This window comes from Heterocephalus glaber, unplaced genomic scaffold, assembly GCF_053883595.1.
Source record: "Heterocephalus glaber isolate CG9 unplaced genomic scaffold, H.glaber_assembly_v1.0 deba00000937, whole genome shotgun sequence".
NCBI lineage: Eukaryota > Metazoa > Chordata > Mammalia > Rodentia > Bathyergidae > Heterocephalus > Heterocephalus glaber.
The window spans coordinates 10,230,667-10,519,024 of NW_028258173.1; the positions used below are offsets into that span (position 1 = coordinate 10,230,667).

The following is a 288,358-nucleotide window of genomic DNA, read 5'->3' on the forward strand; positions in this document are numbered from 1 at the left end:
ATCAAGATATAAACACACACATTACCGAAGTTCCTCTTCTGAAAAGTTGTTGTCCACCTAGAATTTTCTTCATGAATTGAGGATTGCTGAATCTAATAAAAATAATTTATCTGTTTTGGACTTCAGTTTATAAAAGTTTCTGGAATCCAACAGATTTTAGCTATTTCTTGAATAATACAGATGTCTTGCTTAAAAAAAATTACAACACCATATGTGCACTGTTCCCATGAGTGGGTTTCAGGGAAGTTTTAACAGTTAATGTAGGTTTTTTCTTTCTTTTGAAACCCAGCATGTGGATTTAGTGCTTATTAAAGTGAGAGACTGAGTGTAGTGGCTTGATTTAGGGTTAGAAATAGGAGCTGCACCAAAAGCTTAGTAGCAGAGCTTTGCCAAGAGCTCCTCCCTGAACAGTTCTGCTACTTACTGAAAGCTGTAGGGCTGGCCCTTGGATATGTGCTGCCCACCTTTCTAGCACGTAGGCATAAAGAAGTTCAGACTATCATTATTCTCTTTATGAAGCCTGTGTTCAAAAGCTATGCCAAGTAAGGGCCCATTGAGAAGACGGGTATGTTTACTATTTGAATCATTCATTCTCTCTTTCCATGACACAAACCCTCTAAAACTACCAAATGCAAGCCTTTAATTTTTAAAAATCCAAACTGTGTGCCAGAGTACACCCAACTATTAAAAACATAAACCAAGTAGCCACAGACATGTCATTTTACAAACAAATTTATGTGTAAAGTTTGACACTGCCTGGCTGCTCCATATAAAGAAGACAATGTCCCCCTGAAAATGACCCAATGCAGTTTTTGTTAGAGAAAAAACAACATTCATTGTTTTTCTTGAAATCAGAAGTTATTAACTAGAGATGAAACATTTTTCCAGATAATTTAAAAAATGTATTCAAGGAGAATGTTAAAAATAGGCATAATATCTGACTGCCTAGCAGGATGGGGCAAAGCAATTCATGCATGCATTACCTTAACATGAGTGAGGAGTGGCCAGGGCTCTGTGGCTACCATGGGGACCTTGTTCATGGGATATATACACTCTGTGCCGCTATGTGGATGGCTATGAAGGGGATGCAAAGATCTCACTGAGAATCATGAGGTACGTCATTCCAAAGCCAAAGGTGGCAAGCCATCTGGCCATAGGCCAAATTGAGTACACTGCTGTGCTTATGTATGAAGCGTTATTAGAACACCATCATGCTTACCTGTGGACATTTTGAGGATGTCTGTTTTTGCTCTACAACAGCAGAATTGAGTGATTATGACGGATGATGTAGCCCACATAACTGAAGATATTCTTCATCTGGCCCACGGAGGAAATGGTTTATTTACCTCTGTTCTAGACTAAGAATAGCAATTCTTTCACAATATGTTCTTGGACCACTGAGTTGCCATTTCCTTATTAAGAAGAGATAGTAGCTCTTATGAGGTGGAGTGAGGATGAAGATGCCTGGATGAAGGTAGGGTGCTGGGTACTGAGATGGTGGTAACTCCTCCAGATGTCCCCCAAAATGGCCTAACAGATTTTTGGTATATTAATGATCAACCAAAAGGTTAAGATAGTATTTCACTATGAATTGTGGATAGAGATAAAGTTTTAAAAGCAGTTTAGTGTCACCAGGATAGTTACAGCCCACCTATCCTTTCGAATTCCACTCCTTTGATCTTGTGCATTGGCTGGTTCATCCACCAATCAAGACTCGCCTCCATTACCATGGTAACGAGTAGTGGCTGCTGCTTTTCAAAGTTATTCAAATTTTGTATTCTATAACATTTTCCGTTCTGTAGCTTCCCCTCTTAGGGAATACCTAAGGTATTAAAAGTAGCCTAGGATACCTTTCTGATTCTCTTTGTATATATCAGTTTATGTATCTAGATAAATACAAGGGTATACTTATATTAATATACAGTGGCTAACCACTTTTTAATTAATCCCCTACATAATTTGCATTTCTTGACAAAAATCTGCATGATTTCACAGGACAAACCGCAGATAGTATAGGCATTTATTTTTGTGCTTAAGGTTAAAAAAAGATATCTAGCATTATTTTGAAAATTTCAAAATGGGCATATCTTATTATTTTATACTAATGAGAGGTGATCCAAAGTGATAAAGGGTGAGGCTTCCACTGACTGACTACAGGTGAATTACTTTGCTTTCCTGATTCTCACTTTCCCCATCTAACTCAGTGTTGATATAACAAATAAGTGAGATAATTCAAATCACATTCTTGGAAGATACCGAGAGATGTTAACATACTATCATTAGCTATTTTATTATAATGGTAAGGTCGCTTTCACAACTCTAAAGTTCAGCTCTATGACAAGAAAAGAACATCAGGATATTTGCCACCCAATTGTGCATCAGCCTAAATTGGACATTTCCCACCAAAAGTGAAAATAGCCCAGTCTGGGATTTCTCTGGGTTGGAAAGGAAAAAAACAATCATTTGTCAAAGACACTATTTTATGAGGATCTAACTGGGCACAAATTGAATTTGTGGCTTGGCCAAGGAGAAAAGTATTTGCAAAACATCTCAAAGATGATAGATATTCACACTGCCAATGGTAGCAGTTTTAAAATGATAACATTACACTGGCACATATTTCTGAGAAAATTGTAAATATTGGAAGAGACAATGAGCCCAATTTTCCTACTACATACATTTTTCCTTCACTGAAAGTCCTAAACTTTCAGAAACATGTTAACTCTTTCACATTGCCATGTGGGAAATTCTTTCTCTGAAGAATTACATGGCACCCAACAGCAAAACTCTTTGATTTTTTTCTATTTTAAATTTAAAACCTGAATGATTCCCTTAAATACGTCATCTCAATGTTATATCTAGTTAGGTTTTAAATTAAGAGATCTTGTCAAAAACAAAACATACCCAGACAGGTTCAAGGATTAAAATGAAGCTATTCCTTCTTTAATGTTATATAGTTCACATATGAAGTTCTTATAAGAAAAAATACCTATATTTAAAAATGATTTGTTGCTATTTCAGTTATTAAAGAAATCCACATTACTTCAGTCAGAATTGAACAGAATCTTATCATCATCCAAGTCAAGTTCAAATTAAGGTTGCCCACAGGAATGCCATTCACGGTACATTTTAATTCACCAAAACCGGTTTCTCCAGTTACTTTGTTCTCATGATATTTAGTGACTGGACAGTACAATATTTTGAAATAATCCATCACAACTGTGTGTTCCAGGATATGTCTGAAATTCATAGGACACTTCCTAGAAAAAAACAAAAGCTGTTTTGTATAGATGACATCTGACTACATGTCAATTTCAATATGCATCCAACTGGATCCAACAATGTTGCTTAATTTCCCCCTAGGCCCTTGAAAGCTGATTTTTTCCTTTTTTCTTCTTTTTATACATAAAATAAAGTTTTCGCTTCATCTCCCTGATGTATGCCATGAAAAGAGTAGACCTCAAACACTTTACGGTAAATGAATAAAAGGCAGGTGCAAAGGGCCACCACATTTAACTCCCTCTAAAAAAATGTCCAGAATAAGCAAATCCATAGAGACAAAAAGTAGATTTGTGAAGAACCTGGGGATGGGAACAAGAATTAACAGGTAAAGCCAAGGAGAAAATATTTCCCTTTCTTTTGATGGCTAGATAGGGGAAGACAAGATAATGAAAATGTACTAAAATTAAATTGTTATGAATGGTGAATAATATTGCACCTTTACTAAAAATAAATTTTATCTCAACAAAACTGTTGAAAAAGAAAAGGACCTGATATTTATTAAGCACTGTACTTATCTGAGCCAAAAACAATATTAGACACTTTACTCAAGTTAATAGCCAAAACAACCCTCCCTGACAGATGCTTATCCTTGCCAGAAACCAGGGCTCAGAAAGCCATATGGACTTTGGTCTGATAGAAAATTAGAGGAAGAGACACTGTCTCAACTCAGGTATGCCTGTGTCCAATGCTTTAGTTTGCATTTCAAACGCAAGTCAACAGTGTAGTAAATTCATTTTTGAATTCAATTTAGTAAATGTTGAGAGTTTGACCCTATTTTAGAATTTAGCCACCTTTGGGGGAGAGAGGGTGTATAATAAATATAATGTGGCATCTGCCTCTGAAGAGTTACCATTTTGTTTGAAAAAATAGGCAGCCTTTAAAATACCAAAAGATGTTTATGATTGTAAATGAAATGAGGACAGAGTCAATTTTTCATGGTCATAGGAGTACTTAGTAACACAGGGAGATGTGTAAGCCATATGTGAAATTTGGGGCACAGAAATACAGGCTAAGGACTGCCCCAATAGAGGGATAGAAACACATTAAGATCAAGCCAAACGTATGAGCAAAGTGTGTGTTGGCTCAAGAGGAATCAATCAAGATTTATTAGACTTTCAGGTGATGGCCAAGGTAGATTTGTGAACAAGATACAGTAGAAAAAAAAGAAATTTACTGTAGGAAAGAAGTGTCAGGATTCTTCACTCCATAGGAATAAAAAACATTAAAATCATATACAATTTTCAAATGTATAAAAGATAGACTAAATATACATTAATTCATATTGGTATATTTAACTTGATTATTTCCAAACTGGGTACCTAATAGGCAGGAAATCTTAGAAGTAGTCTTAGAAGTAGATGAAATTTGGTTTTGAGGTATAGCTCAGTGCTAGAGGACCTGATGAATAAGTTCTAGGTTTCATCCCCAGTGTGGCAAAAAATAACAAATAAAAATAAAAAGAATTCCAAAAAAATAGATGTGATTTGCTCAACATTGAACATTGCTGAGATTGGAGAATTTCCATCATAACTCTAAATGTATTTCACTTTTTTCTATATCTAGAGTAGTAAAATCAAAGGTCACTAGGAGTTAGGCTGGCAAAGCAAACAAGGGAGATAGTTTAAGTGTTGTGTGAACATGACACCTGACATTAGATTTTGCTCTCCGGAGTAATAGGAAATATTGGGGACTGTGGAAAATGTTTCACCTTTTAAAGAAAAGCCACCAGTTGTTTGCACAAGAGAAAGTCTAGACCAATGGCAGCGAATGCATAGCACTCATGCCACAGCTGGTTGTTTGTTACCATTGAAAACTTTAAATGGTTCGCCATCATTGGTCTAGGCTCTCAGTTACAGAAGCCAAAAAATGTAAGAGTAATTCTTAATGCTTCCCCTTTTTTCTCTCACCCTACATACAGCCAAGTCCTGACACTGTCTCTTTGGGATATAACCCAAACTCAGTCAACATTTTATAGTGCCTCTCTGGTCACCAACTGCCAGCCTATCCCTCAGTTAAAGTATTACCATGTCTTCCTGAGAGAGTCAGATACCACCACGAGGGGCACTCCTGGACCCTTGAACTGTTACTCATTAAAAGCACGATTTGTCTTTTCTTTTGAGGCAGTCCACTGGCTACTTTAGTTTGTGGTGCTAAAAACCAGTGACTCTTTACTTGGGTCCACAGACGCCTAATGGGTGATTAAAAGTAGAACCGAGCCTGACCCTCATTTTATGTCTGTGACCTTTATTACCTTAAAACCTCCAGTCAGATCTTTCCTCGCCTCTGCATTCAGGCATATTCATCATTTGGGGAGTATCTGTCTAGAAACAGGCAACATGGTTTGGCACTGTATTAACATAACCTATCTCATCCCCCCATCAAGCTAAGAGATCCTTTCGTTGCTCTAAAGGTGTGCTCCTTGGATTGAAGCAGAGCCTCACACTACTGAGATGGCTGCAAGCAGAAGGAGTCACCTCATGCAGACTGAATCAACGCCTGCAGAGATTTGGACTTCGCCAGAGCCACCTTCCAAACACAGAGTTGAGTAACAATCCACAGATCCTGGCCTACCCCAGCAAGTCTTTGAAAGGTGGTCTCATTCCTTTATTAAGCGGTCACTCTGATCTTTTCCGTCAGAGCTGTGCTTCCTTCAGATCCTCAAACAGAAGTCCCCTTCCCATTTTCTCTCACCTTCACACTCTGCCCAGTAAATCAGCCTGTGGCTCTCACTGATGTATCCTGAAATGGTTTTCTGGAATGATACATCAAGAACCTCCCCAGGCTGAGCTGAGCCTCCTGTCTCCTTTTGAAGAGGACCTCTTGGTGGTCCCAGCTGATGATGCTCCCTACCTGATGGTGTTCTCAGCTGTTTTCCACAATCTCACTCTGTTGTTTGTTTTTGTTTCTATTTTTGGAAACAGTCTCACTTTGTAGATCAAGTTGGCCTTGAACTCACTATGTAGCTCAGGTTGGCTTCCAACTTGCAGCAGTCCTCCTGCCTCAGCCTCCTGAGTGCTAGGGTTATAGGTGTGCTACCATGCCCTACCTTGACCTAACATTTGATCATTTAGAGCCTCTTACACTTTATTTTGCAGCTTTATCAAAAGCTAACTTCAGAAAAGAAAAAAATCCAGCTATTTTTCTGGGAGGAAATAGTGTCATTATATGAATTTTTTTCTTGTCTTTAAGCACAGACTTTAATGGTAACAATTCCTTTAAGCTCAATTAATGTTAGCTATTACAAGTCTTAGGCAGATGTCACTTTTAGACAACATTTAGTGACTTGCACTGGGTTCCTCAAAAAAGACATTCACTTAAGTGTAATCAACAGCTAACAGTTATGTCAACACAAAGCATGGCTAATTTGAATTTTTAAGTATGAATTTTTAAAGTTCAAGACCAAAATTTAATTAGAAAAGTCTATTGCTCAATAATATTAGAAACAAAAATCCAATTAAAATGTGAGCAAAAACTTTGCACGACTACTTCACACTGAAAATATCCAATAGCCCGGCATATTTCTAAAGCATTACTAGGAGCCAGGCATGTTGGTACACCCCTGTAATTCCATATTCTTAGAGGCTGAGGCAGGAGGAACTTCAGTTTGAGCCTAGCCTAGTCAACTTGATGACTTATTAAGATCCTGTCTCAAAATTAAAAACATAGAAAAGGCTGGAGATATACTTCAGTGTGAATGCCCCAGTAATGTACAAGAAAGAAAGAAAAAAAGAAAGAAAGAGAGAGAGAGAAAGAAAGAAAGAAAGAAAGAAAGAAAGAAAGAAAGAAAAAGAAAGAGAAAGATAGATTAAGGAAATACAAATTAAAACCACCCTGAGATACTACTACATGCCCATCAGCATGACAATTTATAACTTAGGAAAAATATTTCCATTGCACGTGTAAATGTATTGCTATGTAAGAAATCATAATAAATTTGCTTCTTAAAATAATACACATTTATGATCTAATTTCTGAGTGGCAGCGTTTCTGTGTTAGCACACCTCACTGCAGTGTGGTGAAGGTTTCAGTCAGAGCTGGGGTATTATCTGGAAGCTTGAGACAGGAGAGGTGGGTCTCTGAGCTCACAGGGTATGGGCAGCAATGAGTTCCTCCGAAGATGTTGGAAGAATGGCCTCAGTCACCTGTAGCTCCACGAGTGTGACCCTCTTTAGCAGGCAGCTGTTTCATAAAATCTGCCAGCCAAGGAGGCAATGGAAAGCGTCTACAGCGAGCTGCGGCTGTGATCTTGTGACCTAAACACAGTGGTAGCGATATCTCATCGCTTTTGCCCCTCATCAGAAGAAATTACAGGTCCCACTCACTCAAAGGAAGGGGAATGATTACACAAAGGAGTGAACTCAAGGAAGGGGGGACCTTTGCAAATCATCTCAGGAGCTGTCTACCACCACATAGTCTGGTGAAGGACTCATATCAAGAATAATAATGAACTTCTGCTATGCAATAAAAAGCTATACAAGTCAAAATATAGGGGGAAAAAACCTGAGTAGGCACTTTTCAAAAGAAGAAACCTGATAGCCAATAAGCATATAAAAATGCTCTACATCATTAGTCATCAAGGAAATTCAAATTAAAACCACAAAGAGATTCTATTACACACCCACCAGAAGGCTAAATTTAAACAACTGACAATACTGACTATTGTTGAAGAAGTAGAGTGACTGGAACTCTCCTTCTTACTCGTAGGAGTGTAGAATGGTCCAGCCACATTGGAAAACACTTTGGCAATTTCCAATAAAGTTAAACACACACCTACTATGACCTAACAGTTCCACTCTTAGGTGTTTCTTGTCTAAAAGAAAAGAACACTCATGTTCACATGCATGTAAAAATACTTCATTCGTGATAGACCCAAACTAAAAAACGCCAAATATCCAATCATGGATGAACTGTTATGTCAGGGAAAGGGGTGAGGGAGAAGATTTTGTATCAGGAGCATGTGGGAATTGTCTGGTTAGATTGGAAACATTCTACCCCTGCTGGTGGTTGTACAGGTGCACGCACGCATATATAATCACTTAAGATTTTTGCATTTCCTCATAAGCGTATTTTACTACAGTAAATTAAAGCAGCCAGAGAAACATATTTTAATGTACATTCACATCATCTAGGTATCATGTTGAAAAGTAAATTCTGATTTCATAGGGCTGACATAGGCTTGAGATGCTGCACTATTGTCCAGATTCCAGGAGATGTTGAGGCCACTGGTGATGTAGCAAGTTTAAGTAGCAAAGTCCCAAATCTATGTCTCACAGTTCTGATTATTAGTTCTGTGCAGGGAACACCCCCAAATTCACTGGTATCAAATAACCACTTTATTCCATTATGTTCCATAGGTCAGAAATGCAAACAACATAAAATAGGTATTGCTTGTCTTTTCTCCCTGAGGTGCCACAGTGTCAGAAGCCTCAGCTAGAAAAAGTCCAAGGCTGGGGCTTGATGGCTGGACTGGCATGGATGTGTCTTTGCTCACTTGCTGGCACCTGTACCTCACCTAGGAGGACACAGATCAGGACAACTGCCTGTATGGGCTATTGGAAGGCTTTTGCTTCTTTAAGGCCACCAAAGATGTTTTCCACAAAGTCTCAGGCCTCTGCATACTAACGGTCAATAACAACAACAACTGACCAACTGACCAACCAACCAATCAACCAACTGACCGACCAACCGAAGAAACTGTGCTGTCTTATATGATCTAGTCTAGAAAGTCAGAGAGTCACAAACTGCCCCAGAGTTGTACGCAGGCCACAGACCACTTATGTATTCAAAATCCTGAGCTGCCTTCCCATTTGCACTCTGAATAAATCCCCTAATCTTTTCAATGCCTGATGCATGTAAAGCCCTTTATGACTGGGCCCCAGGCTACTTCTACACCTTCCTCTCTGCTCCAGTGTCACTCATCAGAGAAGAATTTCTGAATTATTTTGTGTAAGATAGACGCCCTGCCCCTTGATAATCAGCGTCATATATATATATATGTATATATATGTGTATATATATGTGTATATATATATATTTTTTTTGCTGCTGTGTTGTGTCCTAGTTAGAAGTAAGCTTCATGGCAGTGGTGGCTCTTCTCTCACTTGTCTCTTAGACTTGGACACTAGACTATGCGTAGAGTCTCAGTTCCTACTCACTCAATGAATGAGTAAACAGCAGCATTTATTGGTGATTGTAATTTGCTATTAATTTACTTCTACTTGTGATAAATTAAATTCATTTTCCCTTATCCTATCAGTAGACACTTTTTCTCTCTAGTTCGCTTAATGTATTAATATTATAACTCTCTCTCTCTTTTATATTATATCTTTCTGATGTAGTGTTGTCAACTCAAATATACATCATAGTCACCAGCAGTGCTTACTAAAACTCAGACTTCTGGTCTCATGTCATTGTTGTTGCTGTTATTGTTGTGTTTGATAAGTTTCAATTTCTTTCTCTCCATTTAGCCCCAAATCTATCCACAGCAATAATATCTAATCATCTCCTGTTATAAAATTCTCTATGAAAAGTACTGTACAGAGTATTTGCCACATAATTCTATCACTAAATATTCTATACTGTTCTCTCACTGCCAAAACCTTCTGGGTAGTTCCAGAAATTGGGATAATTATAATGCAGTCATTATAAGTAAAGAAAACTTTTAGGGTCTAAATATGATTTTCAATATTTAAAAAAAATAATAATTCGAAAAAGCAAATTCAAGAATCTTGAGCCACCTTGCATAGTAAAGCTAGGTAGTCTTACCACTGAGAACATTCATGTATGAAGGAAGGAAGGAAAGAAAGAAATAAAAGAAAGAAAGAAAGAAAGAAAGAAAGAAAGAAAGAAAGAAAGAAAGAGAGAGAGGAAGGAAGGAAGGAAGGCAGGAAGGAAGGCAGGAAGGAAGGCAGGAAGGAAGGAAGATTGCATGACCCTTTACTGGTCAGCTTTTCTTCTCTTTACCGACCTTCCTCTCTGCTAGTGCCGTGTCCCACAATGCCAAGCAAGTTAGAGAGAATGAGGCAGGAGTGAGTACAGAATCAGTCTGCTAGTCTCAAGCTACCCTCAACACACTGAAGGACACAAACTAAAATGAAAACAAAAATTCTAGGATTAGCAGCAAGTAGTCACTCATCAATTCTAGGGAAGACTTGCAGCACAAGACAGAAGAAAGATATTGCGACCAAAATGAGCCATGACAGACGGGAGGGTACAAAACGAAGGCTAAGGGATCACTGTCCTCTAACACAGAGACAGCTGAGTGAAGAAAGGGTTCAAATCAGGGATCAACATGCCTGACAGTGAAATTACTGTTGAGCCAGAATTGTCTTTCCTTTTTGCAAAATAATAGTTTTTTGTTGATAACAAAAGTGTTAAAGGTTTTGTTGCAAAATGAAGAAGCACAAGCCCCAAATTCATGGCTTAATGGTAGACAGGTTAGCACCACAGAGATGAGAGAGGACATTACCAGAATCCAGTGAGAAAGTTAACCGAACAGGATGGTTTGTGGTGAGCACCAAGGCCTCTGAGCTGAGAGACACAGCCTCGCTGGGATCCTCTCTCACAGGCAGACACTCAGGAGTACTGATGCCTTCACCTCTCCTTTCTGTCTTCCCCAAGTCTGCTGTGAGGCTCCCCATTGATAGACACTAATAGGAAGCCAGAGGAAATGAGAGCCTCTTAAAGGCACTGAGTTTGAGAAGTCCCCACAATGACCCTGAGATCCACACTGTGGCTACAAGGACTCACAGAACACAGTAGGGCAGTTATATTCATGGTTATGGCTTATTACAGGGATCTGAAAAGATGCAGATCAAAAGCAACAAAGGGAGAGGCATATAGGTAGGGTCCTGGAGAGGTACAGGGTGGAGCTTCTCATTGACCCCCAAACCTCCTCTACCTATGAAGTCATGTAGATTGCACTTACTTCTCCCAGCAATGATATGTGATAATATTTAGAGAGTATTGTCAACCAGGATGCTCCCCTGAGCTTCAGTGTCTAGAGCTCACACTAAGGATTGGTTACTTTGATACAGCTGACTGTCCATGTTTTAATCTTAGGTTCAAGTGCCTCCAGAGGTAGAGCAGACATCGTGTGTCCCAAGGTTCCATCACAAATAACACTATTACTATAGACATCTGGCTTGATGCAAAAATGTCCGTAAGCAAAGACACACTGAGCAAGCAGCACATTCCAAGCGCTTAGAGCAGTGGTGACAAACCTATGGCATGCGTGCTGCAGTGGGCATGCAGAGCCCTCTTTGTTGGCACGCAAGCTAAGTCACTGGAGCAATGGCCTAGCAGGTGAACCTCGGATAACAGCTCACTTAGGTGCCATGCACATGCTAGAAAGGAGTAGCAGTGTCAGGTGCCACTAACAGAGGACCTGAGCGCTACATGCATTGCTCTCAAACTAATAAAATATGAGCCAAGGTTTGACAAAGTATCCATATGCATACAGCAGCAAAAATCATGTTGATTGTACAAAAGTACACCAAATGCAAACTTTTACCTTTCAATAAAAAGCTGTTTGTATCATTGAAAGTTCTTTCACTGTGATTTTCTTGTAAGACAAAAGATGTTAATGTATGAGTTGTTTTTTCTAAACTAAAACTTCAGGGTTCAAGTTTGATTTCAGTGTTGGCACTTTGTAATACTTCAGTGAGTTTGGGGTTGCAATTTGGGCAATCGATCTCTAAAAGGTTTGCCATCACTGGCTTAGAGGGTACCTTCCAAGAGCTGGGGATAAAGAAACAGATCTTGCTTTGCCCAAATTTAATTCTTTATTACATACGCCTAATTAAATTGTAGGGTCTAGTGCAAAATGAAAATATGCAAAAAGTATTATAAACTTTGAGAATACCATAAAAAGGCATTAAACCAAGAGCAGAGTCCTTCTGGGGATGAGGACATAACTATTGTTTTTGTGCTCCTAAGATCATAGTTGAGCATCTACTGGACAGACCAACAAAGGTGAAGATGGAAGGTCAAACTGCTAAAAGAAACAGGAAAATACTCTAGAAATTTAGAAAGATTTTTTAAAAACCATCCAACTGGAATTAGCATGGCCTTTTTAAGAGGTAAATATATGCAGTATAGGAAAGAGGGTTGAAAACCTAATAGTATATTCACAGGTGTTATATCAGTCCAGTAAATACTTGATTTATAAAGTCTTTTTTAAAAAAGAAAAACCTTCCATTTGTTCAGTTACTGAGAAAAAATAAGATGCACAAAGGAACCTGTGGTTTTCCTTCCAGAGTACAAACCAATAAACTAAACAAAGAACTAGAAGAGAGGAATTGTAGGTCCCAAACACAAAGAAATGATAAATGTTTAAGGTAATAGAAATGATGATTGACTTCATTTTGTCATTTTATATTGTATAAATGTGTCAATTTATGCCGTACCCTAGAAATATGCACAATTATTATATGTTGAGTAAAAATAATTAAACATGTTTTGAAAACTTTTTGAGGAATGATGGAAATGGTGTAAGGGTTTGTGTTTTTTTTTTCTTTTGGTACCAGTGATCAAACTCAGGACTTTGCATTTGCAAGGCAGACGTGGTGCCACTGAGCTAAATCTCCAGCCCAGGATTTGTGTGTTTGACTGTACTTATAAATTTAGTCACTAAAATTAAGCAAACATAAACAAGCCAACCTAAATAAATGAATGAATGAATGAATCAATCAATCAATAAATAAGTTTCAATTCTAATGACATCACATGTGTTTTACTGAGTCCATTAATTACTTCAAACTCTTGTTAGGGAACTTTTATGACTTGCAGTTGCATGAGAGTATACCAATGGAAAAAAGCAGAAGGACAAGTTGAGAAGTGAAAGATTTCAGCCATGATGACACTGGTTTATTTGTATTCAGAGTAAAAGAAGTTCTAATGCATGTAAAGATCAGTGATATGGGACTTGTCTTGCTTCTGAGGCTCTTGCTCAGATATTTGTACACCAGCAACCCATCACTAGGGCCTTCATCTCATGCACTTCCTTACAAATTCTCCCAAGATAACAGCCAAAGAGAAAGAATGTTCATAACTAGAGAACACATGTAGCTCACAAAGCATAACTGAGTTGAACAATTATTCATAAATCACAATGGGGATATATAAGTAATTTTAAAGGAAACAGGTTTTACAAGAATGCTAAATTCCTTACTAGGAAAGTTTTCATATGCCACCGAATGTGGGGAAATAAAACCCCATAGCTGATCCAATCTACCAATCACTGGGTTGTTTCTTTTGTTTAATGTCTATTATTTTTAGGGCTATTCCTTTTCCACCTATAGATTAATGAGATTAGTGTTGCTTCCAGAATTTAAAACAAAGCACTAGGCTGGGGCTGTAGCTCAGTGACAGCATGCCTTCCTAACACATGTGAGCTCTGGAGTACAATCCCTACCACCACAAAACAAACAAAAACAACCGTATCTCTTCTAGAAAATCAAAGTCTGTCAGGCACAACAATATATAGAGTTCTCTTGTAGTAGTTTTAAAAGCTCATCTCCCTGAAAAGGAGGACATCTTCACAAAATCAATTTAGGATCTTCAAATTTAGCTATAGCTGGATTGCACTTATGGCTAGAGTGGGCATTTAAAGGCTAACATTGTCACACTGAAGTTTAAAACATTCTTCGCTTGCAATGACTTGGAAAGGGGACTGTTGTAACAGTATAACAGTAATCTGTTTAAAACAATTTTACCTTAAAAAAAAGACACACAAAGCTCTCTAACCTCATTTTCTGGAGAGGGCAATTGTGATTATGACATTAACTATGTTTATTTATTGTGTGATTGGACTTTACTATGCTATGTGAGATTACTTTTTATTACCAGATGTTTAAGAGTTTAAATTAGTAGGTTCATGTTTGTCATTTGCCTCTGTTTCCTTCTTGTTTTCTTGTTTGTATCAGTGCTTGCCTGTTTGAGAAGTTACAGAAGTGCATGTGTGATTTTTATGAACTCTTAGCAAGGAGATTTGATAAAGGACAGTGGATGGTTAGTTACGGAATTAATCCAGCTAGCATGGAGAAAAGGTGAAAATAATTTTGGTCTTCAACAGGAACAATAGCTAAAAGTTGAAAAACGGGCACATAAAATTTACCTTCTTATAAAAGGTGCTTTAAACCTTAACACTCCTCTCATACATTCGTACTCATTAAAGAAACAGATTGCCATCTAAACAATACATCTCACATTCAGCTACAGTAAAGCATTCTAATCCCTCAGTACATGGAGACATGCATGTAAATTAAACTTAAAATTTGTATTTTAAAGACTTTCGCAGCGCTAGTTATCGAACCCAGGGCCTTAGGACTAAGCTATTTCCACAGTACGCTCTCTCTCTCTCTTTTAAATTCTTTACTTTGAAACAGTTTCCCTAAATTGCTGAACTCCCCAGGCTGAGCTTCAACTTGAAACCCTCCTATGTCACCCACCCACAGGGCTGAGCTTGCAGATTTATGCCCTTATGCCTACCTTTAACATTTCATTTATATATTCTCCACCCCATTTTCCTTAAAAAGGCTCTATATGTTTTCTGTGAATAAACTAGAGGAGCAGAACACTTGCCAGAATCCCTAAATTCAATATAATACTTACCAGCATGTTAAACCTAATTTCACAAAATGATTCAGGCTTCTTAAATTCAGAACTTCCTTTTTTATTTTATTTTTTTAGCAAAATGATGTATTTCTCCTCATTTATTAAATGTTTTAAATGGTGCCCCACATGGAAGGTGTGACTTCAAAGCTTGGATATTAAAATCAGTGCTGCAAAATACGGCTTTATTTATTTAATTTTGTTTTTCAACATTTTTATTAGTATATGTTTGGGATACATAATGAAAGCATTCATTGTGAGGAGTTGGTACAAGTACATACCACATCTTAATGCTCTACTTCCTTTTTCCTCCTCTCCCTCCCTCTTTCCATTTGGAAAACATCTATCTCTCTTTTCCTATTATCTATCTTTTACTTTGCTTTTTAAGTTATTTATACTTTACGTTTCTCATACAAAGGAAATCATGCAATATTTAAGCTTCTGCGTCTGAATAAATGAGCATTATGGTCTCAAGGGTAAGCCACTGGTTGTCAGTATTAGAACAGGACTGGCAGGATTCAGAGAAAGAGTTTAATGAAACCTTTAGGGTGTGTCTTTTGCCTGTAAAATGCAGTGCCCTTGTTCTGGTCTGGTGGCCGGCTTTGCCCAATGAGATACCTGGAGTCGCTGCAGGGCAAGCACAGACCCGAAGAGGGGAAGTGGGGCCTGCCCATTCCCATTTGCCTTCTTCACCGTCTTCTATTGACATGAAAACCTTTTCAGGTTAGAGGATGAGGAAGAGATGGGAAAGAGCCAACTGGGCTCAGCTAAGGATTTCCTGTCAGAGATTCCTGTAGTCAGATTCCAGTCCCCACCTACCCAGTGTGTGACACAGGCCTGAGGAAAAAATACACTAAGAGACAGAACTAAGAGAGAGAAAGTGGGGAGCCAGTATGACCAATGCCAGTGCAACTGACAAAGGCACTGTCCAGTCCCAGGGACTGACTTTTTATTTTTGGATTAAATTTTTTTATTGGTACATTTTAGGTATACAATATGTTTACATTTCTCATTGGGAATTTGTACCTGTACATGATATATCTTGGTTCTTATTTTTTCCCCCATTACCTGTGCTCCCTTCAACCCTTCCACCCTTCCCTATTTACAGGGACTTTGTTTCCATTTTTTTCTTTTCTCATAATTTTTCCTTTCCTTTCTTTCCTTCCCCCTTCCCCTCCCACCACCCCTTCTCCTTTGGACCTTTTCTTCCTATTTCAAATTATCAATTATTCATTTTAATCATTTTAATTATTTACACTTTCAGTTTCTCACACTAGAGAAACTATTCGGTATTTACACATGGGTGTCCTATTTATTTCACTTAAGAGTATCGCCTCAATGCGCATCCATTTAGCTATAAACGTCTGTAGTTTCTCATTCTTTATGGCTGAGTAGTACTTCATTTTATAAAAGAACCACATCTTCTTAATCCAGTTTCCAGTTGATGGGCACTTGGGCTGTTTTCCAAGCTTTAGCTATTACAAACTGTGCCACTATAAACGTGGGTGCACATATATCACTGTGGTATGATTCTTTTAATTCTTTTGGGAAAATACCCAGCAGGGGAACAGCTGGGTCAAATGGGACCTCCAGCCCTAGTTCTTTGAGGTATCTCCACACTGATTTCCACAGTGGTTGCACCAGTCTACACTCCCACCAGCAATGGAGAAGGGTTCCTTTTTCCCTACAACCCTGGCAGCATTTGTTATGGTTGATTTCTTGATAGCAGCCATTCTTTCTGGGGTGAGGTGGAATCTCAGTGTTGTTTTCATCTGCATCTCTCGAATGACCCATGATGTTGAACATTTTTTCATATATTTATTTGCTGTTTTTACTTCTTTGTCTGAGAAATGTCTGTTCATTTCCAATGCCCATTTTTGAATTGGATTTTTGAATTTGGGGGTTCTGATTTTTTTCAGTTCTTTATATATTCTAGATAGTAGTCCCTTGTCTAAGGTACAGCTGCCAAAATTTTTTCCCATATTATAGGTTGTCTCTTAGCTCTGTTGGTGGTTTCTCTTGCAGCCCAGGCACTGAGTTTTATTGGGAATCAATTGGGGTAAAGGCAATGTGTGTTTTCTATGGAAATTAATGTGAACAAGGTACATAAAGAGCAAGACAAAACATTCTGGAATTAGGAATAGAATAGACAAAATATATGTTTGTAATTAGAGCATTGTCCTTCTAGTCTGAAGGTTTTAGTTGTGGGAACAGAATTTGGGTGTGAGTTACTCTGACCTCGGCATGCATGCTTCATCCGGACTCATTTCTATAAACAAGCCAATTATGGGGTGGACTCTTCATAGCCTGCTTTGGGCATAATCAGTATTACAGTCCTCTGAACTTTCCCAGGTCACCCATTAGCCATCTGGTCAGAGAAAATGAAAGCCTCATCAAGATCAGCAGAGGCACCCAGCCAACCAGAGTGGACTTGTGAGAAAACACTTATTTTTACCTCATTCTGGTTTTTTGGTTGTTGATGATTACGGTTTATTATGGCAATAGAGTCACACAGATAACCTCACTCAAAACACTGTTTAAAGTAATCCATTGTAATCACGTATCACTTTTAAGTAATCACATATCACTGTTGAGGATGTGTTCTGAGAATGGGTCTTCAGCTGATTTTGCCATCCTGTGAAAGTCACAGAGTGTACTTTACACAAATAAGGCAGACAAGACATTCCTATGTGACACAATCTTATAGAACTGCTGTAGTATAAGCAGCCTGTCATGGACAGAAATGTCATTATGTGGTGCATGATTATATTTGCTACTTATAGGGCTCGACCAGTACCTACCTTTGTGTGATCCAGGAAAATGTTGTCACCTCTTAGATCTTTGATTTCTTCATCTATAAAATAACATATTTGAACTCTATTAGATTCACTGGCGTTTCTACATCTGTTTTATTTAATTGACTGATCAATTTCAAAGGTGACATTTTCAAAGCACCTTTAGATGCCCTTATGCAAAAATAAGTTTACAGCTTTAGATTGTTGAACTACTTGAGGAAACTTTATTATTTCTTTCCCAAAAGCTTATCTATATAGAATTTCCCTACACCGATGCTCAGAGTATAGTTCCACCTCATAGGTAAAGGGTTTAGTAGTGGTAAAATTTGTCACCCTTGTAGTTAAACACCCTTTCGTTACTACCTACTCTACAACTTAATGCTATGTAACAATGCGTAAGTCACACACCATGTCTCATTGTCTTCATCAGCTAATGCTAGTGGCTACCTCAGTGGTTTATTTTAAAAACTGAATGTTTTGTCTGTTTGATTTATTATATACATTAAGAGTTTAGAGTAATGCCTGGGACAATGTTACAACATTATATTACACGAAGTAGAACGCAATTACATTGGCTGTTGGAGTAATGATACTTTCTATTCTCCTGGCTAAAAAATTTTGATTAAGAACAAATGTAGCTCATTCCATGTCTGAGTAGAAAGGGGGCACTTGTCATAGGCTCACACAGACTCACATGTAGAGTAGCAGGGCCCAAATTATTGGCTTACTTCTCCGGGGAATGATACTGTAGATTCATCTGCACACTGTGGGAGTTGCCACAACAGAGACTCAAGAGAACCAGGTCAAATCTCTGCTATGTCAGACAGAGTATATGGCAGAGCTGAAAGCAGAGAAGACCGGAAGTCAGAAGATCTAGGTCTTATTTCTATCCCCTTCTAGTAATATACTTCTAGCTATATATTTTAACAATTTAGAATGGACTCCGATGTGGTTTTAAACCTGTCTTTGAGCTTCAATTTCATCTTCTATAAAACCAGAAAGAAATAAAGTGTAAAAGTCCCATTGAGATATTGATTCATAATATACTTCTCAATCTACTCACCTGTGCTTTTTAAATCCAGGGTCCTTGAGGTTACTAGGGTTCGTGGTAAAAGTACAGCTTTCACCAGAGAATCCAATTTAGTCTGTCTACATGGCAGAGGTCAGGAAATCTGCATTTTTAACCAGGCAACTTGAACATGGTCTGTGGGCCACACTTCAAGACCACTTTGTTGCTTTGCTTCCTTGTTACTTGGGAATCGAACACCTGCGGTGCTTGTGAGACATGATGGTATAGGCATCCAAAGAGATGAAGCATGAAGAAGAAGCTCTTTGTATATTGTAAGCCCTAGAAATTTGAGTTGTGCTGTTAAACAAAGGCTTAATGCACAAAAGTCTCCTATCTTATGTGTGTTTTTGGCCCTGCAGACTTATGATTGCCTACCTTTAAGCAACAGGAATTTGGGATGTTTGAAAGGAAGGAATTTGTGACCTGAGAGATGAACCCTCACACCGATCTCAGGGGCTTCATGAAAAGGAGGCTATTCATTCCATCGGGTTCTCCAAAAGACGATCCTCACACCACCACTACCCCCGGTGCGCGCGCGCGCACACACACACACAAGCATGCTAGTGCACACACAGGTCTGAGCCTGACCTCTTGCACACCTCATATATTAAAATGCTCATCACCATGTTTTACGCCAACCTGTTTCCAAATGCCTAGGTGCACTCTACTTCCTGTTGATAAGTAGAAAAGCCAAACTGAGCAACAAATACCTCATTGAATGCTAGGATACTGTCAAGATTTCCAAGCAGCTTTGAGATTTCACTCCGAGAGTCAACGAAGGTCAGTTTTAATTGAGCAGGTCAGGGTGATGCAATTAAAATAACTCCATATAAATGACAACTCAGACCCTCCGTGGCATAATTGTAAGTGGCAAAGACAATTGAGAATCTGGAGGTTCTTGGATGAAGATACTTCCAGCCTCTTACTCTTTTCCTTTGTTCTCTACCTATCGTCTTTCTTATTCTCTGCATAATTCATTGTTTTGTTTTGTGGTCTTCAATTCTTCCCTTTCCGTTTTAACAGCTACTTTTCATCTCTGAACTAACTTCCCTCCTCACCTTATCTTCCCTTCCCTCCTCCTGCCTCCTTCCCCAACTCTCAAAACTCACTACTGATTTTACAGCTCCCCTGGTAGGTCTGCAGTTTATTGAAGGGTGAGAGGGGTCACGTCCACCCTGGGTTTGAGGAGGGAGTGGCGGTTTCCTAAATGGGGTTCCCCAGCCATCTCAGAAGGGGCAGACAGCTTTCTGGCTCCCTTCTGTCGAATCCGCATCAGAAGGCTCTGTGGTGCTGTGGGTGTCTAAAAGCCACCTTTGGGCAAAAAGGATAATAAAAACGTTAAGTCAGACATTTGAGGCAGTGTTCCAGACTGCTAGCTGCCAATTCCCCCTTTAAGGGAGACCTGGCTCTGAGCCTTTCAAATTAACCCTTTTCCCTCTGGATCTCCATGGTGCTGTTTCTACTGTGATGCCCAGAACTGAAGGGAAAGAAAGTGCCGAAGTCTGACCATGAAAGAGAATTTCAGGCAGAATCCAAATTTCTGTGTTGTCCCCCCACCCTCGTTGGACAATTGGTGCTTTGCTAAATAAGATGTTGTGGAGGAAGAGTGGTCGATGTGTCTGAAAGAAAAACACGGAAGGGTGCGACTTAGCTTTCCCTGGCTTTCTCAACGGCCACGAACAGCTTGATATTTTTGGCTTGGGTATATATGTGAGTGTGTGTTTTCTTTAAAAAATATGAGGTATTAGGCTGTCTCCCAAAGCACATTCAAGTGAGGCTGCCCCTAAGCCACACTCTTCTGTTAGGGTAACAAGTCTTGCAAACCTGAAAAAAGGTAGAAAGAAGGGGACCCCCTAGGACACGCTCACCCACACCCCGTGGTGGCGCTGCTCATTGTCTACTGTGCGCCTCACTTTCTCCCTCCATCTGCTTAGGCTCCTGATGCTCAGAATGCTAATGTCTTGGTACTGACTCCTCTCTCCAAACAGATACAAAGTGAGACAGAAAAACAGGCCCCACGACTCAGGACTCACACAATGCTCAGTTTGCTTCCCCATCTGCCCAGTGGCCCAAGTTTGAATCCTAGCTCTGGAAGACACTGGCTCTATTATTTAGTTTCCATGTCTGCACTGGCTAAATGAGGATAATTGTAGACACTGCTGCACAGGGTTGCAGCAAAGACAAAATGAGGCAATACGAGCAAAAGTTTTAAGAAGTGCTCCATACAAATTACCTCAGATAAATTACTCTTATCATCATTAAATGCTACTTGTTACTGCTGTCATCATCTGTCATGATTACTGTAATGAATGAATATTCTTTAGGTTCTTCAGAGACCTGTTGCTGCAGAATGGGGCAACAATTTCACTTCAAGCCCATACCCGTCTGTCATCCGATAAGCATCCTTTTTATCTTAGGAGGACCGTTACAAACCCAACTGATCACCCAGAATCCCCATAGCATTGTGCCAGATTGCCTAGGTACTAGGATTTGAAGAAAAAGTGATTAGACTTTAATATACTTTCTGCACTCAGCAACTCAATATTCAATATTCAGTATGATTATGAAGAAAGCCTTCAAATGAGTTTTTGGTACAATCTGAATGAAAGCCTGGCCTTAGGTCTAACCTAAGAAATCACTGCTCACTGTGGCTGTATCAGCCAGGATTTGGGGATTTAGCACAGTGGTTCCGGCACCTGCCTCGCAAGCGCAAGGTCCTGAGTTCGATCCCCGGTTCCAAAAAAAAAAAGAAGAAGCCTGCCTTTGCATAGATAGTTGTTTTGATTCATATTCCAAAGCACACACAGGCATTCACAATTTAAGGTGAAGATATGGCAGTTGTAAGAGGAAACTATCTATATTGAACAGAAATTTTTAAACCAAACTCAGCAGAGCAACCCAAGTAGCAGTAACATAACAGAGGATCTAGAAAATAGCAATATTAAAGGTTTGCCGCTTATATCATCTTCAGATGATTATGAATTTTAAAGGAAATCTAACTTATGACCATTCCATGCTTACTGTGAGTTCTGGGTCCCTCACTCCCCACTTGGAGGTCCCAATCCCAAATCCAGGATTTTGTTTTCTGCTTGCCTCTTAGGGAACATCCTTGACTTCGCTTAACTTCCTTCTGCTTTCTCAGCTCATCTGTTGTATAAGCAAAATAGCGATTTTGAAAGATGACTATAGGTAGAAGTTAACTTGGTTAGCTTTTATTTGTAATTAAAGTTTTCACTACTTGAAACACTCTGAGTGCCTACCATCAAATTGAGAAAATTAAAAATAGATGTTTGCTGTGGAGACTTCCAGTGGTTCCACATTCTTGCTGCTCTGTGTAGGAACAGAGTATTTTGTTAGAAATCTTGTTGCTTATCTTAAAGAATACATATATTTCCCACTCTGCTATGAAGCTAGTTAAGGCCAGATGGCTAGGGTGGTTTTTTTTAATCAATGCAACGTAAGTAAACTTTCTTTCCTTCAAATGGAATGGATCTATACTTTTTCTATTACTCTTCATTCTTGATGCCTGGGATACAGATACAATGGGTAGATTTCCAGTACACATTTTGGAGTTCAGTGGCCTGTTGGGTGTGTATGTTCTAATTATCTATTAGTGCATTAAATAACCTCTTCAAACTCAGCAATGTGTAATGTCACCTGTGTACAATGCTTGAAGATTCTGGAGATAGGAATTCAAATAAGGTGCAGCTGGATGGCCTATCTCAACCTTGCGAGGCTCCCTAAATCTGGGGCCTCATCTGTGAAGAATTTAATAGCTGAGCACTATCATTAACTGAGAATTTTTGGATGAAATAGTCAGTGAACTAGAATGTTTTCTAGGCTGGTCTCAGTTGGGACAGTCAAGCAAAACACCTACAGGTGTTCTTTCCATGCGCTTGGTCTTCTCACAATATGGGTATCGTATTCTAAGAACAGATTTTCCAAATAACCCAAGCAAAGTGACATAGTCTTTTATGATCTAACTTTGGAAGTCATATGACCTCCCCTCTGTTCCATTTTACTGGTGACAACCACATCACTGTGGCCAGGTAGGATTCAAGAGGACAAAGGACTCTTCCCTTCTTCATTAGAGTTTGCAAGGTTGTATTGCTTAACAGGTGATATGGGATCATAATGGGAAACTTTAATCTGCTACCGGGGGGGAATAATGATAGGAATAGGAGTCTAATAACTCAGTAGAGTTACCATATGTTTGCTAAATAGCCAAGCCAACCCACAGGCTTCTCTCTCTCTCTCTCTCTCTCTCTGTCTGTCTGTCTCTCTCTTTCTCCCTGTCTCTCTGTCTCTGTCTCTTTTCTGTCTGCCTCTCTGTCTCTCTCCCTTTCTCCTTCTCTCCCTGTATCCCCCCTTTTCTCCCTCAGCTCTCTGTCTCTGACTTTCTCTCTCTCTCTCTCTCTACTATTAATATTTTGATTTTATCTAATTTTTAGTCAGAACAAATGTAACTGATGAGGTCATTGACCTCAGATTTTACTCCACTGATAGCTCATCCATACACAAGATCAGTTTAAACATCAACTCCCCAGGAAATCAACATAAATTAGCAGGCAAAATTCAACACCAAATCCATTAGAGTCATTAGATTAATATCATTCACTTTGCTCCATTGATTCAATTTACTTTTTATTTCAGATATTTGTCTTAGTGGAGACCAGTGAGCTCTGTGCTGAAATGGCTTGGTGGTGTTTCCCATCCATGGTGTTGGTGATGGTGGACCAGCACGTTCTGATTCCAGTTTTGGAGCTGGAACAATCTAAACTTGTATAGAGAAACCCTTCATGGGTTTTTGTTGGCATAGGACAAGTCTAATTACACACATCCAAATACACCAGGGAGAAATGGAAGGTTTTTCCCCATTAACTTGGAAAAGTTGGTGGTTTCAACCTGCAGTGCTTGAATGAATTATCCAGACTAATTATGGGATTGCATGTTTAGTTATTTCTTTACAGAATGCTCATAGCACATTTGCTAGTTTAATTTTCTCTTGGATCTGTTATTTTCATGGACTTTCTGCACAGAAATCTTTCAATTCAGGAAATCTTCAGATTTTCTTGGGGCCGTGAATTTAGCTCAGTGGTCCTGCGCCTGCCTGGCAAGCACAAGATCCTGAGTTCGATCCCTGGTACAAACAAAACAAAACAAAACAAAAAAACAAACAAAATGACCAGATTTTCCTTATTAGGACTAGACTTATATATTAGAACCCTGTGTTCTTAGGTAGAATGAAATGATTGCTTTGGACTTATTTATTATTACTATTTCTTAGTTTAGTTTATCAGTTTTATTCTCTGCTCTAAAGGTAATACAGTTCCACGTTGGAGCTACTTTTGCTATCATGTTTTCCCTATGGGTTCCATGGTTACTGCCACCTGCTTTGCTTTATTAATTGATGGTTTTCAGGTATTTTGCACAGTAAGTATAGGTAATAGACATTCAGCATAAATGAATGAATAACTAGGGCTTGTAATCATTATGGGTGCTCTTATTTAAACTTATTGTTAAAATAGATCTAGTCTATTTTTATTTTTTTGAGACAAGGTCTCACTATGTAGTTTAAGGTGACCTTCAACTTACTATGTAGCCCAGGTTGGCCTCGAACTCAAAGGGATCCTCCTGCCTCAGCTTCCTGTGTTCTGGGATTATACCTGTATGCCACCATGCCTGGCCTTATTCTATTCGTTCTTTAAAATGCATTTACATAAATTATTTCATTGTTTTAGGAAAGAGATTCTACATATAAGATCCAGGACAATCCTGATATATTTGGTATTCAGATACTTTGACATCAATTATTAGAGCTGGAGAAGATATATATGAGTATCACTAAATTCGATCAATACAGGGGAAGGAAATTTTTAAATATTTTTCAAAACTAGGAGACATTATTGTTTCCAAGTCAAGAAAGAACTCATTATGAACATGATTGTATTATTGTCTTTGAAATCAACAAGGAGAAAAGCAAATACAAAAACAGGGAAAGTAAACAACATGAAGAGTAACATCTCATTTCCTCTCTCCCCTACTTCTGTCTTTCCTTCTCTTCTCTTGCTTCCTACAATTCTTTTGTTCTCTTTCATTGCTTTCCCCCTCAAATCCTTTCCTTTTCATTTCTGCAATTCAAAAAAAGGTTAAACATCATTTTTGATTAACATGTATTAATTGGATATATTAATGGAGTTCAGTGTGATATTTTAGTACACACACACATTACACACTAATTAAATTCACTCTTCCTTTATTATGTTGCTTCCTTAAAAAAAACAACTCAAATCATATATTTGAGTAAGCTAAATCCAGAAAGTTCATCACCCCAATTCTTCTTTTTCCAGTTTCTCTCTTCTCTCCAGCAGTAACCACTATCAAATCACACACCTTTCTAGATATTTCTCTGTAGGTTTACACAGATATATGTCAGGTGGAAAATGGTCACCAGAGAGAGAAATCAGGAGGAATCACAGGCTTATTTTTTCTAGGAAGAAGGTGTAGTGTCAAGTTAAGTTGCTACAAAGAAGATCAAAAAGGCTTTCAAAGACACAGAATGAAAGAAAGAGATGAAAACATTCAAGAAATGGTTTGCATTATTTTAACTACCCATTTTCTGGTAAAGGTAGGGAAGAGATTTGATTACATAGATCAAAACTCTTGGGAAAGCAGCAATCTGCATAATTCACTTCCCATTGCTGTCCTTGGGGGGCTCTGCTTTATGGTATTGCCGGGTCAGTTAGACAAACCATATACAAATGGAGTGAACAGTAAGGTGGTGCAGGAGGAGACAGACTTGATCACCATTGGTCTTTCTCTCCTTTCTCACTTCTCACAAAATCTTCACCAACAAAATTTCATATTATTAAGGTTAGGTAACCATACCATACTCTCCACTCCCTAGGACATCATGCCATGCACTAATCTTCCCACATTTCCCCTGTCCCTAGCAGGTTAAAATTAATGCTCATGGAAAATCCGAGTTGTTAAAAGCAGGAGGCGATCCCTAGAGGTTACCCATGTGCTGAGACTCTCTCTGCTCAGGAGCAACAGTTTTCAAGCCAACATTTTCTGAGATTATTCCCCTACAATTAGAGATTGGCCACCCTGTGGACTCGGGTCATTCAAAAATTCCATCATTATAATTGCATGAATGTTTAGTAATTTATTGTTAAAAAGCACCTAAAGTGAACAAGAAATCCCATTCTACTGAAAACTGTACTGATTTCATTGTTATAAGAACACGACCATACATTTATTCACAGACATAAGGTTTACACAGAAGATAATGTGTTAGTTGTAATAAACAAGTCATGACCCCAATTCTGAGTGAATATATGTATATATGCATAAATAAGAAGAAAAATACATATATATCTACTATGCATCTCTATCTATTCATCAATCATTTGTGATATAATGACACTACTGGGAGAAATTTTTAATTCTGGCTTTTTATATTTGGATTTGGATTTTTCTTCTTAATGTTCTATTCTTCAGTATAAATTTTTATCTCAAAACAAAGAAATTGCTAAAGCCAAAGTCCCTATATTACAGCTTGATAAAATGATATCAACCATGAGATATTCTAAGAAAAATTTCTTTAAGAGTTAGGGGCCGGGGATTTAGCTCAGTGGTTCCGGTGCCTGCCTCGCAAGCACAAGGTCCCGAGTTCGATCCCCGGTACCAAAACAAAACAAAAAAAAAGAGTTCAGTAGAGAAATTAACATTAATCTTCTATATTTATGCCGGGCGTTATACCTGCATGTATTATATATCTTGTATTTCTGGTCCACTTATTCTTCAATGGAAATTGTTAATATTATTGTACAGAGAGTGACTTATTATCCTGTGAATTAAATTCACTTGCCAAGATTGTCGGTTAGTGAGTAATAGAATGGGACTTGAAATCAGGATTTTGTGTTATTAATTTTAAAAATTCCCAAACACAGAATCGAACAAACAGACACAATTTGTTGAAACATAACAATATCATATGTGTCTTTATATAATGTCAAAAACTATGTCTAAGTTATTTAGATATATTCATTATGCAAATTCATGGGATAATATAAAGCTAGACGTATCATCCCCATGTTAAAGGGACCTCACAATCTGTATTGTTAATCGAAAACCCAAGCCTAACTTGAAGGTTATCATATCAATATTTAGAAAATAGTAAGCCAATTGTAATGAGACAAATAAGAGTGAAACAAAACATTTATGGCAATGTCTGTCAAATAAAAATTTTGTGGTGTATCTTCATCCAACTGTTCACCAGATCTGGCATCATGAGCCTTCTGGTTCTTCCTCAATGACCATGAAATGTAAATATCTTGAATCGGTTCCAGAAAGCACCCACAACAACACAACTAAAGACACTTGTGAAAGAAAACTTCCAGCACTGCTTCAAAAAGTGGCATAAATATTGGATTAAACAAACTAAAGTGATCGTGAATAAAAAGTTGCTATACTTCCAAAGATAGCACTTACTTTTATAGGAGAAGGTGAAGGACTTTATTAACTTCTGTTAGTTGTTTAGTTAAGATCATATTTCTCTTTTTTCTTCATCTCCCTATAATGGGGCAAGAGCCACAATGCTGACACATTGGACAAAGAAGAACTTTGCAGACAAATGCAGCAGAGGATAGTGGCACTGATGGATTTTTGGAATCAGACAAAATTAGGTTCAAATAGAAACTCAGATGATTCTTTCTAGATGTGAGTTATTAAATCTAGCTAATCCTTAGGATTCTCATCCTTAATATAAAGCTGAGAATTTTTACTATGTAGGTTTGTATGGATAAAGTACGGAAAACATTGATCGAAGTGTATTGTGCCTAATGCTCACTACATGGTAGGATTTATGGAAGTAACAACAAATTTCATTTCTTTGCATGGCTGATTGGCAGCAGCCTCAGCAATCCATATTGTTCAATGCAGATAAGAAAACAGAATCATGAACAAGTTAAAGGAATTGTTTGATATCGAGTTGAGGAATGTCTTTGCAACTATGTCTCTGCAAGGGCTTGGATCTGCCCAGACCACACATACACGTTATTTAGTTTTTCTTTCATAAATTACTTTTGCAATAATGGCTGTTGTGTGACTCCAGCTTCATATACAGTGTGCACACTGAAGTGGGAGAGCAATGCAGTGAATCTAGAGGGGAGCTTGCAAATGGAAGCCCGCACAACAGTCAAAGGGTTCATGGTGGTCAGTTCTAATTAACTACATTTCTAAAGACTTTTTCTTAGAAAAAAATATTCTAGTGTGACAGCTTGAGATCAGTGACTAAAAGTTGTTGAAATCTGAGTACCTCAAGGTAAGCCTAATTTTACTTGTCATCTAAAATTAAAAACAGAAAGAGTCTAGTTTTTCAATATTTTATTTTATTTTATTTTTGCTTATTTTACTTTTAACTACCTGTGTATATGCCTTCACATGAAATTGCATTTATCTCAAGAAATGCTATAATTGATTGAGACTGTGGATAGTAACAACTCATTTCTAGGAGGTTTTATCCCTGTTCTCCCACATTAATATTTCTGTAGTTATGAGTTTGTGTCTTTATGTTCGTATTATGATATTAGTAGACATGAGAGGGTGTCCGTGTGTGCGCGTGCATGCGCGTGTGTGTACGTGTGTGTACGTGTGTGTGTGTGTGTGTATTGCAACTGTCCACCTCCTGCTAGTGGAGACTTTAGTTATGTAGGGTGAGAGGATTTTGGCACACTTTCCTCTAAAGAAAACACAGTCTCATTTGAGGAGTGCCTACCTCTTACAAGGCCTCGATTGTGCGAGAACGCCAAAAAAGAAACAAATGCAGTTTAATTGCGTCGGATGCTTAGTGACTAGTTCACAAATCTTTTATTTGTTTTTAGAAGTGCTGCAGTGGCACTAAATTTCGTGTGTGTTGAGGGAGATGCAGACGTAACTTACAGTAGGACTTATAAGCCAGCATAATTACCTGGGCCCCCGTCAAACTAATAAACTAATAGAAGGCTTAAATGAAATCAGGAAAGGCAAAGGATTTAGGAAATTTGAAGAATGGGGCTAGAAGTTGAGTCCTGTTAAATTTTCTTTACATTGAAAAGCCAGCGATTCACTAGAATATTGATTATATATTTTAAACTCCCCCCAAAATCTTTTTACCTCTTTAGGGGAAGATCTTGGAGTGTGAAATCTACATTTTACTCTCTTATATTATATGTTAGTACCTCGCATATGGGTCTCAAGGACATCTCCCCCTGTAAAGAGAAAAATTTCAAGCTTTCTCACAGTATATAAGCACTGAGAAGAAAAGTACCCTTAGAGGTATGTCCCTGTCCACTAATAGATAACCAAGGGTGTAGTGTTGTCTGTAACCCAAGGAAATCATATAAAAAGCTGAGAATATTTAACAACTATGGATAACTACCGAAAAGGCTATTCTACACACATGAAGAATTTTCTTGGGGGTATTTGCACTAATGTAGGAAGTGTAGAAAATGTTTCCCATCTGATTAAATCAGACTTTTATATTTGGAATGTATTTAAAAGTTTTAGTATTCCACATTTAGAACTTTTTAGTGTTCTCATCATGGTGCCTGGACCTCAGATTGTAAGGAAGGCCTTCAAGAAATTATGGCCCAGTGTGGAGGAAAGAGAGAATGAATGACTGACCACAGGAATTTATGTTTGTGTCTAAGTGAACACAAACATGAACTTCAGATTGTTCTTCTGACTTGCACTGTCCATATCCTTAGAAACCAAATTTAGTAAATATGAGTCATTTGCTCTTGGGGAAGTATAATGAATCTATTTAAAATGAGATTCTTAAAGCCGTTTGTGTGCCATAAGTGTGATTAGGACTGTGGCATATTTTTGTCTTTCTCCATTTCCCTCTTTAATAATAGCATCATTTATTCCATGCTCCAATCATTCAATAGCAATTAAGTGCTTAGTATGTTCCAGGCAAATGTGCTCTGTGTTGGAAATAAAAATAAGACCGGGATGTAGTACCGTTCCTCAGAAATGTCAAAGGTTCACAGGAGACGCTGAAGCATAAATAAGTTAATTAAAACACAATGCTGAAAATGATATAAATAACTACATGTTCAATGTATGATGAAAATTCTGAGACAAGATTTCATTCAACCATGATAGAAATGGGAACTTTCACATTGAAGACATTTGGGTTGGATCTTGAATTACCAGTGCAAGTTTGGCAAAGGAAGAATGGAAGAAAATATATTAAACATACAAGACAGGACAAGTTCACTACAAACTCACTTCATTATAAAATGCTCCAAACAAAATTAGTCAAATTGGATTTAAATAACTATTATATAGTTCCATATTATAATTTTGGGCGGTGGTTTGACAGTCTCTTCTTTAGCACTGTGTACACTTAAAGACTGTATGTATATAGGTCTCTTGCCCTGCAGAATTTTGGGTGTATGTGAAGTTCCTTGAAGATGCATGCTTTATTTGATTTTCTCTTCTTTATACTGACCACCATGCCCACCATTATAGCAGATGTTAAAATTAATTTAGTCAAAATATAAAAAAAGCACACGTGTGACTCAAAATAAGTGGCTTAAAAATAGGAAATGGAGTGGAATTGTGGTTGGGGAGCTGTCGTGAAGCTTTTTGTTTACGAAGTATTCTAGTTTTACATAGATTGTGGATTTAGGGAACTGGAAATAAGGATATAAGACCCTTTTCCAGTCACACTGTGATCTGTCCATTGAAATAAGCAGAAGACTGAGTTAATAAATAAGCATAGAATATTTCCACTTTGAAATATAGACACTAAAAAAAAGGTCTATCGGATTATAAAGGCAATGAGAAATAATGGAGAAGCTTGCACTGATACCCTATAAATGATTAAGTAGCTAAATGCAAAATGGCAGGTTATAAATACTACCTACACCATTTGCTACAAAACTATCATAAAGCTCTCTTATTAATCCAATTATTTTACAATATACATGAGACAAATTAAGTGTTCTTATAGAGTAGGGCAGAGCAAGCCTAAGACATGCAGCCAGTTTAGCCCATCTAAAGTATGTGGAGTTTTGATTTCTGCCAAAATTGTAAGTGAAAATATCCAGAATAAAAACTTATACAGAAAAGAAGGTTTTTTTCCTCTGAATTTCTTTTAACACTACAGATCACTAAAGCAAGAGGAATTTTAAAATCTAATTTGCTTTTCGCAAGGGATTGGGAGGCCTGGTAGGATTTTGGGTTCTTTGAGTGTATTGAGTTATTTCTCAAATATTTTGGGTTCAATAAAATCCAAAATGCATTCTGCCCTGAGCACTTTTCCTCTTAATTTTGAAACCCATGTGTAATCTAAAGGAAATGCAATCCATATGTTTCTGATTCATTTACACTTAACTCATCAAAATATTTTTTCTAAGAGCTATTTGATGTTGAAGAAGCATTTTGAGATTTTTCAATAAGCTTTTCACCCCTCCCCCTTTAAACGGAAGACCATGTTTTGCCATGGTGAAATACGCCCTCAAAACACAATATTTGGGTTTGGTTCCAAAATCTGAACGACAGAATTCAAGATAGGTTCTCAACTTACTTGTTTTGTTCTTGTATTCTATTTTCTCGGTCTGTTTTAGCGTGTAAAATTCAACAGTGTTGCCTAAGATAAAAATGAGGCTCCTGTGACTTGATCATAGATGAGGAGGAAGGATTAAAACAGCAACTAACAAGGTTGTGATATTAGTACAAAAATATATATAAATAAAGGATACTTCACATAGGCCTTGAATCAATGAAAGGGGCACAGGGAGAGTTGAGACAAATGAATTGTTTCAGATCGACTCATAGTCAAGGTGACCTAACTACCATGACTTGTTTTGTTTTGGAAGCATCACCCCATTTAAGTAAAAAAATCATGGTATTTTGAAAAGATATTTCATTGATATTTTGGAAATTTTCCTCAATGATATTTTAAAATTTTCCTCAATAGAAAATAAAATTGGCTAGTGAGTCGGTCTTTTCCATATGCTATCAGAATTGACCATTACCATTCTTTGTTGCAATGCTTGAAGATTTGGAGTTTCTTATCTTCATGTACCAAGCTCGCCATGATTCTGGCATAAGATAGTTTCTGCTTTCATGGGCATAGGTTTATAATATAACTATGAGTTCAAGGTAATTGACATGAGGTACCATTTCATCATCAAATGTTAAACTTGGCTGCATTTGCTCAGGCCATGCTCATTGTCTTCAAGTCCGTTTTATACATGTATGCAAGCACTCTCAGATCACAGAAGGAGAATTGTTACCTCTTATGACCATATACTTTACCTGTGGCATTACTGATATTCTGGATGAGACTGGGTTTTGTCCATTTGTTTTGATTTGATTTGAATTGATTTTTTGTCTTTTTAATCAGGACAGCCTAGCTAGCGACCTGTACAGTGTAAGATTCACTATTCCTTGCCCTCTCTCTCCACTAGATGACAGTAGCACTGTCACGGCAACTGAAAAATGTCAGCAGGTATTTCCAAATATTGCGGAGGAGAGGAGTAAAGTCACTCCAGTTGAGATCCACTAGTCTTGAACCTTGTTGAAACTACCTACATGAGTAATCACAAGATTACCTTAAATGGATATGGCATAGATTGGCATCTATTTTAAGCTTCCTGAGGCAGTGAGAATATCATGCTGAACTTTGTAACCAGGACAGTGATGATTTGTATTCACTATTTGTTGAATAAATCCCTGGAGAGGAAAAGCAACACCTAATTTAATTATATTTCCTTATAATTCTAAATCTAAATATTAACTTAATTCTACTGGGAACATCTGGGTTGTGCACATATTTCTGCAAAGCTCCTCTCTACAAACTTAATTAGCAGAGATACTGTCTTATACCTACTGGTTTCAGGCTGCAGTTATGCTATAATAATCATTATCTTGCTTTTCACCAAGTTCTTCTGTAGTAACATGAGGTATAAAACATAATTGCTATCTTATGGGAAGTTAAATCTAAACCATTTGAAATAATCTATAATAGTAAGAAAGTAAAAGTTAGAGAGTAAGGTGGTGCTATCCAAGGATTGTCAGATTCAGCATAAATAAATAAATAATATATAAATTACTAAATACATAGAATGGCCAGGAAGTTTGAATTTCTGACAAAAAACAAAAATACTTTCATTAGTGTAATTATGGCCTATGTAATATTCAGGAAATATATGAGCCAAAATTCATCACTATTTTTCGGTAATTTAACCTGAGTGTGTTACCATTTTTTTGAACAACACTGTCAGTATAGGGATTCCAGCAAGGGCTGAAACAAAGTCATAAAAAGTCATGGTTTTTATTTAGAAATTAGATATGGGCTACGCTTGAGAGGAGAGTGTGTATTTGGGAATAATATAAATATACTTCTAGAGGATGAAGCCATAGAATAAAGTTACTTGAATGTAAGAGAATTATATTTACATATGATGGAGAAAAGTGCCTTTATTCACCTAATTTTATTCTTCTTTGATTCTCAAGTGCTGATCTTCTCATGTACATTGTATTTCTTTAGTATCTAGACACCTTGCCCACACTTGTATATAATGTATATGTAATTGTTGACTACCTGTGTATTCCCCCTTATGTATAAATTGGGAAATTAAAATCACATTTATTTGTGGTTCACAAGAGATGCTTTGAGGTGGATACATATTATGAAATGATTAAGTCAAACATATCTATCACCTCACACACTTTTTTGTGTTGAAAACATTTATGATCTCTCTTGAAAGTGTTTCAAGTGTACAATAAATTATTACAAGCATAAATAAAATGACACCATTATCAGAAACCACATACTGTACTCAGACATTAGTTTCTAAATCTACCAAAAACAGGTACTAGTGCTCCTTGGAAATATAATGGATTCTAGGCCAGGGACAGGGAATACAAAAGATGTGCTTACGGTATCTCATAGTATCATAAATTAGTAAGGAAGACATTTTTAAAAATTAGAAGTTTGTCAACAGAAAATAGGAGCCAGCCAAAGAGCTCCTCATGGCCAAATCTGGAACAATTTGAACAACAAAATGCATAACATAGTATTATATTACAATCCAAAGCATGAAATATATATTCATGATTCCATATTTATATAAATAATTTATTGAATAAACAAATAGATTAAAAAGGAATAAAATACTTCCCTTGAAGAAGAATTTCAAGTAATTTATGAAGATACTCCTTCTAGCAAAAGGAGCGTGACTCCCTATTCCTTAAGTGTAGGCTATACATTAGGAAGATGTATTTTTTTCCATTAAGTTTATTGGTATTTTAGGTGTACAGTACAGTTACATTCATCATTGAGATCTTGTACCTTTACACAATGTATCTCAGTTCTTATTTTTTCCCTTTCCCCTGCCCTCCCTTCACCCCCTCCACCCTTCCTTATTGACAAAGACTTTGTTTCCATTGTTTTCCGTTTCTCATATTTTTTCTTTTCCCTTCCTTTCCCCTACCTCTCCCACTTCCCCTACTCCTTTAGGCCTTTTCTTCCTATTTCACAGTATCAGTTAAGGAAGATGTATTATTCAGCTTTCCCATTACTGAGGCACAATACTCAACAAACACATCGTAAAGGAGGAGAGATTTAATTTTACTTGAGGCTTCAGGGGATTTAGTCCATTGTGGTTGATTCCAAGACAGAAACATTATGATGGAACAGTGTGGTGAAGAAGAGATGCTTACATTATAGTGACCAGGAAGTAGAGCATGGAAACAATACCAGAGCAAAAGAGGCAAGTGACTAGATATAGTAACCTGGGTCATGTGTCCATGACCTGCACGGCTGGATGCTCACTCTAAAGAATTCTGGAGAAATATTTCCCTAATAGGTTCTTCTCAAGCTGGTGTCCCAGAGGCTCTCTTCTTAAATAAAAAGTTGGTGTTTCTGAATCATTGCACCTGTAATGAGTGAGGTCTTGCTGATTCCGAGATACCCTCAAAGTATCTTTCATCTTGTCCCTGTACAAAGTACTTGGTTTATTTTTAATGGTGCTAATCTCTCCTTTGGCCTTAAATTTATAAATCGTTTTTGGGTCAAAATTTAAGTTTTTCAAATAGTTCTGCCCTGTTTTTTGCTCCATTTTGGCTATAAATCTGACTAAAGCTGGCAGCATATTCATGCCATACCCTGAAAGTTGGGCTGCTTTAAAATTATCTCCACCAGATCAATCAGTCCATTGCCCTTAATATTAGTCTCATGTAAAGTCTCCTAATATTGGGAAAATGTAGAAAACTTTTCTGTCAAAATGTCAAAATGATACTGGTAACAGGCATGCTTGATATGATGAAAGTAGCAGATTAGCTTTGTGATCTGCCTTCCCCAAATCGTAATCTCAGGCTAGTCATGTGATAAAAAACATCAGGACATTGTACATAATATATATATGCAAGATATGTCCTCTTCAATACCCCAAGGTCATCCAAAAGGAAGAAGTCTGACAGAGTGTTACAGCCAAGTGGAGCCTTTAGAGACATGACAATAAAATGTAATGTGATATCCTAGGTGGGATCTTGGAAAAGAAAAAAATGAGAAAATCACTATAAAACATAGACTTTAGTTAATAATCATGTCTCTATATTTGTTCATCATTTGTAACTAACATTTCATACTAATATGCGAAGTTAACATTTGGAGAAACTTGATGTAGGGCATGTGGATATTTTCTGTGCTATTTTGACACCTTTTTTGTTAATCTCATCTATTCTAAAGCAAAAATGTATCCAAGGGTGGGAGTCAGAGAAAGAGAGAGAGAGACAGACGTAAGGAGACAGAGACAGAGACAGTGACAGAATGACAAGACTGGTATAGAAGAACACTAGAAGTGTGATGTATCAGGGAAGAAAGTATTTCAAGAATGAGAGAATGATCAAACTTCTCAAGCTTTGATGAGAGATGGATTGAGATGACAAATGATGACTGTCCCCTCAGTTTACCCGAGAAGAACTTCTTCATAGGGATGTTTTTAATTAGATAAGGCAAATAGCTATCTGCAACTCTCTCAAGTGAAAATAATGTTCATTGACTACTTCAGTTCCAAAGGAAAAGCTACAACATGTAGAGTAACCCCAAGGTGGGATTAGTAACTCACCTGTTTTCACTTCCACATATGTATTAGTCACTTTCCTGTCACTGGGACAAAATATCTGGCACTTGAAACTTAGAAGAGGAGAGCAGTTTATATTGCTCATGCTTTCAGTGGATTCAAACACAGTTGGGTAGCACCAAGACAGAAATAGCACGGTAAAGGCAGTGGTGGAGGAAAGCTATTCACCCTGTTTCAGCCAAGAAGGAGAAAGAGAAGGGAAGAACCAGGGACAAGAATAGACTCTTCTAGGTCACACCTTCCCACCCCCCAGTGACCTGCCTCTTCAGACCAGATCCCACCTCTGAACACATGAGAAGTTGAGGGGGTCATTATAGATCTAAACCACGTACCACATGAGTCTCAGAGGGCAGATAACAAAACAAGAAATCAATGTGGAGTCACATGATTCCTTACAGCACATGATAAAGCTGGTGCTGGATCAATCACTGCATGTAAAACTTAAGTATTCCACTTTGGATCATCTTCACATCCCCACAGTGGAGGAAGAAGAAGTGCATTAATGAAGTCTGGGATGGAATGTTTAAAGCAGCAGCAATGATGGAGAAGACTAATCAGTCAAGAGGTTATGATCCAATGTTATGGTTTTCATGTTGTTTAAAATTGTTCCTGGTTTGTTCATAGGGAGATTTTTGGCTGTCTCCTATCTCCATGTGGTGTATCTCCACTCACTTTAAAATACTTCCTTAATTTCACATACTGAGATACATGAGGTTCATCTATATACTCACTAACCCAGACTTAACAATTGACCATTTCTCCAAAGAATGCTAGTTCTGTTTATTAGAGTGGATTTAGTAACAAAGACTTGAGTGTGGACTGTGGTTGTTGCTACTGGTGCTATTCTTCTATATCTTTTCAGATAACAGAGCAAGGAAAAACTTGTGCATATCCTAACCTATATGCATAATTATTCTGTATTTATCCATTTGTATCTATCTGAAGCTACAGATTATTTGATACCAGTGTTTCCAACTTTAATCCATTATCATTATTCTAGGCTCTTCAGATCCACTACTCTGTATTGAGAAACCTGTTCCTATCCTCCACCATCCATTTTTTTAATTGTTCATTTTCAGCATACATGCAGAATGCATACATGGCTCCAAAATTGTTTCCTTGTACCCATATGAGAAGCACATTTTCAACTAGCATACTGCACTTACATACAATTCTTTGCAATTTTTCCTGGAAGACACTGTTCAGTTCATTTTACTTGGCTTATTTAACCTATATTTTTTACAGAGGTCCAAAAAATGTCTTTTTGCAGTTAGGCTGTTTAGCAGTCTCTGTCCTGGGAGATTACATCTTCCTTTGACACATTTTCCTATCTGTTATTAGGAATTAATTTATCTTTCTTCCAAATACCAGATGCAGCTTTCACAAACCAAAGGCTGTTCTTGCTGGTCAAATCTATTCCAATGCTCCGCTCTTCTGAATGTCACAGTAACACTAGTTGGAATCAAGACTTCAGCTGTTGGCTTTTATTTTATTTTAACATTTCCTTGCTTTATGAACACAATTTTTATCTTTCTAACTAAACTATAATATTCTTAACTGCAAAAAGAGCTTGTAAAAATATTTGTATGTCTCCCATGGTGCCTGCCATGCTTCTAGGCATACAGGGAAGGATCAAGAAATACTTTTTGGTTTTAATTGAATTAGCATCCAGGGAAAGCAATTTAGAAAATAGTATATAATTCAGATCAAATGTCTGAATGTTTCTTAAAGAAATTTGTAGGAAAAACTGCTTCAAAGGTTAACCCTTCTTACTTAGAAGTTTTCTTGCAAGTCAAAGCATAGACAGCTTTTAAGGATCTTTATGTGAATGATATCTGAAAATCATAGTACACTGACTGTCCTCAGCTTCAGCAACTAAAATGACACACATACTATTACTGTCCTGAGTACAAACTATATTCTTACCATTGTGTTAAGCTGTTTTAAATTTATAATCTCATTTAATCCATAAATTCAATAGATATTACAGCTTTCATTTCTGTTTTAAATAGCACAACTAAGGATGAGTTAGGTAAAATGAATTGGCTAACTCCCCACAACTAAGAAATAACTGCAGTGGGATTAAAATTTAGGTTGATGTGATTCCAACAGCTACACATTTTATCATTGTTCTTTTCTTCATGTTCTAACATGAATGATCAGAGAAAAATAAAAGTATCCTTAACTCCTACATATAATTTGACTAACTAAGCAATTAAAACAATCTGATCTCAAGAGCTTTTTCATGAAAATTTCCTTTACCCAAAAATACTAGATGACAGTTAGTAGACTAAAGTAAGCCTAATTGGACTAAGAGATAAATTAGAAAACCACACATTGCACTAAAAAAATCTATTATAGAAATCATAAGAAAAAATTTCTAAGTGTGAGGTAAAGATACAATACATAGGTAAGTGAGGCTTCCAGAATGCCAAACAACTATGTTGAGAAAAGCAACTGCCCACAACAGATCATAGTCAAAACCCAGATGTATAATGGAAAGACAGTCTTTAAAGCTATTAGAGAAAAGGAAAATCTCACTTATAAAGATAAACCCACTAGGATTACAGCAGACTTTTCAAGACAAACTTTAAAGGTCATGAGGGCTGAGAGTGCAGTTTTCCAAGCTCTAGATGAAAACAACTTCCAATCCAGACTAATATGTTCTGCAAAACTGTCTTTCAGAATTGATGGAGAAATAAAGGCATTGATGACTACGTCTTAAGATTAGATGAACACCACGCCAGTACTTCAAAAAATATTCAAGAATATCCTAAGATAGAGACAATGAAGTCAACAAAGGCAAAAAGTCAGATGGAATTAATGCATCAAGCAAGGTAAGTAGTTAAGAAAGGAAAAATAAAGAAGTCAACAAAAGAAAAATAGTGCAATGACAGAAATAAATCAATACATCTCAGTAATAGCCTTCAATGTAAATGGCCTCAGTTCCCCAATTAAAAGACAGACTTTTAGTCTAAGTGAAGAAAAAAACAACGAAAACAAAACTGAATCCAGAAACCTACTGCATTGAAGATACTTGTGTAATACAAAGAGAAATTCTTAGACAAAAAAAAAGAAAAAATCACAGGATGAAAAACAATATTCCATGTGCCAGGATCCCAAAAGTAGCTATTTTATCCTCAGAGTAACCTTCAAGCTAAAGTGGATCAGAAGTGACAAAGAAGGTCATTACATATTATTTAAGGGGTAATTTAAGAGGGAAACGTTAACAATTGTATATATATATATATATATATATATATATATATATATACACCAAATATAATATTGGGGTACCAAAACTCTATAAAACTAACACTGCTGTACATAAATAAACCAATAGACACCAATACAATTATAATGGATGACCACAGTGTGTCATTTTCTCAAAGAGACAAATCAGCTAAACATACACATCAATGAAGAAATATCACAGCTGAATCATGCTTTGAACAAATGGACTTAATAAATATCTACAGAGTGTTCTGCTCTGCTACGAAAGAATACACATCCTTTTCAGCATCACACAGAACTTTCTCCAAAATAGGCCCCATACTAGTCCATAAAGTCTACTTAAATACACAAAAAAGAATCAAAATCATACCCTGAATACTATCCGATTATAGATATTGAAACTACAAAAGGAGCCCCCTCACACTTCTGGCTATCACAGCAGGACTACTAGCTGGCTCTGCATCCTGGTTCTCCTCAGCACGGTGGGGGAGAGGTGACAGCCAAATGACAACTCTGATGATTAAGGAGGACACCAACACCCCACAGCAGAATTTCACTCCAGGACTGAAGTGCTGCCGTAGTGCAAAGAGTGTGTGAGAGAGCCATGAAAGAAAGACTGAGAAAGAGCGAGGACAAGATACAGATTTCCTGAGATCCCCAAGAAGCTCAAGCTCAGGCCAGGAAAATCATAAATTCTGCATTCTGTGGTAGGAAGCCACGTTTGGCTTGGTGTAACCTTTAGAGGGGGCTGGATCTGAAGGTGATGACGTTGGATTCCAGTAGTCTGCTCGAGCTCCCACACATCTGTTTCCATCCAGTGGTCTGATTTACTCCAAGGCAATATCTGGGTGGCCTAATTGCCTGTACTGAAACCATAGATCTTTTTCTTTGGTTGAGGGTGATGCATGAGTGGTTCTTAATATTTGTCCATGTCCAGTTTATATTTGATGCTATTATTGTTACTGACATTGTTACTATAGCCAAAGAGACATAGATGTTTCCATCAATGGGTTTTCTCTGTATGCTAATATCTGGATAGTCTGGGGGTCATAAACAATACTGTGGCCCTTTCTTAAAAAACTGTGCATGGGGTTTCCCTTCCAAACAAATGAAGGTAGCTGGATCATACAGACAGAAACAAAGGGCAATAGTTAGCCATGCCCAGAGGACATTTCTGCAAAAAGTTACCTACTGTAATCAAACAGCAAATGGCAGCACAGAAAAATTTTTAAAAATTAAAAAAATAGAAAAACGAGAAATTAAAGCAACAAAATGTGTCCCCAAACTCCCAATTTCCCTAAAGCTAAGCCAGGGGGTATGTAGGGAGAGCAAGTCAAAAGCCACATAGGAAAAATTTCTGAAATTATACCAATGGAGGTAACAAAACAGACAAATAATATGCTTGACAAATTCAAACAAGACATAACTAAACATATAATGATCATAATGAAAGCAATGATCAGCAAGTCCAGGGAAGAAACTAATAAAAATCTAGAGGAGCTAAGGAAAGAGATGCAAAACAAGAGAGTCTAAAATAAGAAAGAATGGGAATTCATAAAAAAAGATTAAAACAGAAATCAGGGAGATTAAAAATACAATTGAAAATATTGGCAACAGAATTAACTAATGTGAGCACAAAGTGCAAATTCTAGAGGACAGGCTGTAACTGGTGATCAGCTAAGTACACATACCCTAAAGACAACAAGAGAACATGAAAAATGAGTCAAACTTCTGCTAAATGGCTCAAAGAAGACTACCCTAAGAGTAACTGACAGCATAAAGGGCATAAAATACTATTAAAGGAAGCAATAGCAGAAAACTTTTTAAACATAGAAAAAGAATTTAACATACAGCTAAGTCAGGCATACAGAACCCTGAACAGCCATGATTAGGAAAAACACATACACCACATCATAATTAAAATACCAGAAATCCAACACAAGAACAGAATCTTAAAAGTTGTTAGAGAAAAGCAACAAATCACTTGGAAAGGAAAATCCATCAGAATTACACCATATCTCATAACACAAACCTTAAAAGGCAAGGATAGCTAGAAATGAAGTGTTTCAAGCTTAAAAGAAAACAACTTCTAACACAGATTGTTATATCCTACAAAATTATTTTTCAAAAATCAGTGAAACAGAATATTTCCATGAAAAAGAGCACCTAAAAATTCGTAACCAACAAACCAACATTCTAGAAAAGTCTTCAGAGTTTCCTAGAAAGACATAATGAAGATAACAATGCCAAAATGTCCAATCAAATGAATGTATCAATTAGAGGGGTAAGAGCAAGCAATTAGAGGGGAAAGAAAGGAAAACAGCAACAAGAAAATAATACAATGACAGAAATAAGTTAATATCTATCAGTTACAAGTATCAGTGTAAATAGTCTCATTTCACCAAAAGACACAGATTAGCAGAATTAATAAATAAACAAAATCCAATGATATGCTATGTACAAGTAGCACATTTAACATAAAAAGAAATTCATTTCAAAGAGTGGAAAACAATATTCCATGCAACAGAAGCCTGAAATTAAGCAGGAGTAGCTATCTATCTTATTTTTAGACAAAATTAAATTCAAGGCTTATCAAAAGAGGGAAGCAAGGACACTATATATTCCTAAATGGAACTATTCAACAGGTAGAGATAACAATTTTAAACATATACGCACTGAACTATTGCACACCAACTTCATAAAACAAAAAATAATCAACATAAAAGACCAAATAAATATCAGTACAGTTATACTGGGGAACCTCAATACCCCACTATAACAAATAAACATATTAACTAAACAAATAATCAACAAAGAAATAGCAGAGTTGAACTAATGAAATAAATCAGAAACAAAAGTTTAAATATTGTATGGTATTTCTTATATGAGAAACCCAATATATAAATAAATTTAAGCACAAAATAAAAGACAGATAATAGGAAAAAGGGAGATAGATCTTTTGCAAACAGGAAAGGAACTGAAAGAAGGAGAAAAGGGAAGTGGGAGTGGAAGGTATTTAAAAAGAACTAAGATGTACCATGTACATGTACCAACTACTCACAATAAATGTATTCATTATGCATCACAAACATGTACTTATAAAAAAAGAATTTCTTGCCAATCACTTTCAGCAGATACAGCCCTAACATCTTTAATTTTCTGCTGTTTTTCAAAAAGGTGTGCATATTCCATATTTTATCTCCTTATTCTCACAACTTCTATGACTATTTTTCCAGATGTCTTTTCTCCTGCCACAATAATTACATACCCTATCAGCAGTTCTGTTCACCTTTTACCTTCCTCTCTTCAACATTCCCACATATCTCACAGAGAAGCATCACATAAAGGGCCATTTTCCACAGAATATTCCATGGAGAAAAAAGTATCAACATTGGCCACTAATGACAATTGATAAAGACACAATATTTAATATTATTGGATTTATTTAGATTTCTGTGTTTGCTCTCTTCTACAGAATGTTTTGGGGACAATCCTCATTATTTCATTTTTTAGTTTCCCGGTGAATTAAGTATACTCTCTAACCTTAGTAGATGTTCAGTATATATATATTTACTAAGCAAACAGATAGAAGAATGAAAATCTAAAATTAATAATGAGATCTGAGTAATAATACCTCCTGCTCACTAAAGTGCAACTTTTCAGATTACTGATAATAAAAGCCTATGGTACAACTAAGAGAGAAATTCTGCCATTCTTAGTTTTCTGATCATTCTAAAAGGAGTGTATTTAAAATTCAGGAAAGCTTTTCAAGGAGATTAATTATTCTTCAAAAACAGTGAAGTTGGCACACTAGTTGACTACTGAGTTACTCCCCTCTTTTTTAATGGTCTTCACCTGGTGATAACTAGTACATCTGAAAACAGGAGAGAATGAACCCTGGAATAGAATACTATTGAGCTTTTGGACATGCCTAATTTTAAATGACATTCACATGAAGATACATAAATTGAGGAATTTGTTGTTTTCACACAAGGAAGACAATTTCTCTGACATGTTTATTTGTGCAGGGGACAAGAATATTCAATGATGGAACACAATTCTATCATGATTTTAAGCACAAGCATTTGGTATTCCATTTAGCCCCAAATAAAATTGAAATTTGCAACACTTCATTTAGCAGAATATTAATCCCCCAAGACTGGAAAGGGGAGCTAGTGTGAACAAAGCTTTGCAGAGTGGATTGAGTTGAAAACACACATGCACTCACATCCATGCTCATACCTACATGAGCACATGGGAAGGAAGCAGCTACACATAGGCACAGAAGTCTTGGCTCTATACTCACAAGCTTACCTGTGTTTTGACCACTCATCATTTGCTTAGAATAGAGCAGGGCACACTGGAATGAATAATTATTTAATCAAATAATTGTTCCATGCCTCCAACACCACTCCTTTTAGAATCATGCTGGAAAAAAGGGCAGCAAATATGTAAATTGGAACTGATGAGGGGATTATGTTTCACTAAAAAAATTAAAAATTGGAATAAAAACAGTCTGCAAATCCCTCTAAGCCAAGCCCTGTCTCTGAATTACAACACCAGCGCCTGTCGGCTGTGATAATTTCACTTCATTAAGTTCCAGATATAAATAGAGAGCCCTTTTTTCCATGCACCACTTTAAATAAGCATGGACTGAAAACACAGGGGTTATTGATCCACTCAGCTGTTTGTTATTGGGTCTTTGGTCTTGCTTCATTGTGTGCATTAGAAACTTTCAAACACCTATATCATGAAGCCAGGGACAATTCACCTCTGTGAAACCCATTTTAAGAGTATTGCTTCCATTGCCAAAAAAAGTTAAAAGAATAAATCTCATCAAGTATGCTATGAACTAAAATGTGAAACAGACTTGTGTACACAGCACGTAAAAATGCAGATAAATTAATAAGAAAACTTGATTAAATGCCAGTGTTTTGGGCATTAGTAGCAGATTGTTTTATATACCAAGACAGTATGAAATACATTATTTTTTCCTGGCTGTTCACGGGTTTGTATCCCAAGGTGCTTTTCCTGCCTCTAAATCAGTCTTCTATAAGGCAGACTTTTCAGATAATGTGTCATATAAATAAGATTTTTGAAATTAACTATGTTTGTCCCCCCAAATTTTGAAGAATAAAATTTTTACATGGAAGAACATTAATCCTAATGTTTCACAAAACATTATGAGAAAAAGCAGATAATTGAAATCAGAAAGCCAAACCTAAAAGAGTATTTTTAATAGTTTAAGGCAGGGATCTCATACTTTTTCTGTAAAAGTAGGAAAATAAATAATACTACATTGGTACATTGATACTTCTATAAGCATTAAAATGTAACCCTTTAAACAATGTAAAAGCTATTCTTAGCTTGTAGGCCTTAGAAAAACAGGTGGTGTGCTGGATTTGGTCCATAAACCAGTTTGCCCACCTTGGCCTAAGATATGCAAAGACACTGTGCTTTTATCATTTTATGTGTTTTTATTTTTATATAGGTTCAATCTAGCCATTGACTGAGTATGGACAGATAATGAGTTTCAGCTTTAATCCTTTATCTCAGGAAACTCAGTTTTTAAATTGTTTTAAGAGGGAAAATGACTTTGCAAAGTCTTAATGTCAGTGGGCTTTTGTCCATATAATAAAATGATTTGGCATCACTGGGCACCAATAGGCACGGCCAGCCAGCTGGGGTTGGCAGCGATCTAAGAATGAATAGCAGAATGAGGCTGTAGGCCAACATTAAGGGGCAAAGTATGAGCAATGAGGTGGAAGTACAGGAGCATTGCTTGGTCTGGCAGGGCTTGTGCTTGACTGAAATCAGTTGGTTCTATGAATCCTTAATTTTATGACCGTCAGTTTAGAAAACAGCTTCCAGAGGCCAATACCCAAGGACAAGATGATTAAGGGGATTGTTTCAGTTATCTTCAACTTAAACAGCTTTGGTTTGTATTGGTCAAGTGGTTATTATTCCCCTCAAGTTAAATGAGTTCAATAAAAGCAAACCATGACTCTAACTGGCTTTATGATTTACTTCTATAGTCAGTAATATCTGGCTTGCTGAGAGAGAAAACTCTTGAAGGGATTTTCATTGTAGTTCTGTCTGAACTTTAATACACTTCTGAACTTGCAGCATTCAAGAGATCATGAAGACGGTGAGACAAAGTAAGAAAATAGCCCACGTAAGACAATTTGTGAGACATATACTTTCAATATTTAAGAGAAGAATGAGCCAACCAAAGGAATCTGGGAAGTTTGGAGGTACAGTTCACTAATTCTGAACCAGGGATTGAGGGAGAGCTACGTCATTAACAGCAATACCTCTGAGCATGTATGTGATCAAAGAAAGCACTGTTTACAGACTACATGAATTATAAACATATGCCTAGCATATGTATGTATGTGTGTGTTGATGTGATTATTTTGATACAATTCATGTCAAAAGGATTGCTTAATTATAAAACTAATAGCTAATAGCTACTCAATACCCGGCACTCTTGAAAGCTTTTTATAGGCACCATGCTGTTTATTCATCCAGTAGGTAAATACTCTTCCCAAGGTTTGAAGTGGAAGTGTGGGAAAGGAAAACAGAGAATATGATGTATATCAACGTCCACATTAAATTCCTTATAAAGAAGATAGCCCTGTTAATGAAAGACAGAATGTTGGACCTCTTGATAGAGTTATGTGCATTGCAGAAGTGGAGGTTAAAAGCTTCTTTTACTTGCTGTGAGAAACTTCACTCAGATTTCTAAGCCAGTTTGTAAGTTTCTTATATAAGATTTGCCTAAGGTATCAGAATGCCTTGAGTTCTCTTTTCATGTATATTTCTACACTGTGATACAACACTTCGTGTTGTTATAATAGAACACTACAGACTAGGTAATTTATAAAGAAAATATAAATTTATTTCTCACAGTTCTGTAGCCTAGGAATTTCAAGAGCAAGCAGCAACAAGTGCTGTATCACCAAATGACAGAAGACAGAAGGGGGCGGGGGAGAGACGGGAGGGAGGGAGGGAGAGAGAGAGGGAGAGAGAGTCATCCTTCTAGCAGGAACCCACTACCTAGGTAACTATTCAACTCTCCCTGGGTAACCACCTACTATTTCATCTTTTTATTAGGTTAGAGGCTTGACATTACCACTCATCTAGGTATCACTTCTCTAGACTACTGTATTGGGGATTAAATGTTCAATACGTGCATTTGGGTGGACACATTCAATCCACAGGACACACATAGAATCATGGGATTTTCTTATCGATTTATATGTCTTCCTCATATGTTTTGAAACTTTTTCCTAGAGGCTGATGAGTTTTGTGTCTATCATACACTGAGATTTGGAAAATATTAGTTGCCAGACACTGGAATTTGTTCATCATATCTCTAACCAGAAGCATCATCTGGGCCAGCACTGACTAGCAGCAATGTACTGCCTGCCACATACATGATCTTAAATTATCTAGGACTCATATTAAATAAAGAAACAAGTGAAACTAATTTTAGTAATGTATTTTCATTTTGCTCTAAGTTTTATCATTTCTACATGTAGTTGACATAGTTAGATGACAAACGTTGTATTTTTTTGTGTTGAACCTTTACACTTATAGCACATCTCAATTCGGATGTCAAATTTCTTTGAAAATACTTGATCTATAAAATGTATTGCTAAAAATATATTCACCTACTCAAGCTGCTCCGATCATACTTAACAGAAGAAAGGGCCAGACATTAACGCAAAACTGAATGAAGGGCTGGACATTAGATTTAAAAGAATCAAAATTAGTACAATCTAATTTCAGTTTATTCATAACACTGGTTTTAATCGATAAGTTGGACACAGATGCATAGGGACACCCTGTGTCTATCACATTGGGCAGAGCAGCTCTAGGTTACAGTTCTTAATCCCTGCATGTGTATCAGAATCAACTTTAAAGCTTACTGATCAAAGTAAATTGCACTAATTAATAAAAGTTAACCCATATTGAGCGGTTTCTGTGTTTTAGCTTTACTGAGTTTTAGTATGATCATTTTACAGATCAGAAAAATAAGGCAGAGAAGGGTTAAGTAATTTGTCCAAGATCACATAACTAAGAGTGACAAAGGTTCTCTAAGCCTGTGATCTTCAATATTCTACAGCATATACTACATCATTCTATAGAGTCCATAGGTTCCAGAAAATTCAGTGTATCTTTTCTTGTCATTGGAGTACTAGGGATTGGACCCAGGATATCATGCATGCTAGGCAAGCACTCTATGACTGAGCTACATTTCTAGCCTAATTTACCTTCCCACACCAGGCCTCGATTAGACCCTGAATTTTCTATATGATCCCTACCTGATGATCACTCAACATGCCATCATTGTCAGGTTTCTTCAAAACTAAGAAGCAGGGACTAAATATTGGTTGATTGTAAACAAACTATCCTTCAAAACCTTTGTTAAGGATTTGAGCATGGTTGTTAAAACAAAAATCCTTTATCTCTGGCAATATCTTTGGTGAAATAATCTGGCAGAATGTCTGCTTCATATTGTTGTAGTTGATAACTTTTTCTAATAATTTTAAAGGGATTAACAAAATCCTAAAGCAGTTTCAATCTATGGTTTCATATTTTTAAGAAGCTAGTGCTTCTTGGTGATTCTGCTGATAACGTCTAGAGGTCATTGCTACTGAGTTACATGGTTACCAGGTAAAATAGGAAAACAAATGAGATTTTTAAGAATTCCTCAGTATGTAGGCCCAGAGAAACACTGCTAAGTTCGCTTGAAATTGAGGCCTGTGAGTTAAGAACACAACTTTCATTTATTCAGCAACAACTGGAAAGTGTGCATGTTTCCATGGAGACATGTAAGCCATTTCCTTTCCCACATTACGAGCACAGACCCTTCTCCCAACTCTGATTTCCATCCCTTTACCCAAGAATTGGTAAGGTTGGGAAGTCTGATCCTAGGGTCTGGCACGGGTCCAGGCAGAACAATAAAAGAAAGACATAAATCATGGGGAAAAGAGCTTAACGCCGGTGGGAGGTGTGAAGGTGGAGAGTTGAAATATGGCTGCCCCTGCACATCTGCAGAGTCCAGAACACACTTAACTAGGAAGAGTGCATCTGAATGAATTTCACAGTGCAGATGTTGACATGTGCTACTAAGAGCTTACAGCCCAGTTGCAATCCTGCATTTTTGTAGATAATTCTTCTATTTAATTTCTAGACATTATTTTCTCAGTTTCTCATTGAATGCTTTGTTTGTTGCTTTAATAAGCAATTGTTCAATGCATGCTAAGTGCAAAGTATCACGATGGATGATCACAGGGTATATTATTGAACATAAATGTTATATTTTATATCTAAATGTGCCCCCCAAATCTTCATGAGCTCATAGGTGTTTAGGAGAGGTGCTTAGATCATGGGGCTGTGATCCTCATCAGTCAATCAATCTACTGATGAGTTTATAAATGGGTATGGTGTCGAGAGGTGAAGCTTGGTGGGAAGAGAAGGGTCATTGTGGGTATGGCCTGGAAGGGCATATATGTAATCCCTCCTCCTCCCTTGATCCCTCTCTGCTTGCCAGCAATTCTCTTCTGCCAAGCTCCTCTGCCATGCTGCTCTGTCTTGGAGCCAGCCAATTATGAACTGAAAACTTTACAAACTGATAGCTGAAATAAACCTTTCCTCCTTTAAATTGTGGGTGTCAGTATTTGTCTCAGTGAGGAGTAAGTAACTAAGACACTGAAGGGAATCTGAAATTGTTCTGGACATGAGCCCTATTGTGAACTAGAAAACCACTGCGCAGACAGATTTCCCATTGCTATGACCAAATAGCTGACACACAAGTCGAAGGAAGAGAGATTTATTTGGTTCATGGTTTCAGAGGGCTCAATCCATAGCCGGCTGGCTCCAAGGCAGAAACATCATGGAGAAAGGACATGGAGGAACAAAGTTGCTTAGTTTATTGGAGCCTGCAAGCAAAGCTGGAAAACAGCGCCAGAAAGAAAGCAGTCAGAACAAAATGCAGTATGCGTGACCCCATTTCTGTGACCCACCCAGACATACCCAGAAGTGCGGTTTATTAGTTCCCTAGGTTGTTTGACTTGCTTGACTCACTTATGGGGTTTCAACAGCCTTTTGTTTTCAAAAGCTGAAGTGAACTGAAACTGAATACTTCTTTGGGCCCAGGCTTCTCTCTGGAGTCAAGGCTGCCTGAGCAGGACCAACCTGGATTAGTCACTAACAGAGGATGTGAGACTAGGGCTGGAGGTGACATCACTAAAAAGTGAAGGAAAAAGTGGCAAGATCTGAGTGGCAGGGACATGCACACTGCACAGTTTCTGCACATCATCCTTATGATCCATCCATATCATCAGTATTATCTGTAATGAAGTTGCCTATCTATTCTGGAGCTGCTAAAGACCAGGAACCATGGGCATTGGATTTGCTTTCTCAAAGATTTCCACAATGGGCCCCAAACTGTTCATCTTTTTCCATAGTTTTATGTACTATATACTACTCTGGGACTCTTTTTATTAGTCCTGTAGCTTGAACCCAGAGCTTTCACACTCAGCTACATATTCAATCCCTTTTTACTTATTTAGTTTTTAAATTTTCAGCCAGGATCTCATTAAGTTTCTTAGACTGTGCTTGAACTTGAACTTGTAACCCTCCTGCCTCAGCATCCAGAGTGTTGGTATTTTAGGCATAGGTTCCTTTGTAGCTACAGATGCCACTTATTTTTCATCCTCTCAGGAGGGGAAGGAGGAGGAGGAGGAGGAGAAGGAGGAGGAGGAGGAGGAGGAGGGGAAGGAGGAGGAGGGGAAGGAGGAGGAGGAGAAGAAGGAGAAGAAGGAGGAGAGGAGGAGGAGAAGGAGGAGGAGGAGGAGAAGGAGCAGGAGGAGAGAGAGGGAGGGAGAGTGAGAGAGGGGAGGGAGAGAGAGAGAGAGAGAGAGAGAGAGAGCGAGAATTTCACATGGAAAAATCACAAGAGCAATTCCTGGTACCTGAGGGCTATACAGCAAACTGAGATCTTCTTCATTAGGGTTGAATCATGGGGTCCATTTTGATTCTGGCTCTGTTTATCGATGTTGTATATTTCTTCATCATTTTACGAAGGTGTTGATCATTTACCACTAGTTCTCTTAAAATGACAGTAATTAGGAATACCTGACCATATCAGTTACTCCAATAAGCAGATGGAAATAACCTCTCCTCCCTCTTAATATCCATTTGTTACTTTCCTATGCATCTTCCCTTCTGAACTAAGAATTATAGACAATTGTTACCATTCCATTGTCATTGTGCTTAATACAGTGCCTAATACAATGCATCATTCAACTATTTATTAAATTTAGAGTGAATTCAATTTAGGGAAGTGATTAAAAATGGCAAATGGGATCATGTTTAATTACTTTGTGAGGAAAAAATATCATTTCCTCCTATAGACAATTTTACTTGTAAGCACTTCCAGTTTTGTTGTTGTTGTTGTTGTTGTTGTTGCACATAGGGAAGACCCACAGAAAATCAAATCCTAAAAGAGGCTATGCACCTTTTAGTTCTAGGGAGAAAAAGATGAAAGGAAGAGAGGAAAAAGAGGGAACAAAAGCAAGCAGTGGCAGGCTGAATAATCAGTGGGGATTGCATCTGGAAACTTGACTTCTCCACTCAAATAGAACAACAACAGTGGCAATAGTTGTATTGAAACCTCATTATGCACAGCCCCTTTGAAATCTTTATAACACTAACTCACCAAATCCAGACACCAACCTTTTGCCCTCCATAATATTATTATCCCCATTTGAGAATGAAAACACTGAGGCCCAAGAAAGTGGTTGTGAAACTTATCCCCATCTGAGTAGCTAGAGCAATCTGACCATGGAGTCCATGAGACCAGGTAGCAGGGCACCACGACCTGTGTTCCAAGCTCCACACCGTGCTCCCTTTCCACAAAGCATCACTCCTGTGTACCCTGTCCTTCTTTGTGCTTGTCATCTGGTCTGTGCTCTTTCGTTTAATTACCCTGATAACTCTGTGAACTGGCTTTCTGATTCTTATTACAGCAACAGAGACATTGAAGTTCAGGAAAGGAATGCAAGTTACCTCCGACTCCCCACAAGGGGTGCAAACACAGACTGTCATAGTGCAAAGACATATTCTTCTCTGTGCCCCAGGACTTTTTAATGAAACTATGGCAAAAAGCTTTCTACTCTACCTTTAATATTATAGGAAGAGCTAAAGATTCCCCTGACAGCACTTAAGTTCCCAGACTTGTACCTGAAAGTGAGGAAATCTTTGGGAGTTTTACATTTAACTCTATCCCAGGCCTAGGTCTCTGAGAAGTAGACTTACGAATCCACCTCTCCTTTCTGGCACCATAGGTCAACCTCCACAGGTGTCATGGGTCCATGCAGACTTTCAGTTCATTTACAGTACAAGGGGTTAAAGTGAGTCACTGGTAACTTGTATCCACAAACATTTATATTATAGTCCTCTATTAGAAAAAATAAAATAAAACCCTTCTTTGACCCAATATTGATTCACAAGATAGGGCTCGAATAAAACAGTATGGTCAGACATAATTTTTTATTTAAAATATTAAAGCTTTTACTTTCTTATTTAAAATATTAAAGATTTTACTACATATTTACATACTGCCATTGTACTGGAAATATTCTTTTCCTTAGAAACAAATGTGATAGATGGTTTTGTTATTTCAGTTTAGAAATAAGCAGCTATAGAAATCGCATTTTAATATATTCCAGATTAGATTGCATGCTATATTTGTAATAAGGATTTGTTTCCAACATTAGTTGGCAGATCACTCATATGAACAATTATCCAAATAGCTATTAGGATATGATTGCACTCATTTCCAGGCAAAGCAAGGTTGCCAGAACTAAGCCTGGCTGCTGGTTAGATTTTGGTTTGACTTTTGGAGAAAGCCACAAGAATTTGTCAGTCCTCTTGGCTGTAAGGGAGTCTCCCTGTTTTGAGGCGAGTCTCCTTCCTACTTGAAAATAGAGGCAAATGTGTTTCACCTTTGTTTTATTTTTATACTTTCACATGATCTAGAAGGAAAAAGAAAACAAAGAAAGGAAAGAGGGAGAAGGGAAAGGAGAGAAGGGGAAGTTTTTCACAGGAAAGTAACACGAAACACCAAGGCAGTGAAGATGTGAAAGGTTTAAAAATCATAGTTCTGAGAAGTATGGGAACTAGGAACATAGCTCCATAGCTACACACAGATCACCTTGTATATATGGTCCATAGTTACATCTCTACGGAGAGGCCCCTGATTAGCTTAATTTGTAGAATGGATGCCAAAAAGAAATGGTATTTATAGAAACGAAGACTCCAACTTTTTCTTGTTGCCCATTCATTATCCTTCTGCAGAGTTTGGCACTTGGGGACCCTGCTAGTTAATCTGGTCCAACACTCTACCCTGAGAACAGTGACTCCCTTAGACTAGGTGAAGAAAAGCTCCCTTTGTGCTCAGGACTGTGGATGGTGGGACGATTATTTAGAAAGCCCATGTGCTGCATGGGAGTGGGGTGATCCCTCCCTCCCTCCCACATCTGCATGGTGATGGAGGTTTATGACAGGTCTCAGATTCCACTCATCAACCACCAAAACCACTGTCCGTGCCACAGCCAGAAAGGTCACCATTCTTCACATTTGGGGGATGTGAAATAAGCTGAAAGGGCAAACACGGTTTTTCTTTCAATTAGAAGTTATTGAAATCCAATGATGACCTCTCCAACATATTTTAATAGTTGGAGGCTGAAAAGACAATTTATCTGGATGTTATCTTTAGTGGAAATAGAATGTCATACACTCAGAGGGGTTTTATAATTATTAGGTTTTTAGCAGACATAAGTGGAAAGAGGGCATTTTACTTTGCATAGGCTCCAAGGATCTCTAAGGGCATCCAGATGAAGCTTTGGCCTCTAGTAATCATAACCAAAACTGAACTATATAAAATGGTTGTTCATGAATAAGTGGATTTTATATTCTATTTTCAATGATTTCTATTAATGCCCTATTTTGACATTGAAATTTAGAATATTGATACAAGAAAATCAAAGAATCATTTTTATAATTATCCTATATCACTAAAATGTTAGATGAAAATAATTACAAACTTTTATATAGTTGTCCAACATTTACTGAGCTCTTAGCATGGGCAAAGCTCTAAGTTCTTACAAATATATTATCTCATTTTATGCTCAGAACGATGCTCTTGCAGGAGGAAGATGACCACCTCCATCAACAGATGTGGAAACTGTAGTGGAGAAGTCTGACAGCTTGTCCAAGTGCATAAGAAGCTTAGGGCAGATCAGGTATGCAGACTTAGGTGGAAAACACAAGTTCAATGCTGAATGGGCTGCCATCGCTAAAAGTTGTATAATGTTGAGGGAAAATTGCATATATTTATCTCATAAGAACCTGGAAGTAGTTGGTTTTGATATGGTAAGGAGAAGAAGAAGGACAAGGAGGAGGGAGGAGGGGCCGGGGGAGGGTTAGGGAAAGGGGGAGGGGGGAAAGAAAAGGAGAAGACAGAGGAGGGGAAGGAGAAGAAAGATTGACTGAAGAATTAAGGGCTTTTAAAATCAAATGCCACTATCTTTGCTCTCCTCCCAAAGATACAGCCTTTTCCCTCATGACCAGCATACAAAAATATAAGAAAATGGGCCAGAGATTTAGCTCAGTGGTGCCACCGCCTAGCTCGCAAGTGCAAGGTCCTGAGTTTGATCAAGATTCTAGATGAGTTTGAAAGATGATAATTGTCCGCAAAAATCTTTGACTGCTTGTGCAAGGAGACAGGTAAAGCCGTAAGCTGTCTTCATTGATTACTATGAAAAAGTGAGATGAGAGACTTTGAACAAACAAAAGGACTAGGCAAAAATACTAGCTCTTAGTAAAAAAAATCATACAATGAATGGGCGAAAAATATATTGAAATTTCTTTCTTTCTGCCTTTCTTCTTTCTTCTCATAAATTGTTATATTTTCAGCAGTTCTTTTAATTGTAAAATTAGAAAATGCACCTGATACTTATACATAGAAGATACTGAATAATGAGCATTACTAACTTAGCAAGGTTGCATTTTCTCGGCAATTTTATCTTTAAGAAAGAAAGAAAATCTTACCCCAAACTGCATTGTTTCATTAAAAATTTCCTTAAGGCATGAAAATATGTGATACAACCCTGAGTCCTAACTTTTTTATGGAATCACATCAGAAATAACTCAAAAGAGGGTCTCACGTTTATTTGGAATATTTCTTCCTCCCTCCTTCCCTCCCTCCTTCCTTTCTTTCTCTCTTTCTTTTTTCTTCCTTCCTTCCTTCCTTCCTTCTTTTCTTCCAAAAATCCCAATCTTAGCCTAGCATTAACTTAATTTGTATTGTCAATTGGATGATACACATCGGGTTCTGCCTGCCACAAACTCCATTCTTCATTCACTTCTAAAATGTATCACAGTCATAGGAACCTCACGTGACTCTCAAGGTCAGGGATATATCCAGGTCTAAAGAGTATACAGTAGTTTATGCTATTTAAATTCTAATTAAAGTCTGCAATTGCCTGGGGGTGGAATGATATTTTGCCTACACTTTCTTTTTCATAACTACTGCTGAAATGAAACTTGGAAACTAGAGGGAAAAGATTGATATTGTTGGTCATTGGGGTTTGCATTTGGCATTCCTCAAATAATGGGATGTAATATGGTTATGCGGAAAACAGATTGATTTTTCACAATTTTCCCACAGAGGTAATAGGGAACAGACTGGAGGAAATTCCAAGGTTTCACTGGGGGAACTATTTGCAACACAACTGAAGAGGAAAACAAACTCAAACCATCCCTTTGTCCAATTTTCCCTTCAATATTTTTAAGTAGGAAATTTGCTAACCAATTTGTTTTCATTCCTGTGAGTTTCAGGAATTTGAGACTATCTTCAGTTTTGCAGAGAGACCTCAGAAAATCGACCAAGTGGGCAAATCACGGATGATAATAGCTAAAATAATAGTGATAGTGATGAAATGTGCATAACGATTTTCATCTAAGGATTTAAGGTATACGTTTTAGAATATGCTCCCCCCAACTCTTCTTTTCTTTGCCCCAACATACCAAAAAACAATATTAGTCGCAGTTCACAACCATGGCACAAAGATTACTCAGAGTCAATGTCCAATCCATACTCTGAGAGAGCCGAGAGGAGCTGCCATTAACTGAGACCCCTGAGTGTGAGAAAGTCTCAAAAGACAGCCTCACACTGAAGCCTGTGTGGCCTCTTGTGATCCTAAAGCAAGGATCAAAGAAAGAAGAAAGGCAGGGGTCCTGTAGGTGATGGGGGAGCACAGGGGACACTGAGGATGATCTGTTAAATATGGCCCAGGAGGCTATCTTTGAATTCCTAACCATGCACTCCAGGAGGTTTTAGCCTTGTGGCTCTAGAAGCCCTTATTTCTGATGTCCATCTCATATATACCTCTGCCCAACACCCCCACAAATTACTATTATTGTAATAGCTGCAGAGATTTGGGCACATACCCTAATATCACACCGTTGGTAGGGAGTGCTGGAACCCCTCTCATACCAATTTAGGAAAAGTTTTATTAATGCCCAAGAATAAAATTAACCCACAAATTTAACTTTCTATGTCATTTTAGGATGGTAATCATCTCTGTTGCTTATCACATGTTGCTAATGAGACCAAGGTCATTGTCTTCACCCTGAAATGATATATTTAGCATTTGTCTTTACAAAGTGACATTCATTTTCTAACTCCAGACAACGGACTTGCATAGAAAAAAACTTATGCTCAATTCCCTTTGTGATCAGAGTACAGTTGCAACATGAAAAACCCTCCCCTACTACTGAAAAAGCACTTGGAAATATTTATTTTAAATTTTATATATTTATAGAAATAATGTCACTAGGACAGTCAACTCAAATTATTAATCTATTTTTTCATTATTTTGATTAATAAAACATACCTCTCTTTTCTACTAAGTACCTTTTTCTGTGTCTCTTATTCCTCATTCTGGGGGAAAATTGTTCCTTATCATCTCAGGTCTCTAGTGTCTAACAAAAGGGCTCCCAGAGGCGTTAATAAAGGCGTAGCTGTAAATATAGTGTGTAAACATAGTTCTGGGATACACACTATGTAAGCCTGGCAGTCTTCACTCTGGGCCCTAAAGGGTTGAGTACTAAGACTTCAGGAAAAACAACATGTACCTGGCTCATGTGTAGACATTTCCCATGCCGTTTTTCAAATTATGAGTCTCATTTTTTTCCCCTTAGATTCTTTTAATGGTACATTTTAGGTATACAATACATTTACTTTTATCATTGGAAACTTGTACCTTTACATGATGAATCTTGGTTCTTATTTTTTTCCCATTTCCTGCCCTCCCTTCACCCCTTCCAGCCTTCCTTATTTACAAAGACTTTGTTTCCAATTTTTCCTTTTCTCCTAATTTTTCCTTTCCCTTCTTTCCTTTCTCCTACCCCTTCCATTCCCCTACCCCTTTGGCCCTCTCATTTTTGATGTGCGTGTCCCAGTTTAGCAATCTTTCCCTTAAAGTTACCTCCTCTTTTTCTAAGACATGAAGAAGCTCTACCTTGTTTGTGATTTGGAGAGAACTCTGCCTGGTACTCCCAAGTGTGCTGTTCTGTGCTCTAGGTCAGAAACATAGATGGGCAAGAAGTGGGCTATCAAAAAGGTAGAGTTACAATAAGCCAATGATTCGCTGTAAATAGAATACATTCTATAAATGTATCACTGAAAAATTGGTCAGACTATGAGACATCTAGATTGCAGAGTCCGAAGGTGATGCAAGCATGGAGCTAAGTTAGAATAGTACAGGCAAGTATGCATATAGCCCCTGCCCGTTTTTTTTGTAATCTTCCCATTTTACTATCCATTAATGGTAGGCATGTTGCTGATTTCTCTGGATAGAAGTTCCTGCTTCCGATTTCGATGTACGCTCCTTTCTTTCTTTGTAGAACTTACCCAGGTTAACATTTCCTCATAGGGGTGTGCTCAGCCAGCTTTCACGTTGGAAGACTATCTTGTCATCTAATTGAATTGTTCCGCTAGCTACTGTGCTCCTATTCTAGGTAACTGCTGTTTTAACTTGAGCTTCCTAGAGAAACAAAAGGCTTTCTGTTAAAGCAGCAAATCATCATGGACAGAAATTTAGATGCTTAGAGATCCCAGCTCAGAGAATTTATGCTGAAGATGGAACAAATCTTTTTTGGGGTCTTTACCACCAGATCATCTAGAACCAATACCCACCCCCCAATGTTAGTTATAAAGCAAGTTCTCTCCACAAAATGTTTGTTTTCTTAATGTTGACTTCTGAGTTGTTTTGAGGCTGGGAACTTAGAAAGAAAAGTAACTTTTGTCTCTGAGGCTACTACATAGATCACTCAGTATCATTTGAAGATTTTTGAATTTTATTTGTTTTTATCTTTTTGCTTTTTGAGGCAGGGTCTCACTATGTAGCCCAGGCTGACCTCGAACTCAAGGCAATCCTTCTGTCTCAGCCTCCCAAGTACTGGGATTACAAGCGTGTACCACCACGCCCAGCTCGAAGATGGTTTTTGAAGGGAAGGAAACTCAGACCAGACCCCCTTTTCTGCTTACAAAAGTTCCCCAATGTTTTATTCCCAGAGCAGAGATGGATTCTGTAGTTTTTCTTTTTTTTTTTTGGTACCAGGGATCAAATTCAGGTCCTTGCGCTTGTGCAGCAGGCAGCGAAACCACTGAGCTAAATCCCCGGCCCTGGATTCTGTAGTTTTTCTATTGCTTTACTGGCAATTCAGCCAAGTAGAGTACATTATTTCATAGCAAAATAAACCTTCACTTATTTTTTTCCATGGCAAATTACCTGGTGTGTAGCCCAGACGTGTGACCATCACATTTTCTCAAGATTTGCTTCTCTAATTGTGGCTCCTGCTATGCTTAACAGTGATCAAGAATTACAGAAGCCTGGTTTTCATTTCTCTTCCTTTTTTGCTTCCTAATCTCCAGTTTCATCTATTGTCCCTGTCCCTTTTCATCTGACCCAAGCTCACAAATAATAGTGACTTAATGTTTTACCTCCATGGATGCACCATCAGTGGGTTCAGTGGATGTGATGCTCTTTTTGGGGCTCATCATTTTCATGAGAAATATGAATGAATGATAATTCATTCAGCTGGAGAAGTAGAGTGTGTGTGTGTGTGTGTGTGTGTGTGTGTGTGTGTGTGTGTGTGTTTAATCCTTCAGGGAAAGCAGCTGCTTTTTTTGGTACACATTTTCCCACTTTGAAGACCATGTCCAGCAAATCAGCAATGATTGCTGTCGTGGAGAAGCAACTCTACCAAGTCTCTGCTGTTTTATTTCATTGTTCCTTTGACAGACAGGAAAAGAGAAAATGAATTACTGAAAAGTTGTGTTGATTGTTTCTTGGAGGTGCTACAACAATATTTGGTACTGTTTCTTTTTTGTTGCTCTTGTAGATCAGAATATTCTCTGCTTTCATGTTTGATTAATGTTCCTCTTTTCCCCAATTGCTCTGTTGTTTATGAGTCTAGATAGAGGTTGCCATTAAATATTCCATTTCAAAAATATTTGATAGTCACAAAAAAGAGCAAGTTGATGACACTAATAACAATATTCAAATAAATGAAAGCAATGAGTTACTAATACCTGGTTGTCCAGTTAGCTTAGATAGTGAAGAGATACAGACCAAAGTTCAAACCTTTGAGTTTTAACTCCTTTAATAATAAGTAGTTAAAGTTTTCCTATTCCACTGACATAATAAATGAAGATTACCCTTAAAGCCCAATTTACTGAATCTTACTTTATTCTTAACAAATAGTGAGTAAGAAAAGTAAGCTAAATGCTAGGGACCATTCTCCACTATGCAAAACAAAAATGTCATCCCCAGTAAACAGCTCCATGATGATGAATGTAATGTATCTCTTTTGTATATAAAATAGAACACATTATTGAGCAGGTTTCAGAATTTAAATATCTATTGTATACAATTTCAAGATGCATCATTGTTTCATTGCAAATCTATGAAAGAGTGGTTCAAAAACAATGTCTTCCAGGTATAATTTGAGGTTTTAATCACATTGATTCATGGATATAAAATTTCTTTTCTGTTTGCTGAGTGAATATCCTTAATCAGTGCTAAAGAGAGACAACATCCCACCGTGGTATGTGTGGAGCACGGTATATTTTTCAATCAAATTACTCAGATTACCCAGGAAGTTTCAATATATAGATTCTCTATCATGGTAGGTAAACTTATTAAATGAAACGTGTGAACGCACTTAGGAAGAAGAGCTCACTCAACTCTCCTTCTGTGAAGATGTTTGAGTAACTGGAAAAGTGTGAAAAGCTGTATCAAAGCAAGAGGCAAACCTGTTTGAAATCAGAGGTGCTCAAAAGTCTGATTAAATTGGTTTGTCTGTTGATGTTCATACAGGCTGCCTCCAAGAGTTAATATAAATTGTGCTGCTATAAACATGAGTATGCATGTATTGCTATAATATGACGTCTGTAACTCTTTTAGGAAGATACCCAGAAGGCGAATAGCTGTGTCAAACTGTCCATATATCATAGATGAATGGGTAAAGGAAATGTGCTAATTATACACAATGGAGAACTATTCTACTGCAAAGAAGGATAAACTTGAGTAATTTGTAAGAAAATGAATGTACCTTGAGATCATAATGTTAAGTGAAATAAATCAGACACACGAGATTACATATCATATGGTTTTTCTGAAATGAGAAACTCCCAAAATAAGTAAAAGATAGATAACAGAGAAAAGGAGCAAGAAATGAATGAGGGAAGAGAGAGTGAAGGGGAATTTGATAAAAAATGAACTGAGATGCTATGTACATGTACCAACTCCCCATGAGCAATGTCATCATTATGTATTACAAACACATATACTGATAAAAATTGAACAAAACGTGATTAAATCAATAAAAAGATAACTTTAAACAAGTACTGTCATATTATCCTCACATCAAGAGCCTTCAAAACTCCTTTGTCATAAATTGTGGAACCTCTCCCTTTTACTTCTCTAACATATTCTTATTAATACCTCTAATACATAAAACAGGTAAAAATAATTCCTCTCCAGTTAAAATAAGAATGGCATGGGCCAGGGATTTAGCTCAGTGGTTTCGCCGCCTGCTGCACAAGTGCAAGGACCCAAGTTCAATCCCTGGTACCAAAAAAAAACAAAACAAAAATAAGAATGGCAGTGTAGGGCAGCCTAGTACTGCATAGCTTCCCATCTGGTAAGGATTCTCTGATGGGAATTGGAAGGCAAGGAATAAGCTCACACCCAAAAAGCACATACTTCCCTTGACATGTCATCAGAAGTCTCGCCCATATTGTGTGTATTAGTCACTTTCCCATTCATGGGAGAAAATGCCCAACACACACATTCTAAAAGAGGAGAGGATTAATTTAGTTCATGGTTTCAGGGAATTCAGTCCATAGTCAGCTCACTCCAAGGCAGAAACATCATGATAGAAAGGTCTGATGGAAGAAAGCTGCTTACACAATGAAAGGCAGGAAACAAGAGAGAGAAGGAAGGAGCTGTGGAGGGAGATGCAACCTCCAAAGGCACACCATGTAACACACCTTTTTCAACCAGGCCCCACCTCCTAAGAGCACATTTAGCCATGAATTCCTCAATGGATCAATGTAGTGATGATTGGAGACTCTTCATGATCCAGTCACCTCCTAAAAGTTTAATTTCTGAGAACATGAGACTTCTGGAGGACATTCTAGACATAAACCATAGCATTATGCTTTCAAATCCTAGTTCTTATGCTTAAGAAAAGCAAAACACAATCAGTCTCAGACACCAGTGACCTACCGCATGCCCAGAAACACACTCTGAGTGATGGAGACACAAAGTAACATGGGTCTAAAGATTCAAACTAGACCTAGAGAGGCAAACACAGCCTGAAATCCAATTCCAGCTCTCTTGTGTCTCAGCTGTATCTCTCTAGATAACTGTAAACCTGTTGTTGGAGTATATAAAATAGAGAGAATGATTTCAATACCTGTGAAGTAGGGATTCTGTGAGGTCCAAAGAGATCACATACATGAAGGAATTAGAGTGCTTTCAAGTGTATGGTAGGTACCAAATACATAGAGTTTGTATTATTTTTAAAAAGAGTTAAAACTGAATGGGAATAAACACCAGTCATTGAATAAAAAGATAACAACTTGCTAGAATTTATTAAGTGATGATATAGCCTGTTATCTTCTGGCAATATTGTTCCCTTAAACAGGGAATCAAGAATGCCAAAATATGAGATTATTTATGAAGCTTATCGCTCTCTGGCAAGTTTCCATACAGTAACTAATGAAGGCATCTTGCTTGCTAATTGTGAAATGTTTACCATTTTAATTTTAATTCTGTTAGCTCTTCCATTGTTCAGGTGACTTCCAAACTAATGAGCACTGACGCTGGTTGTAATTTGTGTTGCCGATTGGGTGACGGCAAGTCCTTCATTAAGGACCAAGAGAAAACACATCATGAGTAGATATGACATCCCTGATTGGCTTCGGAAGCTATGTGTTGGCAGTTAATAGAGGAAGGAAAAAAAATATGTCAGATCAACTTTCAGAATGTTTGATTGATTAAAATAATATAAAGCTCAACATGATTCTTAGCGCAGACAAGTCACCTAAAAAAGAAGATAATATCATTGTCACCATCGATATCACCCCCACCATCCTCATCATTCAAATACAGCCTCTTCTCTTAAGTGGGGTTTTTTCCCCAACAATGTAGGAATTTTGAACTATGTATATTAAAATAAATAGAGCCACCTCCTATAGTATCCACACAGATAGAAAAAAGTCTCCTGGGTAATGATGCTGAAATATTTTTTTAACAAAACCAACATTGACTTACATTAGAATTTCAACTTCTTGAGGCATCAGTGAAAGTCATTAAATGATATTATCTTCCCGAATTTCTGTACTACAGACTTTACATATGAATGAATTGAAGGATCTTGCTTGAGACAGGATTGCAGAGATGTGGAAAAATGAGGAATTGATTCCAGGGTTGGCAGGTTGAGGTGTAGCTGTACTCTTGGTTGTGAAGATCTCTGATACTTTGAGGGAATTTCTGAAGAGCCAAGAAGTTTCTTAGTGATGTTTTGAAGATATACTAAGTTGTGATCAGAAAATAAGATGTGTGCTTAAATTTAAAAAAAGTCACAGTAAATGACCCATTGCCATTAACCTCCTTGAAAACGCTTCCCCTTGGCTCAAAGACATTTATCCCATCATTCTTGCCAGTATCTGAAGTGGTTCAGGAAGTCCTCCTTCATGAGTGTCTTTTACCACATGTGATAAAACGTACAGTGACTGCTGCCACCAACAGACACGCAGGCTTATGAAACACTGTGATGTGTCCTACTCCACCTGATGCACCAGATCTGGCACCATGTGGCTTTTGATCTTCTTCAAAGTCAAAATGACCACAAGAGGTAAACATTATAAATTGATCCAAAACATTGAGATATACCCACACCAATGCTATCAGAAACTGGTAGGAGTAACGTGATAAGTATGTTTGAAGGGAGGAGGACTATTTTGAAGGAGATTAATGATGATGTCTTTTATTGCAACGAAAGTTTTTTATTTAAAAAACATACACACCATGTTTTCTCATTACTGCCCCCCCATCTATGCATCTATCTGAGACAGACAGATGTGTATATACGGACATACCTCCGGTATCTATTTTCCCATTGTAACAGAAGGAGCCAAGTGAGATGATCCCACTGGAAGGCTCCAGAGCTCATAACATTGGTAACCAACATTTTGCCAGCAGTTGACAGCAAAATCAAATAAGCAAACAAACAAACAAACCAAACCAAACCAAACTCAAAGAAAACAAAACCCTTCAAGATTGACATTCCAGAGAAAAACAAGGTATTTTCTTCGTAATGGGCCTCTGCATCAAGCTTGTAGTCGGATACGTTTTAAACTTAAAGAAGAGTGATGTTAATGGTCATCTGCATTCACTGTGCAAGGAAAGTTGTTCAACAAACTCGGTGAGATTTTTTGGCTGGAGGTTAGTGTCATTTCTCCAAGACCAAGCTTTATTTCCAGAGGATCGTGGTTTGGAATCCTGGTCTGGAGTTGGCATTCCAATTTGCCCTGGGCCTGCCACAGCTAGATTGAATTTGCTGTTTCTGGATCCAAGTGTTGAACAAGATCCTTGTGCCTCAGGTAGGGGATGTTTGACCATAGAGGAAGAAAACTCAGTCTGCAAGCTTTTCTTTGTTCAAAGAATGGAATCATCCATTAATATGTGGTGGAAATCCAGCATCAGCAATGAATTCCTAAGAGCATGTAACGTATTAATGCAGTAGGGTTTAAATCTTCTAAGAAAAAATAAAGTGTAATTCCTCTGTCCAAAGCAAGAAAATAAAAAGTAGTAGTAAGATCATGAAATGAAACCTCCCAAAGTCCTGACACCAGGGGACTTCACCTTGGTCACTGTTTCCAATACTTTTTTTTCCCTTATTGTTATTACTTTAATTGTAAATATTTATGGGATACAGTGTGAGAATTCAATACCTTATGAAATGATTGAATCAATTCATTTAATATTTTTTTAAAAATTAAATTAATGTATAGTAATTTTACATATCTATAGATATTTTGTGATATTTTAATACATGTATACAATGTATAGTGACAACATACATTAATTACTCCACATCCTTACTCCTTATCCTTACTTTATCTGGAGCTTAAAAGCTTCTCTCTTCCAGTTATTTATAAAATATATAATAGGTTATTTTGAGCTATAGTCATTTGCTGTGTGAATACTGAAATTTACTACACCTATCTCAGTGTGTCTGACATCCATTATTCAACTTCCTTCTATGTTCCTCCCTCCCTCCAACCCCTGTTAAATAACCCAGACACACAAGGACAAATATATATGGATGCTAACTCAAAAACAACCTGTCTGAATCTAGAAGAGTGATGTAGAAACAGCAAATAAACATATGAAAAAATGTTCAACATCACTGGTCATTTAAGAGATGCAAATGAAAACAACACTGAGATTCCACCTCACTCCAGAAAGAATGGCTGCTATCAAGAAATCGATCAATTAACAAATCTTGGCAGGGTTGTAGGGAAAAAGGAACCCTTCTCCACTGTTAATAGGAGTGCAGACTGTTGCAACCACTGTGGAAATCAGTATGGAGATACCTCAAAGAACTAGGATTAGAGGTCCCATTTGACCCAGCTATTCCCCTGCTGGGCATCTTCTCAAAAGAATTAAAAGAATCATACCATAGCGATATATGCACACCCATGTTTATAGTGGCACAGTTTATAATAGCTAAAACTTGGAAAAATCCCAATTGCCCATCAACTGGTGACCAACAAAGATGTGGTTTTTTAAATAAAATGGAGTACTGCTCAGTCATAAAGAATGAGAAATTAGAGACATTTATAGCTGAATGGATGCACCTTGAGTCCATATTCTTAAGTGAAATAAATAGGACACACATGTGTAAATACCGAATAGTTTCTCTAGTGTGAGAAACTGAAAGTGTAAATGAGGATCAAAATATGTAATAGATAATGTGAAGTAGGAAGAAAAGGTCCAAAGGGGAAAGGGAAGTAGGTGGGATGGGGAAAGGAAAGAAGGAAAAGGAATAAATAAGAGAAAAGGAAAGAATGGAAACAAAGTCTTTGTAAATAGGGAAGGGTGGAGGGGTTGAAGGGAGAGCAGGGGAATGGGAAAAAATAAAAAGAACTAGGATACATCATGTAAAGGTACAAATTCCCAATGATGAATGTCACGTGTTGTATACCTAAAATGTACCAAGAAACTTAATGAATTTTAAAAAAGTGATTTCACATGGATAATATGAGAGTTAATTTAGCATAGATAATGACAGTGTTCTCGTAAATGTAAATTAAGATTCACAAGCCTTCAAAGGGTAAATGTTTAGGTGATGACTAGTACTTTTCCAATCTTGGTGGATTATAAAATTAAGAAAGGCTAAAAAGAGGTTTCCGAAGTCGCCAAACCAGGGGAGAAATATGATGGGTTGTAGAGACTAAGAAGTCGCTTTTGCTTCTTTCTGTGGTGAGTTCTTTCCAAAATCACTTGCAAAATTATATTTTGAATTCATCAGATTCCTTCCCCTGTTACTCTCCATAACATCTATTCCCTCATCTTTGTTTGTTTAGACAATGTCTATTTAATTAGGCAAAGTTACACAAGTTGGTCTTTAAGGTAAGATTTAGCCAATCTTTATATTCTTGTTAGTATACTTTGATGATTGAATGCGATGGGAAAGAGAGGACCATGTCTTTGGGGAACAAAATGTCTAAGGGTCCATCCAAATGCACATATTACAAATAATTTCTTATTTAATTTTTAAGGAGTACTAGGGATGAGGGATCTAGGACATGTAGGTTCATATAATGTGCATATTGTGATGGAAAAATTCCTGTTAGTTAAATATTAAATGCTGTTTGTGTTACAGTTGGCCCCAGTTTACAGAATTTGAAGCTGCATATCTTAGTCACTTGCCTAGTCCTTGAGACACAATACCTCACATCCACAATTTAAAGGAGAGATTCATTTTGGCTCATTTGTACAGTGCCTGCTTATCTGGCTCCAGGCAGAAAAGGCACGGCAGAAAGGGATAGTGGAAGCCAGCTGCTCATCCCATGGCAAACAAAAATCAGTGAATGAAGGGAAAAGCTTAGGAGAAAAATATGCCCTTCCAAGTCATGCCTCCAGTGACTTGCCTCCAACCGAGGTGCACCTCCTAACAGCACATTTAGCACAGTAAGTATAAGAGCTTCATGATCCACCTGCCATCCAAACAAATGAGGTCTTTGAGGGAACTCCTTGATCTAGACCACAACATCATGTGCATTTCAGAGGAGCAGAGAGCCTAGACAAAGGTGATTTGAACCAAGTTTCATTTACCTTTATGGTCCCCAGGACTCCCATTTCCTTTTATATCAGGACTTTTACCTATTTCAGAGTTTCCTGTTATTATATCTGAATGGAAGAAATGAATTACAAGTTATGGATTCAACTTTTCTTGAAGTCCACATCCACATTTCTAACTATTATCTAGACATTCCAACTGAAATGTCCTTCTTTCAGCTCAGTCAGTTTTTCTCTCCATTCTCCAAAATTGGTAATCTATCATGTTTTTAATACCACTATTCTGCCAACATGATTCAGCTACTTATTCAACTTCCACATTTATTCAGTTGACTAACTCTGTTATTACCTCCTTCAAAAGAGGTAATTTACTTAAATATTTCTTTTTACTATAATGTCAGAATCATGAGTTTGCCTTTTTGTTAGTGCTTTTTGCCAATAATAGTTACCAATGCTAACTGCTTTTGTTTCTATTCTTTGGGCCATTCGGTTGGAATTTTGTTATGTGTAATATTTTTATAACACCATCTACACTGAAAATAAATTAGAAGCCTCTACAATTTTGACCCCCCCCCCATTTGATTTAAGGAGCTTTTACAAACTCTCAAGCTGAAGACTCAACATGGGTCAAAATGCATCCTTTTCTCTTGATCTCTGCTGCTGATTTTCAACATTGATGCTTGAACCAGATGAAGTTTTTACTTACCTTGTTGGTCCTTATGTTCATTAGCACCATTAACTGAAATTTAAGAACAATTATACTGCTGAGAAAAACTCATCTTAGATAGTTTGACTAATAAACCACAAAGTACAATAAAATACAATTTTAGAAAAGCCACGCTTAGCTCTTCCCACATGTAGTTTCTTTTTCTTCAAGTATCTCTTACACAGGATGTGATTTCTAATCTACAAAGATGATAAGCTAAAGTGCATCTTGTATTTATTTAGTAGAGTCCTAAAAACAAATATTGTTGTCACAGTAGTTTTAACAAAGGAAGATGAATTGACTATCCCAGCACAAGGCACAGAAGTACTGCAAGATTTTTTCTAGGATAATATAGCTTTACAGTGCTGTGAATCACAGTAGTGTGAGGCTTATCTATGGAAAAATAAAGCCAATGGTTTTGGTTATTTTAATACACATGTTATCCCCACCCACAGAACTTGCTTCAGATTCATAATTCCCACCTTACTCTACAATTATGTTGTGCAGACTGTTCTAAAACAGGCAGTACTGTCATTAAAATGTGCACTCTGCTTTGGTCCAGCTGAAAATGCCAAATGCTTGTGGGCAATGCTGAGGCCAGTTACAGAAATTCTCATTCTAGGTGACAGTGCTGGCTGTGTGCTCATGAAACAGAAGCATCGTGTTGAGCTCAGTGTATTTACTCCAGCAGGGGACACTTCTTTCCTATGGTTTCCTTAGGGACAACATGAGAGTGTGAGATGCCACCTGCTGGAAACTGATAAGACAAACTATTATATTTTGCTATTATCCTCAGGCTGCACCAGCTTGTTGGAGTAGAAAACTAATGTTTTCTGTACTTCACCTTATCTTACTCTACAAGGTTGATGTACGTACTGTGCCCATTAAAAATATCTCTATTATAAACAACTTTCCATCATAAGATGCAAACTTAATGCAATGAGATACACACACAGGCACGTGCACACGCTTAGGTAGAGTGAATAAGCCAAATCCATACATTCTCATTTATAAGCACATCTTATTTTTTAAAATGTTAAAAGAAAAGAAAACATGTCTTAGCATTTCAGGAAATTAAACTGAGCACTACAGCAGTAACATTCCATTTAATTTGATCATGATCACATTTTGTATATTAAGAATTATATCACAGGCCAATTGAAGATGGAATTTGATAACATATGGATGTGTTTGAGAATTTTTACCTAATAAGTTTGTTGGCATCATAACAGAATTTTTAAATGACTAGATTTTATAGTATATCTTGGGATGGGTTAGCCATTCCAAGAAGGTTCGGAACCGTTAGGATATAGACTGACAAATTCCACATGTGCTTGACACGTAGTAGGTGGTTAAGAAATACTTACTGACACATGGGCTAAAGTTTACCTTGACGTTTATTAGTTTCTGGAGGTTATAGGTTGTTGTTCACATTTTGGGAATGTGACATTTTAGCTCATTTCTTTTCGAACAAATAAAACATCATCCTTGGAATGTGATTTGGAATAGTGGTTTCCTTCATTATTCTCTTTGGATGATTAAAAGGATTATATGCTCATTTATTTCTTACAATGCAGAAGATTAAATGTGGGTCATCTTATTGAGCAGAGTGCATTTATGATATAACCACCCAGTTGATGGCAATGTAAGCTGTCAAATTTTACCTGAAACTTCAGAGCTGGATTATTAAGTGGTCTTATAATAATTCTTCTCAAGTTAATAACACAACTTAATGGTGTAATTTTAATGGTTTTACTCAACCAAGAAATGTGTATACTGATATCCTGGGCATTCTGCAAGATTATCATTTTCTGAATATTGGACTCAAGGTATCAAAACATTTTAAATTTTTTTCTATTGATTCTATTTGCAGGTTAAATTGAGAACTACTGATCAAAATCATGGGGCTAAAAATAACTTCAAAAATAGGTTGCTTTTTTGGTTTTCATTTTAAAGGATTTCTTTCAGGATTCTTGATGGAAGAGTGTTTATCTTTGTGCACATAATACTTGGGCAAAGGGAAGACAGATGGACAGTGACTTGGGAAAACCCACAGATACTTCTGGTAAGGAAAAATGAGACCTATATTAATATTACTCTGGTCTAATGAAATCTTTAGAAGAAAGTGGATAAAACATTTAAGTCATTTCAGTTTATACCTTCTGTACTATAAAACCTCCATGTTCCCCAAATGTTGCTTTGATTCTGGGTATTATGTACTATATTAAAATGGAGAAATATTTGAAATGTGTGTTGTAAGATGTACAAGTACCCCCTTTCCCTCTATTCCTATATACATACGCATATGTGTGAATATATAATTTTTAAACACATACCACCTAACCTACATTTCAAGTTGTAGTTCTCTGTGAATCACAACCATAAATTTAACACTTTTATCAAGACTAATTTTTGGAGCAGTTTTAGAGTCATTGCAAAATTGCAAGATTTTCCAAATACCCCTGACTCCACACATGCCTAGCTCCCTCATTGCTAACATCCATCATTAGAATTGTACATGTTTCAATTGACAAGCCTGTGTTGAAACACTGTGTTGCTACTTGATTTCTATTGCCTGTTTTTTAAAGGTAGCAAAATGTCTGATTTAATTTTCAATATCGGCAATAACAGAACACCTGAAACTTTGATATTTACTATGATGAAAATTATGATTTCTTTGTTACTTTTTATTTCTTTCCCCAAACTACTGAAAGTGTCAGATGCTTCAAATACATACTTCTGAGTGAAGTAAAGAGGGCCTGTGACAGAAGCATGGAGGAGGAAGCAGAAAATGTTTCTACTGCCCTTTAGTTATTAGGTAACTCAGTATCCACACTTAGGCCATTGGTTTAAGGCATGCCTGTGTTCACCCAGGAAGCCTCTCTTGTATGTTCTTAAGTGATTTTCTTGCCTGTGGATACAAAAGAGCATTTCATATTGCTTTCTAACATTCTCTTACTGCTTTTAGAGTTTGATAAATGGTGCCACTTGGAAATTTGTCTTTCTTGCTTTTCTGATCCAGTAACCTTAACCATCTTGAGTCTCTTACTAATTCTACTAGGATGTTTTTCTTCACCTTTATGAGAGCTGTAAGAAGACTTTTTAATGTTCTTAGCCTCTCTGGGTTGTTTCTCTTTCCCAGAAAGGCTTTACTTTGCTAACTTTACCATATGTGGGTGCCCATAGAGAAAAACCATGCGTCTTCACTTTGCCCACTTGCTGCAAGCTAGGATCTCTCTTCCTCATTCAACCACGATCTGCTCTCCAGGAGCTCACAGGTCTCTCTGTGAATACGAAGCACGAGGTGGCACTGACAGTTTTCCTCTTCCCCACAAGCATCTGCAATCAAGGCTGGAGACTGACAGCTCTTTGGTCTGCTTGTGGTTCAACTCAACCACAAAGTTCAGAGACACATGGTTTCTATTCAGGGTCTTTCTGCAGCTAACATGAACCATTTGTTCAAGCAACCTCGGTATCTGTTTGAGAATAAGAGATCTGCCTCAATTCTCCCCAGACAGTCAAATAAATTCTCTTGGCTTCAAGACAAATTCAGAAAATTCTGCCCAACAATGGCATACGGTTCAGTTTTTTTCTTTTTTTTCGTTTATTTTTGCAACATGTGAAGGAACGACTGATAGACTCCTTGAAAAATCTGAAAATGCCAATCAAAAAAGTGGCAAATTAGAGAACCGTTTATTATGAAAAGTTCCCATATTACATTTAGGGAAAATGGAAATAAAATAATATGTCAAACAGGAAATAGAATTAGAGGCTTGCCAGAGGCAGAGTACTGGTCACTGGTATTTTCTCCTACATTTAATTTTCCTGTTTAGCTGCATTGGGAGTAAATACTATTCATCGATCCTTGGGGGGCAAGGGAAAGTCTATCAGAGAAAAGGTTATATTACATTCATTTACAGGGTGTGTCCCCTTAAACCTTCAACTGTCACACTGCCATACTGTCATTTGAGCAAATCTGTCTGCTTAATTGAAATCTTTGTTTTCATTAGCTCATATTTATGGTTATTATATTTTGTACTTGCAGCTATTTGGAACAGCAGAAAGAGTAATGTTATGGTCGATGTGAGACATACAAATTTATACAATGTATTTTGTATCCTTTCCTTCTGCTTTTATTTTAAAAGTTAAATTTACTGAATAATAATTTTTTTTGGTTAAACATCATTTTAGTCTTTTGACATACTGTGAATCTCAGTATTAAGTAAACAATGAAGTAAAAATACCAAAGGAAAATACTTGGAAATCAACAGTGATGGGCAAATGTTAGCATCCAACTGTTGGAATCCGAAATCCTTATCAAAAGAGAAGCATTTGTTCCATGGAAATGCCAACCAACAATCTAAGTTTCAACTCAGCCACCATTTGATATTGTTTAAAGTATGAGCCACTTTTACATTTACAGTTTAATCCCACTCAACAAGTGTCTGCCTTCTCCAAAGGCCACATGGAGAGACTCAGAAAAAAGATGCAAAGGTAGACTTCTTGCTCTCCAAAGGCTGCTGATAGTATAAATACAGAAACAGGGAATCATGTTGGAAAAACTATGTTCAGTGTTTTGATTACAAATGCAATGGAAAATGTGAAGCACTTTGTCTCCAGAAAGGGAACAGGTTTGAGCTGTGAAAGATTTGGTGAGATAATAAATTCAGATTAAAAAAAGAATTCACAAAAATGAAGACTTTGTGGCTTTTTCTAAGATCACCTGGATCATTTAAAGACCTGGGTCAAAACTGCTAATAGTTATTGCTGCCTACTTCTTTACTTTCCCCACAATAGTGTTACTTAAAGAGGTAACAAAGGCCATATCACATTCACATCCTAAAGAACAAACACGTTTTGGATTTAGACAGTAGAGTAGAGGAGAAATCAGTTTGAATCTGGGTCAGTAATATCAGAAATATTTACGTTTTCTTTCTTTCTTTCTTTTTTTTTTTGGTACCGAGGATCGAGCTCGGGTCCTTGCGCTTGCACAGCAGGCGGCGAAACCACTGAGCTAAATCCCCGGCCCTATCAGAAATATTTAAGGACAATTATTTCTTTCATTGTTTGGATTCAGTAAATTTCTCATTTACTAGCCACCCTAAACTATTGTAATTGTTTCGTGTGAACTGTATCATTTAAGTCTTTATCATAGCTCTACATGGATTCTTTCCCCCGTTTTACAGAAAAAGAATGCAAGACCCTGAGCTGTTAAATAACTAATTCAGTATCATGCATCAGATAATGGTAAGGTCAGGAGTTGTATCCAGAAAATCTGGCATGTGAACGTCTTCCCAACAGCACCTACATTTTTTTCATTATGTTTGCATTACCTAACACATAACACTCTTACCGGTGAGTATTAGAACTACAAAGAGAAATTTGAATCCTCCCAAGAAAATCTTCCCAAGTTCGGTTTTTGGACATGAGTAACATTCTCTGAAGCATAATTGATGTTGAATGAATATTCATAACTTCTGTGAGCATAACAGTGCATCCAGTATCTATGTCTTCAAGGTATACATTGTAGATTTAGTGTAGCAAATTGGAGCTTCCAAATTAGTCTAATTATTGACTAGAGTTGTAAATGCACCATTGTGTAAGTAATACAGAATAGAGGCTCACCAATAAGAAAATATACTTCTATTAGTTGATCTTTGAACAGTGTTATTTTAAAAATATATCTTTTTAATAAAAAAGCAAACTATATTAAACTGGTTTAAGTTTTTTTTTTTAAAAATGAAACTTTTCTGCTATGCGTCTCTATCTCCTAGTTAGGAATAAGTGACCATAAAATACCTGAATGTGTGAAACCACAATATATTTCCCTGTTCTATCATTAAAAGCTATTTGCAACATAAATGGGAATCAGAAGCAGAGGTCTGGGGGAGGGAAATATAGCTTTAACATTATATATAAGGAATTATTTCCCAGCACAGATTGGTTCTGGGAATTTTGGTTCCTTGTTCTTTAACTATTATGGGAATCTTGAAGAGACTTCTAGTGTTACAACCTCTTAAATTTCTATATAGCACTGTATCATTTATATTAGCAAAATTGAGTTCATAACATCAGAGGCCAGTGTCACAGAGTTAATGAAGTGCGCATGAGACATTGGGAGATGGATGTACTGTAGGTACGGTATCAGGAAAACTAACTTGGCAACCTCGGGACTGAATGGAAGTACAGATTCAGCTTTTATGTCTGTTGTTTAAGCCCTTGGCCCAGCATCAAGACTCACATTGGGCTGAGCTGTTCACCAGAGTTTCCAAAGAGGACTGAGTCAGTCTGCTGTAAATGTAAAATCTTCAAGAGTGGAGGCTTGGCAGTACAGAAAACTTTTAGTCTGTGCAGGGAATGAGGAAGGTTGAGCTCAGGAGATGATTTTAATGAGAAGAAAAAGGCAAATAGAGGAACACCTAATTGGGAATAATGTTATGTGTGTGAAGGATGGAGAGACTTGGGGACATGGGGTGTGTTTATGTACACAGCAGAGGTTGGAAAAAGGAAAGCTTGTTGAATTCAAAGCTCTTGTTTATTTTTGACACAGCCCTTTTGCAATCAGTCATCAATCTACTGTTTTGCTTAATTATGGTAGAAATGTTTTTAAAGAGGTTTAAAAAGTAGAGGGAGTCATTAAAAAGGCAGAACCGTAATGTGTTTGAATTAAAGGAAGGACTTTTACATCTTTCAGCAACAATTTATGATAAAGATAGATACTAACAAATTAGGGTCAGGAGACAAAAACTGTCTTTCACATTAGCTTATATTTCCTACCATTTTTTCCTAAGTATAAAGATGATTTAAAATATAATATTGAACTCAGTAAAGCAAGGATTTGAAGGCTCATTAAGGAATACTTAATGCATAAAGTATTTCCTTGACTACTGACTATACAGAAGATTGCTTGTATTTATGAGTGCATTGGATAATGAAGTAAACTTGAAACTTTAACTCATGAAATTACATATAGCCTCACAGATGGCAACCCAACTTGGTGGGTTGGGTTTTATGTTGGAATAAAATTATATACGTAGTCCAAATTGAAACAATTCATTGGAGGGGAAGAAAGGAAAAGGCCTTGTTGGTAGGAAGTTTTGCAGAGCTTCTTGGATATCCATAAGAAGGAGAAATTTTGCACCCTGTAGAATGTTCGAAGGAGGTTCTAAGCAGAAACAGCATTATTATCAATCTGAGAGAGTTGGGTTTATTTATAACTATTGATACAATATCTCACATCTAATATGTTCTCTTCTATGTAGTCATTATTTGAAGCACTCTACTCACGCTAACTTATTTAATGCTATTCAGCATCCTAGGGATAGGTATTATGTTTAGCTTTGTTTTTGATATAATAAGTTCATGGAAGAAGAGAGAGGGTAAGAATTTAGCTAAGTAATAGACATAACAACTAAACTCTGTGACCAAAGGAAGACTTTCAATGCCCTAAATCTACTACATTTACAGTTATCCTGAAATCAGAAAATCTGAGGTGCCTTGATTTTTTTTATAGATTATGTTTTGCTTAAAATGAAGGGGCCATGGGTAGAAGCTTCTGTCCTTAATATTTACTGGCTAGAAGGACAAATCTCATGGATGATGTGGCATGGTAGAAACTGGAGAGAGAGAAAAACAAAACAAATCCAAACATGTCTTCCAAAGACTGGATAATGAAGAAATCACTCACAATGTGAATAATCAGATAAAAACTTTAGACTCCTGAAAGTGGATTAAATATATATAAACATTAAAATACAAGTGGATTTCCATGAGCAGGGAAGTCAATATGTAATTTGTAGCACACCTTCAACAAAAATTAGTAAACATTCTTTAAGAGGAGATGTTTTCTGGTTTTAATTTTTTTAAGTAGCAAAATCTGAACTTTAATAATAAGGTGAATTCCCATTAAACCATGTACATAAAGATACTTTAGAGGACTTTATGAACTTCAGACATGCCCAGTGATTATTATAGATTGGTAGATATGTAAAAATTTTACTATACAGTTATGTAGGTTGATGTTAACAATAACTTTTATTTACTAAAAGTCTCAAATTCTATGAAGCTGGTGTCTTATTTAATCTATAGGAGACAGCAAATATGAATAAATTGTCTTTCTTCTAGGCTGGTTAGATTCTTCTAGTCTCCTTTTCCCTCAGAGACAACCTTTGCTTCTCCTTTAAGATTATTACTGGACTATCCTCATTTTGACTCTAGGCCTCTCTTATAATTACAGAATATTTCCTCTTAAAACTGTAAAATGTAGTGTATTAATAGTTATTAGTAAGCCCATTTTCTCACTTTGCTCACTTTGCTCTGTTTCTCCTTTGAAACTCCTTCAGGTGTTTTCCACTGCATGCATCCTTCATCTTATAATCTCGCTTCACATATTTTCATGAATTCTGCATTTTAGTGCTCTGCATTTATCAATACTTTCCTAGTGCAGACTTCTTGGCTGGCTGGTTGCTCGCATGAATACCTGGGAAGACTGCACAAAGTTGGAAGCCCTCTTTTCTCTTTCTCGGGCATCCTAACTTGCATTCTCCATGTTTCCATGTTGTGTTGCTGCAGGGCCATCTCAGAATTAAATTCCATTTTGTTGGGAAGAGTTACTTGCTCATGGAGAACAAACTAGAAAGAAATTGTTCATAAAGAACACACATGTTATGCCACATTACTAGGCACATCCCTAAACCTACCAGTGGCACAGTTTTGTGGAATAGAACAAATTTTTAATATTTTCAGTGTTAGCACACTTTCTTCCTTCAGAAGAGTGCTTGCTTTTACCTATTCTGTTGAGGGTATGAAGTGGAAGCTCTCACACTGTACTGACCAGTTGCCACTTGGGAAAAAACATTTTTTTTTTTTTCATACCGGGGATCGAAGTCGGGTCCTTGCGCTTGTGCAGCAGGCAGTGAAACCACTGAGCTAAATCCCCGGCCTGGAAAACATTTTTTAGAAAGCCATTTGGTAACACTTTTCTAGAGTTTAAAAATGCATAACTCCTTTGGCTCTTTAGCTTCTGGAAGTTTATGTTTAGAAAATATTACAAAGTACAGACAAGCTTTATGTAAGAAACAGAGTAATACAATTTAATGTATCACCCTTTCTAAGAAAGAAAACAGGAGAAGCCTTTGGTTTAAGCACAGTGAAATATAAGGCATGACTAAACAATATTGTATTATTCTGCTATTAATACTATGTTTAAAAATGAAGTTATGTCAATGAAAAATATGATTTCAGTATAAAGTTTGAGAGGTGGCTACTACAAATTTTATATTTCTTATATTCTGTAACTACATGAAATACACGCTGCATTTGGGTGATGGAGTTAAGGGTGATTTCTTTTTCATTCTTTAAGTTCAGCAACTTATCAACTGCAAGCCTGTTCTATTTAATTAAGGAAAAAAATTACTTTAATTTTTAAAAGCTTTCCTGAGTAAGACTTTTCAGTTTAACTGTGTGTGTGCATGTATGCATACACACATGTGTGTATGTATGTGTGTTTGTGTGCGTGTGTGTGTGGTTTTCAGAAGAAGCAAATTGACCGAGATTTTTGAACAGGGGTGATTGGAATCAGTAGCTCAGTGCAACAGCTTAATAAAGACTGGGTTGACCTCCAAGACATTGAGGAGAGATGACCTTGAAAACCCCAGACAACATTAAACTCCAGGTCACAGCTGACTGGAATTCTGAGGTTTTATTGGCCATGAGCCAGTCTGCAGCCCTCTCTAACCACCCTAGTATTTTATAACATTGTAAAGACTGTATTGTTTGAAACATTTCAAAATTTTACACACAACCTGGCAGTCATCCAAAGCCATTTCCAATGGGCCAAAACTATCAGCAGCCACCCACCTCCTTGGGCATCGCTCCCTGATTAATGATGTTCCGTCAACCCGGGTCTTCCATTAGAATTTTTCTGCTGGAAGACCCCAGGACAAATACGACTTTGAGACTTGTAAATTGTCTATACATTTTGCAGCTGATTATTTTAAACATAGATGGAACATTAGACAGTTGAAGTCTGGTGTGGGACAGCTTGGATTGGGTGATGTAGCAGGCTTTAATTCAATATAAAAAAGCAAAAGATGCTCTAGGCACAAACATCAGTCTTGCTTCAGGATATTTGTTATGGCAAGAAATGTTTCTAAACTAATCTCTTCAGCCCCCTTTTCTCCTTTGCTCCTTTATCCAGACTCCAGTATATTTGCCCTATGGGCTTAGAACTGAAGTTTTTATAAGGCAAGCATAATATTAAATATTCTCTATTGAAACGTCTCATTTTTGAATGAATATTTTATACAGCTCTACATGTGTATAAATGTTTCATGTCATAAACCCACTTTCTTTTACGTATCATTTCTATTGTAAGCACTTTGTAGCTAACCTTGTCAACAACCCTATGAGGTAGTTATTATTGTTATCCACATTGGACTGATAAGAAAATAAAGGAAGAGAAAAGTGAAAAATGTTACCCAGAGATAGCATGTGGCTTTTAACTGGAGCTGGCAAATGGACTGTACAGAGTGGATAGAGCATCTATTAAATTACAATTTTTTTTTAAATTTGCCACTTAACAGTGATTTTTCAGACTCAAAATTTCTAACAATCTTTATCAATGATACTTAGAAATTTTGTGCTACTTATGTATTCTAGTCATTAAAATAGAAGATAGAAATTGTAAATGAGTCATTGAGAGTCTTTGTTTTGCTTTTTGCAGTACTGTAGATTGAACCCAGGGCTTTCACATTGAACTACATCCCCAGCCCTTTTTATTTTATCTTTATTATTTATTTTGAGACAGCTCTGCCTGAATTATAGTTCAGGGAAGAGAACCTGTGGTCAGACTGTGCTTCTAGTTTTGTGTACTGTCTGGAAAACAATAACTCTTTCCTGGTTTGTTTCAGTCATTTAGAAAATATCATCCTTTCTCAAATTATTTTTCTTCCAAATGATACAGTCACTATCAGAAGCAGTTTGTCATTATCATTCATTACATGCAAATTTATTTCACTTGTAACACTGTTTTTATAAGGTTGACCTTTAAAAAATGAGGGGCCTTTACCATCAAGACAGGGAGCTGACTCACTCCCATCCTATAATCATGCAGTGTCTATATAAAGTGGGAAATAAAAAGAAATAAGTAAGATTGTACTAATGCTTGCCGAGACATTCCAATCATCTCACTCAATACCTTTCTTTCATTTTTATAAACCTCTGCTCTGCATTTTTAAACCAATTTACAGTGAATAATAAAATAAGAGCCACAATGTTCATAAGGGTGACTAACACCATAAAAGGCTCTATCTGCACCCTTTATTCTAACTGATACATGATTCATTTGCAAAATCCCCTTTCCCCTTTGTAAAAACTGGTTAAAATAATACTGATGATGAGACATCATTTTATGGCTTAGAAATAATATTGTAGAGTGGGTAAAAGAATGTCTGGAAACAGAAGATCTTCAATAAAGCTTATTACTATTTTATATGTGTTATTTGTTTATCATCAGCCCTATAAAGGAGAGGAAACAAGGGACCCCTGAGAGAAACCAGGTATCACAAACTAATGCAGCACTAAGTGTGGCATTTTTGTATTACTGATGCTATCGTTAATAAGAAAACTAGTTGACATGTAGGTAGAAAGGAATATTACACACTATCTAGGATCAGTCTTCTTACAAGCTCAGGATTCACATAGATGAAAGAAATCATGATATATTCTGTAAAAACAAAACAAAAACACTCTTTAGTGTTATTTCACATCTTCTAGGAGGCATTTTCTATTCTGTTTTCCCAAATACTCTTATCTAAGCAAACCATGCCTCTGAAGGAGATGAAACATTTTCTAAAGCCTACATTACTGAAGGATTTCATTGAAATATAATTCAGACTTTTAAAATACTCTTGAGTATGGAAGAGTTTCATCCAAACACCTTTGCAATGTTGATGCTGTATGCCCTCCATAACAACAAGTCAGAATTAATGTTACAAGTGCGGGCATGAGATCGTAACTCTAAACCTCTGTTAACAATCCCTGGTATTGTTTAGGGATTCCATTACAGGCCAGTTAGGAAACCAGGCTCTGATGTTGGTGGCCAGTGCGATTTGTAAGTTGTTTTTGCACAGTGGTTATTTTGTCAGGTTAAACCTTACTCTCAGACATTCTGTGCTGTAAGCCTGACTGTGCCTTGATGGGTTTGCTTGTGCTAAATCCAGGATTGCCATTCACCAGATGAAAATCTTTTTGTTGTAGATGGAGCTTGAACAAGAAACTTACCCACTTGGTTGGATAAAGAACACTTTGAACAGTTGCTTATTACAGCAGTCTCCAAACATTGAGGTGGGAGTTAAGCCCACAATTTTGTTTTAAATTAAGTGCTCCTAAAAAGCGTGAGACTAATAGCACCAGCTAAAGCCAGTTATTTTTCTGGCAAGCAGTATGTGAGTTTCCCTTCATTGCTCAGCCAATAAAATTCAGCATTACTGTGGCAATTTTCCTACTGTTCTAGTTATTGGACCACATCTACCCAGTACCAAAATAACTAGATGAAAAGTGAACGCTTTCCTCAGTCATTAAGATGCTGCCAAATATTAGAACATACTGTATTATACGTTATCTAAAGGTTTCATCATCTTTTCCTCCTTTTAATTACATATTTTGGCACTGTTTAGATGCTAATTTAAGCTTTACCCACAAGAACATTTCATAGATCCATAATGCTCAGGAGGGAAGAGGAAATGGAATATCAGATATCTGTTCAAAGGGGGATCTCAATCCAAATCTTAACTTTTCTTGTTTCTTTTGTTGTAAAATAAAATTAATCCCTGTTTTAAGTTTGCTTAAACTGTGTGTCCTGTTTTTTCTGAGCCCCACTTTACACTTTCTTCAAGCAGCCTATTATGTAAGTATTTGTACATGTAATAATAGTCATCTTTAAAAAGATAGAATACATCCATCAATAGTAACAAGCATGTGTTGACTAGTGCATATGTGCTAGATGCGTGACATAAGAAAAACATGAGGTATACAGTTTCTTCTTTCTAGGGATTAATTCTCTTGAAGACAGAATATATTTACACACATGAATGACAGAGTATTTTAAAATATGATAATGTTTGCTAGAATAATACACAAGAATTGCTCCTGAATGTAGTGAAGACATCTGGAGTGTGGCTGAACCTGCAAAGGGTGTGTTACAGGACACAAGATGCCTTGGTGAGTAGAGAACTGAACTCCTTCCAGGCAAGGGGAAGAACAGGGTCCTAGGTAGCAGACTGGTCATTCATCCCAGGTTGCATAGAGCTTCCTAGGTTTTAGTGCTGGAAGTCCTGTGTTCCAGGAAACCCATCAGTCCCAGGGAGAGGAGGAGAGTTGTCACACTACTAGAAAGCAAGGGACACAACGTGTCCAAGAAAGGATGGGCAGGGCCAGGGATTTAGCTCAGTGGCACCGCGCCTGCCTGACAAGTGCAAGGTCCTGAGTTCCATCCCTGGTACAAAACAAAACAAAAAACAAACAGAGAAATAAAGGATGAGCAGACTAAATAGGAAGATGAATTCAAAATGGAAATGGGAGAAAAAACTGGAGAGAAGTAGAAGGTTGAGCCACAAGTGAAAGACCTTGTGTCTTCTGTAGAAACTTTTGAAATACTCTACATTCTATGTTTAGTGAGAGAAATTGAAAATATTTTTTAAAGTCTGCCAAAATCCATAAGTTCTTATTTGGATATCAGCCAAATTATAACATGCAGATATATTGAATTCATATGTTCATCAAATATTTATTGAACATCTCTAAGGTGCTGTGAATTGTTCTAGATTTTGAAGATGCAGCAGTAAGAACATTTTTGAGTTCATAGTGCTTGCATTCTGTCGATAGGAAGAAAACAGACAAATGACTCTATAAAATGTCAGGCTAATATATAACTGAACAAGATAAAAGGTTAAGAAGAAAGAGGTAACAGCATATCGTTTAGAATGGTCCTGATGGCCAGGGGACATTAATGAGATAGAAATTGAGAAGGAGCCTGAGTACAATGGAGGTATATGTCATCAGATAGTCAGAAGTGGATTCCAATAAGAAGGAAAGCACATGCAAAGGTCCTGAGGCAGAAACATGTTGCGTGTATTTGAACATCATCAAAGGGTCACCTGTGTCAGTAGTGATCCAGGGGAAGAGTTATAAGGATTTAAGCAGTTTCATACCTAGGAGGCCAGGTAAAGGGAAGCCTGTGAGTTTAGAGGACTTAGGGTTGATTTTCAGTGAGATCCAGCTACAGACATCAGATTATGGGATGTTGTGTAGTTAACAATGATAGAAGAGATAATGACAGAAGAGAATCCAAGACAGTATGTTGTAGTAAGAATATGGTAGTACTGCACTCTGTTTTTGTAGGAAATAGTCTATTAAGAATAAAATTACTCTGTGCTTCCAAAGACAATATATATTACACATTGCAATAACCTATTTTATTCTACCGATATAATTGGAGACACATATCATGCTATTGAAATAAAGGAGCCAAATTGTTACAGATCTTATTAGTATTTCAGTAAAAGCCTTCCAAAGAAATAAGGTACAAAAATTCAAGAGAAACAATTAAATTCTTATGTGTTTAAAAGTATTAAGCTGAAAGTGATGGATTTACTTTAACTCATTAGGCAATTTTTACACAGTACTTCAGAAGGACAGTCATTTAAAAAGGTCCACATTTTTCTTTGATTTTGGTGGAGATTTTTAGTTAGAACATAAAAATAAAGAAAAACTAAAACAGAAATAAAGCTTAGGACCAAACAGCTTTATCAAAATCTGTTTGGATTCTGACACTTAAAGACTAAACATTTACTATTCATTTTAATATAAACATGAGTTCTATATTTTATTGGGAAAATATTAATTTGTGTGAAAACGTCAGTTTCTTATTCCTCCATATATATTTATAATGACAATAATTCTGCTCAGTTATGTTTTCTCAATAACGTCCTTTATCCTCCATATCCTGGATTGAAATTAAATATGATTTGTCTTAAGATTGTGTACCAGTTTGGAGGGCCTTGCCACATTTACTACATTGAGTCTTTTAATCTGTAGACCCAGTATGTATCTCTGTTTGCTTAGCTCTGCTTTGATTTCTTCCACTAGCCCTTTGAGGCTTTCGGTCTGCAGTACTGGATAAGCTTTGATAACTTTACATTTAAGGTTTCTGAAACTTTTTGAATGATAGTAAATTATACTTTAAATTTCAATGTCCTTGTGTTCTTTGTTAGTGAACGTAATTGATTTTTGTATATTTATCACATATCTTGCAAGTTTAATGAACTAATTACTTATAGGCGGTCTCTCCCACCTCACCCCCCCTCCCCCTCCTTACTCTGCTTTCCTGGGTTATAGACTCCTAGAGTTTTTCTAGGAAAAACTGCAAGTAAGGACAATTTCACTTCTTTTTTTCTCATATCGTCTGTTTTTTTACATTTTACATTTTGCTTTAGTGCACTGGTTAGGTCATCTAACACTGTATTGAATGAAGTGATGAGAAGAAAGATGTTTATCTTGTTTCAATCTTAGGGAGAAACTATGCACTCTTTCAACACTGAGTATGGTGTTAGCTGTAAGGTATTTTTGTTTGTTTGTATTGGTTAAGTTTTTTTGAGTAGATACTTCTCACCAGTTTGAGATAATATCCTCTTAATATGGTAGATTAAATGGTTGACTTTCAAATATTGAGCCAGCCTCACATCCCTGGCGTTTGTAATATTTCGTTTTGGGGTATAATTCCCTCTACATATTGATAAATTATTTAATTATAATCATGAAGAATGTTGAAGTCAAGTATGTTTAGTTTTTCTTTTTTTGCTTTTCTTCTCTCTCTTTTTTTCTTTAACTGTCTTAGGCTATGTTTGTGTCAGGATAACACTAACTTTATGAAAGCAACTGAAGAGTTCCTTCCTCTTCTATTTTCTGGAAAAGATTGTGTACACGTGGCATTAATTCTTCTTCAAACATTTGGTGTACTTACCACGTAAAATTATCTGGGTCTGGAGGTTTCTTTTTGAGGGAGTGTTAAAATTATGAATTTGACATCTGAATTGTTATACAGGTATTAAAATGATCTATTCATGCTTGTCATATTGTTGTGGTTAATGAGTTTTGAGTCATTGATCTAAAACCTAAGTCATCAATTTTTCAGAGATTTACAGTTTCCCCTTAGTATCTGCGTGATATCTACAGAGACTGTAGTTACATCTTCTTCTTAATTTCTGTTATTTGTAGCTTTTCTTCTTTCCTTTCATCTTCAGACATACTAGTGACTGACTCTTTTGGTAATTCAAAGAGTTTTGTTTCATTGATTTTCCTTTATTTTTGTTTAATTTAATTGGTTTCTGCTCTTACTCTCTTCTTTCTTGATTTGATTCTGTTAGCTCTTCTTTCTCTGCTTTCAAGGTGGAAATTTCAGGTACTGATTTGAGATCTTCCCTCCATCCTACTGTACACATACAGTGCTACACATTTCTCTCTCAGCACTGTTCTCACTCTGCCCCACAAATTTTGCTGTGATACATTTCATTTTCATTTGATTCAATGTTTTTTTCCCTTGAGATCTTCTCTTTGACTTTTAAATTATTTAGAAATTTATTCCTCAGTTTCCCAAAATGTATGTTCTGGTGGTTTTAGGTGGAGTATTTTATAAATGTTGATTAGATACTGTTGCATAATGGTGTTGTTACATATACTTATTTTCTGTGTGGTTAAGGGATTAGTTTTTGAGAAGGGTATCAATGACTCCAATTAAATTGGGAATTGGTTCAGCATTTTCTTTCAGTTTTATCAGGTTTTGGTTCACATATTTTGCAGCTCTTTTTCTGTTGTTTGGAACATATACATTTAGGATTGCTGTATTTTATCAATATATAATGTTCCTTTCAATCTTTGATACATTTTTTATCTGATATTAATGAATCAATTTATATTTTTTTAAATTATGATTTACAAAAACATGTTTCCCACAACTTTACTTTTGTTTTGCTTTCAAACAGGCACTCACCATGTAGTTCAGGCTGTCCTCAAATTTGTGGTCCTCCTGCCTTAGCATCTCAGAGTGCTAAGATTACAGGCATGGGTCACCATGCTTAGATTTCCATACTTTTTACGTTAATCTATCTTTATTATCATATTTGTCTTGAATTTTAGACAGACTATAATTGTTTCATGGTCATTAATTTATTCTGTGAACACTTTCTTGTGATTTATTTAGTTATAATTTCAAGTAAGGGTTTCACTCTGCCATTTTTTGTTTTGGTATTTGTCCTTCCTTCTAAATTTTGCTTTTTTTGATGGTTCCTGCATTCTTGTGGGTTACTTCAACAAGGTTTCAAATTCAAATTTTATTTCCTGTAGTGTTTTCAAGTATATTACTTTGTGTAATTTCTTGATTGATAGATAGATAGATAGATAGATAGATGATAGACTTTATAGCAATTTTTTGGTTGTGTGATTCTCACCTGTTCAAGTGCAGTGGAGAACCCTTACCTCTCTTTACATTCTTTTATTCTCTCCTATTTATGATTGTCTTAAATATTTTCTGTACATACATTTAGAATTATATCAGACAATGCTATACATTTGTGCTTAAGTTGTCAGATTTTATTTACATATCAAGAGGAGAAAGCTCATTTTATTTACCCATATTTTTTTTCTTTTTTTAAAAATCCTTTCTCCATGTTTCAAGAATAGTGTTTGCATTGTTTCCACGATGATTAAGGAATTATTTGCAACCATTCTTCTAATGTGGGTTTACTTCTCACAAATTCTCCTAGTTTTCTTTTATCTAATGGTATGTGGGTTTTCTCTGCATTCCTGAAGGATTTTTTCCCCAGGCATAAAATCCTAGGTTCACAGTTCTTTAAATACTTAAAGACACTGTTCTGCTTTGTTTTGGCCTTCATAATTTCTTATGAGAAATCTACTGTCATATGAAACTTTTTCCTTTATAGACAAGGTGTAGTTTCTCTTTTATTGCTTTGAAAATATTTTCTGTCTTGGGTTTTCAGAAGCTTTACTCAGATTCATATTGGACTGGATTTCTTTGGCTTTTATCTAGTTTGGGATTAACTCCACTAATCTGTGGCTTTATATAACTTGTCAATTTGGGGAATTTTTGGTCATTATTTCTTTGCCTAATTTCTTCAGAGCGAACCTCTTTTTTATCTACTTTGGGAACACAAATGCCTGATACTTTGCTCTCATCGTACAGGTTCCTGAAGGTTCTATTTAGTATCCATTTTCCTTTTTAAAATATTTTGTATATTTTAGAGAATATTTTGGTTCACAGCAAAATTAAGAAGAATATACCAAGATTTCTCATTTGTCTCATCTCACATATGTTTATGCACTCACAGTTTTCTACATTTACCACTATAATAAAATATTTATTAGAACTGATGAACCTCCATTGATGTATCATGCCACAGCTCATAATTTGCATTAGGGTTCATTCTTGGTGCTGTATATCCCATTGTCTTGTGCATAAATTTATAATGACATAATCATCACTATATATTATATGGAATATTCATGGCACTAAAAATGCTCTGGACTCCACCTGTTCAATTTTGCCTCCCTACAACTTCTGACAACCACTGAACTTTTTCTTACAATTAGCACAGTTTTATCTTTTCCAGAATGTTATATAGTTGTAATCTTGCAATATGGAGAGTTTTCTTTTGATTTTTTAAAAATTTGTAATATGGATTCAATTTTCCTCCATGTGTTTTCATAGCTTAATAGTTCATTTCCTTTCAGTATTGCAGAATATTCCATTGTCTTGTTATACCACAGTTTATTTATCTGTTCATCTAAGGAAGAACATAATTGTTGCTTCCAACTTCAGGTAATTGTAAATAAAGCTTGTATAAACATTAATATTTATGGCGCATATTTTTGTGTTGACATTAGTTTTCAACTTTTCTAGTAAAAATCAAGACATCGAATTGCTGGATCATATAGTGAGAGTATGTTTAGTTTTATAAGAAATCACCAAACTTTGTCCCAAAGTGCCTTTTGCATTTTTGTGTTCTCACCAGCACGGAACAAGAGACCCTGTTGCCCTACAAACTTGTCAGCATTTAGTGTTATCAGTTTTCCAGATTGGTCACTTGTCAGACATGTAGTGGTACTTTATATTGTCTAAATTTGTGTTTCCTCGTGATATTTCAGGTAGAATATCTTTTCATATACTTATTTGACATCTCTAAAACTTCTCTGGTGAGGTGTCTGTAAAGGCTTCCATTCCATTTTTTTCATTGAGCTTGTTTTATTTTTGTTGAATTTTAAGAGTTCTCTGTACAATTTGGATAATAGTCCTTCTTAAGGTGAGTCTTTTCTAAATTTTTTTATCATAGTGAGAATCAACTTTTCATCTCTTGACACTACCTTTTGCATAATTTTTAATTTTAATTAAGCTCATCTTATCAATTTTTTTTATAGATCATACTTTTGGTGTCAGAGCTGAAGTCATCATCATACTCAAGCCTGAGAGTTTTATAGTTTTGTGATTCACATTGAGTTCTATGAACTGTTATGTTATAAACTTTGTAATATTATGAGGTCTACAATTTTGTTATTTTTGGATGTCCAGTTGGGCCAGCACCATTTCTTAGAAGGTTCTCTTTGCTCTTTATATTTTCTTTGTCTAGGACCAAGGTGACTATATTTATGTGAGCTCATTTGTATGCTCTTTACTCTGTTCCATTGATCTATTTGTCTATTCCTTTGGCAGTACCACACTGTTCTGATTCCTGGTGATTTTTAGTCCGTCGTGAAGTCAGGTCATATCAATCTTTCAATTTTGTTATTCTTTTTCAGTATCCACTTTGTTATTCTGGAGCTTTTACCTGTCCATATAAATTTAAAATCAGTTTGTTGCTACCAACAAAATAAGTTTTGATTGAGATTTCATTTGAATCTATAGATATGTTGGGAAGAACTGTCATCTTGACAATATTGAGTCTTCTTATCTTTTAATATGACATATTTCTCCATTTATTTTGTTGTATTTTGATTTCATCAATTAGAGTTTGTTCTGCAGTTTCCTTCATGTACGTATGGTACTTTTTGTTATATTTATACCAAAGTATTTCATTTTGGGACTGTTAATGTTAAGGATATGGAGTTTTAACTTCAAATTTCACTTGCTTATTGCTGCTATGTAGAAAAGAGATTGACTTTTGTTTTTGTTTTTTGGTACCAGGAATTGAACTCAGGACCTTGCACTTGTGAGGCAGGAAGGCTCCACTGAGCTGAATCCTCAGCCCCAGGAGATTGATTTTTGTACACTTACCTTTTATCTTGCAACTTTGTTAAACTCACTTAGTAGTTCTAGGATAATAGATTAGTTGTTGATTTTTTAAAATATTTTCTCCATGGGTAATCATGTCATCCTCTGAAAGACACAGTTTAGTTATTCCTTCCCAACCTGTATACATTTTATTTCTTTTTCACATTTATTTTTTTAGCTAATATACTGAAAAAATAATGAGTTAGGACAGCTTTGCCTTGTTACTGATCTTCCTGGGAAAGCTTCAATTCTTTTTATCATTTAGTATGATGTTAGCCATAGGCTTTTATATATATCTTATGTCAAGTTTAGGAAGTTCTCTTATATTCTTAGTTTACTGAGATTTTATCATAACTGGGTGTGGAATGCTTTTCCTGCCTCTACAAGGATCATGGAATTTTTTTTTCTTTTAAGCCTATTGATATGTTCAATACATAAATTGCTTTTCAAATATTGACAGTCTTGAATATTTTGATTATATCCTATTTGCATATGGTAGATAACACTTTTTACACATTGTTGGATTTGTTTTATTAATATTTTGATGAGGATTTTTGCCTTGATGTTTATGGGAGACTGTGGTCTTTTTGTTATCTCTGTCTGGGTTTGATATTAGGGTAAATATGGCCTCATAATTATCCCCAGTATTTCCATTCTTTTCAAAGAGATTATGGGGATTTGGTAAAATTTCTCCCTTAGATGCTTGATAGAATTCACCAGTGAACCCATTGAGACCTGGTGGTTTCTATTTTGGAAGTTTAAGTATTTATTCAATTTCTTTAACAGATACAATCTATTCAGATGGTCACTTTTGTGTGAGTTTTGGAAAACTGTGTCTTTCTGAAGACTCGGCCAGTTCCATCTATGTCATGAAATATGGGCATAGAATTTTTGTAGTATTTATTTACTATACTTCTAATGACACTGTAATAATGCTGTCTTTTTCATCCCTGGTATTAATAATTTCTGGCCTCTCCTTACATTCTTAGACTGGGTGGAGACTTAGCAGTCTTTTTATGCTTTGAAAAAGTAACTTTTAAAAATTTTATTGATTCTATCAATCTTCTCTTTTCAATTTTATTGATCTCTAATTCATATTACTTCTTTTCTTTTGCTCACTCAGAAAAAATTTAGCCTTCTAGATTCTTAAGGTAAAAACCTAAATTAATAATAGATCTTCTTTTCTATTATGTTAATGCCATGCTATAAATTTCCTTTCAGTGTAAAAAGCATTCTTCATCCCATAAATTTTGATTACTATTTTAAAAATTTTATTGAGATGAAAATATTTCAGAATTTCTCTTGATTTTTTTTGACCAATGCCCTGTTTTTAAATTTTAGTTTGCTTTTAATTGACACCCATACATATCTATAGGGTACAATGCTTTGTACATGAGTACATTGTGTAATTATCAAATAACCTCACATATTCATAATTTTTATGCTGCATATGGTTAAAATCCTCATAGATATTTTAAAGTTATGATACAAAACTATTAATTATAGTTGTCCAACTGTACACTACAATGTAAGTCTAATGTTGTACTTGTTGAACAATTTTTCCCATCCCCCCCCCCCATCTATACCTTTCCTAGTTTCTGGTAACTGGGGTTGTATTCTCTATTTACATAAGATTAGCTTTCTTAGATTTTGTAAATGACTGATGTCTTAGTTACTTTTCTCATTGCTGAGACAAAATACCCCACACTCAAAGTTAAAGAAGGAAAAGTTTATTCAGCTCATAGTTTTAGGGGTTTCAGGCTATAGTACGCTGGCTCCAAGGCAGGGTGGCACGGCAGAGGGGAGGGCATCACAGAGTTGAAATGGTCCATAGCAAGAAGACAGAAGACAGCTAAGCACAGCACCACCACCAAAAGCTAGCCTCCCTTTCCCTTTTGTGCCAAACAGGCTACGAGTCTATTGATTGGTGCCACTCATACTTAGGGTGGGGTTTCCATTACAGACCCCCCCTTAACCCCAGTATCACACCCTTAATCCACATTCACATATCCTAATCCAGCCACATTTGAAACTCCCCACTTACAACCACCTGAGGTTTTGAGGGGACATCTAGATACAGCCCATAACATTTCTCCCTTGGACTCCAAAAGACTCATTTGCATCCCTCTATGCTGAAGGTATTCAGTCCGTCTCTAAGAACTGCCTAGAAGTTTCAACATTGCTGAAAAGTCCAAGTTGAAAGAGATTTAAGGCAAATTTTTAACTGTGATCTCCTGTAGAAATGAGAAGAAAGTTAAACCTTTCCAACTTACAATGGCGCAAGATAAATATTTCCATGCCAAAAGGTATAAAGAAAGGGATAGAAAGGAGTGAAACCAAAGCAAGTCCAAAATCTAGCAGGGCAAATGTTAAGTTCTGTAGTTTCATGTTCAGCATCCAAAGCAATCTGTGGCAAGATGTGAACTCCAAAGGGTTTGGGTGGCTCCACCCCTGTGGCCCTTCTTGTGGTTGTAGAGTCCATGGCCTTTTCTCTTGGTCTGGCTTTGTTCACTCTTTTCAACTTTCCTCAGATGATTCACTTTCCTGGCTTCTCCAATCTTCGGGGGTCTCCACTGCACCTTCAGTTCCACACTTTCAGCTTCAAACACTGCCCTTTCAGAGGTACACTACCTGGCCTCCCAGGCCTTCTGAAATTTGAGTGGAAGCCTTCCTGAGCCCACAATTCTTGCATTCTGCATGCACCTCAAACCAGCACCACATAGATGACATTAAGGCCTGCTGTTAGCTAAAGCAGAAGCCAGGCTTCTTTCTCTCAGGGGTGTAGGGGGTGCGTGCCTGGATTGCTGAGTGTTATGGACCCAATCCCAAGGAAAAAATTTTCTAGGCCACCACCACTCTGGCACATGGTACTCTGGGCCTCTCTTCTCAAATCAAAGTCTTTCACCTTTCAGTTTTGAAGCTGCAAAGGCTGGAGTCCAGCTGGTTCTTATGATGTCCTCAGGCCAACTTTTCTATTCTCCTGTTCCTTTTCAGCAACCAAGTTCTCTGCTCCATTTTTGCAGTCCACAACTTTACCAGAGCTTCCTTTCTGGCCAATCTTGAAATGTTTTAAATCATTCTACTGGACTCTTTGCTCTCCATTCTCAACCTAGATCTCACTAAAACCCCCCAACATTAGCCATGTCACCACCTCAATGTTAGACTACTTTGAAATTTCTTCCAGCGGATAAATTATTCTACCACCCCTAATTTTAGTCTCTTTCAAAGCCTCTGGACAAGAGCAGAATACAGACAATTTTTTTTTTGCCAAAGCATAACACACATGGCCTGGAGCCCAAAAACCAACGCAGTCCTCATTTGTAACTGAAGCCTCCTGAGCCTCGTCTTTACCAGGCTGTGTTTCTATCAGCATTCTGGTCTTCTCGGATCTGAGCAGAATCTCCCATCAAGCTCAGCTTAGAGCCTTCCATTGCTGCTTCTTCAGCTGTCTTCTCCAAACTTTCCCAAACTCTTTCCACAAGCTAGTTCTAAAGACTTCTGAACCACACTGCCAAGGAATATCACAGCAATGGCCCCATTTCTGGTACCAAAATTTGTCTTAGTTACTTTTCTCATCGCTGAAACAAAAAACCTGATACATAATGCAAAAGGAGGGAAGGTTTATTTCAGCTCAGGGTTCATAGAGGTTTCAGTCCACAGCAAGCCGGCTCTAAGGCAGGGTGGCATGGCAGAGGGGCATCACAGACCAGGCAAAACGCAGCGACAGACAAGCAGCAGCAGGAGCAGGCCTGCCTTCCCTCTTTCCCTTTATATTCCACCCAGCCTGTAAGCTTATTGATTGATGCTAATTATACCCCCGGGTGGGGCTTCCATTATGTGCCCCATTAATCCCATCCTCATTCACACACTCTAATCCAGCCACCGTCAACCCCCCGCCCCATGACCACATGAGGCTTTGGGGGAGATCTAGATACAGCCATAAGAGGTACCAAATTTCATTTTGCTTTTACCTTGTTCTCTGTACCTTTCAGAGTCTGTGTTTGTGTTATAAAATCCAAGGCTTTCCTGTCCGTCCTAAATACATCTCAAAGCCCTAGACTATAACACAGACTCCGAAAGGTACAGAGAAAAGATATTGCTTGTGAACAGATCAAGTATCTTATTTATCTTTCTTTTCTTCTTAAAAATCTCACTCCTGAAATCATCTATGGTGTATTTTAAAAGTTGTTGAATCAGTGACTACAAAAATATTCACAAAGCTCTTCTTCCAATTTTCCTTGCTTCTTCATTCTCTGGTATTTCTCTCTCTTCTGTCTCATCAAAGTGATAGTTCTCAAGTCAAATGAGCAAATACAGTAAACTCCATGGGAGGATATTTGCTGAATGAGTAAAATCTCCTCTAGTTTAAGTATCTTCCAATAAGGATGAGGAAGGCAATATACAAAAGTGCCTCTTGTTTTATGGGTTGAATGGGCAGCTGTACTTCTGTCTGTAAAAGGTGTGAGTGATGCATGATATCCCAGGTGATGTCATGAGTGACAAAAAATATCATCATCCAACTTGCTGGTTTCCAAGTTATTTGTAAGTAATCTCAGTTATCCACTTTAACATATCAATCACAATAAATGATTTTAGAAGAGCACATCACCTCTAAAGACAGTTACAGACTAGGATTTTACTCAATAATGACTCAGTAGTTTCTTTTCTTCATTCAACCAAGCAACTAAGTTTTTTTGACACACCCCAAAGAAGCCAGTGGTAATTCTTATTCAGTTTTCTGTGAACAGAGACTTTTGGGTCACCTAGGTAACAGCAATTTGTGGGCTTCTGTTTTAAGCAATAATGACCTTGGCTTGCATAACCCAAATAGAATGTGCCAAACTCATGAAGTCAAGGCAGTGTGGTAAACAGAGCGTGTGCCAGCTGGATAGCATTTCAACACCCCCCGCGTATAAAGCATGTTTGGGCAGAGGGACACACATTGTCAGCTGTGTTTTGGTATGGACAATGTGAGAAATCAGTTGGGACTGTGTCATAGAATCACTAACTTCATAGAGGCATCTCTGATGTTACTTTAAATCAGCCACTTGTTCAAATGAAAAAAATCTCTGAAACGAGTCACTTTAAGACACAGCAATGGTCAGAAGAGTTCAGAAATAAAGAAGATTTTTTGGATGAAGGACCCTAAATAAAACATTTTTGAAGACTATAAATGTGATGATGGTTGGGTTTGAGCACAGGGTTTCTTACATAGTCCTGTCCATTTATAAAAAATTACTGATCTGTCTAGGAATATCCAGACTTGCCTTCTAGGCTCTGTCAATAAACTCTTACAGTTGTATTTGGTATTCGGGCATGAAGATTTTCTGGTACCAATTGTCATCAATCATTTTAAAATTGTGCCTTATAGACCAAGCTGAAATTTAAAAGTAAAGATGATTTTTTCTTTTATGAATATCTCTACAAAATATATTTCTATTGAACACACTCAGGTATACCCTCCAATAATAAATTAAATGATGATAATCTAAAATATTTTATATATATATATGTATATATGACTTTAATAAATTAGCATTTGGGGTACCACTTTATAATATTGTCTACCATAGTAAAATTTAACACCTACATATTATAGAAGACCTTTTAACTAAAACTGAAAAATGAAGCCAATTAATGTCCTTTGAATCATGCTGTTTATTACTGAACCATGCTAGATATATGAAAATATTCAGTAAATGCTTATTTAACCTGGCTTCTTCTGATGATGTGTTATTCTTCTGGGAAAACCAGATGGTTCAAGTCACTAACTTAGTTGACAAAGTTGAGGTGTAGCTGACTATTTGTAAGCCACTTTGAGCTCTTTCAGAGTTTGGATCACAACATTTCCTTGAATTACTTCTTTAGCAATTTCACTACCTCGAATTATTTTGCTGAAGAGAATAGTATTTAGGAGATACTTACATGTCAAAAAGCAACTGAAATATTCCAAATATTATTGTTGATTTGAACATGTTGAGAGATGAGAAATTAAGAACAAGTATCCATACAGACAGAATTGTTTCATTTTTCGCTCCTGCCCTGGCCAGCTGCTATGAGGCAGACATCTCTATTCAGTCACCACCAAACTTTGCATAGAGCCATTGCAGTCAAATAACGATTTTTGACACACACTAAAAAGTAGAATGTGGCTCTAACCTATTCACATAGCTATCAACCCATTCACACAGCTACCTGCAAGAAATATGAACTTGGTGACTCAGGCTTCGTACCTTGGTTCTTTTTATGCTTTTGATTCTTGGCTTTCTGTCTTTGGGGCAGCTTTTTAAAGATAATATTACATCCCTGGGGCCTAATTTATACTAACATTAACTTGTGATGGATAAAACAAATGTGAGATCTTGTAATAAATAAGTAGCACCATTTCAGATGAACCAGAACACACCAAGAGGCCTGGATATAAAATACAGTATGCTTAAAAAATATAGGGGCCATAACTATGGAAAGAAAAGATGTGGCATGCTGAGTTCAGGAATATGATTTAGCAAATGATCCAGACTAAAAAGCATTTTCAAGAGAGAACTCTATTCCCTGAAGCAATTTCCAACTTGTGACTTGGATTTCTGAAAACTTTGCAATGAATTTGTGAAGTCCCACGCTAGACTATGGAAAATGACTCTGCTAATTTGAGTGAAAAATACTTCACGTTAGACAAATGCATATTAACATTTTTATATATACTGGTCATAACTGGTGTCTGCATATTATTATAGTCTTCAATGGAATTCTATTTCAGAATAAGTAGAAGTGTTGAGGTTTTGAAACATTTAAAATATGAACAACTATCATTATCATTTACTAAATCAAACTTAACCTCATTCATTGACAGTATCACTCAAGAATAAATTAAAAATTACAATCTTTCTAAATAGTGGAAAATTATTATTTATAGGGAATTTTATTTACATTTCAGAATATTTTAAGTTCAAATCCTATAACTGAGTTATGTCCTCTTTGTCTTCCTGAGGCAGGTGTTCAACACCACATACAGGTGCCTTCACCTTGGGGTGAAGGATCTTTACAATACTTCAGCCAGTGAGAGAGGGGGAAGATTCACTCACCGTATGTTAAAACACACCAGGCTGGTTTCATTCATATTATTCTATCCACTGAAAGGATATAACCAATTTAAATACAAATTGTTCCTATCTTACAGGTTTGTGAGAATAAAATACAATGCACATGGCCCTGTGCTGAGTCTGGTATATGCTTAATAAATATAAGCTAATTTAACTGACTATTTGCCACAGGTCAAATTTCCTGGAGTATACTGTGCTGCGAATTTTTAAATTTGTACCCTGGATATCGACACAGTTGGAAAACAAGGGAGGAAAGAGGGCCTGGGCAGAGGTAAAAGTCCTCAAATTGTCTCTGGCTCACTCCACAGGAAGTTGAGAATTGTCTCCAGGTCCTCCCATATTGATCAGTCATGACCTGGGGGAAGCTGATTTCAATGGCTGCAGCCTTCCCTACAGGAGCAGAGTATTAGGCCCAAGACTAAGAGAAGGTGAATGAGCAAGAATCCTCATTGCAAAAATTTAAGGGTCACTAAAAAACTCAGTAAGTGAGATAATGAGCATTTTAATGTAATATGCGTTAAATCAAAATGAATGTAAAAATCCATGACGAAAACATAGTGTAATTTAGATAAAGACGTATTTGTTTATCTTTTGATGGTTCTGGAACAATAACAGTCTTTTTCAGTCGGGACATGGTTCTCAGCACTGTACCCCCACACTGTATTTAAAAATATAGAAGCCATTGATAAGCGAATTCAGGGGCCCACATTTTCCTTGTATTTCAGGCTCTGATACAGCTCTACAGGGCATTGCATAGTTCAAAGGCATCTTCAAGATCATCCCAGCCTCTGTGACAAGTTCCTTGTTGAAGTCACACCTGGAAAGCCCACGAAAGTGTCCTCCACGGCTTCTTATATTGTTGAAAGTGAAAATACCATTTAACAATGGAGTTTTAATTTATGGTGCACAATAAATACATTCAGCTCCAGGTTCAATTTTTATCTCTCAGAGTGACCAAATATCTTTCTCATTTGTTAGTGTCACTTGTTAATATCTAAACTTGTTAGATTATGGCTTAATAATAAGTTTTGGTGAAAACTTAGTGATTTAGGTTCTAGCCTCTTAAAGAAAAACTAATGGAATATACTCTAATTTCTTATTGATATCAAAGAATTTCAACTCCCTTCCCTGTAAAATGAGGAAGCTATACTAGGTAATTTTTCAAGTCTCATCTAATTTTTACTTTTAAATATTTTATTGCATTATTTTGTGAAGGACTAAAGGTCACCCTTTAATATTTTACATTGCTTTTATGGGGGGTCCACCAAATCCTTCAAAAGCAAACTTCGTAGAGTTGTATACTGCCTAAAATAACCCAGGCCATCAGACTTTATGAATTGCTGCAGTTTATTTTAGTCACTCATTATAGAGCCATCAGGATATCAGCTATTATTAATTGGTGGTATAATTACAGCTAATGCTAATGATCTTCTCCATCAATCTACCTTATTTTCTTCCAACCTCCTGAAGATTGGATAATCAGCTCATTATAATTGCCTAAAGCTGTGTTTACTGAAGAAGCAAGAGACTCCAGGAAGAGGACAAGGTTCAAATGTGTTCTGAAACAGCAACTTAAACAGTGTCCTCCCAGAAACTCACAGGCTCCAGCAACAAATTTGGAGTCTCTGAGGAGGGAAATTAGGTGACACACAGACCTGTTAACATGTTGTTTGGTCTTTCATTTTGCTTGGATTCTTCCTCAATGCACACTTATTGTCACACATTTTGGAGAAAGCTAGTGTAAAGTGAAAATAAATACCATCTGGGAAGGGAATTGGCCCTGCTTTGAAATTCACTGTGCAGAGACATGTTTTCTCCATATTTGTTGGATTTGCTTAAGGCTGTTGAGATGATCACAGTCTCCAATTTTGTGATGTCCACAGAATTCAAATGGCAATTTTGTTACAAAGAGTGAAAAAGTAAAAACCAGATTAGTAACAGTGATTAATGGCTCTTGTATTACCTGTGTGATCTGTTTGCCAGAATTGGATACCCATCAGCAAAAACTGCTATTTTTAATTTCACTTGTCTCAAAACATGAATGTATAACCACGAGTGTGTCGATTCCTCCTGTTCTAATTCCCTAATCTGAAGAAGAGGAAAAATGGTTCATTTCACAAGTAGTTTTCAGGAGGAAGTAAATTCTCAAAGTGCAAAGGGTGATTGATTAACACTGTTAAGTTTGTTTGTGGGAGAACTTGTCTGACTTGTTACCGTGACTGTCTGAGTAGAAGGCTTCGTGGAAAAAAGAGCAAGAAACACACACAAACATGCGCATACATGGAAAATGTCACAGGGAAATGTCAGCCAAGCAAATCATATTTGGGAGCCACAGTTGAAATGGCCTAGCCACATCATATTCTGTTGTATCACTGCTCAGAGCTTGATGTATGTGGTATTTAGTCTTTGGCAATACATTTCTTCCTTAAATATTTATTACATTTCTGCCATTGCTAGTTTTTCTTGGGGTACACCAGCAGAAACAAGACTGTAAGTCTAATAGGTAAAACATTTCTGTTTTATAAAGCTTATTTATTGTAGGAAATGGGCCAGAATTAATATATACTTATCTTTTTATCAATCAAGTACTCATTCCTTAATCCGAAGACATGTGCAGATGGGGCTATACTTGAATATACTGTAGTGACTTTTTCTTTGTAAGTGTATACTTTAAGCAATGTGGTTTCAAATAGCTAAAACCTAAGCTAAAAATACCCTGCTATATTAATAGGAGTCTACTGGCCATGCTTAGGAATGCTCTGAGGCCAAAATAGTTCACAGAATGCCACAGTGTCCTGTAAGAGAAAATAATAATTAGTCCTCAATAACCCACATAAGTCCTGCATTTCACCGCTCTAACTGGAAACACATATTACTTGACCTCAGACTGTTTAAAGCCTATTAATTTATTTGTTTGCTTATTTGTTCATTGGAAGAATAAAATCAGAGTGTGAATGACATACATCATTTTTATTTGTAAACTGTATCATAGAAATCCTTAAATATGTTACCAGGGTGTTTCCATATGTGATATATGGGGAAGGACTTGTCTCTGCTTTGAGTGAAGTGCATTATATACAATATCTGTGTGTGTGTGTGTGAGTGTGTGTGTGTGTATCTGTGTATATACATATATAATCATGAAAGTTAATTTATCCAGAGAGGCCTGTGTGTTCTTTTACTGGTTCACCATCATTTACCTAACACCTTTCAGTAGGAATTTTAAAGTCCTGGCATGACAAGTATCTAAGGTTAATATCCTATTAAATGAAAATAGCCAAACTTGAACAATTAATACAGCTGGCCTTTAGTTATTCCAGTTATTCTCTATTACTCATGCAAGGATCCTATTCAATGAAGTAAATTTTACTAATCTGAAATTTTCACTTACATTTCATTCATCTGTGTTTAATTTACCCCTAATTCTGAATCATTGCTCCCGCCCACCCAACCCCAATTCAACAGGGTTGTCTTGCTGACTGGCTTCTTTGTCATCTGGGGAGTGAAACAAACATAACAGCTGTATCTCGAAGCCCTAAAGCCCACACTAGCAAACTGAATCCGTCAGTATGCTCAGATATGTGCTGTATCTTGGGCTCCTCACTTTGGGTTGTATCAAAAAGGGGGAAGCGAAGTTTGAATATAACTGCCCTTCTTTACCAAGTCCTCACAAAATCTAATCCACTGTTGGTGATCTGAGGGATGTTTTAACAACAGAGCTGATTTGAGGCATGAGATCAGAGTCTAGGGACACCAGCAAAGGTAAATGCAGTCCCATGGAGTCTTGGAGCAGTAGAGAGGAATCATTCGGAGAGTCAAAAAAGGACAGTGCTCTGGAGACAGGCTGGATGTAATAAGAGTGAGCAAATGAGAGAGTCATCAGTAAGGAAGGAATTGGTGGAATAAACATTTCAACTTACTTTCTTCCTTCCTTAAATTTCTTGCAATGGTTTCCCATTGGCTAAAGCCAACTTGGAGCTCAAGGTCAAGAGGATTGTCTCTATAGGCTTTGTGGATTCTCCTTTCTCTCGGATCATACTGTCAGGTCATTAAATAAGGAGAAAGCAAAAGTGCAGAGTATGCCTAGACAGGCAAGAATAGATTAGAATCTCATCCAGAGAGAGACTCAGACTTGGTGGAGAATATACAAATTATTTCTTCTTACTCCATCACTGAGTCATTTTGTGGGGATAGGATAAAGTCTGGAAATGATGAAACTAGGAGATAAAATATTACCGTGGAGAATTAGTAGCACTTAAGAGACTGAAAATGCTTTCAGTAAATGTAATTAATATAAAATTTTATTCTATTAACTAAGAAATATGTCTTCTTTAGGAAATATTTGCATACAACAGAGAAGTGTCTCTGGATGATAGCTTAACAGGAATCATTTTCTTACTGATATAAAAATGTATTTATTAGTACATGTGTGTGATACATAATGACTACTTTGATTATGGATGTTTCTAACATGTATATGGTGCATCTTAATTCTTTTTTAGGTCCCCTTTCCCTCCTGCCCTTCCTCCCTCCCTTCATCTTTCCTCTCTTTCCTATTTACAGTGGATCTGTCTCGCTGTTTTCTTTTATCTATCTTTTATTTTGCTCTTTACTTTATTTATACTTTTGATTTCTCATGTGAGAGAAACTATCTGGTATTTAAGTTTGTGTGTTTAACTTATTTCACTTAACATTAAATGTGCAATGTGTATCCGTTTTCCCAGAAATGAGTCAAATTTATCTTTCTTTATAGCAGAGTAGTATTCTGTTGCACATAAATACAGTGGACCCTTGACTTACAAACTCAATTTGTTTGTGAGGACTGGTTGGAACTCAATTCAGTCAATTGAAAGTTCAGGCTCCTCTACTCAGTCTTCAAAGTCTCTCTCCTGTATACAGGCAGATCTCAGCATTCTTAGAGAGACATTGGACCAGGATTTCTCAGCTAACCCCAACAGGAAAGCATGTTGTCATGTTTCTTCCAGAACTATTTAAGGGTTAAATCTGTATCTGAGACCATTTGAAAACACAAGGAGCTGAATTTGAGTCATAACTCAAGACTTTGGTTGTAAGCTAAAACTACAATTCCAGTCATAAAACAAGTTGTTTGTATGTCAGGCCAGTTGCAACTCAAGGGTTCACTGTACCATATTTTCTTTATCCATTCATATGTTGATGGATACACATGCCATTACTAAGCTCTAGCTATTATAAATTTGCTGCTATAAACATGGGTATGCGACTATCACTGTGATATGATATTTTTAACTCTTAAGGGAATATGCCCAGTAGGGGAATAACTGGGTCTAATTTTCATTTTTTGAGGAATTTCCATACTGATTTCCATGATGCTTTTACTAGTTTACATTCCCATCAGCAATCTAGGGGAGTTCCTTTTTCACCACAGCCTTGACAGCATTTGTCATTATTCAGTTCTTTGATGATTGCCATTCCTTTTAGAGTAAGATAAGATCTCAGTGTTGTTTACTTGTGTGTTTCTGTAATAGCCATCAAAGTTGAATGTTTTGTGCATGAGTTTATGGGCTACTTGTAACTTTTATGAGGATTCTCTATTCGATTCCGTTGCCTATTTTTTGATTGGGTTTTTCATGCTGTGGGTGTCTAATCTTTTTTAGTTCTTTATATATTTAGAAATTAGTCTTCTGTTCTAGGTGTAACTGGTATTTTTTTCCATTATTCTGGATGTTACTTCACTCTGTTGATTGTTTTCTTTGTTGTGAAGAAGCTTTTTAATTTGATATAATTCCGCTTGTTGATTCTTGATGTTATTTCTTGTGCAATTGAGATTCTGTTCAGAAAGCCATTGCCTACACCTATGACATCAATCTTTCCATTTTCTGATATCTTCTTTGATCTTCTTTGTCAGAATTTTAGTTTTATTGCAGAGATTTTTCACTTTTTTAGTTAAATCCTAAGTATTGAATTTTTCTTGATACTTCTGAGAATGGTATTGTTTTCCTTATTTCTTTCTTGGTGAGTACATTATTTTTGTACAGGAACATTACAGATTGTTTGTTAATTTTATGTCTTGTTACATGGCTGCTTATTAATTCTAAAAGTCTTTTCATGGAGTTTTTGGGGTCTTCTAAGTCGAAGATCATGTCACCTGCAAATAATGATAATTTGATTTCCTCCTTTCCTACACATGTGCCTTTTATTTCTTTCACTTACCTGATTGTTCTAATGTTTCAAGTTATATATTGAAAAGGAGTGGCAATAGTGTATATTTTATCTTGTTCTAGATTTTAGAGGGAAAACTTTATCATTCCCCCAATTTAATATGATATAAGCCATTGGTTTGTCATAAATAGTTTTATTTGATTGAGGTAAGGTCCTTCTATACCTATTTTCTTCAGGGTTTTTACAATGAATCACTGGATTTGTCAAAACCCTGTTTAGTATCTATTGATGTGGTCATGTGATTTCTGTTCTTGATCCTATATATGTGATGTATTACATTTACTGATTTATTTATGTTGAACCATCCTTGCATCCCTGGGATAAAACCTACCTGGCTATAATGTATGATCTTTTTGATGATCTGTTGCATTCTGTTTGGCAATATCTTATTGAAGATTTTTGCATCTATGTTAATTAGAGACTTTGGGCTGTCTTTTTTTTAGTTTGGTTGTTGATTAGCTTTGGAATGACAGTACTATTGCTTCCAGGATAGGATGCTGTCTGGATGCAGTGTTTCTTGGTGACCCAGATATTTGGTAAGATCTAGATGGTTCCCATTCAGATTGATTTTGAATTTCTGGGTGTGATTGTCTGCCCACCTTCTGAGTACTTGTATTTTCTGTGACTCTTCTCTGAGTATCTCTAGCACCACTTCCTCTAAGAATCAGCCATGTTGGATCTCCTCATCAACAGAAGTCTTTACTCAGTTTCTCCTACCAGATATCCTTGAGCCACTTCACATCACAGATTAACATCCCTGGTCCTAAGGTAGGTGCTATAGAAATTGTCTTCATTTGTTAACAAATTTTATAAGAAGCAAATGGGATAATATAGGAGATAGTTATATGCTGCAAAATCTATACATTTTCATCACAATTTCACTATTAATTCTAACTTGAAAAGTATGAAGAAAAACATATTCTTAGACTATGAAAGGAAGGATTGCCCTTCTCAAGCATTTCACTTGGTTTGATTTTTCTTCAGTGAAATATCAGTATATAAGCTCAAAACAAGAAGGGTGAAGACAGGGCCTCCTGCTGTTACACATTTTCCAAAGCCTCAATTGTAAAATATGATAATAAGTTATTAATCAATCTTTGTTTATTTTAGTGGGGGAGCTATTCTCTGTGGAGTTTGTTCAGACTGTATAGGGAAAAACCTGCAGAACTTCCATGGAAAGGTCACATATTCAAATAATAGCCAACATTTGTGAAGTTTCCTCCTTGACCAGCTAAAAATTCCCCTTGGCTTGTGAGAGGATGAAGTCTTTAGAGATGGTGTCAACAGTGATTTATTATAAGCTGAGTTAATTCCCCCTCAGTTTAAAGCCCTTGCCCCCAACATAATCATTTCTCCTCCCCCCACCCTGACAGACTTTGCGACTTATTCCATGATTTTCAAGACAGCTTCCTTCAGACACTGGCAATGATGAGATTTCAACTATTTTCTTTGGAAATTTTGGTGTGGGGTATGGGGTATGGAATGTAATTAGTCAAGTATGGTTCTCACCCAAAAAATCTTCAGTGTAAAAAATAAACATAAGGGGTGTGTGTGTGTGTGTGTTCTGTGAATATGGTTAGTATAACTCTGCCTATGGAACTCTGGAGAGTTTCTCTACAGCTCACCAGAGAGAGAGAGAGAGAGAGAGAGAGAGAGAGAGAGAGAGAGAGAGAAAGAGAGAGAGAGAGATATCATATATGGCCTTCTCTAATGCTTAGCACTAGTGGGGTATTTTCTTTATGGGATTTGTTGTGCTTTTGTTCTTCTTGGGCTTATAAACTGTATAGATAGAATTTGATTTACAAATGGACCCAGATAAGTTCAAAGTTGGAAAGTAAAACCTAGAAGTAGTGTTTAGGTAGTAGAAGACAGATAACTGCATATTGTGGCATCATTAATCACATGGACTTTTAGGCACCTGTAATCCAGTCCCTTCCATTCTTTCTAGAGACTTAAATAAAAATTGAGAGTTTAAACATAATCGGCATGACTTATTTGTTGATGCCGGGGTTATGAGTACTCATAACCTGCTCTTTTTAAGCTTGTGATTCTCATAGTACAGAACCTGAATGACCAATTGCTGGACTATTTTAATCTGTAACAAGTCAGAAATGATGGGTTCTGTCAACTTCCATTCTGCAGCGACAAAGGCACACAACCCCAAATCTGTTGCCACCCAGATCTCTATGGGACTTATGTGAGACTTTATTTGAAAATTTACATATTTAGAAAAAAATATATACTTTCCTCTACATGTTTCAGTATTATCTAGGGAGTATTTCTTTTTCCTTCTTATAGCATTCCGATTTGTATGGACTCTTTGATTTTCTGGTGTCACCTGACTTCTTCACCCCAGAAGGCTATATTACCATGGAAAAGGAAGCTATCCTTGGCATGAATGAAATCTTTACAAGCACATAAAACATTTTCACCAAACATAAAGAAAACTGTTAAAGACCCAGGAAAATTATAGAAATTAGAAGAAAGTATATCACTGTCCTAAGGCAAATACAGGTACTTTATATATTGTGATATATAGAAAGGAAAGTTACAATTTTCATGTTTATAGTGCATCTAAGATGAATTTTTCAGGTTCAGGAACATGAGATGTTTGAGCTGGATCATTTTGTGTTGTAGGGGGCTGTCCTTCGAACTGTGAGATCTTAGCACAACCCTGGTCCCTACCCAGTTGATGACAATAGCCTGTTCCCACACTGCCCCCTTATTACCTCACCAGGTTGTGACAGTGACAGATGTCTCTGGACATGGCTAAATGACCCTTTGGGAGCAAAAATTGCCCTTAGTTGAGAACCAGTGATCTACACAGACAACACTAATTTTGCTCTTTGGGACTAAAATAAAATGTAAATTTTGAGATTTTTAAATGGTCACAGTGATACTTTTTCCATAGAACACTTGAATCAGTGCTGAACTAGTGGCAAGGCATAACACAGCGAGCTGTTTGTATTATTGAAAAACATCACAGATTTAAAGAAATGTTGTCAAGTTGACAAGGGGTGGATTGTGATAGTTAACTGATTGAATCACCTTGAGTAAGTAAAGCTAAATTAAGTTGAATCACCATAGTTCTGGGTGCGGCTGAGGGGATTTATTGAAGATTGAAGACCCACCCTGGGTAGGTTTGTCACCTGAATAGGATAAAAGAGAAATGAAGAAGGAAGGCTCACTTCTCTTTCTTTGGAGGAGCTCCAGCCTTCGCCTTCATCTTGGACATCATCTCGGCTTCCATCATAGACCCTTTAGCCTTCTGATATGAGCTCACACAGGACACTGAAGTGAGCTTCTGGCCTTTACTTGAATCCTTCACATCTCCAGTGTGAAGAGAAACCTTTTTCACTCTTCCATACCTGACTGTGGCTAGTCATCATATGTCAGCCTTGTAAATTCTCATATATTTGTATATCTTGCATTAAATCTGTTCCTCTAGTAAACACTGACTGATACAGCAGTTGTATATAATCAATTAGTAGAATCTCTCATTTTTGGTTGAGTGACTGCTTCTTCTACCCAACATTTAGAGCTAGGAGTGCTATCAAATGCTCCTAATCAAATGCTTATAATATCTTCAATTATCTGCATTTAAAGAGGGGCATCTATTTCCCTCGCGGATCTGAAATAATCTCTTCTCTACCTGCCTCTCTCCTTCTTTCCCTCTCTGTCTCCCAATGTGGGGGCGGGGGGAGGAAAGAACCATCCTAGTCCCTTTAGATCTTCTTAGTTCTTGTGCCAACAGGTCTCAACTTGCAAACCTGGTGTTTTTTTTTCTTTGTTTTCTATTCCGACTTCTTTCCAAACTCTTTAAATATATTTCCTCATTTAATTCCAACACTAAACCATAGGTATCATTATAATGCAATTTTACTGCTGGAATCACTGAAGCACTGAGAAATTGATGTCCTTAACTGAGGTTACATGACTAGAAGTAGCATGTGAATTCTAACTTAGGTGGACATATTTCAGAATGTATATTCTGAACTACAGTGTACTATTTCAGGGGTTAGGCAGTTTACTGAGCCATATTGAATGTTCAACACTGGTCCAAACATCTTGCTAATGAGGTATGGGTGGAGAGCCAGGATACTATGATTTGTTTTATAATGAGTTGGGCTTTGGGAGAAAACTCCCTGAGTGGGATACTAAGCAGATAAATAAACATTTATTATATCTTACTAATCTAACTGTTAAACATACCTTTTAAAACTTGCTTGAAAATGTTCCCAGAGATATTTGTAAAATTATACAGCTATTTAAATATTCTTACTATGTTTAATATGTTCTCACATACCTTAACCCTTCGGGCCTTCACATAGAACCTACTTTATTTAGGAAAACAATAAAGTAGTACCTGCCTGCAATAAAAAGTGGAGATTTATGAATGTCTACAAAGCATCTAAGGGTCTTCTCCCCCAAAGAACTTTAGGTCTGGGGATTTTCATCCAGTATCCTCCATGAGAGACATGCATGCTCCTGGTATAATATCTACCATGAACCAGTCATGGTTTTGGTTACCAGACTATATAGGGGGGATAAAATTAAAATTGTTACATATCATCATTCTACTGTCACCTTATAATTTTATACCGAACTAGACAATATAGGCCAAGCTATAAAGTATTAATTTTGTTCCTATATTTTAAAGGTCATTCAAAGTATGACCAAAATAATCATAAACAAATGTGATAACTGGGTTTTGATGGGAGAGTATAGCATTTAAAATATTATAAGAGAGTTATGTCTGAGATTTCTTATTTTTTAAAATGTATATCTTTTTAGTTTGGTGTAACTTTTAGATTAGTCAAATAAATGGCTATACTGGTGTAGAAAATGAAATGGAAGCCATGCTACTCCTAGGGAGGACATGATTATTGTGTTTGAAGAGTTGCTTTAGAAAACAATAGAAACCATAATCATTGTAAGGAACAAAAAAAGACTCAAAACAATGACTTTTTTTTACCAAACACAAATGTTTTAAAATCAAATTACTTTCTCCTACTAACTTTTCTGATGAAATCACCATGATACTACTTTAAATTTTTCTCTTAAAGAGTTCTTACCATGAGTAATAGAGATTGTATTTTATATATTTTTGTTTTCAGGACCTAGTATGTTATCTCATGTAGAAAAGATGTATTTGACAAATAAATAAATGAACTGTGGATACAATAGATATTTGTTAAATAAATAAATGAACTATGAACACAAAAGCATATATAATGTTGTCTCTCATATATATTGGTCTTTGCTTTATAAAGATAGATATACTATAAAAGTTATAACAGAATGTGAGGATATTTGATTAACTTCATTTTGGGTAAAACTCAGTGTTTAGGAAAGACAAAGACGAGAAAAAGTTGGGATTTTGACATTGCAAGTCTAAGATTCTTGTTTTGGATTATACCTGAAAGTGTGATTAGAGGCAAGACAACACCATTATCGACAAAGTTAAAATTTCCCAAAATGCTGAAACTGTGCACTTACTCTTTCATTTCCCAAGAGAAGATGCTTATAACAACTTGTAACAAAATGAAAATGACATGCACTGAGCTATATTAGACTGAGGCTACACTCAAATTTTAGCCATTAGTAATTAACTGGAGAGAGAGGACATTGGAGAGGGCACTGGTTTTAAGTGCTTGTGACAGAAAAATTAATCAAACATATGGCTACATTGAGGTGAAGATTATCATGTCACATAAAATGCAGGTCCCCTGTTCTATAGGGACCTTGGCTAGAGTGGTGGCCCATGCCAAGTTCTTTGAATAAAGAAGTAGATGAGTGAAATTTGATGTTCTGCATAGTTGTTTCAGACATGTTTACTTTAGTAGAGGGTTATGGAAAGGTTGAATCAATAAACACTTTCTTTACAGTCAGCAGACTTGCCGGGGACACCAGTAGTCATATATGAAATGAAGCTGGTCTTTCTCCCCAAATGGACACATTCCTTGTTTCCTGGAAGAAAATTAGATCTCATAGATGCTAATCACTAATAATTAGATACCAAGGCAGAGAATTTGATACTTTGCATTATATTCTGTATAAGGTTTTGAGCAACTGGTAAATGAAAACTCACATGGTATTGTTTTCTGATATCTATATTCATTTCCAATATGAAATTACAACAAATTATAGAATTATTTCATCATTTACATCTCACTAGTTACAAGTTCAAGATGAGCCATGGTGAATTCTATGACCTTATAACCCTACTACCTCACAAATGGATGTTACCTTTCCCATCCTAGTTATGCCTTAATCTGTTCATACAAGGATGTTTTATAAAAAAACTAACATTTATTCTCCACTATAGCATTTTCTTGCCATGTGTCATCGTTAAAATTACTGCACAAATATTCAATTTAGGAATCAGGAGCCAAAACAATAGCAACAGAAAGTAGAAAGCGCAAGGTGAAAAGAACGAAATATTTTCTGCCAAGGCAACTGTTAGGCAATAGAAATAATAGACCTAATGAAGTGTATTTTGAAACTTTACTTTCCTATGCTCCCAAACGTCCCTAATTGATTATGCTAGACAAGTAAAAAAAAAGTTCACTTACAGGACCTTAACTTCACAAGTCATACATAAACTCTTGACAAGCTTAGAATATTCTTGTCTTCCGTTTGCAGGCATGTCAGCTGTAATTACAGCAGTATAAAAAAGCCACTAAACAGGGAAGTTGAAAATAATATGATTTTATGGTATTTGCAATTTGTTTGTAAAGAACTTTACTTCGCATTATATCTTTGACATCAAGTAACCATTATCAGCCATAAGAGTTTGGTTTTCCCCAGACAAAAGATTTTAGACATCTCCTTGGACCTGGTCCAGCTTGACTACAATAAGGTGTTTATTTTATTTCTTCTCTTGTTTTGCTTGTTAGGTGCCCACAACATACAGGTGCACATCAAGCACTAAAGATTTTCCCTTGTTCTTGAAATAGAAGAAAGTGATGAGGAAGTACTTAGTGAACTGGAGAAGGCTCAAAAGCAGGTGGAGAAGCTGAGCTATGACAGGAAGATTATCACTGCCAGTGAAGCCAAACTCAGTGAAATGATCTCCTCTGTGCTTCTGAGTTGGATGGCAGAGGTAGTGATGGCAGGAGAGCCTGAATATCCAGACCAAGGAAGACTTGCTGGCAGTGGAGCCAGCTATACAAAGAAAAGGCTGATGTGCTACTGAACAAGATGCCAGAGAATATTAAATACATCAAAAGTGGATAAACTAAGAAAATATTTAGAAGCTATTCTTTGTCAACAAGTGGGTTTCCACAATAATTTTTATAATCAATCTTTTTTTTCCTTTAATTTTCTTTTATTACTGGTGACAAGTTGTGATAAAGTCTTATTCTTGTCTTCCTTTTTGTTCTTTCCAGTCTTTTCTCTCCATCTTTCAATGAACAAAGTCTGCATTTGTGAGAAGGATAAGCTGGTTGAGTGGTCATGTAAAAAAATAGTTATAGAGAGCTGAAAATATGAATGCACAAAAAATGTTCATGACAACCTGATCAGGAAAAGTTGGAAATGTTCTAAAGTTGAATAAATTATGCTACAGTTTAAAAGAATAACACTCTGCAGCTATATTAAACAATGAAATAAAGTGATATACATTGATATAGGAATATATCATATTTTAATTTAGCATAGTATCGTGTATTTTTAAAAAATATAACACAAATGTTAATAATATCCCCTTAAGTGTTAAGATTATGAATGATCACAAAAGTGTTCACAAATTCTCCCAACACAGATCCTCCTACCAAACAGTAGATTCTATTTCTCTACTCTTGAACCTGGCTTTGCCATGTGAATTGCTTTGCCCACGGGTTATTGGCATACAGAACACAAGTAGAGGCTTGGAAAGAGTTTGTGAATTGGAACTGGACTCTTTCCTTCTCCTGGGAACCCTGCCATCACCACCATGAGAACAAAGCTGAACAAGCCCGTTGGACAACCCCTACACAACTCCCAGAAACAAAACCACCTAACTTCGTGGCTCCAGTGGAATCTCTCAGGTGAGTCCAGCCCAAGATTCTGACTCACAGAAGAGTAAGTTAAAAACATCATTATTTCATCAAGCCTGTTATGCAGCAGAAGCAACTGTGTTCTTGTGTGTTTGTGTGTGTATGTGGCTGTGTCTGTGTGTACACTTACATCTGTTTCTAATGGGATATAAACCAGATATAAGCAGGGATTTGTTTTATCCTGGGAGATGGGATTATGGGTGAATTTTATTATGTACTTGTCCATCCACTTTCACTTTTATTTCCCCTCTCTTATAATCATAGCTTATCTATGTGCTTTAAAAGCACACAAATTAAAAAAAAAAGAAATGAAATGAAATTAAAACGATTGCTTTAGAAAAAGGAAGAATTAATTTTCGGCATAATTGTTTGCATCATCTATATTTCCAAAGTGATATTTTGATAGCCTCATTAACCATCCCGACTACATGCTACCAGAAGTTTTGTAAAAAGCAGTGTAGAGTTGTTCCACTTAAGTTCTTCTGTCTACATCACTTTATCCTCTCTACTTCAATAAAAAATTGGAAAATTAAGATGCTGATTACAAATGACATTTTGTCCCAATGTTTCTAATTATTATACTTTTTCTTAATCTGTTATTTATATAAAACCTAAGTAAAAGTGAGAAAATATAAAAATATGAACATTTCAAACCCAAATGGATGATACCAGAATGATAACACAGGTGACTGGACCAGGCATCTGGTTGAGTAGTGAAGGAAATTTTGAGGGACGGAAGGGGTATTTGCCAGATAAGAGCCAGATAGATATCTTATACGCTGGCTCTTATGCACATTGAATATTTTAAGGATGAGAAAGAATAAAGAAACCACAATAGAAACTCTCAGCAGCTGACCAGTGAACCACAAATATCTTTGGAGAGAATAAGTCACTTTTATACTTTGTATAATCACACTGTATTTTAGAATTCCCAGATTTACCATCTCATTTTTTGCCAACTGCCCTTTTACATTGGATGACTGACTTAATGTTCCTTTGCTAGTTTACAGGTTCGATTATCAGTTCATTGAAGGACTATTCCATTTGCAGAGTAATTTTGAACATATTTCTTCACTTTTGTTTGGATTCTGTGTAGTATTCATGAGGACAAATCTTCAATATATATCAAATATTTAGACTATATTTTCAGAGTTTAGGAATGTACCCTTAACCAGATCGAGGAGGCTGAGTCATTTGAGAAAAGATTGAGTCTGACAGAAAATATTCAATTAGGATTGTGTGAATGAAAGAGCAGGGAGCAAATATAGGCAGCTGGATTGGCTTTTCAACTTTTGTACTTGGTCCCAAAGCTCCCTTTTCTTCTTCTTTTGCTTATTAGGATGGTATCTGGGGGTTGGGGAGTAGGTTCATTGTGACAAGTAGTATGTGCTATTCTGTGGGATCTTGAAGACTTCATCCCAAATATCTGTTTTGTCACAGTGTTTGTTTTTCAAACAGTTTGACATTTTCAGTGGCCAGCAGCCTGGAAAGTTTGCCTTCCAGATGTCATTTCTCTGAGCACTGATTTCCATGTGGTCGATTTCTGCCCCCTTCACAAACTGTATGCCAAATCCATATCCCTAGCTCATCATTCTGGCTGTCTCTGAAATACAATTATCTATCATGGTTTTCCCTCCAGACTGACAAATATACTTTTCTGTAAGCTCACCTAGCCAGACTAATTGTGTCTGAAGATTCTGCTCATAGTGAAACATCTTTTATTGTCTTCTTGGTACTACATTCTTTCAGAACAACTACATGTTTTATAGTAGTTTTCTTTCTATTTTGGACCATAAATGTATCCCAGATTTCCTGGCTTCTTATTATTTGCTTGATCATTTGCTTTTTGTTGACAGCTAATAATTGTTCCTCTTTATGTGGTGCATTGTGAAGTTTTAATGCACTAATACACTCTATATCAATAAACTCAAAGTTATCCTTCATCTCAAAGAGTTATCATTTCTTTAAAAGAATATTCACACAAGAAAAACACTAACATATTCTGAGAAATAGGGTCCATGATATAAGTTTATGTTTTACAAATCAGCTACTTGTTTGAATTTTGTGGATTAGTTTGTTGTTTTCTGGTGATCTTCAAAGGTATTCTATTCTTACATTGCATACTAAATGCAGAAATTTTACTTAGAATGAGGCAAAATATAAAATAAAATTTACCTGGATGCAAAAATGGGGATAAATGTTACCTGCAAAAAAACATAGAGGAACAAAAGCACGTTACTATTTGTCTGGAAGTAGGGATAAAAATGAACCCTGCCAGTCAAAGTATGAGGGATCTTATCCGGATGAAGAAAATGTTCTAAAGCTAGATTTTGTCAATGCACAGCAGAGTGAATTCCTAAAAATCATTGATTGGAACTTTTAAAATGGGTAAATGATTAAATATATACATTATAATTTTATAAAATTGTTCAATGAAGGAGTAGTATCTGTAGAAGATTAGTTTGCTGATAAATTAGAATTATTTATCTAAAAAAATCTTCTGGGCTTTAACATTCAGTAATATTAACCAAGATTTGTATTATTGATGTTCATAAAAATCAAATCAATTCCAAGTTTCTTTTTGTTCTTCAGCAGCTATACTTAGACACACACACATATACACACACTGACCTCTATGTCTGATTCGGTTAGATGCCCCTGAACTTGTATAAAATCCATTAAAACATGTCTCCTTTAAGCCATTTAATTTGTTCTCTCTCGCCATATTTCTTTCTTTCATATTATACAGTTTAGATGTACAATTCTATCACTGGAATGAGAAATATTTAAATTTCTATGAAAATTATGTGTTATTTTTGTTAAATTAATTTTCTCTTTCATCAGCATACCTCCAAGAGTGGTCAGTGACATTTATTTTTGCATACTCAAATACAAACCCTCAAAGTTTCCCTACACCAATTTCTATCAATATACTTTATTTTTTCTTTCAGTCTTGAAGGCCCGGAAGTGTTTTTGAGCTCATCATTGTTTGGAGAATATGAAAAGTTCCACAAACTAATAAGCTTGCTTCTGAAAGACTCCATGCTTTTCTTTCCTCATGGTTTTTAAAGATCTTGTGTAAGGATTATAGTGAGAAACAAAGCAAATAATGAAAAAAAATTCCTTGCTCTGTCACTTTGCTCTATGACATTCTGGTTCCCTTGTGCATTAAAACTCATAAACGACGAGATTTTTGCCATTTTTCTTCTCCCAGAAATCTTTTTAATACTACACTTAATTAATTCACATTTATAAACATTTTAATAATAAAAAATATAAAATCTGAAAAACCTTGACAAATATGTGTATTGTAGGTGGCAAATAGAATATCTAATCGCTCTTTAGAAATTCATGATATCCCACAGTGAGAAGTCTTGTGCTGGAGGAAACCTTTTGTATTCAGCTTAAGGCGGAATTCGTTAAGGTGTTTTCAACACAGAATATTTTAATAACATTTCTAGAATAATCCTGTACAGGACTATTGAGCAAAAATTAGCCTGACAAATGTTATCTATGAGACTGAGTAGATGAGCAAAAGAATCTAATTGCCTGTCCTTCTGAGGTGAAAGAATTTTGGTACACACCCCATTGAAACTTTCCTCTATCCTAAATAGGTTACGTTTCACATTTATGCAACTTGGCTTCATCTTTTGGAGGAGTTTCAACTTCCTTCTTTTCTTATGTCCTTGAACCTCTCTGGGTCTTTTGCCTGGGTGAAGTGGGTATGATAATAGAACTATAGCATAGACATTCGGTAAGTGTTTTGCTTAAATTGTTTGAAGCCATGCCTGAGTAACTGTGCCAGAATGTGACGTTGTAAATACAGAGTTTGATTCTTCACCAGAAATGCACTCGTATTTCTGGGTTAGCCAGAAAAATTTGAATTTAAATGGTGTCTTCTCTATGCCTGGGGCGTTTTACCAAAGCAGCATAAATTGTGTGAGTGCAGCCAGGGACAGCATTAGCCAGATCTCAGAGGGAATAAAATGGCGCCTCACACTGAAAGCAAGTCATCATTACTACTTAATCTTTCTAGGAAAACAGTGTCACACAAAAACATTTGAATCTATAATTGACATCTTTAAGGATGCTTGCCATCTGGACCTCACTCGGTTTAATTAGTCATTGCAGGGTGGTAGTGCTCTTGTAAAACTCTTGCACTCCATTAACCTTGACTTTTCACACGTTGACATTTCAAGCCCCTTCTTTGCTCTTCTATGGCAGAGTGGACACGTTTCCATTTAATGGGAGTCCACCTCAGGGTTCGTGAGCCAGACGCTTGTTATTTGGCAAAGCCACCGAGCCCACGTCTATAAATGGTGGCAGCCAGGAAAGGTTGCAGGCAGCTAAAAATGGCAAAAGAACAGGAGTCATAGGAACCACCCCACCCTTCCTTTGGAGACTTCCAAACAGCATGGTGAGCAAGGACTGGGAAGGGTAGCGGAGGGAAATAACCTGAGCACAACCTCAACGTGGACTCATGCATGAGAGCAATTTTATTCAGCTGAGGATAGCCACTCAGTCTGCATTTTAAAAAATAATTTCTGAAGTTAAAAAGTTAGACCAGTTCATGATTTATTTCTTTAGCATTTAGGTGAACTTGGAAACACAGAAGTAAGGCTACTATGTTTCAGGGAAGTTTGTTGTCATTTGATAATGTTCGTTCTTATGATTTCACATATTTTTAGATCGATGATTATATTCTGGGAGTAGATGTCAAAGAGGAGAGTGGCCACGGCTGGTCTATAGAATATCTATTTCACATCGTTGTTTTTTTTTTTTTTTAGTTTGATGTCATGAAGTGGAAATGGCCAAAGATCCAGTAAGAATGATGTAAAGGTATTTACAATAGGACTGACAATCTTGCTTCTTATAGTTTAAGAAGAATAAATTTTGTAGCTTGTGATTCTCTCAGTTCTTCTCTGAGATGGAAAATCTGATTCTTCTGTTCATCTTCTAATACTTCATTTCTAATGTTATGTCTATGTTTTATCATAAGTATCATTGTGTCTACTGAAATCAAACGTTATCCCTAGAGTGTTTAATAATTTTCAATTTTTTCAAAATTATTTTATTCATTTAATAAACATGTGTTACAATTCAGACTTTGGATAGTATAAAAAAACATGAAATGTAAGTTTTAATGTGTAACTTTATTCCCCGGATTCTGTGTACAGAAAGGGAGTCCAGAGAGAGTTGGCAGCTAGCAATAGTATCTAGGAAATGAAATCTCCTAAAATATGCAAGTGATTCCATTTTCAGTGGTTCTCCCATGTGTCTGAGCATTTCACCAGGATTTCTAGAAAGACAGCTGTTATAGCAGGAATGCACAGAGCTCTGGGAATAATGTATTGGTCAACCAATTGATTGATTTGCTTTAGCTGTGGTAGCTAGATGTTATATTTTAGAATTGAGAAAAATACATGTCATGATCCTCCCCAAACAGGCTTCTTGGTTTAGGTCAGAAGGCTAGCTACTGCCTTGTACCTATATAATCTAATCTGCACTATAATATGCTATTGAAACAGAAATTCCCTGGAGGTTGTTCAGAATTTGGGTGGCACAGGGGCCAAACATGACATTATGAGATTCTGGTACATCAGAGAAGGTCTCCAAATGGGAAGGCACATGTGAGTACGGAATGGCTTGAAATACAGATTTAATAAAGGTGAAATCAAACTCTAAAAAGACCCTTATGAGTTACTGACCCCAAAATATCTGTACAAGTTTTCAGAGTACATGTAGAAATATTTTGATGATGGTGTGTCATGGAGGCCCTTTATTTTCTACTACTTTGCTGCTTATCCATTGTTATAATAGTACTATAATATCAAATGATGTCAAAGCTGGGTACAGCAGGACATTAAGAATTTTAAAATCATGAGAGTCTAGGTTTGGCTGCTGTTTTAGGTTGAACTCACCTGGGTATTTCTTTGGTCTCAGATGGGACCGCTCAAGAATCTAGCAGACAGTGGTGAGCTGAGGCTAACATGGTAAACGGGCCTGTGTTTCTCAGTCTATAGCAGGCTAGCTGGTCATGTTTTTATGAGGAAGATGGAGAGAATGCACATGATCTCTGTGGTTGATGCTTGAAATGGATACACTGTCACATGTATAGCATTCCACTGACAGATATGTGTCACATGCAAGAGTGAGGAGACAGATTCCACGGACTCCACTAACCTAGAGAATGGAATTACCAAAGCATGTGCAAAAGGGTGTGGGGAAAAAGAATGAAGGATTGTGGCTGTTAATATAGTTAGTCCACGTCTATTTATTCCTCACCAGAAGTACTGTTATTGGAAAATTTTAATTTTCTCAAGCTAGACTTTATTAGAATATCAAATTATATGAAGGCATATAAAATGTCAAAAACAGATAAAGAGACATTATGGAGAAATCTTTTGAGATGACTTAAAATTCTACTCATAGGGCCCGGGATTTAGCTCAGTGATTTTGCTGCCTGCTGTGCAAGCACAAGGACCTGAGTTCGATCCCTAGTATCAAACAAACAAACAAACAAACAAACAAATTTCTACTCATGTAGTGCAAGAATGATCCTTTTCCTTCAGTCGGTATAATAAACCCCCTGCCATTTTCAGTAAAATACCAATTTCAAATGCCAATGCATTACATGGTATCATTTCTAGGAACTGGAAATGCATGATACATTGTAAGCAAGTTCTGTTGGAGCTTCCTCTAAGGTTATTGTCCTTTGTTCATGTCTAACTTTTCTTAACATTTTATGTTATTTTCCTTAAAGCAGTATCCTGGTGTTATAAGTAAAGAAACAGTGAATTAGTCAGTGGAAAACTGGACTGATTTTTCTCTATCAAAGGTGAAATATTTTCAGTGATAAAGCTACAATTTGAAAATTTGGACATAATGCATGAGTTAGCTATATTCTAAGTGTCTCTTAATAAAAATACTGCACCAGCTGGAAAGAACAGATTTTAAATATGTGGAATTTATTAATTATAAGCAAAGAAACTACCATTAGGAGACTTTTTCACTTTAAATAGTTTTAAGCAAAAGCAACATCTTCCTCAGACTAATTTACAAATAAGTTTCTGTTAAATATTTTGCAAAATAGAGCAAAATAAATTACCTTCACAAGTACACAGCCAACTGCTCCTTTTTGGCAAGGGCTGAGGACGTTTTTCTGAGCCCTGGGACTGTGAGCATTAAAATTTGAAATGTCTTGAGGAAACTGTGATAAGTTTGTTCTTCTATTCACAAATGTGTCTTTTTGGAAGGACAGCTGATAATCTGTTAATATTCTGCAAGGATTAAACAAAGCATATTTGGTTAGGTTGAGTGTGAAAGTATTTTGTATAGGTTTTAGAAGTACCATAGCTGTCTTGCATTTTATATGGAAAATTCTAAATTATTCTACTTTACTGCTGATAGCTTAACCTGAAAGTAAGAAGCAGAGTATAATTTCTTTCACTTATAGAAGTTTTGCTAAAGGAATAAAAGTTGTTTCATATAGCGCAAAAGAGATTTTGTTATTTTTAATAATTAAAAAATACAAGCTAAGCCATCTATTTCTATTTTTTCTCTTCCAAATAAAGAAGTTGCCCTAAATGGTTTCTAAGATGTTTCCAGCTATGATGTTCTGTAACTATGTTCATAATAAAATGTATTCTCTATTAAGAAAAAAAGTTCTGTACCAAGCAGACTGACTATTAAAGAGTTAAATAGTCCTGGGGAATACTGCCATTTAACAGAACATTTAAACCAACTAAGTATACTAACTACTGTTATTGTTTATTTTCTTTCTAGTCTAGGGATTTTTTTTCTTTTTAATCTGCCAGAAGGGACCTTAAGGATTTGAGCCTTAACATTGTTCCTAAGACTTCAATTTATTTTTTAATTAGGGTTAAAATAAAAATAAATGTTCGCTTTCTGGAATTATGCAAGTTGGAGAGGAGGGGAGAAACTTCCTCATCTGAAAAGACTTAATGGTAATCTATACTGTAAAAGAGCATTTTGAAAAATATAAAACAAAGAGCTTTCAAAGTGGTCAAAGACTAATGTAAAGTGATATATTTCAGACCGGAGAGATGGTGTAACTTACTCCTGTCACTGCTGCCTGTTTATTGTGTTTGTCTGGTTGGCCTGGTAACTAGCTCATGCCATTTCACTCATTTTATAATGTTCCTGTAAATGTTAGGTAGGCCTGGATTTATTATACACTGTCAACACCTAAAATGGAACCCACTGCTTAACGTAGTTTATTTGGCTGGATGCCTCTGCCTTCTTTAAAAAAATTGTGAGTGTGCGTGTGTGTGTGTGTGTGTGTGTTAAAGAAAAAAGAAAGTCCTCTAGTGCCTCCAAAAGAACTGTAGCCCAGACACAACTGAAGTTGGGTGTCACAGGCTATGTCAAAGGAGCATTTGAGCTCAGTAGCTGTTGTGTTGTTGGGTGGGAACATCTGACTCACAATATTTGTGACTTGGATTTAGAGGGACAGAGGAGCAAGAACCATATTTATTGCTGAATTTATCATCCCAAAGAAACCAGATGGCAGTTGCTGGTGTCCAGAAAGGCCTCTGAGCCATCAGGGAATGAATCATAAGACTATTAGAAGTTGGACAGATTTCTTTCCTTCTTATTAACTTACTGGTTTCATCTGCCCAGTTCATGACAAAGCAAGTTTGATGGGGTACCCAAAGATATGATCCTGGAGAACATTTTGGAAAGCCTTAATCAACCTTATATAGACTGTAAGATAGCTGGAGCATTAAGGTGAAAGGGATTCAAAGTATCACTGTGGTTTTAAAATATGAAAGGGAAATGTGATACTCTACCAAGAACAGAAGTAGTCGACTCAGCACAACACTAATGACCATCACACGTAGATACATGTGCTGTTTGGCCCTTGGTCAACCCCACATCCAACCTGTGTCTTTTTCATTCAATCTGTTCAGGAAGGAGGGCTGTTAGTTAGAGTGGACTCTTGTTGAGAGCTCTGCTCAGTATCAGTGAAAAAGTCATTAAATTTTGTACTCTTTTTGCTCCTTGGGATCCTGTCTGTCCCCTTGTGCATTTTAAACAAGATGCTTGAGTATCTGGCTAAACCCAAAAGTTCACAGAGACTGGAACACTCTCTTGCCAGTGTCTACTAGGAGTGATATTCTCGGAACTTCCCTCCTAGTTGGGTGTCTAATCATTACTTAAAAATAAAAACAAGTGAGTTGATTCTAATGAGAAAAAAATGTCCACAAGAATTCCTGCAATTAAAAAAAAAAGCTACTCTAGGTAAGTGTTTACTTTTATTAGTCGATTAAATATTAGGAGTATAGCTCAACATTGTTTGAAATTATAAATCATCATTTGGAGGAACATTTTTGAAAGAGTCATATTATTTAATTGCACTACAGTTTACTCCTATCCTCATATCCAGAATAAGTGCTTTGAGAGTTAGGTAGTGAAGGCAATTTCTCCTGTCTAAAAAACTTTCCATCTAATATCCATCTTCCAAACTTAATGAATGTAGGTTATAAGCTTCCTGAATGAAAATTAGGAAATTTGCTTTTAGAGATCTAAATAATATGTGTTCTTTGACCCAAATTAAATACTTTAGAGAATTATCCTAAAAATGGTATGTGTATATCCTATATTTGTATTAAACATATATAAATATATGTGTAGAAAATATGAACATAACTAAAATGTTCCAAAGTTTTAGGAGAAATTTTCATTTGTATGATATAAATACACAGAATTTGGATTTATAGCTGTGTCTGTGCCTGTATATATGTGCATGTATGCTTCTTTTATGTTTGTATTGCTTCATATGTATGTATGCGTTGAGCAGGTGCATGTAGTTTAATAACAAAAAACTATGACTTTCTCTCCTCCAAAAACAAAATCAACAGATAACCTCACAATTTCATCTACATTATGTCGCTACTGTGCAAGAAGAGTCCCTTTACTGCCTGTCTTAGTTACTTTCTGGTTGCTGAAACAAAATACTTGACATGAATAAGTTAAAAGAGGAAAAGTTTACTTTACCTCAGTTTGTACAGATTTTATCACATGGTCAGCTGGCTCAAAGGCAGGGCGGGATGACAGAGAAGAAACAGTCCATGGCAGGGTAGGCAGAAAGCAGCAGCAGTGAGCCTCCTTTTCCCCTTCTACTCCATTCAGGCTACAAGCCTATTGATTGGTGCCACCTAGACCTAGAGTGGGCCTTCCCATTATCCAAACTCAAAGCTATGCTAATCCAGTCAGGGAAAAAATCCACTTATCACACACCCGTAGTTCAGTATCACACAGTCATGAGCCAGTCACCTCCCAGAAGCCACACCTGTGAGCATATGAGGCTTTAGGGAACATCTAGATATAAGCCATGACATTGCCCCAACAAAGTACCAGCAGTGTTAATGCCAGTAAAATAACTGATACATTGATTCCTTGGAGTGAGTTGATCCCTTTTAAAATTCCATATGGTCCTTTTTAGGGTGCTTTAGGATTATAGGCTTCTAGGAAACTTCTGTGAAAAAGGACTCCTTTCTGGTGATGAAGGTCTTAGGATTAATCTTAACACCATGACTTTTGGAAAGTGAAAAATTGTATTACTTCAATAGCACTTTTCCCATCAAATTTTACAATGAAAGGTAAATAAGAGGTTTGTGTGTGTGTGAGACTGATATTCTTTGTTTTTATTATTTTCTATGAGATGAGCCACTGTTTAAATGTATGTTTCCTGGCTGTCATCTCAGCCCTAATGCTGCCTAATTCCGTGAGGTGAGTAAACTGACTTCCAAGAGTGGATCAGCTACAGCACGTGGGGAGGGAGAGAGAATATTTATAGAGAAGTCCATTGTTTTTTCAGAGTTGACGTAACTCTATTACTCAATAAAATACATGTGCATATATCTACTTTCACAGTTTTTGGCTTGTCTAGTTTTTCTACTTTTTGTGGTTATCCCACAAATTTGAATTTTTACAGTGTTATTTCTTTTCTTTTCTTTTTCTTTTCTTTTTTTTGGGGGGGGGTACCGGGGATCGAAGTAGGGTCCTTGTGCTTTCAAGGCAGGTGGCAGAACCACTGAGCTAAATCCCCAGCCTACTGTGTTATTTTGTATCATCCCTCCCCACTTTGATCATTTTCTTACCTGTCTTCAAATTATTTTTGTCCAGGGAAACTCTAGAGACATTTAATTAATGAAAACATCCCATAGTTGTTGGGTTTTTTTTGGTGCCAGGGGATCGAACTCGGGTCCTTGTGCTTTTTCAAGGCAGGTGGTAGAACCACTGAGCTAAATCCCCGGCCTCCATCCCATTGTATTTTAACTGTAACTGACAAACATTTGCATTTACTTTTGGAAACCATTCATATTTTTAGGTGTCCCCAGTTGAGAGCCTGGCCTTATTAAATCATTTATTTCTTCTGGTAAATGTATTTCCCAATATATAGACATTGCGCTTCTAAACCATTTTTTTCTATACAGAAAACTGGTGACGTCAGTATGTATTGGGGAAAAGTCATCTAGGGAATTCCCTTTCTATTTCTAGTGATTATTCAATTGATGTTCATGTATAGAAGACTATTTGTATGCAGAATGTCTAGGATTTTCAGATTCATGGGAGGATGATACGCTTGCCAGGAAAACCAATATAAACAAACCTTTGGGAGTTTTAAGTAGGGTGTAAGGAGGAAGGTTGTGAGGATTTAGGGCTTTAAATCTGAACTGAGGCCATGTGGAAGAGGCCCTTGCACAATCAGTTTTCATTTGTTAAGAGCTGTTGAAAAATGTAGGTAGAAGAAATTTGATAATAATCTCATTAAAAACAATTGATGATGATAGGTGGATTACATTGAATAAGAGCAGTTCACTTACAAATACTGGCAGATGCATCATTATTTTGAAATAGAAAAGTTTATTTACAAATAATGACAAATATGTCTATGGCCACATCACCCTAAATGTGCCTGATCTCTGATCTTGAAAGCTAAGCAGGAGTGGGTCTGGTTAATACTTGGATGTGAGACAAATAATGACATATAAAAAAGCTGTTTTTGGTTCTCGGTTTTATTTTATTGAGAGATCATTTAGGATAATAGAGATATTATGGTCTTCTTATGACCGCATTGAGAATTTTCCTATTTACATTTAATTATTTAGTTGTCCATTGACTTTGACAAGTACATTTTATTATATATGTCAGCTGGCTATTTCAGTGTTAATTACCTAAGGGGCCACAATCTTTTTGGCATCAAGGACAGGTTTCATGGGAGACAGTTTTTCCACGAGGTAGGACCTGTTGGTTTGTTTCAGGCTGATTTAAACAAGCAGGCGGCCTAGATCCCGCTCATGCGCAGTTCGCGGTAGGAGTCACGGCTCTGAAAATCTAACGCTGCTGCCGATCTGACAGCAGGGGGAGCTCAGGTGGTAATGAGAGCTGCGGGGAGTGGCTGTAATACAGGCAAAACTTCCATTGCTCATCTTCTGCTCTCCTGATCTGAAGCCTTGCTCCCAACAGACCATGAACCAGTATTGGCCTGTGGCTGAAGGTTGGAACCTCTGCCTGAGACACATACAGAGATTTTGCCTCTTGTTTATATAGGGACTAGACAACGACACATTCAAACGTTCTTGTATGAAAGTTAGCCTATTGTAAATTATTGAGATATCCCTTGCTTAGTCCTGACCACTGATAATTTACAAGAAAACATGCATCTTCATTGTTTTCACGAATGCCTCCCATGCCCCAAAGTGCTAGCTCATAGTAGGAAGTCAGTCAACATGTGTTGAATGAATGGATATTTATTTAGACAAATATCCACAAAATACTAGTTCTTGCATGGATATAATTCCCTTTCCTAGAAAATGAATTTCTGCATCGGTCCTAGTTCAATGACATAAATCTCCACTGTAAAATTCAAGTGCTTCATTTTGCTTTGGCCACATTGGCCTCCTGTTGTTTCTCTTAAATATTTGTTCCACTCTCAAATATTTGTGTCACTGTTCCTTCTGCCTGGAACATATTATCCTGCTTAGCCTACCTCCTGCCTACCTTTCCCCCCATCATCCCTTGAAGGAAGTCTACCTGGACTGCCTTATGTAAATGTATAACTTTTCTCTCTAGCCTCCAGCTGCCTGTATCCTCCTGTTTTTTCCATTGAATGTATCATTTCCTAGCCCCTATTAAATTTGCTTACATTTGTTGTTTCCTTGCTTTCTGATTTTGTTTCATTAATATATTTCCCCCATTTAGTATCTACTGTACAGTAGGCACTTAGCAAATATTTACTTAACAAATCAATTTTTTTAAAATTACATACTATAAGTACTGATTTGTACAATAAAGCATTAATGAAAAGCAAAGTCATATTGAAAGACTACTAATTCTTTAACAATTATCATATGTGGAAGAAAATCACAGTATATAAATTAAAGTATAAAACATAAATGAGAGAATGTAATCAGGTAATGCATTATCATGGGTTAAAGTGAGATAAGGTCTGTGTAGGTCCTCAGAGACCTATGGAATAAGGTCAATATCATCACAGGTCATTCCTTCAAGCGTTTGAATCCAGCTGGGTCTTTTCCTCAACCCTGAACAAACTTCTAGTTTTGCAGATGTCCTCTATTTGCTTTGCCCTTCTGACTCCTCAGCAACTTGGTAAATTGAGTGTGTTCTGTGTCCTTTGAAGAGCCATGGCTGTGAGTTGAGCTTCCTTTGCATGATCTTGCAAGTGCAAAAATGGAAGATTAAACAAACAAGTTGTAACTCCCTCCCCTTTCCTAGTGAGAAGTTATTTTATATGTATATTAAAGATTATTTTTCCAAATCCAAGTCATCAGGCAATGGTTTCTTACTTTCTGAACTCATGATGGCATTGAAAAATGTGTCCAGTTTAAGAAAGAAGTCTGTTGCAATCTATATGCTGGTCCATTCCATTTTGGTTCTTGGTAGCTTCTTCCATAAACATGATAGAGTAATTTTGACAGCTCTGTATTAATGACCACCTACATAAATGAGATCAAATCTTCATTCTTGGTGACAGAGTAAATATGTGGGTAGTTTGTTTAGGCTTTATTTTGAAATGACTAAGTAGCCTGTGAAAACAAAGTTTAATGGGTTTATAAAAGTATGCTGTCTACATAACTAATGTGGACTTTGTTTTTATGTTGCCTATTATAGACTGTAAACAGTAACAGCGGAGTCTTATCTTTTATTTCACAGTGTTGTAAAATGTTTTGGCTGTGACAATATATAAATGTAGGTGTATATATACATATACTTATCACACTTTGTAAAGATGTTGCATTTATTTTATATTTAAAGGAAAGCAGTTGAAATGTAAAATTTAGATACACCTATTGGGATTGACATGTGCTTGAGAATAAATAAAGTAGAGAGAAGTTCTGTTTTAACATATAGGCTATTATTAAGTAGAGGGCACTCCTGCAGCCCAATTCTCATGTCGAAAGTTGCTCTTCAGCGTGTCTATCCACAGAATTTCTAACAGCACAGTGGCAAGACCATGTCGACAGAGTCATGACTGCCCTTCTTAATTACCTCACAATTTGCTCACTGGTTTTGGGTAATTGGAACAATTTGCTTGCAGAGACCTGTGAGTAATCAGATGTTAATTGACTTTGTCTTGCTTAATCAGCTCTTCAAGAAACAGCCCTCACTTTCCCGACTGTTTCTTAGGCTGTGCGCTGGCGTCCTATGATACAGTGGAAAAAACACACATGGGCAGTTGTCTTGGTATCAACTGGCCACATCTGCTTATGACTCCATCTCTGAATGGAGAGATTCCAGAAATTGGCAGAGCGGTCTAGAGAAAATACTTACACATGTGAAATGACAGGGAAAAGTGATTCTACAATTTATGTATAAGGCAGTAAATAGGGAAAACATTTAAAACTAGGATTCAAACTCATTCTGATTCTACTACCGTGATCTGGAGCCATTCGGGTTTAATCTACAGCTCAATTTGAAAGACCTTCTCTTTGGCTCTTTGGATTGCTCTGGGCATCGCAATTAAACATCCTTGAAGTTCATCATCACTTGACAATATTTTCCCAATTTTCACTTTTTCTTTCTGTTCTGCCCCTCTTGAAGCCCCGTAAGGGAGAGACAAAGAGCATCTAAATTGTCCATCAACTAGTAGATCAGTAGAACACTTTTTAAGTTAACCTCATCATTAATATTCTGTCCTGCCATATTCTTGATTGTATGAACTATGGGCTAAAGAAGGGAGGATAGGAAGAAACACACAGTTAAAAAAACCCCATAATTTCCCTCCAATATAAGCGAATCATTTTCCAAATGCCAGCCCCTGTGCCTTACATCTTTTATCTCATGTAGTTTTCATATCTTTCTCATAGGACACAGTTACCACTAGTTGTCTTTTTCCAAATGCATTCCAGTTCAGCCACTTGGTGGATACAAGTATCTGAGCAGCTGCCTCATTCTCTCTGGGTCCCAAATGCCTTTAATAGTGCTCTGTAGAGTGAGGTACACTATAGATTTTACAATGGAAAAAACACAGTACTACAGAATTCAATCTAATCTGATCATAGAGAAATCTATTTTGTATCACTGAGATTTCTGTTTGCTGGTGTTTTCCTTGAATTTTTCCATCCAAATTCAAAAATAAGTTAACTTTTCCCTTTTAATATTACTCTTATTATATAGCTTTATTCCCAAGATTACGCTGGCTTCATCTAATGAGTTGAGATATAGGTTCTTTATTCTCCAGAAGATTTAAGTAAAATTAGAATCATCTTGTGCCTTAAGTTTGGGGAAAACTCTTAATAATCTTGTTTCTATTGTATTTTTTTGTAAAAATGTTTTAAAATAAGTATTTTAAGAAGTATCATCTTAGACATTTTAAGGATATTCTCCTTAAGTGCTAACATCTACAGAATTATCTATTTAATTCTCAAACTTATTGATAGAAGGGTGTTTACTGTATCTTCTCTAAAAGTCTGTTGTATTTGTGTCTATGTTCTAAGTCTTTTCATGATTATTACCTTCGATTTATCTTGATAGTTTATCTCTTTTTACAAAGTAATGTAATAGCCTCCTGAGAACTTTATACTCTCCAATTTACATGCTATCTATTCCTGTTTGTTAAGATCACTTAGTGTAAGAATGTATATTCCCCTTTTTTAAACTATTTGCTTTTATATCTTGAGTTTTTCTCCTAGAAATACGTTTCTTCTCTTGAAGTGTATTTTAATTCTGTTAGTGGAAATTTGTTGTTGTGTCTGAAAATGATATTCATTTGTTCTTGTTACCAGAGATCAAACTCAGGACCTTGTGCTTGTGAGGCAGGTACAGTGCCACTGAGCTACATCCCTGGTCCTCATTTGTTCTTGTTTTAAAGATGGATTAGCTTAGTACCCAGTGTCTGATGATTTTCTCTACCACTCCACTCTGAAGATTCCTCTGATTTCTTGCTTCTATAGTTCCTCTTAAAAAATTTGCTGTTAGGCTAATTCTTATTCCTTTATCAGTGAAATGTCCTTTTTCCTCTGCTAATTATGCTACAGATTTATAATATAAGTTTGTTTGACACAGGTTGCTCACCTATGATTAGGGATGCATTTTACTTTCTGTAGTAAGTATTAAGAAATGCACCATGGTGCAAAAAAGAAAAAAGAAAAATAACCCTTCAAACATTTGAAAAATAACTATTACATCCCTTATTTCATTTTATATACCCATATATTTAGTATATATTTACTGCAGCATACAAGCATACATATATATCTTAAATATTTTTACTAGATCACATTCATTTAAACAAATAAATAATGGAAATCATAAATATCCCTTATATATCTGGTTCTTTGTGTGTGTACTTATTTGGGAGTTTCTGTAGTTTAATATTATGCCCAGAAGAATTTTTAAAAAATCATCACCCTCATGTAATGCTCTATGAACAGGCCATTAAAACACTTTTGATCCACAGCCAAGTTTTGCTCTACAGGGTTGGGAGTGTCTGAATGAGGATTTGTGAGCTGGGTGCCTGGCTAAATGAGACTCTCCCACTTGGTATGGCTGCCCATGGTGTGGCTCTGCTGTTTATCCAGCATAGTAACCAGTTGTGGAATCGACAAGTAGAGCAGGGCATGGAGTCTTTGGAGGGAGTTCAGAGAAATGAAATGATGATTAAAGGCTGAGAAAATCAAACCTTTGAGAAAAGATAAAAGGAACTGGGTTTATGCAGCATGAAGAATAAGTAACTGAGGAGTTATTTAGTATTTTTCAAGTTGTTGGGGAACTCTTGGTTTCTAACAGTGAGCAGGGTCCTTTGTCTCACGAAGCATAGCCAGAGAATATAGCTTTTGAGTTTGATACAGAGATGTAGTTTAACTATCATTAGTTGTCTAATGGTAATAATTTGTTAATTCTTTCATTAAATTCAGAGCTATCTTCTGTAGCTTTATCTGAGCTACCAAGTAATTCCCAAGTAGAACAAATTAGGTTTTCCTAGTACTTTGTATATCACTATTATAACAACAGCTCCATAATGACAAATACCTCAGAGACACTTTATTGGAGGACATCCTACAATTTATCTCCTTACCATCTGACCCTGGCAACTCCAGTGTTCAATATGCCTTTTCCAAATTGGATAAAATGGATTTAGAATTACTCTACACATGTTATAATTATTCTGCTGTACATATCAGGGGAGACATTTAATTTTTGGTGCTGGAATTATACATAGTCTTTTATGAAAGAGGTGACACTGAATTAGTTTTTGAAGGATAAAATGGTCTTAAGAAATTTAACCCATGGAAGTGAAGGGGAATTAGTGTGGTCAGACAAAATTCATTGGCAAGGGCTCTGTCTTCCTGCTGAGCTGTTCATGTGCACTGGGTCCTAGTAACATATAAGACCAGATAGAGTAGTACTCCATTTTATAAAAAAACCACAACTTCTTTATCCAGTTTCCAGTTGATGGGGTACTACTCAGCCATAAAGAATAAGAAACTAGAGACATTTATAGCTAAATGGATGGATATTGAGGCCATATTCTTAAGTGAAATAAATAGGACACACATGTGTAAATACTGAATAGTTTCTCTAGTGTGAGAAACTGAAAATGTAAATAAGGATTAAAATGATTAAAATGAATAATTGATAATTTGAAATAGGAAAAAGTCCAAAGGTGTCGGGGTGGTCGGAGGGGAAGGGGGAAGGAAAGAAAGGAAAATAAAAATTATGAGAAAAGAAAAAAATGGAAAGAAAATCTATGTAAATAGGGAAGGGTGGAGGGGGTGAAGGGCGCACAAGAAATAGGGAAAAAAAAAGAACCAGGATACATCATGTACAGGTACAAGCACCCAGTGATAAATGTAAATGTATTGAATACCTAAAATGTACCAATAAAATAATTTTTTAAAAAGACCAGATAGGATTACAAAGAAATACATTTCCCAAAGTATATAATTTGAAATAATCAATTTGAGAGATGTTAATGGTTTTGCATAAAAAACATATTTCCACGTTCAACTAATTTGAGAAATAGGAGTGTTCAATAAAAGGAACAGATTTTTCTGTTGGGAAAATCCTCAAACCATTGCTATGCTAAAGAGCATTGTGAGTCTCCTAAAGAAGTTATAGCAGGCAGTTATTCCCAACAATATTTAGTCCCATGACCCTTTTGTGGTTGAACGTATCAGCAGCTTGGGCCACACAGATAAATGCAAAGGAGAGACACTGAAGATGAATGACAACATCAAAGTGATGTTTAAAGAAGATTAATCTGGTGGTGGTACATGGGACCACTTGGACAGAGTAAGAGTCCCATTACAGGGGAACTTCATGCAAGCATGAAATCATAGGTACTTGAATTAGGTTCTTGCAACAAGACAAGCAGTATATGCTTGGATGGGGAAAAGATATAAAACAATGGAGTAGATTTGGTAAGTGACAGGGTTCAGGGGTGGAAAGCCAGAAGAATAAAAACTAATTCCCAAATCTCAAGCCTGGGTCCTGGAGGAATGGTGGCACCATTGACAGAAAGAGGGAATCCAGCCAGAGAAGACATTTAGTTCTGTGTGTGAGGTGATAGCAGAGAATTAAGCACAACATTTCCCAGACTCACATGGCCATAAAAGACCTCACAGAGCATGGAATTCACGTTCCTATAGGCGGGTAAGGCTGCAGTCCACTCACCTCAAATGGCCATAGACTTGCCACACTCTTCTCTGAAAATAGAGATTATAATATTTCACTCTGGGTAAAATTTTGCCATCTCTTCTAAACTGACGTCTTTTTCTCCAATGATTTTTTTCTCCCTGAAGTAATTTATTCAGGATGAAGAAAAAATTGTTATTTTTCACATACAAGGACCCGCCATGAACCTACAAAACATGAAAGTCAGTCAGGTTCAAATTCAAGTTACTTGAGCACAATAATGCATTTCTTAGCTCTTCTCCCAGCAAAGGATAAGGGAACTTTCGAATGCTGCATTCTGTTACAATCGTCAAGTTTTATACTTCTGTTTTAAGAAAGGATGACCATTGGTGGGAAAAAAGATACTGGGAAAAAATACCCTCCTGTCTGGCTCTCTGTCGTGTTTGCATTTATGACTTTGGTTCCAAGATTTTGATTTTCAAATCTGACATTCTTTTATAGTCCAATTATCATGCAAAGACATTCTGGAGAATTGCAAAGTGAGTGAAGCCAGAAGAGGAGCACTTCAAAAGCCCTTTGGAGGTAAATGATAGAGAAAACTAAAAGCTGCCAGTGCATGTGATTGCTGAGAGTGGCTGGCATTTTGCCACGCTGGAGGCAGTGTGAGAAAGGGATCCAGTCGGGTCTGCCCTGCACAGTTGATGCGGGACACCTACACTCTGGGCGCAGATGACAGAGCCACTCCTTGGAAAGCTGACTAGAAGAAAACCATACCATTTTCACTGCAGAAAGACCTTCAGCTCAGTAATTCTCGGGTAAAAGTCACCATATATGTGCCCATGGACACACACACACACACACACACACACACACACACACACACACACACCCCCCTTGAAGAACAGCATGCTATTGCACCGATACCCCTCACCCCCATGAAACCAGTCTAATGACACAGAAAATGCTACTAAATTAAACTCAACTGAAGAGCCCTGCCCATGAAGAATGCTGCAAAATAAAACTGAAGCTCATTCCCTCAGCTTGCCAATACTGTATTTTTCAGTTTATTCCAAGAAAAATTAAACAACGATCGCCTCACAGACAAAGCTGAACGTGAATATCTGTGCTTAATATTTTAATCTTTAAAATTTATTTTATGCAGTATTTTTTACTTATTTTCCATGGAGGGAGTAATCAGTTTGTTTGTTTGTTTTTTTGGTACTCAGGATGGAACTCAGGATCTTGCGCTTTTAAGGCAAGCAGTGGCACCACTGAGTTAAATCCTGGGCCCAATGTTTTAAATTTTTAAAACCAATTTTTTGAATTAGTTTGTCTGTGTATACGTATTTGTATTTTCACACATCAAGAATGTTCCTCAGTTTCAACTTTAACTAGTGAGTGAATTATAGACAGGCATGTATTACTGGAAAATAGCATTGAAAATTCACTTTCTTTTTCAAATTAAATGCTGTTTCTCCATTAGCTCACATTACTATTTATGAGGGTTTTGGGGTTTTTGGGGGGTTTTTTTGTTTTGTTTTTTGAGACAGGGTCTTGCTAAGGTGCTAAGTTACCCAGACTAGGCTCAAACTGAGATGGTTTATTTTTTAAAGTGTTTTATCCTTATTCACCTCTCTTCAACATTAGTCACTAACAATCTAATAGTAAATCATTCTGCCTCTTTCTACTCCTTTTATTTCAGCTTGATTTGTAAGCAAACTTTTATATATACTTAAAAAGAACTAGGAAATTAGTGAAACATTTGGCACAAAAAAGGCATTTCATGGTGAAGAGATTCTATAATTAACGTGTTCACAGTTTAGACCTTAACATACCCTCTATTAAATATTTGAGTTTTTCCTTTAAAATATCTTTCTGAAGGTTTTAAAACAAAATCTGATGAACATATTTAACTTATTTTCCATCCTCTAACCAGGGGTCAAAACAGTGGTTTGAAAAGTTGTTCTAAAGCACCTAAAGGAACTTCATTATGATATTTTTACAGCAATTACATTCTCTTTTGTTTTATCTATTCTCTCAATTTGAGGCTGTGAATCATTATTATTTGTATTACTCATGTCTGAGGAACTGCTTGGCAGATCTGTAAGAGAGACTTGCGTTGAGTTAATATGTGCCCTGGTGGCCTTGTTTTGGTATTCATAAACATTACAGCCAGATTTTAATGGACATTCTCAACACAAATAGAACTCAACAGCTAAAATTAATTTAATTTTCTGTGTAAAATAAAAGAAGTAGTAAGAGATTGAAACATTGACTGGGTTTGGGGATCATTTGGGGAGTTTCCATTGACTATATATCACCCTGTGTGGCTTTCATTTTCTGGGTGCAAATCGATTTAATGTGCAACATTATTAGATTAATGAGGTCCCTTTGGAATAAATGATCTTGCTGAAGAGGCTTGGTTTAACTCTGCCTCTCTGTCCCACTCTGACCTTTGCAGTAATTTTTGATCAGAAAGAGAAGAAGTTGAAAAGGGGGCTCCATCACAATAGCTCTTGTTTGTATAAGGCAGTGGTAGCGAACCTTTTAGAGCTTTCAGTGATACAAGCAGCAGTGTGCCATAGATTTAGCCGCCACTGTTATAAGGAAACAAGTTTTTATCCATCTTTGCCCATGAAAAGATAAAAATGTCTACAAACCCAGATCTTCTGGGTTTAAGTATTGATTCATTGCTCCCTTTCCCAGATTGGATTTTGCTTGTATACATTCAGTAATAATACAATTGAAATTCTTGCCCTCATTCACTTCAACGATAACTCCTCTTAAAACTGAGGGCCAGGAAAGCATCTATTTACTCACATAAAAGCTTCCATAATAGAAAGATAAATATATAGAACTTATTATTTCAGCTGTTCTGTGGAAGAGCAAGCCAAGGGCAAACTCTATTTTTATTTCTTAAATCCATTCTTGAGTATAGTGCCTAAAATTTTGGCTTGTGGAATCAGACCACATGGGTTCAAACCCCATCTTCTGCACTAACTAGCTAAGAGAACTTAGACAAGTGATTCAAACCCTCTCTGCCTCAATTTTCTTTTCTAAGAAAGAAAATAACATGTTTCCTACTTTCTTGGATGTTACAAGGATTAAATAAGTAAATATATGCACAATACTGAAAAAGCACACCTAAAATGTATAGCTATAGAAAAATGTATAGCAATAGAATTCTATTTCTTTGATTGTTCATATCTCTTTTAAATGCACTATATAATATATATTCACATTATAGATTGCCTTAAATTTATCTTGAGTGAAGATTAGATTATTTGAATTATTTCCACAAGTAAAAATATCAATTTTTTAGAATGATACAATATCAAATTTTAGAAGATAAAATTTGAAGTTATTGAAAATGATACAGGAGAAATTAAAGTCATTTATAATCCTGAGCAGAATTAGACTCCTAATATTTTGTATCTTTATTTCAAAAGTGTTCCTTAGTTATTAAATTTTCTTCAAAAACATTTTAATGTTCATAGAAAGTTCTACCATATGAATATAACTTTAATATTTCCAACAAGCAAGTATTCATTGTAAGTGAATTAAAAGTACAAACAAACTGAAGAGGCAACTTCTAGAAAAAAAACCAATGTGCTGTAATATACTTGTACACTGAATCAAACGAACAGTTCTTCAATAGCAGCTTCCCTTTCCTGCAGTGCCTTAAATGGTTATGAAAACAAAGAAGAATGTTATCAACTTCCTCTGACTCTCCAGATCATCAGATATCATATTTTTTTCTGTACTGCTGGTAGAACTTTAACTGGACAAACCATGCTCATAGTAACAAATATTGTATCTCCAAATACAGCATAGTGTAGTGATGAATTCTTTAAGGCTCTCAGCTTTCTCTTTGCCATTTATAGTGTCCAGGAGGGAATTTGTTTTATCACTGCACTTTTCTATCCCCTTATTCTTTAAAACATAGGCCAAGGATTTGACTTACATTGCCCATCAGTCCTTTTAAAGAATTGTTGAAAGGATGTTTTACAGAAGGAACAAGAAAATATCTTTTCTGAACATTTGTGGGTTTGTCATTCCCTTCCTCACTAAATAGATTAGTGAATATGTTTCCTGTATTTCAAATGTCAGTGTGTGTTATTAGTACTATGTTTTCCCTGGGCAATACTGAAAAGGAAGCATAGTCTTGGCATGCTTATGAAAATGAAAGTTATGTAGCCATCAGACATGAGTAGGCTATGATTGAGCCAGATGAACAGGCAAAGCATGCCTCGAGGGTGTCTTCATCTTCCTACAGATGCAAGGCTCCTTCACAGAGGTTGGGAATGTGCAGCTGTTTCTTGGGGATTGTTGTACCAGACAGGGCATACAGTGTGGTACCCTGTGCTACAAATCCTAGTGATGCAACCTAGTGAAAGATGATTTGTCATGCATGTAGCACCTAGCATGGATGATTTTGATGAAGTGGTCCTCCTAGATAGCTCTTCTCTAGGTAGAAATCAGAGATCAAGACTCCCTCCATCAGAACACAGTGATCTCCACTATGAACTTCAGGGTTTATTTTTTTCTCTATCTTTAACTAGCTAGAGAGTATGAAGGATCATCCTGCAGTAGTCTTGAAAGCGGTGTCTCTCTGTTCTGCCTAAGTTGCATGGTCCAGTATCAGCTGCTAGGAGGTATGACTTGGTTGTGTTCGCCCAAGAAACACCATAAGTGATGTGATGCTTAGACAGTGTGGGTTATTATCAGGAAAGTGGGGTATGTATTTTAAATTTCATTCTCAAATTGAGAAGCAAAAATTTTAAATTGAGAAGGAAATAAAAGAGGGTTTTTTAAAAAATAAGGAATTGAAACTTATATTACCTTGTATTTGTTTTTGCTTTATTTTATATATTTACCTGTCTGAAATGCAATTTTTAAATAATTTTATTCCTGGAAAAGACTTATGGTCACTCTCTCTGAACCAAGATACTGGCACATTTTCTCTATGATCCCAAACTTCTAGGTCCCCTGAAATTTATATTTAAACTCCTCCAAGTTTTATGCTAAGTAAAATACAAAGTTGACTATACCAAAGCAAATGATCGATCAGCTTACTAATGAACTGAGTCAAAAGGAAATGAAGGAAAACACAATAATAACTTTGCATATGTAAATAATTTCTGAGAGTGTGAGATGAGTTAAAAGTCACCCACTCATTAAAAAGTTTTATTTTAGGTGCTATTTCTTTAGTTCAAAACCAAATTACATGAAGAGCTCAGATAACATTAAAGCTTATTAAATGTTCAAGTGTGAATTTAAAAAAAAATTAGAATACAATTGTTTCTTGCAGATACCGGAGAAGGAATAAAGAAGGCTGTATATTCTTATATTCTCTATTTTGTTCTTGATGACATAGCGTGTAATTCACGATCTAAAGAACAAGTGACAAGTTTCGCTGTCTGTTTTCTGGTCTCTTGAGTTAAAATCAAGGTTTCTAACGTTACCTGCATGAAGGGTGGTGTTATGTTTTCTGAGGTGAGGCATGGGACGAAGTGTGGTGGATATGGTTAATATTTCCAAAAGGTAGCAATTACCTGATAACAGAAAGCGGTATGGACTGCATCTTGTTCCCGCTCATTTCTGAGGTGCCCAATCTGCCGTGGACATCGTCGGCATTACGGCTTCCGCTGGCTGAGGTCACCTTGGTTCATGTGTTTTATACATTGGTTGCCTTCTCCTTATTACTTGCCAAACAAACCTTTTTATTTTTGCACACGTTTATGTTGATTTTGTGGTTTCTGAAATTGGATTCTGGCTCCTGGAGGCCCAAGTTTCCACAGCAACTAGAGGCCTTATCTGCTACTGGTTCTTGGCAGGCAGACAACCAAGTCTTTCAGTTTACTTTGGATTTTTTTTTTTTTTTTTTTGCTTTTTCTAAAAAAACCCATTTTCTTCTTCTCCCTTATTTTTCCTACACCCTGTCATTTAAGCATCACATAATTAATTGCGTACATCCTGTGCCACATGGAATTGCCATGGCTTTGAAGTCCCAATAGATCATTTTATAGAGCGGTGGTTGCCATTTTAAAGGGAAAAAAATTTTGAAAAGAAGGAAGAGCTGGCGCCAGGGCAGAGCTCTGTTGAGCTGAGTGCATCCATCTCCAGGTATGATAAAGAAACCTGGGCACCTTCTGTTTGTTTTTCCACACTTCCCCTTCCAAACTGGCCTTTTCAAGATATAGGAAAGACCTCAGGACCAAGTTTGTTATTTTTCTCTCCAGAGCTAATTCCTTTTCCAAAATCAGCAAGAACTGCCTCATTACGTGCTAAGGTGAGGTTTGCTTTCTTTCTTTCAAATTGCAGGGAAAAAAAAAAGGTCTGATTAGCATCTTGTCATTTAGTGACTGCTACTGATCCAGCAGAAGCATAAAGAAACAACAGATAAACAAGACAAAGATTACCAATTCCTGTATTTAGGTACTATTAAAGTTTAGCAACAACAATTAAATGATCTCATTCTCTTCTCAAACTTTCTTTGAAAAATAAATGTAATCATTTTCAGTGAGGGGAATAAGTTTATTGGGATAAAGCTTCAGAGTCCTTATAAAAAATATATAATTCCTTTGGAAAGAAATGTGTAAGTTTTGAGAAAAAAAATAGATTCTTCAAAGTTTAATTAGCCTCCAGCTTTGTGTACAGAGAGGGAAGTAAGGATACATTTCACTAGCAGTTGTGGTCCTAGGGAAGAATCACCCAGTCTAGGAAAAAAAAAAAGTGAATTCCATTTATTTCATAAAGTAAATGTCTGATGTTCTGGCATAAATAAAATTTACCATAGCTAGAATTTAATGCTCAGTATGTCTACACGTTTTTTCTTGTCTTCTTACTATTAGTATTTTGAACTCTTCTTTCTCTTTCATGGTAGGCTATCTCACTCATGCCTACTGCAGCGTGATTGCATAGGTAGAATCTCACATTTCCTGAAATTTTCCAAATATCTCTCTCATCCAAACTTCTTTGCCCATTGCCTCATTGCCTCAGGGAACTTCTTCATCCTGCCAGACAGAATATGAGGGACAAATTATTACTTACTAGGCTTTGGCCTCAGGCAAGTTATTAAAAATTCTCTGAGCCTCAACCCCCCTTTAATAACTGGACGGAATAATGAATCATATCTCAGAGGGCTCTTGTGAACATTCATTATCCTTATGTTCATAAAGTGTACACGGGTCTGTCTAGAGGCTTGGTTATGATACTATTCAGAGGAATACAGGTGAAGTTATTATTAAGAGTTAAATACTTGCATTTCCTTACTATATCTCAGGTATAATTGCAAAAACATGACCTTTAAATCTTATTTGCTCCTAATAACAGCACTAGGAGGTAGCTGTTAAATTCTATTATTTCAGCAGCTATTATTCTTATTAAAATCATGTATCAGATTAAAAAAAATCATGTTTCATTTCAATAACTGGATGGTGTTGGGATTCATTTTCATGAGAAAGTCCAATAGCTGACAGCATCATGAACACATAGCACTTACCTCATCTTAAATCGAAGACGCATTCCATCACCCAGTGAATACCAATTTCCAGTTATGCTAGAGCATCAAATACATGGCAAAATAATTATAATTACAGTAGAGATTTAAACAGAAGAGGCAAAGAAATATTTCTTGGTGGCTTCATTTACATCGAAGTGTTTCCAGTAACAGTGTCTTCTTTTTGCTTGGAGTATTGGAGATTTGACCCAGGGCTCATACACTCAACCTATATCCCCAGCGGTTTTGTATTTTTTATTCTGAAGTAGGGTCTCACTACATCGCTACATGGCTCAGGTTGGGCTCAAACCTCGAATCCTCCTGCCTTAGCCTCCCAGAGCGAACAGCACCTGTTTTTAACACACAGAAGCAGTGTTTTCCCCCAAAGCAGAGTCTTTTAATTTCTACACTTATTTTAACAATAGCTTCCCCTTGAGCTCACTGGAGATGGAAACCAAAGCGGGAGAGCCACTGTGCATCTTTGCTTTCAGCCTTGTTTCCCCACTGAGGATCCCAGGACCCCAGAGCCACTGTAGCAGCCTGGGAAACCTCTCTGGCCAAAGGTCAGCCCTTGCGGGATGATGGGCAAAATTCCTCCCCCAAAGCAATCCGGAGTGGCTCATCGTTCCTTAAATCATCATCCCCATGCACCGGCAGGGAGAAAACAGTTTCCAAGACAAGTCTGTGCGGCTGAGGACTTCAGCAGGAGCAAGGAGGAACCCTTACATTGGAAAGATGATCTGAGCAGTGCTGTTTGGTGTAAGGGAGGTGAGCTCAGGGTGAGCTTTCTTAGCCCAGGCCAGACTCTCAGTCTGCGCAGAGCCCATCCACTCCTCTTGACCAGAGTTGCCGATGTCTCTGTCAAGGTGGCTCCCTGTCTGGGTGAAATGAGAGGGAGAGTCCGCTCACACAGTAGCCAGGTGGGGGCTCCTTCCAAATTCTATCATCCTGTCCATCCTATTTTTGTAAGGAGGCTGTCAAATAGAAAGCTCACCACCCTTTTAAGAAAACATGGTAAAGGCAGAAATGACCACAGTGGCCACTGTGAGATAAAACCGTGTTTGTGGACATCATAGTTAAGAAAAAATCTTAGGACGAAACACTGATGACACATAGTGGATTAAGTCTCCTCCTTTCAGGACCCACAATTATGATTCTACACAAGGGACATATTAAAATCTCAAACTCGCTGAAACTGTTTTGTTTTGGAACAGTCTGTAAAGTAGAACTGCCAGTTTTCCAATGACAGGGAATAATATCCTAATGTTAAGAATTGAGGAGTGAATGTGACTTTTTGCATAGAAGTGCAAAAATACAACCTCCTTTAATGAAATCTAGAATGGAGTGCTTAAACCATTCAGCAATGTGCAGAAGTGTTACTTGACTTTTAAACTGTATCTTTATTAGATCCCTTAGGAGGGGAAAGTTCAGGGATGGTGTTGAGTTTTAATATTATGTTTGATACCATAATTTATAACAGGTTTGTTGTATGGATGGCATGGGTCAGAATTGGATGGATCCAATGGCTTACTATCCAAACTAGGGGCATGTCAAAATTGAAAGGGAAAGCCATAGTAATACCAAGGCAGTGGGTACTGACACATTGGGGTACATAGTCATACTAGAGGGGGTTCTTCATCGTGTATAACAAGTTGTCTAACATCTGTGATGGGTAATTTTTGTGTCAAATTGACTGGATCATGGAATGACCATATATTTGCTTGAGCATTATTTCTGGGTATGTCAGAGCATGTTCCTGATGAGATTACTATAATTCAATTTAAGTTAGTAGACTGAGTAAAGCAGATTGCCTTCCCTAGTGTGAGTGGGCCTTGTCCACTGTGTTGAAAAGAATAACAGGGTCGGTAAGAAAGGATTCCTCCTCTCTGACTGATGGATGTCTTTGAGCTGGGAGGGAGTCTGACTGGGGATGTAGACTCTATTGGAACTTACACTGTTGGCTCTCTTGCTTCTAAGGACCTCCCACTTTCACTAGAACTAAATTATTTACTTTTCTGAGTATGGATCTAGACTCAACATTCATAATCACATGAGTCAATTACCTGTAATAAATCTATTATACATCCTATTCCGTTCTGCTTGGAGACCTGAGGAATACAGCATTGTACCTGGCACCTACAAAGTACCTAGTAAATATTATGTGATTAAAAATCACTGCTGAAAAATAGTTGCATCTCTCCTGTCTCTTGGATATAACAGAAGGGTGGATTTACTGGGTTTCAGAGAAGGTATGTACATAGACTTTACTGGAAACTGATAAAAAGTTGTCTGAAATAGTTATAAGGTACCATTTTAAATTTCCAGCTCCACTGTATAGCAGTTTCAACTTCTCCCTATCTTCACCACATTCACTTTTGTTGGCCTTTTAAATTTATGGATCTTAACAGATATATACTAGTACTTAAATATTATTTTACTTTTGATTCCCCTTGTATGAAACACTTTCACATGCTAAGTTCTAAATGAAAATAATTCACTTTGGAATCAAATACTTGTAGATGGGTATAAAATCGCTGCCTTTAACTTCATCCTCTATGAAAGGGTAATAATACTTGTATTCATGTGATATATTTCTATTGTTATAATCAAATTAATTTAATAACAGTGAAATAGCAATAGTGTGCCTGACACTTGAGACCCATACAACAAATGATAGCTATCATCATTATTAAACCAGGAACCAAGACACATTTGAGCTGCAGCAATGTAGCAAAATTACTACACTTTATGTCAAGTTTCTGGAAAAGATGTTAAGTACTTCCCAGAAATAGAAAATAAAACCATGATCTATAAGGAAGTCAGACAAATTACATCTGGATTACTTAGTAGGAAGACTAGTTTTTCATTGCTTGGTTTGAGCAAAATGTTAACCAACATATTTAATATGAGTATGAGTCTCTTTCCATATACAATATAGCCAAGGGCATGCTCTAGCCAGTGAGGGGTTAAGAAAATTAAATGAGGTAATCCATGCAAAGCAAAAAAAATTGATCTTTTGGTAACTATATCCCTGTTGTAACATCAGGGATATACTCTTGAACAACGGAATCAACTCTATACAATTGAGTAATTCTTGGTTCTTCCCTCCCTCTCTCTCTCTCTACATCCAATCCCAAGTGCTATGTCTTTAAAACATCTACCAAATCCAGCAACGTCCCTTCATCTTCACTGCTTTTGCTCAATTCCAGCCACCATTTTATCTTACTGGACTCTAGAATAAACTGAATATTTGCAGGAGACTGCAATATTGATTATGCCCAAAGCAGGCTGTAAGCAGTGCAGGCTGTGAAGAGTTAACCTCACAATTGACTTGTTTATAGAAGTGAGTCTGGCCAAAGCCTATGTGCCAAGGTCAGAGTAACTCATGCCCAAATTTTGTTCCCACAACTAAAATCTTCTTAACTAGAAGGACAATGTTCTAAATACAACCATATCTTTTGTCTATTCTATTCCTAATTAAACAATGTCTGTCCTTTATGAGGTTTACTTACATTTATTTCCATAGAAACCACATGATTGCACATCCTTGCACATAGTTCTGCCCTTGCACATGGTTCACCTTTACTCTAATTGATTACCAATAAAAATCAGCGGCTTGGACTGGCCAGTGCCTTTGTTGCACTGCCATTGGTTATCCTGGTGCCTTGCTTTCTGTCTTAGTTCTGTCTTTTAGTTTAGTTTAGTTTAGTTTAGTTTAGTTTAGTTTTTCTCAGGCCTGCATTGTACACTGGGCAGGAGTCTAGAGCCTACTGCAGAGGTTTCCAGTAACGTTTCATGAGTCTCCAGTAAATACTGCTCTGTTTTTTGTTTTTTGGTTTTTTTTCTACTCATAGACTCCATCTGTCCTTCCTCCACCTAAAATTCTCCAATGGCTCTCTGTCAATTACAATCCACCTAAAACCTAAATCCCTTAAATTGGCCTCAAAAGACCTCCAGAATCTGGTACTTGACTCATTTTTCAATTTGATCTTATCCTATACCCTTTCTTAAATTATGTTATATACATATTAGACTTTTTGTTATTTTTGTGCTAAATTACTCCATATTCACCAACTTCACTTTTTTTTCTGACGACTAGAATGTCTTTATTTGAAATTTATACTTGATTGACATATCCCCAGTCATCAGGTTGCAAGGAAATGTTATTTTCTCAGAGATGTCTTTCTTGAGTATCTGATACAAACTCATCCTTCTCAATTCCTTCTCTCCCTTGCTTGTCAGTTATGTAAATAGTATGGTTAATATGTCTTGGACACTGTCTTAGTTACTTTTCTCTCCTTGCTAAGACAAAATACCCAATACCCAAAGTTAAAGTGGGAAAGGTTTGTTTGGTTCATAGTTTGTAGAGGTTTTAGCCCACAGACAGCTGGCTCCAAGGCAGGGTGACAGAGGGGCAACATGGTGGCAGAAGCAGCAAAAGCAACAAGTAATCTTAACAGTGTCTTTCTGCCCCTTTCATCTTATCGAGACTACTTAGGGCAGGTAGCACTCATGCTCTTAATCCTAGTGCCCTTAGGCCTGGCCCCAACAGGAATTAATCACACACTCTAGATTCAGCCACCTCTGAAAAACCCCCACCTTATTTGGTTGAGGCTTTGGGGGGACATCTAAATGCAAGCCATAACAGGTACAATCTGTTTTATTGCTTCCATAACTTCAGAAAAAAACATTCATATCAAGCATTGAGTACTGTACATGTGAATTACTTCTATCTATGAGGTAAATTGGTGATTAGTTTGTGTGTGTGTATGTGTGTGTTTGTGTGTGTTGTGTGTGTATTACCCATTCAGATTTCTACATTGACTTTCTATGGAGTTTCCAACCACTAAATGAGATCAGTAGTACAAGGTATATCAGTGGGATGTAATTTTATTAACTTTGGCATATAGATGTTTAGCATGTAGCCACATGTTTCTCACAAAATGTAACTTATAATCTGAGCATTATAACTAAACAACACACATCATTGCAGTAATTTCTTCCCAGCACTGATCCATATCCCATTTCTTTCTCAAAGGGTCTGTTTTTATTTCTGTTTCCACCTAAGGTTCACTTGTCTATAGCAACACCTCTTTTTTTAAACAATCTAGAAATATGGGGTGTTATCCTGGGGCTGAAATATTCCATATTTTTCCTCCATGAAGCACTGATTGGCAACAATCCGTGATTGTCTCTCTTTTCCAACTCTAGCCTTGAGCCAGGATCAAAATCTTCATGAATAATTCGCAAATAATTAAATTTTTTAGCTTTTGTTCTTATTCACAGGAGCGAAGTAATTTTGGTCTCCTTCTGGATTAGATTATCCCTGAAGTTCATGATTTAAACAGTCTCTTTTCAGATGTGATGCCTTTGACTGTGCAGACTGATAGGACTCTGAGCAGCACAGGTCTGTGTTTTCTCTGTAAATAAAAGCCTACAAAATTTCAACAAGTCAGCCCTTGTGTACCATGTGGAGAGATTGATGACAAATCACATTATTTTCCCCCTTAATACACAGTCTACAATCACAAATGCACTTTCTCAAAACATGTGTCTACTTTGCACCCGAGCTTATGAGATATTAGATGGGTCAATGTAGCCTCGAAAGAGCTCAGCCTTCCCCCAAAGCAAATTCCTCATTGTAAGTTATTATTTTTAAATTTTTTTCAAATAGAGAGAAAAAAACTTCAAAACAAGATTTGACTACTGTACTTTCATATAAATAAAAGTAGCAGAGGTGGTTGACTGTTTACATGTATAGACACAACTCTGTAAACGTGTGCATACAAATGAGAATGAGACACTTCCATATCACATGTAGAGAAAAACGGCAAACACAGAGAGTTTAGGAAATAAATGTAGGTAGATGTATAGAGAATTACATCAAATGAAAACTATTATTTGTGAATTTTGAATATGAAATTTGAAAGTGATCCATATCTCCTCCCTCTTCTACAAGAGTGATTTCAAATTTAAACAGCTACCAATAATGTATCCTCACCTTGATCAACCACCTACGTATTGGGAAAATGACACATACATTTATTGATTCGTTAGAACTTTAACCAACCTGAATATTCATAGACTCAACCAGGGCTTTTGCCAGTCCACATTTATAATGAAAATTAAAAATTTGAAACTACTGTGGAGGACATGTTTATCTTTCGTTTTCTATGCTTCTGAAGTTAAATTATTTGTCTTACAAAATAAAAGAATCTGAGTTTTATTAATGTTATCTTTATAAGAGTTATCCATAGGATGAACTTTGGATCCAGGGTATTTCCTACACAAAGCATGTCTCACACTGCCCTGTCAAGGTTCCCCAGATTTCTAATTTTGGGACCACAATTTGGTGTCAAAACAGTATCACAGAAAAGACAACTGAATAGTTCTACTAATGTCTTAGCAGAGAGTCCTTGAGTCCTTATTGAATCTGAGGAGAGGAAAACACTGAAGAAATTTCACATAGAGGGGAATCCTCTGAGTATGAAGGAAGTGATGTTGCTATTGGACAAAGCCAAAAGAGTCAGACAGTTGAGGAAATAGGGGAGATATACAGATATAACAGGAGTAAATATAGGTGATACAGAATTAGAAGATACAGATGTAGATATAAAGTTAGATGTAGGTTGTGTGTGAAGGAGCAGATGACAGTATCTGTGGATTGTGGTGAGAAAGTAGATGACATAAAAAGTGATAGTAATTTCAACCCAACAAGGATACTGGAAGAGATCTACAAAATTAAAAATTATATTAATATACTTTGCTCACCTTCCCAATTTGTTAGAGTTACACTTTCTTCATAAGCAAACAGATCTAAAAGTTATTATTGTTCTTCTGGATTGTGGCTTTGCTGAGTAAGTTTGAGATATGTCTCAGTGGTCACTGCATTTCTTGATTTCATTCTACATCAATATTTCCCAGAATGTCTTTTCCTCTAATATTTTCATGAATGAAATGAGCTTTAAATTTTACAGAACCTCTTGCCTCATATTTTCTTAAAAGTGTACCAACACTTTTATTTAGTTGAGGAAAATATTAAATGTTCCACAGAAAACTAAACAAAAAAGTAAACAAGTATCTAATTTATTATACTTTCCACAGAGCTGTTCTTTTCTTATATATCCATATCCTATTAGCTGGAAGATCATAACCTTTTGAATCTCCCTGCCTAGATTTGAATCTAGGATTCACCATTTACTAACCAAATGGCCAAGTGATGTTATTTCCATGTGCCTGTTTTTTCTCACATATAAAGGGAGATAATGGTAATTCCTATTTCACTGAAATTATTATCAAGACTGAATTAAGTGCTTGCCATCATCCCTGCCACATAATGAGGGCCACTTATGCATTTGCTAAATAAATTGTAGTGTCTTCCTGGACCCCTGTGCAAGAGAAAAGAGATCTGATAGTTCTGTCTGGATTCTTTGTTCTATATTATTTCCCATTGTTCATTTAGCTATTTTTCCTCTCTGTTTTACTTCTATTACTTTAGTTTAGAATCCATCATTTTTCATCAATTTCATCATTTTTCATCTATATTTCTTCTATCAGCATTAATACTTTAAGACTGTAGGACTACTTAATGCTATAAAAATGTCTAGCTCTAAATCCACCCACTGTCTTAGTTACTTTTCTCTCCTTGCTGAGACAAAATACCTGACTCCCAAAGTTAAACGGGGAAAGATATATTCATCTCAACATTTATAGAGATTTCACTTCATAGTTGGCTGGCTCCAAGGCTGAGTGGCTCATAGCAAAGGGGGATCACAGAGAAGAAACAGTTGGTGGCAGGCAGAAGACAGCAAAAGCAACCAAGGGACCTTAACAGCATCTTTCTGCCCCTTTTATCTTATCCAGACTACTAAGGGTGGGCAGCACTCACACCCTTAGTCCTAGTGCCCTTGAGCCTAGCCTTACACCATGAATCAATTCCAGTGTCACACACCTAGATCCACCCACCTCTGAGAAAGCCCCACCTATGACCAAATGAGGCTTTAGGGAGACATCTAGAAACAAGTCATAGCATCCACTCAGTTCTTTAGTAATCCTGCCAATGGTGTGTTCTTTCCATGAGAAGCGTCTCCCTAAATCTCCTCCACTAGTGACTTATATTACATTGATTGATTTCTCTTTACCTTTCCCATTCCATGTAGTAAAATGCTTTCAGTTTCTTCCATTAAGACTTTTAGACCAAAGGGATTGTCTTATGCTTACAACCTTATCAAAAACAGTTTACTTCTCAAGTGGATTAGATTTTATACCCCTTTTCTTATCTCCAAAGGAGCATCAGTATGGTTAGCAGATGAGACCAGGGTAACTGTGTGCATAGTTTTTCTCTAGGTCAGCTTCCTGGCACTATTCATTCTCCTTATTCTATGTATTAAGAATCCTAGGGTTCCTTTGGGAACAGTTTTGGAGAAAGATGTAGGAAATTTATGTTGGCTTCCAGTTCAGGCTGAGTTATGCAATCCAACTTTACTGGCAGTTAGAGCTTTATTTGATGTCCAAGTCTATTCTTAGTCTGATCAGAATTCAGGGAAGGCAGGAAGCAATATAATTAACTGGTTATCTCCAGAAAGCAAATATTGATGACATATCCCTAATAATTATAAAACTTTTAAAATTTGGTACTAGGGGTTGAACACAGGGCCTTCACACCTTAGCACTTGGGGCATGTGAAATATTCCATATCTGTTATTGTTCTTACTATTGTATGGAGAACTACCCCACATGTAGGGGTCCAAAAGAGCTAACAAGGAGGAATGAAGGTCATCTCCTCATAAGTTGAACTGTAGCATCAAATAACCAGGAGTCATGTGAATTTGGATCAAAAGAAGTATGTCAGGTTTCATCCAAACTAGTAACTTCAGTATAAAAATATCACACATGCCACTGGGTGGCTTCATCTTTCATTCTCCAGGAAGGCTGAAAAGCATAAACACAATCCCAAAACTACAGAATAACCAAGCATAATGATGCACACTTGTAATCTCCGCTATCTGAGAGACTAAGGCAGAAGGACCACAAATTGAAGACCTGTCTGGACAATTTTGTGAGACTCTGTCTCAAAGTAAAAAGGGACAGGGATGTAGCTCAGAACTCCCTGGGTTTAGTCCTCAGTACTACAAAGCAAACAAATAAACAAACAAAAAACTAGAGGGCAGATTGGATTACCATTCTATCTTAATCAATGGTTCTTACCAAGAGTTGATTTTGCCTCTTATTGGCCCCCCTCACCAACCAGAGAACGTTTAAAATGTTTGAACACACTTGTAGTTGTCACAACTTTGAAGATGCTCCTGGTATCTATTGGACAGTGGCCAAGAATGCTGCTAAACATCTTTCCTTACACATGCAATTTCCCGTGGCAAAGAACTACAGGGCCCAGAATGATGAGAGTCCTTCATTTGAGAGGCCCTGCTCTATACATGTGTGTCTCTCAAGTGCCAATAAATTGTCTCTGCGAAGTCAGGTTATAAATATTCTCCCATTGCCTGCTGTTCAATGCTTTTTCATGCCCACATTTTTTTTTTTTTTTTTTTTTTACTTTTTATATACTATGGGCACCAAATTAAATGTCTAAAATCTAGAATAACCATACTAAGATATTTATGACCTTCCAAATAGCTCTTCATTTTATTATTTTCTCAATATTGTTTTTCAAGTTTTCTGGTGATTTCAGGAGTAAGTTCATATCCTGTAGGCCCTGAGTGTGTATTTCAGATGAAAGAAACTGCATTTGTTTGTTCCCTGAAATTGCTTCATGACGAATGTTCTCAGATATTTGAGCCCAAAGTTGTAAACTAAGCATGCAAACTTTTAAAAGAATTGTGCATACAATCAAACATTTTTAAAAAATTGCCCGAGGGAGGTCTAATCTTGGCCCCCAATTTCATTCCCTGTCAGTTGTTGTAGAAGAGCCTTCCATAGAAAAGGTGAGACCATGTTCCTGAGAACATTTCCTTGGGAATACTGAAAGGGGTGTAAGGCAGGGAGGATCTCTGTTCTGCTTTTTCCCTCTTCTTTTTCTTCCAGAAAAGAAGGGAGACTAGAAAGCAATAAAGCAAAAGGCATTTCCTACAGGTAGCCTTAAATCATTCAACACGGCAGTCTTCGGGGAGCTACACAGTTCCTCTTTCCTTTCCAGAGTGAGCTTTCTGGCTAAATGCTTCTCATCCAGTGCTCAGTGTCTTCACCTCAATCTCCAAGGGTTTCTCCCAAGACTTTTGCTGGGATAACAGCATCCCCATTTCTGCAGAAATGGGTCTTGACCCATGCATCACATTCGAAGACTCTTTCAATTGCTCCCCAGTGGCGGAGGCCAAGGGCTATGTTTTGCTTGTGATAATGTGCTAATCTCCAAGACCCAACATAAATTCTCCTCTTGCATTGTCATTTGTCAAAGTCCCAATAAGGGGCAGGAAAAAAAGAAGAAGAAGATTCAGGGGGAGTGTGGAGGAAAGTAATGACAGAAAGCAAACTTACCCTTACTTTTGTTTTTCCTGTAGCAGAATTTCCCCCTCACTTCTACTTAATCTGTAAAACATCTGACCACGAGAGAAGGCACTGCAAATACAAATAAATAAATAACTCTCCATGCCTCTCCCCTGGTGATTTTTTTTGTGGACCAACATTTTAGGCAGATAGTTAAATATTAAAAGTAAGGAAGATAATTTTTTCAGAAGTCACAAATTGACGCTGGGAACTATGTGAATATATTTTCCACAATTTTATCATTTGCTCCAATTATTATATCAAGCTGAGAGCTATGTGGTTGCCTGAGTTGTCCTCTTGATCACCTTTTACAAACTTTTCTGGGTTTGCTACAACAAAAATATTTAGGATAGTGAGACTAAAGAAGGCAATGTTTCCTCTCATTAGTATGGACCAGGAGAAAAAGAACGAATGCTGAATTTCGTTGTTGCTGCTCAACAGCTTTATTGAGGTATAATTTATATACCGTACACATTACAATTCAGTGATTTTAGCCAATCCATATACTGTGCAGGCATCACTATAATTCAATCTTAGAACTTGTCTATCGTCCTCGTAGACACCTGGTCTGCTAGAAAGTCACTCACTCCTACCTACTCTCTGTAGATTTTTGCTTTTGGATATTTCATGGAAATGGAATCATAGCAGTGCTCTTTTGTGTCTGGCTTCTTTCACTTGCATAATAATTTTGAGGCTTGTCTCTTTTGTTGTAGACCTCAGTACTCCATTGTCTCTCTGATTACAGATAGTATTTCATTGCTTTGCTTCTCCATTCACTAAAAGATGGAGATTTGTGACTGAATTGTTTTATAAATGATGTAAAATGAGATAACTTGTCCAAGTAAAAACACATTTAAGCTAATGAGGCAAAAATTGTTCACTCAAGAAGCAAGTAACTCCTCAATCCAGTTCTTTGCCTATGGGTGGCGAGTTCTCTGAATATGCACTTCTTGGGGCCTGGGGATTTAGCTCAGTGGTTTCGCCGCCTGCTGTGCAAGTGCAAGGACCCGAGTTCAATCCGTGGTACAAAAAAAAAAAAAGAATATAAACTTCTGAGTACTGAGAGTTCAGTGCACAGTGAAAATGAAAGAGGCTCACTGTCTTAGCTCATGGCTACATGCAACAAATTTCACTGATATGACCAATGTCTGTTAGTCAAATTTTACATCCCCATTTTATCTTTCTCACTGTTCAACACTGTCCTGGAAATTCTAGGGATAATAAATATATATACAAAACAGCTCCTGTTCAGATTTGAAGCCAACCAAACGGAACCATAGAATTTGGGACTACAAAGGTAGATTTGCCAAGATGATCTCTGTCACTGTCTGACAGAATTTTTGCACAGAATGAAAAAGTTAAAAGAAATAACTTCTATGTAATTTGGTCCCTAATAGCTCTTTTAATCCTCACCAGTGTTCCATGAAACTTTTCTTTCAAAAATTATTTTTTATAGTACAGAAATTTACTCCAGCCTGGTTAAAAAATAATCTTTTTATCACTGGTTGATTTCAGTCATAACATACCATTGTAAAGCGCTACTTTGTTTGGTTAAGGAAACATGGGAAGCTGCTATTTAAATCTTTTCCTATGTCCTTTACATAAGCACTATTGTACGCATCATATTACCGCCCTGAAAACCCAGTTTGTAGAACATAATTTCATTTATACCATTAAATGAATGGTTTTGTAATTCACATTGGCAATACTGGAGCTTCCAGTAATGAACAAAAGGCAGCACAAAATTCTGAAGTTAGCTCAACCAAGCATCAACGGTCTCCCTAGCAGGAACCTTGTTTTGCTATCCAATATATGGCTGCTATGCACATAAATGTGGTATTTCATGTTGGTTAGTTGCTCTCAAGTGAGGAAACACATTTCAGTTTTTTAATGCATAACAACCACAGACGCTGCAGCATCAGAGCTGAACACAGGGTATCTTGAATCGTGGTGTGAAACTGAAGTCCTGCTCTCACAGCAGCCCATGCAGCGCTGGGCTGGCACTGCTCCCTCCTTTCGCCTCCCTTCTCAGTGGCCAATTTGCCAATTCAATTTTTACCTCAGGTAACAGTTCAAAAGAAAAGTCTAATCACTGTAATGGGATCAGTGACATGTTAGGGGGGAAAATAACAAAATTAAAGATTTTAACCTGCATAGGAAAACATGCCATGGGGTGTTTCCCTGTGAAATCTTGGATGCTATACAATGGATGGAGAGAAAACAATCGAGATAAAAACAACAACAACAACAACAAAAACAGGAGAGGGAAGGAAAGGGAAGGGAGAGAAGGAAAGTTTGCTTGAGTCATTTTCGGCCAAAATCTGCTTCTAACTAAAGGTTCGTGGAATCAGTTTAGAGTTTCATAATGCTGCGGACAATTAGTCACACTTGGTGTAAAATGCTTGAGCAGTAAAAGTTAGAAAGAATCTTTCCCTTTTTCACCCCTCAGCCTATCTCAAGGGTCAAGTACTCATACTGACAATGTTTGAAAAAAGATAACTGCCCTAATTTTTTATTGTTGCAATAAATAAATCACTTATTGTGTGGCAAAGAGTTTGAAGAGCTACAAAATTCCAGTGTTCAAGTCTGCAATTTGATTTTGAGGGCCATTTAAAAATTTTTTATTTATTTATTTGGTTTTTTGAGACAGGGTCTTGCTACATAGTCCAGCTGGGCCTTAAACTCACTATGCAGCCTTGCCTGCCCTCAAACTTGCAGGAATTATCCTGCCCCAGCCTCCCAAATCCTGGCATTATAGGTCTGTGCCACCACACCCGGCTTGAGGGCCATTTTGAAAACAGTTTTTCTTTTGCAAGGAAGACAGAGAAGAAATAGAAACAAAGAGAGATATGAAAAGAGGAGGAAGAGAGGAGGTGAAAAAGAAGAGAAAGGAAGAAAGAGGACAAGGTGGAGTGAAAAGAACACAAAGAAAAGGAGAGAGAGAAAATGAGAAAAAAATGAACAAAATGTAGAAAAGGAGACACCGCCAATACTGTTTATAGATTCATTGTTTCCCTTTCTTTTTTTTTAGTTTTTCTAATAGTATATGTTTGTGATACATAATCATTACAACGCTTATTATTGGCTTATTGCAATTATCATGTATATATTATATTTTACTCTATGGTATTATACATACATATACACACACACACACACGTACATCATCTTAATGATTTTTTCTTTCCCTTCCTTCCCTGTCTTTCCATCTTCCTCTATTCCCAGCTCTCCTTCCCATTTCCACAGTCTCTGATTACTGTGAGCTGAGAAATCCTTCTTCTCACCTCTATGTGGAATAGCGAATGGAGTACCTCCTGCCAAACAATTGGTAAATTGCAGAAGCAAAGCAATGCAACTGTTGAGTCAGTTTTAGGATCAAGTTGAGCTGTCAGGCCCTTTAGGAGCTAACCAGTTCTACTTGGGAGAAATCAATACTGTAGGTTTTAAGCCACTTTTATCCCAAAGGGAATTATGCTTTTGTGACTTTTTTCTTTCCTTTTATTTTCCATTTTAAGATACAGTTTTGTTGATGAATGAACAGGTCTTGACATGTTTCTGACAAGCAGTACGTGGTGGAAATGAAAAGAATTTTGCCCATTCTCATTAGAACTCCCGTAAACTACTTGTGTGGATCCGTCTGCTGCCATTGCTTCCTGGCTCATAAACTTTGCAGCAGACCTGGTGGCATATGCATGTATGCCGGCCTTAACTTTTTATCACCCAGAGTCCTACACATATGTTCCTTGGGTCTTTCTCCTCTGGTTTTCATTTTGACCTTTCTCCTAAGTGAGTTTGAACTTTAATTTCCTTAACTCCACCCTAGTACCATGCAATTAATCATATTTCTAATAAGGATTTTCTAAATTGATCCCTTCAGCTCAAATCGCTGCTGTGGGAAACTGTGTTTTATTCTTGACCTAAGAATTGCATCCGTGTGCAAAGATGTAGAAAAACGTCTTGCTGCTTCTTTAACATCAGCTGATATCCAATAAACCACCGAAAAGCCTTTTAACTCAGGGACCTGAAATAATCATCAATCTACCACGGATATTCAACCCTTGGTTTTAGTCTTTCTCTATACGATTAGTATGGAGACCTTTGGCCTTAGTAGCCCATCCATTCTGACTGCGTATTCCCCACTGAGGTCGAGCTTAATGAAGGATAGCTCTCCAAAGGTTCATAAGTTTGATTTGCATAGCCATTCAAAGTTTGTGTATCCATCAGAATTTCTCTGGCCCGGAAATCAGGTTAGAAATGCCATGAGACCATGTTCTCTTGGGACATTTCTCCAAATCAATCTCTCTCTCTCTCTCTCTCTCTCTCTCTCTCTCTCTCTCCAGCCCAGCTAGAAATAAATTACAAAAAATTTCCTTTACTTCTCCTTTTCTTGTTCAATTGTAGTTATCATTCTTGGTTGATGATTAGTAGACATTTAACTTAAAAGTGTTGGAAGTCACAAAATGCTATCACACACCCACACATTTGATGCAATTTTAGAAACATGTAATTTGAAATCTTATTGATGTAAATAAAATTAAAAGGGTTTCAAATACGGTAAAGTATTGGCTTAATTTTTTGAAATATAAACACAATAAATTCAGGTTATTAAGGCTTATTAAAGCAAGTCATGATTTTGCTAGGTATTCAATATCCTGGATAGGGTATTTTTCTCTGGCTCTTTTTTTCTGAGAAATTAAACCACAATTATTGTGCAGACAAATGAGGATAGATTTTTTTCAGATCATAGATATTCTGTATGAGTCCCCACAACTTATTATTTGGAACTGGGATAGGTCATTTGACTTATTTTATTGCTTTAGTTTCCTCCTAGCTTAACTGACAACATAAATGAGCTGATTTTTTTTTCAAAAAGCTAAGCAATTTTTAATTTTTCATATCAATGATCATTAAATAGGGAGTTTACTGTAATTCAGCAGGAACAAAAACTGAGCATTATTATGTTCGAGATAACAATAATTTTTAAAGAGCACTTGTTATTATGTTTTAATAATAATGCTAAAATATTGGTTCTGCTAAAATTAAAATAGACAAAATATTAACAAAGTAAATTTTATCAAAAAGCACTCTTTTAAATGTAAAGAAATCATTCAGTTTTCTGAAACAACAAACGAAAACACAAAACAAAATAAGAAACACAACTTGGAAACTCCTTCTCTGGATTGAGTGTGTAGCTCCCCAGCAAGTCACTTGCTTAAAAGCAAGAATAACTGGATTTGATCCCCAGAACTTCAGAACAAAAATAAACAAACAAACAAAACAAAACAAAAAACTCCTTCACGTTTTATTATCATTTTTCCCACTCTCATCAAATAATACCAGGACAGAATGATTTCCCAGTCAGCTTCTCTGCACATATTAAAACAAGGACCTGTCCTTTTGCATGATATGTGATTATTTTCTAAGGATTGCTCTAAATCTTAGCTTTCCCTCCTTGTTTAGAGCTCTAGATGAAAGAAAGGAAGTACACCGGATATTGCCCTGAGGATGTTCTTGTCTGGTTCCAGACAAAAAGCACATATTCTATTTATTTTCTTTACAGTAATTTGCTTAAACAAATTATATAAATGTACTGAATTACATGTTTATATACTAAATTAAATAATGATAATACTCAAATTTCTAGATAAGGTCCTAATTATAGCTTCTAAAATATACTTTAAAATAATTATTTTATCTATTTATAATTATTATCAAATTATGTGGCACATATTCTATCTCACAGAACAGAAAAAGTATAACTCAGGTATAGCTAAACAAAGAACACGACGGATCCTACCCAAAGAGTCCTTTTAAATTCATGGCACAGAAGCATTTTTACTGCCTTAGAGGATGTTGTACCTTAAACACACACAAACTGAAATGATGTTATGAACTATGGTTTATGTTTTAATTGTTGATAAGAAAATTCTTGGGTTGCAGGTGTAGCTCGGTGGTAGAGTGGTTGCCGAGCATATGTGAGGGCCTGGATCAGTTCCCAGCAACATGAGAAGAAAATTTTTATCTCTTTTTCAAGCTGTTTAAGTAATGTTTTACATTTATAGTCATTACAAGTTTAATGAACACTATTAATACAAAATAAGTAAACCATAGGGTGCTGAATTTTGAAAAAGAAACATTGAATTGAAGTAAGAAGTACTTGTATGAAACTTAGACACAGGGTACTGTTTGCATTAGTCTCTGAAATAATATATCTTGAAATAACCTATTGGCTTCAATCCACCAGTATTCCTTTAAATATAATGATGTCTCTTTCTGCTGCCCTTAAATGGGACAGCTTTAAGTTCCAATGTACTATTTCCTCAATTAAATGGCTTAATTTAGTGAAAGATTTCCTGAAAATTGGTTAATTTATAAGACAGATCAGTCCATGTGCTGTTGACTTATCATGTAAAGTTCAACTCATATTTAGGAGTGGTAATATATATATATATATATATTTTTTTTTTTTTTACAAAATTCACTGTTTTATTGATGTATTTTATTCTGCATGGATAAGTAAAATATGTAGCTTGCTATGAAAAAATTCTCCTTCATATTCATCTTGCTTTTTTTTTCAGCTTTACAGACACAAGCTTTACTCATAATACATGGTTGGTTGGCCAGTATTCCATGAGCAAATTGGCAATAAATATCTATTGCCTTTTTTTAATGCCTAAAACCCAGATGCTTGTTTGGTACGGGAGATAACTGAGCTGCCACCCATAGGGGGAACAAGAAGGACAGACATGCTTTCAACATTCTGGCTGTATTCTGATATACTGAGAACTGGCACTAGGAAAGAGTGAAGACAGAAAAATAGTTCCCCATGGAAGAAGTTAAGAATTTCTCTAATAACATAATGAGTGAGCAAAATGAGAACCACAGCTCTGCTACTGTTTAAAAGGCTGTCTATAACAATGTAAACATGTCAGAGAAACAAGCATTTACTTCCTCTATTATCCTACTGGGTGAAAGGCATAGTTTGGTACGGTGAACAGGACTCTTTCCAAATAGCTTTATTTTTTCCTTAAATTGCATATCTCTTCACCAATTAGTACCATGTACTATATTTCTTTCAGTAAATAAACTGAATCAAGAAATAAATGTTTAAATGCTTCTTGAGAAGGCCTTTTAGAAAGTTTCAATTCAAAGAAATAGAATATTTCCTTTCTTGGGGTGTTTTTTGAGAAGATACTGATAAACAATGCACATCATACATGTTGGAAGGAACTTTTTTTTAAAATCTCTGAGAGATGGTTACCCATATAAGCTTATAATTTCATTGAAACTGAGAAGCCATGCTACACCCATATGTTGTGTTCATTAATGGATGGTACTTAAATGTGGGAATTAATTAGATTAAATAGGGTAAACATTCATTAGAGTCCCAGTCCACTGCTAACAGGTTGAAAGGCTTTAGGTAAATTATTTAACTTGTTAAATTCTTGTTTTCAACAATCTAATAAAAAGGACAAATCTCTTTCACAGATGAGCTGAGGGGAACAGAAAACAACAAAGGGAAAGATATTTTGAAAAATTAAAGTGTCTATATCGACGAGTCTATTGCACAGTAAATTCTGTATCTACAAATTTAAAATATTAAAAGTGTTTACTTTCACCATCTTTATAAAGTGTAGAAAAGCTTTTCCCAACTGGGGTTAATGTCACAACTACCTCATGCAAGACATCTAAATTCACACTACAAATACATGATATATTGCAAAGCAATATTTAGCTTCAGTTTTAAGTGAAGAATATTAACATAAAGTCCATACATTTATCAAGCATTCATTCTAAGATTTCAATGTATATATTCATCTAATAATAAAAAATATGAAAAAATATAATCTATTTATCCTCCTGGCAAAATCCAGCCCACTCAATGATTATTGTAGGTGTGGATAAAATATAGATATATTTGCAATTGGAATGAAACCAACACTGACCATATCTGAACATGGACTTGCCAGCCTTGTGAACGTTAACGTCATAATAGTCTGGATCATGCAGTCACCGTTGTTGGAATAACATTCATCTGCTGTCAACACTCCTGTGTTAAAACAAATTAGCTACATGATTAATGAATATCCAAATCAGCATGTGGATTCTCTGTGCTGATATCTTTCCTAGTATGAAATCCATGGGCCTCCAAGTCAGTGAGATAATTGCTGGCTCAAAATGAAGCCCCAGTGGATTTCGGAAGCACACAGAAAAATGTTCCTGGCCATGAACTGCTGGAGAGAGTATGTCCCCCATTCTAAAACAGATGGAAGAACGAGGTGAGGGGTGTTGTTCTTTTTCCTGTGATTTGTTATCAGAACAAAACGGAAGGAAGCTAATTCATTTAAAAATGATCAGGTTTAATCCAGAAAAAGAAGTCTGAAGAGCAAAGAAATGTAATCGTATAGCCTTATTTTCACACAGATCATAGTTGATCTTTTCCCTTCCACTCACCAAAATGCATTGTTTCACATCTTATTTACCACCATTAAGCACTAAGAAGAATGATATAAAGATGTAAATAAAATTAACTTGAAAATAAACCTCACGAGATGTTTATTAAGCTACAAAACCAAATATATGTATGTATATATAGCACACACATTGAAAGTTGCATTATATATGTGTAATTGTTTTATAAACAAAATTTTTACATGCACATAAACATCTATAAATATATACAACTTATTTTATGTATTATATGATTATATATATGTTTGTATATGCATAAAATTTGAAAAGCATTATCCATTACCACAGTTCATATCACAAAATTATAAAGATATTTATAGCAACTAATTTTGCTTTACACTGATTCTCAGAAGTGTATTTAATAGAAGAAATAAAATGCCCCATTAAGATATTTCTACCAAAGTTAATTCTAAGAGCAAAGGCAGGAAACAAGCCAGCATTCCACCTTGAAGAGAAAAGTTTAATAAGTTATGTTGGACCAATATGATAAATGAACCAGGGCTGGGGATTTAGCTCAGTGGCAGCATGCCTGCCTTGCAAGCGCAAGGTCTTGAGTTTGATCCCCGGTACCAAAAACAAAAACAAAACAATATGATAAATGTACCATTTTATAGTAAAATCTTAAAAGTATGAATTATGAAAATTTTAAAGAGATATGTAAAATTATCACAATATAATATACACCAAAGAACGTAAAAAAAACTTTGAATCTCAACCATGTAAAATGGGCATATGTATTTAGAATAAAATTATGTGTAAATTTAGTTATATAAAGTAATTTGTTTCCTTTCATGATTTATTTTAAGTAAATTATTTACTGTAATTGCAGTATGTTCTGTAGTATAGTGTGAGGAATGTCTAATCTTATTACCAGAAAGGTTTTTACCAAGTGACTCTGTATTTTTTAACGAATTATTGTGATTTTCCATTGAATATCATGCCATGATTAGTGTATATTAAACAATTTTATGCAATGTATACATTGCCTACCTTAATAAATTGCACATATTAATTCTGGTACTAATAGGACACTATTTGAAACTTTACATTTATGATATATTATTATTTAGATATTTACCTTTATTATATTTATGTAGCAAACTTCGTTTATAATATATACTATTTTTTTTAACATTTTTCACTATTATGCTTCTTTTCCAAATCATCTGAAGGTTCAGACAGATTTAAATTCACTTTGGCAACTTAAAAAATTTAGAATCATTTTAATAGATATTTTACTAAGTTTACAGGTAATTTGAGAGTATTTCATTTCTTTTATATTGTGTTTTTTTAACTTGAAAAACAAAATTATCTTGTAATTCAATATATTTTCTACCTTTCATTGATACTTTAATGTTTTATTTATGTTATTTCTGTAATTTTCTTAGGTTTACTCCTGAATAGTATGAATTTGACTGATGTAAATCTATATTTTTATATTTATATTTGCTGATAATTTTTAAAACTTCTTGAGTTTTGAATTAATAAATTATGACTATCAATTTTTTAACTCTATTACTATTCTTAGGATTTGAAATTGATTCAATTTTCCTTCAATAGATAATTACAGAAACTTCAGATTTTTGAAATCTGAACATAAAACAAAACTTTTATTAAAATATTACTGCATTTTTATTCTAGGTCTTATTGCATAGATTAAAATTTGTGTTCACTATAGTTCTATTTTAATTTTTAAATTTTTGAAATAATTAAACACAAAACTTGCAAAAATTAGTTCCACAAAGTTCTCATTATCCTTCACTTAATTTCCTCCAATAATATTATCTTACATGAGCACAGTAAAATGATCAAGACCTGAAAATTAAATACAAGAATACTACGTAAACTACAGACTTTTTACAAATGTGCAGTCTTCCCAGTAATGTCCTTTTTCTGGTCGTGAGCCAACTCATGACCACTCATTGCATTTAATCCTATTTCATTCTGTCTGGAATGGGTCCTCAGTCTTTCTTTTGCCTTTCATAACTTTGACACTTTTAAAGAGCGGTAAAATGTTCCTCTTTGATTTTTGTTTACTTTTTGCACAGAATGATCCCATTTGGACTTGTGTGATACTTTCTGATAAGTAAAATGAAATTATGCATTTTGGACAAGAAAAGCACTAAAACAATGTCCAATCTTCCTTATTGTAGCATATCAGAAAGTGTACATTTCCTTTTCTTTTTCTTTTGGTACCAGGGATCAAACTCAGGACCTTGTGCTTGCAAAGCAGGGGGCTGAAACACTGAGCTAAATCCCCAGCCCACTCATTTCTTGGTATAATAGATAATGTGAAATAGGAAGGAAAGGTCCAAAGGGGAAGGAGAAGTGGAAGGGGTAGGGGGAAAAGAAAGAAGGGAAAGGGATAAATATAGGAAAAGGAAAAAAATGGAAAGAAAGTCTTTTTAAATGGGAGGGGTGGAGGGTTTGAAAGGAGGGCAGGGGAATGGGGAAAAAATAAGAACCAAGATACTCATGTAAAGGTACAAATTCCCAATGATGAGTGTCATCATATTGTATACCTAAAATGTACCAATAAACATAATGAATAAAAAAAAAAGAAAGCATGTGATGTCTACACATCTAATACTGGCAATGGTAATTTGATTACTTGGTGAAGGTTATCCATTAGCTTCCTCCACTGTAGTTACTATATTTCCTTTTATAATTATGGAGAAATAATTCCAGACTATGCAAATGTCCTATTTGTCATTATATTTTTATCTACTATTTTTAGCATGTGTTGACGATACTCAATTTCAATAATTGTTAACGTGTGCTTGACAAGTGGTGTTTATTTATTTCCAATATTTCTTCTATATATTAGTCTGATATCTACATTTATCATAAACATTTTCTTATCCATTGTTTACACGTATTCAATTATGTATGTGAGTTTGGACTCATCATCTTTGTGCAGTAAAGCACAGAATGAACATTCAAGTCCATTATTTTTACTTCCTTTTTCTAAGTTATACAGAAGAATGATTAGCTGTGTTTTTGTGCAAGCAGTTGTGAATGTGTAGATATATGATAAATGATAGATAGATAGGCAGACAGACATACATTAAGTACAGTCTCACAGCCAAGACATACCCTATTAAATCCATAGTTATATCAATATTATATAACATTGCTATGGCTTATTAAGCATCCCATATTACTAGTTCCAATGAATTATTCCTACTCAACCTAAAAAAGAGGAAATAAAGGATAAATTCATGCTTTTATTACTTAAAGGTTATCTCTTATTGAAACCTGGAAAACTTAAAAGATAAAGACAAGGTATGATCAAAAACTCTAAGGAATGGTGGACATTTGGTAAATGCGGTAGATAAGGACATACTTTCATTCCTACAAGCTGGGTTTTCAGACGGATGCCACTCAGCAGCAGTATTCACTGTATTTTGGATCGCATCTGATAACAACATTTATGAAAGAGTACTTCCAGAACTGCTTCAGAATGTGGCAAGAACAATGGTATAACTGTGTTTGAAGTAAGGAGGAATATTGTAAGGAGTATTAATGGTAATATGTCTTTCACTGTAAGAAATTTTTATGAATTTAAACATCACTTTTTTTTTTTTTCTTTTTTTGGTGCTGGGGATCGAACTCGGGTCCTTGCGCTTGCGCAGCAGGCGGCGAAATCACTGAGCTAAATCCCTGGCCCCAAACATCATGTATTTTGATCACACTTCTTACATACATATTTTTTCATTCCTGAGATAACTTCCTGTTTGTTTGTAATCAACACCTACTCATGTGGTAAATGAAATCTTTTTTTGGTACCAGGGATCGAACTTGGGACCTGGGGTTTGCGAGGCAGGTGGCAGAACCACTGAGCTAAATCCCCAGCGCCATCTTAACTATCACTCTTGATAATAACACTCTAGTGTCCATCCGATGGCAGTGATGACCAGGCTGAAATCTCCATGGTGCCATGGATGACGTCATATAAGAAAGACAAATGTATTTTCCCTGCTAAAGAAATACCCTAAATGTTTAGCCCCTTTTTGCCACAGTATGTCTCCACTAATAGAAAATATGCATACATCTGGGTGTTCTTTTGCACTTTCTTATTTATTGTATTTCACTTTTTTAAACATCTACCTTTTAGCACTTCCTAGATCGTATACCTGAACGAAGTCAGTGTAAAATCCAACCACAAGGCACTGGCATCTATAATCCAAATATACCTCTAAAGGTTTCTTGTTTGCTTTTCTATCTGTGCAAATGTATTCTATAGACTCTGTGGTATTTAAGCATATGTATGTGAAATAAATACCTCAATGTCTTTTACAAAAACATTCCGCAGAATGCACTGAGCTGTATACTTGAGGCAATCCATTAACTTTAATTCTTTGCCTGGTCCATGCACACATATTGCAAATAAAGTTACATTCTTAAGCCACGTTATAAAATTCACATTAAGGAGCATCTTAGATCAGGCATGATGTTAAGAATCAGCTCTCACTATTAGGTGAATTGTGTGAAGTAAGTCCACACTCAGCACACTCAGAATCTTCTCTCAAGGTCAAGAACTTGAGAGAGTGTTTGGAAAAAAGAAATATGCATTTTTAATAAGACCACCAAATGTGCATACTGTGCTCCATACAGCACAGTATGAGTATTTGAGTGATAATAGCTACATGTTCATATCCTAGAAAGAAAATAAGATGTTAGACCATTTATTTAAACAGTTAATGTAATATGATCAATATAGTATATCTTTTGCTTAGGAAAGAGAAGCTCCTATTAGTATTCTTTCAAGCACAAGGTATAAAAAATAGTCTCCCTAAGATGCTATCATTAAAAATCATATTTAGTGACTTGCATTGGATTTAAAGTGCTTTTTTCTTCTTTCTCATGCTTCCCTTTTAAGTAAGGAAATAGATTTGCCATTTTCAGTGGGAAGTAACTTAATACTAGTCAAAGCTAACACACTTTTTGTAAAATGTAAGTCCGTTCATTTTGAATGACTATATAAAGAACTTTTTGGGCCTTTTAACCCATTGTCTTCTGCTGTAACAATATTCTTACACTTCAAGTTCATTAAAATATTAAATGACTTCACTAAATTTTAAGCTAAGTTTTTTTTAACTGCTAATTTTGATAGATGCACACATACACTTTAAGCACACATACATGCACATGTGCACGCACGTGCACGCGCACGCACACACACACACTCATGCTAAAGCTACTACACCTGAGACACAGCTATCATTTGACATTCTTCCCCTGGAAAACACTTGAGTATTCAAGTGGGTTCCTGAGGCTTTCCATTTCCCACTTCCAACTCCTCACTTCCACCTTGTTTGGGATTTATGGATACTGTATAAGTTTTAGGGGAGTCATGCTTGTGTTCAAGACTTGACATTATTTTGCTAGCACTCTTATTCAGTTAACAAAGAGACAGTTATTCTCAGCAATATTTACTAGCCTCTCAATTTGAAACCTGTAAAATGTTCTTAAAGCTCAAACTTGCTTCCTTTAAAATACTATTTTCTCATTTTAATTCAGTTAAGTTCTAAATATGTATCCTCTCAAGATTAACATATTTATCAAAAATCTATTATGATTCTTCCTTTCTTTTTATATGGTCTGTTTTCCAAAAGGTTACTTATATCTTTACACGTATATCCTTAGGAATTAGTGCTTTTGGGTATATTTTAATTTTTAAAAAATTAATTAATCACCATTTTAAACTAAGAAAAGCTAAAATTGCCAAAAGGAAAGGATGATTCAAAAGGTTGTCAGATTTCTAAGTGTTTCAACTAAATATAAACATTAGGAGATATTAGATATTTGCAAAATATTGCTGGATTTTGATACAGAGTATTTGGTCAAAGTGTCTGATTATATAGATTATAATTTGGAGAAATTTCAAATTTAATCATAAATTACTCAATATGATAAACATCCAAAAATAAATTTTATCTTAGTTATGTGACTCCTTCATAACTTTGGACACAGCAGCTTATCTCAGTAATCTAGAAACATTCTCTTACTAAATTTGAGAAGAGAACGAGATAAATTACTTACTTGCTATCATAATTATGATATCATAGTTTACTTTAGCCTGGGCATATACACTGCTATAAATCCTACTAACCCAAATCCATAGTGAAAGAGTTAATGCTGAAATAATCTGGTTAATTGCCTGGATTTGGAAATGTGTTTGGTCATAATAATATAGTAGATACCCAGATTTTATGAGTTACATGGACACACAGGTGTGACCTCATTTCATTTTAAAGCAAATGCTATTCAATCCTAATATTGTTAGGGACAAATATCCCACCGAAAAGGAGAACTTGAATTAAATGACAAAATGGCTTTTTTGACTTGTCCTTTTCCTATGTGCACCCCAAAACCCCAGTGTCCCTTCTTGCTCTGTTGCTTGGCAGTTGACTAATCCTTTTTCGGCCTATAAATCCTTACAGGTGTATGCTAACTCTCGCATGGTCAATATTTTTATGAGTAGAGATGAGTTCCTATGCATTTACCCACATTGTGACTGTTTCAGTGAGAAATTTCTTCAGGATATGTACCAGGTTTTTAAAGCTCACTAGATTATTATCATTATCCTAGTGATGAATGAGGAGTCTAAGTCTCAGAAAGAGAAGGAAGCTGAGTGACGGCCACAGGCACACAAGGACAGAGCCAGAATTTGACTTTTAAACTTTGTACATCACTATGCTACCTTTAAAGACAGAATCTGCTGGTCCTTTTTTTCTCAATACACAGTGAATAACAATTACAATTTTCTGTTGAAATTATCAGAATAACTACAACTTAGGGACACACACACACACACACACATGCACACACTGATTTGAATAATAGTCTTTCAAGCTACCCAGAAACGCAATATCATAAATAAAAGAAACTTAGCAAAAGCATGTTACACTATTTCTACAATAAACTTTTTTTTTTTTTTGGTACCGGGGATCAAACTCGGGTCGTTCCACTTGCGAGGCAGGAGGTGGAACCACTGAGCTAAATCCCCGGTCACTATAATAATTTTTTTTGAAATCAAAAATGTTTCATCAGATTCTGTTTGGGTGGGTTGAATAGCACTGGAAAAATATTTTTAAGTGGCGTTAACTTGTTGAGAATGTATGTTTTAAAGATAGACAATTTAGGAACTACTAGTAAAGCAGTTTGGCACGACGCAAGCAATTGAGAAGCAGGTTGCAATATTGAGGGAGAAATGAAACCCATTCTCTGTCTTTATTTTAATTTGTTTTCATCTTCATTACAAGACACGGAATCACAGCTCTGTGAGGGCCAGAGCTATGGAAATCGGAGGAAATTGGACTTCACCGTGTTGGTGGCACACCCTGCCACCCTTGCCAGGAAAGGAAACGGGAAAAGGAATCTGAGAAACCTCAGGACAATTACAGTTCATTTCCATACCCTGACTGACAATGTACTACCTCCTGCTACGGACCGACGTAAGCCTCTTGTCACACCAAGCTCTTAGGCAAATGGAATGGGACCAGATGCAAGCGATTTAATAAGAACTTTGCATAAGTAATTATTTAGTTATTGATTGTTGCTTGGAGCTGTATCATTCTGAATGGTTCAAAAGCTTGCATCCTAAACTAAGGTAAGTAAAGAGAAGTTGGATGCTCAAGGTAGTAAAAAGAGGCTGAATTTTTTTTTTGGCATTTATTGAGTTAATTGTTTTTCTTTTTCCTTAACATACACTGAGTAGTTATATAATATAAAAAGCTCCTTTTCATATCCCTCAATGTGTACTCGGACTCCACATATAGAATACCCCCTCCCCTCCAAAAAAAATTCAGTCGGTGCCAAAATCTACATTTTCATTTGGCGAACTAGTTAAATCTATTCATAATCTGGTGCCTGAATCAAATTTCAGAGCCGACTAGACTGCCTTGGCTCCTGGTTTTTGTTTCTCGACCTGTCTCCGACTGAATTTAGCTATGATGTTACATCTTTAGCTGTAGAATTTCTAATAAGAGTGGCCTGTTTTCCTTTGCCGCTGAGGGGCTCCTACACAAGACTCAGCATTTCCAAGCAGGGGCCCTTTGGAGCCACTGTGGAGCATTCTCTGGAAAGAAACTCCTTGTTTCTTTAACTTTTTTCCTCTTTTTTTTTCTCTAAATGTTCACTTTAATGGCTCTCACACTACATAAAACTCATGTATTCTGCAGTGAATAAATTTTGCAGACAATGTTGTCAAGAATCAGGAGAGAAAGCACGGAGATCTCAGGATTTAGTTGTAAAGACGTGAAGGATTTTTCTATTTGTGAGATGGCAAGCATGTGTGAAGACCGAGCAGGAGCGGACTATGAGGCTCTGAAAGCTAGAAGGAATATTCGGGAATATTCAGAAGAAAGATTGTTGTTAAGACTATTGATAAACGAAAAGGTCTCCAACACAATATGGGAACATTGTTAATACGTTTATGTAAAAAAAAAAATCTAAGTAAATATGGCAGTTTAAAAAATGAAGTAACATTATCTTTGTTTATAAAATCTCCAGTGACTTAACTGTAACTATGTGTATGCACATTACTTTCTAATGTTTTGTGGTTGTTTTGTGTTCAGTGGACTAAGGAAAAGGAAGAAACGCACAAGATCAAAGCACCCTAGGAAAGATTCAGTTTCCTGCATTGGTTACCTGGTATAATTATTTAACTGCTTCTGTTCCAGTTTCTTCTACAGTCCACAGAGATAATAAGAACAACTTGTCTATGAGGTGTTCATGAAGATTTGGCTACTGTATATACATACTTATATTGTACGTGGTACCTAGTCAATAATTACAATTCTTTTCTTTCTTTCTTTCTTTCTTTCTTTCTTTCTTTCTTTCTTTCTTTCTTTCTTTCTTTCTTTCTTTCTTTCTTTCTTTCTTTTTTTGGTACCAGGAATCTAACTCGGGACCTTGAGCTTGCGAGGCAGGTGGTGGAACCACTGAGCTAAATCCCTGGCCCAATTACAATACTTTTTATGAACTCTATAGGATTAGAGTACCTAATATTTCTCACACTGAGGGTTTTAGAGATTTTCTGAATATATTTGGTAAAGACTTTTTGCTTTTTGAATGGATAAAAAAAAGCCATGTATTGTTATTTCTTGATATTATTATTTCCAGCTGCTTTGAAATTTGCTTGGCAATAATACTTGGAAAGAAAGAAGGAAAGAAGGAAGGAAGGAAAGAAGGGCTAGAGATAGAAAGAAAGAACAAAAGAGAAAGGAAGAGAAAACACAGGGAGGGAAAGGAAGAGGCAGAAATAAAGATAAAGAAGGAAGGCCGACAGGAAGGAAGGAAGGACTGGGCGTGTATATTATTGGTAGAGCATTTGTCTAACTTTCAAGATCTCCTGAGTTCATCTACAGCACTGCAAAAGACAAGAAATAACAACCAAAAGTAATTATATTTAATGGCATAAATCTTAAGCAGTTAAATCTTAAAGATAAGCAAGGAGTACTCAGTATGACATTTAGTATTATTTTGGTATTAGTGTATGTGATGGCTAATTTCACGTGTCAAAATCACTGGTATGGGATATTCAAATTAAACAGTATTTTTTTTTTTTTTGTACCAGGAAACAAACTCAGGTCCTTGTGGTTCCAAGACAGGTGCAGTGCCACTGAGCTAAATCCCCATCCCTTTAAACACTATTTCTAGATGTGTTTGTGAGAATGTTTAATGGATCAGATTAGCATTGGAATTAGTAAAGTATATCACCCTCCTCAATGTGGCTGGCCAGGAGGGAGGAATACATCCCTTTACATGCTTCATTTTTTCTAAATCACTGCTTGAGCTGAGACATCTTATTTCATCTTCTCTTGCCCACTAAATAGGATCACACCATCAGGAGCTGCTTTTGAACTAGGATTGAATTAGATCATTAGATTTCCTGGGTCTCCAATTTGCAAATGGCAAATTGTGGTACATCTCTGCCTCCATAATTATATGACTCAATCCCTCATAATAAAGTAATATATGTAGATTTACATAATATACATAGATTTATAAATTTATATACTTATGTTTCTTTGTGTGTGAATTATATGTGTCACAGTGTGTTTTTCTTTGGATAATCCTGACTATTACAGTATGTTTAAAAATCCTTTTAAGTCCTCTTTTATGGCAAACTTTATACCTTCTGAAGGATGATAGCCTGTGAGAATCTTCAACTCTACTCCCATATTGACTGTTTGATTCTTCACACTATGGAAAGCTGAAAAAAACCCCAATTTTCCCTTAATAACCACAACAAAGCACCCCCAAACCTACCAAGAAATAGCATTCATATGTGAATACTAATTTTTCTCCAATTTCTCTACAAATATCAGAGAAAATGCATTAGCACCACCAAAAATAGAAATAGTAAACGTTTTCAGCAAGAACAAGAGTCCACTGAGGAATGCTGGAGGTGGAAGAAGTACCAGAAACAGTGAACAGAAATTAGAGAAAGTGTAGGTTCCCACCGAGATTAAGTTCTCTGCTGTGTTAATAACTTTTACATAATACATTTTTTCAATTTTTCTTTTTTATTATTTATTGTTTTAAAAGAAACCAGTTACTCATAGTGCACCTTTTCTTTCCCATTTTCTCCCCTGTTTGGAGTACTGAGGCTTGAACCCAGGTAAACTACATCCTCAGCCATTTTTTGAACTTTTAAATTTTGAGACAGAGTCTCACTAAATTGTTCAGTTTACCAATCTGGGCTAGAATTTATGATCCTCCTGGCTCAGCTTCTCATTAGAGTGCTGACATTAGAGGTGTGTGTCCCCACCCCCAGTTTATTCTTTCCCAGTTTTACGATTCAGCGTTGTTAAGCTCCTCATGCCATTCCCTACATGTATTCCTCTTTGTTACATATTTTTCCCTCTGAAAGTGCAAGTGCATTGGTGTGAATCCTTTGTCTAAGCCAAAGCCTAAGGGTTGTAGTAGTAAAAGGTCATGAACGACTCTCTCAGCCAATAGAATTTAAGCCAATTCTCTATTAAGTAGGGATCCTTCCTGGCTTTTCTATTCTCGACCACATTTTTGCTTTCCTTTTTTTTTTTTTTGTAATTTCCTTCCGAACATCCATTTTGAAAATCTTTTAGACTTTGTCTTTATTTTATTTTCATCACTCTGATGAACAATACCAATTTCTTTTATTAGATGAAAAGGGAGAGGGCTTTTGTCTTTTTGATCATAATTATTTCTTCTGTTCCCATTGCCTAGCAAATTGCACATTGTAGGTACTCCATAAATTTTTATTAAATGGATTTACTAAATGGGTTGCATGAAAAATAATTTTCAACAGCTCATTAATTAATTCAGGCTTAATACTTGTTAGGCAATATTATTCAGGCCAGCAGTATTATTGAGACATCACATAATGACAGTTATTTACTGTAGGTATTTCAGTTGGACAGTAGGGATTTTATGATGAAAGACAAAGAAGCAAACAATAAAAACACATTAAAAAACAATGATAAACCAATTATGCCTTTTCCAATCAAATGTTATGGTCTCTTCTCAAGTACCTTTTATTTTAATAAAAATTATTTCAAAAATATCAATGTAACTATAAAGATGACTTAGATGGCTTGAGGTGCAGGTTGCATAATACTTCCATTTACCTATTTATGACTAACATTCAGGGACATCGGAGAAATTATCCACATGCAATAAAGCATTGTTACACTGTTTTCTTAAATTTACTTATCCAGACTTCTGCTGATTTCATCTAGGTTTTAAGGAAATTCAATAGAACTAGTACAATACAGGCTAATGAAAGGGAGAGAATATCTACTCATATCTATTGTTATTTTTAAAGTAAATTTTCAGTTCCTTTCTTGGTAAATATAATGGAGAGCCAAGGGATTACCATGCCTTTCATGGTCCAAGGCCAACATCACCCTTGATGAAGCATTTTTTCATTTCCTTGACTCTTTTCTCTATTCATCTAGCACTCTACTCCTATCTCCTATTGGTCATTATTCAAGTGATAATACAACTATTTGTGTAGAAGATCACCATGTAAATTCTATGAGAGCAGGGGTTGTTCACATTCATGTTCTAAACAAGATACTTAGAAAAGCACTAAATAAATCTCTTTTGCAAAAATGCAGCTAGGGAAATCATGCCCCAAATAAGATTTACATATATTGAAGTGACTTGAGAGTTGCAACAGGCATACCTTTCTCCTTCTGTTACTAGGAAAATCCCTGTACCTCACAGAAAGCAGCAAACACATTGTGTTTTGACATGTTCCCACATGCCCACATAAACCTCATTTAGGTTTTAAGGTTTATGTGTCTGTGGGTGGCCCTTGTCATATCTAACCCACTACCAATGAGTCCGTGCCATGGTCAATGTGGTTGCCATGGTCCCAGGATCAAGCTCACTTGGCACTCAAGTCTTTTTCTCCAAGGGATCCGCTTTCTTTCCTACCAAGAGTCAGGGATCTGAATGCAGTCCTGGAAACATGTGTTTACAGAGTTTAAACCTAAATTCTCCCAGTTGTTCATGTCAGTCCCAAAGACTCTTCTGAGGAAATTCTGAGGAGATGTCTACTACATTACCCCACAAGCAAAGCTGTCTTGGTCCTTTGTCCTCATTCTAGATGACAAGAACGGCCCCAAATCCAAACCCAATTTTACTAATTTAGGCACATTTAACCTGGAGTGAAAGCCAAGTGGCTGGGTTGGTTGGGATCATCGATCCTGCCAAGTTTGGGTGGGTTTGTACAAGCTCGGTGTTTAGTGCCAGCCCTGATCAGTACAAGCTGGCACAGAAAATTAAACTACCACTCCTTTAATGAATTTAATTCCCTTATTTTGACAAAGTCCCCATTTCCAGTGATTCACACTTTAGATTTTAGACACTTCTCCTATAGGTGTTTGCCAAAGGCCTTTACTGGCAGTCAAGCACTAGATTAGTTAAGAATAAGCACAAGAAACTCCAAAATCACCTTTGTGTTCTGTGAGCCAGAGTTGGACCTCAATTATCCAAGGTCAAAAACCCTTTAGGGGACCTTTGGATACTTGGTCCATATCTTCTGACTCTTCATGGTTTCATTGCATTTTGCACGATTGAGGGACTGTGAAAAGTATCAGATCTGGAGAGATACAAGCACACTAAACATTGACTAACCACTAAATACCATCATTAGAATTTGCCTTGAAAGAGAAAGAAACAGAAACCAAAATTCACCAGAATATAAAAGAGGTACATTTGTGCTCAATTTTTTGTATATAATCGAAAAAAGATTTGAAGGTTGTTGTTTGAAAGCTGGTAGAAATAATGGATATTATTGCATTATCTCCTCGAGTTTTAGCCAAAGAGATAATATTGGGAGTTATGCTTTCAATACTAAATGTCCTCCCAAGTACCACATACTGTGCTGTACTAAAGATCTGGTCACCAGCTGGTGGCGCTATGGGGAGCTAGTGGAAGCTGTAGGAGGTGGGGCCTAGCCAAAGAAAGCAGCGGTGGAGGAACCCCTTCTTTCTTTTCCTGCTTCTAGCGAGCAGCTGTGCCCCACCCTGTGCTCCCTCCATGAAGTTCTGCCTTGCCATGGTCCCCAAAACAACAGAACCAGAAGGTGTGGACTGAAATTCTAAAAACATGAGTCAAAATAAACTTTTCTTTCTGATAATGTTGCCTATTTTGTGGAATTTTGTTGGAGACAGAAGGTTAAATAACTGAATGGATGATATACTTTCTGTGTACCTACCAACAGAGCATTGAGTGTTTTAAAAGTAATTTCTAAATGAATCCTTAACACGTGTACAAATTCAAACGAGTATTAAGTGTTAGAACTGGGACTGAGATCCACATTTATCTTATTCCACATCCCATGCCATTAAATATTGGTCCTGGGGTCAGCAAATTTTAATGTGAAAGGTTATAGCAAGTCATTTAGATTTTGTAGCTCAAGTAGTCTGGCAAACATACAATTTGTTGTATCACATGAAAGCAGTCATAAGCAATATGCAAGTAAATCACCATGGAAGTTCCAATAAAACTTTGTTTGTACATACAAGTAGTAAGCCAGAGTTGACCTCTGAGTTGAGTCACAGTTTGCTGACCCTTATTCTATTCTGTATTATAAACTATATTTTAAAAAAAAATTTAATGAGTGAAAAAACCTTTTCATTCTTTCAACAATTTCTAGTGTCCTGGATACTAGAACACTGCATCTTACCAGAGTCTCTTTGTTCTTTCTTTTTATCCATTCAAGAAATATTTACTGAGTATTAATGAAGAATATGTATCAATCCCTAAATTTTTCCCTTCCCTCTCATTTTATGGTCTTCCTTAATTATTTCATTCATCTTTTCTATTTCAAGAGTGTCTCAATTTCTATTATTTGCCCAACACTCCAAAATTTTCAGGTTATGAAAAAAACCATTCTTTTCTTCTTTCTAGAAAAATTCACTTGGAGGTCATGACATTAAGTGACCTTTTTTAATATAAAGCACATTGTCTCTTAGGTTTCTGCTTCATTTGTATATAATCAGCAGTTTGGGAATCTGTAGTGAATTTTCCAGGAGGCAACTCTGATGAAAATGTCAACTTCCTAAACAAAGACAGTTGTCAGAATGTTCTCTCAGAAATCCAGATTATTCACTGTTTTCATCGTATCAGTTTCCAGCTCTTCAACAGTAAGGGGGCATTGCCACCTGGTGGAAAAAAATATTGAGGGGGTTAGATGGTCACCTGGGAAAAACATGGATAAGCATCTTTGCCTAGATCAGAGAATTTTCCCTTGGGAACGTCATTTTGGTGGCTAATGAAACTAAAACCGCCCCCTCCCCCAGTGTTCAGAACCTAAAACAATGAAGTGCAAAACATTCTTAACAACTGCATTTAAATAGATATAGGCAGACTGTTTTAGACTCTACTGATTTCAAATGCTGTATGTTACTTCTCGTTATTTAAAACTTCCCTGGAGTCATTTATTTTATTTATAGAATTTTCCAGCCTTTTTCTATAATTTTAGGTTACTTCCTCTGCGCGGACTTTTTTTGTTCACAGTTTTGATGGTGCTCGTGTCTTCTGTTTACATCTACTTAACTTTAACTTAGTTTGTCTTGGAGCTACGTTGTATGTTTATGTTCTTTATTGGTGGCCTATATCTGCTGCCCCTAAATTTCGCCTACCTATGAACTCTCAAGCACTCTGAGATCTCTTTCACGAATCATTTTCCTAAGTCTGCTCTCAAAAGTGTGAAGTATGACTTATTCAAGTCCTTATGCTCTTTGATCTCTTTCTGATCTCACCTTCATCCTTGAAATTCGTCCTTGAACTCCACCTGTGCCCTTCCTTAATTCTATTCTTATTGCCCTCACAGTTCCTTCAGTCTGTATAGAACACTGTATTTTTTCTTTGCTGAAATTCTTATCTTTGAATATCAAAGCTGAAAATGTTATCCTCAGATCTTTCTTTTCCAGAGCTCACTTTCTGTGTTTGAGTTCTCATAACTTCAAATATTCTTCAGACTAGAAATATACTTGCTCTTCCAATCCTGTGTCCTTGTGTCCCATTCCTAGTTTTTTTAGACACCACTCACATCTGTTGAAACTCACTATTGCCCAAACAAAAATGGGCAGAATTCTTACCATAAGAATTTCGTTCCCCTGTTTCTCCATTTAAAGACCTACATTTCTAGACATTTCCCAGTATCCAGTATTAGAAATCTTAGAACAATTACAAGTCTTCTACTTTATAATTTCTCTTTAGTTCATTACCAAACGCTCTGTTTCTTGACTTATCTGTCTGTCTGTCTATCTGTCTGTCTATCTATCTATCTGTATCTACTCACCTATCTATCTATATTTGCAGTACAGGGGATTGAACCCAGGGGCTTTGCAATGAGCACATCCCAGCCCTTTTTATATTGAGACCAAGTATGGTTAAGTCACTAAGTTTTCTTGGACGGGCTCAAACTTAGCCTTTTTGCCCCAAACTCATAGAGTTCTGGGATTATAGGTGTGGGCTACCATGATTGGCTTCTTACAACCATAAACTCATGAAGTTCATGAGTGGCACAGCCCTGCCTCTTTTGCTCAGTATTGTATAGTAGCACTCAACTAAAGCTTAGTGTGTTATACATTTTTATAAATATGTGTTGATGAATAAATAAATATCATTAAAGCCATCTCTTCCATTGTAACCATCAGCCTCTGTGTCACAATCCTTTCTACTTCATCACAGGACACAGGAGTAATCTTTTAGGCTAAGCAAGTGTAATTCTTCACCACAGTTCAAGATTTTCTCATTCTCTTCTATTTTATTCTTGTTAACTCTCTCTGGACTGTAACATTCTATTTTGCTGACAGAATTAATATCCAGTTTTTTTTCTTTGACTGTCAGTTTAATCAGCTAAAATTTTCAAAGTGGATAATTCTCAGAAATAAAACATCTATTTTCAAATGCCCAGATTTATTTCCTAGCCCCTTAATCTACTAAGTCACATCTATAGCATGAGCCCCCCCATTGGAGAATCAAATGAGATATTTTCTTGTGGAGTTGACTAGTAAATGAAAACACTCTGCTTTTCAATTACATTTGTGTTCAAGCATTTTGCCTTAATGTTTTTTACAAAATAGTCAATAACCATGTGCTAAAAAGATATAATTTAGTGAATTTTTTCCACTTTCCATATAGAAATCACTGATACACTGATAGAAAGTATATCCTTTATACTATATCCAAAAAATTAATCAATTATTTATCGGAAAACATATATAGTCCAAAATCTGAGTATGAAATTTTGATTTTTGCCTTTGGGAAAATTAGTGTACAGTCCAGAGGTAAGTGAAAGAAAGCCAAGGAAAGCTAATATAAGTTTGTCCCCCATATAAAAGAAATTTCTTACTCAACAGGAAAAGGATTGTTTAATTGGTAAAGAAATGCTCTTCCCTCTATGAAGTAAGTACCTCAAAAAGAACATGAAAATTACCAACGAATTTCTTAGACTATAAATAGTAAACTCAAGGAGACCATGTGGTTTTCTTCATTAATGTATTCTCAAAGTCGATAATATACCAGAAGTGTGATAAACATTTATTAGTTTAGAAACCCTATCCTCCATTATGGAATCTTAGTCATATGAAAATATTAAGATGTCTAGCTTTCCATCCTGCTTCTTTGTGGCTGTTCATGTCTTAACCACATGATTCTTTTGACAGGGAACACTTTATAGTTACAAAGAGGAAACTGGCTGTGTAGTCGTATTGGATGGTACATTTTACTTTTTAGTTTTTTAGAATCTTCTAGTAAATTCATGTAGCCATGTGACTACATTGGCATCAGTGGAATGTGTTCCAAGAAGCTAGAGCTGTGGCTGGCACAAATTGGTGTTCAAATATTGACTGAATGAAGAAATGAATAAAATGGGAAAAATAAGGTAGTGTGCAACTTGTGTCTGTCTTTTAAATAATGTTGTCTTTTTAATCCTTGGTCTAACTTTGAAAATTAGAAGCATCCCAGAACTCTGAGGCAGAGATTTTAAAATTTGTTGGAAAATATTATATAATATATATATATATATATATATATATATATATATATATATATATATATATATATTGGTACCAGGGATCAAACTCGGGACCTTGTGCTTGCAAGGCAGGTGGTGGAACCACTGAGCTAAATCCCTGGCCCTATGGAAAATGTTTTAAAGCTTATAAAGTCACTGCTAATTTTTTCAACTCTGCTATTGTAGCACCAAAGCAGTCATAGACAACATACAAATGACTGGGCATAGCTGTGTTCAATAAAACTTTATTTACAAAAACAGAAGGCTAGATTTGGGGCTGCAGTTTGGATACATCTTCTCTAGGTAATGGTGCAGCCTCAGAATGGAGCACAACATGAAAGAGCACAACGGGAACATGAGGGACCTCAGGCAGCTCCTCCCCCCAAATCCTGAGCCACTCCACTCCAGACAGAAATGTGGATGCCAAACAATGAGCATTCTTCATTGAAGCCACTGTATTTTGAGGATTCTTTTTTACAGAAAAGCTGATTAGCTTATACATACAGGCTACATTAAAATGAAGTGCTAACTGCATTTATTATTCTTGTTGTTATTATTGTTTTGCCATTATTTTCATTACTATTATTATTTCAAGTTTATAACAATCCAGAGATAAACTGCATAGGATAAAAGACCAGAAGTGGTCTTTGGGAGAAGAGAAAAAGTCTATTACACAGCTTGGTAAATTCATTGCCTTTAATCATCCATAACATATCAGTGAATGGAGATCTTTAATTTCATTTTGTCAGATGAGAAGGAAGAGAATGATATTGGTTCAATGCCTTGCCCCATAACATAAAACCAGGATATGGCCTAGTCAAGATGGAAATTCAATTTAATCTCATTTGGGGGTAGGTCTGAGACTGTTTTGTTCCTATATATAAAGTTATTCAGTCTTACAGTAGACTAGAAGGAAAATACATGTGCCAAATGTTCTTTATGATAGCCAACCACTAAAACTCCATGATAATCTTTTAAAAATCCTTATTTGTGGTTTCTGTCCTTGATAACCTGCTAAAAGGTTCACAGCCAAGGATGGTAAGACATGAGTGATCCCTCTAGCTCTGCACTGCTCAGTGTGGTGCCCGTTGGCACACACAGCTATTCAAATGAATCAAAATTGATGAAGTTAGGGGAAAACCCACTCAAATTGCAGTTCCTCTGTTGCACTACACATTTAATGTGTTCACTGGTCACAAACAGTGAGGGGCTCCACCCTGAATATTGCAGTCTATAGGCTATTGCCTCTTTGAATAAAGTTCTACTGGATAGCATTGCTTCCTCCTCATCCACTGAATTTGGTTACTTCAGTTTCCATGTAAAAAAAGCTCCTAGTATTTGACCTTTAGGGTACTCAGGTGGTACTTATTCTATTAATAGCCCCCAGAGGAAGCTGCCCACACCTCCAGGTTTCTTTATTATAGATTTCCAATGGCTCTTTCTTATCTTTTTGTTTTCCATTTTGCTCCCCACCTCTATGGTCCTGCCACTTAAGTGTTGGTTGTCATTTCTTCAGCCCTAATTGTATCTCAGCTGGATGGAGCCTGGGTCTTGCATGGAGAAAAGGAGGAAGGAGAAGGGAAAAGAGCAAGACAACGTGAGGAATGTCCACTTGGAGTGCGGAATCTGCACACTAACTGAACTTTTGCGTGGCCCTTATAATCAATCCCCTAAGTTATTATGCTAAAGGAATGCTTGCATCACCTTCGTACCGCCACTAGCAGCCAGAAGGAAATGATGTTGAAAAAGCATCCAGCCACCTCAGATTTTCATAGAACATGCTTGTCCATGGTTTGTGTGCATATTTTCTTGGCCTTTACCAAACATGAAAATCTTGGGGAACCTTACACCTTCTTTTTTATATCAGCAGCAAATGTCCATGCCAGACCACCTACTTATTATTGAAGAAGCGTCAGTACGGGAAAACAAAAGTGTGACTTCACATAATGCTTTTGTTAATATTGGGCTCATTTCTATTATAAGAACACAATCTCCAGAATTCAGGAAGGGGGAAGCTTATGGAAAAACCAATACTTATTTCAAGAAGCAGTAGAACTTTGCAAGCCCTAGTTGCATTCAAAATCATGAATGAATCTTGATTCTGTACTTGGCTGCACAGAAAATGGAGGTGCCCTAAAGTGAATCTAATCACTCAGTTCATGTATGAGATGTTGACAATGAGCTGTTCTTCTCTTTGACATTTCATGAGTAAGTCCAATGGGCCAGCCTGATTCAATTCACAGGTTCCTATTCCTCCCCTCTCGTCTTCAGGAATCAGTTTTCTGAGCACAAAGACATGGGGATCAGCACTCTTTCAGTTATGTGCCACTGAACCAGGGAGCAAAACAATATGTTGTTGGAAAGTTAATGCCGTATTAAAAACCCTGGCGCTTTAACATGCTCATAACGTGAGGAGGGTCTTGGGGGACCTTATTCCCTCTTTCTTATATCAAGCCCTGATCCAAAGGGTGCTTTGTGATTTAGATGTTTAATGAAATGGTTATTTGCCTTCCGGAGTAAGAATTTACTTTCTTTGACTTTCCTTTGGAGTTCTTCATTTTAAGATAAGCTCAAATATTGACAGAACTGGAACAAAGATTAAAGGACATATAAAATGCATTAGTGTGATGCCAAAGGAAGAAGAAAGAAAACCTCGGGGGCCTCTCCCACAGTAAATAAGAGTCGCAAATCTTTTTAAGTCAACGCTACTGAAGTTCCCTGGTACGTATGATGAAGTGAATCAATCTTACAGTGGTCCTACAGCACAGGAGGGATTCTGCACCTTGACACCCCTAGGAGCAAACCTGTGTGTCACTACAATTGTCTTCGTATTCATTTTGGCCATTTTCTTTTTTTTAAAGGTATCATAATCTGATGCATAATGAAAGCCAGCTGTTGTCCCTCAGAGTAACAAAGGAAAAGTTCCACCAAGTATTCTAAAAGGTGAATAAGCAGAGAATCAGCAGCCCAGGATGTCACTTATTAAATTGCAAAAAGAAAGATGGAATTTGATAGAAGAGAAAAGAGGGAGAGGGAGGATAGGGAGAGGGAGAGAGAGAGAGAGAGAGACATGGACTGAGAGACAGACAGAGAGAAGAATGATTTTGTTGATATCCTTGTTATTTGCCTGAGACCCCTGTACCACGGGTTCCAGTACCCACCTGCTCAGTATATGACTCGGGCCTGAGGAAAAAAAAAAACTAAGAGACAGAACTAAGAGAGAAAGCGGGGGCCAGGATAACCAACAATGGTGCAACCTACAAAGCCACTGTCCAGTCCCAGGCACCGACTTTTATTGGTAATCAGTTGTGGTAAAAGTGATGTGTGGTTTCTATGGAAATTAATGTAAACAAAGCTCAGAGAGGACAAGACAAAGCATTCTCAAGTTAGGAACAGAAGAGACAAAGTATATGATTGTAATTAGAACATTGTCCTTCTAGTCTGAAGGTTTTGGTTGTGGGAAAGGAATTTGGGCACAAGTTACTCTGACCTCAGCCTGTAGGCTTCAGCCAGACTCATTTCTATAAACAAGCCACCTGTGGGGTTGACTCTTCACAGCCTGCTTGGGCATAATCAATATTACAGTCCTCTGCAGTTGTCAGAGAAATAATGATTCCTAAACACTTTACATTATCTGAGCCTTCTGATTTTTCTCAGTCAAGCGCTGCATGTGTGCCTCATTAGCTGACTTTTAGATTTAGCCCACTCTGACCAAGAAAAAATATATTTTAATCATAATAGAAACAGGATTCAGGATTTAACTGACTAATTATTGACAGGGGTAATTAGGGAATTACATGGTCCCCAGTTAATATAAATTAATATGTTTAATGTAAGGGAAGAACAGAATGAAGAGGCGTTCGCATTTCCCCTTGTAAAATATTTACTATTCAGGTCCTCCCCAGTGCCACCAGTCAAATATTTACTGTCAAAGTCCAGGATCAGGGTGAGACATGTGGCATTCTCAGCGTTATGGTCTGAGCCGGAGTCACATCCGTTCAGTTTTAGTCTTCATCTGCTATCACAGCTCTTTGCCATCCCAGATTTTTGTGTTTATGGAAAAAGATTAATAAATTTTCTGTCAATGAATGTCAAGTTTCAATTAAATGTATTATAAAGACTCTTGAAACACCTATGCATGCATTTTTGAGGCTTCTGAAATTCCCTGATGAAAGCAATAACTGGACTATACATTTGGAAATCGTTCACTTACTCACTGGATCACAGTGACTTTTCAAAGGATATGTACCCATTAGCAACTCAGGAGAGAGCAAAACAGGTAATATATCTTCAAACATTGCTCATTTTGGAATGATTTTACCATTCTTAGTATAAAGGTAAGATTTCTTCTAGAGATCAGAGTACACTTACTCCAACAAGTAAATCATGCAATTACTCTCTGAATTCATATGGGATACTAAAGTTCCCTCTTGAGTCCGTTTAATGCATCAGAGAAAGGGAAGGACACGAATAGGGATTGTGTAAAGTTGCCCAGGATGACAACTCTCAAAGTACAGAAACAGATCTTTCCCTGGCCCTGTGCCATTATTTCTGTCCATTTCATTCTGCCTCCAATTCGATTTTCGATTCACGTCTGTTTTTTTCTATAGCTGTCCAAAATAAGCAACTCTGTTCTGTTTGTTGCAGCAGGATTTACACATCTGAAATGACTCAGCTTTCAACACTTCCGAAAGATTTGTGACCCGAGTCAACTTCCTAATAAAACTGACCAAAACACCTAACTAGAATTCATGTATTCCACAGAGGAGTATAAACAAAGGCTGTTGGAACAAATACATCAGTTCTGTTACTTCTGCTAGGTAGATGGGAGCTTTTCTCCGAGACATTTCTCTTCTAGTTTAATGTCTTCAACTGCAGCAATGTGCTAGACAGAGAAAATCCATTCTCGGGACGTTCTGGGATTTGGGTCAAATACCTCTCAGTTGTCATTCTAGTCTTAATGTTTTCTAAACAAAAGAGCTTTGTCTTAAAACACGGATCAGCTATTCCCTAAATTAGGTGAATAGCTTACCTTAGCTAAGACAGGAAGTTGCCTTATTCATGGCATTCAGGACAAATCCTCAACATTAAAACACTTGATAGTGCACATAAATACAAAGGGGAAATAAATCTGGCTGAGAACAAGGAAAATGCCCAACTTCAACTCACTTAAATTCTTTAAAGTTAGAAAAACCAATTTTTCATGATATCTCAAATTTTCATTCAACTTTTCTTTTTTACATTGTTTTCATTAGAAACCTTTGTCTTCAACACTTCATGTTCTATTTATTTTTTATTGTAACATAGCTGTTTGGAGAAATTGTCTTAAAAACTTTACTGAAAGATACAAATAAAATGATGAAAATAGACCATAGCAAGCTTTTCTTTTGATTGTCCACGTTTCTCATTACAGTAATGATTTACTTCCACTGGGAGTGTGGGGCTCATGGGATTTCAGATCCTTTCTTAAATCAAGAACATTAGGAAAGGCAGAAAAAAAGCACTAACGTTGTTAGAGTTTCTGCACATTTATCTGTGTGCATTACCCTGGATTCACAACTTCTTCAGATAAGAATGCCCAACGGAATGAAAAATCCAACAACTAAATAAAATGGTTCAGGTGAAAGCAGCCTAAACAAGGATGATTTCACTATGGTGAGCTGTATTTCCGGAAGCTGTATTTGCGGAAGCAGGCTTGTGATCATATGACATGACTTCCCATTTCATGCCCCACCTTAGAATCCTTGGATCTTCAGTAGAGTGAGGGCAGGGATCCCGTACTTTTAACATGTTCTTCAAGTGATTGTTTGCATGCTAACTTTTGAGAACCATTTGAGTTGCATCAACTATGCCAACCCACAATCTCAAGCTATGGCTTAAAATGTAAAATAAGAGATTAATAAATGTGAATATTTCAAAGTGAATTAAAGTCTGTATAACCACAGATACAGTAAACAAAGTTGAACCATCATACACAATCAGGAAGAAATCCTTACTTATTATAATGGCCAAAACCAGTCAATAAGAAAATGACAAATAAAGTTAATTAATTGAAATATTAATTGAAAATTAATTGAAATTAATTGAAATATTTGAAAGAACATTTCAAAAAACAGTAAACTCAAAAATGCTCAGTATTATTAGTAATCAAGGAAAGACAAATCAAACTTAGATAAAATGCCATTTCACAAAACTGCAAAAATTATTAAATAGTACTGTTGCACAAGATAAACCAGGAAGGACAGACAAATACCATGTGATCTCACTCCTATGTAGAATCTAAAGAAGTTTGTCACAAAAGGATAAGAATGATGGCTACCAGAGGCTGGGGTGCTTGGATGGTAGTAGGTGGAGTGGAAGATGCTGGGTAAAGGAAACAATGCTACAATTAGTAGGAGGAATGAGCTCAAGAGATTTGTTGGTCAACACAATGACTAGAGTTAATGATGGCATATTGTGTTAGAATACAGAAATGTTAAGCATAGATATGAAATGTTCTCACCCAAAAAATGAGTATGTGAGTAGTACTTATTTTAATTTGCTATTGGTACTAAGCTCTGGAAACAGCCTAGATGCTGTCAATGGATCAATGGATTGAAAAATATGGTATACATACACAATGGGTATTATTCCACCAAAAGAAGAATGAAATCATATCATTTGAGAAAAAAATGGATACAACTGGATAATGCTAAGTAAAGGAAGTCAGAAGGACTTCTCTGAAACCTAAAAATACATTTCTTTTCCTCATTAGAGCAAAGGCAGTTGAGGGACTAAGATTGCCATGATGAAATTACCGATATTACACAGTGTGAATAAGATTAACATTTTAAGAAAGCATATCATTTGATTAAGCAATGCACTACCTCTCCATTTCTATCAGGATAAACTGCTTCAACAGGAAAATTTTGATCATAATTATTTCTTTATATCAGTGGTATTGAATGGGGGGATTATTTTGCCTTCAGAGAAACTTTTGCCATACCTGGAAATATTTTTGATTATGAGGGGCGTTGATGGCATCTACTGTATATATTTTGTGTAAAGCCTTTCCCTTGGCTATGATTTAGTGACTATGGCAAAAGTAATGATATATCATTTTCATGCTTAGGACATTAAAAATTATGACTTTTATACTTTAAAAATATAACATGGTTTCTTTCACATGAGAAAACTAAAATATAAATAAATGAGCAAAAGAAAAGAGAAATGGTAAATTCTTATGCTGAAAAGACATCATTAGGTAATACCACCCTTTTTCTGTGCAAAACTTATAGCTTACAAATTTAATACAGACCAGTATGCATAGGTACTTCTGTCTGCTTTTTACTAGATGTGAAACAAGAAAGTAGTGGAAATTAGATCTGATTTTCTAAGCCAGTAGTACTACCAAGAGTCCCCATTTTTTGCTTATAAAAAGATATCCACCTTCTATTTACAAGGTAACTTCTCTGTGAAATAGATGCCCTATGTAAGACTTGATTGGACTACACTGGGGCCAGGGTAATCCTGTGAAACTGCAGGGTTGAAAAGCTTATCATAGGTTGGTAAGTGATCATGTTGAGTGAGAGCTGAGCTTCCACGACCAACAAGAAAACTCCATTTCTTCTGGACTTTTGAAAGAACAGACTTTGGTTATCAACATGTTCTTGAAATACTGATTGGATGGAAGGAAAGGCAAATTTGAAGTTAAAAAAAATTTAAGCAGTTAAGTTTTATTTTTCATGCCATGTGACAAATAGACTTTACCTACCTCACAGATAAAAAGACACTTTTTTGATACATTCCTAACCAGGAGTGTACAAACACTTCTATGATAGTAGGAAGCAAAAAAGAAGTGGATAGCGCATGACTACCACCAGTCACTTTGGATTATAGATGACACTTGCCCAAGAAAATAAAAACAACTGCTTTCACTGATGCAGAAAACACACAGTAAGCTTTTACCACTTACTGAAGTATGTGTGTGTGTGTGCGTGTATTTGTGTGTATGTATAAATATATGTTTATGTCCATATTTATATTTATTTTAATCTTCCCCAGGTACATTTTATATTTCTCCTTTAAAGATGAAGGGTACGAGGGTAAAAAGTTTAAGGGACTTAACAGAAATCACACAACTTCACAATGGATGGAGAGTTGAAACTGGGTATATTTGACTCCATAGTCTATTTTTACCCACCTCACTGGAAGCATTATGTTGTTACAGCACTACCTAAAGTGTAAAAGTATACCCAATAGCAGGAACTTTGAGATGGATTAAGATTAGTTAAATATAATTAAGATTAATAAAATACATATATTTAATTTTCAATCCCAAACTTATTTAGTATTTCTTCCATAAAACAAGTAAGCTAATAGCTTTTTTAGAAAATATTATAAACATGGCTCTACAAATCACTGACTCATTAAAAAACAGCTCAGGAATGAATCTGGCCTTCTTTTCATTCTTCCTGCTTATTCTCAGAGTACCATTTTCTCTTCCAAAAATGTGTTCTAATAGCTGAGTGCTGACGTTTTTTTCCATTTCCCTTTTTTCTCCCATTCAAAATGTCTTCCCTGTTTATTCAATCGTCTAGTCCATAATTGAATAGAAATTATTCCATCAAGATATTACGACATCAAGGCTTCCTCACGTTTCAATACTATCTACCATTTGTGTATATCTTGAGGGTTGACAAAATACTCTCCTTGGAATACTCAATTTCCCAACTCTCAGTGCCTCTTCTATAACAGCCATTCATCCTTCTTATTCTTTCCTATTAGTTGTTCTTTGCCTTTGAATCTGATCACTGAATCCTATTATGGAAATTACTGACTGCTTTGAATGCCTTAATCCCTGGGGGCTGGGCCACCCCTCCCAACATCCAACAGGAAGGAAAGAGGAACAAAGAAGAAAGACATCGGAGAGCTCTTATTTTCTTTGCTGCTCTTTGGAGTACTAAGATGTATCACTTTGCAGAAGCAAAAATCAAATGCACCAGGTCCCACTTAGCTTTGCCAGGGTAGTTAATTCCATCAATTGCCTACACCCACATGATATGTTAGCTAATAACAACCTAAATTCATGGAGTGCTGAAAGAATGCTGGGCTTTTCTGCGGTGCTGTTCTCCAAATACTTTTCATTCCTAATGTGAAAAAAAAATCAGATTAAGTACTCAATAGCCTTGCTAACTTCTCTCCAAAGACTGGAAACCATTCTTTTAAGGGAGCATGGCTATAATGTTGTAGTGGTTTCAGAACATAGGTCCTGTGCGTTAAATTTAACATCTTGCCTAGAAGTTGCAGCTGAACACCGCAGAGTTGATGAAAGGTGGTCCAAGACCCCAGATTAGGCAAACACGGGTGGAGAGTTAGGCTCATGATGCATCTTATCCTGCCTGCACTGATGAGATGCAATCAATCTTGTGTCGTCCTTGCTGTTTGTGGAAGATTTGCTCATAAAGCTACTTTACAAATAGGGTTATTTTAAGGAGACGTGTGGATCAGAACTACAAAACCAGCTCTCCGTGATGTCTCTATGCTACCTCAACTCCTCTTGATGTTCCTGAGCATCCTTCTCTGTATATCAGTCAGCTAGTGAGTTCCATTTGTTCTAGCCAAATGCTATAAAGGTTCATTTTACTGTTTTAGCTCCTTAGCATTACTCAGTTTGGTTAGTGTTCTTTGCACTGAGACTAATTCCTGGACTAATCTTTAAGTGTCAGATGTTTACTTTCCTGACATGACCAGTAACCAGGCCTGTAAAAAGTTAAGGCAAATTTAAAAATGAAAATACAATGCTATTTCAATAAAACATACACTCATGTGTATAAGCATGTGCCTATATTTGTGTGTTTGTGTATTTAGATAGAGAAGATGGGAGATAGTTGCTGATATAAATGCATTACTTTTTGATTTTATTCTTTTCTCTTTTCACCACTCTCCCACATTTTTGTTCATGCTAATATATTTCATAATAATTATATAGCTTTCTAATCTAAGGGCTTAGTCTCCTTCCTCCATTACTTCTGCTGTGGTGTGAATGTGTCTCACAAATATTTAGCTATTGGAAATTTAATGCTACAGTTCATATGTTGGTGGTGTTGGTTAGGAAGCTCTTTAGGTGATGAAGACGCCATGTGTGGGCATCCCTCATGAATAGATTAAGGCCTTTATCAAGGAAAGAGGTAGTTATGGAGGAAGTGGTTTTGCTGTAAAAGTGAATTCTGCTTTCTAGGCTTTCTCTTGCTCCTATCCTCCTGTTCTTTCATGTGCTTTTCCCACAGGTGATGCCCACTCACAAGACATGGCACCTTGATTGAGGACATTCCAACATCTAGAACTGTGAGAAATAAATTTCTTTTCTCTATAAATTTCAGTCTGTAGTATTTTGGTGTAGTCAAAGAAAATGAACTAAGACACCTTCTAACTTCTCTGTGGTTTATGTTGCTGTGTTCCAAATACCATCTACTGATAATCACTTCAAACATGCTTCCTTCTGAAATGATTGTCTCTTGCCCTTCCAGTACTTCACTGGTGGGCACAGGGAAATGTGGCTTACACTCCTTGTCTTTAATTCTTGACATATTATTTTTGCTCCACAACCTACTTCAGCATGGTGATTGGATCCCTTCAGAGAAGCCTTCTCTAAGCAGGAACAAAGTCTTTCATGTTCTCATCTTGGTTCTCAACCAGCCCAAACTGTCTATAATAGTCATATGTAATGCAGTTCACCATGCTCTACATTCAAATAAATGATTGCCTTTGGTTCTTGTACATGTATTGTATTGCTCCTATTTTATAAATGAATAAATTACAGCTTAAATAGGTAATAAGTGGCAAAGCTAGTCTCTATCCTTCTTTCACTGACCCCATTGGCATTTTAAACTGCTGGAAGTTCTTCTACATCTTCTATGACATGATATTTTTAGGTTCCTCTTTTGTTTTTATTGATGAACTACAATTATAATACTAACTATATGATTATTTACTTTTTCATTTTATACATCCAACTGGAAGTCCAAGTAATTTTAGTATTTCCTTTTCTCCACTGCTTCTTCAACAAGGCCTATGAGTTCTATTTCTGAACTCCCTCTAGAATATCTTATTTCTACTGTTCTAGTTAAGGTTCACATTACTCCCTCCCCAGGGCCTTCAGATCTGCACTGATAGATCATTTCTTCAATACCCTTTTCCTTCACCTATGTGTCTATCATCTGACATGGCCATGGCAGCTCCCTGTCAAATTCCTTTCATTGCCTGTCAATCTGAGTCAACCATTGTCTGACCCAATGTACCTTTTCAGAATCATCTCCTTTTTGACCTTCCCAAGTGAGTGATTTTCTGTAAATCTGAACAATTTGCTCATTACATTCAGTTTCTTGTTTCTGGAAAAGTGTAGATCCATCAGGTAAGGAGTCTTACCTCCATGTGTAAAATTTCCTCTACTGTTCCATACTTAAATCAATAGCCAGTTCCCATTTTAATACTTGCTCCATCCTCAAAGCTAGAAAAAACAACCAGAAAACAGAACTGTTTTATCATTATCTCACAATAATAAAAATATTCCAAATATAAAACTCATATCCATTGGAATTTGGAGATAGAAATAATTAAGCAACTATTTGAGAAAAGATATGAATTTCCATCAAGAGAGTAGGGTGGTACCTACCTGAAAACATTCTCCCTTTTGTCAGATCTTATGAAGTGTAGATTTCCCCATCTTCTTACAGTGGGCTCAGGATCACCAATAGATTTTCTAACTTCCTGGGGCCTGGCTAAAGGCTCTCATCACTTTGATACCTTCTGATCAGCTTTCAGTTCTGAGATACTGACCTGAACTTCTCCCTTCTGCCATAGTTTTACAATTCTGAAAATTATTCACATGGATGGTAGTGTTACATTCTTTAAATTATATTCTCAAAATCTTGACCCAAGGAATTGAGAATAGTGGTACCGCCCAAATTTTTTGTCCACTTTCAACCACAGAATGTAACCTTTCATGGAAATAAGGTCTTTGGAGATGTAATTAGTCATGCTGAGGACATACCGGATTAGAATAGGTCCTAGATCAATGACTGGTTTCCTTATAGGAGGACCATTTGAAGGCAAAGAGATACTTAGGGAAGAATTGCAAGGGAAGAATTCCAAGGGAAGATGCAGGCACAGGTGAAAGTGACTAATATGTCCATAGGGCAATGAACACCGAGTATCAGCATCAACCAGCAACAGCAAAGAGGGAGGCATGGGCAATTTCTACTTGCAGATGCCTTAACTTTGGGTTTCTTTATTCTGGAACTGTGAAGGGATAAATATTTGTGTCTTAAGATATTCAATTCACAGTATTTTGTTACAGCACCCCTATGGACCTAATATGTCTGGTCAATCTGTGATATCAGAAAATGGACAGCTACTCTAGATCACCTACCTTTAGTTTGGTTTACTTTTTCTTTCATTTTTTAAAAAGTTTGGAAATATCCTGAAATGCTGTAGCCTTGAAATTCTGGGAATATAGTTAAGAAAGTTTCCCTGCAGAGCCTATTTCCAATCCCTGCCCTCCTTTACTTCTCTATGGAAGTCTTCTCTGTCAGGATGACCCTTAAACGACTCTAGGAGACCTTATATCTGAATGTCCTCAAAAGCCAATTCCTTTTTCATCTAATCCCTCTGTTCAAAACAACTGTTTTGATTGTTGTAACTTCAGAGCATCTCCTGTTTCTATTATCTCATCACATTCTGACTTAAGTTGGAGCCATTTGCACAAAAATTTTCCATGCCCCACAAGCTGATTAAAATTATTAAAAGCAAACACCAGTTTTCATTCATATTTGTATACAATACAATGCCTTCTTCACTAATATATTCATTTAATACCCACCTATTTCCAGACCACAATATAGCAAAAACATTTTGAAGTATTTAATAAGTGTATGGTCAACATGCCTTGGATCATTATAAATGATACCTGCAGCCTTCCTTTTCTTCATTTTAGCCTATTGAAAAAAATGAGCTTAGATTTCTCTTTGCTTTAGTTTAGCTACCCTTCTGGTTAAATTATTTGTTATCAGACACCACTGACACCCCTTCTTTTCTTTGAAACAGGAAGCAACGCTAAGAATAGCTTAACCTACACCCACTACATTTCTAAATCTCAAAGAGCAGCGAGCAAAGAAAGCTGGACAGAGGCCAGAAGTGACCAACGTCATTCCCTCATCCTCCATTGTGTCCCCTAGGGTTAATCCTCCCTACCCTACCAAGTGGTTTAAGATTTTTATCCTTCCTTCAGACTGGAAAAGGAAGTGGGGGTTGGAATTAGGTGTATACAAACTGTTGAAAAGCTTTCCATGGCTTTTGAGGGCTGAGCTAGAGTATCATTTTTATAGACCCTCCCAGCCCTCTAATTCAAGAATGAAGGTCTACACTCTCGCTCTCATGAGCCATATCAGCAGGATCACTGGAACCAAAGCACTAGAAATAAATAATTAATCTCTCCACACAGGCAGACTGGGAAACATTTCAGTGCTCAGTGTGTGAGTACAGGGTCTTGCCAAGAGGAAGAAATCTACAAACCAGGCAACAGCTGAACATATTGCCAAAGAAGGCTGCTTCCACATCACTCACTAAACCTTTCAAAAACCCCAAATTAGATCCAAAGGCAGCCAAAATCCTGCAGAACTACATGGGTGGAGAAATCGATCTCCAAGAACTATAGGTATCAGATATCGCATGACATGTTATCATGTTCTCCTTTCTATATGATTCCTTCCAGGAACTTCTAATTGTATCAGAAGACTGGACCCAGTCTCAGACACTTAATCAGGACCCTGATTCTGGCTCATTGGTCTGAGATGTGCTAAGCTATCTCAGTGACTGAGATGCATGCACAAGGGGCAGGAAATACTGGATACTTCTCTCTGGCTCATGTACCTTCCACCACATATTAAAAGTTGGCCCTAGGCTAACTTCTTAAACCCTTGTCCAGATGTCTCATTTTTAAAAGTGGAGATAATGACAGCAGCATGACACAGATCTATGGTGAAATTGGATAGGACGGTGCACACAAAGAACCATGCAGTGTGACTGTCACACGGTCATAATAAATATCTGTGCTTATCCCTATCCCTGTAGGAGAAGCTAAATGCCTAATAGACAGTTGTAGGTTTCAAGTGCCCGTCATGATGCTTCAACCAGAAACTCTCCATTATTAATTCTCCTTTCAAAACTCTATTGCTGTACCGGCCTGCCCTGGAGAGGGGTAATGTGACACTATTAGTCATCGCTCTTTTGTGTTTGTAAATGTTCTTAGAGTGTTTGGTCCTCAGGAAGCTATCAAAATCAATGATTTTATGAATGTGCTAAGGGTAATTATTAGGATCTTAGCAAAAGAAAAGTAAACATGAATACTACTCGGCTGTTCCAAGATGAAGGCCCTGAGATCAAAGCATCCATGTGACGTGTCCACATCCCTACAGGTGGTGCCAACTGCTGCCTGTTGATAAGAATGCACCTGTGGCCTTCTATTAATGCCTACTCTGAGTCTTTGTTGACAAAGATCGCTTGGAAGTGTATAAGAATTATTTTATGACCCTAATAGTCAATGTTTCTTCAGTGACCTCAGTCTGCACCTGTGAAACTAAGAGTTCCTTTCCTCCCCTCCCCTGCCCTCTCCTCCCCTCCTTCCATCCCCTTCTTTCTTCTTTCTTTTCTCCCTCCTCATGTTCATCCTCTTTCTTATTCTCTTCCACTCCTCCTCTTTTTGCTTCTCCTCCTCTTCCTCCTCCTCCTCCTCTTCTTCTTTCCTCCTCCTTCTTTTTCTCTTTACTTCTCACCTTCTTATATCTCCTTCTCTGTCACCTTCTCTTTCTCCATCCCTTCTCTTCTTCTCCTTTTCCTCTTCTTCCTCCTTTTCTTCATTTCTCCTTCTTTTGCATCAGGGAAAATTATTTTCTTGGAGAATTCTACTCAACAGATTGAAATTTTTAAAAAAATGGATTAACTTCCTAATCTTACTCTTATGTGGACGCTTAAAAAGTTGGTATCATAGAAATAGATAGTAGAATGGTTCTTCGAGAAACTAGAATCATTTATAGCTAATCGGACTCACACTGAGGCCATATTCTTAAGTGAAATAAATAGGACACACATGTATAAATACCAAATAGTTTCTCTGGTGTGGAAAACTAAAAGGGTAAATAAGGATCGCAATGTATACTTGATATTGTGAAATAGGAAGAAAAGGTCCAATGGGGTAGGGGAAGTGGGAGGGGTGGGAGAAAGGAAAGAAGGGAAAATAAAAAATATGAGAAAAGGAAAAACATGGAAACAAAGTCTTTGTAAATAGGGAAGGGTGGAGAGGGTAAAAGGAGGGCAGGGGAATGGGGAAGAAAGTAGAACCAAGATACATTATGTAAAGGTACAAGCTCTCAATGATGAATGTAACTGTACTGTATACCTAAAATGTACCAATAAACTAAATGGAAAAAAAAAGAATGGTTCTTCCCAGAGCTGGGGAAGTTGGCAGGGGACATAGAGAAAAGTTGGTTAAGGAGTACAAAAGTGCAATTATAGGAGTGATAATTTCAAGAGATCTATTATACAGCATGGGGACCATAGTTAATTATTTTCTTGAAAAATAGTGAGAGTGAATCTTAAGTGCTTTTATCTCAAGAATGAAATATTTGATGATGTGTATGTTAATTAGCTAGATTTACTCATTCCACAATACATATAGACTTTAAAGCATCATGTTGTATATAATAAATACCTATAATTTTTGTCTGTGGTTTAAAATAAAAAAATTTGAAAGAAAACGGAGAAACTTCCTATAGAAGCCACCTACCTGCACTACAGCAACTGAGCTCTAAGTGTGCTCCACCAATAAGACAGGGAACCCACTCAGGGAACCCACTGTTCTCGATTCTACAACTTTCACTTTTCTGGTGAATTGGCTTCTGCCCATGAAATCTCAACCTCATGGCCTGTGGACATGTGAACTGCTAAGTGACAGGCATTTTTACAGTGGCATTTCCCTTACATAAAGCTGAAATAAAATCACTGTCAGGTCTACTAAATCTATGCAGTATTTTTCAATAGATTTTATTTTTGAGAGGAATTTTAATTTAAAAACAAAATCAAGCAGAAAGTATAGAGAATTCTAATATTCCTCCTGCCTCTCTGCAGCACATCTTTCTCCGTCAACATCCCACACCAGAATGATTCACTCAGGGTTGCCATCAGTGGACTTGACTTGCCTCACTGTTATCATCCAAAGGCCAGAGTTCAGGGTTCACCCTTGCTGTTAGACATCCTATGGGTTCCAAAAAGCTCATAATAACACTGTTGTGTGGATGTACCACAGTTTATTTATTTATCTATCTGTTTCTCTTTTTTAATACTTAAAATTTTCTTCTCCCAGTGTCAGGTTTACTAAGTCATGGTTTTCCTTGTCTGGTAACCATGAGAATATGATTCAGACCTCTTGTGACAGGAGCATTATTGACTAACAGCCAGAGGCTACACTGCCCATGGGATGCTTCCAGGCAATGGCCATAAGACCAACCCATTTTGCCAACAGCAGAGGACTCCAAAGGATGACTTCAGAGTGAGGACTACAGTTGGCCTGGCCAAACCTTTCTTGGAATTGTACTATAGTTGAAATTCTTCCTGCCTAAATTTCTTTCCTTCTCTATCTCCTTCCAAAGGTGTCAGACCTCTACTGATACTAGAAAGCTATTCCTCCATTCTTTGGTTTTATTCTGCAATGAAGCTCTTGTATGTAGACTCTCACTCTGCTTTTTATTTCTTAGGGTGAACCTGAGTTTGTCTTGGTACTGAAGTCTGGTCTAGTCTGTCTCTGCAAAGAACAAAACCTCTTCCACATCTATAAATGCTGCCAGGAAGGGTTTCAGCAATCTGAATGTATTTGTTAGTCCCTTGGGGGTCTTGGTAAGATGTACAATCTAGTTTGTCAATATGAGGAAAGGCCTGGTATTCTAACAAGTTCCTAAGCAATACTGATGGTGCTGGTCTTTGTATCATACTTTGAATTACAAGTTTCTAGAACACTAAATCTTCTGCAATATAAATTCTTCCTTTTGTTTCTGATACTTTTAAAAGCAAAGCAATGTATTCCTAAAGTGTTGGTTATAAGCACATCTCTTAATAAACAAAGAAGGAAACTTCATTCAAGTTATGATAGTGAACAGTTTCATGTTTACATTAAAATATTAGTCTGGACATTAATACATTTCTTGGACTTAATATAGCACACTATATTTAAAAATACATAGAAAATTCATGTTAGAAACACAAGTTCTTTGAAAATTTAATAATAGCAGTGATGAGGACAATTTTTCTATTTTCCCTAAACACACACACACACACACACACACACACACACACACACACACACACACACACACACAATGTGTCCCCACCCGTTTCTTTTCTGTTTTTTGTATCAACCTCTTGGTTAGGATTTAGAAATGGGACTATGGAAAGTTAGGCCATTCAGCTAATGCTATTAAGACATTTTCTCTTAACTTCTAATTCTTCACATTAGCTTGAAGAAAGTGGAAAAATGTGCTTCTTATAAGAATTTTAATGAAGCAACTTGCTGGCATCCTTTGATAAGGGTATGTTTTTTGGCTTTATAACTTTGCAAGGTCTGAATATTTCAGAGCCTAGATCTTAGAATCTTTTCAAAAATAGTAGTACTTTGTAAAGTTTTGAGTGTTTTGTATTTTTCCTAGTACATACAACAGACCCTTGACTTACAAACTGGATTGGTTCCCAAGGGCTGGTTGTAACTAAGTCAATACAGCAGAGATCTGGATGTTTACCTGGGTAAACGCTATAGATAACAAGAGGCAGATGAATCTTCCACTAATTTAATTTACCCACTTTGTTCATATGTCAGTCCGGTTGTAACTTGAGGGTGCACTGTATGTTTTATTATTCTCTTCTATCAATTTAAAGTTAATTTCAAATTAAAATGAGGTTTAAATCTCATCCTTTGAATGTTATGATTTATGCACAAGGACTGTACCATAATTTCACCATCACACTTATGTTCATGTGGCCTATATAATTCTTCTTTTATCGTGAACTATTTAATCAAGAAAAAATCTATTATGGGATATGTTGACATCTATTAATTTAATCACCTAATATATAATAAATGTAACTTTTTTGAAGGAAATATTTGTGAGACTGTATTAAAATATTAGTTTATTTCATGGAAAATGAGTAAGAAATAATCATTATTGGTTGTCTCTAGAAATTATCTAAAGGAGTGCTATCCAATCAATATGCAATACAACGCATATAAACTTAACTGTTTTAGTAGCTAATTTTTTTCAGAAGTAAAAAGACATGGGAAAAATTAATTTTAAACATGTTTTATTTAAATGAAGATATTTAAATTTTCTCACTTAAACATATAATCAATATAAGGATTATTTATTAACTATTTTACATTATTGTCTTTGTACTATGTTTTCAACATCTGTTTATTTTTCAGTTTCCAACTCTCTGATTTTGAATTAGTCCCACTTCAAGTATACAGTAGACACACTTGACTCATGGCTGCTGTGTTAGGAGAGCTAAACAATGAAATTTTTAAAATTAATTTTATTGGTACAATTTAAATATACATAACGATCACATTCATCAAAGGGAATTTGTACCTATACATAGTATCTTGATTCCTTTTTTTTCACCCAATCCCCTCCCCTCCTTATTTGTAAAAGCTTTGTTGATATTTCTTTTGCTTCTGTTCCTTTTCCCTTTCCCTTCCTTCTTTTCCCCTCCCTTCCTATCAGTTCCCCTTTCCTTTTGAACAGTTTCTTCCTATTTCATAATATCTATTACACATTTTTGTCCTTACTTACCCTTTCAGTTTCTCACACCAGAAAGAATAAATAAATAAAATGTGATATTTACACATGCGTGGCAGATTTATTTCTCTTAAGAGTATGGTCTCAAAGTGCATCGACTTAGAAATGTCTCAAGCTTATCCTTCTTATAGCAGAGTATTACTCCATTTTATATAAGAAAATCACATTTTTTCATCCATTCTTTAGTCGCTGGGCATGTGGAGAACTGGCATGGTGGGCCACACTGGCACAGGCTAAGGAGAAGTAAGAAGTTCAGTAGGCATGTTGGTAAAGACCATCAAGAAGCTCAGTTTCATGGTAACAAAATTTTCATACTGTGAAACTAATAGAAGATTAAATGATAAGATGGAATAAAGCTTGGTTGCATCTTGAAATACAAGTAAGGCAAGGTGAAAACACCAGAGACTATTGGCCAACAGAATTGAAATATTTGGGAACAAATATTTAGCCAAAGGATTTGAGTCTTAGTTCTTTTTATGCCAAAAACTTTGATTCTTTCACAACTTTTAACTTTAGGGGTTTAATTTCTATCACCTGTAAATAAAGAGGTCAAAGCACATGACATCTACAGCCTCTGTACTGGAAATCAGTTGTTATTCACTTTAAGAAGAAAATCGGTTTAAGACTTTGACCATATTGGAGGCCCAAGAAGATGAAGTGGAAGCTATAAATCCAGACTAGAACGTCTACAGTATGTATTATATTAATTTCTCTATCATCTTGAAAGTTCATTCACACATATCTTGAGTCTCAAGAAGTTGAAAGTTTCTTATCAGTACATATTGATAATGTATATTGGCCTTTCTGGCATTGAGAGCAATAAAACATATAGACAGTGGGTTTCTGAGTTGTCCAAGGGTAATGTATGAATTCAAATGAATCAAAGCTACTTTTCATTACTTCTAAAACTCATTCATAGGAATTATTCAAAGAATTCATATGCATTCAGAATGAGTATGGCAAAGTAGATTACACCCATGAACACCTCTTCAAGAACACTTTTGTAAATTACTGTCCCTCTATCAGAATTATCAAGTGAGAATGAAAAGTGATGTTTTCAAAAGGCAATCTTAACATCAAAAACTAAAAAAGAAAAAGAACAATTAAGAAAAGGAAAAGGAAGGCAAAAGACACATTCCATAAAGCCAAGTAACTCAGCTTTTTTGCTTTTTTTTTTTTTTTCCAATTAAGAAAACCATCCTTACAACACAGGATGACTTTTTATTTTGAAGTAGCATTCAGCCGCTAATTAGGTGCTGCGTGGCAGAGCTCCATCCCCATTTCTGCCATGAATTCATAGGGAATAGGTTCCAACAACTCAGGCCCCTTCTCATTGGTTCTCACAAAGTTCGCGTCTCTGGGTGGGGCAGGCTGGCACTTCAGTTGAACCCAGGTACCTTTCTCTTTGGCTTCCTTCTTTTTCTGATCATTTTCCTTGACCCGTTTCAGGAAGCTATCTCGACTCCTTGAGTGTTTAATATGCTCAATACACACATTAATCCTCTTGGCAAGTATTTTGCCCTTAACCTGCTTGTTTACAACAATGCCAGCAGCGTGCTGGGTAACACTGTAGACTCTTCCAATTTTGTCATGGTAACATTTGTGTGGCATTCCTTTTTGAACAGTATCCATTCCCTTGATTTCTACGATATCACCCTTTTTGTAGATTCGCATGTATGTGGCCAAAGGAACAACCCCATGTTTTCTAAAAGGCCTAGAGAACATATACCGGGTTCCCCTCCTTTTTCCCTTTGTGTTCCTCATTTTGGCAAATTACTGGAAGATGGCGGTTCTGGCCAAAAGGAGTAACTCAGCTTTTGCTTTGGCATGAATTTGCCTCCTTCACTTCCTACAAATAGAATTAACTACTATTACTTTCAGCTCATAATGTTTAAATTAAGTTTATCTATTGACTTCCTAGATTCCACTGACAGAAATGCTACTCTAAATTTAGCACTTGTAACCAATAAACATTTTAATGTAGGAATTTTGTTTCCTGCCAGAATAAAGGTATTATTATAAATGGTCATGGAAAGTGAAAAAACTATGAATTGTGCTTTGGAAATTCATTCAAAAAGAGATCTATGCAAAGGAATGATGGCTCATGTTCTACCTGTTTAAAGAAAGAAGTTCTTGATTACACTAATAGCTTGATTTTTTTTTCATGTAATTACGAGTCTAACATTTTTCTTTGCTGCTAATTTTGCATGAAACATTCATGCTAAATATCCCCTTGCTATACACCTAGAGATGTTTATTTACACAGATGCAGGGTATTTGCCTTTAGGGGGAGGGGATGCTGAAAGGCCAAGCCCTCTCCAATGGTAATTTGTGGTTTTTCCTACATTTAGTAGTTACAAAGGAGCCTTAGACTCTGTTGGTGATGACCAATATTGGACCAATTATGAAATTTTAAAAAATACAACCCTTGCTCTCATAACCCAGTAAACTCTAGCTCACTTTAGGGATGTATAGCAGTGGAAACAAAGAAAGGAGGAAGTCTGGATGGTGTCATATAAGTGAGACAAAATTCCGGCAGAAGGGAACCGCTTGTCCATTTTCTTTAGTTTAGCCAGGAAAACAAGCTGGTAACTGGGTATAAAATAAAATTAGGTAGTAATAAAATAAATTAGCCAATAAGCCAGGTTTAGAATTTGTTTCTCCTTTGTTTCATTTCTATACAAATCTCTATGTGGAAGTGTTAAGCAAAATATCTAGCTCTATATGAAATGTGTAATTTTTATAATGAAATACATGTGAGTTTTTAAAACAGGAACATTCATGCATAGACTATTCACATGAATAATAGAATGGAAGGAAATATTGATCAAGAATAAGGGAGTGACATGGAAAACGTAGAATTTCAGGACATTCAAAAATATGTTTTGAATGATAGCTTGGCAGTGAAACCTTTTCTACATTATTTTTACTCTCCTCTAATACTAGCTAAATATTCTGAACAAATGAGGAAAACAAAAAACTAAAGCATTCATATTTTGATTCAAAAAGGAAAAGGCTAAAAATGATCCAAGAGAACAAATTGAGCTTGGCAAGGAGACTGCACTTGAGAGAGGAGAGTACCATTTCATTGCCTTCATATTTTGTTCAGGGCTTGATTTGTCCATTAACCTTTATCGCATCTCTCATATATGGAATCTAAAAATGTTAATCTCATTTAAATTGAGCGTAGAATAGTGGCTTCCAGATAAGGAGGAAGAGATGAATGATTGAACAATGGATACTAGGTAATACTGTGGAGAAATAAGTTCTGGTGATTTACAGTACAGAACAGTGTCGATGGATATTGAAATATATGTTAAAAGACAAAATGGAACAAAAGATTTTGAATGTTTTCATCACAAGGAAGTGATATGAGTGCATAGGTACATTTACAATGAATTGAACATTATAAAAATTATATACACATGGAAATATTGCATTGTACCACATAAATATGAACAACTTTGTATCATTTAAAAACATTTCCTCCAAAATTTTAGCTGTAGGACACAATTTTCTCTGAAAAGTTGGTGGGAAAAATAATATCAAGTTAAATTTTACATGTACATTTTTAATTTCTATACATTTTAAATGCTTTCTGTGGAATTCCAGTTGAGAGAACAGCTTGAAATTTTTAAAAGTAGACTTCTGTGATTTCCTTTGTATGAGGAGTCAGACCGCATGAGCAGATAATGATTTATTAAGTTTTGTTTTCAAGCTGATACAATTAATATAATATTTCAACTTCCTTTTACAAAATCATCCCTTTCACTTCTTCTCTCAAGGATGCAGGAGCCGCATGGTTAATTTTGTGACTGAAATAATAACATTGAGTTTCTTTTATTTGCCTTCAATATACAGAAGAAAAATTTGTTTCTAAGGCTTTGTCATTTCTACCTTTCTCTTTAGCTAATAAATAAAAATAGTACATTGTTATATTAGGCACTTATTTGTAGCTTTGTTAGACATCTCAATATTAATGTGACCTGAATTAGAGATTCTTTGGGCATAAGGACAACAAACTAAACAAAGTTTAAAGAGTTAATAAATAATCATATTTAAGATATCCCAGAATGAAATATCTAAAATGTTAATAATCTTCTTAACATTAGATATATTAGAACAGCTCCTTATCCTCAATTATATCTGTTACACTTAACTGGGAATAGAGAAAAATCATATGGCAAAAACCAGGAAATTTAATTGAACATATATGGATAGTTCCTTGGAAGACAAAAACTGTATTTTAATAATTAAAATGATGTATAAAACATTTAAATATTTTTTTTTTTGGTACCGGAGATCAAACTCGGGTCCTTGTGTTTGCACAGCGGGCGGAGAAAGCACTGTGCTAAATCTCCAGCCCAAAACATTTAAATATTAAGAATATGAAATTCTTTATAAAATAAAAAATCCTGGCTGTTCATGTTTAGCAATATGGAAATGACTGGTAACTGATCTACTTCCAAAAGTTCTTTCTTTTGAAAGTCACAACCAAAAGCATGATCCTTATGCTAGAAAGGGATATCCTGACAGAACTCTTTCAAGAACTGATGTCCTGAAATTATGAAAGATTAGGATAAACAAACCTATAATTTTACTAAAACAGAATGAAGAGTGATATTACATCTATTTAATGGTAAAACAAGAATTACTCTCTTACAAATGAGGTACAGAAAAAAAGTTCACAAAGCACTTCTGTTCAACATTACAAACTCATGTAAGAGAAATATAAAGTATCCAGGGCCAGAGGCTTAGCTCAGTGGCACTGGACCTGTCTCACAAGCACAAGGTCCTGAGTTCAATCCCCGGTACCATAAAAAACCACCCAAAAACCAGTGTCCTACTTGAAAAGAGTGACAGTACTATCTTTCATACAATATCCCCAAAAAGGACAAAAAAATCATTAGATTTAGATGAGTTAGCAAATTTGCTAGATCCATATAGAGAGCCCATTTACATATCTAGCCAGAAGATTCAATATTGTAATGATGTCACATTCCCCAGATCAATTCAATACATTTTCAATCAAAATTCTTCACAGAACTTTACAGGTTGACTCAAGAATGTATTTAAAATAGAGAAGGAAAACAATCAAGGGTATGTATACCAAAATATGAAAAGGAATATGGGTAACAACAGCAGCAATATAAAAAGTGTTTAGCTTTGTAAAACATAAAAATTTATTATAAAGCCACATTATTTAAAGAAGTATAGAGTTTGTAAAAATGGCTTGTTTATATCTCTTATGCCTATCTAAATATGTAAACCCATGTTTTGTCTTTGGTACCAGGGATCTAACTCAGGACCTTGAGTTTTCCAGGCAGGTGGCGGAACCACTGAGCTAAATCCCTGGCCCTCTGCAAACCCATGTTGATAGGGGAAGTACTCCTATTTAATGTTATACTTTAAGCAGGTTTTGAGTTTTTACTCAGTTAAACTCCCTCCCCCTTCTGGTCCCTTGTGTTTGCCAAAGTTGGAAACCAAGTTTAAAAATACAGGTCAATGCCACCATTGCTGTATTCTGATGACTTCGCTGCAGCTTTCCCATAGATTTTGGCAGAATCTCTCCTTAATATATTATCAGCCTTGCAATGCAAGGCTGATACAGGTTTCAGCAATGAAACAAGTAGAAGGCAGAAGCAAACCAACCCGAGAAAGAATCTTGATATAGCAGGAAGATGAACTGTGAAAAGGAAGAATTAATCAATAAACAGAACTGAACAATTGGCTGATCATATGGTAAATAATGAAACTGTAGCCACATTTTGCATAATATATAAAAACTTATTGCAGAAGAAATAAAGATTTAAGTGTGGATGTCCATTTGAATTCATTGTAGAGACCAAATCTCTCACTGAAAGCAAATAATAAAGCAAAGTAAATATTTTAGCATTTCTTGAGTGAGGGATCTGAAACAGGGTTAAATGTATAGTCCAGGCTGACCTGGAACTCATGGTCCTCCTGCCTCAACCTCCCGAGGACAGAAATTATACATATGCACCTCCATGCCTGGCTTAGCAATTCTTTATTTTTAATTTTTAAAATTAATTTTATTGGTACATTTTAGGTATACAATATAATGATATTCATCATTGGGAATTTGTGCCTTCACATAGTTCTTATTTTTTCCCCATTCCCCTCTCCCCCCACCCTATTTACAAAGACTTTGTTTCCATTTTTTCCTTTTCTCATATTAATTCCATTCCCTTCTTTTCTTTCCCCAATCCCTCCTGCTTTGCCTTCCCCTTTGGACATTTTCTTCCTATTTCACATTATCTAGTCTACATTTTGATCCTCATTTACACTTTCAGTTTCTCACACCAGAGAAACTATTCAGTATTTACACATTTATTTCATTTAAGAATATTGCCTCAATGTGCATCTATTTAGCTATAAATGTCTCTAATTTCTCATTCTTTATGGCTGAGTAGTACTCTATTTTATTAAAAAATCATATTTTTGGGCCGGAGATTTAGCTCAGTCATTCCGCTGTCTGCCTTGCAAGGACAAGGTCCTGAGTTTGATCCTTGGTACCAAAACAACAACAACAACAACAACAACAACAACAACAACAAAAAGCACACTGTCTTTATCCAGTCCCCAGTTAATGGGCAATTGGGCTGGATTAGGGGTCCCATTTGACTGAGCTATGCCCCTTATTGGGTATCTTCCCAGAAGAATTAAAAGAATCATACCACAGCAATATATGCACTCCCATATTCATAGCAGCACAGTTTGTAACAACTATTACTTGGCTTAACAGTTCTTAAAAGCAAGATGATCATGACAAAGACAGTAAGGGTTGGTACTGGCAAAGTTAATAGAAATGCCAAAGTGAGGATAGCTATGTAAAGAACCTGGACACATTAACTACAGTTGTTCTGATGGCATTTGTATATGCCACCAAGCATGATTTCTAATTTTGACAACTGAGGGGCAAAGAAAGGGTACGAAATGGGTTAGATGTCAAAGGAGAGGCCTCTGTCAAGGTAGGAATTTAACTAGAGAATTTCTCAAATCAGTGGGGAAGACTCAGGGCCATAAGTACAGAAACAGTATTAAACACACGTGAGACAGTCTTTTCCCCAACTCCGAGAAGTGAATAAGATCATCTTGGTGAATGAGAGTGGGAGAGTTCTTAAACAAAGGGGGGAAATCCCTGAAAAAATTATTGCCTTGGGTTGGTTCTCACAGAGATTTACAATACAGTTTCTAGATACTACTGTGGACAAAGGACCTCAGGCTGTGAATTTAGCTTGAGGCATATGGAGTAGGATTAATCCAGCTACCTAGCAGAAGCAAATACAAATCCTCACCCATATGTCACCTGAGTTCAGATTTTTAAGAGGCCCCCTCCCATAAGACTCTTTACTTTCATCCACCAGAACATTCATGTGACAAATATAAGCATTTAAAGCATCTATCATGTGCTTGGCAGCCCTTCTAAATGTGGCATTTGCATGTAATGTACAACCTGGAAAACTTTATACTGCATCCCTAAAGGGAAATTTCATCACAAGAGTCAGAATTATCCACATATTATGAAAAAAGGCTATAAATAAAGAAGAAAATAAGTTATTTGAAACTCAAATATAACAGTAATCATGTCTAGAGAAATTGACTAGACTTTCCAGTTGAAAGTCACAGATACAGTAGGCATGGTGGCACATGCTTCTAAGCTCTGTTACTCCAGAGGCTGAGGCAGGATGATTACAAATTCAAGGCCAAATAGGCAACTTAGTGAGACCCTATATCAAAAGAAAATTTAACAAAATGCCCAGGCATCTAGCGATAATTTTTACCCAGCATGGAGCAGGTCTTGTGTTCAATCTCCAATACCAAAAAACAAAAAAGCAAAAAAAAAAACACCCCAAAACAAAAACAAATACAAATTATAACTCATTTTATGTCTGGAGTATAAGAACTCATGAAAGTTGAAAAGGAAAGGAAAAGGAAAGCATGTAAATAAATATTTAAAAATGCAGATGCAGACTGTGTTAGTTAGCTTTCCAATCATGGAGACCCAATACCTGACAAAGGTGTTAACTCTTGGTTTCAGGAGACTTGGTCCATTGTTAGCAAGCTCCAAGGAAGAAAAATGGCAGAAGGGTGTGGGAGAGCAAAATTGCACAGTTGATGGCAGCTGGGAAGCAGAGGGAAACAGCATCAGAGAGGAACAGGCTGGGGACCATGTACAGTGGCCCCCATCACACATGCATGGCGCACCCAGACACACCGAAAAGCAGGCTTTATTAATCTACTAATGTGTTTCCTAATCCAGTAAAGTTGACAGATCAGAATTAGCAGTTGCACAGACTGAATAGATTCTACTTGGAAAACTATTTATGTTAAAATCATTTTACAATGATAACACATTCAATTCACTAAAAAGATATGATTTTTAAATGACTATGCACTAATTGATACAGCTTTTAAGATATATTAAACAAAATTTAAAAATTCAAAGCAAAACAGGCAATGTAATGATTGTAGTAGGAGGTGTGTGAGAAGTCATTGCTTACTTCTCTTGGTACTGCTAGATTGTGAAGAAAACAATAGCAGAAAGAATTTGTTAGATATGGATAACATGACGAATCTGACTAGATAAACACATGCAGAACGTTGCATAATCAATTTCAGAATATATTATTTTTAAGCACCCCCAAAAGTTAAGAACCCAGTCTAACTTGGTGCAACAGTGTTAAAATAATTTTTCTTCATGAAATTATACAGAGGAAGCCGATAATCACCATGATTGAAGAATATGTTTATAATATTTACAGTTGACAAAGAATTTATAAATATATAAAAATTCATGTTAAGAAGAAAAAAGCTCAATAGAACAATGCTTCAAAATTCCATAATAATTCAGCTCACTAAAGAATTTAATGAATGACCAATAAATTTATGAAAACTTGAACAATAATTCTCAGGAAATGTGAAAAAAAACCACAAGGAGATGAAACTACACATATGAAATAATGCTTACAACAAAAAAGATAGAAAATATCAAGTATGTAGCTAAGGATGTAGAAAAAAATATATTGTCATATAAAATTTGTGGAAGTGTAAATTAGTACAACCACTTGGAAAATGGTTTAGCATAGCTAATAAAGGTTAATATATGTTTATACCATCCCTGAAAAATTCATATACATGAACTATTCCTTCAAATTTCACATAAATATATGAAATTTGGGAACCATCAAAATGCAATCTAATTGTCTTAGTTGCTTTCTTGTTCCTGGGACAAAATACTCAACACTCCAACTAGAAGAAGGAGAGGTTTATTTTTGTTCCTAGTTTGTAGCGGCTTTGGTTCATAGTTAGCTGGTTCCAAGGCAGGGTGGCATGACACAGGGGCATTGCAGAGGAGAAACAGTTGATTTCATGGCAGGCAGGGAGTAGAGAGGGGTTAAGGGAGGAGAAAGGATATACACCCTTATAGGACACATCCCTAGGGACTCATCTCTTCCCACCAGGTTTTATCTCCCAACATAATGCCTCACTCTAATTTCATCAATGGACCGATCCAGTGATGAATCCCACACACCTATGCTCCATTGACCTCTCCAAAGCCCCTCCTATGAGTGCGTGTGACTTTGGGGGAGCATCTATATTTAATGCTAAACACAAATGAATAAATGTTTGTAGGTTAATAAAATAAAATAGCTTTCAACTAAATAAGTAACTTAAAAACTACATATAACAATATAATAAATATCAAAAATACAATGAAAGAAATGATGGAAGACTCAAAAGTGCCCATTATGTACAACTTATTTTTAGAAAATTCAAACTTGGGCAAAACAAGAATATGCAGATAAAATAGTGAATACCTTTGTGGACTGGTGACTAGAATTAAAAAAGAAGATAGATTCTAGAGCTGATAATGTTTAAATCTGTATGTTGCTCTCTTTGTTGTACTGAGTTTGTGCAAATGTAGTAAACTTTACACTGATCTTTATGTTGGTGAATGTATATTATATTTTAATAGGACACACTATTAAATGTTATTACAGTTGCATCCAAAATTGAAATTATTAAGGAACAACTCAAACAAAAATGTACAATATTTCTGAGCAAAAATATAAAACATAGAGATATTTTAAGAAAATCTAAATAAATAAATAGAGTGATTGACAGTTTTCATGGACTAAAACCTAGTGTAAAGATTGAACTCCTCTAATAGGTCTCTAGATTGAATGCAATTCCAATAAAAGGTTGCGTTTCATTTATTTTTCATTTAGTGGGCCTTGACAAGTAGTTTTTAAACTTCACAATGAAAGCCTAACAAGATATAAATGGAAACTCTATAAAAGGACCAGATAGGAGAACTTTTCCTATCTGACATCAAGTCTTATTCTAAAGTATGGAAATTAAGACACTGTGGAGTTTACAGAGTTAAATACATAGATAAATGCAAAACTATATACAGTAATGCTTCAGAAATAGATTATATGTGTACTTTTAGATTGTATGGCAGAGGTAGTAATGAACAATTAGGATAGAAGAGACATATTTTAAATACTTTTATTTCAACTTATTTTACCTTGAAATTACTTTACTTGCTTTTCATTTTCAACTCTAGACTTTCAGAAGTATTGCAATATTAGTATTTCCCAAATAGTAATCTTTATCCAGATTCTCCAGGTATTAAACATTTTAACACACACACACACACACACACACACACACACATAAAATAAAATAAAGAAAACACAAGGGAATATGTAGAGTGTGACTCCATTCATATAAAGTTCCAAAGCAGACACAATTAAACTCAATGCTGCAAGGTACATATATATTGGTAAAACAACAGAAACATAAGAAAGGAAACGATTATCACAAAAGGTGAAATACCAGTACCTCAGTGGGTTGATGATCAACTTTGTTTTTTGGGGTATTAAGGGATGTTCTTTTTCTTTGAATGCAGGTAATGTTCTATTAAATGTAGTTTGCTTTTTCACATGTGTACTAATTTTTCCATGTACCCCATATTTCAGCACAGAATTTAAAAGCCAAACATTTAAACCAGGTAGAAGGGAGCTTTAAAAACTTGTAACTGTTTAGTCTTATCAATCTTCTAGCCCGAAGTATTATAAGGATAATTATTTCCAGATAGTAATTCAATGTTCATTTGTCAAAATTTAATAAACAGCTATTTGTTCCTTTTCTGGATGGCTGTTGAAAAATATTAAGACTGCTTTTGGCCTGGAGAAATTAATAATCTTAATAGACAAAGAAAACACCAATGGTTTCAAGAGAAATTCATTAATGATAAGACCTAAAATACACTCACGAAGTCTTCACCAGGGGCTATTCCCCAAAATATTGGCTTCTATACCAAAATACTTTGGCTTCTTGTTGCTGCTGGACAATCACTAATGTTCCTGTCTGAAGGCTATCCCTCCAACGGTGCTGTAGAGAATCGCTCAGCTGCTATTTCCTCTTGCTTTTATAGACCTTCAGGTTCTCTTTGAATTAGATCTTGCATCATAGTTCAAACATTCTATAATTTCTTATATCCTGAAAAACCAAACCATTTGTCTTCTTGCATATTAAAATTCCAGGGAAATATTCATTGTATTCAATTCATGTCTTCCCAAATTTTTTTTTTTTTTGGCAAGGTCTTACTATGTAATTCACCCTAGCCTTGAACACACTACTTAGCCCAGGCTGACCAGGAACTCGAACTCTGGCCATCCTCCTGCCTTAGCCTCTCAAGTACTGGAATTACAGGTGTGTACCAGCATGCCTGGCCTTTATAGCCTTTTATTTTTTTATTATTATTTTTTATTTGAGAGTTCTTTAAAAGTTTAATTTTTAATTAATTATATTGGTACATTTTAGGTATACAATATAATGACATCCATCATTGGCAATTTGCACCTTTGCATAATCTCTCTTGGTTCTTATGTTTTCCCCATTTCCCTGCCCTCCTTTAACTCCTCAATTCCTTCCTATTTACAAAGATTTTGCTTCCATTTTTTCATTTTCTCATATTAATTCCACTCCCTTCTTTCCTTTCTCCTACCCCTCCCACTTCCTCTTTGCCCCTTTTCTTCCTATTACACATGATCTATTATCCTTTTTAGTCCTTATTTACACTTACAATTTCTCACACTAGAGAAACTATTTGGTATTCAGACATATGTGTCCTATTTATTTCACTTAAAAGTATCGCCTCAAAGTGCATCCATTTAACTATAAATGTCTCTAATTTCTCATTTTTAATGGCTGAGTAGTACTCCATTTTATAAAAAAACCCACATTTCCTTTATCCAGTCTCCAGTTGATGGGCAGTTGGGCTGATTCCAAGTTTTGGCTATTACAAATTGTGCTGCTATGAACATGGGTGCACATATATCACCGTGGTATGATTCTTTTAATTATTTGGGGAAGATACCCAGCAGGGGAATACCTGGGTCCAATGGGAACTCTAATCCTAGTTCTGTTAGGTATCTCCATACTGATTTCCACAGTGGTTGCACCAGCACACACTCCCACCAGCAGTGGAGCAGTGTTCCTCTTTCCCTCAGCCCCTCCAGAATTTGTTATTGTTGATTTCTTGATAGCAGCCATTCTTTCTGGGGTGAGGTGGAATCATAGTGTTGTTTTCATTTGCATCTCTCCAATGACCAGTGATGTCAAACATTTTTTCATATGTTTATTTGCTATTTCTACTTCTTTGAGAAATGTCTGTTCATTTCAGATACTCATTTTTGGGTTGGATCTTTAAATTTGGGAGGTCTGATTTTTTTAAGTTCTTTGTAGATTCTAGATAGTAGACCTTTGTCTGAGGAAAAGCAGGTGAAAATTTTTCCCCACATTGTGGGTTGTCACTTCACAGTGTTGGAAGTTTCTCTTGCTGTGCAGAAGTTTTTAATAAGAAGAGATCCCACTTGTTGATAATTTGTGCTAGTTCACAGGCAACTGAGGATTTATTCATAAATAAAAATGTTTCAATAGTTCTACCTAACCTCTGTTCCAGCTGGTTCAGCATTTCTGTTTAAATATTTATATCTTTAATCCATTTTGATTTTAGTTTAGTGCATGGTGAGAGATACAGGTCTAGTTTTAATCTTCAACAAGTTGAAACCCAATTTTTCCAGCACCATTTATTAAAGAGACTATCTTTCCTCCAGTGAGGATGTTTAGCTCCTTTGTCAAAGATGAGATGGCTGAGTGTGTCTAGAGTTGTTTCTGAATCTTCTAATCTGTTCCACTGGTCCTCAGGTCTGTTTCTTTGCTAGTATCATGTTGTTTTTATCACAGTAGGTTTGTAGTATCTTTTCAAGTTGGGGGTTGTGATACCTACTGCCATGTCTCTGTTGACTAGAATTGCTTTTGCTATTCTAGGTCTCTTCTTGTTCCAAATGAATTTTTGGATTGTTTTCTACAGGTCTGTGAAGTATGCTGCTGAGATTTCAATTGGTATTGCATTGAATCTACATAGCAGTTTTGAAAGTATGGCCATTTTCACTATGTTAATCCTTCCTACACAGGGGCAAGCGATATCTTCGCATTTTCTGATATAGCCTTCAATCTCTCTTTTCAGAGTGCTATAGGTTTCAGAGAAGAGATATTTGATTTCTTTGTTAGATTGATTCCTAGGTATTTCAGGTTTTTGGATCTTATTGTAAAAGGAATTGTTTGCCCTATTTCTCTCTCACTGAGTCTGTTGTTTGTGTAGAGGAAAGCTATTGATTTTTGTGTGTTGACCTTGTATCCAGCTACTCTACTGAATTTGGTTATTAAGTCTAGAAGACTTTTAGTGGAGTTCTTGGGGTCTTCTATATACAGTATCATGTCATCTGCAAATAATGACAATTTGACTTCTTCATTTCCTATCTTTATTCCTTTTATTTCTTTCTCTTGTCTCATTGTCATGGCTAATGTTTCCAAAACTATATTGAACAGGAGTGGTGATAGTGGACACTCTTGCCTTGCTCCTGATGTTAGTGTGAAGTATTTTAGTTTTTGACCATTTAATATGATATTGGCTGTTAGTTTTGCATAGATGGTTTTTATCCGATTGAGGTAGAGACCATCTATTCCAAATTTTTAACATAAATGCCTGTTGGATTGTGTCAAATGCATTTTCTACATCTATTGAGATGATTGTATGATTTTTGTCCTTGGATCTATCCATATATTGTATTAAATTCATTGATTTGTGCATGTTGAACCATCCCTGCATCCCTGGAATAAATCCCACTTGGTCAGGGTGTATGATCTTCTTGATGATCTTCTGCATTCTATTTGCCAGTATCTTATTAAGGATTTTTGCATCTATGTTCATTAGTGAGATTGGCCAATAGTTCTCTTTTTTGGTTGGGTCTTTCTCTGCTTTGGGGATCAAACTTCCAGTAGTGAATTTGGAAGGATTCCTTCCCTTTCAATTTCATTGAAGGGTTTAAACAGTAGTGGCATTAGTTCCTCTCTAAATGTCTCACAGAATTCAACAGTGAAGCCATCAGGACCTGGGCCTTTCTTAGTTGGTAAGTTTTAAATTATGTTTTCAATTTCATTGATTGATATTGGGTTGTTTAGAATTTTTAGGTCTTCTTCACTTAAATTTGGTAATTCATACATATCTAGGAATCTGTCCATTTCTTCTGTGTTTTCCACCTTACTGCCATAGAGGTTCTCAAAGTTGGTATTGATGATCCTCTGAATTTCTGCTGGGTCTGTGGTTATTTCATCCTTTTCATTCCTAATTGCATGGATTTGGGCCTTTTCTTTCCTTTTTCTGATGAGGTTGGTTAAGGGTTTGTCAATTTTGTTTATTCTTTCGAAGTACCAACTCTTTGCTTCATTATTTTTTTGTATCATTCTCTTAGTTTCCATTGCATTGATTTTTGTTCTGAACTTTATAATTTCCTCCCTTGTATGAACTTTGGGTTTGTCCTGCTCTTCTTTTTCTAGAAGCTTGAGTTTCAGCATTAGGTTGTTTAATTGGGCTCGCTCTGTTTTCCTAACATGAGTATTCACTGCTATGAATTTCCTTCATAAGACTGCTTGCATTGTGTCCCATAGATTCCAATATGTTTAATTGTCATTGTTATTTAATTGTAGGAACTGTCTGATTTCTTCTTTAATTTCCTCTATGACCCATTGGTTATTCAGAAGTGTGTTGTTCAATTTCCATGTGTTTATGAAATTCTTGCAGTTTCTTTTGCTATTGATGTCCAATTTCATCGCACTATGGTCTGATAATATACAGGGGTTAACTTCATTTCCTTTGCACTTACTTAAACATGTTCTATGAATGAGTATGTGGTCTCTTTTGGAGAATGACCTGTAAGCAGGTGAAAAGAATGTGTATTCTGATTTTGTGGGGTGGAACACTCTGTAAACACCTGCTAAATTCATTTGTTCAAGAGTTTGATTGAGTTCTAGCATTTCATTACTTATCTTTTGTCTAGTTGTTCTATCTGTTTGTGACAGTGGGGTATTGAGGTCCCCCACTAATATTGTATTAGCGCTTATTTGATTTTTCATGCCCGTTAGTCTTTTTTTATATAGTTGGGTGCACTAGTGTTTGGTGCATAGATATTTATGATTTTCATCTCTTCCTCTTGGATTGTTCCCTTTACAAGGATGTAGTGTCCTTATTCGTCTCTCTTAATCAGTGTTGGTTTGAAATCCCCTTGATCTGCAAAGAGGATAGCTACTCTTGCTTTTTTTTCTGGTTCCTGTCGCATGGAGTATTGTTTTCCATCCTTTAACTTTCAGTCTATGAGTTTCTTTCTGAATTAAGTGTGTTTCTTGTATGGAGCATATTTTTAGATCTTCCTTCTTCACCCATTCTCCCAGTCTATTTCTTTTGATTAGTGAATTGAGACCATTAACATTGATGGTTATCACTGATATGTATTGACTTTTCCTTGTCATGACTATTTCTTTTTGTTGGATTCTCCCCCTTTGCACTTAATTTCTTATCATGCCCAGTAGATTAATTCTGCTGGGCTTCCTGGGGTTATGATCCTTGTCTTTTCCGAGGATCTTTTCTAAAATTTTTTGGAGTGCTGGTTTGGTATTCATGAAGTTCCTAAGGTGCTCTTTGTCCTGAGAGTATCTTATTTCTCCATCAATTTTGAAAGATAGTTTTGCAGGTTACATCAAACTGGGTTGGAGTCTTGTTTTCCTTTAGGGCTTGAAATATGTCACTCCAAGCTGTTCTTGCCTTGAGGGTTTGCATTGAGAAGTCTGCTGTGATTCTGATGGGCTTTCCTTTGTATGTGATTTGTTTCCTTTCTGTAACTGCTTGTAGAATTTTGTTCTTCTGTTGAGTTTCTGGAATCTTAAGTATTATATGCCTATGTGTAGATTTTTTTTGATCAAGGCTATTTGGAGTCCTATTTGCCTCACTTATCTGTATGTCAAATTCTTTCCCCCTGCTTGGGAAGTTTTCTGACATTACTTCTGTGGACAGTTTTTTTATGTCGCCTGCACTCTCTCCTGTTCATTGACTCCAATCAATCTGATGTTTTTCTTCTTTGCATCATCTAGCAGCTGCTGGATTGATTTCTCATGGTTCTTTACTATTTTAAAGAAATTTTTCTTTTCCTGGTCACGAATTGCAATCTTATCTTCTATATCTGAAATTCTGTCCTCACATTGGCTCATTCTGCTACACAAACTTTCAGTGGAGCTTTTAATCTCCTGGAAATCTGTTTGCATCTATTTTATGGATTCCATTTGTTTCCTATGTTGAGATTCCATCATGTTCCTCAGCTCCTCTATTTTTTTAATCTGGGTCCTCTAGATTTATTAATCATGTCTTGTACTATGAGCACAATCTCTGCTGTTATCTATGAAATTATTTCAGATTTCATTTTTTCCAGATCCTCTTTTGTTGCCAGTTTGGGGAATCCAGGTGGTTGAGTATCAGATTGTTCCATCTTGTTTCCCTTTGGTGTTGCTTTAGTTAATCTGGAAGTCTGTTTTTGAGACTTGTTTATGTGTCTTCCCATTTTAATGGGGGAGGGTGTGTGTGTGCTGCTGGAACCTTCGAGGCTCACCTCCTGGGTGCTGGGGGCAGCTCTGCTCCTTGGCACTGGGGGCAGTAGTATGGTGGACCCTTAAGACCCCTCATCTATAGGTTTTTAAATTAATTCACTTGCCTTTTTCTCCCACCACTCCTCCAAAACTTTTCTTTTCATGGTTCCCAGGGACTCAGTGTCACTAATCTCCATGGCACATGGTTAGTCTCCCCCTACCCTCTTGATTTGTGGACAAGTGTTTGACACAATTGGTCACTCTCTCATCTTGTAAAAGCTTTCTTCACATGAATTATAGACTATCACTTGCCTTATCCATTTACCTGCTCCCTTGGCTACTTGTTCTCTTTCTCCTTTGCTACTTCTTTTTCTTCTCCTCAATCTCTAAACATTGTATATGTACCAGCATCCTTGAAAATTATGTATTTTTTACCTGCTTTCCCTTAATCCCTGGCAATTGCATCCAGTGGAAGATTTTAAATAGCATCTATGTAGGCCCCTCATGTACTTACTCAGCCTGGGATGCTCCATTGAATCCCATTGAATTACTTAAAAAATGTTTGGAGATCCAATAGACTAAAGTACTGTACTAAGATTTCTCCAAAAGCTCTTACCATTTCACTATCTTAGGCAAATCCCAAATCCATTCTTAAAGTTTTGACATCTCATCATTAATTTCTCCTTTTCTCTCACAACTGATGTCCAATCTGTCTGCATGGATTGTTGACATTACATGGTCTTTCTGGAGATTATCCACATCCTATTTTTTTTTAATTATTTCAAGATACTCCAATTGCTCTTCTCACTTCTACTCATTCTGCTCTAGAGACTTATTTCAAGACTGCAATGAGAAGGATGTTTCTAAAACTGATAGCAGATCCTGCCCCTTCTCTGATCAAAACCCTCCAACAACTTTTCATTTCAGTGAATGGGAACTAGCCTGCTAAACATCTGCGTTCTGTGCTCTTAACCTCAGCTTTTGCTCAGTGTAGTAAAGCCATATAAATAAAAAGCTCAGCACTGGGACATGCTTTTACCTCAGGACCTTTGCAATTCCTCTTCCGTAGTCTAAAATATTCTTCTTACAGATTCCCGTGTGGTTTTTTCCCTTGTTTAAATATCAACTTCTCAGTGAGGTGACTTATTTTAAAATTGCAAATCCCCACTCCCAGGACTCCCAATCTACCATTCCTTACTCTATTTTATCTCCAACACTTGACAATGTATAACATACAATATCATTTACTTAGTCATGTGTTTTGTTTTCAAACTTCAGAAATGTATCTTTTATTCACTGACACTTCTCTAGCACTTAGAGAAATGTCCAACATGTGGCAGATTTTCTGTGTATATATGTTCAATGAATTACTTGCATTGAGTGTGTAAACTAAGTGGATCAAGAGTTTGGAAAAGGGAGAGAGATGTACTGACCAGAGGAGTTAGAGAGTTTTGAACAGATGCAATTCCCACTTGAATTGCACAAGCCGTACGTGGTTGAGATTAAGCAGGAAGAAAACCACCCACCTTGCATGGAAGGGATGGAACATAGGCAGAGTTTTGAAGAGACCATCTCTCTTCAAAATAAGAGTTAGTTTCTAGATGATTCCCTCATCATGATTTGGGGGTAAAAAAATAAAGATTTTTTTCTACTAGGATTCCAATTCCCCACCAAGTATTTATTTCATAATTATTTTCTTTCTGATAGTCCTCTTTCCATGCTCAGTCAGATGATAAACTAGTTAGCTCTGGTTGTGATTTACAGTTGTCTACTGTCTCATTCTTCTACTATAATGACACCTGACTCTTTGGCTACTTGTATGCCCTGAAATAATAACTATAATTACATTCTGCCTTGAAACTAGGTGCAGTGATTAAGTTTTGACCAATGGGAGATAAGAGAAATGCTGTATGGAATTTCTGAAAGATACATCATTAAGTTAGGGGGAAGGTCATACCTTTGTGCTTTTTTTTTTCATCTTCATGCTGTCGGAATACAAGGTGATAGCTGGGGATTGAGAAGTCCTCCTGGACCACAAGGTAGCATCGAGTTCTGAAAAATGGAAGAGCAACACAACACAAAAGGCTCTATGATCTCTAATTATTGAAAAGCTGCCAAACCAGTCTCAAGACTATGAGACCTCTACTTTTTTTTCCTAGTGCTGAAGTAGAAGCAAGCACATCTATACTCTACTTTATATGAGCAAGAAATAAGCCTTCATTTTTAAGTTATTGATGATTTAGTTTTCTGATATTTGCTGTCAACCTTATTACTAAAGCAGAACGCCTTAATATTTGTTATCACTATTCCATTATCCTAAAGAAGAAATTCTTCTCTCAGTCATCACACAGAAATGTAAAACAATGGTCAGTAACATTCAGCTGTAGCTTAGTGGTAGAATGCTTAGCTTGTGCAAAACCCTGGGTTTGGTCTCCAGCAGAAGAAAGAAGGAAAGAAAGAAAGAAAGAAAGAGAAAAAAATGAGGAGGGATGGTAATGAAGAAAGGAAGGAAGGAACAATCTCTAGATAGATAGATAGCTGCCAATAACTTGCAAAAGAGGCTCTTGATTGATCAATCTGGGATGTTCTAATATTTTAGTAACCTGAGTGTCTGTAAAAGTGAAGATCATCTTAATATCAAAATCCCCTTCCTAGAATAATAGCACTGAGTGAAGTAGGGTGCATCCTCTTTGAGATTTGTCTGTATGATTTAGGTAGAAATAATCCACTCCAGATTTGGGGATAGGGGAAATACACAATTATAGGTAAAATAGCCCCATGGCTGCATATATCTCAAGAATAGAAAATGTAGGATATTCATTATCATGGTCAAAGAAGCAGGATCTACAGCTTCAGGATCTGAGATCTTTGTGATCCAAACTTGACATTGGCTGGTCTTACAAGCAGACCTGGAAAATAGAGTCATCAGTGTAGAAACAATGCCATTAAAATGCTGAGGTTCTGGGTGCCAGTGACACCTCCTGAGTCCTGCCTATGCCTTTAAGAAAGTGGTTTGTATGGTTATATAGCATATATTGTATAGTATATAGTTATTAGACAGCAACTATACCTCCCCTTCTGCTTAATGCAACTTGCAATGATTTTCTGCCATCTGCCACTGAAAGATTTCTACCTGATACAATGAACAAGAATTTCAACCTCAAGGTGAATCCATTTTCCTACAAATGACTCAAGTTTATTCTTCTTTATAGCAGATCAGTATTTAATTGTTTATAGATACCACTTTTTTCATCCATTCATCTGTTGATGAGCATATAGGCTGTTTACAGGACTCAGCTCATTGTTGAGTTGTGCTACTATAAACATGGGTATGCATGTATAACTGTAATTGTGATGTCTTTAACCCTTTCAGAAAGGTACATAGAAGGGGAGATATTTGGGTTGAATGAAATTTTTATTTTTGTTTTTTGAGGAATCTCAAATCATACACAGAATCTTAAATATCACATGGTTTTTTTCATGTGAGAAAACTGAAGTGTGAATTAATTAAAGATCAAAATTAAAGACCAATAATAGAAAACAGAGCAGTACATCTTTTGTAAATGGAAAGAGGACCAAATATGAAGGGCAGAGAGGATAAGGGAAAGGAATATAAAAAGAATTAAAATGTGTTATGTACATGTACTGACTCTCCATGACGAATGTAATAATTAAGTATTGCAAACATATACCATAAATAAAATAATAAAAAAGAAATATTAATAAAAAAGAAATCTAATCTCACATTTGCATCAAAACAAAGATCTAAAGACATAGGTTTGTAACTAAAGAATGTTTTGTCCAGATATTGAATGACAACTTTGTAACTTTTGCTACTTTAATGATGAGAGGGTGGAAAGATTACTTAGAAACAAAGGAAGATACTTATAAGAAGAGACAGAATTTATTCATCATCTTTATGTATCTATACATTGTAGCTGACATTTCCATAATCGGTACTAAAATGCTTCACATTCAACCTTTAAACTATATGAGCACAATATTCTGTTATGTATCAGCATCTTTAAGACCTGAAATCTATGTATTTATGAAAGCCATTTTAAATAGCATTTAAATATATATTTTCATTATGTATTTGAGAAATACAAAGCAAGTTAGATATTTTTATATTTTTTAACCTACAAAAGAATAATTTTATTTAGCTAACCTTTTAATATTTGGAAGTTCCTTGTGGTTAGTTGTCCATTTATAAGATTAGAATTATTGAAACTTGCATCTGATTTTCAAATCTAGAGTGATTGGAGATCTGGGGATAGAGTGGACCACACAGCTAAGCAGGAGTGAAATGGTAACAAACAACATACTAAGGGCTATACTAGTCCTAAGGAAAACACGTGAAAAATGTACCACAAGCTGCGGCGGTTAAACTTAATTTTGTCAACTTGGTTGGCTTGCAAGTCATCTAGGCGATTACTAAACACACTCTATATATTCTTTAGTGGGTTGCAGAGGCCTGGTTTGGGGTAGTATACATGGTTCCCGGCCAATTCCTCTCTGGAATTGTTGCCCTGCTCTGCTTCCCGGCCTCCATGAGCTAAGCAGCTTTGTTCCACTGCCATTCTGCTATGATGTCCTTACCTTGAAGCCAACCCACCACGAGCCAAGTGACATGTATCCACCTTTAAGTTGTGGGTATCTGGTATCATGCCTCAGCGTTGTTGGGAAAGGTGACAAATAACCAAGCCAAGAGTAGCCTGCTAATCTTCTGCAAAGGAATTTTATTCTTCCATGTAACAGAGTAGAGAGAGAAATGAAAAAGAGAAAATAAAGAGTTGGACAGAATAGTTGGAAGCTCACTAAATACTCAGAAAATAAGACAAAGAGAAGAAAAAGAAAAGGAAAAGGAAAAATGGAAGATTAACCAAGATGACCCAACCTCTAAAAGGAATTCAAGAACCAGACAGAACAGAGGAAAAGAAATCAACAAAAATTTGTACAAAGGTTTTACAGAGTACTGAAAAAGATGTGTTTTTAGACTGAGAATATTGCCTTGTTTCCAGCATTCTACTTTAAAGAAAGTAAATCCCCATCAAAGTACCTCAGAAAAAAAATTCAGGACACTAATAATAAACATCTGAAATGTTTTCACAAAGTAAGTCACACAAAAAGAAAGATCATGAATGAGATGACTGAGAGCTAGATTACTGCAGAAGTAAGTCTTAAAATTTTGAAAAAACAATAATACTATAGCTGTAATACCAGCCAAACCATCAGGAGGTGTAATAGTAGAATCAAGATATTTTCAGACCTGTCAACTCTCAAAAAAATTACCTACTGTGTTTTTTCAGGAAGTTTTGGCGTCACACTCTGAGGCAGTAATTCATAAAAGAGGAATATATAAGGTTTATAAAATATGAAAGAAGTGCAGTTAATTCCCAAGATAATGGGGAAGGAAAGTCTCAGAAAGATGTAGCAGACTTTACCAACATCTGATACAGGTTGAGACAGCAAGAACGACTTTCCCAAGAAACACACACACGCACACACACACATGCACACTGATGGATTATAGTGGAACATATTAAATAAGCTCTTTTCTGAAAAACCTTGAAGCTGAGTAAGTGATAGTTACAGAGAATGAAACAAACAACAAAGAAAACAAACACGCCCGCCAAAAACCCCTGAGAGCTAGAATTAACAACTAAGTGAGTGTAAAATGTACCAAAGAGAACAACATATAATCTTAAAGTACTGGATGGCTCAGCCATGACTAAAAATATGTCTAGTCATAAAAATGTGGTCACTGAACACTGATTTGACTAAAAATCTCAGGAGTGGGAGGGAAAACAGGCCAATGTGCCATTGAGTACTGATTACCAGAGTTCATTCCTATTCAGTTATTGAAGAAAATAGACATGCATAAAATTTTAAAAATTAAAATAAATGCATGAGCATCTTGTTTGGGAAGTGTGAAGTTCAATGTCACTGGAATCATCTGAAAAGGCTGCATCTGTTGAGTGGGAATTAAAGGTAAGCATCAGCTAGGTGAGACACAGCTGCTTTTCATTAGTCTTTTGGTATTCTTCAACCTTTAAAACACATTTTATTATGAATTATAACATACACACGAAAGAGTGTGTAAGACACATTGGGACAGTTTAACAATATAATCAATGCCTGAGACCACCACCTAAGTCATACGGTACATCATCCCAGCTATTACCAATAGCCTGGCCACTGTATGCCCTCTCTGAGCTGCCTCCTCTCTATCTCTGGAGCTGACTCTAATTGGCTTTTTTGATGACATTTTTTTATGTTTATATATTTACCATTTATGTACATGTCTCAATAATATGGTTTGGCTTTTGATGGATTTGGCTATTTGCATTTTGGAATATACGTATAGTTTACTGAAGTGAAATTAAAATTTTGAAACATAATATTTTGCTTACACAAATTTTAGAAAAATGGATCTATATTTCCTCCAATACCAAAAATTATTAAGAACTACTGGCTTTCCCATGCTTATATTTTCATAAAAATATTACTGTTAGGGGAACCCACTTTCTGGGTTCCCTCCTGTCTCTCTCAGGAGCTATCTCTCCCTCAATAAAATTTCCTACTCTTAAAAAAAATACTACTGTTTATTGCTTCCAGATGCATTCAAGTATACCTTTATTTTGAGAGTACAGGGAATGCCTACAGATCTACAGCAACAGGACTTTTATGTCTACGCAGTTAATGATCAAATTTTGCTTTTAGTAACATATTAAAATCTATATGAAAATGTAACTTTAACAGTAATTCCACACATATAATTAAAAGGGAAAGAAGATTCTAGGACTTAAAGGAAGAAGAATGACACAGACAATTCTCTTTAAAAACAAAAGGAGTAACACTTTATATTAGGCCTATACCACAAACAGGGGATTTTTTAAAGCTGTGGTTTTCTCCCATGGCAAATATCAAAGGTGATATTGGATAATTGAAAATGACTCCAGCAAACACCTTTCTTTTCACCAGACAGTTATCAATTATAATCTTAAGGATGAGGAGATGGTAATAAGAAAACATAACTTAGGGGCCGGGGATTTAGCTCAGTGGTTCTGCCACCTGCCTTGCAAAAGCAACGTCCCAAGTTCAATACCCGGTACCCCCCCCCCAAAAAAAAGATAAAGGGAAATATAACGTAACCAGCAATGAGCAACATACAGGGTAATATCAACAAATTCTTCAGGCCATTGCATGCTCATCTATGCACTCCACATTTTAACATACTGTCCCAGAGAAGTGCTTTATTAACAAAGAGAGGATACTTACAACATCTCATTGTGTCCATAGTTTTCTTTTCCCATCTTTTCCTAGTTTGTTGAGTGCTTCAACTGTGTAACCCTGAAAACTCCCCACTTCAGACTCACTGAGCTCTGCTTCCTGCACTTCCAGTTCTGGCCCCATTACCTGCTTTGAGCTGCGTGGCCCAGTATTACAGGGTGAACTAGCTCATTGCTACCATTTCTCCGCCTCCCTGACGTGTATTCATGGGAACTTTGGGCTGTGGCACAAAATGTAACAGGACATCATCCTGTCATTGGTGGGGCCAGAGATGGAGAGAAAGGGCCAGTTTGGCTGCATCCAGAGCGAGTCCTGCCTCGTTGCTAAGGAGGAGCTTTGCCTGGTGGTCAGAGCACAGGCTGGGAGCCGTGATTCACAGAGCTGTTCTTACTCCACTGACTCACTTCATGACCTCTGACAAGTTCCTCTACCTCTCTGGGACATGCTGATCCCATTTTGTCTAATTCTGCAGGTCTCCCTGGATTTCTGAAGATTATATTCTGCGAAATGCTGAAACCCTTCCAGAGAGCAGTTTCTCAAGGAAGATTGGTTCTGAGGCTCAATGAAATTATCCAAGTCAGGCTTTTAAACCAGACATCCTAAGTCGCTGTTTACCTATGTGTGTCTGCTGGTTTTTCTTTCCTTTCTCCATCTTGGATTTTATCTCATTTACTTTTGGTTGTTCCCTAAGGCAACTTTTATTTTGGCACATTGTTGATCAAGTTTTACCTCTTAGCTGCTCAGAAATTTTTAAGACTTCTTCACTGCCTATCAAAAAAGGAGGAAGCTGGGATTCAAAAAGCCTTTCTACAGTCAGAAGCCAATTTACTTTGCTTTGGTTCCCCATTCTTGCACATTTTATGAATTTATATTCATATATATATATACATATATATATATATATATATATATGATCTTCTAACCTTTTTTGGAAATAAGTATCTATTTCCATAAGGCAAAGCACTTGTTTTATTTGATTTCATAGCCTGGAATCAAATATGTCTCATGAATTATCATAGTTTCATAAATGTTAGATAAATGAATAAATGAGAGAATGAGAAAATAACTGGATGGATTCAGTTTCTTCTACTCAAAATGTCTTTCCAATAGAAATGCTACCCATGTTTTATGACCCATCTCAAATGACATATCCTCAACAAAGCCTTCCTTAACCGTCCCTGTGGGATTGGCTTTCCCTCCATGTTTACACTACTCTATCTACTTTAATGACATGTATTTAATCTCATGTGTTGAGTTTACCTGTATATATCATAACACCTCTATCATAGTCCCTTTATGAGAAAGAATTACGTATTTTAACTTTGTACTTTCACCTAGCAGCATTTTAGCAAGTATTCTTTGAATGAACAATGTGCGAACACACAACCCTTGGAAGTCACATAGCTATTCTCCTCCTTTTAACAATTATTCTTCACTTCTTAGAATTCCCTGTAGCTTGGGAGTTCTGAGGTTTAAATAAATACTTTTCTTTTCTATCAAATGAGGCAGTATGGTCAAAGGAGCAGCCTATCTATGTCATGAAGTTAGGTGTAATCAGACACAAAGTTTCTTTAGATGAAGAGTATTAGGATAAAGAGGTTTAAATGCTTTGCTGAAACCCTAATGCATTTTGGCATCCTATACTGTGTGGTTTTTTGTTTTTTCATAGGTCATTAAGAAGTATGTATTTTTCATGGGTGTTCATCTTTGACAATTTCCATTTGCTACTTTTTAGTAATAGAAACCATGGACCCTCTAAAGATCTTAGATGTTATGTATAGTTTGATGTTGTCATATAAGAGAAAGAGAAATTGCAGTTCTGACATGGAAGGAGAAATTGCAGTTCTGATGTGGAAATTGGATTCTCCTAAACAGCATAAAGGTGGGTAAGAATCCCAGAGAAACATCTCATGCTTCTGAACATACAAGCAAAGTAAACCCTAGCATTTATCAGCTTCCTTCTACCTCACCACATCCCCTGGATCTTTTCCTTTTATTTATTTTTTTTCTTTTTTCTGTTTTCTTCATTTGTGGGATTAATGCTAGTCATTAAGTTTCAGCAGTGATCTTAAGAGTAGGTGTCCAAAACATATGGTCCAGGAGCTACCCGGTAAAGAAAGGAGTTCCAGCTCCAGCTGAAACCCCAAGCAGGCAAGGAAAAAAGCAACAATGTGTGTCTGACGTTCTTGGAAAGCTCCCAGCGTCTTAGGCCAGATCTGTATCCTTTGCAACTCCACAAGGGAAATCCCCGAAGACATATATTTTCTTTCCTTGACAAATGTCTCAAATTAAAGAGCAACAAAGGAGAATGGTTGAAGCACCTAGGGCGTGATATTTTAAGAAATTTAACTCAGTTTTGGCTCTTCTGAGCTACACAGGTCACAGTTTTCTATTGGGAGAACATTTGTCGATCAATTTGTATCACATTAGGGCTCCGAGGGTGAGGTTAACAGAATCATCTATTCATTGGAGGTTTAGTGGTGAAATAGATGGGTTTTTGGTCTCCTCAGCCATATTCATTTTTTATGCAAGTTCCATCTATTTTTCATTGCTCCCCATGGTAGGTGATCTTCTTAAGGGGAGTTTAGCAGAGAATGTAAGAGCCCAGTTGACACATGCTCACATTTATCATGTTCAAAATAAGGAATCTTGTAGTAAATTCATATAGCACAGAGAAGACAATCAAATGACAGGGTTATTGTAAGGCTAACTAAGAAGTGTTAATGCTCTTACTCACTGCTATAAAACATTCCCATTTAAAATGCTACAGTTCTTTAAAAGTACCATCTTAAAAGGGTCCTTTTATCTACATTAATGAAACCAGTGATACATTTCCCTTGAGCTCACATTCTACTTTTATTGCTTCTTTCTTGCAAGTGCTGAAAGGATGCTGAATCTGAACGCAACCATGATTTTGAGTATAATAAATTCTAACATTTTTAGAAAGATGTCGAGAGGAATAGTGCAGGCATTTGAAATTGGATGAACGATAAATAATGTGACTGATGTGGTATCAGGAATTACAGGTGACTTTTTTAAACCTTGAGAAGTCCTTTGCTTTGTGTTTCTTTTTTAAATACCAAGAGATTTCATTCATTTGCTTTTATTTATCAACACTGATAATGAAGGCTCACTACCTTCTTTGTAGATGTTTGATTCAATATTTATTTCTCACCCCCAATTAAATGAATCTGATTGAAATGAGACTGGTATTGATCTTTTCATTTCCAACATTTCTTAGTAAAATAAACATCACAGTGTCAGCTCCCTGCCTCCCACACCCTCAAAGTACCAAAAGTGATGTGAATCACCAATGTACAAATGTAATAATGGCAGACATTGATAACATTATGTGGCAGATATGGGTCAGAAAATGCACTACTATGAATTCAGTTGTTTGAAGATGTTTGGCTTTATTCTGTTGTGAGCATCTTCCTATAGTTGACAAAAATAAGCTAATTTGGTACAGATAGGCCAAATAGCTTACCCAAGACCAAAGACCTAATAAGGGAAAGAGCTCAGACTAAACCCAGCCCCTTGATTTCTACCATGCATTCTCCTAACAAAACATTCTACTGCCTCTGATGGAAAAACAACTTTCCAGTGAAAACAGAGTTCGTAAGTATATTAGAAATAATCACTGTTGCATTCTTGTAGGAAATTAACAGACTGTTTTATAAATAACAAGGTATTAGTTTGGGTACACTAGACCCAAGGTATTTTTGTTTTTGATTTTGTTTTGAGGTACTAGGGTTTGAACCCAGGGCCTTCACACTGAGCACAACATCACCAGACTTATTTTACTTTTTATTTTGAGATGGAGTCTGGATAAATTGCTAAATTGCCCAGGCCGGGCTTGAACTTGTAATCCTCCTACCATGATCTCTCAGAGTGTTGAGATTCCAGACGTGCTCTCCCATGCCCGATCCAAGAGTATCTTTAAAATTTATTTTTGTTAACACTTTTTATTTCTTGAATGACAGTGGATGTTATATCAAGCTGGAACACTGTCTAATCATGGGGAAATTATAAACTAGAGAAAGAAAAGCCAAAATTAGTAACAAATGTAAATGGTACATATGCATGAAATATATATATATATATATATATATATACTATAATAACTTCTCATGTATTATTTTTTGTTTCTTCAAAAAATCATTTATATTACATGTGCTTCAATAACCTCAAATATAATTATTACTCTTTCATTAAGAAAAGTCATCTCTATAACACATGCTTTCTAAGAAACTACCATGCTACTTTTAGCACAGGAGAATTGAAAAAGTAATAGTATGGACCAAATCTTGTGATATCGTCTATATACCAAAAGCTTCAAATGTTCTACTATTTTAAATGATAATAAATCTACCCAGGTTGAGAAGAATATTTATTATATTTGGCATTAACAATAATAAAACCAAATATTGCCTTCTGCAATATTCAGGGTGGAATTTAATGGAAATAAAATGATCCTGTGAAGTCTGATTTTTCTGTTTCATACATTGTCATATTTTTGGAACCAAGGTCTCCCTAAGATTACATTACTTGAAAAATTGAAATAGCTGCATTCAAGTGTAAATCAGACTATTTTTCCTGGAGCTAATATCACCACCGTGGCCTAGTTTTACCTCTGTAGCCTTTACAAAAAATGCACTTGGGCACTGTCTGCTTAAATTAAAGAAAGAAAAAAGGGATTTCTTCTTTCTGCCTAAATTTAAAAACAAGTTCACTTGCAATAAGAAAAGATTTTTACACATGAGAAATTTCCCTCAAAAAAAGAGGACAATTTTTACCTCAGCTGTGCTTTTCAGTAAATACAGTATAGTTTTAAGCCAATGAGCAGCTTTGGGGCTTTAAAATATGCTTCAAAAAATTAAAGGATAAATGTATTTGTTTCACTATTTTATTTTTTCATGAGAATCTTTAAAAAGCCAAACATGAATCATCACCACTGCGGAAAACAGAGTCTCAAGTCCCTCTGGTGTTCAATAGTCCCCCGTAACGGAGAGTAATTATTGTGTAATTTACTGAGACATTGCGCTTTGCGACCCTGGACCAAATGGCAGACCTCAAAGTGTAGTCGCAGCTCGGTTCCTGAAATAACATACCTGGACTATATTTGGAAATTTCTGTGTAGATAAAACAATGTACTCTTGGAAGGGAGGGGATAATGAGAAGCGCAGCCAACATTATCTAGTTTCACTGTCTATGGTGATCATATTAACTGAATAATTGCCCATTATTTTCTTTGTAGCACAGAGCCCAAGGCCAGCATATTTACTTTCAAAATGAAACGAAGAGTCCAGGATAAGGCAGCTTTCCGATGACTTTGATCTTCCTCCATCTACCCACCAAATTTTTTTTTTTTCCGTTTCCCAAATCAACCCAACCCTAAATGAGAGCTCTGCTTGGATAATAAATTGAATTTCTCCACTTCATTTGTGATATAATTGTAAGTGGCTCTGTACTCGTTTAGCAGAACATTATAACGACAGGCCGTGTGCCCATGTGGGGATACATGCATGCACATGTGCAGTGCGAGTGTGTGCCCAAGCATGCCTGGGGGTAGGGGACAGAGGGAAAATAAAAGCGCGAATGACAACAGCATATTTGATACAAAACTAATTATTTTGACGTGTTTAATGTCAGATCAGTGTGACAGGTTTTAGATTGTGTTTCAGACAGTTTCTGGGCTTTACAACTCAAGTATTCTTCAAAAGTGTGCCTGTCTCATCATCTCATTTCCAGAGTTGTCAACTAGACTTCACGTCGCAAGCTGGAATGAATGCATCCATGTTCACCCTGATTCCACTTCCTCTACTGTCCACCGCTCATTGTGCTGTCAGTGGGTGCTCAAGCAAAATGCCTGAGCCTGCCTCTGACTTGGCAGTCCTCCAGGGCATCCAGTCCCTAGCTCTGACCTGGCTGGTCCTTCTCTCACTGTGTTCCCCACACTTGGGACCTCTCTGCCCACTCCTTCTTTCTGCTCTGCTGAGAATCAGACCCAGCGTCTCACTCATGCTAGGCCAGTGCTCTACCACTGAGCTATACCCCAGCCCTTTTTAATTTTTATTGTGAGACAAAGGACAAAGTCTTACTCAGTTCCCCCAACTGACCTTGAATTTGTAATCCGCTTGCCTCAGCCTTCTGAGTAGGTGGGGTTTCAGGAATGTGCCACCATACCTGACCCTCATTACTTTTTTGAGTAAAATGAAATTGTTTATAAATTGCCAAGATATGTATTCTGGTCTGTGGCATCCTTCCTGCCAAACACCGCTTCAAAATCTATGTAACAAACTCTCACTTCTCAACCTCTTTACTAAAGCTGATCAATGCCCCATTAGAGCTTCTTCAGTAACTTCTCCAGGGAACATTTTCTGACCTTCACGCTGTCACTCATTTGTGCTTCCCTAGGGCACCATCTATATTTATCGTAGCATCAAATGCGACAGATCAAAATTGACAAATATATATACATTTGTGTATATATATATGTACAGCTTATGTTACATATACACACTTGCACATGTATGAAATCATTTACACACACATATATATGTATATATGTGTGCATATATGTACAGGTATACCTGTACATGTAGGCACATACACATACGTACACACACACAAATACACCTACAGCCCTTCTATCCCTGGGGGGTCTCCTTAGCGCCTAATAACTGGCGTATCAAAGGCATGACATGACGATCTGCAAACGTCTTTCTGTGCGAAAGACAGCCTTGCTCACTCTTCTATACATGCTGGACCCTCTCCTCGGTGAATACTTTGTGCCAGACACCTCTCTCGGGACCACTCAGTTTACTTTTGCTCCAGGCTAAAAACAATATATTTGAGGAAAAACACTAACATGACTTCTACCTTTCAATTATTCATTTGATTAAATTTTATATTTTCTAGACCATTTTGAATGATTGAAACAATCACTGTGTGCATATTTTTGAGTACAAATTTGGAGCGATTCTCACAGATTCTAACCGTTGTCAGAATATATATATATATATTCTGAATAAAAACAAGGTTGGGTTAAAAGTGGAATACAAGCTAACATTCACAGCGGGAAGAACAATTATCAAATTCATGAGTCAGTTCAACTACAGTTGAAACACACGTCTCTTAAGACTGTCTTTTCCAGAAAGAAATTGTTATGATTCTGATTGTAATTGACTCTTGAAGGATGATCATTTATTATTTTAAGTAAGACCTTATGCCTTGAAGGTAGTTCAGAACATAAAAAGTGCTGACTTAGCCTAGCTCCCTGCTGTGAAAGGCAAAATAAGTGAAATTCAAACGGGAGGTCACCATTTTATAGTAAGCACAATAATTTAGATGAAAGAAAACAGATAAAATTAAGCTTGGCAGCATAAAAATAAATAAGACATTGTTAATGAGTTGACTTCCTTTCTCCAGCTACTGACATGCACTTCAGCGTGGCCTGCAATCATAACACACATGTGCGTCATATCTGGAATTTTAGTAGTGTGGTTTATTCAATATAGATTTACTGAATGTCAGCTTGAGGCCAGATTCTCTGCTGACTATTTAGGATGTGAAAGATTCAGTCTAGGACTTGGTAGATTTCATAAGTTCATAGGAAGGCAACAGATTTCATCAGCTGAAAATGCACTGTTATAAATGAGTAATGTTCAACCTACAGCACAAAAGACACTGAGAGAAAACATCAGCCCAAGAGTAGCTGGATGCCACTGTGGAGAAGATGCTTCTGTGTTCAAATAAAAAATTATGTGGAAATGAGTCAAGCAGAGGACATGGTAAGAGGTCCAGAAAGAAGCAGTGTAAACACCCTATATTGAGATCCCCATCAGGATATGGCCCATTCAAGAAACTTCATTAATCTGTATGGCTAGAACACCGGGTGTTCTATAGGGTAGGAATAAGAAGTGAAGACATAGATGTAGTCAGAAGTCAAATGATGGACAGATGTGTTTGGAGCTGAGTTCAAGTTCATTGTGTCTAGAAAATAACAGATTTGCAAGTGGGGAAATCATGGGCTCCTATTTGCATTTTATAACAGTGGTATGGGATTATACCTGAATCAAGTTTATATCAGAGATAGCGGGTAATTTTATTCTAGGAAAAGAATAAACAAGGTTGTAAATAATATATGGATGCAGAGATGGAATCAGATGGGAGAATCATTTGGAATTAGAAGCTATAGACCTCAGAATTTAATGTTATATGAAATAATAATAATGAGAAGAAAATGGTCTCAGATTTCTGGCTTCGAAAATTTGCTGAATGATAATACTATTTCCTCAATATCAGAAATAAAGAGAAGTCGGTTTGAAGTGCTAGGAGAAGTAAGAATAATTGAATTTTAAACATTTTGGGTTTTAGTTACTTTGGAGTCTTTCATTGCTAGATAGACTAAAGTGCTTTAAAATAGGAGGCCAAGATATGAGCTTATTATTTTTAGTTTAAATCATGGGTGCAGGAATCACTCTAGAAAGGCATACAGAATAAAGAGAAGACTTTAACCATGTCAGACAAAGAAAGAAAAGACTCCAATTATGATCAAATTCTGCAAAGGGACCCATTGCCAAAGGGAAGGAAAGTATTCATTGGATTAAACAAATCATTATTAAGTTGAAGAGAGCACTGCAGTGGAGGAGCTCAAGACTAAGGGGTGGAGAAATGAATTGGAGTTGAAGATTGGGAAAGGTGAGGGTTATTCTCCCAAAATGCCTTTATGTGAGGGAAAATGAGATTAGGAAGTTCGAGTTTGATACTTTATTATGAAATTATTATATGGCAGTGTGATGAGGGTTTTTGCTTTTCGCTTTTTTTGAGACAGGGTCTCCCTAAGTTTCCCAAGTTGAACTCAAACTTGTGGTCCTCCTGCCTCAGCTTCTCAGAGTGCAGGGATTGGAAGTATGGATCAGAATGTCTGGTTTACAGTGGAGATCTTTTACATATATTATGTCTTAAGTAAGCTGAGTTTTAAAATCTAAAGCCAAATTCCATTATAATTGTATTTCTGAGCAGATTTGTTTCAGATATTCATCAGGGTAAGAAAATAGAGCAGGTATTGATCACGAAGAGTCAGAATGGAGGAGATATAGGCACCTTGACTTATAAAGATAAAAGTTTTCTACATTAAAACATACAGTATTTAATCTTTGAACCTGATTATTATGAAGATACGTTTAGGTAGATACTCTTTAAAATATGCAAAACTGTGACTTAAATTTGTGTTTCAAAATATGTATTGCTCAGAATAGGTAATAACTTTATAGCAAACTGAAGAGTAATAATTTTATCCAATTATGTTTCAAGGGCAAGGCAATCTGCATTAAATATTGATGTAGAAGATTTAATAATTACTCAAATGCAAGGCAAGAACTATGCGAAGACATTTACCAATGTGAATATCGGATTTTCTGTTTTTGAATTCCTGAAATGGCTTTTATCAGGATCTCAAGATTCATTTCAAATTCTAGACTCTTTTTCTATTTTTTACTACTATCTAAAAGGTGAACAAACATCCTTAGGTGGCTTTACTGTATCATTTTGCAGCTATGCCTAACAAATGTTTTAACTTGAGTGTAATATGAACCTTTTCTTCCCCTATAAGTTACCCTTAAAGAATGCATGCACTCAGCTGGCCATTGACATCCAAGAAACACCTTCAAGAGAAAACAGTGCTTCTGCAATGCTACTAAACTGGTGAGACTGGCTTCAAGTGCCTCTTGCTTTCTGCTTTCTCCATGCAAACAGCCCACTAAAGAAATCCAGAGGATCCAGGCCTGAAGCTCATTGGCTACACAGGAGTACTGAAACTTCTAGGAACTGAGACTATAAGGCAATGAGAGAACAGTGAGATACACCGGATAATGTAATTGGAGATGTATCACAGCAAAATTCTATCTGTATTTCACCATTGACGTAAACATTATGAAAGCTGGCTTCAAGTTATGCTTCTACATATTTATGACACCCTAAGTATTTGATTTGTTTGTACCCTATTTTCTCTGTTCATGCAATTAAAAAGTTATGTGATCTAACCTCTATTTATTTTCAATTTCTATTGTTTAGAGAACCTGTATCTTTAAATATAAGTTCAAGCACATTTTAAAATGTCAGTGAAAATGTTTCTAATGATACGTATAAAAGCAACCCAGCAAGGGCTGGATATATAGCTCTCCAAGAAGAATAGATCTCTTCGTATTGTTACTATTGAAAACCTTTCTCCTCTGCAGATCTTTCCCTCGGAGACAAAATATCACTCTTGCATTGTTCAGAACCTCCTCTCATGCCAGGCACTTATATTTCTTGTCTACAAAAGTACTCAAAAGACAAGTACGTGGACAACTCATTCTACACCTTTGGATTTTTCTATTATACATTGTAGTTACCACTGCCATCAACTTTTTAGTCATTATCAACTTCATAGTTGTGATGATTTTAGGTATATTTTAATGAATTTTTCCCATTTTCTAGGAACTATCATTAGTGTTTTCCTTAGTGCTACTCTGATGCAGTCTTCTCTAGCCTCTTCTGCTGTGCCCTGTGCCCTGTGCCCTGGGATTTTGACTTTTATACAAGGCATGTCCCAGTCATCCTTTGTCTTTTAGATTCTGCTGGTTATAGTCAATTGTAGCACCACAGAGGGATTGAAGGGAGAGAGAACAGGATTATGCATTTCCTGGGCTTCTCACCGTGATAACCAGTCTCTGGCAGGGATATCTCCCTGTAAGACCTATTCTCCCACTGAAGTGATCCATTTCCATGGTTCCATGGTCTTAGTTTCTTCTGATATCTATTTTCATTCCATATCCCCTGACCTATAATGAGTTCCCACAGTTGCTAAACCTCTGCTCCCTTTCTGTGCCTTTATGATAAAGCCTTTATCCCACCTTTATGTCTGAGTCATTTTTCCTGTAAGTGCCTCCATTTGAATACCTATGAACTCTGTTTCCTGGTGAGATCCCAAAGGACTAAAACATATATAGGAATAAACACATAAACATAGTATAAATGGGTATAATAAAGAAAAGTAATACAAAATTTAATTGTATGTGCAATATTCATGCTTGCATTTGCTTATTTAACAATGTAAAGAATGTTTTTTCCATCAAGCATTTTAATTGTAAAGAAAACTGATACATAGAAATGTTAAGTAAATTTTTCCAAAGTCACATAAAGCAGTGTTTGGTAAAGTGAATACCCTATATCCTTTAACCTTAAATTTTGGTTTTCTTCGAGTATTGTTTGCTTGTCTACTTGTTTTTTCTTAACTGTAAGGATTCTCAGTCCCTGTGCACTCTCCTATGGGGAAAATCTCTGGTCACTACTGTTAGGACTCATAACTTACAACTTTTGATGGCTTCATGATCTGGGTTCCATCACATCCTCGTTACTATATTCATCTTTAGGGGAAAATGTCATATTTTTCCAAGGCCTTCTATGCTTTCAAGGTTTACTAAATACGCTATCCCTAATTAGCTATTAGGTTGTCTGTTGTCAATGGCTATAAACTGTTAGTATTAGTTTGCTGGTTGGAAGGTTTAAAGCTCTTGGTAAATTTACTCTCTGGGTCTAATTTAGTCAAGCAGCTCTGGCAATAAAGTTGGAGTTGTTTTTTTTTTCTTTCAGCTGCTCCTCCTTGCTTGGTGCACATGGGTTTGGCATTTATTTTTCCTCTCAGTGGGAACACTCAGAACTGTGGGTGGCCTCTCCTCTGTTTAAAATGAAGTTGAAGAGGAAGCATGGTACTTTCGCATTGAAAAAGAGAACATCTGTTCTCCTCCATAGAGAATAAAATTCGAGTGAGAATGGACCCAGGGAGAGGTCATTTGTCCCCTACTCCACAAACCCATTTTTTTCTTCTATGTAATGGTCCCCAAGCAGACAGAGAGGCAGCTTCTTTACCTTAAATTATGTGCTCTTCCTGCCAGGTGGAGACACTTCAACACGGCATCATCAATTATTGGTCAGTGAACTTGTGTTCCTTTGCTTCTTGGGATTGCTAGAGGAAATAAGAAACAATTTCATTGAGTTCTCTGTCTGTCTATTTGCCCTTCTCTGAGAAAGAGGGATCTCTCTTCTGCCAAGTGTACTTTGTCACTTTTTCTCCCCACACCTCCGGCATTTCTGCTCAGTTTTGTCACAAGAGCCACCAACATTGCCTTCTTCTAATCATAATCTATATATCTCACTCAACTCTAAAAAATTAATTTATACCCATAATTGTGCCCATCTACCTGTCTATTTCTTTACTTTCCTCTACAGCAGAACTTCAGAATCACCATGATCTACACATTTTCTCCAATTGTTCATCTCCCAATCCATTCTCTCTGCACCCGGCCTGACCCCAGATTCTCCACTAAGGGCTCTCACAAAATTTTGGCCTGTGGACTTTCTCAAAGAGAAAAAAGGAAAGCACAGTTTCCAGTTGTGATACAACATGCCTTATCTACGTGATTTGCCCATCTTACCTTCTCCTTCACATTCCATCTCCCCTTGACCACTCTGACAGCCTCACTTAGGATCTATTTTGAAACCTCTGTGGTCATCCTTAGTCTTTTCCATGAACAGCTCTCCCCATCCATCTGTTAAATAATAACAACCCTCAGTGTTCTCTTGAGAGAGGTTCTTTCTGGTACTGCAGAGTTCTGGGCTCCACAGCCTCCCTGACACTTGACAGAGACCACAAAATAAACACAGTCAGGGCACATCTCAGCATGTTTTCTAGAGCAAACACACCCTGCTTCCCCAGTCTCCCTTTCGCAATAAATTATACCATCCTGTTTTCAGCTGCACAAAACACAAACCTGAGAGTGATATTTAACCCTTCCTTTTCCCTCACTCTTCCTTGTACTTCCAAAATACCCTTAGGTTAGTGGTCCTGTCTATTAAATTCCCTAGAATCCGTCTCATCCTGTGTAGCTCAGAATATCTGCTTTAGTTCAAATCCAAGCTTCTCTTGAATACATCCAGACTTTTCTTACTAGCTTCACTTTCCTCACTTTCGTATACCTGTATTCTCTCTTCTTCTAGGCTATAGCTAATGTGATCTTTGCAAAAATTCTTACATGCTTCTGGGGTAAAGTTGGAGTGTCCTGGAATAAAATCCATCAGAGATTGTGATCTGTCACTTCAGCTCACAGCTGTACTTCCCTATCTGGTGAGTCAGGCATCCAGCACAGGTCACAGTAAGAGACTGACAGGTTCTCCCATTATTATGTCTTTACTCCTTACCATTTATTCTTCAGAGAGTGCCCTTTCTCTATCATATTCCTTTTTTGTATCCCATTTAGAACTTTACTTTTATTTTCAGTAAAGATTTAAAGCCACTAGATGCTCTCCCTAGATGTCACAGAATGAGTTAACTTTGGACTCTTAAAGCTCTTTGTGTCTGTTGTCCTAGAGCACACACACACATTCCAGAGTAAGCTTGATCTATTTGCTTAGCTACTAGAGAGTTCCTTCTTTTGGCTCTGTGTCTATCAAATATTTTATCTGTAATACTGAGATCAGACAGTGACTCATAGCAGTTTTTTAATACTGATAGTGGAAGGAAATTGTTAAGTGAATTATATTGTAGCTGGCTTCTCTGGTCATAGAGGAACAAGGTCTGGGAGGAATTTATAACTCAATGTGGAAAGCACTTTCATCACTCACACCAGTACCTTCCACAAATTCTTCCCCGGAGTAATAGGGTTTTGATGATTTCAAGAAAGAGAGATCTTTCTCTACACAACCACCCTTCAAAGTATGTTTTCATTTTCTCACCTAGAAAATAGAGTAATCCTAATTTTGTGTATTCCAGAAATGAAGTATTCCAAGGAAAGAATACTTATTTTATCTACTAAAAATGTTGCAATGTAGTTTACTATGCCTTTGCTTATGATATTCTAAGATACAAATGACAAAACACTGTACAATTAAATGTCATATTATATAACTCCAGTATAAATTGAGGAAATGTTTTATTTTTGTTTTTGTTTTAAAAATAAATGAAATCATACAACATATAGTTCTTTGTAACTACCTTATTTAATTTGGCATAGTGTTTTGCACAGCGTATCTATTGTATAGAACATAATAATTCTTCATTTCTTTATATTGGTAAATTATATTCCATGGCATGGATACGGTACTTTATTTATCCATTTATCAGTTGATAGACCTTTGGATTGTTTTCCCCTTTGAGCTATTACAAATGCAATTGCTATTAACATTTGTGTATATGTTTTCACGTGGACAAAAATTTTCATTTCTCCTGGAGATATATATATATATATATGTGTGTATATATATATATATATATATATATATATATATATATATATACACCTAGGAATGAAATTGCTGGATCTTATGTTCTCTATATACTTAAACTTTTGAGGATCTGTCAGACAGTTTTCCAAAGTGGCTTTACCCTTTTATATTCCTCCCGTCAGTGTGTAAATGTTCTGATCTCTTTACATAATCACTAATACTTTTTATTTTTGTCCTTTTCATTATAGTCACCCTGATGAATTTTGAGTGCGATAGAATTACAATTTCAATTTTCATGTCTCTAAGGACTAGTGAAGATGAAAAAAATTTTAATGTATTTATTGATCCTTTCTATATCTTCTCTGGAGAAATGTATACCCAGACCTTTTAGCTATAATAGAGTTGAACATCTTTTCATTTGATTAATGGTGCTCTGCATGTTTTTAGAAATGTTAATTCAGGTATATACTTTATTGTGGTTTGAATGATTTTAGAAATATTTATTCAGATACATTTCTTATTTTAAAATTTTGCTACCTGCCTTTTCATTATTGAGTTGCAAGAATTCTCCATATATTATATTATAGTTATAAATGCCTTACCAGCTATATTATTTGCAAATATGTTTTCCCATTCTATGTGTTGTGTTTTAACTTATGTTGGTATCTTTTGTAGCAGAAAAATTTTCATTTTTGATGAAGTTCAATTTATCTCTTTTGTTTTCCTTTTATCACTCTGGTTTTATTGTCATATCCAAGAAGGTTTTGTTTAACCTTAAATCATGAAGATTTACTCCTATACTTTCTCCAAAGAGTTACATAATTTTATATTTAGGTTTATAATTTTACATTTTATAATCTTACATTTAGGTGGATGATCTTTTTATAATTAATTGTCATCGGTTTCCATCCTGAATTATTTTCGGCACATTTGTTAAAAATCAACAGTCTATTAATGTGAGAGTATTGTCTGAGCTCTTAATTCTATTCCTATATATCTATCTTTAAGCCATAAACACAAGGTTTTCTTTGCTCTGGCTTTGTGATTAGTTCTGACATCAGGGAATGTGAGTCCTCTGACTGTGTTCTTTTTCTAAATGGTTTAGGCTATTCTGAGCCTCTTTAATTTCTGTGTGAATTTCAGAAACAGCTTGACAATTTCTGAAAACAAAATATCACCATGAAATGCCATGACACATGCAACAACACAAAACAGCCTGCTGGAATTTTGACGGGAATGACATTGAATTTGTAGATCAGTTGGGGACAATTATCATTTTAAAAATATAGATCTTATAATATATGAATACAAAATTCTTTTTGTTTGTTTAGATCTTTTAAAAATTTCTCTTATCAATGTACTGTGTTTTGAATACTATTCAGTTTATACTTTTTTGGTGGCATTCGGGATAAAACCAAGGGATTCTTTATAGCTCAGCTATTCCTCCAATATCCCCCTCTCCTTTTTAAATTTTGAGACAATGTCTCACTAAGTAGCCAGGGCAGGCTTGAATTTATGATCCTTCTTCATCAGCCTTCCAAAGTGCTGGGATTATAATCTGTAGTCACTGTGCCCAAATGAGTCTATGTTTCTTTTGTTAAATGCATTCCTATTTTATTTTTTTATGCTTTCATATGGTATTTTCTTAATTTTATTTGAGTTATTATATTACTACTATATAAAAATAAAATTGATTTTGCTTTTTGACCTTTTACAGTGAAACTTTACTGAATTCATTCATTAGTTGTAACATAGTTATAGCAGATTTTTTTATTCATTAGGATTTTCCATGCACAAGCTCAAGTCATCTACAGACGGAGAGACTTTTGCTTTTTTCTTTTAAATCCAGATGCTTTTATTTCATTTTCTTTTTTGATTGCTCTGGTTAGAATTTCCAGTGCAATGTTGAATAGAAGTAGGAAGTGTAGAAATCCTAATCTTTTTTTGTTTCTTAAATTCCTTTATTGGTACATTTTAGGTATACAAGACATTTACATTTCTCTTTGGGAACTTACACCTTTACATGATGCATCTTGGTTCTTATTTTTTCCCCATTCTTAGCCCTCCCTTCACCCCCTCCATCCTTCCCTATTTATAAAGACCTTATTTCCATTTTTTCCATTTCTCATCATTTTTTCTTTCCCTTCTTTTCTTACCCCTGCCCCTCCCACTACCCCTTCCCCTTTGGACCTTTTCTTCCTATTTTGCATTATCAATTATTCATTCTAATCATCAGTACATTTTAGGTATACAATATAATGACATTCATCGTTGGAAATTTGCACCTTTACATAATCTCTCTTAGTTCTTATTTTTCACCCTTGCCCAGCCCTCCCTTCAACCCCTCCATCCCTCCCTATTTACAAAGATTTTGTTCCCATGTTTCCATTTTCTCATATTAATTCCATTTCCTCCTTTCTTTTCCTCTAGGAGAAATCCTTATCTTGTTCCTAATCTAAGAGAGAAATTTTTCAATCTTTTATCATTAAATATGATGTTAATTGTGGGCGTTTTATAGATACTTGATATTAAGTTGAAAAAAGTTTTCTTATATCCCTTGTATGTCATAAGCTTTTAGCATGAAAAAATACAACACTGTATCAAATAGTTTTGCTTTATCCATTTTGATCATGTCTTCCTTTGCCTTTTTTTAATATAATGTGTTTAATTGATTACAAAAATCTCATATTGAACCAATATTGCATTGGTGTGTACATTGAATCCTATTTATTCATAGTACATAATATTTTTATTTATGCTAATTAAGTGTATTACTATTTTGTTCAAAATTTTTGTGTCTACATTCAGAAGAGAAAGGTGTCCGCATTTCTGTTTTGTTTCATTTTGTTGTTTTGGTGATGTCTTCATTTGGATTTGTTTTCAGGCCTTATAGAATGACTTAGAACTGTCCTTTATCTTCCTTCTGTATTTTGAACAGTTCATGCAGAATTGGCATTACTTCTACAGTGTTTACTAGAAATTACCTGTAAATACATGTAGGCCTGGGAATTTCATTATGGGAACAGCTTTATAATGCAATCTCTTAATTTTCATAATTTGCATTAGTCAGCTTTCTATTGTGGCGACAAAAATTAACTGAAGAAAGGAGTTGTTAACGAGTATCGTGTCCCACACCTATAAACCCAGATGCCTGGAAAGCTGAGACAGGCGGATCAAAATTTAAAAAGAGATGTGGGTAGGAATATTGACTTGGATTATTCAAGGCCCTGGATTCAGTCCCTAGTACTACTACAAAATAATTATGGTGTGTGTGAGTGTGTGTGTGTGTGTGGGGGGGTTTATTTTGGCTCGGAGTTTGGGAGGTTTCAATTCATGATCAGTTGGTCATACTGCTCTTAGACCTGTGTCAAGGCAGCACATTGCAGTAGGGAGTACTTTGTGAACACAAACTTGTTTACCTCATGGCACCTACGAAGTGAAGAGAGAGGAAGAAGCTGGCACCCCCATTGCCCTTTTAAGGCCGCTCCCCCACTGATCTAATTCTTTTCCCCACTAGGCTCTACCTTTTACAGTCTCTGCCTCCTCCCAGTAGCACTACAGCCTGGTAACCAAGTCTTTAACGTGTGGGGCTTAGCGGGACAATTATCCAAACCGTAGCATACTTCTGTTCAAAAAAATTTTTGATACAGTTCAGTAGTTTGTGTCTTCTAAAAATTTGTCTATTTTATCCAATTCGTCTAATGTTTTAATGTGTTTATTTCTTAGCAGTCATTAAAATAGCAAAGGAGTGACAAAAATGAAGTTTAAAAAGGCTACGTAAATAACATTACATGTAATTCTGTATGGAAATTGTAATGACATTTTTAAAGTAAGGGATATTTGGTAATTAATTCCAATTTGTTTTTAATACTAGATTAACTTCCTGATGTAATAGTGCATGAGTGATTGTGCATTATCCTTTGCACTCTGTGTGACCACAGTCCTGTTGTTTTACATGTGTTTCTGTCTATTCCTGAGCTTCCTATCTACTGTTACCCCAGGGGTACAGTCCTACCTTCCATCATGTCTTGCCTGGGTAACCTTAACTCTCCTCTGATTGGTTCACCTTTGTTTTACTCTTGAGTATGTTCAAACATCACTACATGAAGATGGTGCTTTTGTTTAAGGTTCTTTCTTTATTTCCTTGAAGAAAGTGAACAAAGTCACCTTTTGAAACTTCATTACATGTAAAAGTATTTCCTATTCCACAACAAAAGTGATGTCTCTCTGCCTGTGGAATATGGACATTTCTATCACAGTGTTTCAGAAACAATTCTCTATCGGTCAGAAATGCAGCAAATGTTACTATAAGCATTCAAAAGAAAGAAAGAATGAAAAATAAACCTAACAGCACAAAAATGAAACCCTGAGCCCCTTAAATCAAATGCAGCCTAAGTGCAGACACAGTAGCAGCAAGAGCCTGAGAGATGAATCCAAATCTTCCAAAGATAGCTAATAATATAGTATGGAAAATTAGAAACATTTGCATAGATCGAGTCAAATATTTTTATTTACAAAAGTGGTATATTGAAGCCATTTTCTTTAACTCAAGTTTTGAGAAAAGCAAATTTGAGTATGTAGAGAAATAACTATTTTGAATATAAGATAAGATTGTAGGTACTGTGTGTTTGTCAAGATAAGACTGAATATAATTCTTGTTTTCTTTCCAATAGGACTTTGGATTAATTTAACTTTTGAATAATTGCTAGCATGAAAAATAGCATATATTTTTTCCATGTCTATAAAATGCTGATGTTAAATTATCAGTATATTATTATTTTTTCAATATTTATATATTTTGAATTTTTGATTAAAATATTTTGATAGTTAATATTTCAAACATTTAAATTTCTTACTTTAAAAATATTTTCATTAAAGCAAGATTTCTTGAGAAGTTTAACTTTCAATATATTTTTATATTATCTATCTAAAGATAAATCACTAAATCAGTGGAGCTTCATTCTAAATCATCTTAACTATTTACCTATAATATATGAATCTTTTTTAATTTAAACAATCATATAGTTAGATTAAAGACTAAAAATGGATTTTATTAGGTATGTAGCACTCTGCTTTCCATCCCTAAGACAAAATATCTGAGGCTGGGAATTTTGTAATTAAAAGAGGTTTATGGAGCTCTGTGTTAGTTACTTTTTTCTCCTTACTGAGACAAAATATCTGACACCCAAAATTAAAGGGGGAAAGGTTTATTTGGCTTACAGTCCATAGAGGTTTCAGTCCATAATTGGCTGGCTCCAAGGCAGGGTGGCATGGCAGATAGGCCTTCCAGAAAAGAAACAGCTATGGAGGCCAGAAGGCAGCAAAAGCAACAAAGAGCTTTAACAATGTCTTTCTGCTCCTTTTGTCTTATTTAAACTACTGCAATTAGGGCTGTACCAAACCAATTGCTCATGTGCAGTGGTTTAGTAATCACATACTCTTAATCCCAGCATCACACACTCTAGATTCACCCACCTATGTCCACACGAGGCTTTGGGGGGACCTCTAGAGCCAAACCATAGCAAGTGCCAAGAGTGGTGTTGGCTTCCAGTTGGCTCTGGGAAGGCCCTCCCAGTGAGTGAGTTGTGTCACCTTTGTGGGATTCATGAGGAAGAGCTTACATGTTCGCACAGGAAGCCAGAGACTGGGAAGAGGACAGTCATGCCCTTTTTATAACAACTATGAAACCTACCTTAATTCTTTCTGAGGGCTCTGCCTCCAATGACCGAACCACCTCCAGTAGGCCTAACCTCTTACAGGCTCGACCACTTCTTAATACTACCATGCTAGGGACGAAGCTTCTTGTACCTGAATCTCGGGAGAGAAACTGTGGAGTTTGTTTTTTTAAGATTTGATATTGTGGCTATGTGCTGTGGCCCATATTTGTAGGCCTAAGCACTTTGGGAAGCTGGAGGAAGGAGAATAACAAGTTTGAGCTCCATGTAAGCATTTAAAGTGAGACCCAGTATCAAAATAAAAATAAAATGATCTGAGGATATTGCTTAGTGCAAAGACGCTGGGCTCAATCCTCAGTAACACACACACACACACACACACACAAATTTGATATTGCCAATGCTATTCTGTTGTCTATATGTAAAAGATTTCATTTCTTAGAGTGAAACCTCCCTTATCTTTATTTGTCTACATAACTCTACAGTTTATACTAGAAGAACATGTGACCTACTGTGTACTATATATAGGGTCATTATCTATATATCGGAGATAAAAATATCTTCTCTATAATGTTGATATATTAAGATAGACAACAATATAATTACCTCATACTTACTGGTTATTATTACAATTTTCATTGTTAATATTAATATGTAAATAATTTTTATGTTTAACTCAAGATTTGTTCAGAAATGGTGTAAACAGCTACCGCTATAACTGGACCCAAATAGAGCAAATCATGAACTTTATAACAACTGTATTTATGATGTGGTTACTGTCAATTATCTTTGATCAGGCTTATGTATACACCATCTGATTAAAATTGACAATTAGCAAGAATATATACAAATGGAGATATATTTTTAGCCAGAAAGGTATGTGTTGGGTGAAATAGTACAGACTGCCTATTTAAGGAGTATTTATAGTAATCTCAAATTACTTCTAAATCCAGTAGAAACATATGTCAACAAATATATCCCCAAGTATACATTCACCATTCACCAGATATTTTCATTATAAAGTGTAGCATTAGGGTGTGTGTGTGTGTGTGTGTGTGTGTGTTGATTATAACTGAACCTTGGGCAGTCAGTGGTCAGGTAATTATTGAACAAGTGAAAGTGAAATGCTCTTTTGTCACCTGGTTTAATGAATCAGCAAGGTGACTGAAAAAGAGTCTAGAAGCCAGGTGTCTTTGCTTGTCAGTATATCAAAAATATCTTTTGCTGTTTGCTTTTTCTTTAATAAAATTCATCCTTCAGTGCAGGCTATTATACACAAAGGAAGGTGGGGAACAAAAGGCTTAAAAAAAGTTATTCTGGGCTGAGGGATGGAGCAGGTGGTAGAGGGGTAGTAACCTAGTATTCGGAAGTTCCTTGAAAAAAAAGCTATTCTTGGACACAAGATAGAGTTCTTATCAGAAGGAAGAGATTAGGCAACCTATTTGATGTATCTTTAAGAATTAGGAGAGAGGAAGAAGGGAGAGAAGGAAGGAATTGGAGGGGAGGGAAAGGAGGAGAAGAGGATAAAAAAGAATTAAAATGTGTTATATACATGGACCAATTCCCCACTAGGAATATAATCATTATGGCCAGAAAACACATACTATTAAAAATAAAATATGAAGTTTTAATTCTATTCACAATGTAGAAATTGAACTTTTAAATCTTTTTAGATTCATTTAATATAGAAAAAAATATATACTAGCTTTGAACCTTTGCACTTCTAGTCTTCTGTAGGATATTAACTGTGAGAAACATCAGTAAAATATTGTGGGAGGCCATTTGTAGAATTCTTTTCATCACCACAATTTTATTATGCTTCCTCATTGTTTGGTCACATGTTATTTCAACTCCTTTATTAACATACTACTATTTGAAAAATTCAAGCATATTTTCTATTTGTATATAGGGTAATAAGGAATAAGATATGTGAGCAGAAAAATGTCTTTCTGGTTGAAGGTCAAAGGCTGAGAGGATCTATCTTGGCAACAGAGAAAAAATTAACTTGAAACCTAGGTAAAATTAGTTTGCTAGGGCAGGATAACCTACTTGGCCAAGGATAGATTAGATGTCAGTTCTTTGGAAAATCTATATTGCAATTGATCTACTTTATAAGCACTAAAAATTTATTTTGTAGAACTTGAATGCATATTCTGTGTAAATGATTTATTTTCCTAAGAATCTTATGAAGAATAAGATCCCTGTTTTACATGTCATAGAAACAAAACTCACTTAAGTTAATTGGCAGAGCAGCTTAGGGTTAAACTAAAGTCAGAACAAGATGGAATGAATGGATCACTAAAAATACATGTGTCAACATCTAGAGTCAGGGTTTTGGAATACAAATTCTCACTTGAAGTTTTATTGTTTATTTTTCATTTTTTAATTTTTTTTGGTACCGGGGATCAAACTCGGGTCCTTGCGCTTGCGTAGCAGGCAGCGAAACCACTGAGCTAAATCCCTGGCCTGAAGTTTTAAAAATCATTTACTTAGTTTTAATGAAGACAAGGATGCATGAAACATAGTCCTGTTCTCAAAGAAACAATAGTCATATTGGACACAGAACAAACACCAAGATCTACAGAAGAAGAAAGATGTCCATAAATACACTGGAGTTCAAAAGTGATAGTTATCTTATATAGTTGGGGGAATTCTAAAAGTTTCATGGAAAATCTGGCATTTGAAGTATAAAAAGAATAAACAATGGGGAAGAAGTCTCACAGAAATAGAGGAAACATAATAGAAAACATTCCTATCTATAGGGATGGTAATAAAGACAGACTGTGACCAGTGGAGACTCTGCCAGATCAGATGTAGGGTGATGGGAAGAGGGTTATGTTTTGGAGTGTTTGCCTCAGACTTTTCTGTTCTCCTTCCATTCCTAGAATCTCTGGTGCCAAAACTGCCCTCTGGCCAAGGTATTTGAGCATACATCAGGATTCATAGGGATACTAGTCTCAGTTATTTATTTCCCTTCATAACTTTACTCCACAACCTCCTACTGCCCATGTAGGCTTGATCTGATACTCAAGAAGCTCAAGAACCTATGACTATTCATGGGCTTGTGGTTGTATCTTGATCCAGAAAGCAGGTCTGGCATACAGTTTACCCTGATACAAACATAATGCTTCATTTGTAGATCTGTGTGAAATCGGCCCGCCACCATTGTACCAAAGATATGATTCTCCACTCTCATATTAGACACAGGCTGAGTTCAAAGCTCTGGGTCAAGAGTCGGTATTGATTCCAGGCCTCAAGTCAGATGTGTGTAAAGCATCAAGAGAAAATGCACACAAGACTTGAAAAGATACTTTAAAGGAAGATGCACAAACGGAGGTGTGTGCAAGTACAAGTGCTTAATGTCATTGAGTCCCTGGAGAAACATAAGTTAAAACCACAAAAAGGTATCACTACATGGCCATTTGATTGGTTAAAGTAAAACGCATACAACACCAAATGTTGCTGAGAATGAGAAGCAACCAGGGCACACAAATGTTACTGTGAAAATAGTAATTGCAACCACCATTGTGGGAATCCTTGTGACATTTTCTCATGAAGGTGCACACATAACTTGTCTATAACCCAGCAACTTTACTCAAAGGAATTAACCCATAAAAAGAGAATATATGTCTATCAAAACAGTTACATAAGAATGTGCATAGAATTTGGATTTATAATAGAAGAAAATTAAAGAAAGTCAAATGTTTATCAAGAAAAATTAAATATATAGAAGAAGAGTAGCAAAATTAAACACCCCATAGCAATAAATGTGGGCATTAGACACGTGCAATAATAAGGATGACTCTCACAGGCGAGATCACATTGAGTTACAGAAGCTGGAAGCAGTGAGCATATATAATATGGTTCAATTTCTGTGAAACTCTAGAATTGGCAAAATCCATTTCTGGTTAAAGAAATTAGAAAAGTTGTATCCTCTGAGGTGGAGATAAATAGAATTGGGTGGTAAGGACCGAATGAAAAGAGGAAAAGATTTCAAAGTGATAATGGCAATGTCATTCTCTTGATAAGGATATAGGTCACATGGCACAGGATTTGGTCAAAATGTAACAGCTGTATTTTGCAATGTAGGTAAATTATATCTCAATAAAATTTTTTAAAAAGAGAATCTACTTGAAAATTTTAAAGGGACAAATTATTATAAAGAACTTTAATAAATTCTGTAAAATTCTCTCTAAAAGCCATTCACAAACCTATGTTTCTTTGTCCATAATAGCTTACTTTCAACACATCTAACAACTGATAAAACACATCACAACATGCACCTGAGAAGTAGTAATTCTCTATAATTCAAGTTTTAAAGTCCTGTGCTGTCTCTCTTCTTTTTCTATCTCCTCCATTGTAGCTGGACTGAAAGTCTAAAAAATTCAGTTCACTGCATGAACTCATGACTTGGAATGCACAGTTAAAAGCATTCCATATACAAATAAAGTTAAATCTCAGCACAGGTTTTCTTATGCTTGTGGCAGAGATTAGAGTCTACACAGCACTCAGATTCTCAACTCCTTCTCCTCACACCAGATTGTAACACAGTCCACCCTCTCCTGCGGATAAGAAACTTTTCCACATTTATCAGACTCCTTTCATGACACTTTGCTATCCAGATCTGAAGAATAAAGACAGTGCTGGGAATAAGTGATGGTAAAATTCTTATAACGAGATAATTTTAAAGGAATAACACCATTTTTTAAGATGCTCCCAATATGCTATGTTCTGAGTACAGACATCCTCTCCATGTCTTAATCTGTTTCAGTTTAAGTAATTTGCTCTAAGTTATGCAACACTAAACACTAAAGGGATGTTGAAAATTTATGAACAACTGAGTATAAATATAAAAACCATTGCTCTTCTTATATTTACTTTGCTATACTGAATATAATTGAAGAATTAAAAGATGTTTATTCATTCTTTCATTCATTCATTCAACAAATACTTAAGGAATGCTTAATATGTATTGGTAGCATTGTGTTAGGAGTTAAGATTTAAAACCCAAAAAGATACAATCTTTGCCTTCAAGGAACATTCGGTCTGGGAGGATGAATAACTGATGTATTATAATAGATGTATATATCAGGCAAAGTGGTGAAAGGGCTCTCAGGAGATGAACATGAGCTTTCTGTTGGAAGATACTTTTCTGTCTCATTTTTCAGGGTTATTTTCCTTGAGGCGGGTATGTTTTGGATTAGCGGTGAAGAACTCCACAGCCATGTGTTGTTTTAGTAGTTGGAGTATGACATAAAGTGAAAACCATAAGTTCAATGTGTCTGGCAGTTTACAGGAATCCCACTTCTAGAGAACAGACATTTGAGTGTGAGATTAGTCATCTGTATTAACTCTCTGGATAAACACTTGCTTGTTAAGTGTAACACAGTCTATACATTTCCTCTCCAAAATTGTTGTCCAGTTGAAACAAACTATCTGAACTAGGGTAGATTTCACAGGATATGTTTAAAAAGAGAGAAGTTGCAGAATTTTTTATGAGCTGCTGATGGGTTTTTGGGCAAAGCTACTACTCAAAGGCCTCACCTGAATCCTCAGTGAAAAGGGATTTTACCAGGTTCCAGGTATTTTCCGTGGATTCCTTCAGCCACGCTTCTTCAACTCTAAATAGCCTAGCTGTCTCCAGGATGATTTGTGCATTAATTTCTAAACCTCATACATACCAGGGTTTCCTCTGATTCCCACTTATTTGTGAAACACATGTCTGCATCATCCTGTAGGGTAAGAGAGTGAGTGCCTAAGACATATCCACAAGAACAAATCTAAAGGTGAAATGCAGTTCTTGCTCACAAAGCCCCAAACTGTATAACACTCAATAGCAGATGAGAGAGCTCATTTGAGCATCACACTTTCTACCCTTCTATTTTCCTTCACTGAACTGCACATTTACTTAAGTATATATTTGCCACATTGCTCTAAGAATTTAAGGCATCTTTGTGGTCTTGTTTTAATAGAACTAGGCATTCATTTATTTATTAACAGATGGATTTCTAATACAGTGTTAGGCACTTTTGGAACTATAAAAATTTACACACACTCACATCAAACACACACACAGAGTTCTGGATTACATATTTTTGATGAAACTTTAAACAAAATCTTCCTTCAGAATAAATAAGTGCTTACCTACATCCCTATTTTATGATTGAGTGAACCTAGGCTGCAGAGGACAACAGTAGGCAAAAAGGCACATTTTCCATCCCTATAGACATGTTAATGATTTGGGGAAAGATTTTGATTTTAATAGTAAGATTGACTTACAATGGCATTTAGGTGTTATTTAAACAACAATTCTCTCTAAGAAGTGTGCAGATTATTAAGAGACAGGACTTGTACTTCCGTAGGTATAAAAAGAGAAAAATGTTTAATTTGAGCAGCAAGTTCTCCTTGCCAGCTTGGATACTGTTCCGTGCTGAGGTGTCTGCTCTGCTGAGCACCTTCATGCTTTAGGATATACACAGCAAGCCTGGAAAGGAAATGAGATTTTGAGCTCAAAGGCTACAAAACCTTAGGGTGGACTTTGTTTTCCTTGGGTTTGAAATTGAGTATGTGCCCAATCTTATGTAAATCTCAGGAAGCAAGGATGACTCTACTTCGCATATATACATTTTTAGGAGAAATATGGGCTTGTTCAAGTTTTGAGACCAACTGAGGATTTTTATCCCTTATAAAAACTGTTTGTCTCAAGATTTACTGTACAGCTTCTTATCTCATGGTTCAACATCATATTGTAAGTATCTAATTAAAAACAATTCATACAAATAAATTTAAAAAAAAATTTTGCCCCATTCCTTATCTTTGTGATATAAGAAGATTTATTATTTTTGTACAAGGGGTGATCAAATATACATGAAAGTTTAAATAAAAAGATTAGTAAAAACTTCATGAAGACACATTTATCTCCAGTCTCCTAAAAATGTGTCTCCCTGCCCCCTCCAAAAACACTTATCCCAGGATTCTTAGCACTTTCTGAAGCAGTTCTGGAATTCCTCTTTCCTGAGTGTCTTTACAGAGTAGTAGCAAAAACATGGTGAATGTGATCTGCTGTGGTTAAAAGCCATCCAATAGAAAGAAGGGCTTGTGAAAAGATCACAGAGTGTCCTCATGTACTCCTTTCACTGGATCTGGCACGGTGCATCTTCTGGCTCTTTCTCCAGGTCAAAATGACCATGAAAAGTAAACTTTTCTTTTGCCGTCATTCAGGACACTGAGGCAGCCCCCGCAGTACAAGTAAACACACTCAGGAGAGAGGACTTCCAGAACTGCTTCAGAAAGTGGCAAGAGTGATGGGATATGTATGCTTGTAGTGAGGGGAAGCATTTCAGAAAGACTGACAACAATGTGTCTTTTTCTTTCATTTTTTAGAACCTGAAACATTCACTGAATGTAGAGATGGTACTGTGTATCCCAGAGCCACACTTTAATGAAGAAGAGAACCTAAGAATATCTCTGGAGGAAGAACTGACTCCTGTGATTCACAGGACCTCAGGAGTCCTGTTGAGCTGAGAATTGCTGGGGCTGCAGGCACAGTGAGAGGACCGGAGGTGGGAGGGGCAGTGGTTCATGACCACAAGCAGGTGGGGCCGCCCAGTTGCCAATGATGCATAGAAGACTGACCACAATTACTAGCTAGTCTTCATGACATCATTACTTTGTGTACTCTCTACGTGATTATTCACATTTGCCTTTCCAGAAACTTAAAAGCCTAAAATGACTAAAAGGTGGCACACAGCTCCTCTGTTGCAAAATATATGAACCAGGTTATTCCAAAAGCATTTCATCAACTTCACTTTTCTTCTCTTGTATTTCTAGCACAGTGTGCAATGGTAAGCTCATGGAGTGGCAAAGCTTGACTCTAATGTCATATTTGCTGTCATTGTAAAACTTCTACTCCTTCTCTTTAGCCCATTTTTCATGAGCCCTAATTCTGGATTTCTGGCTGAGTTCATTCTTCCTGGGAAAACTCAACATTCTAGATTTTTCCAATGTCCCTATTCCTCACCCCCAACATGTTATCACTGAATGTCCTATTTCTGTTTATCCTTATAACTTTACTCTGCTGATGAAACTCTCTTACACTTTTAAAGTGTGAGAGAAATGTTTTCAGTTTCAGGTATTTACATCTATTTCCTCATTAAGATTTTTCATGGGAAATATCCCACCCACACTCTTGATTAGAAACATCAAAGTAATGCTTGTGACATCTTGCAGCAGAGAGGAGTTTGGAGAGTAGGAAGACAAATGAGCCCCTAAATTCATAAGGAAAGAAAAGTTGTGATCCCTTTCTTCACCCATGCTTATGACAAAAGATGGGTTAACAAGAGAAAAACATAACAAGCTTATTTAATCAAATTTTTACATGACTCTGGAGCCTTTAGACATGAATACCCACCTCCCCCAAGAAAGTCGTCTTGTTATGCTCAGGTTGGACAGTTTGATAAAAATAGGATTGGACAAAAAGATACAAACTGAAGGGGAATTCAGAAAGTGCTGTCTGTTCAGGTTCTTCTTCTAGGGTTCATGGATTGTACCGGGTGAGGGCCATTCCCATCTCTGTGGTGTGCTGCCAGAACAGGGAGCTCAGGTGTCTGTGACTTGCTTAATGAGAAAAAGTGGGTGTGAGAAAGGTGGACAGGCGAAGGTCAGAAAGAAGACTGGGCCCTTATGCTCCTTCTGAGGTTGTCCAGTCTCCTTTATTTCAAAGTTGTCAGCCTGCCAATGTGACATACTTTCAGCTATAATTTTCTGAGTGCCAATGAATTATATTAAGTAATACTGAATTCTCTCTCTCTCCCTCTTTCCTCTTCATGGCAATTTACTACAGATTAATAACATATACACAATTTTTTATATGCCCACCTATTTAAACCTACTGAATACAATACTTCTGTACTATGAAATGTGTTGCAGTAAATATTATTGCTCTTGAGTTTTAATAAGAATGATATTTTAAAAAATAATAGTAGTTGCAGAAGAGGTAGAGTGAATTGAGTGGATTATTTGATCATATATATATGATCTATGTATATTCATTATAGATATTCATTAAATTGCTTCCTTCCAGCTTAGTCTATTTAAATACATAACAGAATGTAAGCTTCCTGGGCTGGGGCTGTAGGTCAGTGGTAGAGCACTTGCCTGGCAGACGCATGGTGTTGGGTTAGCTCCTCAACACTGTTTGGTAGTGTACTTATACACATAGGGAAAATGCATTCAATTCAGTTTTCCTGGAAATGCGGGAAGTATCTAATTGAACTTGCTCATCAGTCCACTTTGGGACTGTCTTATCTATATCAGTACATTACAGGTACATGAAGAAAAAGAAATCAGAAGACATAAAACAATGGGAGATTGTTGTTTTGCTGATTTCCAAAACACTTCATTCCCTCCACCTGAGTTAAGATGAAGTTATGAATTGTTTCATGGCAATTACCAAAAAAGATGAGAGCACATCTTACTGCTCTTCCATGAAAGTAGATTTTAACTGTAGGTAGGCTTCCAGGATACCCCTACTACCAAGTGTTAGGCTAGCTCTGAACACCTGTGACACATATTTATGTAGAGGATGAATGGACTCAGCAATCGTGGCTCTTATCTGATCAACTTGGCTCTTTCACGGACTAAGCCACCAGGTGGCTTTGGTAGCCCAGAACTGAGAAACTGGTGAATGAAACAATGTCCCTCAATCTGCGAATCTTATTCTCTAGCCAGGTGAGAAAATAATAACTATTAACAAACTTAGAAATGACTATAGAAAGAAAAAAAATGATATTAGACAATGACCGGTGCAGTACAGAGAGTTAAAAGTCTCCCAGGATTCCTGGAGGAAGGTTAGATATCTACTCTGGATTTGGGAGCCAGAAGATGCCAGTTGGATAAGCTGATACTTAAGCTGAGCTCCAGTTGGGCAATGATGGATACATTGATCATCAGATATAAGAATATTCCAGCCTGAGGAAGCGACCTTTGAGAGGAAATCAAAGTTGGAGGGTGTTAGGAAGCAGATCAGTGTGGAGCTATTCTATGAAAGAGGTCAGATCACAGTGTGATTTTAAAGTTAATAGAAAAATTGAGATTTTTTTCTTAAGAGGATGAGAAAGTATTACAGGGCATGTGAAAATATAAGATGAAAGAACAGAGGACCATCTTCAGATATCATTTATTCTTTTAACTGAGAAAAGAAAGTAGAGGAGAGTTGGATTATTATGGAGTGTGTCCATGCCTTCTGTACTCTTGAAGTATTAACTCCACTGGGTAAGGCACCATATGGTATACATCTTAATTTTGTAGTCCACATTCAATTACTTTTTGCTATTGTTATTACTACTTTAACAGCATCATTGAAGTATAGTTCATATGTAAAAAATGTATGCATTTATGTATATATTTTGATCAGTTTGGATATAGGCACACACCCCAAAGCAATAATTGCAGTCATGGGTGAAAACATATTCATCAATTCCAAAAGTTTTCTTGTGCTCTTTTCAGCCCTTTATGGTGGCTTCTGGTGTGTGTGTGTGTGTGTGTGTGTGTGTGTGTGTGTGTGTGTGTGTGACTTAACAAGAGTCTAAACTCTCCACTAATTTGTTAAGTATATGATAGAGTATTGTTCATTGTAGGCACCGTATTGTACAGCAGATCAGTAAAACTTATTCATCTTGGATAATTGAAACTTTGTACTCGTTAAAAAATAATTCCCACAATCCACCACTTCTAATGGTTTACTTTAACTGAACCTACTTCAGTCTTTCGTTAAAGATATGACTCCTAAAAATAAATAGATAATAGTTGAGAGATGGATATATAGGTAGACAGCTGAATTAATGATTCATCCCTGACAATTTCACAAGCATTATGGAATCACAGTACATGGAGATATGACATAAAAAACAGTAATGTGAATTTCCATTTTATTACAGATGTGAATGTCTCACACTCTATCTGTGCTTTGATAGTGTTTATGGAGAAATCATACACAAAAATCCATGCAGAAACATGTAAATCAGAATCTGAAAAAAACACTCCTTATTTCCTCTAGGTTTTTAAATTTAATTGCCTGTAAAATCTATAGAATTATTTCACTTCCGTGAAGAATACTCTCATTAGTCTAACTACAAAGACTACAAAATTGGGAAAGCATAAAAAAGCATTTTCCTTATCTCAGTACTATTATCATTGATACTAATAATTACTTACTGTTATTTAGAGACCTAATTTGATTTTGAGTGTAATTTACTTTTTTTATATTTTTGTTATCCCTTACCATTAAAAGGAAGAATTGGATCATTTTCTATCTAACTTTGGGTGTGGAAAAACATTTGGTACAAAATATTTTTAAAACATCAAGGAGACCAGTTTATTTCTATAATAACAGACTTTTCTCCTGGATATAAAATGAAGCAGAGTAGATTTAAATCTATACATGAAAATCTAAAAATTATTACTAGAAAAGTCTATCATTTCTTTTTCCTACAGTAGAAACTGGCTAAAAGTAAATATTTGTTTATTCAGTAATTTACTTTAAATCCCCTAAAAAAGGAACTTGGGTTTTAGAGCAAGTTTTTGGTTTATTAAACAAACTCCTAAGTGGCCACAAAGTTCTTTGTACCTACTTAAACACATTTCCCCAAAATATGAAAAGTAAATTTGTTTTTCCAAGACCTTTCATTTAGGAAAGAATTTAATGCAATTTAAACTAAAATCTTCAATTTTTAATTGTAGAAAAGTATTTACATTTCTAGGATCGCTTCCATTGTATTAAATTTCTAGTAATTGATACAATTTTGAAGACATAATTGTGGTGCAGAAGAGTGTCACAGATCCCCATTTTAACCACCGCCCAAGGAAATCTCACATTTATACCTGAGAATATAGTCTTAACTCTATGGAGATTTTTAAGTCAATCAGAGAAAATGCTTTGGTCTTCAGCTAAAATACTGAATTTTTATATGACTGATAATTTTGACTCTGCAGGAAAATGAGAGAGAGAGAGAGAGAGGAGAGAGAGAGGATCCTCAATTCATTTGTACTAACTAAAAATACTAGTGTCTCAAGTGTCTCATGCATATGACAGCCAGTTTGGAAAATGTGAATTACAACAGAATGAGTTTATCCACTTGGGTACAAAACACCAGAAATTGAGCGACCCTATAACAATGTCTTTAATGGGTGCTTTCCTTGCAACAGCACTTCACAATAAGGTGCACCTACAGCCCTTGAAAATCTTGTTACAGTGAAGACTCTTATTTGGTAGAAATGGGTTGGGTCCTGAGATTTTCTGTTTCCTAAAGGCTCTCAGGAGAACACCCCTTCTGCTGCATAGATTACAGTTTTCATAGCAAGGCTTTAGAAAGCCAAAGGCACCTTGCTATAGGGGATATAAGGAAGCCCTGATCCTCATTAAAAAGCCAACTTCATTTGGCCCCTGATGGGCTTAGACTCAGTCATGCTGGACACTTCATAGTGTCTCATTTCCCCTAATAGACAGACTGTAATGAATAGATGAGAGAAGCCACATCTTCCTTTCCTAGTACTCACAAGCTCATCCCAGTGATCCTGTTTCTTACCTCAGATGAGCTACTTTATGTTCTTCTGCCATCTAGTTTAGGAAACAACTCTGGAGTCATAAATTATCAGCTTACCTGTTCACAAAAGCAGAAAGCCAGAGTCAGGCTAACGTGTTTAAAAATTACCTCCTCGACTGGACAGTGGACACCCCGGTTACATTTGTTTTCCACTGTAACCAAACTCATACTTATATACACGAAAAAAATTATGGAAAAAAAACTATCACAGTAGGAAACCACTTAATGGTAATGCAAATTACTCTCTAGAACACCAACCTGTACTTAAAACTGCATGACAAAATTTAGGTTTCAGAAAAGCGGAAACCTCCCTCAATTTGCCCAAAGGTGGACAGCTTGGGGGAAAACTTCTTTATTGACATCCTGAAAGGGTTAACTCAAAGAGCTCATCTTTATTTAAAAGCTGCTTTCCTGCTCTGCCTTTGTCACAAGGTTTACAAACCGTTCCTTTTTAATTTGCTGTGCATTCTGCTCTTAGACATGCATGACTATTATAGTTTAAAAGAGCAAGCTAGTCACCTAAGGCATCTTTTCTATAAATGAGTCACATGGCTAGAATTCTACCATAATTTGCTTATCTCATCTCCATTTTGCCATAATACCCCCTGTTTTGTTCATAACACCTTCATATTTCTCTCTCAAACTTAGGTCCTCTTTCTGTCAAGGCTTTCAGATTTCTTCCACACAATACCGGTAACCTCAAGAGTGAACTTGAACCATTTTTCTGATCGACATTGTCTTCCCCTGCTATCTATCACATGTCTACAAAGGCTGGTCAGGGTGTCTGTCTCTTGCCGATCTGGTTCCACAGGAGTCTGGTGGAATTGTGTGGGAAGGTAGTAGAGGGAGTAGAAAGACTGATTAAGCCATCGCTTACATTGATTTAGTAGCCAGCAGTTTGAACTGATGCTTTATCAACTCTTAAATTCAAACCCTGGCTGGAAACTGAGTTATTCATCAAGAAGGATTAGAAAATGCAAAGGGTCCATAAATTTAACAGGCTGATTCTTGTTATCTCCAGAGATTTTCCTGTCACTTAAAAATGATGTCTGGAGTACAATTTGCATCTAAAATGGTCTTGGAAAAAGGCAAATGGCCAGCACTTCAAACTAATGAATCTTCAGGTTACAGAAAAATGCTTCCAGCCAAATAAAGCAAGCCACATTGTACCAGATTCCGATTGGACCTAACCCGAATCAATAGCTAGCTTGCGAGTGGACATTAGCTTCTTTCTTCTAGAGAAATGCTAACATTTTTCATGAAATTCACTAACATGTTTAAGTTAAAGTAAAGGTAGTGATGTGAAACAGAAATCTGCTGTATCAAGATAACCTGTATTATGATGTCAACCAAGCCACCAAAAAAAGTGTGATTGTGGGCAAATCACATCCTCACTTTGGGCTTTCACTGCATCATTGTTAAAATTGAATATCTAAGGTTCTTTCTTCACTGTTACTGTAGAAAACTATACCAATCTACAAAACATGTAGTGACATTATGAATTACAATGCTCAATCTCCTTTCATACAAGATAATAGAGTCCATATTCAGTGTTTTTACCCTGTTTGAAATGTTTTTCAAATGTTCATGTCTTCCTCATTTCCACCCTAGATTATTTGAAGAAAGTCTCTTGTATAACATTGAATTGTGTGGATTATCCAATTAGTGTGTGTGTGTGTGTTTGTGTGTGTGTGTCTACATTCTCCAGGTAAACGTCAATAAATTGTACTTCTAAAAGAAAAGATACATGTTCTATTATTTGAAATTATTATCAGGATAAGAATATAGTTCATACAATAACATTATGCATTAAGTTCATATAAAATTTGGGTCCCAAGCTTATGCAAACCAAATGAGTATTTATTTTACCTTAAGATTATGATAAAGGTTCATTTATTAATGAAAAATTTTACTCTTTAGTTGAGTTTTCAATATCTGAATAAAGTTATTTAAGCCAATGCTGCATTTGTAGTAACTTAATATCATCAAAGGATACAATTTTACCTATAAAACTTCAAGAAACAGAACATTCCTTTTTCAAAAGTAGTACTGTATGAGTGAACGATATTTTTATTGATTCCATGACTTTTCATTTGAATTCATTATTTTAGGGGAACCTACACAGATGTCACATTTCACCTCACGCAACCCCAGGTGGTTATGAAAAATGTATATAAAATAAAGATTATCTTTAAGGCTATTTTTTTAAGAGTGAGAAAATTTATTGAGAGAGATAGCTTCTGAGAGACAGGAGGGGACCCTGAAGTGGATTGCCTCAGGGCCATTTTTATAATAAGCTATGTTATTAAATGATTTCAAGTTGTAAATTAGAGACAAATTTAGAAGAATGTAAGTTTTTTTGTTTTGTTTTGTTTTTTGGTACCGGGGATTGAACTCGGGTCCTTGTGCTTACGAGGCAGGTGCCGGAACCACTGAGGTAAATCCCTGGCCTCAAGAATGTAAGTTTTTAACAAGAGTGAAGGAAAAATCAAAAAAGTTGTTGTATTTTCTGTAATTAGTGGTTTTAGCTACATTATTGTCAATTCATTTGTTCTTATCCAGAAACTATGCATAGTAATGACCACTGTCCAATGCATTACTCTTTCTTGAAAGCCAGGACCTCTAACACCTTAAGGGAAGTGGCATATAATCATTTTGCCCTTTTTCAAAGTCAATACTTTTGACCTGGTTTTTTTGCCTGACTTGACTCAGATTAATCACTCTTATCGCATCCCACTTAATTTTGTACATAACAATTATGCTTTGTCATTATGCTGAGTTACTGAAATCACCAATTTGTGTATTCAATGTATGTAGTTGCTTGTAGACTGTAACATCATTATCATCTGTTAAAATCCAGTTTTGATAAATATGAGTGTTGTGGTCAGAGCTTTCTTGTGCTTTCCTTAGTTCTGTCACCACAAGTAGTTTGATCAGTGTTAAAAAAGCTCATTTTTTTCCTAGCAAGAAAGTTGCCATGACTGTTCTCGTAGAGAAGCAATGTTATTATCCTTTTCTTGCATTTTACATCTAACAATATCTAGTTCACTCAGTTCAAGGAACACAACAGATTTGACATCTCAATTCACTATATCTACTCTTAAACATAGTATGATGTGTCTAAACCTGTTTTGAATTCAATCAACTCTTGAGGTAAGAAAACGTTTTTTAGCCTGTGGCTAATTAGTCTAGAGATGAGCTTGACCTTCTAGAGCTCAAGGCAGTCAGTGGTCTAATTTCTTTTAGTACACAACCACCTCTGAAATACAGTATGTGCAAAGATTAGAAAAAGTTAATCTGAAAAAGTAGACTGTGATTTTAGGGCAAGACTAAGAGAAGTGTAAAAGTTGTGTCAGACTTACTTTACCATGCCTATGATGTTTGCACTTCGACTGGAAGAAAGAATAATTCTAGTGAGAAAAGTGCAGTCCAGATAAGAAAGTGGAGTCAATATCTCACAGTGTTTCCTTAAATTCCAACATATAAACAGCCACTTGGTCCACCTACCTTCCTGTTATTCTACTATGTTATTCTAAGATAAGACAATGCTATAAGGGATAACTAGTTTGAGAATTGGGAATGTAACATTTTGGAATACGCTTAAGCCCTTTCATCTCTGATAGTTCCTTTCATTCCATTTGTGTAAAATGAAAACTTTATACATTGTAGAATCTACATTCTTAAAATAATCAGATGTCCAAAACTTATTCCAGGCTCAGAATTTACCTGAGTCTAACGATTTCCTAAACTCAATACCTACTATTGAAATTCCACACTCTTTAAGCTGTTTTACTTCAATTGAGAACAAGTTTGTAAACCTTTCTTCTATGGCTCCACTGTGCTGTGTGCAAATTACTGTTACACTGTTTCCTGCATTTCATCATAAGTTTTTGGTTCTTTTTCTATGATTTTAGCTATTCCAGTAGTAAGTGGGCTAGGAATTTTCCAGCAAATTTTGACAGATGTGTTCATTTTCATTTACCAAGGAATTTTTAGGTCTCCTGTCTCTTAGGTCTGGGAAATAAAGTCACCTAAAAAATTATCAACAGGGTATCATAATAAATGCCATATTGTAGACATTTATCAACAATTTCCTTAGTGAATGAGAAATGCGTATGAACTCACCTGCATACAAGCTCTCTGTGGACAGCTGTTTCCCAATATAGGGAGTAGAAAGCATGGGGCACAATTGCTAAGTACAAATATATCTTGAGTGATGATGAATAAGTGAAGAATAAAGTATCATGTGCCCTTCAAATCAAAATCTCATTCATTTTTTGTATTAAATTCTTTTATTGGTCCATTGTAGGTATACGACACACTTACATTTCTCACTGGGAATTGTACCTTTCCATGATGCATCTTGGTTCTTATTTTTCCCCCATTCCTAGCCCTCCCTTCACCCCCTCCACCCTTCCCTATTTCCAAAGACTTTATCTCCATTTTTTCCATTTCTCAGCATTTTTCCTTTCCCTTCTTTCCTTTCCCCTGCCCCTCCCACTACCCCTACCCCTTTTGTATTCTCTCTTCTTTCTCATTCTCATCCAGCTCAGCCTGCATTACTTGTGTTGGCACCATGCTTAGTATCAGCCTCATAACAGCAAACATTCACAGAGGGATTACCAGTTTGTTCAATTAGGATTTTTCAAATCAAATGTATTGATGTCATTGTCCAGGTCCCACTTTGATATGAAGAGGAAGTGTCTGGTTACCATTGTAAATTCCACTGGGTATTTGATTGCTAACTTATAACCCTGAACATTTTCTCTCTGACCATTTCTCTGCTCCAAAGCAGATCATTAAATTGCTCCCAGGCAGAAAGAACAGGACCAGGACAGCAGGGCACTTTTGTAATAAGACCTTGTAAATTGAAAGCCCTGGATACCTTTCCCACTGTGAGAACCCGCTGAGACTGGTTCCTTTTAACATTGCATTAATAGGCCCTTCAGCCCTAGTTAATTAAAGACAGTATATCTAGGCAGACTTTCATTGCTTACAAAGATCATGTGAATGGCAACCCTTAAAAACCAGTTCTTATCTTTAAGGTATTTTTATGCAAGTGAAACTTTCACTGGTCATCACATATCGTGGTGAATTCCCACATCCTTTGAAACTCAGTGTCTAGCTTAAGTGTAAGACCCGGGCCTAGAACGGCCTGTATTAAGAATTCAATACTGTGCTTGAATTTGTACATGTTTTCCTATAACAAAGTCAGATATGAGGGCCAGCTAGCTGTGATAACCAAGTTCATTTGTTAAATCCCTGCTGGTTAAAGGAAAGGCTTATAATTGCATATATCATGGCCATACAGTTACAAACTAGGGGCCTGCTGGGAAACGCAGGCCTTAGTGTAGAGATGTCATTAAAACCTCCAAGTCAGTCAAGGTAGTTAATCACTCAATTAGACTCTCATTATCATCTGCCCTGCCTCAAAAAGGCCCCCCGCAGTGTAGGAGGGGTTGTAACCAGTCACTTTGACAGGTGATCCCCTCTTCAAATACAGTGGCTACAATAGGCCCAGGAGGAGTTATCAGCATGACCTGGCCTGTATCTGAGCTGAAGCAGACGCCCATGGGAGTTTAGACAGCCCTAACAGAAGAGATCAAAGGCAGAGAAACAGCTGATTCCAGACTGGCTGGTGTCAGCCTGGTGTTTCCTCTGTCAAAGGCAGATGGAGAGCCAACTTATTGATTGCTGGCCTTGGTGTCCGGCATGGAATTAAAATCCCTGGCCTGGGGGAATATGCAGGACAGGACGAATGTCTGGCTTTGGAGGGCATGGCAGCACAGATATTAAAAATCTGTTTGCCTTCACTTCAGAAAAGGTCTATTTGAGGAAACTGGGCAGGGAATTTGTCATTTTTCCACCACTGTATGACCGTCAAAGAAGATAAAATCAGCAATTGGTGCAGTTGAAAGCACAGTACTGACTCACTGAAATTTATTTTCCAAGGCACAGCTGGTCTTGCTGGGGTAGAACGGTGTATGAGGAAACCCAGTAACTAACTGAGGATTCCATGGGCCAATTAACAAAACAATAGAATGATGTTAAATATGTAGTCAGCAACGTTCTCAATGGTTGAGGCTTGTTGAAATAGGGATTCCTATATGACCTTGATAACATTCTAACCTTGTCCATAAAAAGTCAAGTACACCGAAGTTAATAATCTAGTGTAAGGACAATGGAAACTTCCCAAGGGAAATCTACAGATGGATTTCTGGGTATTCTGAATAGAATTTACCAAGTTGATCTTCATTAGTTATTAATTTTAGTGAGTCACAGAAAAACTTACAGTACTTTTCATCCATTCAAAAATGAATTTTCTGTACATGAAAACATCAAATCTCTATAGTAATTAAATCACATTGTGTAGTCACCTTTGAATTTCATAATTTAACTTACGAAAACATTTGTCCTGACTTTTTTAAAATTTTGCTTAGATTATTTTATTGGTACATTGTAGGTATATAATACGTTTACATTTATCATTGGGTGCTTGTACCTGTACATGATGTATCTTGGTTCTTATTTCATTACCCGTGTGCCCTTCACCCCCTCCACCCTTCCCTATTTACATAGACTTTGTTTCCATTTTTTTCTTTTCTCATAATTTTTCCTTTCCCTGTCCTGCTTTTTAATGTGAATTGCATTCTCTCTGAACTTCCTTCCATAAAAGGCTGTTTTAGCAAACAGACTCAGTTGATTATATTTTACCTGCCTTCTTTTCTTTAAAAGATGTCATTAAAATTTTTTCCTTTAATATTTTCAAATTTTTCTACCTAAAATATCTTTAAGAATATTGTCCAAAAAAACGTCAAGGGGGCCGGGGATTTAGCTCAGTGGTTCCAGCACCTGCCTTGCAAGTGCAAGGTTCTGAGTTCAACCCTCAGTACCAAAAAAAAAAAAGAAAAGAAAAGAAAAAAAGACGTCAAGTTTTGCTTTGTGTGTGTGTGTGTGTGTGTGTGTGTGTGTGTGTGTTTTACATGGTAACTTTCAATAGTTCTATTGTCAATACCTTTGGGAAATGCTAATTTTTGATAACTATTAAATTTATATTATTTTTATAGTTTTACAGAAAAATTATTTAGATAGCAGAGTCCAATATTGCACACACACTTTCCCATCCTATGAGCATTTTATGTTTTTATGGTATAGTTATCATAATTAATAAACAGATGGATTTTTAAATTTAAATTATTCTTATTGATTAAAATACATGTTTTCTTCAGAACATGCTCACTTTTTCTCCTTAACTAATGTCCTTTCTCATCCACATGTCACCTTACATTTAGTTGTTAGGACAGATGAAGATTCTCTGGGCTATGGCTGTTTCTCACTTTCCTTGTTTTGGATGATCTTGATGAGCTTGACTAGTATAGGTCAGTATTTTGTGGAATATCCTTCAACTGATCTTTATGGAATTTTTGTTTGTTTTATTTTTATTGTTACACAGAGGTTACTGTAAGCTACTGAGATGAAAACTGCAGAGATCAAATGTCATTAACATCTCATCCAATCAAGGATACTTTCTAGGAGCTAACTTACCACTGTTGATGTTAACCTTAATCCCATCGATGTGATTATGTTTGTCAGGTTTCTCCACAGTGTATTCTTTTTCTCTTTCTTTATACTGAAATCTTTGTAAAAATACTAAAAATTAAAATTAAAATTTAATTTAAAAAAAATTTAAAAGTCCAGGTATAAACAGTGTGGGGAGCACAGTACTACTAGTACATAAGTTATTTGGAAGTCTACTATGTTGGCGATTTGCTATTCTACTGCATTTATTTATTTATTTATTTACTTAACATTTATTTATGTTAGTTTGTAGTCATGATTGTTTATTTTCTACTTTGTTATATAGCCCAACACTTTCAACTAATGTGTGAGGTTTATGTGAACCTCCTTTTGCCTAAAGTTGTACAGGCTCATTTTTAAAGTTACAGCAGCACATTCATTATCTATCTACTTTGTTGAGAGGGTTGTTTCATACAGTTAGTAATACAGCTAGGGTATGTTCCTCCTAAATGACTTTTTAAAGCATTATTATTTGTGCTGAAAGGTTCTGTGGGGTTTTTTTGGGGGGTTACCTGGTATCGAACTTGGGTCCTTGTGCTTGCACAGCAGGCAGCGAAACCACTGAGCTAAATCCCCGGCTCTGTGGGTTTTGAGAAATGTTTAGTGTTATATGTTTGCTGATATACTATTCTACAGAATAGTTTTGGTGCTCTAAGAAAATCTTATTCTTCCCTACAACCCCACTCCTTGGCAGTTACTGACCTTACTGTCTCTGTACTTTTGTTGTTTCCAAAATATCATATAAATGGAAACAAAAATGCATAGCCTTTAAAAGTGACTTCTTTCTGTTGGCAAGATGTTAATGTCTTTGTGAGGCTCAATAGCGCATTCTCTTTTATGGCTGAATAGCAATCTATTAAATGAATATTTTATAATTTATTTATCCATAAACTTATTGAAAGGCTTCTTGGTTTGCTTTCACTTTTTGACAGTTATGAATAAATCTTCTATACATAGGACATATGCATATGTTTTTTTTGTGTAGACATCAGTTTTAAATTGATTGGGTAATTTCCACGTTAATTTCTATGATTGCAGGATTATAGGTTCAGGCTATGTTTACCTTTGTAGGAATCCACCAAATTTTCTTCACCAGTGGCTCTATCATTTCGCAGAGTTTTAACCTGTAATAAATAAGTGCCTCTGCTGGGCTTTGTCTTTATCAGAAATTGCTATCATTTTTTGGATTGCAGCTATTCTAATATGTATATAATAATATCTCCCAGTTATTTTAGTTAGCATTTCTCTATTGACAAATGATGCTAGATACCTTTTCATATAATTACTTACCATTTGCTTATCTCTGTGAAAGTTATCTTATTTATATATGTAGCTCATTTTTAATTGACTTTCATGTTTTCTTATTATCGAGTTAAAGGATTCTTCATATATTTTGTATACATGCACATCTTCAATTAGATACCTGTTTTGCAAATGTAGTGCTGCTTGTGGTATATACAATGTAATAATGCATTTCACAAAGCAAAAGTTTTTAATTTAATAAAATCCAAGTTATTGATTTTATTTTCATGATACATTACTGTTCTGTCTAACATGTAAAATGTTCATTTTAAATCCCTTATGCCATTTTATAAAAGTCTCCTTTTTTTTTGTACTGGGACTCGAACTCAGGGTCTCATGGTTAAAAGTCTCCTTTTGTTTCTATTTTGTCACATTGAAATCAGTTGAATTATAACCTTTTAGTTTATCTTATTACCTCAGACTCATAATATCTTTATTTCTTGTGAATTTTCAGTTGTGCAGCATACTAAACTTACTTTTACATTTTTACCATCACATAATTTAAGTAGGGAAATGAATTACTCTTTCATTGATTTAATATATTTTTTGGAAAATATTTGATTTGCATTGTGTATGTTTCAATAAAGTATAAGTATTATTTGAATAGTTGAACAAGTGACTATGAAGTGCTTAAGAAAAAATGATAGTATTAGCAAAAGGAGAAAACACAAATTTACCAAAATTTTATACAAACAGAAAGCTATGCAAGATATCTGGTTAAAGTTTAAAGTAGCAGCTATTTGTGAACGTTGAACTGGAATTAAGTTCTGGAGATACTTAAATACCATCGGTGTAACATCTTAGGAATTCTTGAACAAACAGAGAGTCAGTTTATAAATATCCAAAATTCACAAATTGGTTAATCTAATAGTGTATTTCTTAGCAATAGTAGTGACATGAATGTGGAATCTTTGAGAAGGTATGGTGTTGTGGATATACATTTAGTTTCTCTCAAATATTTGGTTCTGGCATCTGCCTTGCAAGCACAAGGTCCTGAGTTTGGTACCTGGGGGTGGGGGTACCAAAAAAAATTGGGGGGTTAAGACTGAGCTGAGTCTAAGCCCTTCTACCTCAATATTTCCACCCTAAAAGAGAACTTTTAATTGTATTTCTTTAACTAGCTTAATTTGGGCTCTGGTAACTGAAATTAGTGGCTGACTTTAGAAGGTGGTAGCTACAATAACAAAAAGAAGAACAACATGATACACATTTACTCAGTATCAACTCAGAAACTGTAATAGGGATTTTGCACATATTATTTTATTTAAACTTTATGGCCTTATGAAAACTAGAAGAGATATAACTTCTTCATTTATGAAAAAGAGGACACCAAACTATGACAGCGGAAATAATTTTATTCAAAGTTGAACAATTACTATGCGGAAACAAGTGTGCAACCAATATCCGTAAGTTTTCAAGCATGTTTTTGTGTGTGTGTCTGGAAAGCAGAAGGGAAAAATGATTCAAGAGATACTGGAAAGGAAGTATAAATAAATAAATCATGGTTCCTTGTAACTGGTGAATATGAAAAGTGAAAATAAGTTTAAGAATTAAGGAAAAATTGGCAGACAGGCAGGTCTGCCCATGCCCTACCGAGGTCCTGAGTCGCACAGAACACGCTGAATCAGCCCACTGCAGACAGGCAGGTCTGTGCATGCTCTACCAAGGTCCTGAGTCACACAGAACAAGCCGAATCAGCCCGCTGCACACAGGAAGGTCTGTGCACTCCTGACCGAGGTCCTGAGTTACATGGAAGACAGCGAATCACCCCGCTGCAGACCGGCAGCCACCTGGTTCCACACTACAAAGACGCAGAAGACACCAGACCACCAGACCAAGGTACTGAGTCCGGCTGTTCCTGGCCCAGAGGTAGGGGCTTCTGAGCCATCGTCCCACTGCTCCTGGCCTAGAGGAAGGGGCTTCCCAGCCACCATCCCTCCCGTTGCTCCCAGCCCACAGGAAAGGGCTTTTGGGTCACCATCCCTACTGCTGCTCCTGGCCCCTGTCCCACCTCACCCAGCTCAGAGGAGGTAATCCGTGCAGGCGCTAACAGCACCCCACCCCAGTCGAAATGAGAAAACACATAAATAAGTCTCAAAACCAGACTTCCAGATCACCTACAGCAAACCCAAAGGGAAATGAGATGGAACAATCTGATACTCAGCCACCTGGACCGACTGAACTGGCAAGAAAAGGGGATCTGGAAAAAATGAAATCAGAAATAATTTCTCAGATAACAGGAGAAATTGTGCACTAGACATGATTAATAAATCTAGAGAGGAGCTCAGGAACATGATAGAATCCCAACAGAAGAAACAAATGGAATCCATAAAACAGATGCAAATAGATATCAAGGACATGAAAAACTACATTGAAAGTTTACACAGTAGAATGAGCCAATGTGAGGACAGAATTTCAGATATAGAAGATAAGATTACAATTAGTGACCAGGAAAAGAAAAATTGCTTCAAAATTATAAGGGAACATGAGAAATCAATCCAGCAGCTGCTAGATGATGCAAAGAAGAATAACGTAAGACTGATTGGGCTCAATGAAGAAACAGGAGAGAGTGGAGATGACATAAAAAAAAATCTCTTCACAGAAATAATGGCAGAAAACTTCCCAAGCAGGGGAAAAGAGCTTGACATACAGATAAGTGAGGCATATAGGACTCCAAATAGCCTTGATCAAAAAAAATCTACACATAGGCATATAATTGTTAAGATTCCAGAAACACAACAGAAGAACAAAGTTCTCCAAGCAGTCAGAGAAAAGAAACAAATCACATACAAAGGAAAGCCCATCAGAATCACAGCAGACTTCTCAACACAAACCATCAAGGCAAGAAGAGCTCGGAGCGACATATTCCAAGCCCTAAAAGAAAACAGCCTCCAACCCAGATTGATGTTCCCTGCAAAACTATCTTTCAAAATTGATGGAGAAATAAGATACTTTTATGACAAAGAGCACCTTAGGAACTTCGTGAATACCAAACCAGCACTCCAAAGAATTTTACACAATATCCTAGGAACAGACATTGAGGATCACAACCCCAGGAAGCAAAGCAGAATGAACCCATCTGGCATGACAAGAAATTAAATGGAAAGGGGGAGAACCCAACAAAAAGAAAAAGTCATGGCAATGACAAGTCAGTACATTTCAGTAATAACCATCAACGTTAATGGTCTCAATTCACCAATCAAAAGAAATAGACTGGCAGAATGGGTCAAGAAGCAAAATCCAACAATATGCTATATACAATAAACACACTTAATTCAAAAGGAAACTCATAGACTGAAAGTTAAAGGGTGGAAAACAATACTCCATGCAACAGGAACCCAAAAAAGATCAGGAGTAGCTATCCTCTTGGCAGATCAAGTAGATTTCAAATCAACACTGATTAAGAGACATGAAGAAGGACACTACATCCTTGTAAAAGGAACAATCCAACAGGAAGAGATGACAATCATAAATATCTATGCACCAAACACTAGTGCACCCAACTATATAAAACAAATACTAACAGACATGAAAAGTCATATGTGCACTAATACAGTTGTAGTGGGGGACCTCAACACCCCACTGCCACAAATAGATAGATCAACTAGACAAAAAATAAGTAATGAAATACTAGAACTCAAATGAACTCTTGAACAAATGAACTTAACAGATGGTACCAAACCCTCCCCCGCCGCAAAACAAAAAAAACCCAGATGTTTACAGAGTCTTCCACCCCACAAAATCAGAATACACATTCTTCTCAGCTGCACATGGGTCATTCTCCAAAATAGGCCACAAACTCACACATAGAACATGTTTAAGTAAGTGCAAAGAAATTGAACTTATCCCCTGTATATTATCAGACCATAGTGCAATGAAATTGGAGATCCATAGCAAAAGAAACTCAAAAAATTTCATAAACACGTGGAAATTGAACAACACACTTCTGAATAACCAATGGGTCACAGAGGAAATTAAAGAAGAAATCAGACAGTTCCTTCAATTAAATGACAATGACAATACAACATACTGGAATCTATGGGACACAATGAAAGCAGTCTTACAAGGGAAATTCATAGCAGTGAATACGCGTATTAGGAAAACAGAACGAGCCCAATTAAACAACCTGATGCTGAACCTCAAGCTTCTAGAAAAAGAAGAGCAGGACAACCTCAAAGCTCATACGAGGGAGGAAATTATAAAGATCAGAGGAGAAATCAATGCAATGGAGACTAAGAGAACGATACAAAAAAATCAATGAAGCTAAGAGTTGATTCTTCGAAAGAATTAACAAAATTGACAAAGCTTTAGCCAACCTCATCAGAAAAAGGAAAGAAAAGGCCCAAATCCATGCAATTAGGAATGAAAAGGGTGAAATGACAACAGACCCAGCAGAAATCCAGAGGATCATCAATACCTACTTCCAGAACCTATACGCCAATAAGATGGACAACATAGAGGAAATGGACAGATTCCTAGATACAAATGAATTACCAAAGTTGAACGAAGACCTAAAAATTCTGAACAACCCAATATCAAGCAATGAAATTGAAAATGTAATTAAAAACTTATCAACTAAGAGAAGCCCGGGCCCTGATGGCTTCACTGATGAATTCTACAAGACATTTAGAGAGGAACTGCTGCCACTACTGTTTAAACTCTTCAATGAAATTGAAAGGGAAGCAATACTCCCAAATTCATTCCTGGAAGCAAGAATCACCTTGATCTCCAAAGCAGAGAAAGACTCAACTGAAAAAGAGAACTGGTGTTTCCAAGGAAGAAAAGCAGTTATGTATTCAAACCCTTTCTTGTCTAATTTGGAAATACATTCTGTCACTATTGTTTAAAGCAGTGAAATTATCAACAATAGAAAAATATGTCCTTATTCCTATAATCTCCACTCTCAGGTCATCTCCATCTTATTTGAAGGGGTTTATTTATATTTTTTGAACTATAATAATTAATGAAATTGTTTTCTTTTTTATCACCCCCTTTTATTTTTAGTACGGAAAGATGGACTCTATTGTAAAAAATGCTGAAAATTATTAAGGATATAAGTACATAAAAATATTTCTCCATAAATTTTAATTTTCATTTGGAACAAAATGCAGACTTTGAAGATTCTGTTTTAATGACATTTGAATAGAATTTAACAAGGTTAATTTATTTAGAACAGCATTTCAACTATGCTATAGAAATTATTCCTGGTTACCTACTCACTTTTTTATTTATTTATTTTTTCTGGTACCAGGGATTGATCCCACTCACTTTTGCAGTTTATAGCTTCCCCTGATCACTTGGTCTTCCCTCTGTGGGTTCTTGTCAAGTGACTTGTTTTGTAAACCTTTTCCACACATTTTTATGCACTTCTTCATTCCTAGATTTAAAATAAAACAAACAAAACACAACGAAAAGATACAACAATGATGGCAAGATTGGGAGACCAAATTAAAGTAAGCAAAACACCTAGTACATTCCCTAGACTCCACCATACAATTGTTAGATGACATCATTAATGATAGCATTATCAGTTACATGTAAATTATAAAAATGAATAAAATGCCTGAACAATGTCTCTGTGTTCATTTCATCTTGGAAGACAGACATCAATATAAGAACTCAAATCCATGCAATTAGCAATGAAAAGGGTGAAATCACAACAGATCCAGCAGAAATCCAGAAGATCATCAATACCTACTTTGAGAACCTGCATTCTAATAAGAAGGAAAACACAGAAGAAATGGACAGATTCCTAGAAACCTATAAATTACCACAGCTGAATCAAGTAGACATAAAAATTCTAAATAAATCAATATTAGTTAATGAAATTGAAGATGTAATTTAAAGTCTATCAACAAAGAAAAGTCCAGGCCCTGATGAATTTACTGCTAAATTCTACAAGAAATTTAGAGAGGATCTAATGCCACCATTTCTCAAACTCTTTAATAAAACTGAAAGGAAAGCAATACTCCCAAATTCATTTCTGGAAGCAAACAATGCCCTGATACCAAAACCAGAGAAGGATCCAACCAAAAAAGAGAACTACAGACCCATCTCCCTAATGAACACAGTTGTAAAAATCCTCAATAAGTCACTGGAAACAGAATGCAGCAAATCATCGAGAAAGTTACACACCCTGACCAAGTAGGATTCATCCCAGGGATACAAGGATGGTTAGTCACACAGAAATCAATAAATGTAATACACCATATAAACAGAGCCAATGACAAAAACCATATGATCATCTCAATAGATGCAGAAAAAGTATTTGACAAAGTCCAACAGCCATCCACAATAAAAATCGTATAGAAAATTGGAATTGATGAACTTTATCTCAATCTGATAAAGCCATCTATGACGAACTAACAGCCAACATCATACTAAATGGACAAAAACCCGATCACACAGGAACTATCACAACGAACAACTGGGATCTCATCTTATTTAAAAGCTTTTGGACAGCAAAAGAAACCATCAACAGAGTGAAGAGACAACTCACAGTGTGGGAAAAAATTTTTGCCAGCTGTTCCCTAAAGGACCCATATCTAGAATATACAAAGAACTCAAAAAACCAAATCACCCAAATTTAAAGACCCAATCCAAAAATGGGCATCTGAAATGAACAGACACTTCTCAGATGAAGAAGTAGAAATAGCAAATGAATATATTAAAAATGTTCAACATTACTGGTCACTAGAGAAATGTGAATTAAAACAACATTGAAATTCCACTTCACTCCAGAAAATATATCTGTTATAAAAAAAATCAGCCAATAACAAACGCTGGTGGGGCTGTGGGAAAAAAGGAACTCTTCTCCCCTGTTGATGGGAGTATAGACTGGTGCAACCACTGTGGAAATCAGTGTGGATATTTCTCAAAATCTGAAACTAGAGGTTCCATTCTACCCAGATATTCGTCTTCTTGGTATCTTCCTGAAAGAATTAAAAGCATCATACCACAGCAATATATGCAAACCCATATTTATAATGACACAATTTATAATAGCTAACTCTTGGAAACAGCCCAAATGTCCATCAATTGATGACTGCATCAAGAAGATGTGGTTTTTTTACACAATAATGTAGCACTCTGTCATAAAGAAAGCTAAACTTGAGGCATTTCTAGCTAAATGGATGCACCTTGACATTTAAGGTGAAATAAATTGGACATATATGTTTAAAGATAACATTGTTTCTCTGGTGTGAGAAATTGAAAGTGGAAATAAGAACCAATATGTATAATAGATTTTGGAAAATGGGAAGAAACTGTTTAAATGAGAAGGGGAACAAGCGAAGGAGGAGGAGGGAAAGGGAAGAAGAGACACAAAAAAGAGAGAATGGAATGAAAAATTGGAAACAAAGCTTTTGTAAATGAGGGGAAGAGGAGTTAAAATTGAGAGTGGCAACGGGAATAAAAGAAGAAGCAAGCTATATCACGTACAGGTACAAAGTCGTTATGGTGAATGTTATAATTATGTATATCTAAAATATACCAATAAATGTTTTGGTTTAAAAAAAGATAAAATGGTAATGGACCTGTAATCCCAGGACTTGGGAGGCCAAGGCAGAAGGATCTGTGTGAATTTGAGGCCAGCCTGGGCTACACAGAGAGTTCAAAGCAAGCCTGAACTACATAGTGAGACCCTGTCTCAAAAAAACCAGCTAACCAACCTACCAAACAAACAAACAAACAAACAAACAAAAATGACAGTGAAAAAGTGACTGAAGAGACACTTCTTCAGAACAAACAATGCAATGTGTGGGCTAGGTTTAATCTTGATTCAGATAAACCAAGTGTAATAAAAAGATGTTTATGGAAAGAAAATAACCCCTCTATGATTCATATAGGAAAATCTATGCAACACATCGTAGTGATTGAGAGCAAAAATTTCAGTTTTTAGCTGCTTTGGTCTAAATCCTACTTTTGCTACTTAATGAGCTGGGTGACAAAAGGCAGATTAACCTTCCTGGGCCACCATCTATGAAATGAGTGATAATAATAATCTTCAACATAGCACAGTTAGTGGATTAAATTAGTTAACACATGCAAAACTCTTAGGATGAATGCTAAACAATGTCCTTGTCTTTATGTATCAGTGCGATATCCTAAAAGCATAAAGGCACTTTCCTGAATTCATCACTTGTTAGTATCTTATGGCATCAGAGTGTACACACCTTTACTTTTAAAAGTTTTAAGATACCCCATAGAATTTGCTACTAGTTTTCCTTCTCTCCTTCTAGCAGTAAGAAATATACAGTGAATGCAATAGTCCTGAGACTGAAGGAACAGGGAGCTTGTTTGGAGCCAGGACGCCCTGCTGGAGTGTCCAGAGAGGCCCAGATGGGGGCGGCTGTCGAGCCAGTGATGTATGACAAATGACTTGTTGCCGCAATGGATCATCAGAGCCCGGCTACACTGGTGACATGTCCCAGGCATACATCATCAGAGCAGTGCCCGGCTGGAGCAGCCGCCTGGAAACCACTCTGCCCCATAAATTTTAATACAGCCAAATAAAAGAGCTGTAATTTTCTTTTCTTCTAAATTAAAGATTGACACTCAGGAAAGGTGGGACAGAGGAGTCTTTCATATGACCCAGTTGGTTTCCAAAGTCCCCGAAGGCACTGAGGTCCTCTACAGATGTGAACACCATTGTTACTCCCTGTGAATGAAAGAAACCCAGAGGCTTTGGGTGGACTCCAGCAGCCTGTCCCAGTGGGTGACCTGATCTATGCTGCTGGGAGAGCTAGAGATACCTATGTTGGTCTAGGGAAAGTTTTCAGAGACCATGGGCTGGCGTGCTCTGACTAACTTCTATAATCAGCTGGTGAGAATGCATTAAAGCTTGTTCTAATTCTTAAGGGTGTTCAGCAGTTTGTATCTTAATGTCCATGGGGACAATTCATCTAGTGAGCAGATTTAATGGATTTTTAATCAGAATAGCAATTTTCTTACTAGGTTTTGGGATACAACTGTGGACAAAATATTCTGAAAGCTTGTCTTTCACTTGGGTATAAAAGAAGATCCTAAAAATGAACACAAAATGAATAAGATAACTCCAGTTATTGATAAGGACTGCAAAGAAGAAACAAAACAAAACAGGGTCATGAGATGGAGATCAGGTGGCCATTTTAGCTAAGGTGTCAAGTAAGGCATCAGTACTTACAATTGGGGAACTCAGTGGGGATAAACAAAAAGTCAAGGAAATTACAGTGAAGAAAGCATCCCAAGCAGAGGTACAGCAGATTCAAAGTCCTGAGACAACAAAGGCATATGCCAAGTCTGAGACAGAAGGGAAGCATTACAGCAGATGCGTCAGGACAGAGGAAGGACTGAGACAGCAGAGCTCAGACAAGCAGGGCAGTTTAGTCTACAGTGTCTGGTAATCCTCTCTGAGGGTAACATCATCACATAATCTGGTTGTAATTAGGTTTTAAGCAGAGGAAAGGAGGAGGAGAAAATCCCCAATTTGGGAGAAGAGAAAATGTTTCTTTTTTTTTTTCTGCTATATGGAGAGAATACTACAGAAGGTAACTCTGGGAAACGTAGAGGTATAAGACTGGAAAAATTAACCAGAATAACCCAGGAAAGAGATGACTCTGACCTTGTACTTGGAAAAGTGGTGGTGATATTGCTTACTAAAATATCAAAACTTTGGAAAAAGTTTTCTGGGGGGAAATATGTACTCTTTTTTATCACATTTTTCTGAGACGGCTATTCAGTATCCTCTCAAATCAGAAGTCAGATAAATAATTACTGACCTCAGAAGTAATGAAAAATATTAAAATTCTTTATAGTATCTAAAACCAGGACAATAAATAAAATCTCCCAAATATTATTATATAAGTCTGAAAAAGAGAGGAAGTCCAAAAATAGAGTTCTATATTTTAAAGCATTTAAATTTAATTATTTTAAACTAGGAGAATAAATAAAACCTGAAAATTATATAAAGCTGAAGAAAAGAGGAATCTGAGGATGAAGCTGTATGATATTCTAATATTTTGAGATCTGGTTAGGGAGGAAAAGGAAGTAAAAGAGAGGAAGAACGAACAATAAGAAAAAGTGGGAAATCAAGGCAGATGGATGTTGTTCTTGAAAAAACATCCTAGGAAACAGGATGAAACAATCTTTCTCAAGAGAGAAAGATTGGCCTGCTTTGTGAATAGACGATGACAGGTGATTTAAAACAAAGAAGACTTGGACATTTTCTTTCATAACGATTGTTGTTAGTAACCTTTACATGAGAAAATTCTATGGAGTGCAGCCCTATTGGAATTATCTGAGGACAAATTGGTAGCTCAGATAACAGCAAAGATTATAGATACCTCTTGAAAACTGTTGCTAACAAAGTGATTGGAGAAATGGAATATAACTGAAGGTGGTCTTGAATCTAGGGAATTGTTTTTAAAGATGGGTGATGTAAGGAAAATCAGAATACGTTTTGGAATGAACAATTAGAATAAGAAAAGATTGAAACAGAAGAGAAAAAAGGAAGTCCTAGAAGTTAATGCCTAAGAAGGGTAGGGGAAATGGATCCCTAACATACAAATGGTCTTAAGCAAGAAGTGTTTGTAGGTTTTATACTGAGAGCAGTCACATATAATATAGTCAACTAATTTCATAGATGAGGCTGCAGTAAATACTCCAGCTCTTACAAGATTTGATCTATTTTCTTTATGAAGTAGGAGTCTAGACTTTACTGAGAGAGAAGAATGAAGGTGCTGAAAGTTTCAGAAGATGAGATCAGGCTCATTCAGGTTGGTATGGCTGTAGAACAAAGTTTCAGAAGAGATTCAGTAGATATCATCTTTAGGAAAGAAAATTATTAAGTTAAAATGCTAACATTTTCTGGGAGCATTGGGGGCTTATCTGTGTTTTATGATCATGACTGTATATTATAGGTTGTGTCTAGATGTGCCCCCAAAGCCTCATGTAGTCACATGTGGAGCTTTTTCAGAGGTGGCTGGATCTAGAGTGTTTGACACTAGGATTGACTCATGGTACAATCCTAGGATTTAGGGTGCTAGGATTAAGGGTGGTTGATTACTAAATAATTCCACTGATTGATTTGCAAGCACCCTAATCCCGGTAGTCTGGATAGAATATAAAAGGAGCAGAAAAAAGCTGGTAAGGTCTTTGCTTGCTTTGCTACCTTCTGCCCACCATGAACTGTTTCTCCTCTGTGATGCCACCCTGCTGTGGAGGTAGCTGGTTATGGACTGAAACCTCTACAAACTGAGCTAAATAAACCTTTTCTTCTTTAACTCTGGGTGTTGGGTATTTTGTTTCACCAATGAGAAAAGTAACTGAGACATTTTATCATATGCGTTACTTGAAGGGTATTCAGATCCTCAGATCAAGGGAGTTGACGGGTGGGGCATAAAAGTTAAAGGTGTGTGCAAGGGAATGGATCTAGTACTAGATCGTGTGTTGTCATATATTTGCTAGAAAGGAAGATTATTTAGGTGGAAAAAACCTTTTACAAATAATTGAAGCAATGCTTTCAATGGATTGAGGTATGTATGGATTAGTGAATTCCTGGAGCTGAGGGAGGGATCCCAGTGTGGGAAACCACAGCAAATGAACTGGAAGGTTAATAGATAAAGACAGTGGTATTTGAAAGTAAGATTTTAGAATTGCCATAGTTATTAGTAATGACAAAGTCTTGAGTGTGACCACATAAGTCAATGGAGTCACATAACTCCTCACAGTGAGATGATGGACCTCATAATGACCTCATAATGGACCTCATAGTGAGATGAGTGAAGAATCACCTGAGGATTTAAGGTAGGAAAGGGACACATAAACTGTTGGACAAAACATCCTTATATGTATTAATGTTATCAAGAGTGATACTAAGCAGAGAACTGAAAGGAGAACAGTAATTCAGGTGCAAAATATCCACTGCTAATTTACCCTCCTGGATTCAGTGACTCTCACACCGAGGTCCACATGAGAACATAAGAATAATAGTTCAACTTTGTAGTTGGAGGGAGGACTATAATATGCCTTCAGAAAAAGAGGGACTGGGGGCCAGAAGATTCCCCATTTAGAGCATATGACAGGATCCTTCTAAATTACTCCAAAGTGTGAAGATCCTGCAGCTGAGGACCCAGCGTCAAAGTTCCACTTTTCTGGGTCTTAGCATAATACTGAGAGTGTAAGGTGAGATCATAAAATAGCATTACCAGCATCATTTCTTTCACTGTGGTTATTTTTCCTGTCTGTTCTGCACTAATTATATCTGAGAATTCTGTTACTAGGGAATATCTTTATATATTTTGTTTTCAGATAGAGAAAGATATCTGTATGTTTAATACATGAGCTTGCTCTTTTTTGGCATAATCCTATCTATGAAAAATATGTTCTCCTAATTCACATCTCTGTAAAAAACAAATAATAGTATTATTAGATGATTTATTTAAATGGCATTGTTATTAAATGATAGAATAGTAGAATACAGTCAGTGCTAATACATGATTTATTTATTTATTTTGGTTTTGGTTTTTGAGAGTGGGTCTATCTATGCAATTCAGGCTGGCCTCCTACTCACTTGTAGTTCAAGCTGTCCTCAAACTCACCTAGATCCTCCTGCCTCAGCCTCTGAAAGCTGGGATTATAGGTGTGTGCCACCACACTTGACTCAATTTCTTTCGATGTCCTTGTAAAGATAAATGAGCTCAGATCCATACTGAAACTCATGCAAGTCTGTTGGTTGGTTTACAGAAATATTTCACTTCCAACCAGGGAGAGAGGACTGATTTAACATAAAGATAGGTAGGTAGAGAAGTGGAGAGACAAGGAGAGACAGAGCAAGAGATACAGAGACTAAGAGAGACTGAGATCAGGATGCAATGTCATCAGAAAAATGTGCTTACAATACTGGAAGAAATCTTTATGCTATGGATACTATTCTAAACATCTCTTGGCTAATATGAGAAAAATGTGAATACATTCAATGAACTGGCTGGAAAATGCTCCCTGGGCACACAGTTGTTTTTCCTGTGGCAGTACCTGTGTGGTCTCACTGAAGAGTTTCTTTAGCAGCTGATGTTGGCAATGTAGGACAAGGAGCCAAGGAAATCTTAGAAATGTAACTGATGGTGCTGTATCAAGGGATAGCATTTATCTTGGATGTGTTTCCACAGGAGAACTGAAATGCTGTGGGGTAATTTCATTGTTTTCTCATATAATGTTAATGGTTCTTCCTAAATTAATTAGAAACCAACATCTCAACGGAAATACCATAATGTTTCTCATTTTATTTCTAGGGGACTTGGCTTCGAATGAACTCTACTCCCCATCTATCAAAGGGTCTAGTGTGTTAACTCTGTTAGCTGCTCAAATGTGTACTTTCTAAGTTTCCTTTCCTTTTTCTGTTCAATTTCTCCCACTAAAGACATACTGTAAAAAGAAAATAAACTGAGTTCAAAAATTTGCTAAATAAATTTATCCAACATGTTTCAGTATTAAAATAATTGAACCAATTCTTAAAGAGAAATGGACAAATTCTCCCATCTAGATATCTTTTATAATAAGAAAATTAAAATGGCAATGTTCTCTTTGTCTTCTCTAATGCAAAGTGTCTCTGTCACAGACTGAAAGGCAGGAATGTCCTGTCTTTTTTGCCGTTGTCCATTGCACTTTGCCTTCATCCATTCATGTGTTCAAGAAAGGGAAGTTCTTGAACCAACCCCACTTGAACTTTATACAGTCAAATATCAGTAATTTGCACTGATGGAGAGAAAAATGGAGGTGTTGTGAACAGATGGTATAGTTAATTTTACAGAGAATCATTCTCAAATGTTTTTTTTTTCGGTTTTGGTGGCTTTTATTTTAATATGATGGTGATGATATGATGTGTGAATCTTTATTTTTAGTTCTTCAAATAATTTAATGATTCATATAATGAAGTCTAATAGGGAAATGTCACCCTTCTAATTTTGCCTTTGTGCTTAGCTTTTCTCATTTCTATACAAGGAATTATTGATACCATTTCTGAGATTGTTTTTTCTAAACCACCGACCTGAAGAAAAGCAGTCTTGTGCAAACCTTGCTCTTTCACACTTACTTTCCTGAGGGCTAGACATACTTATTTTGGCTTTTTTTCTACTTGAAAGTTTAACCTTAGGTAAATATCCCATTTGTTTCTACAAAGTCCATGATTTGCTAAACCAATGAAAATGTGAATATGACTTCAGAAGAAAAATGCTCATACATAATCTTTAATTCCAGGAATCTACTCCAGATGATTACAAATTCTACAATTCTTAATAGCAGTGAGCCATGCATCTTGTACATACAAGTCTTCAGAACCAAAGTCACAATCATGTTGGCAAAATCTAGTGACTGTCAGTAAAAATGGACAAATACATGGAGTAGGTTCTACGTGAGGAAAGGCAAATGATTGGGTGTGTTAACCATAGAAAGCAGGAAGACTGGGGACTAATACTTGATTATTAATTTGAGTATGATATAAATGACTAGAAGTGGAAATGTTTCTCAGTCTTTGGGCAGTTATTAGATACATGCTAATTACCATTTGTCTTAGAAAAACTGACTCACAAGGTAACCCAGTGAACTCTTTAGTCTCTGAAATCCCAAGGCTCAGCTCAGTGAAGTATATCTGTAATCACTATTGGGGATTTGGATCAAATTAAATGAATTAACTATTTATTGTGCTATGTGATGACTCCAGGCATGATCTTAAAACCTGAGATTTGTTGAGTGCTGTTAAGGAACTCTGACTATATAGTCCTATTCAGTATTTCTCTATAGTTTTACACTCAACTCTAATAAATGCAATTTGTTGAATATTTTATTCTCCATTCTGCCTTTTATATATACTGTCCATCTGAATCCTTGAAAATTAAATTAGAAAGGTAAGACATATGAAATACATTTCTAATATATTGAAAAACTGAAGCTCAGAGAAATTAAGGGATTCATGAAGTCTCAAGGGTGATACTCAAATCCAGGTGTGTCAACATCTAAGGCTGGAAATTTTCCTTCACATTGTATCATGAGTGCATCAGTCCTCTTCATACGTGGCTAAGAATACTGAGAACACTTCTGTGTTCTACCATGCTAGCTTTGACCTTGGTTATTTGCAGTAAGAAAAATTTCAACTTTGATGGTTTTATGACCATTATTATTTTAATGTTCTATTTTATAAATTAGGAAATGTGAGGTAAGTGTGGTAAAGATGACAGTTTGCAGTCTTTATTAAGTACATGGCAGTTTGACAAATTAGGCTTCAATATTCTTTTCTATAGTTGGAAAGAAGTTCCTCTCAAGTGCCACAGTTCCTACTGTCAATCTGACTCCAACTACAAAGCTGTTCACACATTGAACATTATCCTGTGCCTAGAATCTTTCAATTTTTCCAAAAGCATTTCCCTCTCCATTGTCTTCTGTTCCTCCTACAATCCTAACATTCCTTGTAGAGTGATTCTTCACACTACTTCCTGTGAACCCAAGTGCCCTGCTGCCATGAGAAATAAAAATAGTTCAACACACTTTTCTGTTTTAGAAGTTAGAAATAGATACCTAGTGAATGAAAATACCAAGCTTCAGTCCCGGAGGAGATGTGCACCAGGGTGCTATTCCCAGAAATCATCTAATAGTGAATTGAAAAACACCTGAGAGTAGACACACATGTGTTTCTACATTCTTGTAGGTTTTCTCTTCTTTTTTATCCTGAACTAGGGATTGAACCCAGGATCTCACACATGCTGAGCAAGCACACTCCTATTGAGCTATACCCTCAACACATTTTACTTTGAGACAGGGCGTCTTACCCACTTTCCTTGTCACTGGAACACAATCCTTGGCATTCATAATGTAAAAAAGAAGAGGTTTAATTTGGCTTATGTTTTCCGTTGTGGGTGGCTCTAAGGCAGAAATGGTGGAAGAGCCCGGGTAGGGGAACGCTGCTTGTGTAATGGCAGCCAGGAAGCAGAGACAGAGGGGAGGAACTGCAGGAGATAAACCCTCCCGGGCACACCTTCAGTGGCCCATCACTCCCTACCACTGACCAGTGAACTGACCAGTGATGAATCAGCTCATGAGTCCAGTGCTCAGAGGAGGATCCAAGCACCCCCTCCCAATGCCCTGCCACTGAGCACAAGTGTTTTGGCATGGTATTCCAAACCACAACACAGGGACTCTCCAAATTGCTCAGGCTGGCCTCAGCCTTCTGAGTGACAGGTTTGCCCCACTGTGCAGAGCTCTTTATGGGTTTTATAACAAAATATCCAAGGTACTTAAAAAAAATCAACATCACTATGTTAGAAAGAAGAGGATGTGCACGTAGGGGTAAAATGCACAAAGTATTTCTGGAGAGCGGTTTTGTACTGTTCATCAAAGACCTTACAAATGTTCACTTGATCTTGCAACTTACATTATGTGATACACAGTTTAGGAAATAAAAGCAGCGATGCATAACCACATGTTCTAAAAAATTATAAGTCACACCAACCAAAAATTTGAAATGTCAAAACTATACCTACTTAGTTAAATTAAATAATAGTCATACTAAAATCTGTGTTATAGAAATAGTGTTTATGGGAAAATGCTCAAAATACAGCATTAATTTGAAAGATATTTTGAAAGACAGCAATGTGTATGACGCATAAAAAGCATGTGGTGTCCACAAGACTTATATGCACATAGATGTTTCAAGCCACTCTTGGTATCTTTGAAAACAGTATGTTAGGGACTTTTCACTCAAAATTACATATAAATCATGTAATTATATTTAAATTGTGTAGCTACATTTTAATCAGAAAAAAGTGAAAAATGTCTTATTGGTAGTGATTGTGAGATGAAGTAACTCGGTAGTAATGAGAGGTAGGCTGAGCAGTCAAAAAGCGGAAATAGGACTTAGGAGGGCAGAGTAGAGAGCTCACAGGTGCGTTATTACAGACACTGAGCAAGTTCGCAAAGTGTGATGGCCATCAGAATGTTAAACGTGGCACCTGAGCAGGTTCTATGATTGAATTTTTTCAGTGCATTCTCCACATTCAGGGCTGTGCTTTTAGGGATCTTTCCATAGCTCTCCCTCATAAATTCTGTACAAACTCTAGTTTCATTCACATTTCACTGGACAGTCAGTCCAAATACGACTGAGCGTGTGGCTGGCTGCTACACCCCTGTAAGTGCACAAAGAATATAAGTCCTACTTGTGAAACTGTATAGTTTAAGAGAAAGCTTTTCTACACCTGAGTGGTCTTATGTCCCACTCATTGGAGGCCATGTAGTGCCTTGCCCTTCCTGTACTAGCCTACTGTGAATACTATTACACTACCATATTCTGTTCTCTAGAACTATAAATTAAAAATTACACAGCACTTTCAGATTGCTTACAGCGAACAAATTGTATGAATGGAAAAGAGAGCATGGAGTCAGAAAAATAACGTTTTCTTTTTTTTAACACACATTCATATTTTATAAGTGCTTTTGTCTTAATTCAGCCAGAAAGTATAGATTAGAATATGATGATAAAATCCCAATAAGATCTCAATCAAATACACATTATATTCATGAAAGTGAGCCCCTAGCATTTTTAGGTGATGAAAAATCCATATATACATATCAAGAGACTACGATGCAGCTAAGGCAACAACAATTGCTGCTAACTAATAAATTTCCCTTTATTTAAATGCCCTTGTAAGATCCCAGAAGAAAAATAAATAGATAAAAGGTACTTTCCATGCCACCACATCTAGTCATTCAAAACTTTGTCCTCAGGCTTTTCCTGCCATAGGAGGGTCCAGTAAATATAAATAAAAAAGCAGGGGAAAATAATTGCCTTCCAATGCCACCACTGAGACTCAGTTTACACCCTGGAGCCGAAGACTCTATTTTGCTATCATTATTTTAGCTGGAAATTGTTTAGACAATTATCCAGTCCTTATGAAGAAATTTAATTAAATTATTTATAATGCTGATTTCCAACAACAGTTCATTCCTTAAAATGATCTTATGTAAAAATAAAGCACAACCTTATTTTGTGAAGGAGAGAAGAGAGAAGGGAGCAGCTCCCTTCTGGTAAGGTTATAAATGAACTATAGAATCCTGTGTGGCTCCTGGTATACTTTTGCTTCTAACTGCATTTGGGACACACACACACACACACACACACACACACACACACACACACATTCAAATGAATAATATTGTTGCTAAAGTTGATTTATCTTCCCTTACAGTGAAGATGTCAGCAGTAATTCACCTTTACTGATGGACCTGGCTATTTCAAATTCAAGGGGAAAAAAGAATGAAGGTTTTTCTTGTCCCAGGTGGATGAAATTCTTTCATTTCTGTAAAGCTTAGAAGAAAAGATTCACTGAATACAGGTCCCTTCCTTAAGATAATATCACAATGCTATATGGTTTGGGGGAACCATTTTGAAATATCTGTTGTTTTTGTATCAGCAGTGATGACAGTAATTTACAGCATTAGAAAAAGCATTTTCTCATATTCTGCTAGATAGCAATTAGTTGATATAACGCCTAGTGATATTTGGTTTGTGCTATCCACATAAATATACCCAAGACTGGAAATAAGCACATGCTCCTCTTTGCCCATTCCTATCTTTCCTATTTGAGTATTTGAACATGAATACCCTGAATAAAAGTTTGTTCTTGTTGCCCTGCCCAGCCAAGATTGAATTTTTGCCACTCAACAAAATGCAGAGACCTTTCAGATATATGCTATGCTATATTCTATTCAGTAGTTGATTTATTTTCTTGCCTGCTACACTCTAAGTTCCAAAATCTACAGGCAGAAATCTGTGAGCCTCAAAATTATAGAAACCTAACTCATCCGTAAATGAGTTTTAAAAAAAGTATAAATTTCATCTCACATCTTTAGTTCTCATAATAAGGGGAACAGAACAAATGAAATTTGTTTCTCTACTTCATGAGAAATATTGAAATTTCATTAATTTCTTATCTTGTTTTCATCTTTACTTGAATCAAGTCACTAATTATTTAAGATCAATGAGACTCGGTGTAGGAGACCTGAAAGTATTTTGTTTTTAAAACTCAAGAGAAAAAAAAAAGGGGTTGAGAGAAGATGGCCTACTGAGTGATTCTAAATATATCCCATAGCTATTTTTCTTTGTTTGCTTTTGCTCAGCTGCTTCTATAAACAGTAGTTAAGGGGAAAAAAACGGGTGTGTTCACTATGTAAAGGCATGATGAAAGTTAATATTTAGAATATTTGCAAAATTAAGTATCTTTTTCTTCTTTCTTCCTCATCCTTGTGTCATCTTCCCAAGAGTTTTGTTTTATGGTATTAGGCACAGATTAGGCAGAGAAAGTTTGAAAGATTTTAACTATGTCTACTTGCTGGAGTGTATCCTACAGTTGACCAAATGAGATATTTATACAAAGATTCAATTTTTTAATACATTGGTTTTCAGACTTGAAGAACTAGCCAGAATACCATCGAAACATCTATAGAAATTATGAATTTGTTGTAAAGCACTCACAATCCATTATGAAAGAAAACAGCTATGTGTGATTGAATGTGGAAATACAAATTTGCTTGTATGAGTGTAGTAAGTTCCTTCTTCACCAGTCTCCCTGACTCCAGCCTATTCCTGTTTCCAGACTGCCCCACATGCTTCTGCCAGAGCAAACTTCCCGGTATGGTAAAGAATTCAACCTGAGCTTCCACTCTGTCTGGGCATGTCTTTTAAACCAGTGGGTAGGTACGACGAGAAAATGATCACCAAAAGAACGTAGGGGATCTTTTAGGAGAAACTCATCTTGAATGGAAAAAAAAATTATAAAACTTGATCAAGTAAAAAGTCTGAGTAGTCAGAGGTGAAAGATGATTCTAAGATTAGCCGTCAGCCTTCGAACTTAATGTCATCATTTAGAAGAATCCTACCGAGATAAAGATAGAAGAAATATTTTACTAAAACCACTGTATACTCTAAGGGCAAAATAATCACCACTTTTGTATCCTGCAAACTGGGTATAACATGATAAGGGCCCCTTGCCCACGTCTCTCTATAATCCATGAAGAACTTTGGAAATAAAATATGCTTCCCTGTATAGATGGAAACTCATGCAGAGAGGTGTGAAAGTTCCACAGGGCAGTTTTTCTTTGAAGAAATTAACCAGAAAGCAAAGGAAACACCAGGACACAAGGTGCTGGGATGGCATTCAGAGAGCCACAGGTTGTACGGGAAACAAGCCCCTCTCCGCCACCTTGCAAAGTGTGCAGGGAGGCGCAGTGAAGCAGCCTTTGTTCCCCCTTGGAGCTGATTGTACACAGGGGACACCACTAGCAACATAGATTAAACTTGAGTTGTGTGAAGCACTCTGAGAAATGCTCAGGAAGCTGTAGATGGAGCTCAAGTATTATGTGAGGAGGTGGCAGGAGAGAGAGAGCAGCATTTTTGTTATAAAATTACAAACCACTCAGATAAAAGAGTTTTTAAGTTTTGGTGTGTGTACTTCAGGTTCCAATTTTAGTCTTTGCTGTAGTGTGGATGGTGAATGTCCCCCAAAGTGGGCTTCAATGTATTAAAGACTCAGTTACCAGCCGTGGGGGGCCTAGTGAAAAGAGATTAGGTCAGTGGGAACAGCTCCCTCCTTTTTTCTCTTTTTGTCTCCCCCCTCTTTTTCTCTTTGCAGTGAGATGAGCAGCTTCCCCCACTTGATATACTCTTTTGCCAGAGTCCCAAAGCAACTGGAACAAGCAACCATGAACCAAACCCTCTGAAACCATGGGCCAAAATAGACTTGATTTAGCTCAGGTACTTGTTAGAGTAATGGGAAACTAACATTTTTTATTATTTTAAGAAAAAAGTATTGCATCTATGTCTTTTCTCTTCTACTTCTTCATAATTAATTACTATCCAAGAGTTGATGTATTTCAATCCATGAAGATTTTCTGTTTGATTTTTTAATAATAATATACTATACTCATTTTATACAACTGTGACTGTTTTATATTCATTTTAAAACAGTTTTGATTTGCTTTTAAAACTGTTTAGTAAATTTCTTTGATTTACAACTGCTTTACATTCAGTTTTTTAAAAATCACTTGACCTAGTTCTTTAAAAAAAATTGCACATTATGCCATTATATGAAGTATAATTTAGGCATTGAAGACAATGACATGGATGATACAATTATGGATTTGAGAAAATTTCACCAGAGTCTATGGTGACTTTCAGTGTTTAAAGTATTTCATACATTTGTGCTATTGCATATCTACTGAACCTCACCTTCCAGCTTGGCATTGGGAATTGGACAGAGGGCCATTTCAGCCTTTCATCTGTCTCCCTCTGTTCCCTGTGCACAGGAAACCGGGCCACACCCTCAAGTGGCACCATGATCTATTTGATGCTGATTTTCAATCTTTTTTTAAACACAGATTTTCACAGCTGTTTTTTATCTCCTCAGTAGGATTTTTATCTTTCCTTCCTCTCTATTTTCTTATTTCATGTTCATTATGAATCTGTTGTACCTGGTTTTATATGTGAGTTATGATACATATATATATACCTTTCCAGATTCTTTTTTTCCCTTAAATTCTTTCATTGGTACATTTGAGGTACACAATGCATTTACACTTATCATTGGGTCCTTGTACCTGTACATGATGTATCTTGGTTCTTTTTTTTTCCCTATTCTCTGTCCTCCCTTCACCCCCTCCACCCCTCCCTATTTACAAAGACTGTTCCATTTTTTTCCTTTTCTCATAACTTTTCCTTTCGCTTCTTTCCTTTCCCCTACCTCTCCCACTTCCCCTACCCCTTTGGACCTTTTCTTCCTATTTCAAATTGTGCATTAATCATTTTAATCATTTTAATCCTTACTTACACTTTCAGGTTCTCAAACTAGAGAAACTATTCAGTATTTACACATGTGTGTCCTATTTATTTCACTTAAGAGTATGGCCACAATATACATCCATTTAGCTATAAATGTCTCTAGTTTGTCTTTCTTTGTGGCTGAGTAGTACTCCATTTTATAAAAGAACCACATCTTGTTATCCAAATAAAAACGACAAGTTTCAAAAAAAAAAATAAAACCACCACATCTTCTTTATTAAGTTTCCTGTTGATGGGCACTTGGGCTGTTTCCAAGCTTTACCTATTACAAACTGCTGCTATAAACATGGGTGCACATATATCCCTGTGCTATGATTCTTTTAATTCTTCTGGGAAGATACCAGAAAGGGAATAGCTGGGTCAAATGGGACTTCTACTCCTAGTTCTTTGAGGTATCTCCATACTGATTTCCACAGTGGTTGCACCAGTCTGCACTCCCACTAGCAATGGAGAAGGGTTCCTTTCTCCACACAACCCCGCCAACATTTGTTATTAGTTGATTTCTTGATAGCAGCCATTCTTTCTGGGGTGAGGTGGAATCTCAGTGTTGTTTTCATCTGCATCTCTCGAATGACCAGTGATATTGAACATTTTTTTCATGTTTATTTCCTGCTTTTATTTCTTTGTCTGAGAAATGCCTGTTCATTTCAGATGCCCATTTTTTTAATGGGGTCTTTAAATTTGGGGGGGTCTGATTCTTTTAAGTTCTTTATATATTCTAGATAGTAGTCCCTTGTCTGAAATAAGCTGCTAAAATTTTTTTTCCCACATTGTAGGTTGTCTCTTAGCTCTGTTGGTGGTTTCTCTTGCAGTGCAGAAGCTTTTTAATAAGATGAGATCTCAGTTGTTGATTCTTTTGTGCTAGTTCCCATGCTACTGATGTTTTGTTCATAAAGTCTTTTCCTATGCCAATGTCTTCAACAGTTCTACCTATTTTATCTTCCAGCAAGTTTAGTGTTTCTGTTTTAATATTTAGATCTTTAATCCCCTTCAATCTTAGTTTAGTGCATAGGCATAGACATGGGTCTAGTTTTAATCTTTGGCAGGTTGAAATCCAGTTTTTCCAACACCATTTATTAAATAGGCTATTTTTCCTCCAGTGAGGATGGTTGGCTCCTTTGTCAAAGATGAGGTGGCTGAGTATGTCTGAAGTTGTTTCTGCATCTTCTAATCTATTCCACTGATCCTCATGTCTGTTTCTTTGCCAGTACCATGCTGTTTTATCACAGTAGTTTTGTAGTATAGTTTCAAGTTGGGGATTGTGATACTCCCTGCTATGTCTCTGTTGTCTAGAATTGCTTTTGCTATTCTAGGTCTCTTATGGTTCCAAATGAATTTTTGGATTGTTTTCTCTAGTTCTGTGAAGTATATTGTTGGAATTTCAATTGAAATTGCATTAAATCTATATACAGTTTAGGAAGTATGACCATTTTCACTATATTGGTTCTTTCTACCCAGTAACAAGTGATGTCTTTCCATTTTCTTATATCTTCTTCAATCTCTTTTTTCAGAGTGCTGTAGTTTTCACTGTAGAGGTTTTTTGCTTCATTAGATTGATTTCTAGATATTTCTTTTTTTTTAATGCTATTGTAAAAGGAATTGTTGCCCTGATTTCTCTCTCCGTGAATCCGTTATTTGTGTGCAAGAAAGCTATTGTTTTTTGAGTGTTGACCTTGTATCCAGCTACTCTATGAATCTGTCAATTAAGTCTAGAAGTCTTTTGGCAAAGTTGTTTGGGTCTTCTATGTAAAGTATCATATTGTCAGCAAATTATGACAGTTTAACGTCTTCCTTTCCTATTTTTATTTCTTTTATTGTTTTCTCTTTTCTAATTGATGTGGTTAATGTTTCCAGAACTATGTTGAATAGAAGTGGTGATAGTGGGCATCCTTGTCTTGTTCCTCATTTTAGCAAGAAAGCTTTCAGTTTTTGACCATTTAGTATGATGTTGGCTGTTGGTTTTTCATAGACAGCCTTTAACAGGTTGAGATAAAGACCTTCTATTCTAATTTTCTGTAGGGTTTTTATCATGAATGGGTGTTGGATTTTGTCAAATGCTTTTTCTGCATCTATTGAGATGATCATATGATTTTTGTCCTTGGTTCTGTTAATATAGTGTATTACATTTACTGATTTACATATGTTGAACCATCCTTGCATCCCTGGGATAAATCCGACTTGGTCAGGGTGTATGATCATCTTGATGACCCTCTGTATTCTGCTTTCCAATATCTTGTTGAGGATTTTGCAACTGTGCTCATTAGGGAGATCGGCCTGTAGATCTCTTTTTTGGTTGGGTCTTTCCCTGGTTTTGGAATCAAAGTAACACTTGCTTCCAGGAATGAATTTAGAAGTATTGCTTCCCTTTCAATTTCATTGATGAGTTTAAACATTAGTGGTGATAGTTCTTCTCTAAATGTCTTGTAGAATTCAGCAGTGAAGTAGTCAGGACCAGGCTATTCATTGTAGGTAAATTTTTAATTACATTTTCAATTTCACTCATTGAAATTGAAGTGTTTAGAATTTTTATCATTTAACTTTGGCAATTCATATGTATCTAGAAACATTTCCATTTCTTCTATGATTTCTATTTTATTAGAGTACAGATTCTCAAAGTAGGTATTGATGATCCTCTGGATTTCTGCTGGATCTGTTGTGACTTCACCTTTTTCATTCTTAATTGCATGGATTTCAGCCTTTTCTTTCCTTTTTTTGATAAGTTTGGCTAAAGGTTTATCAATTTTATTTATTCTTTCAAAATCCAACTCTTGGATTCATTGATTTTTTTGTATTATTCTCTTAGTTTCCATTGCATTGATTTCTGCTCTGATCTTTATAATTTCCTCTCGTATGAGTTTTAGGTTTTTCATGTTCTTCTTTTTCTAGGATCTTGAGGTTCAGCATTAGATTGTTTATTTGAGTTCTCTCTGTTTTCCTAATATGGGCATTCACTGCTATGAATTTCCCTTGTAGAACTGCTTTCATTATGTCCTGTAGATACCTGTATGTTGTACTGGCATTATCATTTATTTGTAGAAACTGTCTAATCTCTTCTTTAATTTCCTCTGTGACCCATTGGTTGTTCAGAAGGGTGTTATTTAATTTCCATGTGTTCGTGGGAATTTTGCAGGTTTTTATGTCATTGATCTCCAATTTTATTGCACTATGGTCTGATAATATACATGGGGTAAATTTGATTCTTTTACATTTACTTAAACATACGGTATTAGCTAGCATGTGGTCTACTCTGGAGAATGACTCATGTGCAGCTGAAAAAAAATGTAAATTCTGATTTTGTAGATTGGAACACTCTGTAAACATCTATTCAGTGCATTTGTTCAATAGCTTGGTTCAGTTCTAGAATTTTGTTGTTGATTTTTTTGTCTAGATGATCTGTCTATTTGTGATAGTGGGGTATTGAGGCCCCCCCACTACAATTGTATTAGTGCTTATTTGGTTTTTCATGTCCATTAATATTTGTTTTGTATAGTTGGGGGCATTCGTATTTGGTGCATATATATTTAGGATTGTCATCTCTTCCTCTTGGACTGTTCCCTTCACAAGGATGTAGTGACCATCTTTGTCTCTCTTAATTAGTTTTGGATTGAAATCTACTTTGTCTGCAAATAAGATTGCTACCTCTGCTTTTTTTTTTTTTTTCAGATTCCTGTTGCATGGAGAAATGTTTTCCATCCTTTTACTTTCAGCCTATGAATTTCTTTTTGCATTAGGTGTGTTTCTTATACACAGCATATTGTTGGAATTTGTTTCTTAATCCATTCTGCCAGTCTATTTCTTTTGATTGATTAATTGAGGCCATTAATATTAATGGTTATAATTGATAGATACTGATTCATCCTTGTCATGGTGTTTTACTATTGTTGGCTCTTTTTTTTTTTATTTTTACCCCTTTCCCTTTAGATTTTGCCTTGCCTGGTGGCTTCGCTCTGTTGGGCCTCATGGAGTTGTGACCTTCATTGTCTTTTTCTAGGATACTGTTTAGAATTGTTTGGAGTGCTGGTTTGGTGTTCATGAAATTTCTCAGGTGTTCTTTGTTGTGGAAGTATCTAATTTCTCCATCAATTTTGAAAGATAATTTTGCAGGATACAACAGTGTAGGTTGGAAGTTATTTTCTTTTAGGGCTTGAAATACTTAACTGCAGGTTCTCCTTGTTTTGAGGGTTTGTGTTGACAAGTTTGCTGTGATTCTGATGGGCTTTCCTTTGTAGGTGATTTGTTTCTTTTCTCTAACTGCTTGTAGGATTTTGTTATTTTGTTGGGTTTCTGGGATCTTGACTATTATATGTCTAGGTATAGATTTTTTTTTTTTTATCATGGCTAGTTGGTGTTCTATATGCCTCAGTTATCTGTATGTCCAATTCTCTACCTCTGTCTGGGAAGTTTTCTAATATTACTTCTGTGAACAGGTTTTTTTTATGTCATTTGTACTTTCTCCTGCTTTTTCATGGACTCCTATCAGTCTTATGTTATTCCTTGCATCATCTAGCAGTAGCTGGATTGAGTTTTTTTGGTCCCTCACTAATTTTAAGAAATCTCTGTTTTCATGGTCACTAACCTCTATGTCTGATAATCTATTTTCACATTCACTCAATCTGCTGTGAATACTTTCAATGGAGTTTTTAATCTCCTGGATATCTGTTTGAATCTTTCATGGATTCCATTTCTTTCTTATGATGGGCATTCATGGCTTCTAGCATGGTTCTGAGCTCATCTATTTTTTTTTTTAATCTATTTCTGTTGTAAAGGCTCTAATCATGTCTTTCACAATGCTCACCATCTCTGTAGTTATCTGGGAAATTATTTCTGTTTTGAATTTTTCTAGACTCTCCTTCATCTGTTTTGTTACTTCCTGTGCTATTAGTTCAGGGTGTCCAGGTGGTTGATTATCAAACTTTCCACCTCATTTCCCCCAGAATTTGGTGGGATGGAAGTTTGGGTTTTTGCCTTGCTTCAATGTCTTCTCATTTTTGTTTTTGGTACTGTCCTTGGTTTAATTCCTGGGTTGGTACTTCAAAATTGCTTATTGTAAGTATCTTTGTTGCTTGTATTTACAATCCTTATGGAATAATTGCTTCCCAGAGGTGTCTTCCAGATACATCTGGTCTTTAGGTTTTGAGTCTCCAATGACTCTGAGGCTATCTCATTTTCATTATACTGGGAAGGACACCTGATTAGATCAATCACATTACCTTAGCCCAAGTGATACAATCAGCAGCACCATAGCATCAAGCACAGCTTAGAAAATAACAATTTGTGGTAGTTATTAATCTATTACCTTTAACTGTGTGAATTAAACAAAAACAAGGACCAGCCCAACATATGTTTATAGTGAATAAACTCTTCAATATAGCAAGTTAGATGGGGAGGGGAGTTAGAAGGAGTTGGGGAGGGAGGGATAGATAGGTAGAAGGATAGGGGAAGGTTAGTAGTGAGGCCAGAGATCACAGGAAGATCACACAAACTCTAAGAATCTGTTGAAGACAAGAGGGAAAGACAGAATGAAAGAACAAAAATGAGACCAGAACAACCTAACAGCGATAGGGAGGCTAGAAACTGTATTTACTTTCCTTTAAAACTAATGTCAATCAAAAGAAGGAAAAAGAGAAGAAAAGAAAAATAAAGAATCAGGACCAGAATAGGAACAAAAAGGGAGATGAAGAACAATGTTGGACAGTGAGAGAACGAGAGAGAGAGAGAGAGAGAGAGAGAGAGAGAGAGAGAGAGAGAGAGAAAAGAGAAAAAGAAAAAAAGAAAAATTTGAAAAGAATAGAAAAAATAAAATTAAAAGTAAGGGCAAAAAATTAATAATTTTGAAAATGAATAAAAAATAAAAATGAAGGGCCTCCTTCAGGATATGTCTCTTCTGTCACAATAAACAACATGGGCAGCAGTATGCAGAGGTAAGTCAATGGATCTCAGCAAGCTGGTAGCAGACCCTTGAGATTCAGGCAGATTTCTGGCTGCAAGTCCCAAGTTGAGCTCCCTGTCCTCCTACAGGGTTGAACTCTGCAAGGTTCTAGTGCAGGTTCCAGTTGCCCTTCCCCTGAAGATAGTACAGGTTCTGGTGGGAGGTGATGGTCCCTCCAACTTACCAAGTACGGTGGTATGGTGAGCCTTTATTGCAGAGATTCTCTTTACTTTTCCAGTGGGCTTCAGTTTTCATCAAGGAACTTGAGAGGCCCTCTTTCTGCTGTTCACTTCCGCTCTATCTTCTGGAGCTCAGGACAATGGCCTTTATGACCCCTTGTACGTCTGTAGTGTGGAACCAGGTACTGGCACAGTCAGGAGGCCAGAGGCGAGGGTGGGTGGGTGGGGTGCTGCAGGTGCTTGTGCAGCTTGGCTGGTTGCTGGGGGGGACAGGACATGGGCGGGGCATGCAGCAGAGCTCCTCACTGTCCCCTGGCTGGTCGCTATAATCCCAGCACTCCGAAGGCTGAGGCAGGAAGATGGTCAAGAATTCAAGGCCAGCCTGGGCTAAATAGTGAAATGCTCAAAGCCCTGAGCATCTGGACTTGTCCATTAAGTCTCACATAAATAGCAGTGAGAGTAGCGTCAATCTGCCACAACCTGTCTAATAAGCTGCTGCCAGGGAAAAGCAACTCAGGAGTATTCTAGTGTCCGCTCAGGTCTGGCCACTTCCACACGGGTCGCTTCTTCACCCTTAGCCTTTCCCTAGATCCTCATATCTGGAGCATACTTGGAACCATTCTCAAAGTGAATACTAATTTATTGCTTAATTAAATTGAGAAGAGATGGTTCCCCTGAGGTGTGAGTCTTTGAGTTCCTTAACTTTGGGAAGCTGGTCATTGAACTATTCGTGACATCAGCCATCCTCTCTAAAAGAAAATTATAAAAGAATTCCAAGGAGTCAGCAGAGAAACGGAGGGCACTGTTAACGGTGGGGACAGTAAGTAGGAGAAATCCCATTCTGTGTTACAGACCTTAGGCTGGGGTTTGTGTGTGTGTACGTGTGTGCACACACGCTTGGGCATGCACCTTAGAACTTTCCTTGGCCAAACACTTCAGTGCAATTTGGAGCAATCCACTAAACATATGACTGTTGTAGAGGGAGCTGAGTGAGTTAGAGTCAAATCAGTGTGGGGTGGGGGCTTCTGGACTAAGATCTTGTAGACAGGGCCTCCATCCCTGTCTCTGCTCCAGAATACAGGAACCTCTTGGTTGGAGCCAAAGCGCCTTACACCATTAGAATGAAAATCACTCGGCTCCTCAAGTCTTTTGCGTCCAATTTATGTCCAATTTGCAGACTTTCAACATCGCAAGCTCACAGTTCATAAAATCAAACTCAGCCTGGTCTAAGTCTCCAGGTAATGGATTTAGAATCACGGAAGGTGTTACCTGCAGTTCATGATGGGTAACTTTCTTGTTAACTAAAGTCCCTTTAGCTAAATGAGTTCCAGGTTTAAGTCTCCCCCTCTCTCTTTTTTTTGGCAGGGATTTTGGGGAGGGGGTGGGGTAGGCATAGAATTTTATTAGGCTGCGCGTGGAGAGCCTTTCATTGCAAAGGCAACAGGGGAAAAAAATCGGGATAAGCCAGTCTTTGTATAAAGGAAAGGTGGTGAAAGGAAGGCTGTGTATAGGGGCGAAGGGATCAACCCTCAGGCTCCGCTCGGCTACGTGGGGACTCTAGGAGCCGGCCTGGTGCTCAGGGCTGGGCCTGGCCATTTCCGCAGGTAACCAGCTCTGCAGGGAGGCCCAGGAGAGAAACCACAGATGGAGGGCGGCGGGATGTGGTGGGGACACTCAGCATCTCTCATCCCCGCTGAGTCTCTGTTCTCAGCCTTGAGTTCACTTTCCTCGCCTTGGCTTAAGTGAGCTCTGATCATTAGTGCATTGCTGAATGCAGATCCTTTTAATATTCTAGGTGTGCATCTGAGAGTGTGTCTGAGTGTGCACACCACACATGTACATGTGTATATGCACACACTAACCAGGTCGAGATCTGTTCCAGAACCTTAAAAGGAAAGAAATGCCCCTCCGAAGATTAGTGGTTCTTCAACTGTCAGCCTTGGTAGCCCACTTAATTTGATGTCTATATTTTAAAAACATTCATTTATTGAACCAGTGCATTTAAAAGACTAATGGAATGCTATTTAATTTGGGCGTTCTGTCAGCTCTTAAACCAACACCTGCCTCTTCTATACTTCGCTTCATTTAAAAATCATTTCCTTTGTAAAAATCACAAGGCCACATACTTTCCATCTCTGACCTGTGTGTACGCATCACAGGGCCCTCTCCTTACTACATGCCTGGTCGTCTCCCCTCCATCTTCCTGGTCCTTTTTCCTCCCAAAATGATCATGCTGGTTTTTGTGATCTCTCAGAGGAGCATTGTCCTTTCCAAAAATAGTTCAGCCCTCTATTTTTGAGAAAGAATAAAATGGATATTTTATTTAAATATGTAGTCAGATAATCTACTTTCACTTTAATAAAGTACAGTTCTTATTCTCAGAGTTTGCAGTAAAAATATCAAGTGGATAGACCCAATATTGCTCTATGTTATATGTGGACTGTGAGCAATTATTACATACATTTCTTTGCAAGTCTAAGATTCTTTTATCATAGACTATAGACATGTAGGCTAATATTGGCTTTTTATACTTTATTTCAAGGTTTGCAAATGATACACTGACCATCATGACACTAGGGTAGTACTCTCTTCTACCAGAAGACTATATACACTCACAGATATGTGTACAAGCTAGCATTATCTATATGTGTTTTTTAATACACAGTAGTTCCTATGATACTATTCTTGTCTCTTGTCACTTGACAAAATTTAGTGCAAGAAGAACAACTATTTCTCCAACCTAAAAATTCTACATAAAGTAAAGGAGAGGAAGGGGTTGAAAAAGAATCAAGATATGATACACATATATCAGCTCCCCACAACAGATGTATTTATTGTGTATCATAAACATATACTAATGGAAAAGGGGAAAAAGGAAAAAATCTACATAAACACATTTCATTTTCTCATTGTTGTGGAAACACTTTTACAAGTTTGAGAAAGGACTTCAAGGAAATACCCTGGAACTCCACAAAGACAGAGACATAGAACAAGCATGCAGGTTCCCTAGATCAATCAACTCAAGGGTGACCATCAGGAAAAACCATCCGACGGTGAAACCACAGCACCACTTTGATGACTTACTGGGATCTCCACTTGCTGATGTCATTTCTTTCTCCCTTTGGTTTGCATCTGGGGGCAAATCTCCTTCTCTTGCATTTGGCTGCTGTTTTTTACTCTCCTTGGCTCATTGGAAGAACAGTCCTACTGGTGTACTGCCTTGGGTTTTCGGTATATAAAGTCTTCAGTGCCATATTCCAGTCTGTATTGAAAAGAAGCAGAAGCTGAAGGATATATGGGAACACTTCAGTCCTCTTTCAGCCATGTACCCTTTGAAAGTTACACTGCTCACTGAAGAAGTTGGATGCCAGTTTCCAGTCTTTAGGGTTGTGTGAGGCATCTGGTCGGCATTGGCCAGATGTGGCATCCTTAGTGGGAAGGCTGGTTAACCGGAGCTCTGAACACCTTTCTCGTCATCTGCTCCTGGGTATCTCAGAATTTGCCTTTACAAACCAAGGACCAGAGAATGCCCACATGCTAAGCGTGGGACAATTATATGGTGGCAGTTGTATCTTATTTTTTTAAATGATGAGAAACTTCTAGGTGTTAGTGATTGGCAAGCCAACTTACCAAAATATTTTAGATTTGTAAATGTACAGTACACTCTGGCCTAAGGACATTTCTCTTTTAGTACGGTAACAATTTAAAACTTGAGCTTTAAAATTGTTGCTTTGATTCACCAAAGATGTTTTTATTTTAAAAATATGTTATCTTTATAACATAAGAAATATGTTATTTTTATAACATAAGCATTAGAAAGGAAGATGCAACTGGAATTATCCTGACTTTGTTTTTTTAATGAGAACCAACAAGAAATATTTAGGGCTAACACGTAGTGGCTAGTTGGAAAAACAGTGTACAAACATCAATTACTTTCTTAAAAACTGTAGTTAGCCTTATATTGAATCTGGGATAAGTTACTTGCTTGCTGGAGGAATATGTTTAACCTCTCAGTGTCTGTTTATTTATCTGTAAAATGAAGCTAGTAGTACTTATGTCAAACAGTTGTAAGAAGGCATTGATAAAGCATATGTAAAGCAGGCAGCACAATTCCTCCCATGAAGGAGTAATAAACATAAATTATTAGTTTTAGTTAGTTGGAAAATAAAATTAAAATGATTTCCT

General features: G+C 36.4%; 1 long non-coding RNA gene and 1 pseudogene across 6 annotated transcripts; one reads left to right on the forward strand and one right to left on the reverse strand.

The window, feature by feature from the left end:
* Positions 1-108,427: 108,427 nt before the first annotated feature.
* Positions 108,428-162,564, forward strand: LOC110345115 (uncharacterized). The gene is made up of 4 exons (XR_002388230.2): positions 108,428-108,472; positions 113,269-113,320; positions 128,108-128,188; positions 161,348-162,564. It is a non-coding gene; the product is annotated as an uncharacterized LOC110345115 (long non-coding RNA).
* A 2,097-nt stretch (positions 162,565-164,661) lies between these two features.
* LOC147828771 (large ribosomal subunit protein eL21 pseudogene) lies at positions 164,662-227,613 on the reverse strand (annotated as a pseudogene). 5 transcript variants are annotated; one of them, XR_015450288.1, is made up of 5 exons: positions 227,267-227,565; positions 226,701-226,797; positions 209,452-209,546; positions 183,013-183,094; positions 164,663-168,745 (listed from the first exon to the last, which is right to left on the reverse strand). The product of XR_015450288.1 is annotated as a large ribosomal subunit protein eL21 pseudogene, transcript variant X2 (transcript). The 5 variants fall into 5 exon arrangements; XR_015450290.1 differs by lacking the exon at positions 183,013-183,094 and having other exon boundaries at positions 164,662-168,745; positions 227,267-227,541; XR_015450289.1 differs by lacking the exons at positions 164,663-168,745; positions 183,013-183,094 and adding an exon at positions 190,021-190,717 and having other exon boundaries at positions 227,267-227,529.
* Positions 227,614-288,358: the final 60,745 nt, after the last annotated feature.